Below are 288358 nucleotides of genomic sequence, written 5' to 3'. Positions count from 1 at the left end.
ACAATATAGCTGTTTTTTGCCTGTGATAGTAAAGAGCTATTTCTTTAATCTTTTAGATTTGCCTTATTTGGTTGGATTAAAAAAAGAAAGAAATATAAGTGCTTCTGTGTAAGATATCCTACACATAAATCTAAATCTTTGCAGGTTGGATGAGAGAAAGCCAGTAGTTAAAGTGATGAACAATGCCTTCGGGATTCATTGAGTGGCCAAAGCTGTGAGGATAAAATGAGGAGAACTTTATTAGTACTATGAATGGCAAGAGTACAAGTGAGACATGAATGTGATCGTCAAGTTTATTTGGGCAGGCAGAAATTTGGTGGGGAAATGGCATATAAATTTTAATTACGATAGACGAGGAAAACCATTATGCCAATAGAGGAAAGGATATGGATAATGCCATCTAGTATAAAAAACTGCAGCTAAATCTACAATAAAGGTAAGCAATCAAACATAAGGAAGTCATATTAACTGGTTGGTTTCAGAATAGGAACACTTTGAATTCCTATATGACTTTCTTTTTATGATGTTCCCTGAATATCTTTAAATCTTAACTCGTCTTGTAGTAAAATGTTTGATTTGAGAATTCTGGGATGAAATTATTTCTTTGCCTATTTGTTGTATTAACATTTTTCATTTCTTAGAGATTCTTGCATTCATGCACAAACTTTTCAGGCTATGAGAATTAAAATGGGTCACACAAGCACTGATCAATATGAGGTTTTACTAAAAAATAAACCTGTTTGAAATGTTGAATATTAAGAGAATTTCTTCAGAAAAAATTACTGGAAGTTACAACTTCCAACGCACACACAAAATTGAACCTTGCTTCCAATTAGGTTATACATCTCAATGTAAAAGGCACAACAGTTTTTTAAAGAAACAAATTATATCCGTCAAGCTAGACAAGGCTACATTAGAAGTATAATTGTTCTGTTTACTATACAAAACAGCTGCTCTGCATCAAATGATGATATTTCTTTCCCAACTCTACTTCCAGGAGCTTTTACTGTCTGATTGAGACAGACCTCCTGGATGTTTGATTGTTAACCTGACCCTTCAGGTGTAATGGGCTGTAAAAGTAACGTTAAGAAACAGGAGGAAGAACTGAAACCAAAACAATAGTCAGAAAAAAGAAATTTGAATCCAAGGCAGAATTGTACTTTGAGAAAGCAACTCAGGTAAGGCTGTCCCTAGTTAAGAGAACTCTCTTAAAGGGAGAGAGGGAGGAAGCACATTCAGACTTAGAAGATTTTGTTATTGTAACCTTATAATAAAAGTAATATTAGCATTCATAACTTTGGTTTCCTAGTCTGGTCTAGCTTAAAGGGATGACAACCCATCACTGTTGTAGAGACCATCCATCTTGCTCCTAGTCATCGTCTTCTCCATCTCTTCCATCATTATAGATTTATCGGGGGATCCTGGGGGCTTTATCATCATTAATAGTAGATCTCATACAAAAGGTTGAACAGGGAATTTCATTTAGTCATTCTGACATGGCGGTTTGTATGTCATAATTGTACTTCATAATTAAAGTCATTTCAGAAGCACCATACAATTTTTCAAAGCCTATTCACTTGATTTTCATAATGACAACTTGAACAACAGAATCCCATTCAAATCATAAGTCCAACTTGTTTATACAGTAGAGCCTCTGGTCACGAATGCTTCTGACTACCACCAAATCGGGTTCCAACCTAAAAATTCACAATTTTTTTTCACAGCTGATTTCCCCATCTGCGCCAATTTTTTTGTAAGTGCCAAATTTCCAAAATTAGATTCAGGTCACCCCCAAATGAGGTTGTGACCAAAGTTATGGAATGAATTATGGTTGTGACCAGAGGTTCTACTATACAAGTGCATCTACGAATCAGTAACAATCCTGTGTACATATGCGTATGGTGCACACCAGCTAACAAGAAAAGCATTAGTGGCAAAACATGAAGTGCTTTCCTGATACCCACTTTGTACAATAATCAGTTCTAAAAATAACAAACCCTAGCACTGGCAGCTTAACACAGAGAAATGACAGCTGAAATATCAAAGATCTCACTTTATTGTCACTTTCTAGGTACCATCAGCAATTTAAAACATTCTGCACAAATGGTAAGAAAACAGGTTACTGGGTAATTTGGAATGACAGGAAAGCCCTATAGGTTACATCCCATATATTTTCCTTTGATAACTAATCATATTGAAGCCTGAGATGTCAACTAAAGTCCCCAGTCCTCCTGGGTTTCTTTATATGACTATTGTACCCTGGTTGACTCCTCACCTTTCGGCTCTTTCCATGGCCACAGAATTAATGCTCCCAAGTAGAGCAAAGGGTTGCTAAAATGCTTTGTCCCTTCTTGTTAAAGGTATATTGTGGCTTGAAGGTGGAAGTACAAATGTATTATGTTGTACTGCGGGTATGTTTCATATTTCTCCTAGTATGTCTATTCATACCAGACATGCTTCTTCATTTTGCTGTTGTTTTCACTTTCGTTTGTTCACTTTTTTAGTGCATTCATCTGCTATATTTTTGTATATTTGTTTTATTGGGTTCTCAGGATGGTATACATCAGGGGTGTCAAACTCAAGGCCCGGGGGCTGGATCTGGCCTGTGGGGTGCTTAGATGTGACCCGCGGGACCACCCTGGAAACAGTGAAGGTGTGGCCTGCAGTCCGTTTTCATTGGCAGAGGGTTGCAGGAGGCCATTGCAGCTGAAAACGGAATTTGGGAGCCTGTTTTCACTGGCAGAATGCTTGGGCCACCATAGGCACCCCCAACACAAGTGACATTGAGCTAGCCATGCCTACCCCGGCCACACCTACCCTGGCTCTCTGAGGTCAAACACAACCCTCAAGTGGCCCTCAATTAAATCAAGTTTGACACCCCTGGTATATATGGTGTCAGGTTGCCCAAGGCATTCAGCTGATAGGAGAGAAAAGCACAATGAGAATGTGTAAAAGTGAAAGACCTTCACCGTACCCGAATTGTATGAATGTTGTGCTTTTAATGATGTATTGTCCTATATGTAACTCGGTTTGTCTCCCCCTCCCCTTGAATTGTGAGCTGCCCTGAGTCCCCTTGGGGAAAAGGGCGGCATACAAATATTAATAAATACAAATACAATGAGAATGTGTAAAAGAGAACTTGAAAGTCTTATGAAGCCTGGGAGTTGAACTTGAGATTCTGCCTGGCTAGATTCAACCTATGGCTAAAAGGATTGGTCAGAAGAATTGCTAGAGAAAGGGAGAGTACTAACTTAACAATTGCAGTGATTCACTTAACAACTGTGGCAAGAAAGGTTGTAAAATGGGTCAAAATATACTTAACAAACTGTCTTGCTTAGACTACATGTAATAACGTCAAGTGCTTTCTGGTTTTCCCAAATTTGTGATTCTTCAAGTGCATTCCACAAGTTTCTAGCCAGCATGGGCAACAGTTACATTACCTAACACATCAGGAAATGGCGGTGTGTTTATACACAAACTTTGACATAGGTTTGCGAAAGCATTAATAGTCTCTTCTTTTCAGGGAGAGAAGATAACTCAGAAGACTGAGTTGCTGCTTTTTTTCCCTTTTTAATCAAGATTATCTCCATCTTCCTTTTCAACACGTTTCTACAACCCTGTAGGATTTATATTACTCTTATAAATTAAGCAAATTAATTTTGACTCAGGCGTTATCCCTGAAATTACACTGCAAAAATCATTTTTGTGATCTCTTGGTTTTCCATTGGGAGAAATCCCAGTTGTCCCACCTCCCTCTCTTCAGAATTCACCTACCCTTGTGAAGTCAAGGTGTTGTGGTATCTTGGTGTCCTTTCCTAGGATCTTCCTAGATGCTCTGGCCAGCAGGAAGTTGTGCAATGATAAGAAAAAGAGGCAGGAGTGGTATTTATTTACATTCCCTACCAGTTCACAAATGTGAGCACAGGCCACCTCTACGCATGCACACAGTTTTCCACGCATGCACTTTTGGCAAAAAAAAGGGGCCTAAATGGGATGCCGTAGAGCCAGGGTGGGTGGGCGGGGCCACCTACGATTTCTGCTACCGGTTTGGGAGAACCTGTTCAAACCGATAGATTACCACCTCTAGACGGAGGGTAATAATCAGGATACAAAAGTGGCAGTTGAGGATATGAAGGGCAATGCTTGTGCCCACATGGAAATATCCCTAGACTTGGATAAGAATAAAGCTAAATTTCTACCAATGTGCTTTAATCTTTAGTCAGTTGTAGTTATAACTGCATAAGATAATCATGGAGAAGTTTCAATCTAAATATTTTAAATGCATCGCTTGAAATACAAAGAATTGTTTTGTTTGTGAAACTACCATTTTCTCTCTAACAAAATGCATTAAGCTGCTGAAAGCTTCATTGCAAGAGGTCAAATCCTTGTAGACAAGTATAAACATAATAGCAGAAGGCCAGTCCACATTATATGGATGATTCAAGCAGGGAACACAGGTGATGAAGGAGAGTTGGAACGAAGTAGCAAGTATGTCAGAAAATGGAACAAAACGTAGGAGAGAAAAAACAACATGGAAGGACAAATTGGCTGACTGACAAAAAAAGAGAAAATGGCTGAGAAACCTATCAGAAGAGAGAGATAATTCAGAGCCTTTTCTCCAGGGAGCCTTGGTAAAGGTTAAGGCAAGAGTCCCTATGAAACTTTTTTTACCTTGAAAGATATTTTTAATCCTTTAGTCAAGAGAAATGTCCAGGAATCTTGTTTGGGGCAAGAGTCACTTCACATTGTATTAATGTGAAGAAAGTTATCTCCCAAAAAAGAATCCTCTGAGGACTTTCTTATTTATAGAAGTTCAGTGGTGGCAAAAATCTTCTCAGGGACGCCCCCAACATTGCCTCTGATAGATTTTTCTAGGCAGATTTTCTAAAAACTGCATCCTTTAAATTCTTTGAAGTGCAATATTTAACCTCTGCTGGCATTTGCTCTGCTTGAATGCTTGGCTTTTGGCTGCACAATTGTGCAGCACACATTTTTCATGCAGAAATTTCCAGCTATCCTTGGGAGAGAGGGCAAGATTCCTTTCGAAAATTCCGTAGAGCTGCTGCTAACAACATTGGGTTAAATATAAACCAGTGATCGGATTCAGTGGAAAGCAACTGTAAATGTTCCCGACTATTTTAACCTCCTCCCTTTTTAAAAAATCATCTCTGAAAAATTATTTCTTAAGAGGCCCTTGGAAAATACAAGTGCCAAGAGTAAAATATAAAACATGTAATTAATTTGAAAGAGGATTAGGTGAAATATAATTCCAAACATTGCATTCACATCAAGCTATAAATATAATGACTTGCTTATATGAAGGGATAGGCAAAAAGTCTGTCAGAATCCACTCACAGAACCTAAGGTATAACAGAGCTTTGTCTTATGGACACATCTTAGTTTTCCCAATTTTGTGATTAAAGTAAACGTTGACCAAAAAAGTCAGAGTAGTAAAAACTCTGGTGGGTTCATGCTATATCTTTGGAAACTGAAAGCAGGGAATTCTGGGGTGGTCTGGCAAATTAAATACATCTTCACAAAAATTGACAACTACAGCAAAGACCTACGAACCAATGAGTAGACCAGTTCTTTGGAACTTCTCTGGATAACAAAGGGACAGAAGGTTGCCTACATATATTCCAGGTGGCTGCTTCTCATGTTGAGACAGCAGGATACATTGAAAAATATTGTTAAAACAACAGGCTCAGGAATTAATTTTAATAGTGTCTGCCACAACAAAAAACATTATGGAAGAGGAACAAGTTCTACCTGATGAGATTGAGACTGAATTGAAAGTAGATTTTAAAGTGACAGATTACAAGAATGATATGGAAAAAGATATTATACTAGATATACAGAAGAAACTGGCTGATGTCTTAATAATTAAAAAAACAAACCAAGAGTGTGACCTGAATAATTTTCTTATAATGGATTTATGAAAGAAGCTTGCTAAACCTTTTAACATTTTGTGAGAAGGGAAAAAGAAGAAAAATGAAGAAAAAAAGCCTCAGGTTCTATGACATCATTTGAAGGGTCTAAAGATCAAGTTTGTTAGAAATAAAAGGAAGGGATATAAAGTTTATTTATTTGATCAAGGTTAAAATAGATATATTGTTATCTCTGGCTACGCTTAAAGGATTTTTGCTGATATCAGGACTGAAATTATAAGGTCATGGATTTGTTTGTAGATAAGAGAGAAATCATTTTTGGCATTTTAAGAGGAATTGATGGGTTATTAAAATTGTTAAATTAAATATTAATAATAAATTAATTATGAAAATATTTGTGATGAGGGTGGGAAGTCACTTCTATTTTTTATTATTTTTTTCCTTTCTACATCTCTTTCTATTTTTCCCTTTTCTTTCATTTCGGCACTTTTTCTTTCTTTTTTTTTGTTTGTTAGCTTTTATTGTTGTAATTATAATTTTTAATGAAATTGCTATTTACAAATAGAGATCCTTCGAAAGACAAATTGGTAAAGTCATTGGAAATGTTTTATCTTCAATTCTTCACCAATGAAAAGTTAATTACAAGCTTAAGAACTTAAGGAATTTAAAATATACGGGGAGGAAAAGCGAATATTTGGATCTAAAAAACCTAGAAACAAATTAAGTATACAGATAAATTTGGAATTTATTATAAGATTTTGAAATTATTGCAACTATAAAAATAAATAGATTCTTATAGGAAACAAACTTTTTTGTCTGTTCTGTTTATTGTAAGTTACAATAAAAATAAGTGATGATCTTAGAAAGCCGACACCAGAGGGAACTAAAGGTTCTGAACAAAATTTTTAAAATGCAAACCTATTCTTGATATCAGTTAATACTGAGACATACACAATGACAGAAAACATTATAACATCAAATATATCAAAGGGTATCTTTAAAACATGGAGCCAAAAGTTAATCAATATTTTCAGAATATGTCTGCTTCTATGGGTAGACCATGTATAGATATTAATGATGTGGAATAAATTTTATCTGTGAATTCAGAGAAAGTACTGAAAATTAAAGTACAAATGATAAGCCAAGAAAATGATTTGGAGAAGGACATTTTACTGGACGTACAAAAGAAACTGGCATCTAAATTTTAAAAAGGAAAAGGGAAATACAAATGGTAAACCACAACAATGACCTAAAATGATTTCTTATTTCATCTGTAAAAGAGGCTTAAAGCCTTGAAAAAGAGAAATCTGTGCAATTGGATAAAAAAGAATTGAAGTGAAATCAAATTATATGAAAATATTTGATTGAATTAACGATGAAGACTGTTAGAAGTACAAGGAAGGAATATAAAGTTGGTTTATTTGATCGGTTAAAATAAGGATTCCCCCCCCCCAAAAAAAAACAAAGTTGGGGCAATCCTTTGTGGACTTTTTGTTGACATCAAGACTGAAAAGTTGATGTCTTATAGATAAGGGATAGGATATGGGATGATGATATGTTTGTTTATAACCTTATAAGATATGAAGAGTTTCTAAATTTGTTCATACTTTTTGTGATGAAGATTGTAAGTCACTTCTTTATATATTTTTATTTTTTTATTGTTTCTTGTCTTTTTCTTCTTTAAAAAAGGAACTGGGGACTAAAGAAACCAGCTTCTATATACTCCCCCCCTCCCTTTTCTGGGAAAAAATGCTATTTTTTTCTATTTTCTTTTTAGGTTTTGTTAGGTAGATTTCCATCAATGTCTGTCAGTTTTACAGTTGAGGGATTCCTGCTTTGCAGGGTTCAGACATAAACTGTTCCTGCCTGTATTTCTTCCACTGAAACAATATATACATCTACACTGATTAAATAATAAAATTGGTTAAATATTCACCTCAGAAGCCATATTCTCCCATTTCAAACCACAAACAAGTCCAAAAGAAGCTGCCTTCGGGCCAAATTGTTTCGGGAAAATAACTTCTTTCTGACTTTGCTAAATCCCTTCCAAAGTAGATCCTCCAAAACCTGCATGTTTCTGCATTGTTTGGACCCTCTATGTATTTTTAGAGTATTTGATTTAAGAAGAAAATGGCTTCAGTTGTGATTCTCAGTTCACATGTCATGTCCTTCAGAGAATATGCCAAGTAAAATAAGCGCTCAGCAAGTAAACAACAATTCTTTCCACCTAAATTGGCCCTGTCAAAATACATGATGCTATTATTTAGGACATCCTTCTATCTAGACTTTTTCAGCAACTGTGATCTCCAAAAGCTTTTTGAGATGATTACTGCCTGTAAGGAAACAGTGAACAGCAGCCTAGACACTTCGGGAAACAATAACTTAAATGAAAAGGAAATGTCAGGGCCGGCTAACCTAGAGAGAAATATTGTGTGCCACCAAGTGAGAAATACACTTCCATATTCCTTTTGTTTTGTGGGCTGCAATATATTTGAAATACCACTGAAAAATAGCTTACGTTATAGTTCTGGGAAAGTTGGACTCAGGAACAATACTCTTAAAACACATTTAAAGAAATCTGGATTACTGCTCCTGCCTGTAAAGGGGATATCCAACATCTGGGGACCAAATGAAGAAGAATCTACTAAGAGAGATCCTTATTATTCAGAAAGAATTCCAAGATATGGAGGGAAATCCTGGGGTTTATTTAAGGACAGAATAACCACCCTGTTTCTTCAAGGAAATATTGGCAGGAAGGGGTTGTACTTGTAGATGCAAATATTTCCATGCTGAACTTGAGAATCAGGCTGAAACAGTTTGCTGAAGAAGGAGTGAAGTACAAAATATTTGCTGGACTTGGAAGGATGGAAGGACAGGTACTTATGCTAGGAAATATGAATCCTCTAGTGCTGTGATGACAAACCTATGTCACATGTGCCTCAGGTGGCATGCGGACTTCCGGTTTGCCTGCAGAGCCATTTTCTGTGCTCCAGAGGCTTCAGGAGGCTTCCCTGAAGCCTCCAGAGGGCCTCTGGGGGGTGGGAGGCTGTCTTTGGCCTCCCCAGGCTCCTAGAAAGCCTCTGGAGCCTGGGTAGGGGGAAAATGGGTCCATCATGTGCCAAAAGCGGGGGGAAGGTGGGGGTCGCGCCCGCATGTGAGTGGGGGGTCGCACACATAGCATTATGGGTGTGGGCATGCCTGCGCACGACCCCCCCTGCGCTCCCCCCGCTTTTGGCACGCGATGGGAAAAGGGTTAGCCATTACTGTTCTAGTACATATTCTCCAAATTCAATCCTGCTCTAGAGGATATTTTAAATCAGGGGTATATAATATTTTATAGACTTAGAGCTGTATAGAGTCCCTGAGCAGAATGGCTGGAATGGGAACAAGCAGAAGAAAATGTAGACCCAATTTCATGTCAATGAAAGTTAAATCTAAGGGATGAAATCCAGCTCATTTCCCTTGAATCCAGCCATTCCCCTCTTCTAGGGTGCTAGAAATCTCAGTTCAACTATGAGGCTTTTGGCGGGTCCTGGCAACTATGGATTTTGGAGGGCTACTTATTTTCTAGGGCCACAGATCATAAGCCTCTGCTTTAAACTCCATGGTTGAAAGATTGTGGTGTATTATATTCTCTGTGGTAGAGAGAAATGATTGAGGCTATTCTGCATTCAACAATATTTAATCAGTCAGAAGAGTAACACAACAGAACAGAAACCCTTGGGTTGACAGCTATTTATATGGTAGCTGTCAACCCATTAACCAATTAGAACTTTGCCATTCTCCCGCAGGAACGCCTCCTTGTGGGAACCAATAAAAACCACCGGCTGGCTTGATCGACATTGGCTGGTCTTAACTCGAGTACACAACACGGTGGACTTTGTTTCTCCGGAAGTATTAAAGCAAAGGATGAGTAGCCATCCCCTCTCAGAGCCTGCTGTGGCTACATCCTGTATTGCAGAGCCAAATATGCAAATGGTTCAGCTGTACTATGGGATATTTGAAGCAGAGGTGGTATTCAGCCGGTTCTCTCCAGTTCGGGCAAACTGGGAGGCTCCGCCCACCCACCCCGACATAATGCTTGAGCACTGCACATGCGCAGAAGGCGGTACAAAGGTAAGTGAATGCCACTGCCGGTTTGAAGTCTCTTTTTTAAATACAGTATATAAAGTTTTTTATTTTTTCATTTTCATAACAAATAACCACATGTATACTATTACATAACCAACATCATATTATATTGTTAAATGTTTACATCAATTCGATGGTTTGAAGTCTCTTTTAATACTCTGAGTCAGATGAAGATACAGGCATAATACTGGATTCCCCTGCAGTAGAGGGAGATAACGCATTAGAAATTCCCAAACAATGGCTTAAGAATTGCCCTTAAATCAATTTAAATATTTAGGGAAATAGCAAATTCAGCTGACTGACTTAACATTTGCCTGACATAGTTAGGAAACATTTATTTTTATTTCTTGATAAAATGCAAATCCCGCCTGCATATTTTCTCTTAAGACTTTGAAATCCAGTCCGTGGCCTTATTCCAGCCATAGTGTTTTTCTGATCAAACAATAAGAAGGAAGAAGGAAGAGAACAGGAAAGATGGAAACCCAATCTGGATGGATGGATGGATGGATGGATGGATGGATGGATGGATGGATGGATAGGATAGATAGGATAGATAGATAGATAGATAGATAGATAGATAGATAGATAGATAGATAGATGATAGATGATAGATAGATAGATAGATAGATAGATAGATAGATAGATAGATAGATAGATAGGTATCCTCAAAGATAAAACTGATAGATTTGAATAGATTTTAAAATTAATGTTTTCCTTTTCTGTGCTGAATCTTCTATGTTTCAATAGTCAACAAAATGAGCCACTTTCTGAGCTTATCCAAGCAGAAGAAACCAAACATATTACTGACAATATGAGGAATGGTAAAATGCCAGTCCAGGTGGTTTTCCGTTAGAATGATACAAAGCTCACACAAATCTTTTGGCTTTTAATCATTTACATAGTTATCTGAATGTGATATTTTGTTACCTGCACATCTACTAGCTTCTCCTACCGGACCAGATAGAGAAGAAGCATGGCTTATCTCAGGATTGCGCAGAAAATACTACTGGTAGTAAACTTAAGAATATCCTGACCAAGCAGGATTTATATGTCACCGAAAAGGGGATAAAAATGTGAAATTCTTAACTCATATAACATTGTAGTGGATTTAGGTGTAATTATGCCCCTTTCAATGCAGAGAAGATCTTTGATGAAATCTACTGGCAACATCTGTCAATGTTTTCTTCTCCTTGGGAGTTATTTGAATGGATTTCAATTGTTATTCTTTTCTAAAAGTGCAAGGGAAGACCAAAAGTTTATTTAACCTGTATTTTTATTAGGCAGATATCTATGGCAGGGATGTGCTGCCTCTCTATTATTACCTGATGTATATTTGGCATTGTTTATTTAAGAATTAAGGAACATGAAGTATTCTCATTTGCACATGATATGCTGCCACCCATTAACAAATCTGAATCTTCCATATCCAAATTAATAAAATTAACAAATAATCTAGGGCCCTTTCAGTGTACAATAGTAACTGATGTAAATCCAAATGAATGACTTTAAGCAATAATGAGTGACAAAATCAGAATTTTATGGACAGTTTCAATGGATCCTTGAAGAAGTAATTACAGTAGAACCTCTTGTCACAACCATAATTCGTTCCATAATTTTGGTCACAACCTGATTTAGTCGTGACCCGAACCTAATTTTGGAAATAGCAATAGCAATAGCAGTTAGACTTATATACCGCTTCATAGGGCTTTCAGTCCTCTCTAAGCGGTTTACAGAGTCAGCATATTGCCCCCACAGTCTGGGTCCTCATTTCACCCACCTCGGAAGGATGGAAGGCTGAGTCAACCTTGAGCCGGTGAGATTAGAACCGCTGAACTGCAGATAACAGTCAGCTGAAGTGGCCTGCAGTACTGCACCCTAACCACTGTGCCACCTTGGCACTTACAAAAAAATGGCGCAGAAGGGGAAATTAGCTGCCAGGAAAGTGGGGGGAAATTTTTGGGTCGGAACCCGATTTGAACGTGGACAGAAGCGTTCATGACCAGAGGTTCTCCTTTATTTGGAGTGGAAATTATCATCTGAGATGTATATTTACACAAATTGATTTTAAACGTAGTACTATCAGAATTAGCAACAGATTTGGATAATGGACCTCATTTAAAATGAAAATTTGGGATAAAATTAATACTTTACAAATGAAAGCTTTCCCAAAGTAATTTATGCCATATGTTGTATTCCTTTATGTATTCCTAAATTGTATTTTCAAAAACTTGAATGTATTGTATTGTCTATATATATTGTTTAGGATGTTTATTTAAGGAAAAGCCCCCCTTGCTTTCCACTTAGAAAAGTTCAGCAATTTACTTGGACAACAAAATGGATCTTCTCTTATTAATAATGATATTTTTCCCTATTGAAAACTGCCCTTATAGGCTAACATAGGTATATTGTACCCAAGGAGAAAGTCACAGGAAGAAGATTCTAAACTACCTTGGGAAGTGTAGATTTTCTCTCCTTCTATATAAAGAAGTATGATATATAACAGCGATGCCAAAAAAGGAAGACTTCATGTACATTCATCTGGGCTGCAATCAGGAAGAAAAGTTGCCCAGAGGGCATGCATGCATGCCCCAAAAATTAACTTCCAGTTTCTGGAGCACATGCAAATCTTCCAGTTACTGGAAGATCAGCACACGCTGATCAGCTGCCCAGCGCATATGCGCATGCTGGAAAACGGAAGACCAGCTCTTCTGGTTTCCAGCACTGACACATGCATAAGGGCCAGCTGATCAGCACATGTACCTGCACACCAGAAACCCAGATGAGAAACGTCTGAAGCCGCGCGTGCCAGGCAAAATGGCTCCGCGTGCCACTTGGGCACATGTGCCATAGGTTTGCCATCATGGATACATAACATCACAGCTTCATCTTGATTCTCACAATCATGCTAACTGAATATTATGGAGATTCCAAATATATATATAAATATATTGAAAAACCTGAGAAGAGAATCAAACCTCTTTTGATGTTTACATGTGGACTGGGCTCCCTTAGCTGTTTTACAGCCTTTTCCAGAGTTGGAAGATTTAACTTGTCTACAAAGTGACACCCCCGCCCCCCAACACACACACATCAGTATGCAATAGGTATTCCATCTCAAATCACTTTTTCACCTGGGATCCTAAGAGCCGCAGGTCGGTAGTCCTCAGCCTTCAGTCAAGAGTTGCAAGGCAGTAAGCCTTAGCAGTGCTGAAATCAGATTGGTGTTCAAATTCCACCAAGCAATCCACATCCAGCATTGAGGTTCAAAGGATCAGTCCAGAAATCGTATAGCCAGGAACAAGATAGACAGCTGTAGGACTAAGCTATCACTGAAGTTGATCCAGTAACACATCTGCCTTTTGAAGCCATTTCAATTACCCTGGTATTCTGCAGAACTAGCTGAAGCTATGCAACTTTAGGATCTTCTTCTGTAAAGCTTTCTTGCCTGGTTGCCCGCTACTACTTTGGCTGGCTGATTCCATGGCACGACAAAACCGCGCTCGTCAAAATAGCGGTGATAAAATCGTGGCGCTAAAGGGTTAGGTTTAAGGTTATGTTTAGCGTTAGGTTTAGCGTTAAGTTTAGGGTTAGGTTTAGGTTTAGGGTTGGGTTTAGGGTTAGGTTTAGGGTTAGGTTTAGGATACTGAGTGCTTGGGAATGCGCGAATTTGCCCTCCGCGATTATGTCATTGCGGTAGGGTCGCATTTTTCCTTAGCGCTTAGAACGGCGCGAATTAGTCTTCACGCTTATGTCTCCGCGGATAAGGGCTTAGCGGATTTGTGGTGGAACTAGCTGACTCCACACTTCCTATCAGAGGTGCGTTGCTGCCGGTGTTACTGCCAGTTCCCAACCCATGCAATGTGCACATGGTGCGCTGTTCAATGTAAATTGTTCTGCGCACATGCTAAGAACAATTTACAGTGAACTGTATACGTGCAATCACTAAAATCCAAAATGGCAGCAGCTAACCGCTAGTGAGGGAACTGGTTCAGGGGCGTGGTAGGCTTGGGTCGCTGCCGGTTCTGCGACCCAGGTCTTAATTCCACTACTTGGCCACTGTTCCCTAAGCATCGGGGGGGACGGGGACGTCTTGTCCTTGGTCAAAAATGTAAAGTGGGAGTAGTAGAGCTTATATCTAGTCAGTGGGACTCAGTTTCTCAGAATTTAAAGAACCAGACTGATTGATGGATTTATATTCCTCAGTTTGGTCTGCTTCTGAGGAAGATAACATATTTAGATGGGCACTAACAATGTTCCTTTGTTCCTTTTCTTTTTATAAAACATTTCAAACAATTAGAAAGGGAGAAGGGAAAGAAAGCAAATATGAACAAAAAATGGCGCCAGAAGAAAAAATGAGAACTAAAGAACAGGGAGAGAAGGAAAACAAGCGGAGATATCTTTGAAACCATTGCGGAGTAAACAGAGGCTCTAGTATCAACATAAGATTACAGCAAGAAAACAGTTCCCTTTTAATTTTTATCCTTTTTATTCTTCACTCTTTCATGCTTAAAAAGAACCGAGTTCCTTTGTGAATTGTATCTGCCCAGCTGCACAGGACTGAACTTCCTTCTGCACATTTTCCCTCTCCAAAAAAAAAAAATGTGTCCAGCTGCACATTAGAATAAACTCCAATCTGCTTTCAGTGGAATGAATGCTCAGTAAATCCATCTCAAGGCCAGGGGAAATAAAGAGTCGGGCAGTCTCAGAGCCATGGCCGGTCTTCTCTGTGTCTTGCTCCCCAGAGCAGCCAATCAGATGTTAATGGAAAACCTAAAGCCGGACAGGAGAGTGAAATCATCCACAGCATGTTTTCTTTGGAAAGCAGCACAGTTCACATTGATCACATCAATGCTCAGATGCGCTCCTGGATGGAGTTCTCATTTAGCCTGGCAATCTCCGATTCACCTAAATTAGCCTGGGTTGGATATGTTTATAGCTCTTCATAATTGTGTTACAGCAATTTTCTTTCTAACTTCTCATTAGAAAGAAGAATGGAAGCTAACTGTATTCCTGTGATTGTTAATGTCATATTTCATAGCTTATTAAACTTATTTGTACCTGTTCTCATGTGCTTTTACTGTAAATGTAAGTTTTATCAAAATTACTCTGGTTTCAGCCTTTGTTCTAGATCTTCCAAACCAGGGGTGTCAAACTCAAGGCCCGGGGGCCGGATCCAACCCGTGGGGTGCTTAGATCTGGCCCGCGGGCCCGCTCTGAAAACAGCAAAGGATTGGTCCATGGTGCCTCTGCCAGCAAAAATGGAGCTTCCGAGTCCTGCCGAGCTTGGTTTTTGCTGGCAGAGGGTTTCAAGAGGCCACCACAGCCAAAAACAGGGGAGCCCATTTTCACTGGAAGAGCATTCAGGCCATCACAGGTGCCCCCAACATGAGTGACATCGAGTTGGCTATACACCCCTGGCTACACACACCCTGACCCACCCACCCCGCCAAGGTCAAACACAACCCTGATACGGCCCTCAATGAAATTGAGTTTGACACTCCTGTTCCAAACACTGTGCTTAACCCAAATATATTACTTGAGCTACATAATATGTGTGTGGGTGCAAACACAAATACAGGTTTGCCCGTAAAAAAAAAATGTTTTATTCTCATGCTTGTTGAGGTTGAGATTCTAATACAACAAATTTAGTGTATTTAGTATGTCATGCAGCTTTCTTTACTTATCTGTCATTATCCACTGATCATCTGCAAAGCATAGTCAATTTACTTCCTTCTCATTTTATTGATTTCATTCTCTATAAATATGTTAAATGATGCAGGGAACAGCAAGCACCCTTGACAGACCTCTCTCCTAATTTTGGCTCTTTGTTCAATATAATTTACTCTAATAATAGCTTCCTATTATTAGATTCTTCTGTCTCAGTAATCTGTTTCCATTTCTGCAACATACTGAATATTTTATTCCAGCTGAGTTTATCAATGCATAACATCTGGGCATAGAATGTCAAAAATTAGCAATAGGTCAGAGCAGACTAATTAAAATGCAATCTATCCTTACTTTTTGGGGAGTAAGTCCCACTGAACTCTGTAGGTCTTGATTCTAATTAAGCAAGTCTACAATCAAGCTGGTCATTTTAATCCAGTTTAGGTATTTTTTCTGAGTAAAAATAGCTTTGAAATAAAGTAAATGGCTAAGTTAAGTCCAAGTAAAACACACACACACCACCAAGATCTTTTAGGACTAGAAACTAAAATTAAACAGTTGTATTATTGTCTAAACATGTCAGCTAGGACTTACAACTCACTGTGGGAAGGGGAGTTGTATGGTTACTACAGTATTCTGTATCTCCATTAATGGACAGGCATTCACATACGTACCGGTACTATAAGGGGAATGTGTATGTTTTACTGGTAGCAGTTAGCGGAGTGATAGGGATGTTATGTTAATATGCATCAAATTATTATTCAGTCCTTAAGAGTTTTGCCATTTGAGGAACCAAAACATACATGCAGAACAATGATATATGAGCTACATAAAACCCAGTTTTTTGCTTTTGCTAAAATCACGGAAGGTATTCTGATTTCATATTTGTTTAAAAAATCATTTTAAGATGAGTTTAATACACTTGCACTTTTTTATTCACCCTTCAAAAAAATGAAAATTGCAATTTAGCGTAGCCATTGTAAACCATGTGCCTTGTTAACTGTAAATATGGTGACGGCCTTCCAGTATAACCGATGATGCTTTTACAGATTATTATAGAATTATAGAGTCGAAAGAGGCTATTTCAGCAAATGAATCCAACTTCTTGCTCAGTAAGGTAAAGGTAAAGGTTCCCCTAACACATATGTGCTAGTCGTTCCTGACTCTAGGGGGCAGTGCTCATCTCTGTTTTAAAGCCGAAGAGCCAGCGTTGTCCGAAGATGTTTCTGTGGTCATGGGCCAGCATAACTAAACATCAAAGGCACACAGAATGCTGTTACCTTCCCACCAAAGGTGGTTCCTATTTTTCTATTTGCATTTTTACATGCTTTCGAACTGCTAGGTTGGCAGAAGCTGGGACAAGTAACAGGAGCTCACTCCGTTACACAGCACTAGGGATTCGAACCACTGAACTGCCAAGCTTTCTGATCAACAAGCTCAGCACCTTAGCCACTGAGCCACGACATCCCTATGGTTTTGCTCATACAGGAATCCAAACTAAGACAGCAGATACTGTAGCTATCTAGTCTCTGAACAATAGAGATTCAATAAAAGGGAGTATACACCTCCCTGAATAATAAATCCAATGGTCAAACTGTTCTTCCTATTACAAAGTTTTTTTTTCTAATATTCAGCTGGAATCTACATTACTGTAACTTAAAAACATGATTTGGTGTCCTAGAATATGGGATGAAAGAATCAGATTTTGATCTTCTGTGTGACATCTTTTCACTTATTTGAACACTGTTATCATATTCCATCACAGTTGTATTTCCCACCCACCCCCCCGGACTTTTTTCAATCTTAAGGACTTTGTTTCTAATCTTCTGATCTTCCCGTTGCCTTTCTCTGAAGCCATTTTAATTTCTTAAGAATTCTTCTTGAAATGTAGTACGTTAAATTTAACACAGTGCTCAACATGAAGCCTGATCAAAACAGAATAAAATAGAGGGATTGCTTCCTGTGATTTGGGAAACATGCATCTGTTGATGCAGGCCCATTTGCCTAACTTGCAGCTACGTCACACTATAGGTTCGTATTCAATTTGCAGACAATTAAAATTTCCTGATTTTTTTTAATGTAATGCATAGGGGTTTGGCTAGACCCGTGGTGGTGAACCTATGGCATGCATGCCACAGGTGGCACACAGAGCCGTCTCTGTGGGCACACAAGCTGTCACCCTAGTTCAGCTCCACCGCGCATGCACGACCAGCGTATGCCTCCTGCTGGTCTGGTCATTGGGTTTCTGCCACGCATGCAGGGGGCGGGGTGCATGGGGGTGCATGTGTGAATGTTCAGGGGTTGGGACGTGCGAGGAGGCATGTGCATGTGTGGGAGGTATGGTGCATTGCATTTTGGGAAGTTGGGCACGCATGCGTATTCACACATATGCATACACACTTTGGGCACGGAAATGATTAGGCATCACTGGGCTAGGCCATCAGCTAACTCCTTGAATATCTTAGAATACAATGAATCCCATCTTGCAGATTTAAAGAGGCATACCATGGCTTCGTTTCTATTAGTTCCCCTTCCCTTGTTTATTGTGAGCCGCCCGGAGTTCTTCGGGAGTGGGCGGCATACAAGACAAATAAACAACAACAATAGTCTCAAGCTTCAATTCTATTTTCAACATGTCCCGTCTGTATCTAACGCTTCAAAGTAGGATTAATTTTAGATTAAATGCTGGTAGATCTATAGGCTTTTTATACTAAATAAAACAAACTCAGTCTCCATGTTTCATACCTGTGGATAATGTATTTTCTAGCCGTATTCTATCTTTGACAACTGCACAGACAACTTTCCTGACAATTCTATTTCTTAGCTGTAAACTAGGCCATACTCCAAGAATAGGGTTTTTAAAAAAGAAATTTGTGTCCCTCAATTTTCTTAGCAGGCAAACAGTTCAGAAATATCCAAACCTACTTTTTTTCCTGAAACATAAAAACAAACAAATAAACCTATAGCTAGCTGTATTGGTCCATGGAGAGCACATCAGAAGAGAAATTACAGTTGGGAAACTGTTATTAGGACCTATCAAAGTATCATTAAAGAATGTGTGAGTTTTCTGGTACTCTGTCACTCTTAATTGGGCTAGGTAATGCAAAAGCCAAGCAAAGACAGAAGAAATCAGAAAGACCAAACATTCAGATCAGTGGCTCAGCAGTGAAGACGTTGGACTTGTCAGCTGGAAAGCTGGCAGCCCAGGTTTGAGGCCTGAGCACCACACAAGTCCCTGTGGGTTTTACTCTGCTAGTTGCCAACTATAGGGAGGTGGTGCCCATCTCCATTTCAAGGCCATTGAGCCAGTGTTGTCCAAAGACATTTTCACAGTCATGTTGGCCATGATGATGTTCAGAGAGCTGTTACCTTTCCACTGAAATCTACTTGCACTGAAGTGGTACCTATTTATCTACTTGCATTTGTATACTAGATGGGCAGGAGCAGGGAAAAGGACAGAAGCTCACCAGTGGGTTCCTACCAGTGTTGGTACCAAACCAGTTCGGACCGGTTTGGCCAAGTAGATAGTAACTCAAGTTGCCACACCCTCAAACTGGATCTATGGGCGGCGCCTACATCGTCTTGTTTTTTGCTTCTGCTCATGCGCAGAAGCATTTTTTCCAGTACTGTGCATGCGCGCACGCAAAGCACACATCAAGTGTGCACATGCACACACAGCACAGACCTGAGCGAACTGGCAGTGGCAGCAGCCAGAACCCACCCTGTCATATGGAGCTCGGGTCTCAAACCTGGGCTGCCAGCTTTCCAGCTGACAAGCCCAATATCTTAACCTCTGAGCCACTGTCCTGCCCCAGAAGGTGATATCAGTCTTAAATACCAAAGCCACTTCTCTTCTCTCCCACATATCTCCCAATACTCATCAATATCACAGTGCCTTCTTGTGCCCTCACCGTACTTTCACCAATCAGCCTTACTTTCCTGCCTTCCTCCTCCCACAAGGCAACGGAATCCTTCTTGACCTTCATTCACAAACAGATAGAGCAGGGGTGTCAAACTTACGTCATCACACCGTTGTCACGTGATGTAACGCGACTTTCCCCCCTTAGCTAAAATGGGGGTGGGCATGGCCAGTGCATGATGCATCTGGCCTGCGGGCCACAAATTTAACACTCCTGAGATAGAGAAACATAGACCTGTCAGATGATCTCCCTCCCCATTCCCCAATCCACACTTACCTTCCTAACTCACTCTATTCAACGCCCATCTCCAAGCACCTTGTTCTCACCAGGTGATTAGGGAAGGCTCACCTCTTGTGAGCTTTGAAAAGTGGCAGGAAGGCCCATCCTGTTTAGCCCATTCCCACAAATATCAGTCCATAAATTAGCTCTAACCATTACAGGTATTTTCTCACTGGGAACCAGCAGCCACTAACACTGTCCAATCCAACAGCCTTGGGATCTCCTCTCTACCACAAACCCAGCAACCACAATCTAAGGCTCAAATTCTGCTGTACAGCAGAAACGGACAGAGCAAGCAACTCTTCCCTTTTCTTTAACATACTTTTGATTCCCAATGATTCTCAGAGGAATGGTATTATATACAGGTGAAACTTGAAAAATTAGAATATTGTGCAAAAGTTCATTTACTGTAGGATCTATAATGATGGCTTCACCCGTGCCTTCGTTGCTCTGCACAATACTTTGAATTCACATCCAAAAAGGTGTTTCACTCCTGCCCTCTGAAGCACATTTTTTTTCTGAATTGTATCTGAAGTACTACACAGTCTCAGTGTACAGTATAAAGCACTGTATCTTAAAAAGATCTACAAATGGAAATGTTCAACTTGTTGTGGAAGGCAAGGAAATGCTATTGGGGCTCAAGAGAATGACCGGAAGGCCAAGGTCAGTCTCCAGAGCAGCAAGAGAGACAAAGCTTACTCTGAACACATGCTGAGGTCACTGGTTTTTTTTTAGCAATTCCATCTCTATTAAAAATGATGCTTCAGGCAACAGAGTATTATTGTAACATCAAGAACAACAAAACCTTGCAAGTTATATCGCCAACACAATTTGTGCCTTCTTTTATACAGAAGTCACTGTTTCACAGAGTGAAATAAGTTTTCTGTGGAGTGTTGGGGGGGGGGGTTTGGGGTTTTTTTTTGTGGAAGATTTACAAGACTGTAGAAGAAGACCGGGTCCCCAGGGTGATCATTATTATAGCCAGCTGGGAGACATAAGGTAAGAAGGAAAGGTGACCTTTTATTAGATGGTAGCTGCATGATAATATAAACTAGAGCTAGAATTCTGTACACACATTTTTTTAGACTTTTCTCCCCTTTATTATTTTTATAAATAAGTCAGCAAACCAGAGGTGGTATTCAGCAGGTTCCGACCAGTTCTGGAGAACCGGTAGCAGACATTTTGAATAGTTCGGAGAACCAGTAAATACCACCTCTGACTGGCCCCACCCCCATCTCTTCTCTGCCTCCCAAGTCCCAGCTGATTGGGAAGAAATGGGGATTTTGCAGTAACCTTCCCCTAGAATGGGGAGGGAATGGAGATTTTACAGTATCCTTCCTCTGCCATGCCCACCAAGCCACGCCCACCAAGCCAGGCCATGCCCACCAAGCCACACCCACAGAACCAATAGTAAAAAAAATTGCACCACTGCAGCAAACATACAGTACCTAATACTCTTTCCATCCTCCTTCCATTTTTCCCACAACAACCACTCTATGAGGTGAGTTGGGCTGATAGAGTTACTGGCCCAAAATCACCCAGCAAGCCTTCATGCCTAAAGCAGGACTAGAACTTACAGTCTTCTGGCTTGTAGCTTGGAACCTTAACCACTAGACCAAACTGTCACTCTAGTACCATATCTCTATCTCATATCTATCTCATATCTCTCTACCTCCCAATTCATAGTCATTAAACACACCTAGAATCCAGGTATAAGGCCAATAGTTATACTAAACTAAAAAATAAATTTCACAGTGATGTATGCCGTGTGAGAACCCAGTGAGCAAAGGATGCCCCTTTAGGACCCAGCAATTAGATGGTTCTGAAATCCCCAACAAACAAAGCATAGACTTGGAGATCCAGGAGTGAGCATAGGATGAGATATAAGATAGGAATTGTTGTCTATCAACATCTGGAGAATCTCAAAGATCCCTATGTTCACTAAAGTGTGAAGGGACCAAGAGAAAAACAAGCTGAGAGTAGAGTAGCTAAATTCTGATTGAATACTAAGATGCTCCCATTCCAGTAATTTTCATTAACTGGTTGACTTCATCCATCGCATTGAGCCATAATGTGGGTTGCCTGCATTTTGATTAGCATAGTACGTGAGTTAACAAAATAATCAAGTAGAATGAACACCAGTTCTCAAAGATCAAGTTTATAGCTTAGCCTGTTGTGTGAATTTAGCCAGTGTAATATCTTCAATAAGCCGTTGTTTACCATCAGGTCTTATGGCCCAACTAATCTTTCTACTTTTAATATTTCAGCCATTTATTTCACTTTCTGAATACAATATTCTGAGTGCAATATTCTATCAAGCTTATTAACCAATAGACCAATGCATTGGTACCTTACTGTTAATATTTGTGTGTGTGTGTGTGTGTGTGTGTGTGTGTGTGTGTGTATGTATATATGTATGTATGTATGTATGTATGTTGTGGCCCAGCAGGTGCTGTTGGAGCTGCCACCAGACTCCGACAGCGAGGGGCCCTCAGTCAGCTCTGGAGGATGTGGAGGACCTTGGACAGGGTTCCGACTCCGAGCAGGGTGCAAAGAGGCTGGTTGGCCACCAGGAGGCATCTGAGCTTTGGACCAGGGGGAGGAGACAAGGGAGAGTGAGCCAGAGGCCAGTAGTGAGTTGTTCCTGGATGCACGCCATCGAAGAGCTACTAGGCGTCAGGAACAATTATGCAATTACACGAGGTGATTGCACTCAGCTGGTGGTCATTAGGCTCCTCTCCAGACTATAAAAAGCTATTTGTGCACACGCCCTTCTTTGCAGAAGTCAACGCAGGATTGAATGTTGGAGAACATTACTGTGAGCTTGGCAGGCTCTTATCTGTGTTTATTGCTGCCCGAGTTTGTCTGAGTTGCTGCCAAGGTCTTTATCTGTTTGTTCTGCTTGGCTTTCAGCCACTGAGGCTTTGGTGTCTTGCTATTAAAGTACATTCCAGTTAAACTTGTCTTGGGATTCATTACTGGATGGAGAAGTGGGTCAGAACACACACACACACACACACATATACATACATACATATATACACACATATACATATACAGTATATATATACATACGTACGTACGTACACACACACACACAAACACACACACACACACACACACACACATATATATATATATATATACACACACACACACACACACACACATACAGCTGTGTGTGTGTGAGTGTGTATGTGCGTGTATATGTTTCAGCATAACTCTGGAACGCCTCAAGGAATTGCAACCAAACTTGGTACACAGATGACTTACTCTCTGGAAACAAATACTGTGGGGGTAAGACTACAGTAAAACCCCTCAAGGTGTGTGTTCTGTTAAGATACAGCCTGTTGTGCATTAAAATGGCTTCTACTGTACTGCTGTAAAATGGCTTCTACTGTACAGCGCAGTGGAGTTGCCATGGTAACGGCTGCACAGTACTCCACAAGGGGCTCCCTCTGTTAAGGGGGAAAATCCAACATTAGAAATTACGTTTGAGCTGGACATTTCCCCCCTATAAATAAATACCTGGGCAATGCCGGGTTATCAACTAGTTATAAAATATTTCATTTCTTACAGTTACTTTGATTCTTGTTAGGACATGCTGTTTAACAAAGGAGGTAATAATTGATGTAGACATTTAATAGTACAAAATGATGCTGGCTATGTAATAGTATACATGTGATTATATGTTATGAAAATGAAAAAATAAAAAAAAATACTAAAAAAACAAACAGACAAAGGAGATAATAATATACTTGAAAAAAAGTGTAACATTTGACCCATCCAAAACTGTCTCCCATTCCAAATACCAAAAAACCTCCAAAGTCTCAGAGTAGGCCAATCCCATTTTTTTTATTTTCTAAAAGATGTTATGTCAGCTTTATTGGGTATCTCTTAGGACCCTTAGGCCAGTAGGAGCCCTCACTGCTGAGCCTGAAACTTCTCTGCCCTGGTTCTAGTAACTCCTTCGAAGTTAGGTCAGGCACGTTATTTTGCTACCAATTTCCAAAACTAGAAATTCTAAGCCCTAAAAATGTAATTATTATCAATGCATTAAGCCACTAACAATCTGCTGCCTATCCATCAGCACTAAAATTCAGATCTCAGATTGCAAAGAGTTATTAGATCAGATCAAGAACTACTGTATTACGGAAAGAGTCTATAAATCAATAAAAAAATATCATCCTGAATGGGGATTTTGCAGTATCCTTCCCCTGCCATGTCCACCAAGCCACACCCACCAAGCCACGCCCACAGAATCAGTAGTAAAAATGTTTGAATCCCACCACTGATCCTGTTGTGATACAGCAGATATGTTTGTGGGTCAGTAAACAAAGAAAATAATTGGTCTGAGAACTAATGAAAGGGTTAAGTAAAATAAACTGATGTACTTAAAATAAAAGATATTTCATTATTTCAGAAGTTCAGTGTAGCTTTCCTCAAAACATTGGACTGAAACTAAAAGATGCTTTAGTTGCTACTTAAAGGAAGTAATCAAAGCAATCTAGCACAAAATACCTAATACAATACAAATTATATCAAGTGTTGAAATAATTACGACAGCAACAAAAGCTTTTTAAAATGCTGAAGGAATGGGCAGGTAACTTTGATTTGTAATATGAAGCTATGAGTTCTCAGAGTTGAGGTGAACCTGAGAAAAGAAATGAATACCAAACCAGAGCTGGAAAAGGAGCATCCTTCAAAAAAAGGCCAATTTGAATTTGATAAGGTCTGAAATGGGCTGGAGCTTTCCATAGGTCTGCCAGAGCTCTTCGTAGATTGCAACAGCTGCGTTGCTTAAAATATAGCATTTTCCACAATAATGATGGAGACTAAAACTAGTTGGATGCTATCAGAGGTCAGCCTTGTGCACTTAAAGGAGCCAGCCACATGGTTTGGTAGCCTTACTCATTAGAGTGGCAAAAGAGTCTTACGAAAGGAGGAGGGCAATGGGCAGACAAGTCTACATCCGGATGGAGACATTCCAGGGAGAAACAGAAGAGGAAGGCTGTTCAAAGTATAGGGACTCTTGAGGCAGTTATCACCCCCAAGAAGCTTCCTCTCTCATAGGCGAGTATCTTGTTAGGAAATCTAGTGATTCAATCGGCTGTTTCATCTATAAAAAAACATAGAAAGAATTAATGCACTCAGGGTGCATTATCACGCACAAAGGTGAGTCAATAGTTTTTCTGTGCTAGCAATGGTGGAAAATATGGTCCCATTACTCACCATCTGTGACACTTCTTGGTGTTTCTCCTGGGTTCTCCTGGGTATGAAGATCAGGGGTCTTCATACACAGAGCATCGCCTCTCTATCCTTTTTCTAACACATACTGGCTGGGGAAATTGTGTAAACGTAATGGCACATAAGCACAAGAAAGCTCAGAAATCCAAGCCTGTTCACTTTAGCAATAGCAATAGCACTTAGACTTATATACCGCTTTGCAGTTCTTTACAGCTCTCTCTAAGCGGTTTACAGAGTCAGCCTATTGCCCCCAACAATCTGGGTCCTCATTTTACCCACCTCAGAAGGATAGAAGGCAGAGTCAACCTTGAGCTGGTGAGATCTGAACTGCCAAATTGCAGTCAATCTTGAGCCAGTGAGATTTAAACTGCCGAACTGCAGCTAGCAGTCAGCTGAAGTAGCCTGCAGTACTGTACTCTAACCACTGTGCCACCTCGGCTCTTTATAGCAGATAATCTTTTGGCTTGCCTGGGCCACACTGACTGAAAAAGAATTATCTTGGGCCACATGTAAAACATATATCGTTAATGTATATAAATCACATAATAATGTTAAAAAATTACAGTCTTGTGCATTACTAGCTGTCAAGGATGACATGTGGCCCATAGGTTGGATACATCTTTACAGTGTCAAAGTGGAAGAAGATAACCTAGATTGTCTCCTCTCACAGTATTATGGAAATGTGCCCTTAAAAATGAATATGGCAATGCTTTCAGGTCATGAATTTTCTATTCATACACACATAAACTACAACTAGATTAGAAATCCGTCTTTCATTTTGTGTGTGGGTGTTATTTTGTGGTAGTGCTTTTACTAGAAAAAGATGCATGTGTGCAACCAAAGCTGGTAATTTTGTCTACACCAGAGCTCAGCAATCTAGGGCTCTGGAGCTGCATGTGGCTCTTTCAAACCTTTGCTGCGGCTCCCTGTCACGGGTCGGCTCCACAATTGATAGGGCTTTCGGTTAGGACAGGTAGAGGAAAAAGGTTGCCACGCTAGGAGGAGACTCTATGGTGGGCGGACCGGACTTCCAGTCACCTCCAGAATTGAATGGGGGCCTTCCAGTTAGGATCTTTGTAGCTCTTTGAGTGTTTAAGGTTGCCGACTCCTGGTCTACACCTCCATCTTGCTTTAAGTGAATTAAACAAAACCTACAGTGGGTTGTGATGGTCAATATTTATGACCTTCGTCAATCTGGTGACAATCATTGCAAAATTGCAACAGGAAGTGCAAGAGGAGCCCATCATGAAAAGCATGCCATTAAATAAAATAAGGGGGGTTGGAGTCTTGTATACCTATGAAACTAATAGTAAAGGGAAGAGCACAATACATTTGACTTATGGAGTGAAGTTGATGGATACATGCAAAGAGTGAATGCCTCCTAGGTTTTTAGAGGTGCTGTTGAGAGTAGGTTTACATGGGATGGTGATATGATATATGCCAATAAATAGTACAATGAAGCAATCAGAGATAGTTGAGAGGTAGAGAATGTAATTGGGAGGGGGAAAATCATTAGATGTCATGAATTCATGGCTAGGAATGAGACAAGACAGTATAGGAAAAGTAATTGAATTATTCAGAGACCTAAGAATGAATAAGGATATTGGCTGTTTCAGAGTAACTGCTTAGAAAAAGATCTGTTATTTTCAAATATGTGGTTTAACCATCATATGTTCATTCATATCTACACATGGAAAAGGGATGAATGAAAAGCGTAATTAATGGGATAATTTATTATGAAATGCTGAGATAATTAGTGAGGAATATAACGGCGAAAAGTTCTGAGTATAGAGCAGACCTTAATTTTATAGTGTCAAGAATGGATCTTGGGCAAAAAAATGGACATGGAGAAATAGAAGTGAAAGAAAGTGCATGAATGTAGAACAAAGGCAGGAAGAAAAATTAAAGAGTCCTGTATGAAATAGTATTAGAAGATAGATTAATCTTCCCAAAGAATGAATACGAAATTATCTTAAAGAAAAAGGATACGGAAGCTGCTTGGAACTGAATGAAAAGAACTAAATTACAGTGTGTCACAGAAGTATGGGGAGTTCCATGAACAGGAAGTATGAGAAAGAATACTTGGTGGGTTGCTGAAGTAAAACATTGTAGATGAGGGAAAAACATAGATGAATAATGGCTGCTGCAAAATTTAATTTGTATAGAAATAAAAAGAGAGCTTCAAAGAGAGCAAGGAACAGGGCAGTAGACTGAAGATTGCTTAATTTAATATCACTTCCTTCTGCCTTTTTAAAAAAAACCAGTCATACATATACAGAACACATGTCCTTTGATTCTTCTTTTAGTAAGAAGTAGCAACCAAGGTTTGCTTTCCTTATCCCATTACTGTTCTGCTGTACAGAGGCAAAATGGACAAGAGTGAATGCAGAAACTACAGGAGGATTAATTTGTTCCGTGTTCCTGAAAGGATGCTTGGCAGAATCCTGACTGAAAGGATATGAGAGGCATAAATGAACAACATTTGAGAAGTGTGGTTCAGCTCTAGGCCAGGAAGAGGGTGTGCCGATCAGAATTTCGTTCTTTAGTAGCTCATCAAAAAAAAATGTCAGATCTTACATACTGTTATGTTGCTTTACTAAAACACATGATAAAGTGAATAGACTTGGATTATACAATGCGTTGAACAAATATGGAGTTGAAGGTTGATTGCTGAAAAAGATAAGCGTAGCGTGGATAATGGAAATGAATTACAGGTGAGAAGAAATGGAACATTCAGGAAATGGTTCAACAGTGAGAAAATGTTGTCCCTTGGATGCTTAATATATTTATGGATAAATGTATAAAGAATGCATGTTGAGGTATTAGAGATGTGGTTTGGAAATACGAATCAATATGTATTTTAAAATGCGGATAATGTCATGTTGTTGACTAAGAATCTGAACGATTTGCGATATATGTTAGATACATTTTATAATACACCAAGAAGTATAAATAAAAATGATGCTACATGCTGTGTTTTGCTTTGTAGGATGGTAGCTTCCTGTGTTAAAACATATCTCAAGTAAATTGTTTGCACAGGCTCATTATGAGCTGCTGGTACAGTTCTACAGAGGGATTATTGAGCCTGTCATTTGTACTTCTATAACTGTCTGATTTCGTATAGCAACTAAACAGGACAGGTACAGATTTCAATGGAAAGTTAGGACTGCAGAAAAACAATTGCAACCAGCTTGTCTTCCACTGAATACCTATACCATGAGCCAGAAAGAGGACTGAGAAAATATCTACAGACCCCTCACATCCTGGACATAAACTGATTCAACTTCTCTACCCAGGACACCGCTATAGGGCATTGCATGCCAAAACAACTGGACCCAATGACAGTTTTTTCCCCATGCTATAGCTCTGCTAAACACCTAATTCCCAAAGTACTGTCTTATACCTAAGGGCATTTAACCATGTAGTAGGGCTATATATTATTATTATCCTTCTCATCTTTCCCACTACCCACTCCTACTGGTATCTTATGATTATCACTTTGTTGATTGCACCTTATGATTTATGATTTATCTGTTTGTTGTTTGTGTGTACACTGAGAGCTTATGCACCAAAGACAAATTCCTTGTGTGTCCAATCACACTTGGCCAATAAAGAATTCTATTATTTTCTGCTCCGTTCTGTTCCATTCCATTATGTCTACGGTGTTGCCTACCCTAATCTTAAATAAAAGCAGGTTTCAGCACCTTGGACAGTGTTATAGGGGGGGGAGAAACCCATCTTGGACAGGTTCTCTCTCATGCACAGGGTTTTGTAGTTGACTTAAAATTGGGGTTTTGGCTCAAGTGTTTCATATTCAAGTTATCATGATAAAACATGATCTAGGTTTTAAATTTAGCAATCGAAGTAAACTCTCATTTATGTTGACATCAACATCTCTTATTGGATGTGGGACCTGAAGTGGCTTTGAAAGCAGGCTGCAGCCCAAAATCATATTGGAACCTTGAGAAAATAGTAGATGGAATCAAGACCATTTTTTTAAAAAAAAAATTATGACATTTTGAATTAATTTATATGAGCGTTTAAATTAAAGCAAATACTACATTTCCTTCATGTGCAGTTCTACAATTCCACAGCCACTTCATCCCTTTTAAAATTGATAATTTAGGGGAAATTTTAGTAGTGCTTTGAGAGCCTCACTCACTAAGGTTTAGAGAGAGGTAAAAATGGATGGATGGATGGATGGAGGTGAACCCGTGTTAAAACTATATAAGATCCCCTTAAAAGATGACTCCCAGAAAGGCAGAATACAGTTCACATTGGCATAAAATAATTCAGACTAATACATATGCAAATAAATAACTTCCTCTATCTGTTGCCTCTTCCCATCTTGTTTGCTGCAGTTGGTGTGGGATGAGGTTGGTCTGGAAACCGGTGATTTTTTTCCCTTCCATTTACCTCCAGGATTTGTGTTATAATTGTTTATAAGCTTCCTTGTAGCTGTGAAATGATGTTGGTGTGAGTATGTGTCTTCGTATGCGTACACATACACACACACACATGGACACACGGACACACGGACACACGGACACACGGACAAACGGACCATTTTTTTGATGGTCTTGTGATCCAATCTGCAGTCTATTTAAAAGAAAATGTCTCTTCTCTCCACATTTCTGCTAGTAGCCCTTTGGAGTTCTATTTCAGCTTCATTAATATTGATGGGTCTGGTCTCCTGACTTATTTGGCAGTAGATTTGTTGAAATTAATCTTCCGCAGTCGGTCGAGTGATTTGTTTCTGGAGCTTTGCTTCAGCTTCTCTCATTCAACTTCTCTCTGCTTAATTTGGTTTTTTTCTGTTTGTGTGGACCTACGATGACTGCTGTCTCTTGTTTGTATTCACAGGGAACGCTGCAGCCTTTAAGGAATCTCTGTTTTGTCTAGGCTTGTCACTGTCATTTTCCATCATTATACACCTCTTGAATAAAAAATGTAGCCCTTGTTTCTGACAAAATCCACGTTTCTTTTTCCTCTCTGTGATTTTCCATCATCTAAGTGCTTAAATTTCTTGGATAATGACATATGTTATGAACAAATGGAGGCAGCAGTAATAGCTTTATCAGTGTTTTCATAGATATAGAAAGAGGGGGGGGTACACATACACACCCCAATACTTCCGAATATATAGCACTACAACATTCTGTTCTGTGTATTCCAGAGCAATGCCAAGTAATGCCTTTAAAACAATATCACCATTCATAAATAAAATACTTGTAGAATCAATCTTTAGTTATTCAAGTCTCCTTTCTATTACTTTGGATCCCAGTTCCAAAACTGGGACTTGGTTTAGCACACAAAAAAAAAACAAACAGAAAAATAAAAAAGGAACCAGGAACCAGGAGCACTACTCAGGTGACCCTGAAGACACAGATAAAGCTCCAAGTGCTCCAAGGACCCTCTAAAAGGATGCAAATAACCAGCTGTCTGCAAGGAATATAAATCCTTCCATTCCCCACTATCCTATCAGAGCTGAAGAAGCTTCTTGGATGAGAAGCTAAATGCCTTCAAAGAAAAAAAACAAGAAAGTCCAGTTGCCTCCTGAAAAAGCACCTTTGGGATCTCCACTAAATCAGCAATTTAAGGAGGAGTCTTTAGGGTTACACAACCCTAAAGGGTTATAGGAAGGCTGTCCAGATTTTTAGACATTTTAGCCATGTCTAAAATATTTATCTTAAAATATGCTGCCCATTGATGCAGTTATTGTAGTAGAACAACCAGCTGAAGGGGAGGGCCTTCTGCCAAGGGAAATAAAGAGTCATTCCAGCTTAGACCCAAAGGTGCTTTTTCAAGAAGCAACTGGACTTATTGGTTTTTCTTTGACGATGTTTCACTTCTCATCCAAGAAGCTTCTCCAGCTCTGAGTTCATGCCGGAGAGGCACCATCTGAGATCAAAGGAAGGCAGACAGTCTGGCAAGATTCTTGTATTACAGCCAAACAACAATAAAATATCTGGTGGGCTTATGCATGAGTGGTTCCAGTTTCTTGTGCCTGACATCTATGTGTCAAGATTGTTCAATCTTTTGGGAATCAAGGGTTGTTTGACTTTCCATAGTTTTCTACCAGTAGAGCTACCAGTAAACAAAGTAGTGGTTGGTGCTAAGGCAACTATTTATGACTTAAATGTAAATGTAAAATTATGTCTGATTACATTCAGGTAATCTAATCATTCCCAATACACTCTGGTACCTCGGTACTCATTGTTAATTGGTCCTAGGAGGCACAATGAGTACTAAAATGACGGATATCAAACAAAACACAGGAGCCTTTGTTTCGGCTGGAAAGGGGTCATGAGGCACATGACACTGACAAGTTCTAGCTTGTGTGTCAATACCAAAGAAACGAGTACTAGGATACAATTTTCGTGTCAAAATGCATCAAGTACCAAATTTGATGAATTTCAAAGCAGTCGAGTACCAAGGATTGATTGTATTTGATTGTTTCCCTTTCCTTCCACAATTACAATTTTCTGGCTACTCTGGAAGGGACTCTGGGTATATTATATTTGGGGTTTCAAGTTTTGCTCTGGAGAGTACTGGATTGTATCAATCAAAATATTATTTCTACCTAATCCCACTGATTTATAGAACATTTCAAAAGTTTTAAATCTTCTGGTTTAATCAAAAGCACAGCAGCATTAAAGTCCTTCTGGAAAATTAAGTAGCGCCTGATTCCAACTCTAGAAAGAATCATGAACTTTTAAAATAGCAAAGGAATTCAGCTTCTAACCCGATACATTCTCTCAGAACACATTGTTTGCTTTTGAATCTCACCAAAATTGAATGGCAAGCCCAGTATTCTTCGGTTCATGAACTACTTAATCATAGATAAAGCATTTGTGTGTCTCTATATTCTTCATTCTGAAAAATTATTAAATCTTGGAACATTATCACAATGGAGAAGAGGGGTCCTATATCTTACTATATCTGCAAAAGGCTAATTTTACATACTGGCTTTGCTTGCTAATCCTACAGATAGTCCTACTTGAGTGATCCTGGTTGGATTGGCAAATTGGTCATTAAGTGGGCACTAAGTGAAACTGTCACTATGCTTATGAGCCTATTTCAGTTTTCCTTTGCTTTACCGACCTGCGATGGTCATAAATGAGAGGAGTGGCAACAAAAATACTGTTTCATCACCATCATAACTACAAATGGATGCTAAAGAAGGCAGCCACTAAAGAAGGATTCCACTGTACGATTATAAAGTTTAAATTATGCCCTGTTTATAATTAATGACCTTCCAGAAACAAGATCATTCATCCTAACTTTAATATATAAAGTGACTTCTCTTTGTTTTGGCATACAAACAAGATTCTCCTAGCGGTCATAGATTCAACGAGTGTTATTGTTATAATACTTTAAACATGAAAATGTACTAAGGTTTTCTTGCAGTCAGTATTACTTCCATTAAAAAAAAATCTTTCAATCTAACCCCCAAACCTCTGTCCCAGCCAGAGATAATGAACCTCCAGTCAATTTTCCATTTTAAAGCAAACTTTGGGCTCCACTCTTTTTTTTCTTTTTTGAGGCAACATAATGGTTCTTTGGCTAGGACTGTTGCAGATCAAAACTTTTAAAATAATGGACGATATACTGTGGATCTTGCAATATTTCATTCAATACAAGATTTCCATTCAGAGAAATTCTATGGAGCTGAACTACCTGACATCTGTTAACAATACTGATTACAGAACATCTGGCAAATCTTCCCACCTGGGGGATGATGAAGAAATGAAAGGGAGCTGAATGGGAACTGCCCTCCCCATTCATTGCAAGTAGTCACTACCCCTGGATCCTAGACAGTGTGGCAGGTATGAGGGGAGGGGGAGGACTGCTGGACCAAATTGTCTAATAACTAAGCCAATCCACTGTCCAAATAAGGATGAACTTTATAAGAACTGTTGGCAAAGGAGCATTGTCTTATTTTTATTAGTAATGGATGGCTACTTGGTCCAGTTAGCAATGCACTGCAGCATAGAACACCTGAACATGGCATGGTGTTCTGACCTAGGCTTCCCCAAAAAACACAAGGCAGAGTCCTGGTCCTAACAAAACCTCTTTTATTAAATGAATGTGAATTCCTCTCATTCACATTCAGCAAGGTCTAACAAACAGTTTTTCAAAGGAATATTTATGACTACAGACCTTATCTATCTTGGAAAGCTGCCATGTAAATATTTTCCAAATGAGGTGCTGTGCAAGGAAAGACTGGGCACAGAGTCTCTGAGATTCACAGACAGATCTTCACACTCCTGAAACGCATCTAACGAACGAATGAATGAATTGTTTCCTGCAAAAGCCCCCCCCCCTTTTGCTCCTCTTATTTCCTATGGGAGGGGCCAATCACCTTCCACCTGTGACTTTACTCCCAAGTCTAACCTGATTTCTGAGTTGTTCTTTTCTTCTGGCAGCTCTGTGCATGCGCACACTGGGAATAGGCTGTAGCTGTTCTTCTGCCTCACTGCTGTCCAGCTACATAGGTGTTCTGACCCCTCTCATCCCACACCAAAGCACGCCGAGCCAAAGATACTTTACGGAATTTATTAACAGACAGACAGGTCCTTGGCAGCAATCCAGCACAGACAAGCCTTGGCAGCAATCCAGCCTGCCAAGCTAACATCACAGTTCTCCAACTTTCGTAAATGTGTTGACTCCTGCAAAAGGGGCATGTGCACAAGCATTCCTTTTATAGTCTGGAGAGGAGCCTAATTATCACCGGCTGAGTGCAATTATCTCCTGTAACTGCACAACTGTTCCTTACGCCTATTAGCTCTCCGGTGTCATGCATCCAGGAACAACTCCCTTGGCTCCTCCCCACTGCTGAAGTCCGGATCACACTCTCTTGTCTCCTCCCCACTGGTCCAAGGCTCAGGCGCCTCCTGGTGGCCAACCAGCCTCTCTGTGCCCTGCTCAGAGTCGGAACCCTGTCCAGGGTCCTCCACATCCTCCAGAGCTGACTCATAAGGCCCCTCGCTGTCGGAGTCTGGTGGCAGCTCCAACCGCTCCTGCTGGGCCACAACATGTAGGCATCTGATCACTGCCAAACAGCCTTGGCCCTGTCTCTGCCTCTGATGCAGAGCCCTCATCCGAGCCTTCCCCAGCCTCCAGGACTGGCCCATGCTTCTCCCCAACCGCCTCACTGTCCGACTCTGCTGCCAGCTCCAGTGGCCACAACACATGGAATGAATACAGGTAGTCTTCGAGTTACAACCCCAATTGAGCCCAGAATTTATGTTACCAAGTGAAACATTGGTTAAGTAAGTTTTGCCCCATTGTATGACTTTTCTTGCCATAGTTGTTAATTGAATCATTGCAGTTATTATTAAGTTAGTAACATGGATTCCCCACTGACTTTGCTTGTCAGAAGCAGGTGCGGAAACAGTACCACTGAGCTCACAATAAATAGAGTCCACAGCAAAACCTGAGACAGATAGCAAAGAGGATAACTATGAGCAGCTTGAGGGACTGGGGAATGAAAACAGGTCACGTGGAAGCCCATAATTCCCTATTGCCAGACATCTTGTGGAAGTATTTTTTTAAAAAAACAACCTCCGCTTATGAATATTCTTTGCTCATGTACATCAGTGGTTCCCAAACTTGGCAACTTTAAGACTTGTGGACTTCAACTCCCAGAATTCTCCAGCCAGCTCAAGTTTGGGAACCACTGATGTACATGAATAATCCAGAGCAAAGATCCACATAGTTTGAACAAGCAGCATCTGGTGAAATGATCTCAGTGAAACCAAGACAATACAGCTTGTCCTCGAGTTACAAGCACAATTGAGACCAGAATTTCAGTTGCTAAGCAAGGCGGTTGTTAAGTGAGTCATATTTTACAACCTATTTTGCCACGCTTGTTAAGCGCACCACTGCAGTTAACTGAATTGTGGGGGGTCCTTAAGCAAATCTGTCTTCCCCCGTTGCATTTTCCTTGTTGGAAGCCAGCTGGGAAGGTTGCAAATGATCATGACATGATGCTGCAACCATCAAAAAATACATGCCGGTTGCCAAACACCCAAATTTTGTTCACGTGGTAATGGAGATGCCGTGACAGTCATAACTGTGAGGAATGGTTTGTAAGTCACTTTTTGGATTGCCATTGTAACTCCGAACGCTCACTAAACAAATGGTTGCAAGTCGAGAACTATCTGTAGTTGAAATTCAAACTGTGGCATTTGGTAGAGCAAGGTGGATGTGAGCCAATTAATGGGCACAGACTACAGGTGCAAGGCATGTTGGTGTGATCCCATAAGCTGTTTAGTGGAGACAGGGCAGTAGCCATTGTCAAGCACTGGGGAACTCAAGCGATTCAGGCAGTTCAAATGAGTATCAAGATTTATTGCAAGTTGAAGCTCTTTACAAGACTCTGACCAACCGTGGCACGACAAAACCGCGCTCGACTAAGCCGCGCCCGATTAAACCGCGTCGCTGACATCATCAACAGGGCGACAACAGCAACCGCGGAGAAAGAAGGGCGCTTTAAATAGCGCTTTGAAAGCAAGCAGATTCAACTTAAGGTAAGGGTTAGCTTTAGGGTTAGCTTTAGGGTTAGGTTAAGGGTTAGGGTTAGGGTTAGGTTAAGGGTTAGGGTTAGGTTTAGGGTTAGGTTAAGGGTTAGGGTTAGGGTTAGGGTTAGGGTTAGGGTTAGGGTTAGGGTTAGGGTTAGGGTTAGGTTAAGGGTTAGGGTTAGGGTTAGGGTTAGGGTTAGGGTTAGGGTTAGGGTTAGGGTTAGGGTTAGGGTTAGGGTTAGGTTAAGGGTTAGGATTAGGGTTAGGGTTAGGTTAAGGGTTAGGTTTAGGGTTAGGTTTAGGGTTAGGTTTAGGGTTAGGTTTAGGATTAGGTTTAGGGGGGTTAGGTTTAGGTTTAGGGGTTAATTTTAGGTTTAGCGTTTACAGCGTGCTTCTGTCTCCGTGCTGTTGTCGCGCTGTTGATGACGTCAGCTACGCGGTTTCGTCGAGCGCGGTTTAGTCGAACGCGGTTTTGTGGTGGAACCCTGACCAACTGGCCATTAAGGTGTAGGAAGTTAGCACCCACCCCACTCCTAGAAAAATGAAATATCCTGGAAAATATTGAAAAGGCAGAATATTATATTTCCCCGAATAAGAAATGGAGAAACATGTTTTTAGGCAGGAAACAGACTCACTCTAAATAGCCCCCACCTTTGTCAATGGACCATTAAAGGCCTGGCCCAGTCTATTCTACATAACAAAGACCTCCCCCTTCAGCTCCAGGGTCATGGGATCAAGGCATGATAGTATTAGCCCTTTACCCATCTCACCACAGGGCACCTGGGAAGAAGCAATGCTCCACCAAACTTGGACTCAAAACACAGCCTATAGAGTTGCTCCTGCATGGCCCCATGGGAGTCTGACAACCAGAATACAAGCTCAGGTTCAAAGCCCAAAGAGGGCATAAAACCAGGGACTTTCAGCATCTCTGCCTCTTTTTCTTCTTCCGGTATTTTTTTCCCTACTTGGAACTGAATCCAGAAAGACATTTCTTCCAACAAACGGAAATGAGTGGGAGATAAGAAAGGCATTCAAAGTGGCTGGACTTAGATCTCTTGCGGGTACGCAAGGACTCTTGACTTATGATGCGTTTGACTCCTCCCTCAGTACCAGTCTAGTAATCTCCTACAGCACTTCCTGTTAGGGAAAGAGCAGCTGACTTCCTTTTCTAAGATTCATTCTACGGATCTAGCTGCGTGTTGTTAATCTTAGAAATTCCGTTTCATGCCTAAACTGTTGCATCATCTTACAGAAACAGTTGCCAGCGCTCAGAGGAAGAAATATGTTTTAGCAAAAAGGCATAAAAAAGCTACCAGCCGAAAATAAAGCCTATTTCCATGCTGCATGCCTCTCTAAACCATACACATCTGTGTGACCTTATAATTATTTTCAGTCCGTATGCCAACTTCCCATTGATATCAATGACGATTGCCTGCCTGAATGGCTCAAACGCCACATTTCATCCTTTGTGTTGGAATCATTATGCGGTAGCTGGTCAATGGGAGTGCTGCATTTGCACATTTTCAATGACAACATATTGTGCCTTCACAAAGGCCATTTTTGTCAAATGTAATAGCTAGTCAGAATTTGTTTCCATAATAGAAAAAGCAGTTTGATTTGGGGGAGGGGGGGGAATAAACAGAAGAATCTTGTTTTTAAAAAAAGCACAGGTGCGATTTTGTCTTTTTAAAAAGTTTGAAGCTACCGTATTTGTTGAATATGGATATTAAATCACTATTAATTGATTTTTCAGCTAAAATACATACATAAACCGTACTACCAGGAGTACGGCATAAGAGGTTTAGGCCACTATTTAGACAGTTGAAATGCCAATCTCTAACAAACTACAATTTCAGTACAGCTGAACTAGGGCATTTTAGCAGGATATCATTGCTTAGGTCCCAAACATGAAGGGAAGGGATGGGGCTGCTCTTCCAGTACATGCTTTGGAAATATCAGATGGATTTTCATTACAAAGAAACAAAACTCCTAAGCAGTTAAATATAATGCTAAATGCCCCTTCATTATTTTAGGTTGTTTCACAAACTCATGTTTACTGCATCATTCTCTTCAATAAAGTAAAAAAAAAACATTGAAGAAGAAAAAGAATGCTATGAAAAGAAAGATGACCTTGCTTCCTTCTTCACATTTCTTAAACACCCCCCTCCCCAATCCCTTCAATCAGTGAAGAATGGGAATCTGAGTAATCCTCCAATATACCACAACACGGTATTTCACTCCTGGTCAAGAACTCTGAAGATAGCATGGGGCCATATCACCCTGGAATTTTCCTTTATGCCAAATCATGGCAGTAACATGCCATGAAAATATACAGGTAGACCTCGACTTACAATTGGTCCCTTAGCAACCATTCAAATTTGCAACAGTCTTCCCTGGATTACAATCAGGACGGGTGCCCCCCCCCCATGAGATGTTGCAACTGAGTAATTAAGGAATCGCCAAGAACACCCCCACCAACATTGACAGGGCAAGCCACTAAGATAAAATAAAATGACAGCAAACCCCACTCCCTTCTAGCACTGATGGTGTTACCTGGTTTGGTAATGAAATGTCTCTAAGAAAGTAACCAACTCAGAAATCACCAAAGACCTTACTGTAGTTGACTTCTGCTTGTGATCCCTGCAACTTAATTGTATCTGCAATGTATATTCTACTCTTTAAATAAATCAACGAGGTGGTTTGCTGTATAGTGACTTGTTCTATCCACAATGTATATTCTATTCTTTAGATCAGAGGTGGGTTGCCACCAGTTCACACTGGTTTGTGTGAACTGGTAGTGGAAATTGTGACTGGGTCACTGAACGGCAGGCTGGCCATGCCCCCAAACCAGTCCCTCAGTCGTCCATGCAGTTGCCAGCATGTTTTTTGTCGTTTTATAATGTTCTGCACATGCGCAGAACAATGTACAGGAAACTGCATATGCACAAGCAATGAGCGGCCAGCGGGCATGCAAAGCAAACCAGCAGCAACGCAGCAGCAACCCACCCCTGCTTTACATTAATTAACAAGGTAGGTTGCTGTGCAGTGAGTTGCTGTATCCACAATGTATATTCTACTCTTTAGATAAATTAACAAGGTGAGTTGCTGTACATAAATAACACAAAAAGAACGTATGATAAAACCGGCAGTCTATAACAGCAGCACAAAAATAGTACAAATAAAAGGGGAATACAAATGCTTAAAAGTCTGGGAAAAGTAGAATATTTAACAAGATGAAGCATTCTAATTGTGGATGAGATGAGATTCTTTTTATTTTAAAAACAATTAAAAGGACTTGATGCAAAAACAGATTTTAAAAAAAATCTCTTAAGAATTGGTCTTTTATTTTGTTGTTGGAAATAGTTCTGATTCCCTGATTCTCTAACAGAAGATTAACTAGATAAAGGAAGATCAAAGGTATTTACAATTTACTTGAAATAATTGTATCCAGTTTTTAGTTCTGAGACCTTCGGGTTGCATCAAATTATTGAATATCCAGAACAGCTCCTTTTGTTGGAGTAGTGTCTCAATGTTGTTCTAATTAAATCCATGTGTTTATATTTGCTTATGCTAATTTGTTTAAAAAAAAATCTTCATAGGATAGTCTTTTAAAAAACACAATTATGTAATAAAAGAGTTTCTCCCTAACTCTCTGCCTAATTACACTAAACCGTTCTCAACTGCAGTTGTGTGTGATTGTGCTGATGCATTGTCTTTACACAGCTTGGCACTTGCAAACATTCCTTTTACAGAAACTAGGAATCTTTCTGAAAAATGGTTCCAATTCTTCCAGTAGGTTTCTAGTACACCAATTTTATATAAAATCATAATAACAATAATCCCAATGGCCTCAAATAGGTAGCAGCAACTGACTATAGAGCAATCTATAGAGCAGTGGTGACTAACCTTTTTGGTGCCGAGTGCCCAAAGCGCGCTCGTGCAAAACCCTAAAATGCAATGTAAGCGCCCCCGCGCATGCACCCCGCCACCCCTCGCCCATTTTTGGCTTCCAGGTTGGTGCAGTAAGCCTTCCAGGCCCAAAACGGGGCGCGGGGGAGTGCGCACTCATGCAACCCCCCAAAATGCAATGCAAACGCGCGCCCCCGCACATGCAACTCACCCCCTGTGCATGCGCGCACGCATCCCCGTAGGCGCCCCGGCCCCTGTTTTGTATGGCAGAGACCTGAAAACCAGCTGGCCAGATGGAGGTACGTGTGCATGTGAGTTGGAGCTGGGCCAGGGTGACAGCTGGCGTGCCCACAGAGAGGGCTCTGTGTGCCACCTGTGGCACGCATGCAATTAGGTTTGCTATCACGGTTAAAGAGGATTGAATTTGATAAGCATTTGGATGATATTAAGATTAGGCAAGAAAGCAGCATAAATGTGTCCATATAAGATCACCAGTTATTGAACGTGACTTGAAGGACGCTTTATTTTTCTTCCCAGCATAGGAAAAAAAGGATCAAAACATTCTTCTCTGAGGTGTGATTTTGTCACTGCCACTGGGCCCAGGTGAAGTAACCAAATAAAAAATATCTATTCCTGGCTGTGAAATGATTTCCTACTCCTGTTTTAAATGGATTTATTCTCAAAGAATCTAGCCCATACTGCGAAAAAAAATATGTCACAATGACCTAATAAATTCTTGAGGTTCTTTGACTTTCATAAACAGAAAACAAGAGAAATGACGGCTGCCTTTGGAAATGCAGGGATTGACGGTACCAAAGCATGCTGGCAAAGGTGTATTTCAATTTATACTTTCAAATTATTTTGCTTTTGAGTGATCTTGAAAAGCTAAGTGGGAATATCAGGTACTTGAATGGAAAAATCGTATTGGAATCTTTTTAGGAAACTCCCAGCTTCACTTCTTACTATTTTGGTCAAAATATATTGGTTTTGGTCCGGCTTCAGTTTGGCATTCTTTCATATGCCTGCAGTGGGTTAAGATATAATGTGGTTTGCTTGGTTTGGGTTTAGCACTTTATAGGAATGCAATCAGGTATGGCTACCTTTCAACCATAGTTAACCAAATGAGTGCAATGCTTAGATTGGAGCTAAGCAATTTGGTACACTCTAGAAATTTGGACTGCATGTCACACATTCATATTACTACATAGCTGGACAGTTGGGGTATTTTTTTTTTAGAGAACCTCTCATCCAACCCCTTCCTCAGTGTAGCTCTATCATGATCATCCAGTCTGTTTTGAAGACCTCTAATGAAGGAGATAAGGATGCGGTGGTTCAGTGGCTGAGACGTTGAGCTTGTCCATTAGAAAGGTCGGCAGTTCGAATCCCTAGCGCTGCGTAACTGAGTGAGATCCCATTTCTTGTCCCAGCTTCTGCCAACCTAACAGTTCAAAAGCATGTAAAAATGTTTGGAATGTTTGTTTGGAATGTTTATTATAATTTATAGGCCGCCCTTTTCCCTGAGGGGACTCAGGGCGGCTTACAAAACACGGGGAAGGGGGTACAAAGACAAAAAACATAAGACAATACATAATATTAAAAATAGAGCACAACATTCATTCATCATTCGGGAGGGGACGAACTAAGATTTTTTTATCCCCAGGCCTGACGGGATAGCCAGATCTTAAGGGCCGTGCGGAAGGCCTGGGCGGTGGTGAGGGTGCGGATCTCCACAGGGAGATTGTTCCATAGCGTCGGAGCTGCAACTGAGAAGGCTCTCCTCCGCGTAGTCGCCAGTCGGCACTGACTGGCGGATGGAATTCGGAGGAGGCCTACCCTGTGCGATCTGATGGGACGCAGGGAGGTAATTGACAGAAGGCGGTCTCTCAAATAGCCAGATCCACTACCATGGAGCGCTTTGTGAGTGGTAAGTAGGACCTTGAAGTGCACCCGGAGATCAACAGGTAGCCAGCGCAGCTCACGGAGGATCGGTGTTATGTGAGCGAACCGTGGTGCGCCCACGATCACTCGCGTGGCCGCATTCTGGACTAGCTGAAGTCGCCGGATGCTCTTCAAGGGCAGCCCCATGTAGAGCACGTTGCAGTATTCCAGCCTGGAGATCACAAGGGCTCGAGTGACTGTTGTGAGGGCCTCCCAGTTCAGGTAGGGCCGCAATTGGCGCATCAGGCGAACCTGAGCAAATGCCCCCCTGGTCACAGCTGACAAATGATGGTCAAAACTCAGCTGTGGGTCCAGGAGGACTCCCAAGTTGCGGACCCTGTCTGAGGGGTATAAATTTTGTCCCCCCAGCCTGATTGATGGAACATTAGCCAAATTATTGGGAGGAAAACACAACAGCCACTCGGTCTTTTCCGGGTTGAGCACCAGTTTGTTAGCTCTCATCCAGTCTTTGACAGCCTCAAGGCCCCGGTTCATCACTTCCACCGCTTCATTGAGTTGGCACGGGGCGGACAGATACAACTGTGTATCGTCCGCATACTGATGGTATTTTATCCCGTGCCTCCGAATGATCTCGCCCAGCGGTTTCATGTATATGTTAAATAGTAGGGGGGATAAGACCGAGCCCTGTGGCACCCCACAAGTAAGGGGCCTCGGGGACGATCTCTGCCCCCCCACCAACACCGACTGCGACCTGTCCGAGAGGTAGGAGGAGAACCACTGCAAAACAGTGCCGCCCACCCCCACCTCCCGCAGTCGTCGCAGAAGGATACCACGGTCGATGGTATCGAAAGCCGCTGAGAGGTCAAGGAGAACCAGGATGGACGCATGGCCTCCATCTCTGGCTCTCCAGAGATCATCGGTCAATGCGACCAAAGCGGTTTCTGTGCTGTAACCGGGCCTGAAGCCAGACTGGAAGGGGTCAAGATAGTTAGCTTCCTCCAAGGTACGCTGAAGCTGGAAGGCCACCACCTTCTCAACAACCTTCCCCACAAAGGGGAGGTTGGAGACTGGACGGTAGTTGTTAAGAACTGCTGGATCCAAGGACGGTTTCTTCAGGAGGGGTCTCACCACCGCCGCCTTCAGCGCGGTGGGGAGATACCCCTCCCGAAGAGAGGTGGTAACAACCGCCTGGATCCAGCCTCGTGTCACTTCACTGCTGTTGGCAACCAGCCAGGAGGGACACGGGTCCAGTATACAGGTGGAGGCGCTCACAGCTCGCATAGCCTTGTCCACATCCCCGGAGGCAACATCCTGAAACTCAACCCAGAGATGGTCTGCCAGATCATTCCCTTGTGTCCCGGCTGGATCTGCAAGAGTGGAGTCCAGGTCCGATCGAAACCGAGCAACTTTGTCCGCCAAGAACTGTACATACTCCTCAGCCTTACCCTGTAAGGGGTTCTCTGTCTCCCTCCTATTTAGGAGGGAGCGGGTTATCCTAAACAGGGCGGCTGGGCGGGACTCGGTGGACGCTACCAAGGAGGCAATGTGTGATCTTTTGGCTGTTCTTAGAGCCCGAATATACTCCTTGGTGCAAGCTGTCAACAGTGCCCGGCTCGACTCGGACCTATCGGACCTCCACAGGTGCTCTAGGCGTCTCCTCCGGCGCTTTATCTCACGGAGCTCCTCGGTGAACCAAGGAGGCCTCCGTGGGCCGCTGACCCGGAGGGCCCGTAGTGGCGCAATCCAGTCCAGAGACTCTGATGCTGCCGAGTGCCAGGCAGCAGCAAGAGTCTCCGCCGAACTGTGGGCGAGAGCATCTGGAATAACCCCAAGCTCCGTCTGGAACCTTACTGGGTCCATAAGTCGCCTGTGGCGGAACCACCTGGTCGGTTCCTCCTCCCTACGGTGGGGGTCTGGCCTCCGGAAGTCTAGCCTCAGTAGGCAGTGGTCTGACCACGACAGGGGAATGAACTCATTTCCCCTCAGACCAAGATCATAACTCCAATGCAAGTAGAAAAATAGGGAGCACCTTTGGTGGGAAGGTAACAGCAATCCATGTGCCTTCGGTGTTTAGTCATGCTGGGCACATGACCATGGAGATGCCTTCAAACAGTGCTGGCTCTACAGATTAGAAATCAAGATGAGCACTGCCCCCTAGAGTCAGGAACGACTAGCACATATGCGCGAAGGAACCTTTATCTTTAATGAAGGAGAACTCAGCATGTCCTAAAGCAGCTCATTCTACTGACTTGGTAGAGTCAGGAAGTTCCCTTGATGAGGGAATCCTTGGTGCTCTCTGAGCTTGCTTGTTTTCTTCCAGAGATTTCATTACCCTAACTAGGTAACATCATCAGTGCTAGTAAGGAGTGCTATTTGCTGTCAATTTATATTCTGGTGACTTGCCTGTATGGGTGGAGGCCAGTCCTAGAGATTCTTTGGTTGGGCTGTTTACTGATGGCTCTTTGGCAGTTTTTTGATTTGGGGTATTGCTTACTTGATTGTTGGTCTGAAGCTAACCTTGGAGTTAATCTATGCTGATCTGAATACTGATTGCTGGGTGGAGAGGTGCTTAGGTCTTTTTCTCTTTTGGGCTGGTTGACAGACAATTAACCAGCCTAAAAGAGAAAAAGACTCCAGCAGTAATCAGCACCCAGATCAGCATAGATTAACTCCAAGGTTAACATCATACCAACAATCAAGTAAGCAATACCCCAATCAAGAAACTGCCAAAGAGCTACCAGTAAACAGCCCAACCAAAGACTCTCTAAGACTGATTCCTTCCACACAGACAGACAAACTGACAGCAAACAGCACTCCTTACTAGCACTGATGATGTTACCTAGTTTGGGTAATGAAACGTCTGCAAGAAAACAAGCTCAGAGAGCACCAAGGACTCCTCATTTCAACCCTGAGCGACAAATATTCTCTTTTATTGGTAGGTGTTAATGTTTAGCCTTACCCCTCCTTCTAACGTTTTGGTTGTGGCTTAGTAGAAAGTAAGTACAGTCCTCCTCTGTAAAACAACCCCTTCATATATTTTTAAGGCTACCAACACAAGACTTTTCTGTAGACTAAACGTTTTCATATGGTGTAGAGATCACTATGCAGAGACAATGGTGGTTAGATAAACAAAAACATAGTTAAACCTGTTGTTAGTCTGAACCATCACGACCCCATGAACAATGTTCCTCCAGGTCCTTCTGTCCTCCACCATCCTCTGGAATCCATTTAAGCTAACACCTACTGCTTTGGTAACTCCATCCAGCCACCTCATTCTCTGTTGTCCCATTCTTCTTTTGCCCTTAATCTTTCCTAGCATTAAGCACTTTTCCAGTGAGTCCTTCCTTCTCATTAGATGGCCAAAGTATTTGAGTTTCATCTTCAGGATCTGGCCTTCAAAAGAGCAGTCAGAGTTGATCTCCTCTAGGACTGACTGGTTTGATCGCCTTGCAGTCCAAGAGACTCTCAGGAATCTTTTCCAGAGCAATAGATCAAAGGTCTCAATTCTTTGGCGCTCAGCCTTTCTTATGGTCCAACTTTCACAACCATACATTGCAACTGGGAAAACCATAGCCTTGACTATACGCACTTTTGTTGGCAAGGTGATGTCTCTGCTTTTTAGTGTGCTGTCTAAATTTGCCATAGCTTTCCTCCGCAGGAGCAAGCATCTTTTAATTTCTTGGCTGCAGTCCTCATCGGCTGCGATCTTCATTAAGCCTGAGAAATGGTGAAAGGATGAAAAAGCAGCTCATATGTATTCCTTCTTAATTCACTGTAGTATGAGAGGGAGGAGCAAATCAGGATTTCAAGATTTTGCTACTAGAGCCTACACCAATAAAGGACAATTCCAGGCTAGTTTATGAAGTCTATTTTCTGACTTGGACTAGGGACTGATGGAAATTGAAGTCCCAAACATTGAAGAATATCGGAGTGTCAAACCTAGGTGTGAATCCAGTCATTCTGACACTTGTTACATTGCCTTCCTTCCAGCTTGTTTGATCTGTGAGCAATTGATTTGTCTTCCTTATCTGCAGTCAATAGCTTGATTGATCCAAGAAGAATTTCAAACACTATTTAAGCCAGATTTTCCCAGGGAAGAAAGTATGGGTGGAAAACTGAAGATAGCAGTCTGAGTGAGGTGAACCTCTTCATATCCTAATGATGACTATACAGGTTCATAATGACTACCGTAGTAATCCTACAAAGATAATCAATGTAGTTATAGAATTTCACCCTTTTCTCCCAGACTGCTATCTAAACCAGTAAATACATCACTCATCTAAGAGCACATACTTGACTGAGTCATTATGTAGCAGCCTCCTCCTGCAACATCACAGCTGCTTATCAAGAGAATATATTTACTTGTTTCTTAGATTTCTATCCCATCTTTCCTTCAGAAATTCAAGATGGCTTAGAAAAGGAACTCTGCTCATTTCATCCCCACATTCCTTCCCTGGGAGACGAGTAGGATGAAGGAGAGTGGCTGTCTCAAGGTCACCCAGAAAATTGCATGGACTTGAACTTGGGCCTTCTCAGCTCTATAATCTGACACCTTAACCACAAGAAGACACCTGGCAAATTGAAAAATGGAGTGTAATCTGAAAATTAAATCCCCTTTTCTTATGGATCAAAGTAAATGCGACCACGCTAATATCAGAATTCTGGTAATAGGATTCCACCAAGTCTGTCTTTCATCTTTAGGATTTGCTTTAAAGTACAAGAAGTGCTGGGAGGGAGGGAGGGAGGGAGGGAGGGAGAGGGAGGGAGGGAGGGAGGGAGGGAGGGAGGGAGAGAGAGAGAGAGAGAGAGAGAGAGAGAGAGAGAGAGAGAGAGAGAGAGAGAGAGAGAATATTTTATATTCCCTTTCCCATTTGCATTCTATGCATACAAACACGGGTAATTCCACAGTTGAAAAAAATGTCAAATATAGTTTACTCATTGATATGAAAATTTCATGAACTCTGCTTTCCCCAGTACTACATATTCAACGAACCTAATTACTGAAGCTATTGACATTCATGAGAGTTTCTCTGCATCCCAAAAGGACAGAAATGTTTTCCCCCCAAATGAAAATGTTGATTCTTTTTAAAAAGCCAGGGTGTGTTTGAGCTCCTAAAAATGGGCTTTTCTCCAATATTGTCCTCTCAAATACACAGGCTTTTTCCTTGCAAAACAATGCTGGTTTGTTCACTCAGTGTGGTGAGTGGAGCTGACTTTTCTGCTATGGAATAAATTCAAATAAACCTGATTTTTTTTTAATATGGTAACAAAGTTCTGTATCAGGATATCCTCCTTTCCCTGCTTTGGACGGGGAAAAGAGTTAAAAATAAAATGGTAAATAGCTGCAAATGAATTACTGTCAGCATCATGTAGGGTATTTAGTGCCATCTGGGCACCACCAAATAGATTAACTCTATTAGAAGTGAAAGCTCAAAGTTATTATCCACTTTGTGAGATTTATCTATTTATTTTTCCTGTAGGGGCCAACTAACAGAATTGCAGCTGCTGATTTATTTGGGCCAACGCTCAGGCTACTAGAGATTTCTAAGATTATATACTCTTCATTTTTTGCCTTAGAGTCTGGATTAATATCACCTGTTCCTATCCAGGGCCATTTTAACAGCATTATGGACCCCAGGCAAAGAAATGCACTGGGGCCCCTATGATAGCTACTGACAGGAGTAAAAAATGTAAATGGTTGATAAAATTAAACATACATTTTATTGGCACTTCCAACAAAAATGGTGTTGGTATGGCCCCCCTATGTTCATGGGGCCCACAGGTAAGTGCCCATCAGGCCCATGCGTTAAGACAATCCTGGTCCTATCTTCAATATTTAGGCATCTATCTTTTCTATGTGAAATACATTCTTTCCTGTTTAATGCAATAGTATGCAGAACTGATATTTCAGGCCTGGGTTTTGTAACACCAGGGAAAAACAGGGTGCAGTTAAAATGGGAAGGTGAAGAAATATCCTGGAAGAAGGCAAAATTAAGCCCCTCCCTCAATCGTTGCCAAGGGTCATGAACGTTGACCTTAACTCAGAGGACGCTTTAGCCTTACAATTCATACTTGCTCACTTTAGTTTTATTTGACCACCAAGATGTGCCAGGATGTATCCAGAACATTCTGCAGTATGTGCGTTAGGCAAGATGGTCCTGCAAATCTGATAAAGAATGACTGCTTGCACTGTGACATACCATAAATTCAGTCTTAGATCAGGCGGGGGATATAAGGGTCACCACCCCAACGTTGACAAAATATGAAATACTTGTGTATGAAGTTAAAACCCACTCCTCTCCTAGAAAAATGAAATATCCTGGGAAATATTAAAAAGGCAGAATATTATATTTCCCTAGTTAAGAAATGGAGAAATGTGTTTTTAGGCAGGAAACAGACTCACTCTTAATAGCCCCCACCTTTGTCAATGGGCCATTAAAGGCCTGACCCAGTCTATTCTACATAACAAAGATCTACCCCCTTCAGGCAGAGCCATCTAGCAAACAGAAACTCACCATAAGGCACCTGGGGAAATTACATCATCCAGCAAGGCAACCAAACTTGGACTCAAAGCACAGCCTACAGAGTTTCCCCTACATGGGCCCATGGGAGTCTGACAGCCAATCAGAGTGCATTTCTTGCACAGGAGCAGGAAGCCCTGGGACGGGCCCCAGAGAGGGCATAAAACCAGGGACTTTCAACACCTTTTCCCCATTTTTCTCCTTCACCCAACAACTTGAAGCATGTGATCACCTTTTCCCCAGGTACCTCAAACCATGTGATCCTGTCCACCATTAAACCATCTTTCCAAGCGGCCTCCATGTTTTCAGAGTCTTTTTCCCCACTTGGAGCTGAACCCAGATGGACATTTATTCCAACAGAGGGCTGGAGAACAACTATCTGGTTCTCCAGTTCAAATGTGGCTGCACAGCTCATTCTAACCTCTCTCTCTCTCTCTCTCTCTCTCCCTCCCTTCCTTTTTTAAGCATAATACCATCAGTTTTGCTGAATGTGGAAGATAACAGAAATATTGTGTGTTTCAGAAGATTGTCTCTTGCTTTGCCCGGTCAGGCAAAATGTTCCAGTTTTAATGTCCTGGGTATAGATGGCACATCAGAAAATTAAAAAGAAGGTGAATCTATTTCATAACCACCTTTGCTTGAATGCTAGAAGTGCTGATACGTTTTCACCAATTGTGCCACTGTATGAAAAGTATTATAGTGGAGAGGCTGTTTTAGAAAACAGAAGATGAATTCTGTCTATTCAGTCTTCCCAGCATGGAAACAACCTATCATATGCTTTAGGATATACTGTTGTGGCATTCAAAAGCTTGGGGTTTATCATATGTAGTTAATTTTTTTTTCTCCCTTGCTGTGACTGAAGGAAAACTTCATAATATTAATTTTTCCATCATTTCAAAAAATGACTAAAACAGACCCAGGACAATAGACTGGAAGCTTTTAGAAACATTGATCTGCAGATGAATAACAGCAGGCCAAGAATTACAGTCTACTGGAGTTTCCCCTTCCAGTTCAGCATTGCTGCTGTGAGAAGCTTGATCTAATATTTTCTTCACTTATTTAACTTAGAAATAAAAAAAGGAAGATGGTATTTGAGATGGCTGTGATTTGGAAAAATTGATAATATTAAGAACATTTATTTTCCCCTGCTATCCACTAGCTTTTATTTGCGGTTTCACTGTAACAAAGCTCAAGATCTTGCCTTAGTCAAAATCCATCTGCAGAAATGCCCAAGCAATCACTTAGTTTCACCATGGGCTTTAGGCAGGAAAACATACCAATGGTGGGCAGAAGGATGAATTGAAAGGCTGATGCATCTTTGCCCTCATTCTTCCCGCTTCCATCTTGCAATGAGAATTTTGAGTCAGAGGACAAAGGGGAATAGCGGCTCTTAGATTGGTAATACAAATATTTTGTGAGAGGCAATATTTTTAATTTTTCAAAAAAAAAGTTGTAGTGTTAATTGGTTGTAAACCTAAGATATCAACCATAATTTGGGTTAAATGGAAGAGGGGACTACCACTCAAGAACCAATCAAAAGTTAACAAGAACAGATCTCTAGACCAGGGGTCAGCAACCTGCGGCTCTGGAGCCACATGTGGCTGTTTCATCCCTCTGCTGTGGCTCCCTGTCACTGGTCAGCTCCACAATTGACAGAGCTTTTGGTTAGGATAGGTAGAGGAAAAAGGACACTGCGCTAGAAGGAGACTCTATGGTGGGGGAACCGGACTTCTGGTCAGCTTCAGAATTGAACGGGGAGCTTCCAGTTAGGATCTTTGTGGCTCTTTGAGTCTTTAAAGTTGCCGACCCCTGCTCTAGACAGAACAAATTCACAATGAAGCACTGGTGAATGCCCAGACTGCCTGAGTTCTTTAAAGCATTTAAAGGTGCAAGGTGAGAAAATAGTGGAAGATGGTGAACACACAATTCCTCTTTTCTTTGATAGTACCATTCAGGAGATATTTGTGATATAAAGAGGGCCACTTCATTTTTCAATTACCTTCCATATTGCATGGGAGAACAGAGGCAGTCATACCTGTTTAAATAATATCCCGCAAACTTTGGCACAAAGGTTGTTTGGGAGTCATTTTAAACAGATCCATTGTGCTATCATTGCAGAAAGGAAGATGGATATTTGTAACCGTAGTAAATATAAAGTAGAATACTTATAAAGATTCCTGGAAGAGAAAGGTTAAAAAAATACTTCCTTCTTTATCAGAAGCCTTGATTATTACTTTGTTGATTGTGCAGTCTATTCAATAATATGGCCTAAACTAGGATTGTGGATTTATTAAACAAACAAGCTATCAGTAAACAGCAGCCTAATCAAGGAACCACCAAGAACACACACCACCAATACATACAGGGCAAGCCACTAGTATATATATATATAATGAGAGCAAACCCTACACCCTTCTAGCAGTGATGATGTTACCTAGTTTGGTAATAAAATGTGTGCAAGAAAGCAATCGGGTTCAAAAAGCACCAAAGACCCCATAGTTCAACCATGAACTACAAATATTCATTAGGTTGTCAATCTGTTCCAATAATATTTTAAAAAGCAAAATTGAAATGCAAACAAAAATGTTGTGGCCCCTTTTATAAAAACAGCAAACAAGCCAGACACACTGAGAATAATCTGTGCCCATGGAGAGAGAAGCCTAGCATTCCCTAGGTTAAGTGTTGGCGAACCTTTTTGGCACCAAGTGCCAAAACAGGAGCATGCGTGTGTGCATGGGGGAGCACCAAAAACTGGAAGAACAGTTCCCCGATGTGCATGTGTGCGCCAGGAAGCTAACCTTCCAGTTTCTGACGCACATGCACACGCAAAGGCCAGCTGGCCGGCATGCATGTGCACACCAGAACCCAGAAGAGCTGGTGTGTTTGGAGAGATGGCTCTGCATGTCATTTCTGGCAGGTGTGCCATAGGTTCACCATCACAGCATCTTATTACTTGCTATCTCTTATAAAAAACAAAGGATATCTTTCAACACAAAGTATTTTCCTTATGTCTAGATACTGAAGCTAAGCAAATCCTGCCTGGGGCAAATATCTCTGGGTAACTGTCACCCTCTCGATCAGAAAGGGCCAAAATCATTTCCTGGTCTATTTTTCTCAAAAAGCCATTTGGCTTCAATCTGCCTTTTCCAAATGCTAAGTTTAATGAGAACTTCAGGCACCTCTCCAGCAAAAAGATGTTGTTGGCTCTCTTCCCTCCCTTCCCCCCCTTTTCTGTGTCTCCCCCCCCCTTCCCTCCCTGTAAGCCTCAGTATCATCTATGTATTCAATTCAAATGTATTTCAAATAAGCAGCAAGCTTGGACACTATTGAAACACTGCTGGAGAACTGCTGAAATAATAGGTGTATTCGCCAAGGAAACCTGCTTTTCTTTTCAAGTTGACTGTATGCATTATTGCAGCTTCTCCTGATAATGGCTCATTTAATGGTAGGGCCAAGATGCAATCAATCTTTTCGGTCTCTCTCTCTCTCTCTCTCTCACTCACTCACTTTTTATCACCACCCTTACTAGGGAGTACACTGCTTGGCTGCAAGTGCTCACCTAGCAAGATTGGAGCTGCTAAAGTTCACCTAGGGTGGAGTAGCTGCTACTTCTTAACCTCGGTGTCCTTGGGGAGGGGGCAAGAAGGCTGGGGGGAAATGGGAGCTTTCCCTAATGCAGTTGAGTGAGATCCTGGGTGAGTCTGAAGAGAGCAGCTTCGCCTTCCTCTGTAATTAGACCCTTGCTGAACTCTTTACAGTTGACTTAAGTTACTTGGAGGAGCCTCTCTGCTGGGGCTCCCTGATTGGCTCCCCACCCTCATTGATGAACCACAGCATCCATTTCCTCTCTTACAATAAAGGCGGAGGAGGGGAGGGGGGAGCAAGATTAGTAAAAGTTCACTTGATCACAATGAAAAGGCTGATCATTAAAGGGCAATGCAAGCCAGATGTAAAAGCAATGTCTGGAGAGACATAGGCAGGCAATCTGTAGCTCTGGCCCAGTGGGGGGAACGCCCCCTTCTTTCCAGCCAAGTGGGAAGGTGGCTCATAGTTTTCTGTGGGGGAAGATTGGAGAGAGGAAGAGGACAAGAGGAAGATGGCAAAGAGGAAGAGGCCTTACTGTTAGGAAAAGAGAAGTGGCCGTCTCTTGTGTTGGGTGCTAATGAATGGAGGGCATCAATGAGTTGCTGGAGGACAAAATGCTGCCCCCTTCCTAGCCTGCCCAATGGCCACCAAGGTTTTAACAAAGCCAACCTAACCATAGAGCTTCTCCATCAGCTTTGCGGTGAGCTTGTTCTCACTTGAGGTTTAGCCTTCTTTCAAAATTCTGCAGATTTCAAGCTTGCTATCCAAACCATTTCAGCAATAAGCTGGTGCACTGAGTGAGAAAGTTGCCCAAGAAAGCAGAAACATCCTGCTTTGCCAAGGCAGCTGACCCATTCGGTTGCCCAGTCTGTTAGCAAGCTTGTTTTAACAGTGAGTTTAACTACTGTGCTAAATTCCTGCTTATAGCAAGTCCCCTCAGACACCTGATTATGGGGGTCCAGGAGCTACTACGCTTGAAAGATTCTCGCTCTGCTGCTCCATTGGCCAACCTCTGTCCCCAGTCAACTATAGCTGAAGGTTAGACTTGCTTCAACCCTGTTTGTCTTCTGGAAGAGGTGAAAACAGCTTTTCTGGAGGATAGCAATAGCAATAGCAGTTAGACTTATATACCGCTTCATAGGGCTTTCAGCCCTCTCTAAGCGGTTTACAGAGTCAGCATATTGCCCCCAACAACAATCCGGGTCCTCATTTTACCCACCTCGGAAGGATGGAAGGCTGAGTCAACCTTGAGCCGGTGAGATTTGAACAGCTGAACTGCAGAACTGCAGTCAGCTGAAGTAGCCTGCAGTGCTACATTTAACCACTGTGCCACCTCGGATCTGTTTAATTGATTAGGATAGTGCCAAAGGAACTGTTTATACCAGAAGTCCTTAAATTCTCTGGCTCATTGATCCCTTGATGAAATTTCAATTTGTTCAATTAATCCCTAAACATTTATTTATTATGAAAATAATGTAATACTATTGTAATAGTACTATGAATAACAACCGTTTGGATAATCCCATTGACCTTTGGGAGTTTGATATTGACTACTTTGGAGAGCCCAGGTTGAACAAAAACATGAACATTTTTATTATAAGTATTATAATTATATTGTGGTATGGATGTTTATTCCTTATGAATAGCCAAGAGTCTCCTGGCTGCGACAATCTAAAAAGAAACAGACAGCACATCTCAGAAATTTGGGAGTTAAAGTCAAAATGCAACTGGAGGATGCAAAATTGGGAAAAGCTACCTTAAGACAAAGCCATGAGGCATGTAGAGGCAAACACATACTGTATCTGTCATGAAATCAGTGGTTGGTTGCTCACGGTTCTGCCCGGTTCTGCCAAACCAATAGTGGCAGTGGTGGGAGGCTCCGCCTACCTGCCCAGATGCTTCTGCACATGCGCAGAAGCTTCTGCACACTCACAGAAGCATTGTGCACCCGCAAGCAGTAGTAAATTGGCTAGCAACCCAACACTGCATGAAATGCCCACTTTCCCCAGTCAATAGGCAATACCCTAAACTCATTTGCAAACCAAGTTAGCATATATCACCATCTGGCATTTTTAGGTCAAAAGTACTTCAAAGCCATGGAGCAGAAACTCCTTTGAAAGTGTACCAGACCAATATTGTGATACTTGGAACACTCAGCAGCCCCACTCTTGGTTCTGCAGCCATAAGATCCAATATAATTGCCAGTTATATTGTATTTTATGCCTGGATATTCATCCATTAAAAAAGAAACCATAAACCAGCCAGCCCAACTTGGAGAATTGAAGTACAGGTAGCCTTCAACTTCAGATAGTGACCATTCAAAGTTACAACAGCGCCGAACAAAGTGACGTGCCCATTTGTCATACTTATGACGGTTGCAGCATCCCCGTGGTCATTACATTCGGATGCTTGACAACTGATTCATCTTTATGACAGTTGCAGTATCCTGATCACCTTTTGCAACCTTCTGGCAAGCAAAGTCAATGGGGAATCCAGATTTACTTAACAACCGTGGTACTAATTTAACAACTGTAGTGATTCACTTAGCAACTGTGGCAAGAAAAATAGGGCTCACGTAACAAATGTCTCATGTAGCAATATCAGTTTTGGGATCAATTATGGGATCAATAACTCAGGGACTACCTGTAGTTAGATGTGAAATGAAAGGCATTTCTTGTTTCTCTTCTTCAAAGCAACTTTGGAAATTTGGCAGCCAATTGATAAGAGTCTATTGAAATTTTCTCCACCTCCCTTCCTTTGAATAGACCAATCTATACCAATATACTCAAAAGTAAACTGCCACCTATCATGTGGTATGGCAGAGACTTAATGTTTTTTTCTATCAGAAGCCACAGAGTATTGGACTTAAGAGCAGGGAGAACTATTGAACTTTCTACCCTTGCTTACAAGTAAGCACTTAAGTGGATTGCACTATAAGGTTCAGTGTAAAATTGGCCATGCTGCCCAGGAATTATAGGAGCCAAAATCAACATGTCTGGAGAAAACAGGTTGGGTAAAACTGGTTTAAACTGCCCTAGCATGTTGACTTGAACCTTAGGTCCTAATGAGATCTCCTTTGAATGCAATCATGTATCAGTTCAATTTCCAATTTAATAAAATTTGTATGCAGCCCACTCCCTAGGGACTCTGGGCGGCTTACAGACAGATAAAAGCATTTAAAAATTTAAAAATAAAGGTACATTATTAAAATTGCACATCATCCATTCAATGTAGGTGGGGCTGGACACTGATCAACAGCCCCAAGCCTGCCAGAACAGCCAGGTCTTGGTGGCTTTAAGGAAGGCCGGGAGAATGCCGGTAAGGGTCCGGATGTCAACGGGTAGATCGTTCCACAGGGCTGGCGCAGCTACAGAGAAGGCTCTCCCCCAGGGAGTCGCCAGCCAGCATTGTCCGGTCGACGGTACCCAGAGGAGGCCCAACCTGTGAGATCTAGTTGGTCGTTGGGAGGTATGTGGCAGGAGGCGGTCTCTCAGGTAGCCAGGTCCATGTAGGGCTTTAGTTCAGAAATAATCCCCCCCCTACATTGTCCATCAATGTGACTTTCCTTGATCAGATGCCCTTCAAATGTTTTGAATTATAGATAGTCCTTGACTTATGAAGAGCCCTGGTGGCACAGTACAGTATGCAGGCAAACTCTGCCCACAGCAGGAGTTTGATCCTGTCAGGGCTCAAGGTTGACTCAACCTTCTATCCTTCTGAGGTTGGTAAAATGAGGACCCAGACTGTTTGGGGCAATATGCGAAAAAACGCTTACGCTGTAAACCATCCAGAGTGTGCTATAAAGTGCTAGGGAGCAGTATATAAGCCTAAACGCTATTGCTATTACCTTTGCCATGTCTGATCATTTAGTGACTGTTCAAAGGCATGACTGACCTTTCTGGGGGTAGGTTCATTCCTTTAATGGAGGATGGGACAACCTGAAGCCCTTCACAGATTTCATCACTTCTATCACCATGGCCAACAGCAAGGGACTTGGGGAGCTGCAGTTAGAAAGCTTAGTAAGAGTTGTCTGCATTTGCTCTATATCTTCTACCAATGCCCTTCCTATTCATATCTACTCCTGGATAATTGGGTTTAGGAATGGTGCTAGTAATATAAAAAAATGCTTAAATGACTTGTTATGTTTATTATTCAGATGTTCCATGCTACTTGAATAGAAATTGAATCTTATCAAAGCACCTGGAGGAAGATAAGGGCAGAGCTGCAAGCAGGCAGGAATCTCTCCATAAATCAAACATGCTGGAAGACCTGACTAAGAAGTTGATGCTCTAATAAAGTGCTTCCCAAAACTTGGGTAAATTATCCAAAATTGGATAAAAGTTTTTTTCTTTGGGTAATGGCACACGAACCTATTACCCATTACCCATCACAACAGGAACATTTAAATTGCCCTAAAGATTGTGATGTGTACATTTGAAAATCTCCCAATTATTAAGATGACAATCAATGAAATTATCAATGATAATTTGTAAAATTGACATAAAGATAATTCGGTGATATTGTTTTTACAGTACAGTTAGTCCTCAAGTTATGACAATTCTTTCAGCCAGTTACAATGATTCTGAAAGAAGAGACTTACCATGGATCCTCAAAATTTGGTAAGACTTTAAAAGCAGTTTAGAATAATGAAGAAAAAAGTTTAAGTAGCAGTACTCTAATAGCTTCCGTGATTTACAGCAGGCTATCTTTTCTTCTCAGTCTGATACATTTTTTTTTATTTGACCACCACTTCAAAGAAAGAAAGTTAGGCTCCTAATGTCATTCTTAAAAAAAAAGGCCTACTGAATAAAGGAAAAAGTTTGGAAAGTATTGCTGTAACTGCTTCAGGGACTAAGGGTATACAGGAGAGCACATTTTTGCCTCAGTCCAATGCATGTTCTTACTTGACAGCCACTTCCGATGAAGTTAGACTCATAATATCACCCTTAACAAACAAAAACTCCACTGAATTCAGTGGGATTTTCTCCCAAATGATGGCAAGGGGTAAGAAATCCTCTCTAGATCAGGAGGAACTGCTGGCCATCCTGACTTAAAGTACTGAAAACGGTGTGGATCAACCTATGAAGGGCCGGACCGGGTGGTTTATTTCTGGATGGTAGGGTGGCGATCCAACAGCCACCACGTATACACACACTCATTCAGGGGCTTCTTTGGAGAACCAGGTGCCCGGAGCCCCTCTCCTTGGCTTCCTCTCCTCGACTGTCGCTCCTTTTTAAGACCGAAAGCAATACCGAGACAAAAGGTGCAGACGCGATCCGACGACGGGAATGGGCGTGGGATCGAATTAAAGCTCTTCTGTGCAGAAGGGAGACACGCCGCCCTCCCGCCTGCCGGGGCCGGATCCTTCCCTGCAAGTTTCCCGAGCAGCTTTCTCCCGCAGCCGAAAGCTTGATGGATGGGCCCCTCCCGCGCTAGGTTGCTGAAACGTTACCAAGAGCGCGAGGTAAAGGTTGGCGGTGCGGGGCTTGGGGGCGAGACTCTCGGCGGTATAAATCATTCACGTTGTTTAAGGTACATTGATCCGTCTAATGGCTCGTAATAGACGCCTAATTACCACGAGGAGGAAGCTGCTGCAGAGGAGAAGGGCTGCGGAGCCGGCGGGGAGACTTCACCTGAAGCGTCCAAATGACATCCCCACAAAAGGGAAAGGAAAGGTCGCCCCGCAGGGCCTATACGGTATAACCCGGCCACAGCGTGTCGACTTGAGGGATGCCAAAGGGAAGACATAGCGCAACAGCTGAAGCCAAGCCCGCCGAAGCTCCCAGAATCTTTTTGAAGCAAGGCTTGACCTTCCCCGTTGAAATTTTGCCTACTTTCTCCCAAAGGGTTTCCCGAACCGCCTCCCCCCCCTCTCTGAGTACGTTTAGAAAGAGCAAAAGTCTGAGTAAGTTTAGAGGGAGCCAAAAAAGTGATTATTCAGTACCGATAAGAGGATATGTGTAGTTCACGAATGAAATGAAATGAGGGATCCCTATGCAGTGAGGTCAGATAGTGGGTAGAGCATCTGGCTTGGCAATGAATAATAATCCGGAGGGATCCTTGGTGCTCTCTGAGCTTGGTTGTTTTCGTTACCCAAACCGGGTAATAGCATCAGCACTGATGATGTTACCTAGTTTGGATAATAAAACCAAGCTCAGAGAGCACCAGGGATCCCTCGGGATTATTCATTGCCAATGCCAAGCCAGATGCTCTACTCATTATGTCATACTATTTGATCTCACTACATGGTGGTGCCCACACTCTTTTTCTCCACGGAGGAAAGGAACAGGCAGAGGCCTCGGTGGATCGGGCAGCAGCGTCCATGGAGCCAACCTTTTGGGTTCTCTGTTTGAAACCCAAAGGCCCTATTCAATCTAGTCCAACCCTCACGCCTGATTTGTTAAAATCAGGCTTTCTTAGGGAAGGCCATTTTGAGGTGGGTCCCCCCCTTCTTCTTCTTCCTCCTCCTCCTCTTTCTCATGGGAGGGTAATTTCAATTCTTTTCTCTGAAAGATGTGTTTTTCTTTTCCCTTCTTTCTTCTATGCCTCCCCCCACCCCCAAACCATTGTTGGAAATGCTTGTAATTATAAGTTCCTTTTGGGAAAAGCCCACCAGGAAATCCAGGTAGAGAAAGCCGAGTCTGCCCACTTCTCAGCAGCAGGTTCTTATTTGTAAAAAGATCTCACCACTGTTCTGCGAGGTAGGCCGAGTTGAGAACTAGTAAAGGTGAGCAACAGCTTTCAGCTGTTTTAGTAGGACTAAAAGTGGAAATGGAAGAGCCTCCTATTCCAACCTTGGACATAATCTTCCTCAGTTTGGTGCCCTCCAAATGTATTGAAAGTCCGCAGCCAGGGTGATCAATGGCCTGGCATCGGACTTCGGCTATGCTGGCCAGAGACCGAAAAGACTCATTAATACATGGGAAAGGGGCCATGTTGGGGAAGTCACAAACTAGGCCTTGTTAGCAAAGGGTGAGCGACTAGAAGGCCTCCAGATATTGCTGAAGTAGTTTCCCCGCCTTCCTCCTCAGAGCCCGGATGCAAGGCCTGCTGGGAGTTGTAGGGAAGGCCGCAAGTTGTTTGTGAGGAGGCAATCCCGATATCTAGCCTATGGCCGGCCTGGCTGGAGGCGTCCTTCCCAACGGCGGAGTAAATAGGCGCCAAAAGCGGCTGCCTGTGAGGGGAAACAATCGGGACTCTTCAGGCAAGCCGAAGGCGAGAGGGATTATGCCGTCGCGGGGAGCGCCGGCCTCGCTTGGCCTGGCTCCCCGCTTTCTAGGCCGGGCAAAGAAGAGCGTCTCCGACTTGTGGCCTGTTGGGAGTTTCCGGAAACTCTGTTAAACGACAGCGACGAAGTCTTTCTCCCCGCGCAGTAAACAAGCTTCTTAAAGACGTTTTGTTGAATAATCTCTCGTAATTGTAGTAATTAAAATCATCATCCAGTCACCTTCGTTTGACACAACAGAGCCTTCCCTTGTTAATTGTTCACGTGTCTTCAGCAGACGAGGGAGAGTGGCGCGGGAGGAGGCGCAGCCAGGCCCCCTTCCAATCCAGGCGAGTTGAGTGATCCATTAGTGAAAAAGGGGGCGCCGGGAAGCCCAGGCGTTTCGAAACTGGACCGCCATTTGGCCCAAGCGCCACCCCCACCCCACCCCCCCACAGCTCGGCCTCTCCAGGCAACTGTGGTGACCCGTCGCAGCCCGGCGGAGGTGGACGATCTTGCCCGCTGTTGCAGTGGAAGCGCTCCAGGATTCCCAAAAGCAGGAAAGGAAAGGAATGTGTGGGCGCAGGGGAAATATGGAGCGCCCCATCAACCCCTCCTTTAATTTCCAGAGTTTGACCCCCCGGGGGGAGGGGGAGACTCCTTGTCTTTTGTCTCTCCCCTGGTCCAGCATCTCCTCCTTTTTCTTAACCAGAAGGCGTTTGCTTTTAAACCCAAACCGCCTCTTCTTCCTCCTCCTCCAAGGGGATCCGTCTTTCCACCAGAAAGAAAGCAAATGTTTCCTCGGGGCTTCCCTAACCCCAGGGGCAGGGCACCTCTCTAGTTTCCCCCTTCGACCCCTTTTGACCATCTCGATCTTTTGAGAGAATCTAGAGGAAGCCCTCTTTCAACTACACTTCCTGAGACCGTCCTGTTCCGCTGGAGCGATGGTCTCCTCCTGGCATACCTGGCCAGTTTTATCTCGTGGAAACATGCGGAGTAGCCGAGCCTGGGGGATACGGTGGGGGGGGGGAGAGACTTTGCTGCATTAGGAGAAAAGGGGGCACAATTATTGGTGCAAATGATCGGGGGCTTTCCTCCCGCCCTCCCCCCCCCACCCCCCACCATCTGTTTGGTTGAAGGTGCGCTTGCTCCTTTCAGAAAGGTTGGCACGGGCGCGCCTTCGCCCACCCCCATCTCTGTAGGAAATCTTTCATCTTCGGATTCTCGGGCATGTTAACAACTGCTCTTCAATCGATTGATTTGCAATAGCTGCCCCCGCCCCGTTTGTGCGAAAAGAGCCGCTTCATCCGAAGGCTCTTGAATACGAACCCGCGTTGTTCCCCTCCTCCCCCAGCTCAATCATCTCTAATGAACCAATTGTTTCGTATTTCTACCTCCTGAAGATTGCAACTTTCAGAGTCGCGGCAGATCGGAAGGCGCAGGGAAAGGGGGAATCTGGAAAAACCAAATTTGCTGAAAGGGAGCAGGGCCGATGTCTTTAATTAGTCCATTCTTCTTTATTAGTATTCATATTGAGATTTGTGGGAAGGGAGGGGGGGAAAAAGAGAGTTGCATGTTGATTTAGCCACCGTGTTATTTACGATGTAAATATATTCCGAGACAAAAAAAAAATCCCGTCACAGATCAATTGTAAAGGACCCGGATACATAATTTTTAAAAAATCAGTTCAGTTTATATGAGGTTCTCACCCCACTTTCGCTTCTTAGTCAGATTTGTTTATGCAGAATCGACATTTAATAGTGCTAATTGCACTCCAGTTAAATTGCCCTGATTGCAGAAAGGGAAGCAATTTTCATGCTCTCTGTCTGGGTTTGGAAGAAATTGTTTTATATTCACCTCTTTATAAAGAAGTAGAGATAAGGCACCGAGCCTCTGCACAAATTGCACTTATGGGCTGACTGGCAGCATTCAGGCGCTATAATAGAGCATTATTTGGCCGTTTTGAATAATGTAAAGCGGCTGCTGAAAGCCATTCTCCTGAAAATTGCTTTAACTTTTAAAAGGGTGATGATTCACTCCAAACCAGGCCCTTTGTTACATTGTCAAACATTGTCCCCCCCTTCGCCAATGTTTTAACAGTCAGCTCAACACTTCAGCATAACACGCTGATCTTTGTTTAAAAACTAGATTTTTTTCGGTATGAAGAAATTTGACAGAAAACGCTTGGAAACCCCCCCCCCCCACTTAAAAAAGATTTAGGAAGAGGCTTTTTCTTGTTCCTCCAACGCTGGGTGGCTTCCCTTCTTTTCAGACAGGCGCCGCTGCTCCAGTTCTAGTTCATTTCACTCACTTTTACTTAAAGAGAAGAATTTCCCGGCCACTAATTTGCGGAGCCGGCCGGCGCCCTGCGTATTTGAAAATAAGGCGGACGAAAATGTGTAATGAACTTCACGGGACGCAGCGCTTGCTTTTGTTGAGGCAAACGGGTGGTGCCCCAAAAGCTTCGCCTCAAGTCAGTGACTAAAAGATGTGTAACTGCACCGAACAAATATCTCACCTTCTTTTCTCGCCTAGTTAGGCAGTAGAGGGTCTTCGTGTATCTCGTTATCAGCCCATCTCCTCCTCTCCAGCAGCCCTCAGTTGGAAAAGACGCCTTAGTGTCATTAGCGCTCCCTTCTTTTAGCAAATGCTGGGGCGAATTCTAACCCTAGACCGGAGAACTGGTCTTGCTCTTCACTAAAAGAGGGGGAGGGGGAGGTTATCACTTGTTGGGTGAAGGCTTCTGGACCGAGGTCCCATGGGACTCCCTTCCCCATCCTTCAACGCGTTGTTGAATATCAGTGGCTAACCTACAACACACACACACACACACACACACACACGTCAGCCTTGAGAGAGATTTCACTGCTCAATTTTCTTTAAATTATGTTTTGCTTTCCCCTGCTCAGCCCTCTTCCTCCTCCTCTTCCGCCTCCTCCTCCTTCCCCCCACGTGCCCCACTGTCACTGCTAAGTGTAAAAATGATGGCGCACAGGTCTGGGGACAGCCAGAGGGGCATGGATTCCCCTCCCCTCCATTCACATTTGAGCCTTTTGTTTGTCTACTTCTCCAGCCATCAACAAAAGGGAGCAAGCTAGGGCTAAAACGTTACAAAGGAGGTTGCAACAGCCACATTGCCGCTGAGCTATTGAGTTTACTTCGAGCGACAAAATTAGTTTCTTCTTTGAATATCTCCGCGCAGGTCGCCCCCCCCCCTTCACCCACCCCCGTCTTCTTTAAATACAGACGAAGGGTTTTCAAGTGGTAGGGTGGGGTGGAGACAAATTGTGATTCTTTGAATCACGTGTATTTTGCATCTGCGAGCTGATGAGGTTTGGACGTAACAGATGTGGCAGTAGAGAAGAATTAACAGGGGGAAAAATAAAGGCACTTTACCTCCGTACGTTCCCTATCTCCGTCCCTCCTAACAGCTGGGAAGATTGGGCAGTTCTATAAACAAAAGCGAACAGCCACAGCATTGCAGTTGAGAGCTCATTCGTTTGTTTTATAGTTAATCTTTCAGTCAGGCATCAAACTGATGAGTTGGTCGCAATTTCCTGGAATAGTCTGCCATTTGCCCTCGTCAAAATTCAGAGCTGGTATGGTTAATTCGACTTCTCACTTGTAAGAAAAAGATGAGACATGTTTTGTTCAACGCTTTGAGGACTGGTTAGCCTAGTGGAAGCTGGTTAGCCTGGATGGTTAGTGGTGGATAGTGGAAAATGTAATGCAGCCAGCAAATTTGACATCGGCTCTGTCTTTTCACAATTTACATACCTGCTCTTCGCAGGTAGAGGAATCTTACAGACACCGTTGGCTAAGATGCGGGAAGTTTCGTCCCATGTCCTTCTATGTAAAGACCATCATAATTTCTCTCTTGCTTCAATTTTCCAATCGAAGCAAGCAAATACGCTGCACAAGTATTGCCAACAAGCTGCCAATAGTTGAGATAAAGTTGTGTGTAACAGTTCTATCACTTTATGTTCCGCACCACATGCCTTATAGGCGTCTATACCCTTTACAGGCGGCAAGACCAAGGTGAAGGAAAAAGGCTTTATAGAGTGAATGGTTATTCTTTTATTTTGCTTTAATGAATGGAGAATTAATGAGCTGTGCATTATCCGGGATATAAGGGGGAGAAACGAAAGCGGGGAGCGGGGTGTAGGGAAGAGAGAAAAATAATCTGAACTACAACCATTCCGGCTGCGTTTTGCCATTATATCCTGCCCTTTGTGCTCCCATCGTAGAAATCAACACCGAAAGCAGAGGTAGCATCCCTATTGTTCGTTCCTGTTATGACCTTAGCGGTATTTCAACCTAGGCATATTTATTTTTTTTAAAAAGAGTTAATTGCAGTATAATGCTTTTAAAAGACTAAAGAACACTAGTAAAGTCCCCCCCCCCTTTCCCGGCACGGCTTTGACTGGCACGCGCTCAGAGCCCTGGTTCTTGCATCTCAAGTTTCTGATTGGCTGCGGAGCAACTCCTGCTTGTCCTTTCTCCTCCCTCATTGGGTAAGAGTCCCAGCCAGCGGTACTTCAAAGCAGGCGCTCTCTGCACTTAGGCTGAGTTTAGTGGTCCAGAGACAGGAGTGTACTTAGTGCACTGGAGTACAGCGGGAAGCTGGGAGGACGTCGCGCACACTCGCCAGCCTCCCTTCAAGGCAGAGCCCTCCTTCCGATCCGCTCATCCAGCCAAGCGACTTGGCTATGGCTACGTCTATCCTTGGGGTAAGTCAGGGGACGCTTCTTATACTCACGGAGGTCGATTTTCGTTGTCGTCTCCATTCCCCTCCCTCCTCCCCCATTTTTGACCCACAGTGTTGATCCAGCAGGAATCAGTTTGTGGTTGCAATCAGGAGACGAGGTTATATAAACTGTATGATAAAAGAAAGCCAATCATCTGCTTGAGGGCTTATTTGAATTCCCGTTTCAGCTTACGACCCACTATATTCGCTGCTTTGATTTGTCTTGGCACTCACTGCTCCCCCCCCCCCAATTTCCATTATCTTAAATTGACCCCGGAGCAATTTCTCACAGCCTCAGATTTTACTGGCGGCCTGGTAGGGAAGTCCTGTGGCCGCGTGTGCGGGTTCGTCGCGCTTCCTTTTTTTTTTAAAGCAAGATGGCCCTCTCTTAATGTCTTTAGAGAGAGCAGAGTGCCGCCGTCGCCCGCTCCAAGGTATCTTTGATTTTGATTTTAAGATCGGTTTGGCCAGCCATTATTATGAGAAAAATGGACAAACCTCAGCCTTCTCTTTAAGAAAAAAAAAATCCGTTATGCGGTTTCCTTGTGTCTGTCTTCATTTCACTTCCGTCTGCCCTAGGGTGTTCTGGAGTTTCCTTCTTAAATTCCTTCTCCTTCCGCTCAGCACCATCCCGGGGAGCAAGTGACTGTCTGGATCGAGCTAGGCGGGACAAGACCGGACTTGGAGTTTTCCCTTTGTTTGCTTTGTAAAGAGAATCCATTGCGCCCCAACTTTTGCAAAGGACGCCTCTGATTTGGGTGCCTCCGAGGCCTCCTCCTGCGAGCGTCGCGGCGGGTGAAGGAAGCCGGGCTGTGTCCGAGGCGCGCTTAGGGCTAGAGGGCGAGATTGACGGGCTCGTTTTGTGTCTCCCCCCCACAGGAAGAGCCGCGCTTTGGAACCACGCCCTTGGCCATGCTGGCCGCCACCTGCAACAAGATCGGGAACACCAGCCCGCTCACTACCTTGCCCGAGTCCAGCGCCTTCGCCAAGGGCAGCTTCCACCCTTGGAAACGCTCCACCTCCAGCTGCAACCTGGGCTCCAGCCTGTCCGGCTTCACTGTGGCTACCAGTCGGGGCTCCAGCGGGCTGGCCAGCGGCAGCGGCACAGCCAACAGCGCCTTCTGCCTGGCTTCCACCTCGCCCACCTCTTCGGCCTTCAGCAGCGATTACAGCGGCCTTTTTTCCAACTCGGCGGCGACGGGCGTGTCCCCGCAAGAGCCCGGCGGACAGTCGGCCTTCATCTCCAAAGTGCACAGCTCGGCGGCCGATAGCCTGTATCCGCGGGTGGGCATGGCGCACCCCTACGAATCGTGGTACAAGTCGGGCTTTCATTCCACGCTGGCGGCCGGCGAAGTGGCTAACGGGGCGGCCTCGTCGTGGTGGGACGTGCATACCAACCCGAGTTCGTGGCTGGAGGTGCAGAACCCGGCCGGGGGCTTGCAAAGCTCGCTGCACTCGGGCGCCCCCCAGGCCTCCCTCCACTCCCAGCTGGGCACCTACAACCCGGCCGATTTCAGCTCCCTCACCCACTCGGCCTTCAGCTCCACCGGCCTGGGCTCCACGGCTGCCTCGCACCTGCTCTCCACCAGCCAGCACCTGCTCACCCAGGAGGGGTTCAAGCCCGTGCTCCCTTCCTACACGGACTCCAGCGCCGCCGTGGCCGCGGCCAGCGCCATGATCTCGGGAGCAGCGGCCGCGGCTGCAGCCGGAGGAAGCTCGGCGCGCTCCGCCCGGCGTTATTCGGGCCGGGCCACTTGCGATTGCCCCAACTGTCAGGAAGCCGAGCGTTTGGGTCCGGCGGGCGCGAGTTTGAGGCGCAAAGGGCTGCACAGTTGCCACATCCCGGGCTGCGGGAAGGTCTACGGCAAGACGTCGCACCTCAAGGCGCACCTGCGCTGGCACACGGGCGAGCGGCCCTTCGTGTGCAACTGGCTCTTCTGCGGCAAGCGCTTCACGCGCTCCGACGAGCTCCAGCGGCACCTGCGGACTCACACCGGCGAGAAGCGCTTCGCCTGCCCGGTCTGCAACAAGCGCTTCATGCGCAGCGACCACCTGAGCAAACATATTAAAACGCACAACGGGGGAGGCGGAGGCAAAAAGGGCAGCGACAGCGACACGGACGCCAGCAACTTGGAGACGCCCAGATCCGAATCGCCGGACCTTATCCTGCACGAGGCGCGGGGCAAGGACTCCACAACGGGGCCCAATGACTCTTAAAAAGAGAGAGAGAGAGAGCGGGCGGTGGCGGCGGCGGCGGGAGAAGTTTTGGCGGGACGGGAGCCCGCCAATTAGAGTGCGAGAGAAAGGAGACGCCGCGGCGGCGTTGTTGCCACTCGGGTTCGGCTGTTCCGGGAGTATTTTTTGTTTTTAAAGCAAACGGGGTGGGGTGGGTGCAAAAGGTGACGCGGAGGGCAAGCTGTTAAAAGACTTACAGACTTTTGGAGAGACCTTGAACCCGGCCTTCCAGGCAGAGACGATACAACCATTTCCCCCAAACAATAAAACAACGAGCTTAATCTTCCTGGCGAAGAGCAATACAAGTGGCCGGAGATTTATTGTTATTTTTTTCCCTCTTTCTCTCCCAACCCCTCGTCACGCGCATTCAACACCACCCACCCCCCCAAAAAAAAGAAATAACAGACTCGCCACGAACAGCGCAAACACGGAACTCGCCACCCGGGACTACGGTGCTTTTCTTTTGGAGTGATTATAGCATAGTTATAAATCTAAATTTACTGCAGACAAACGGGCAAAGTCTTATTTGGTGAAATATTCTACAATGATGCTTTTATATTTCAATCTGAGAAAAATCCGTGGCGCGCCTGTGCGCCGTATATACACCCAGACACATATACAAAGGCTGAAGGTGAGAGACCAAACTGGAAAATACCCGGAGACGGTTTTATCTCTTGTGATTCATCAAAGCTATTGTATAAGTAGGATCTTAACCCCCCCCCCCCATTGTGTTTTCTCCCCCCCTTGTAAATGTCAGTTCTGATTTGGGGGGAGGGGTGAATTCCTGGAACTCAGAGGAATTCTTTTTTTCTAGTTATTATTTCTGATGCACTTTGTGGAGGTCAGTATATATGTAAAATATATTTAAAATGTTGAGTTTAACATTTCACTCGCACCAGTAATTTAAGGTTGTTTAAAGAGATTTAATGCGTTTATCTGTATTGGAAAAAAAAATCTTGACATATTTTCATTTTGGTATTATTAAAGGATTCCGAACAATGCGCTCTGGGGTTTCATTTTCCCCTAGTCAATCCCGCCGTTTATTCATTTTTATTGAAATCTGACACCCCCTCGTCATAGACATTGCACTGACGGGATTAAAGCAATAGTTGCAATGTTAAACAGATTAGGAAATAAATGCCACCTCAATCAGTACAATTTATTCTGAATAAACATGCTTGTGATTGTGATTAAATATATTAAAGGTGAATTAAAATACTATGCGCCGTTCATGCTAAAGATCATAGTTCAATTAAGAACTCTCCCAAATGATGGGTGCCAGAATTTTAATTAAGTCAATTTTCCACCGCTTTATAGGGGGAAAAATGGGATTGAACTCTTTTTAAATCAGTTCCCAAGTCCCCACTGATCTGAGCCATATATGGAGTGCAACTTGCTAAAGTGATTGGACTCCTTAGCAATAAAAAACCCCTCTAAAACTCACCCGGATATCAAAGCCAATTTCCATATGACTGAGAACGGATAGAAAAGATTTTGAAATGATAAACGTGGGCCAAGCAAACATTTTATGAAAACGAGCGTGTGAAATCTGTATAGCGAGGTGGCTCAGGTTACAGAAGGCAATCCCACGGGGAATAAATCGCAAGAGACATTTCATGCCTAAATGAAAATCTTGTTAAATGTTATTAATTTTGACTTGGAGCACACAGCAGCCCCCTGTGCCTTGTATTCCCTTATTAGAGATTCATGTCTTATCAAATATCTAATTAATCTCCTAGACATCATTTGTTCTGGCCAACTTTATCTCAGCTGGTCCACGGGGAAAACCCCTCAGAGTGTTCTCAGTGACAAAGCTTCCCTGGAAGATCCTTTTAATTGTTGAAATGAACTGCGCCAAATTTGCATGTCAAACGGTAAAGGGCAAGGCGAGATAAAACGTAATCGTTTTAAAAGCCTTCCAAATTCAGCACTTGATTTGATAACCGAGCCTCTCTTTTTTTTTTAATGTTATGGAGGACAACTGCTCTTTTTCTTTTCAAAAGATAGTTGATCTATGCAAATCGTGGTTTGGAAATGCTTATGTCCCCCTGCAGTCAAATGCCCCTTGCATGTTATTTGAATATCAGTGGCTCTGCGTTGAAAAGGTTCGAGGATGCTCTCTGACTTCTTTGTGATTACCCAGTGCAGCGTCTTATTCTGAAGGAAAGGGTGGGGGGGACCTCAGGAATAATTAAAGCCTGGGATAAGGCCTGGGAACACATTTGGGACAGGAATCTCATTTAGACAGCCTCTTTCAAAATAAGGCACAGTTAAATTGACCAGAAGGCAATTATTGAAATGAAAATTATTTTCACTCCCTTTGTCTTCTGGCCACCAACTTAAAAGCCACCGTGTATTTCTAAAAGAGGAAAATCGTTCCAATCGTCTCCTCCTTAATTGCGCTACTTTAAAGGGAGAGAAACGAACGGAAGGGGAAAAATTGAAAGAAAATTTAAATTGAACATTTCAGAATGAAAGGCTAAAGTATACTCTCGCCTTTTCTGTCCATTTGGTTATGGAAATTTACACACACACACACACACACACACACACACACACACACAGAAAGAAAGAAATGTGTCTGTGTAGGCAGACATATATTTCTTTCTTTCTTCTGGAAACGGATTGGCAATCAGGAAGAAGAACCAGGCTGCCAGGAGGCTCTGAATAAAAAACATCTGTTACATCTCCCGGGCAGAACTCGCACTGAGTTTTCCGTCATTATTGTGCTAAAAATACAAAAGGAAGGGGACTAAAATATTTCCCAAAGCTGGCTAAAAACAGTGTCACCCGAATTTGGGAAGGGTTATTTGGGGGGAATCGAAGGGCAGTTTTGATTTGTGCGTTGGTGGCTCTTCTCTCTCGCTCTCTCTTTCATTATTTCCTCTTTAATCTGAAGGCGAGAGTCGCGAGCAATCTTTCTCCCTTCCCCGGCTGATCCTGGTTCACGAATTCGGTCGTGCGCTTAAACTTGCCGAAACCGACCTAATAAGGGTGTGAAGTTTGCGAACGTCCATTTCTAGCCCGGCCTTTCCCCGCTTCCCTTCGCCAAAGCTTTTTTTTGCTTTGGATCCTTTTTGCTCTCGACCTGGACGGGGGAAGGAGACGGTGGCATCGGGCGTGGGGAGGTGGGGGGCAGAGGTCGAAAGGAGCAGAGCTGGGCCAGCGACAGGATGCGGCTCCTCTCTCTCTCCCCGCCCGCCCACCTCTCTCGGTCGGGGCGGTCATTGTTGGGCTTTCTGAGGAATGCGTTCCTTCTCACTGGGCCTTGGGCAGGAGTCAGCTTTGTTTCCCCCAGCCCCTAATAAACCAGATCAAAGGCCCCTTTCGTTGAGGTCCAGTTTCTGTCAGGGTTACGAGTTCTCAGCTCGGTGATCAAGGACTCCTCGCCGTTGCCCCCGGGGGTCAGAAAACGTCCATCATCGACAGACTCCCCGGAAAGGAAGAGAGAGGGCAGTCTGAACGCTGCGCGCCTCGGCTCCGGGGCCGGCCGAGCCACGGAGGGCAAAGGGAAAGCGCCAAACAATCCTCCAAGCGATCCCCGGGACAAGCTGAAGTGGCAGCTTTTGAATGCATAATGGAGAAGCGGGGCCCGCTTGGAAGGGATCTCGGAGAAGGGGTGCTTGTCCGAGAAGGGCTTCCCCCGCCCGCTTCCCCCCACTCCAACCTACTCGCGCTTAAACTCGGAAATCCAGAAAATGCGCGGGAAAGTGCAGGGCCAGCATTTAAGAGCGAAGGAGAGAGGCTTTGTCAACAACCCTTGGCCCGCCTCTCTTTTCCCAGCCGGACAATAATGCATTGCGTCCCCTACAGAGATGGCAAAGCAAACGATTTCTTGGCCACTTTATGTGGCTATCGGGTGTTCTTCCTTTCGGTGAGGGGAAGTTAAGAGACACATCAAGAGGCGGCGAAGGGAGGCTCCCACAGTATCTAAAGAGCGACAAAAGGAACCGAAGCGGGGGAATCTCTGCCCCCTTCTTTAAAACCGCCATTTCTCTTATTTTTAAGGAGGCCTGTTCCCGCCTTAGGAAGTTGTAAATAGTACAGCTTGGCTAAGCGAGACAACTGATCGAATTTCCCTCCTTTAAAAAAAAAAGAAATCCACACGTGGAGGCTTCTCTTTTATTTGCAGCCGCTCTCGTTATTTACCCCAAGCGACTTCGCTATGTTCCATAAATGCAGATGAAGAAAACGCAAACGGAAAATCCGGCCTATTTGAGTAATTGGTAGACTTAAGTGTTTATTTTTAAGTGAGAATAATTTAGCTACAAATTTTCTTAAGGAATAACATTCTTAACATATTAAATCTCTTCTCCCCCGCAAACTCTGATTTGCTTTTATGTTTGACAGTCACTTCTGAGTCATTGGGGAGGAAAGGAAAGGGGGGGGGGGAGTTGTCATTCCCGACTCTTTGGCGCCATCTAGAGCAAATTTCGTCCCGAAAGCAGCACTTCCCTATTCCGATAAGAATTAAGATATAAATCCTTTTTTTAAAAGACAAGTCAGATCAGCGCCTTGAAATCTGAAGTGAAGCAACCAAGATAGACACACTTTTCCCAGACAATCTGTTTATAGAATTCGTTAGGAACTACTAAACCTTGGAGGGATTTTTCATCCTTTATTCTCTCCACCCTCGCCCCGCCCGCTGATTTTTTAAAAATATATTTATGTTAAGATATTACAATTCCTTTACCTCCTTGAACTGGGGAGCTACATATTTGATCCCGAGAGGTGTTCCAGCGAAACCACCGTTTTCCAAAGCAAGTGGTCTTTTGACACATGCCACATGTACAATATTACCATAGGAGTTAAGCAGGTAGGTGCAGTGGGGTATTAACCATTAAGCAGCCTAAGCACGTGCTTAGGGAACCATGCCCAAAGGGAGAACCACAAAGTTGAGAAAGAAAAGAAACCAATGAAGATTTGTACAGTATGTGCAAAGGAGGGGGGGGGCACCAAGATTTGTCAATGCTTAGGGCACCAGCGAGCCTTAATCCGCCACTGGGTAGGTGCATCCCTCTCTTACCAAAAAAAGCAGGTCAAGTTGAGCCAGATCAAATTAAAGGGGAAGAGAGAAATTAAAATAATTAAGAGGTCGTTTTGTAATCCTAACCCACGTTTGTTTTCTTTGCTTAAAACGCACACGCATACAAAAAACCCTGCCCATTTCAGGATTTGGGAAGCCCGCCTCCAAGTTTCCACTGACGCCCTTGAACAGCCCAGAGTTTGGAATCGGAGCCTGAGAAAGTGCTTAGCTTTTCGATAAACGGGCGGCGTTTTTGATTCCTTCAAGAGCACGCGTGGTGCCCCAGCAGAAGTCGTGGGGAATCCGGAAGAGAAGGTGGGATGGAGATTGGGAGGAGGGGGAGAGAAACCCGGCCAATCGCTTGAGAGGAGATCGAGTCACCTATAAGAAAGACTACACTCGTGCCGGTTATTAAAAACCCGATTCCACCACCACCCCCCGCTCCCTGCGAATCCACTTCTCCGCCTACAAGCATCGCGGGTCGTTTTAAGAAGGAGAAAACGCCGCGCTTACTCTCCTTTTTTAAACTGGGGAGCGGCTCCCTCTCTCCCTCCACCTCCCCCGGCAGAAGCTCACTTTCTAAACCTCCCCCACTTAAGGGAGATCGGAGCGGACCTCTGCTGTGTGGGGCCCTTCTCCTAAACCCAGTCAGCGTTACTCTCAGAACTTAGTATACACACACATACCCAAACACCCACCCGGGTTCCCACAGCCAGGCCACGCGGGTCGGCGGGAGCTGAGCCTCGCGGGGCGGTCATCTGTGAAAACAACCCGGAGCGGTTCCCACCCAACAGAGAGACTCCGCCTCCTCCGGGCGCACCCCGAGCGAATTCGGGCGCCGCTCGCCGCGCTTTTAAAGCCCATCATCCCGGAGCTGCCGGTTTCCGAGATGTGTTAATTACATACTTGGAGAGCAGGGCGCAAAGTCCTTGTCCGTCCCCTACTACAAAATAGGGGTGGGTTTTTTTGCTGCGGGGAGAGGGGGGGGGGAACGGACGAGATATATAGTTTTTTTTTAAAAAAATGCCTTTCAGCCTAAAGCTGCCTTACCTGAATGTCATAATTACAGTAATTATGTACATCCAAATTACATGCTAATTAAATTAGAATCAAATCGTTCTAAATCGAAATCAAATGAGGTAGCGAGCATTAATCAATGACAACATAAATAGAGAGTTTCCTTCGGGGATATTTATTGCAACGATCCAAGAGGGAGCCTGAGCTGAAAAAGTCACCTGTTTATTCACCTTTCAATTAGTAATAATTTATTCTCCTTTACCATCTAAATTCTGGCGCTGTCGCCTGAATCCCTCCTCCATCGCCAGGCTCTACGGAGAATTAAACGGTAGGCACCCCTTTCTTGCTTCAGCACCGCTCTCAAACCGGTTAACATCTAGCCTGCAAAAGGCAGCCTCCTCTTGAAATACCTGCGGACAAAGGGGTGTTCTTGCGACTTCGGTTTGGCTGACTTTAGAAACTGATTTGGAAAGATGCAGAAGGTTGGGGTGGGGGAGAGAAACACCCTCGCTGCTTTCCAGCATCGCTCATCTTTCAGCAAACAACACACACAGCCGAAAAGAGCCAGGAATTATTTCCCTGCCTTTCTATTAAGCGTGAGAACAGGGATTGCTGGCTGAAGCACAGTGATCACAGTAGAGCTGTCACTCTCCGTGAGAGTGATAATTAATTTGAACGTTTTAAAGGTAAAAGAAAAATAGCAGGTGTCTAAATGTGAGCTCCCTGATTTGCACTGCAAATACTTCTTCAAGTGCCTGGCATAGCCAAGAAGAAATAGCAATAGCAGTTAGACTTATATACCGCTTCATAGGGCTTTCAGCCCTCTCTAAGCGGTTTACAGAATCAGCCTATTGCCCCCAACAACAATCCGGGTCCTCATTTTACCCACCTCGGAAGGATGGAAGGCTGAGTCAACCCTGAGCCGGTGAGATTTGAACAGGCGAACTGCAGTCAGCTGAAGTAGCCTGCAGTGCTGCATTTAACCACTGCGTCACCTCGGCTCTGACCCCCTAAAATGCAGTCACCAGGAACAGTGGCTTGTAAAAGTTACCCATGATAAGAGGGGCAGCATATAAATTTAATAAATAAATGGCATGAAGCTGGTTTAAGCAGTATGCCGGATTCCAAGAGTGAAGATGCTTTGATGTGGAGACTAAAACTTTACATGCCCTCTGCCCCTTCCTCCCACCAAACTGCATTCAAGTTATTGTCATTTCTGGCCTCTAATAAGGTACAGTGTCTCAAGATCCTTGTTCTAGAGTAACCAAACAGCATCAATCTATCATGATGCACAAGACTCTAGTTTAACTAGAAGACCAATATGCTTCCTAGAAGTACATGTATATTCAGTCAGGTGGTTTGATAAATATATCCCAGGGAAACTTTCCAACCTTGTGCCTTTTAGATGTGCAGTAGCATTTCTGGAGTACCTCCAGGTTAGGGAGATACTGGAGTTCCCAAACATTTCAACTAGGCCTCAAGTAGGGGACCAGGGTAAGTTGCTTTAGAAAACTTCAGTGTGAATCTAACCTGTATGTACAGAGTTGCAATGTTTTTCCTAATTCAGAAAATTGGGTCAATGAAGACAATCATGCTTAAAATAAAAGAAGACAAAACGTGTGGGAATTATATCTTTGGGGGTGGGTCGGTTGAACATATCTGGATCTCAACACATAATCCCAACAACACATAATCCCAAGATTTAGATTGAGGGAAAAATCATCTAGCAATTTTTTTCTGCAGAAAAAAAAAGGTAAGTTTGTGGAACATCCTTTTGTTTCGGAGTTGTATATTAGAAGATGCTATCATGGACTTTAAAAAAAAAGGTTAGGCACAAAAAGTTATTACTACAGCTTCTTCTGTTTTCCCATGAGCGAGCGTTCTGTGGTTAGAGATCTGCTAAAAAAAATGTACCATGCACGACTTTCATCTTGTGGCTAGGAGCATCTTCTAATCGGAGATGCTTGTGCACATTTGTAAACCAACAGCACCTCCTACAGGGTTTAATTTGATATTGTCAAGTTAATATAGCTAGAGGCAATTTACCATTTATGTGTCCGTTTTCTTTTTTTAACAATTGTGTACAGCTGATTTTTAACAAAATACTTGCAATTACAATATTAGATTTGCAAACAAACAACAGAAATTCAAATGCAGACTCTGGAACTTCAGTGACTTGTATCATCCATCTCTACCAGCTCACCTCTTTCACAAGTTCTGTTACAGTACTACTCTAAATCACCCTTTTCTAGTGCCACAATCTTTTATCTTTAAAATAAAGTATTTGCACACTTAAATCTCTTTTGATGTACTCTTCCAAACACTCTTCCAAAGTTTCTCAATATTAAGAGTGACCTTGCAAAGTGTGTTTAAAATATCTGACTATCTTTCAAGAGTGTCCATTTTGTCCCCCCCCCCCCCCAAATCTCCTTAGGGCAGTGTTTCTCAACCTTGGCAACTTTAAATCCTGTGGACTTCAACACCCAGAATCCCCCAGCCAAGGTTGAGAAACACTGCCTTAGGGCAGTGGTTCCCAAACTTGGCAACTTTAAGACTTGTGGACTTCAACTCCCAGAATTGAAGTCCTCCCAGAAGCAGAGCTGGCTGGAGAATTCTGGGAGTTGAAGTCCACAAGTCTTAAAAGTTGCCAAGTTTGGGAACCACTGCCTTAGGGGATGTGAATGTTTGCTGCTTAGCACTGGAGGGAATCTTGGAAAGTAATCCAGCAAGAATGGGACAACTTGCCACAGCCAACCCTCCATGTCCAACTCACCATGGGAAAACTCAGTGGGACAATTTTATTTATTTAAAATAAAAAATTTGCCATTCATATTCCATTCTCTCCTTTTGCATCCTTTAATTACTCTATTCCACTAATTCTTTGACCTTAGTGTAACTCTTGCCCCCGCAGTGAGCTGTCTTGTGGCGAGATGGCTATGGCAAGTTAGCCAGGGTGAGCTGGCTGTGGCATGTTGGTCCTGGCGAACTGTCCGTGGTGAATTGTCATAGACCCACCCTAGGAGGCAAAAGTTACCTGTACACTGGGCATTGTTTTTGGTCCAGTTTCTGTTTGAGAAAAGTACCTGGTTTAGTGAGGGAAGGAGAGAGCTGAATGGCAGAGTGAAGGCTTTCCAATCAACAGGAGCACAAAATTATAGGCACATGCTCACCCACGTCTCTCTAAACTGATCTAACAGTAACCAAGAACAGGACATAAGAGAAATGCTTGCTAAGAATAGAGGGACCGGTACACTTAATCCTCTTGTGTGAGAGAAATGTAACAGCAGCAGCTGGGTGGCTGTTGCCAGTGCAGACAAGGCTGAACCAAAGATCCCTTTTCTACTGGGAAAAAAAGAGGAGGTTGCTTTTTGCAAAGAAAAAGAAAATAAGATGTCTGGCACTACTTATCTATTATTCCAAAGGCCATTTCAAAACAGGGTCATACATTTTCCTGGGCTGAAACACAGTTTTTGCTGAACAATGATTCCTCCTCTCTCCTGTGTTCTCAAAGATACAAACCAGAAAAATAAGCCACGGATGTTTCCTGTTAAATTCTTACCCTTGTGTCAGCTTAGAAACAAACAGACAAAAATACTGCAGTATTGTGGAAAAGAAGTATTCAGGTACATAAGTGCTGACTGTCTGGAATCTTGCAGCATCTTTTTACATTGTCTATGTCAGTAAAGAGGGATGCAGTATGTAGCCACAATTGCTGGAGCTGATTCTCCCCCTATAAACTTAAAACCTACACACTGTATCTAAACAATATCACTGATGGTACAGTCCACGCAACAACAACAACAACAATGTTCTTGATATTTTAAACTGTGGGAAATGCTTTTCCTATTATGGTTGGATGCAGTCAACAGATGTTTAGACTGGATTTGGCATTTTTATCCACCTATTGAGTGTTTCCCAAGGATCTGAGATAGGCAGATGTTGTTTAAGAATATTAAAGGTATCATGATAGGTGTCAGCTCTTCCAAATACAGCTGCCTTTCACAATTGACTAGTGGTGGTTTTGTCAATGCCGATGGTGTTCAAGTGGTGCTCCAGATATTCTGGGATCGTACCCAAGGCACCTATTATTATTATTGGCGCTACCTTTGCTTTCTTTTGCCACAGTCGTTCTACTTCTATTTGAAGGTTTCTGCATTTGGTGATTTTTCTCCATTTTTCTCTTCTTTCCTTCTGTCTCCAGATACTACAATGTTCACTATCCAGACTTTTTAAAATCTTTCTTATTGCCGTACCCTAAATAATGTTTTTCTTATAGACAACCGTTAAGTATGGAGTGTTAAATGGTAGGTGTCAGTCTGCTTGAATTCTAAAGTCCAAGAGCACTTTAGCTTCTTTGTTCTCTATTATATTGTTTATTTTGTAGTCCATCAGGTCTTGCCTGTAGGCAAATGGCATTTCTTGCAGATATTCCAAATTGTTGATACTTTATCATCCTGTTTGTTGTCAGTCAGTGCAATCTTCTTGCACCAGCTAAGTAGTTCACTGTTTCTTCAGCTTCTCTGCAGAGGCAGCATTTGCTGTCTGTTAATTTCTCAATTCTTTCTTTCTTTCTTTTTCTTTCTTTCTTTCTTTTTCTTTCTTCTTTCTTTCTTTCTTTCTTTCTCTTTCTTTTCTTTCTTCCTTCCTTCCTTCCGGTACTAGCCATGTAAGACTGTGCTTTGCCATGTCTCTTCTACTTTTCATTTGGTGTTTCTTGTAGGGCAATTTGATCTCCTCTATAGTCAATAAGTCTTCACAGTATACTAACTTCAGTGCATTTTCTTGTGTCCTTCAGGTATTCTTCCAATACCCTTTTTTTGGTCTTCAACTATCTGGTGTATTTGTGCAACATTCAACTTCCATCTACTTTCCTTTTTAACTAGTCTGTCAACATTGCTGTGTGGATGAAGGGCATGATTCATTGTCATTATTTTTCCAGTCTTCCTATCCAGGGCTTTTAGTTCTGTTTGAGTCCAGTCCACCATTCCAGCTGTGTATCTAATGATTGGAGTTATTTTGATGTTAATTACCTTGATGGTATTTCCTCCACTGAATTTGGACTAAGATCAAGCTGCTTCTTGACTTCAGTGTGCTTGATGTTGTCAGCTTGAACAATGTCCAGGTATTTGTAGTGATCTTCTTTGTCCAGACTCTTGATGTTATTTCCATAGGGCATCTTGATTTCTTCAGTTTTCACTATTTCCCCACTGTAGCAGAGGTGGTATTCAGCAGGTTCTAACCAGTTCTGGAGACCCTATAGCGGAAATTTTTAGTAGTTCGGAGAACCGGTAAATACCACCTCTGACTGGCCCCGCCCTCATCTATTCTCTGCCTTCCGAGTCCCAGCTGATTGGGAGGGAATGGGGATTTTACAGTATCCTTCCTCTGCTACGCCCACACGCCATGCCACGCCCATCAAGCCACACCCACAGAAATTTTTTTGAATCTCACCACTGCCCTGTAGGTGGTGAGGGTGGAACATTTTCCAATCCAAATTCCTTTGCAATATCTTGGCTGTGTAGATGACGGAAGTTGAGAAGTGATTCTTTTTCAGATGGTGTTTGTCCAAAGAGCTTCAGATCGTTTATGTAAAGAAGGTGCAACAGTTTGGAAGATGTTTTCGATTTTTGATAGCCACAGCCTGACTTCTTCAGTATTGTTGACAAAGAAGTCAATGCAGTAACAAACAATAGTGATGATACAGTAATGAGTTTCATTGAAAGATCCTCTCTTGATATTAACTTCTATTATTATTATTTTAAACTAAAGTCACAGATCCTTACTGGGATAGACTAGATGTATATTTTATCATTCAGAAACATTATATACAAGAAATAAAAACTGTCCAATTTCACCAATAGCTCCAATGTTTACAGGGAAGTCAAGGATTTTAATTTTCAAGTAAGAGGGAAAAACAGCTCTATCTAGTTTATATTTTATTTTTATTGATAATAAGCCCATAGAATGTATTTTCATTCTGTGAACATACCACCACTTTATTACTTTGCATTCAAAGGCCACAGAGTTTAATTGTATAAGTTTTATTATAAAACTTATGATGACAGTTAAAGATGTAACATACATCAAAGCTCAGCTTTGCAAAGTGAGTCACATTTCATTTTTATGCAAAAATCTCAGCATGGTGATGCAAAACTCTACAGAAAAACAAGCATTAATGAAGAAGATTTAAACTATAGCAAGACTGAAAAATTGCTCGGCGTCCCACTAATGAGGTCTACCACATCCTTCAAATCTTAACCATAACAATCTGCTGTTTAATAAGATAGGGCTGGAATTGATGTTACATTTCTGTAGCGCATAACACTTAGAAATTTGTAACACAAACAATATTTTTCTCAAGTGCTGCAAAATAACTGACACTGTGATACCAATGGGAGTCCACACATTTAGATGGTTGTGATGAAGATCTACTTTCACAAGGACAAAGCACATTGGCCTATGTTGAACAAGGCTGCTCTGTTGCTTTAACTTAGGCAACCATCTTCAAAAAAAGAAACTAAAAGTTCAGATCAAAATAATCCTGTTTGTATGCCTCTTAACAGGAATTTTATTCCAAACCACATTAAATCCAAACAAAATAATTCCATGTCTCTGGAACGGCTCCTTTTGTTTCTTGAAAGGCTTGTCTAGATATATTATTTAAAGAAACAAACACACTATTGTTGAAACTCCAGTACTGCACACAAATATCAATGGCAAAAGAAAGCTAGATGTACCAAATAACTTTTCTTCCCGCTCCCCTTCACCTCCAAATTAAATGATTCCAATGGAAAAAACTGGTTTGTGTTTATTTGTTTGTTACATGATAGATACAAGGTAAGTATACAAGAATGTTTGAAGTGTGAGGCTGAGATTTTTCTGAGAGCTTATAGGACCTAGAAGAGCACAACTGGAGCCCTTCCTAAGAGGTGAAGAAAGAAAGAAAGAAAGAAAGAAAGAGGGAGGGAGAGAGAGAGAGAGAAGGAAGGAAGGAAGGAAGGAAGGAAGGAAGGAAGGAAGGAAGGAAAGAAAGAATGCATGCGCCACCCACTTTCTCTATTTTCTCCTCTCTTTGCTTCTTTCTCGGTGCTCCCTCTGGCTGTATTCCTCAGGGTGGCCCTCTTTACGCTTCCTTTGCTCTCTGCTTACCTCTGAACGGTGGCTTTTTGCTTCTTTACTCTTGTCTCCTTCCTCACTTCGACTGTAGTAAGCCCGCTGCCTTGAATCAGAGCTCTGCCTGCTCCTCTCCCCCTTGCTGTGGCTCCTGCTTGCGTGTCCGTGTTGCTCCGGTTCTTTTCTCCCCTCTGAGTTTTCCTTTTTGCCTGTGGGGTTCCTTCTGCTCTCACCGGAGCCCCATTTGTTGTTCTCCCAAGGAGGATCTTCCTTTAAAAGCCGAGACTTCTCTCTATCTTTGTCCTTGTTATCACAGCTGCTGGAGGAACCTTTGTAGAGTTTTGCCTTCTTCCCCTTATCATCATCAGAATCGCTGCTGTCCGTCTCTGAAAACCGGCTTCTCCTTTTTCCCCGAGAATCTATTTTTCTGCAAGGGGCTTTTGTGTCTTTGCTGCTGGAATCACTGTCGCTGCTGCTTGCTGAAGACTCGCTGGAGGACGCGGAAGAGGCCCGGCTCTTATGTTTTCTGTGTTTACTTTTGCTTTTTCCCTTCTGCTGCTTTTTCTTCTTTTTGTCTTTCTTCTTCTTCTTCTTCTTCCTCTTCTCTAGGCGATCTAGTTTTCTTTGATTTTTGAAGACAGAAAAATTGAGCAATGAAACAGAGTGGCATAACAGGGCAATCTTTTTTTTTTAAAGGTCAGCAAGCAAACTCTACACTCTAATTTTAGATTATAAGAAGCTTATTATTATTACTTTTTTAAAAGAATCATTCCCCAAACTTTCCTCTCGACTCTTTTAAAGCCATCCTTGATACTGTATATCCTGATCTAATAAATGTGTTTATCCGCTTTTTTTTTTAAGATTACAGCAAACTTGGCACTAAAATGTTCAGATACCAACAATTATGCCTCCACTCCTGTCACAGAATTCAAAAGAAGTGTGATTTCATAGCAGGATTGCTACAGGTAGTCCTCAACTTCAACAGTTCATTAGTGACTGTTGAAAGTTACAACGGTGCTGAAAGATGTGAACGATGACTGTTTTTCATAGTAACCTTTGCAGCATCCCCACGATCATCTGATCCAAATTCAGATGCTTGGCAACTGATTCAAATTTTTAACAGTTACGATGCCCCAGGTCATTTTTTGTGACCTCGTGGTAAGCAAAATCAATGGGGAAGCCACATTTGTTTAACAACCCTGTTAGTAACTTAGTGACCGCAGTGATTCACTTAACAATTGTGGCAAGAAAAGTCGTAAAATGAGGCAAAACTGACTTAACAAATGTCTCACTTAACAACAGAAATTGTAGGCTCAGTTGTGGTTGTAAGTCGAGGACTACCTGCATTATCCCAGTTTGACTAGGCAATGTGTGAACTGGAACATGTTTGTCAACGTGAGACACTCTCCCTGCAGAGTTCCCAGCCAGATCCAGCAGCTACTGCTGTACATGTAGGAAGCTACTGAGATAAACAACCACTAATACACTGGTGGAGGAAGCACTGCTTAGGGCAGCGGTCACCAAATGGTGATCTGCGGACGACTGATGGTCCCCAAGAAAATTTTATTTGCATTTTTTATATTGCACTAAATACTATTTGCCTTTTTTAAAAAAAAATCATAGTAGTGGTCCGCAGGATTTAAAATTATGAATTTACTGGTCCCTGAGGACCAAAAGGTTGGTGACCCCTGGCATAGGATGCCTCACTTCCCTCTCCCTGCAAAGGAGATGGAGATAATCCAAGGGATACATGTATTCTGTTCTAGACATCACACTTACATTGGAGTGCATATATTTATTTATCATTTAAATCCTTAATTTATCTGTCCCTATACACTAGGTACCTAGGTATTTAATTGGAGTAGTACAAACATAAAATATAAAACAAATGGATCAATTATGTACAAGCTCTACTTTCCTAAAAGCCAATTTTATCAACTATGGTAAAAAAAAAGAGTGGGTTAATGTTGGATCCAGTTAAGAGCAAATGACATATTTCCGAATGATATCTTTTTGTTAAAAAAATAATCCATTATCTTTCAGCTGTAGTGTAGAATTACCCAATGTAATTTATGTGTTTTCTCATCATAACAAATTAGCATATAAAATAGTATTATAAGGGGAACAGTTTAAGGATCATGCAATCGCATTCTGCAAATGCTAAGTACATAAAGATTCAAGAATGTGCTGCTCACGCAGCAAAGCAAGAGGAAGGGATTTCAGAACCCCAATAACCCCCAGATCACAGCAAATCCCACTCAAATAAGCAATGAATGACAACGCACTTAAAATCATGGGAAATGATAAGCCTTAATTAAGTATTCTGTACAATTATTCTAGAATAAATAAAAGCACAGCTTTCAACTTCTACCTCAGGGCTGTCAAAATCTCAGCCCGCAGGCCGGATGCATCAGGTGCTGCCCACGCCCACACCCGGTTTAACGAGGGGGGGAGGAAACTCCCGCTATGTCACATGACGTCGCCATAACGCCGTGAATTTGACACCCCCTGCTCTACCGCCTCATGATTACCTCAAAAGTTTTTGTTTTTGCTTCGTTGTCAAGGATTTCAGAAATTCTACTTCTGGGTCGTCTTCTGCCTCGCTTGCAACATATTCCTACAATAAAGAGATTGGGAGATACAGCTACAGAACATGGATGTGAAGGGACAGTCTGGAGATTACAGAATATAAATAATATATTTTGAAAGATAGTTGAATAAATATTGTTTTAAGAGGCAGAATGCTGAGGCAGATGTTGTGACAAAGAAAAGAGCACCAAAGGTAATGCATAGGAATAGGGTCAACTGTCTGGCTTACCATATTTTTCGAAGTATAATACGCACCTTTTTCCCTCAAAAGAGGCTGAAAATCTGGGTGCGTCTTATATACTGAATACAGCATTTTTTGCCTCATGAAACCCTGCTCCTTTCACCAAAATGGCCTTGCATAGATTTTAAGAGGCTTATAGAGTGTTCCTGGGGGTTGGGGAGGGCAAAAATGAGTGAAAAATGGGCCATTTGTTTGCTCAATTTCCCCCCCTCCTAGCCCCCAGGAGCACTCTATAAGCCTCCTAAAGGCTACGCATGCCCTTTTTTTTGACAAAAAATGGCCATCCTTTGCTCATTTTTGAGGGGCCACCCCCCCAGGAGCACTCTACAAGCCTACTAAATGCCATTCATGCCCTTTTTGGAAAAAAAAGGGCCTATTTTTGCAAAAAATTAGCCGTTTTTAGGAGGTCGGCAAAGTGCAAAAACTTTTTTTTAATTTGTCTCTTCAAAATCTTGGTGCGTCTTATACTCCAGTGCGTCTTATACTCGAAAAAAATATGCTAGTTAAGGGGTTGGTTGTTTTCAGCCACATCTCCCGCCCTCCTTTTTTATACCCTTTTATCCAACTGGAGCCCTTCAACGTTTAAGTGTATTAATCTGTAACCATCCTAACATTACAGGTAGTCCTCAACTTACAACCACAAATGAGCCCAAAATGGCTGTTACTAAGCAAGACAGTTGTTAAGTGACTTTTCCCCAATTTTATGACTTTTCTTGCCACAGTTATTAAGTGAATCACTGCAATTCTTAAGTTAGTAACACGATAGTTAAGGGAATCTGGCTTCCCCATTGGCTTCGCTTGTCAAAAGGTCGCAAAAGGTGAGCATGTAATTCCGAGACACTGTAACCATCATAAATATGAGTCAGTTGCCAAGTATCTGAATTTTGATCACAGGAAAAATGTTCACAAATCTCTATTTTCAGTGCCATTATAACTTCAAACAGTCACTATAGTTATAAGTCTAGGACCACCTGTACTTTGTCCCATGTGTAGTGCAATTTAAAGGGAGCCTAGGACCCATCAGATACTCCTCGCCCCCAATTCCCAGCCTGAATAGCCAATTTGGAGGACATTAGAAAACCATGTTCAAACAGTATCGCCTGACAGTCCTATTTATAAGGATCTTGTGCTATGGAGCTCATATGAGACACAACAAGAAGAAGCTGAACCTTAAGGACACACAGCATCTGGAAACCTGTATGAAGGGTTCCCTGGTACACTCTGAACTTGCTTGTTTTCTTGTTTTCGTTCATTACCCAACCTAGATAGCACTAGCACTTAGACTTATATACCACTTTACAGCCCCCTCTAAGCGGTTTACTGAGTCAGCCTATTGCCCCCAACAATGTTGTCCTCATTTTACTCACCTCGGAAGGATGGAAGGATGAGTCAACCTTGAGCCTGGTGAGATTTGAACTACCAAATTGCAAGCAGCCGGCAGTCAGCAGAAGTAGCCTGCAGTTCTGCACTCTAATCACTGTGCCACCGTGGCTCATCACTGGTGCTAGTAAGGGGCGCTGTTTGCTCTCTGTATTCTAGTCGCTTGCCCCATCAGTGTTGGTGGGACCAAGCTCAGAGAGCACTAGGGATCCCTCATTATAACCTTCAGCTACAAATATTCTCCTTTTTTTAGAAAATTGTATCTTGCTATTAAGGGTAAAGGTTCCCCTCACACATATGTGCTAGTTGTTCCCGACTCTAGGGGGCGGTGCTCATTTCTGTTTCTAAGCCGAAGAGCCAGTGCTATCCAAAAACATTTCCATGGTCATGTGGCCAGCATGACTAAATGCCAAAGGCACACGGAACGCTGTTACCTTTCCACCAAGGGTGGCTCCTATTTTTCTACTTGCATTTTTACATACTTTTGAACTGCTAGGTTGGCAGAAGCTGGGACTAGTAACGGGAGCTCACTCCGTTATGCAGTGCTAGGGATTCGAACCGCCAAACTTTCTGATCAACAAGCTCAGTGTCTTATCCACTGAGCCACTGCGTCCCAATTAATCTGCTATTAAGATGCTCCTTTTGCTGAGAAAGGTCTCTGGTCGGTAAGCATGGCATCATGTTCTTCTGTCCGACGTCTGAAGGTGGTTTAACTCTACTGTAATGAGGTAAAATCCAAGAAGCAGGACAGCAACAAAAGAAATAGCAGCACAACTCCGGCCCTGGTGACATATCCCCATCTCTGATAAGCAAGGGTTTACCCTACATTTGTCAAGCTTCCCTTCTGGTAGCCATGCAGAGAGAAATGATACAATCTCCAGCAACACACAGGGCAGTATTCAGAATTGCACCTCCAAACTATGGCATCCCCTGGTCGGCACTGTCATTATTTTTCCACCCAGGGATAGAATTAGATAAAACAGCTGCCATCATAAGCAAGTAAAGAAAAGTCAAAGCCATTTCCTCTAGTAGATAATCTCTACTAACCTGCAGGAGGCTTTTCATTTATTAAACTATGGATTGAACAAATTCTAGACTATTATTCCAGCTAACAAAAAAAAGAAGAAAAGAAGAGGAAAAGAAGACGGTATTTTAAGAGACACAGAGCTTTCTCTACCTATCTGGCGTTCCTACGGTTATGCATATTACAAAAACATTAAGCAACAATTCACAACCGATCACATTTAGATTTACACACATTTTCAGCTTACTGATAAAAAGATCATTACCTGGGATGGATCATTTGCGGTCAAGTTTCTCCCCAGTACATTTTGTTTCAGCGCAAACCCACTGTTTCTCATCTCCGCTATTAGCTCTGAGGGGTGCATCGATGGCCCTGTTCACCAAAATCACAGTCTGAATGTATCATTTATATCTCTCTACCTTTTTGGGACTACACAGTGGGAAATTCAGTGGAAGCTTTGTTAAGTAAAATCATAGCTAAATCAACGCAATAATCTTCTGCTGAGCAAATAATCAGATACGATTTTCTAAAACAGCAGTCTGGAGATTCAGAATAGAAAATAATTGCATTTTTCTTTTAAGTGCAAGGGGATTCTCTCTTCTTATGTAACTTTGTCACATTGAAAGCAATATATTTTAGGTAAGGTCTGGTGATAAGCATTTGATACAAGTACATAAATTGTAGTACAAGAAACCAGCTTCCAAACTAAAACACTTTCTGACATCAAGGTTATGCATTAGAGCAGGTATTCACACACTGCATGTGTGCGTGTCTGTGGTCCTGAGCAACCCAAAAGAGAGTCACATTAAAAAAAACAAACCACCACCCCCTATTACAATTCACACTGGGCTCTGCTGTTCCTTTTCCAGTTCAAGCAGGAACCCAAGCAGACAGTGTTTCTACAGTATAGCAGGCAGCTATAGGACTGTAAAGTCAAAGAACCTTGGCAATATATAGATTCATTATTAGAAGTATGCAGCATGTTTAATTTCTGCCCTAACCTTAGTCTAATGAAGTAGTTTTAAATCCCCATCCCCTCCCGATCAGCTGGGACTCGGGAAGCAGAGAATAGATTTTTCTCTCAAAGAATTTGTTATTTTTTAATTCTCTTTTAATGTATACTTTAAGTATACATTCACATGATTGTAATTCTTCTTTACATTTATCATTCTTATACATTTATTATTTCAGTTAATAGGATATAACATACAGTTTGGGTTGCTTTATTTACCATCCCTTCCTTCTTTTGTAACACCATCTTGTTTTCCCTTTCTTTTCTCCCTCCCTTCTCTACTTCCTTCTCTCCTTCCTCTTCCTTCTTCCCTTTCTCCTACTCCTACTTTTCCTCTTCCCCTTCCTACCCTCTCTCTTTCTCTTTCTCTCCCTTCCATCCTCCTCTCCTTAGCTCTTTCTTTTTTTACCCGCCTTCCTTTAATTCTCTCCTTCTCTCTCCCTTTCTTTTTCTATTATTGTTGGTGTATATTTCAAAACTCAACTTATGTTTCCTTGAGATGGTATTTCCGCCAACCCAAGTATAATTTAGTATCATTAAGCAGAGAATAGATTTTTGAGATTTCATGGACATCACCATGCTGAGTAGTTTTTGGCATCTTTTCTCAAGTTTCCATTCTAATTTACAGCCTAGTGTTTCTTAATGGTATTAATGTAGTTCAGCCTTGCTTAGTTTTTTCTAAAATGATTCAAGGTCAATCAGGTGTTGTTTACAACATGATGCCTGAAAATCAAAATGGTTTTAGAGCACTTTTAAAAACATAAACACTAGATATGTTGTTTAAATGTTAACATTTTTAAAATCCTTAATCTAGCAAAAATCCTTGTGAAAACAATTTTAAAAATTAAAATATATTTTATACAAGCAAATAGTAGGCATTTTAAGATTAAATTCTTTTGCTTTTAAAGCTTAGCTAGTGCTTCTAAGTTTATTTAGGGCATACTCTGCTTTTAAGTTTATTTAAGGATTTAAGGTCTATGTATTTATGAAAGTGTTCAGAATTCATTTTGTTTGCTCTTATTACTGCCTTTGCTCCAAAAGGATATACATTTTTCCTTTCCTTTAACTAAAGAGATTTCTACACACTGGCTTTATTTTCCTACATACTGTGCAGAGAAATTTTACCTTAATGAGATTAATGTTTCCTTAACCAACTTGCCTTATTTATCCTATGATTAGCACCCCAGACTCAATCTAAAGTGGTACCACTGCAAGTAAAAAAGCAAGTCCTACATAAGGAATTCTGAATTGGTTTGTTTTAATATATAATGTATTCAATGTGTTACATTAATATTATAGCATGAAAGTTTGCTGAGAGTTAAGCATCTTCTTATGGCTTTTGTTATTTCACAGCAAGAATTGGGCTCATCCCATTTTCTGACGGTGAGGTTTGTAATTCAATGCACTGTTACTGTACACAACTATAAGCTATGTAAAAGCTGACTGGGTTACAGTTAATCACCAGCTGAATCAACAGTGTGATGCCATTAAAAAACAAGATTAATTTTAAAAAATCATCTGAATTAACAAAATCACATTTTTCAAATGAGAAGGAGTAATATCAGTTTAGTATTCTTTCATTATGTGTTATGTTTATAATATACGGTAAGATCAAGATGACAAGCAAACTATTTTCCTGATTAATTTAACCCTCAAATAAAGAACATTCCAAAAAGAATATGGCTGGTCCAAGTTTTGATAGTTAGTTAACTTGAATCAGGCTCTTTCCATACCAGACTTACAGTATCTTCTGACTCCACACTGGTTCTTATCTGGATTTCTCTCTGGAGTCTTGAGTGTCCTTCAAGTAATCAGAGGTGGGTTTCTACCAGTTTGGGCGAACAGGTAGTGGTAATTTGGTCTTGGTCGCAGAACTGGCAGCGGCCGAGGCTGGCCACGCCCCCAAACCGGTTCTTCAATCGCTGCTGCCGACATGTTTTTTAGTAGTTTTTCATGTTCTTCATGCATACGCAGAACAATTTACAGCAAACTGCGCACACCAGTAGGAACCCACCCCTGAAGAAAATGAGGGACAAACTGAAGCAGGCTTAGAAGACAGCAATGTTGGATGAACAAAAATATGGGAAACACTTTCTTGGGGAAAAAGGAAAAATTGAGGAAGTATGTTTGTGTGGAGGAAAACACAGACATTGGCAAAAGTATTCAAGGACTATTAGCAGATTGTTAAGTAGGAGAGAAAGGAGAGAACATGAGAAAGAGAGTGAAAATAAACCTGCCTTGAGGGCATAAAAGGAGTCAGAGGAAAGCCTGACAGGTTTTCAAGTTTCTATTATTATCTCTCACAGCAAGAAACTAGGGTTTCACTAGTCCTTGTGGTGACCTCTTCTCAGAGCTGACCTCAATTTTGAGAGCCTCATTACTCTCTATTCCGAAAGGCACTTGAACTTTACTTTTGGTTGCAGAGTTAGCGTCAGATCCTCAGGACATTCCGCTGTCTACAGCACAACTTGCTGATGTACTGTTACAATAAACCGTGTGGCTGTAAAATTAACAGCCCTACACAGTGTCATGATTATGTCTTAACAGAACAGCTGAGACAAGGTTCGACAACTAACAGCCCAACTAGAACTTCTTCACTCCCGTGGGCCTTTGAAAGAAAAAATTGGAAGCCAATTTCTGGGTTTTTTTACAACTTTTTGTGAATTGTTTAGGTCAGCCAGTAGACTTTCCTACACATCACTCCAGGTTGGGTGACTTTTGTTCCGGGTCTGCCAAAGGAAGGGACAGCCTAATGGTCTGTGCTTCTCAATGAAAGCAATGATCCATGATGAATAATTAGCAGAACTTTATGCCAAGATTTAGAGTTGTATATATTTGATGATTCAGCTAGGAGACAAACCCCAACTGAGAGATCTATAAGCTGAACACAGAGTTTGTGAGAACATATTGCATTTTCACTTATCTACCAGAGAGGTGGTCTAGAATGATTGACCAGGTTTGAGAAGAACTGGATGAAATGAGAAAGTAGTTAGTAAGTGAAGTCAGACCAGGGAATTGGGAAGAACTGTTCCAACATTGCATGTTAATTGATGTATGATTAAAAAAACAGAGGCATGGAGAAAGGGTTTATAGTAAGGGGAGGTTTTGCAGCCTTTTTTCACTCATACTTTCTCTCTTATACCCTACTGTTGCCTCTTTGGAGGTCAGCACTGCAAAGCTCATGCAAATAAAAACTTTCCTATCCCCAGCAGAAAAACAGTGGAGAGAGTTGGTTCATGTTTCTCTTGTGCCGGTGCAAAACCAATGACCAAGACTTATTAATTCCAACATTTGAGTCACCTGTGAAATTGCAGGCATATAATAAGCAAGTGCCCAAATTGCTCCAAAACCTAGCATTTCAAAAACTTCATAGATTCCCCTCTCAAGAGCTGGGTGAACAAATAACTACATCTTTCACATCAGATTAGAATATAGCAACAACAGGCCTTGGATCAGGGGTGAAATTCAGCTGGTTCTGACAGGTTCTGGAGAACCGGTAGTGAAAATTTTGAATAGTTCGGAGAACCGGCAAATACCGGCTGGCCCCAGAGTGGGATGGGAATGGAGATTTTGCTATATCCTTTCCCCAGCAGTGGGGAGGGAATGGAGATTTTGCAGTATCCTTCCCCTGCCACGGCTACCAAGCTACCCCCCAGAACCGCTAGTAAAAAAAAAATGAATTTCACCACTGGCTTGGATGAATGACCTCCAGGGAGAGCCATAGAGTGAGGTTTCACCTCTTCTGTCAATGAAGAACAATGGCTTCAAAAGAGCCATTTAAAATACTCCCCCCCCCCCCTTATACAGAATACGACTCTGCCATAACAAACTGGAGGGCCAGAGGTAGTGTTCAGAACTTTGCACTGGGTGCTCAGAAAGTTCCGGCAGCCAAGGAAGAGAGCAAATGTCACACACTATTTCATCTCGTCATGTTTGTGGCTGGGGAAAGAGTGTCCCTGCCAAGCTGTTCTAGCCCCTCCTTTACAATGGGTCGTCCTTGCCGTATCTGTTTCCTGACTTGGCCTATCTTGATGAGCTGATAATTTGTTTGGTGAAAACGTAGTGCAGGAGAGCATAAGATTTATCAAACAAAGGACAGTTGTTTGGCCAGAAGATTTATGGTACATAAAGTGTAAGAGGGGGGAAATTCCAGTAGAAATTTAGGATAAAATTCTTAATTATATGAACAGTTTGACAGCAGAGCCAGGGAGCTTTCCTTTCTGGAGATCGGCAACTGTCAGTCATTTATTGTGGATGCTATAATTCTGAATATCTTCAGACATTATGATTCAAAGGTTTCCTTAAAACCTGTATTTCGAAGATTAATTGTGAATATTGCATTTAATGCACTGGATTAGGAACTGGTTGGCTGGAGCCTTAAAGGAAAGAAGCAGTCATCACCGTAAACTTCTGGATGAAGACTATTCACCCTTTTTTAAAAACCATGTTAAAAATAAAAAAATCTTCCTCCAGGCAATTCAAATATATGTGGCAAAAGTAGAATGTTTTGACTTGCTGTAGAATAACTTTGACCAATTTCTCTCATGTTGTATTACTTATTCTGGTTTTCCTAGCAAAAATTCAGAACCCTACTTTGGTTCTACTTATTACTTTGCTAAATACTTGTATGTTTTTCAGCATTTTCACATTATTTCAAATGCTGTAAAATAAACCTTTCGAGAATCATAGGTAACAGAGTGAATATGTAGCAGAGGGGAAAATATGAAGTTTGATACCATATGGGAAGGTAAAGAAAAGGTATCCCAAAGATGCACAATGTCTCAGTATCGTTTTGCGCTGAGAAAGCACTGCACATCCTATTTAAAGGTGAGGTCCTTAAAGTGATTGATACCCCTACTTTCCATTCCAGTTGTCCAACAAGGGTGGTTGCTCTAATCCTTTTATAAAAGTCGGTGTGAACCTCCTCCAACTCTTTCTGATCTCCAACTCCTATCAGCCCTACCCAGCGAAATGAAAAATATTATAATCCAATGCACTTATTTTTATTATTCCTGCTACTGAACATATTATAGCAAGAAGTGGAGTAAAAGCTTCCCTGGGGATAGGTGTGTACATCTGGTTAAAAAAAGGCTGCTAGAAATAGTAAATTCTACTTCATTGTGCCCATGTAATGTAAAACTAAGACTAAACTAAGACTTATGGCAAATTTTAAGACAACTGCAACACTAATGCCCCCTCTTCCGTGAGAAACCGTGACCCGACAAAAGCACGAACGTCAAAAGCGCGCCGACAAAACCGCGGCGCTAAAACCGCGATGTCAACAGCGCGCCGACAACAGCGCGCCAACAGAAGCGCGATTTAAGTTAAGGTAAGGTTTAGGGTTAGGTTTAGGGTTAGGTTACAGCGCACTTCTGTCGGCTCGCTGTTGTCGGCGCGCTTCAGCACTCATTCATCGCGCGGTTTTGTCACCGCGGTTTAGTCAGGTGCGCTTTTGTCATTCGCGCATTTGTGGTGGAACCGTGAGAAACAACATGGCATCACTTAAGTTCTATTATTTTCAGATATAGAGGAAGGGGTGACTGGCAGCTGCTTTGGATGATCAGCATCTGACCTGCAAAGTCTGTTTGGCTTCTGAAAGAATCAAAACTGTTTTTTTCCGGCATTTCCGTCATGGTTTGATAACAGTAATAACTGATACCAATAGTTTATTAGAAAGCAAATGGTTGCTTTCAATGAGGAAATGCTTGCCTAATTATTCACACATCATGCCAATGCTGTCCAACTCAGGTAGAAAAGTAGAGCATAAAGTTTTGCCTTTTTTATTACGATAGTAAAAGTTAATATCAGTATTATTTTAAAAAAAACAGCTTTGGGTAAAACAGCATTTTGATTGCCTAATTTAACTTTATAAAGGATGTAGTAAATCTTATAGCGGGTCTCGGTAAACCGCACAGCTGGAACATTCTCTCACTGCTATGTGGTTTCCAATGATCAAAGTGAAGTTACTTTATATGTCAGACTAAGATTTCATAATGGAAATAAATGCATCATCGGGGGGAGTACAGTTGTCATGAAATAATTACAGTCCTGGGAGATTACAGCCAAGGCTGTACCCCAGGGGTGTGATTATCCCATGATAACCACATCCAGTGAAATTGCCTTATTGCAAAAATAATCTCCATTCACCAGCAAGCTATATTATTCAATAGGAGACTTTGGAAAGTGGAAAGATTACATTTTTAAAAGTCTGAATCGACAAATGGATTAGCATTACAGTCGAGGAATAAGGAAGAAAAAAAATCCTATCGCAAATAAGGGTATTATTTCTTTTGGTTTCTTCGTATGGAGCGGTTTTGCTTTTAAAGTACTTTTAGAGAGTTCTCATTAGCTCCTTACAGGCATTTTTTTCAATAGTTTGGGGGCAATCATCCTGAAATCATTCTATCCGAAATATTACCATGGGATCAGTTATCTGTTTGTAGGTGGGATACAAACCTGAATATATAATTTTGTGGTTCTAATATTCATAGAGAACTCCATGCAAGACTGGAATACTGGAATACTGACTGAATCACAGTGGCTGGAAAATTCATTCATTCACACAAAAATACTTTCTCTTCACCTAAGATACCTGAAAGCATTTACCAGATCTTCAATTCGAATCCTGCAAAGTTAATCGTTGCTGAACTCAATAAAATACAGATTAAATACAACACAATATTATTTGACAAACTTGACTGAAATACATTTTAGACACCTACCTGAGCCATCATTGGAAACGGAGCTTGCATTAATTCCAGAAAGGCCAAATAAAGGACATTCCCGGTCTGTGTTAACGTGGCCCCACTTGTGACATTTAATGCATCTCACATTCCTCACCTGCAAATGATTCATATTGACTTAATTTCACATTTCAGTGCAGCATGTTTTACCCCATTATATCCAAATTAAAGCTTTCATACTATAAGCCTAATATCATTTATTGTACGCTACTAAATACATGAAATCCACCTAAAATAGAAGGAAGGCAATGCATAAAACTTGCCTGGATGCCAAACGGCTGGTCTCTAATGTTCATGTCATCTTTAGCATATCTGTTAAATACAAAAAAAAGACACATACATATATTATTTATGGATTACAAAAAATATATATAATTCCTAGTTAGTGGGGATACAAACAAGATAAAATGTATGGCTTCAATTGTTAAAGGTGCAGAAATCACAGCATCAAAATGTTTCTGAATTCTAATTTATTCACATTTATCCAAAAAACATATAGATATAGATTTGGTTCTTCCTGACATCAAGAAAGGCTAAATAAACAGGGAAATCTCCACTTATGGTTCATTTAACACGATTTCTAAATAAGACTCCAAGATTGCTGCTCCTTGGGGAAACTTTAATTAGATGGCAAGAACAACCATTATCTACCCTTTGGAAAATCTGTTCTCACTCTTTTTATTTAGGTTGCCACATTTAGCATGGCAAGGCTATAATGCTTGTGGATTTTTAGCCATCTAAAACCGTGCTCCTTTCATTGTGTTTATTTACTTTCCTACTCTATTCATTATTCTTACTGTTTTAATAGAACACCATTACTTCTTAGTTTTTATTGTTCTATCTTATGCACCTTGTGCCTCTGCTCTTTGCGGTTTATGCTGCTTCAGGTTTAATGCAAATTTAAGTTGCATAAGACTCTGAATACTCTTTGGTTTGGGATGCTGCATTTATCTTTTAAACAGAACACTAATAGGCTGACATTCTGAATAAATATATACACCAGAAAGATATTAGCAAGATGGTTTCCTTGAATTTCCTTGTTCTCTCCATCCTGGGCCGTTTCAGGAGGGAAAGTTTTATAAATATAGCAATAGCACTTAGACTTATATGCTGCTTCACAGTGCTTTACAGTGCTTTCTATAAGCAGTTTTCAGAGTCAGCCTACTGGCCGCAACAATCTGGGTCCTCATTTTACCAACCTCAGAAGGATGGAAGGCTGAGTCAACCTTGAGCTGGTGAGATCTGAACTGCCAAATTGCAGTCAACCGGCAGTCAGCAGAAGTAGCCTGTAGTATTGCACTCTAACCACTGCACCACCTCGGCTCTTATTATGGAACTTTGTTCATACTTTTTGAATGTACTTATTATGTATCTGCTGATGGAGTGAACTACTTGCAAACACCTCTGGCTCTCTCTTGCTATAGACTTCATCTCCATTGAATCTGCTTCAGAAGGCTGAGATGTGTTCTGAGAAAGATTTAGGAACTCCAGACAGGCAGCAAAGAGCAAGAAAAACTATGTAACGTGAAGTCCTTGAGTAAAATGCTAGATATTGTATGAAAGTAATATCTATAAACACAGAATATATACTTTACAACATCAATATTATTCTTGGATAATTTTTGCCTTCCTTCCATTTATATCCTTCCAAGATTTTATTCTAAGACCTGATATGGTAACTCATGAATTCAGCTGATCTATTTCTGTGGGGGAAAAATACAAAAGGTATTGTCTATTTAAAAGGCAGTGCCTCTGTTTATTTTGTGAAATATACAGCTTGAGACAACAAGCTTCTTGCTTAAAGAACAAATCCACGAAAACAGCTCTCACAATACATTAATCAAATTATAAAGCAATATGTCTTACTTTTCACGTGGAGCTACCTTCTGCCATTCAAATTTGTAATCAGTTTCTCCCTCCTGCTAAACAACAATACATAAACTCAAGCTGTTATTTATATACACATTGAGATTTTGAAATATGAGAAAACATGACTAAATTAAACATCAAAATTACCTCTTTGTTTTCTTGTTTGATGATCATGATGAAATGGCAGGGAATAGGACAAGGCAGACCATTAGATGAGACATATAGTAGGCAACCGGGATATCAAAAACATTCAGATCATGCAATTCACAGACCTCTGAAAAACACCTTATTTCATAAAGTTAATCTACTGAAATTTAGGTTTTATTTTTTAAATTATGCATAACCAAATGTGCGAGTTATAGATTTATAATAAAGACTGCAGTTTTATGTAATCATACTCAAGAAATTCACCACATGTAGACTTACTCTTCAGTAATCTGATACTTATTTCAGGAATTTTTTTCACAAAATCAAAAATACTATATAAGAAGAAGGCTATTTAACCCCCTATTACATGACCAATCTGCAAGGATTCAAGTTTGAACCAGAAGAAGCATTTCGGCTCTTTGCCTAAAATGATTCAAAGACTAGAATCTTCTAGAATATTTGACAAGAACACAGGATCCTCTACAACTTCCTACATAGCATTTATAGCAGGGGTGTCAAACTCAACCCCTAGGGGTTGGATGCATCACACACTGGCCACGTTCAGGCCCTTTTTAGCGAAGGGGGGGGGAAGAGTTGCCATACATCATGTGACGATGTGTCGTCGTGAGTTTAACTCCCCTGATCTATAGCCTTTGGGGGGGGGGGGCATATGGAAGATTAAAAATTTCCTATCTTGGTGTAAGGAGTCTTTCTTAGAGGCTCATACTCTGATTAAAGACTTTGACAACATCTGCATGATGTTTAACAATAAGATGGATAATAAGTCATATTTGGGTCCCATGTATGCCTGCTATCACTTGTCCAGCAGTGTTTGTCAGTCGGCTGTTAACCATTCCTAGCAAATGAATGCCTCATTTGAATACAAATTTGTACACTACTTCCAACTATGGCAAATTGCAGAATGTAGTATTACCGCATTTTGTGGCAGACTGTTCCTAATTTTAAATCCTGTGGCTAGAAGTCACTTTACCGCAGCTGCTTTTGAGAGTTACACATGGAGGATTAGCAAGGGTGCAAGAGTGAATATGAGCTGGTTGTTGTTTAGAGGATCAATTGTAAGTTCATAAATTTGCTTTCGGTTCTAGAAGTGATAAGATGCTCTGAACATAACAATATTTTGATTCAGTTTACAAGAAGTAAGCAAAATAGGATATGTAATCATGTCCACTATAACACAGGATCCCACTTCTGAAATCAACAATTGTGGGAATCACTGCAAATTTTTCCTTTTGCTAATACTGTTGGCTGTAGTTCCTAATGGTCTCTGAAAATCTGCAATATCATCTATTATAAAGAAACTTGTACCAAATCAAATCATTGATCTACTTAATGGAATATTGCTATTCCACACTCTTCAACTGACACCATCCGGATCAGTGGTGAGTGGGTTTCAATTTATTTTACTACTGGTACACTCATGCGTATGTGCAAAAGCATCTGGGCAGGTGGGCAGAGCCTCCCGCTGCCGCCACTACTGGTTTGCCCGATCCAGGATGAACCGGCAGAAACCCACCTCTGATCCAAATGTGTTAGATTTCAATTCCAAAAAGCCCTGTCCAGAATGGAAATTGAAGCTCAACATATCTGGATTACATAAGATGGCATCAAACCTTCACAGGTGAAAGACATTTGGTCTTTCCCAATTGCACCAGCTCTCTTGTGTTTGAGAGAGTGGTCTTTCTCACCCTTATCTGGGTACTCCCAGAACTGAAATTGCCTGCTAGGAAAATATTTACTCCTCCAGGTGTTAACCGTAACTCTCTAGTACTTTAAAAAAAAGGGGGGGGGAGATAATGATGAGCAGATATATGAGAAAGAATCTGCAGGAAACATTTGTAACAATTAAAACAAGATGATCAAGAACACTTTGATGAATGTTATAGTTAGGATACAATTGTTAGTAAACATTGTGTTAGTTACTAAACAACTAAAATTACCTTTCTTTGCTCCAGGTGGCGCTTCATACATAAAATTTAGACCATTCTTGACACGTTCATCTCCCATAAGCAATCTTTATAAACAAATAATAAAATTGTTATATCACAAGATATATACATTGATTCAAAATATATTTTAAAATAAGGGTAGCATGTATCCACAATAAGATGTAGCTCATTTTTATATATCACAAGATATATACATTGATTCAAAATATATTTTAAAATAAGGGTAGCATGTATCCACAATAAGATGTAGCTCATTTTTTACTAGTAGAAACTTTAAATATCTGCAGTACATAATAATTCTAGAGTAAGCAATAATTACTTTTCAAACCCTGGAAGTTCAGCTCCAGATGTAGTCCTAGGCTTGGCTTAACTTTTATCCCAAACATTTTAGTTTGTCAAGCACATTTCTACTACACCAATGGGGCTGAGAATATTTTTCAAAAAAGAATCCACACTGATATTCTCTGGTCTTTCAGTCTGAGCAGCACATGTGATCCAAGACTAAATCCTTAGGAAGTGAGGCAAAGAAAGATTTGCAGACTGTAGAAAGTAGAAATTGCTTCATAGCACTGCTTCAGACACACTTACTCTGTTGTGGTACCTATTCTATGGAAAAGCATCTTCCATGGGATATGGATGGCCCTCATCTTACTGGCCTTCCATAAAGCTTTAAAGACCTAGCTTTTACCTTTAGCTCTGGAGCTGGGATGTCATATGAATCCAGCTGTTTTTTTCGGCCGGCTATTGATTGCATGATGAAATGGATTGTTTTGAATCTTGGGTATATTATATGTGTTGGTTATTATTATTTTCAACCATATTGGTTGTTATTTTGGAGTTTTTATTGTTTGTCACCCAGAGTTCCATTTTTGAGCTGGAGGACTATATATACATTGATTAGATAAATAGCATCTTTCTCAGAGATATTTACAGCAAATAAAATATTTCAATCATGTACTGAACCGTTATAAAACAAACATGTGTAATAAAGACAACAACTAACAGAGTCACACATTTAAAGGGTTATACTTTGATTGCAGATTTTTATCACCCAAGTGTAAAAATAATGAGCCACATCTCACCTGTTATCATAAGATTCTTGCTCTTTAAGATATTGCTGCATTAATTCTTCTTGTTTCTTTCTGTCATAAGATATTTTCTGTTCTGCCATCCATACCTAGTTAGAACAAAGTGATTTTGCAAAAAAAGTTTTTGGCATTCCTGCAAAAATTCCTCCTTTTTCTTTTTTGAATTTCATATTGCATCCAGACTGCTTTAAAATTCTGTAATTTTAACCATTACTGAAAAAAATTATCCAGGTGTTCTTGAAAGACTCCAGTCAGAAATGATATATTTAATATAGAAGTTAGCTTTCTTACTAGAAACTGAAGATGAACTCCAGGTCACTATGCTCCATGGTACTACCATCACTATGATCCATGGAACATTTCAGAATAGTTTGCCTCTTATGGATACTAACACCTCTGTAAAGGTCAAGAGATAATTTGATAGAAGCAAAATGTATGTTCAATGACAATCTATACAATTGAGTCTCTATGACCCTCCTTTGCTTGAGGATTGGTAAAAAAACACCCCTAAAGGTAGCTGAACCAACGAATTTGCTCATCAACCTCTTGGAAGAAAAAGACACTTGAAATGAAACAAACTAATAACTGATTTAAATAGGCAATTAACATGCTTAAAAAAACCAGGAAGATACAATTCTACAGATTCTGATGAATAAATCAATGGAAACAGCCTTGATACTAACATTGTCTCTATAAATGACATTTATATTATTATTTACATACATAAGTAGATTACTAGTAATATAACTTATTATTATTAATAATAATTTATATTATTAGTAATCTATTTAAATATGTAAATAATTGAGAACAATTTGAGATTAAATGTGAAGTACTCTTTTTACAATCCAGGTTAAATTACAGGAGAAACTTCTGTTATCAGAAAAATCACTAGGAATGGTCTAATACATTTTGCTGTTTTGGATTTGGATTTATTGCATTTATATGCAGCCCTATTCCCGGAGGGACTCAGGGCGGCTCACAAATCAAAGGAAGGGAATACAGACAGGGGGGAAATAACAAGCAAGCAACTACAAAAGAATTTAAAAGCAATCAACAACCACACAGTTCAAGCGGGGACGGGAACTCGTCAACCCCAGGCCTGTCGGAACAGCCAGGTTTTAAGGGCTTTGCGGAAGGCCTGAAGGGTGGTGAGGGTCCGAATCTCCACGGGGAGCTCATTCCAGAGGGCCGGAGCAGCCACAGAGAAGGCCCTCCTCCGGGTGGTAGCCAATCGGCATTGGCCAGTAGATGGGATTCGGAGGAGGGCTACTCTGTGGGATCTAATAGGTCTGTTGGAGGTAATTGGCAGCAGGCGGTCTCTCAAGTACCCAGGTCCAATACCATGAAGGGCTTTATAAGTGACGACTAGCACCTTGAAGCATATCCGGAGACCAATGGGCAGCCAGTGCAGCTCGCGGAGGATAGGTGTAACGTGGGTGTACCGAGGTGCACCCACAATCGCTCGCGTGGCTGCATTCTGAACAAGCTGAAGTCTCCGAATGCTCTTCAGGGGCTGCCCCATGTAGAGTTTTGGTTGATAGACAAGGTCCCTCTCCTTTTTTCACTAGAAATTTGACTTCGGAAGTTTCATGCTATATCAACATCTGCTGATTGCTTATTTGAGAAAAAAAAAGCATAACTCCAATGAGTTCAGTGAGACCCATTTCTAGAAAAAGATTGTTGCCTAAAAAAACTGCATTAATATAAATACTAAATAATAAACCTGGCATATACTTAGTTTACAGTTTAGTATGTCTTTTTTTTTTTTTTTTTGTGCCTTTGAGTCAAGTTTTTTTTACTTCTGGCAACTGACTTGACTATAGCCCCTGTGGGTTTTTTGGCAGCATTTTCTGAAATGATTTGCATCTCCCTGCTTCTTAGGAATGAGAATGTGTGACCGGCCCAACGTTACCCAGCTGGCTTTGACCCTCAGGAAGAGCTAAAACTCATGGTCTCCCAGTTTCTAACCTGATGCCTTAACTCAGGAGTCAGCAACCCGTGGCTCTGGAGCCGCATGTGGCTCTTTCATCCCTCTGCTACTGCTCCCTGTCGCTGGTCAGATCCACAATTGATAGAGCTTTCAATTAAGACAGGTAGAGAAAAAAGGACACCGTGCTAGGAGGAAACTCTATGAGTCTCCAGACTTTCAGTTGGCTCTAGAATTGAACGGGGGGCTTCCAGTTAGGACCGGAAGTGTTTAAGGTTGCCAACCCCTGCCTTAACTACTACACCAAACTGGCACTATACTACCCACAAATTGTCATATACGTCCAGAAACATGGATTGATATATCATATATAATGAGAATACAGTCTAAGCACCAGTCCACATTACATTTTCTAGATATCTTTGTGGATGGCACACCTACATCTTCAAACCCTACTTCAGGAGAGTTATTCACAGCGTCAGTATAAATGTATATTTTCTACAATTTATTTATTTATAAATAACACAAAGCAACAAACTTATCTAATGCTGTTTTATCCTCTTATTGTCCCCAAAACGGCAATACTGTGAAGTGGCTAAGAGAGAGTAATTGGCCCAAAGTCACCTAGCTAGCTTTCATACCTAAGCGGTGAACTAGAACTCCCAGTCTCCCAGTTTCTATTTTGATGCCTTAACCATGAGACAAAACTGCCTCTATGCCAGGGATAGACAACCTGATCTACTTCAAGTGCTTTTTGACTTCAATTCTCCTCAGTTCATGCCAGCATGGCTGGCAAGGATCGATAGGAGTGGTATTTCAAAATATCTGGGAGATTTCCTGATTCTGCTTTAATGGATGACGCCTGGGGATCCATTTGACAGTTGCTCCTCCTAAACTCTTCCATTGCTAATTCCTCCATCCCACTTCATTTCTGCCCCATCTTTATTCTTAACATATATAAAACAAAATGAGTTATAGCTGCAAAACTAGAGTCTAGCAGTGGGCACCTGATTTAAATTCAATAGGATATGTTGTGGAAAAAGAAATGCCTAAAACTGGGAAACAAAACAAGACGTTATAATATAAAAGGGGCACCCTGTCCCACTCTTTGATGAGCAAAGAGGACGCATAATGGAAACAGTAATTTCTGGTCCCCACCAGGACAGTTATCTCTAAACAAAATAAAGCTAAGATAGGAAAAGAGTGGGGCTAAATTGGCAATATGCTAGATTTATTTATTTACTTTGGAGAGCAGAAGAGATTTCTTTTTTTGCACCCAGGATGCATATTTGAATGAAAAAAAGATTTTTTCCCCCAGGAAGGAAAGAAAAACCGACAGGGAGAACTTCCAAAAGTTCCTTTAAACTGATTAATCAATACAGGTACTCCTCGACTTACAACCACAATCCAGCCCAACAGTTATGTTGTTAAGTGAGATAACTGGTTTTGCCCCACTTTACTTTTCTTGCCACAGCTGTTGATAACCCCGTTGTTAAGTGAATCCAGCTTCCTCACTGACTTTGCTCATCGGAAGGTATTCCCCACGATCCCGGGGGGAAACATTGTAACCTTCATGAATATGAACCAGTGGCCCAGCATCCCAATTTTGGTCGCGTGATCGTGGAGCTGCTACAACGGTCGTTAAGTGTGAAAAACCTCCCCCCCCTTAGGAACGTTGTAAACTTCCAACCGCCGCCAAACGCTGTAAGTCGAGGACTACCTGTGTGTACATAAACATCTCCCATTCAGGAGAGAGGCGCTTCTACTCCGGCTCTCCTGCGGGAAATGGCCCCGACCGACGGGCCGCAGCTCACCTTTTTAATATTGGACTTGGAGGCGGGATGGAAGTCCTTCTTGCACATGAAGTTAGCGAAGGATTTCCCCATGGCGGCGAGGAGGAAGCAGCTGGTCGGAGAAAGCGGCGGCCCTTTTTACGTTGCGACGGTGCCTTTTTGGCTTCCTCCGCCCCGCTTCTGTTTACTTCACCCGGCCCAGCTCCGGCTTTGACCCGGGGCTTCCGGGGCGAGACCGGCAGCAACAGCGACGTTTTGTACAAGCGGGAGGCGGCCGGAAAGCAACCCTGGCGGCTCGCCTGGTAGGATTGGACGCCGACTGGGAAGGCGGAAAAAGCATCAGCGCGGCGCCTGCTCCGCGCAAGGCAAAGGCGGTGACGCCAGACCCGCTGGTGGATCTGACGTCAGGCTTTGCGGGGCGTTTTCCTATTAAGTAAGAAAATCCCAGGGGGGGGGGGGAATAAACGGCTATCCGACCCATCGGGCTTGGGTGAAATAGAAATAACAAAGGGGGGGGGGTGCAGATTGACAACAGAAAACCAATCGAGCCACCTGAAGCAATGTGGCTTCCAGCAGGGGAAAAACAACAGCTTTGCTCGTTTGTGGGTGTGATCCGTTCGCCTGTTGTTGCTTTGACAGTTTGCAAATCTTTGCAAAAGTTTTACAACTACAACTACTCGCGCGCCTTCGGGCTTGTTCTGGCTTTGGCCCCGGGGGAAGGTCTGGGTGGCTTTAGCTCCGGTTGCGCAAACTAGCAGGGTCTGGTTGACACACGTCAAGCTATAAAACCGGGCTCGGCAAGCCAGTATGGTCAAGCGAGAACCGATGCATGAACCTTAAGACGGAGGCAAAAGCTGTACTGTAGCTGCAGATCTAGAGCCTGAACCTTAACACCCGTGTCACGGCACCTTAACCCTGTTGGTCTATTTTTATTCGTGCAAACAGCCTAAGAACTAGTGAGTAAGCCCTGGAGTTGCTGCTGTTTGGAAAATAAATCTTCCTCCTATTGGTCTTCCAGCAGCTCTGTTCTGAGAAGCATCCAGGTTGGGAAAAGCTGCAATGCTTGGGACTAACTTGTGCTAGTGGAGAATTTCCCTGTTCGTCTTTCTGACAGCTGCTTTATTTAGTCTGACAGTGTTTCCCTTCTTCCTTCCCCCTTCTGGTTTCTTAGGTGCAGTGCAGTTCTTACTTGATATGCAATTCCTCGTCTTGCCTGTTCCATTAAAAAAAATCCTACTTTTTTTATATACAAAGTAGCAAACATAACAATATTCCCTCCTCCTATTTTCCCCACAACAACAAAGCTGCAAGGTGAGTTAGTTTGAGAGTGACCACTAGCCCAAAGTCACCCAGTTAGCTTTTCATGCCCAAGGAGGACTAGAATCACACTCTCCTGATTTCTAAGTCAGCATCTTAACCACTTAACCACTCGGCTTTCACATACAGTATTTACTTATTCATTTACCTGCCTGGCATCTGATCTAAAAAAAACCCAGCTGGATTCATGCAGCCTATTTTGTAATTCAAGTGGATAGAGATATCCACTCTTAAGATGAAATTGAGTCATGAATGATCTTTCTTCTAGAACAGTGATGGCCGAGTGCCGAAAAGATCACGCACATGCGTGCGCTTGTCGGGGCTGTGTTCCAGAAAAGCCAAACTTCTGGGTTCTAGCACGCATGCGCACCTGACAATTCAGCACTGCTGTGCATGCAAAGGACGCACATGTGCGCCAGAAACCCAGAAAACAACAGGCACGGCTGTGTGTACCTAGCAATATGGCTTCACATGCTACTTTGGGCACGCGTACCATAGGTTGGCCATCACGACTCTAGAACTTGTAGAGATTTCTATAAACTTGTCAGTAATAAAGAGTGGGGAAAACAATTAGATGGTGGATGTCTCTAAAAGATCTAAAATTCTCCTGTTCTCTACGCCAGTATTTGTAAACTATGCTTGCTTGGAATTCTGGGAGTTGAAGTCTACATATCTTAAAAGCTGCTAAAGTTGAGAAACACTGGTCTAGTCACACAGCTCTGTTCAACAGTTTATTTTAGTCCAGATATATGAGAGAGAATTTGTTACAGCAACATGTGTGACCTTGTGCAATGTATTTCACTATATTTTTTCGTAAAACATCTATCTTAAGGGAAATTACGATAGTGGTTCATCCATTATGGAGCAATCAGAGAGATACGATTGTTTATTACTTTATTTTTCAGGATGGCTAATAGTGTTGCTGAACCCTTTTCCTGTGATACTTTTGTGGCTCTGCCTCCAGCCACACTAGGTGGCCGAATCATCTTTGGAAAAAATTCTGATAGGCCTTCCGATGAAGTCCAGGAGATTGTATTTTTTCCTGCTGCTGTTCATGATCCAGGACAAAAAGTTGAGGTGAGAGCAATAATTCGAGAAATATCATAAAACGGGAAGTTTGATCTGAGAAACTTTAAAGATAAAATAAACATATTTATATCCAAAATCACGTTTGGATAAAGCTTGCCTGCATGGGTAGCTGCATGGAATTGAAATGATGAAATGTGCATTGCGGTTTTTTGATGCAAACTATGTTACCTGTAAACTTGCAGTCAAATCTGGACACGGGTTCAAAAAAGAGAAGGAGAGACAGAGCGAGAGATTTATTTTCTGATGTCACAATGTATCTTTTATCCTTCATGCATCATTGCGGTTTCTAGTAGACACCTATACTGGATTGAAATTGTAAACCAAGAATGGCTTATTCCAAATTGGAATTGGATAATACAAATTAGCTGTCAGGTTGGCTCAAGGTTGCAATTAACCATCCTGTGATTTGGGGTTTTGTGTATTCTGCACACTCAGCCATTACAATGTATAAACTGTGGTTTATGATTTAATTCATTATTTAATCCAAGCCAATCATAATCCAAACCATGATTAAGCAAATGATGGTTTAGCACAATATATATGATTCTAGCTATTATTATTTGCACCAAATGGAAATAATTCTCCATAATTCCAGGCATCAGTCTTTCCTAGTTCTGTGGTATTTTAAGAATTTTTGCAGGCAAATACATTATTTAATCCTTTTCATCAATATTTGGTTTGGTATAGAGGGTCAGAACAAGTAAAATTTGAATGATTTTTCTCTTTTTCTTGCACAATGAGAGATAGATAACTCAAGGTCATTCCAACAAAATATATTCTCTATCTTAGAATACTTTTAGGGTATAGGCCAGTAAAATGAGGACCCAGATTGTTGGGGAAAATATGCTACATTGTAAACTGCTTAGCACTAAGAAGTAGTATATACGTCTAAGTGCTGTTGCTATAGCCCCATATCCTGAATTTAAAGGTAAAATCTTGCATGAAGATAGTTCTGTTGAATTTAGATATAGTTTTCATAAGAAATATGGTCTTAAAGGCAGGATTTGAGCCCATAAATTGCTACATTTAGACATCCTTCAGTCTCAAAAGATTATGGAATCATGCTGATTTTTTTTGTTGATTTGTTGATTTGTTTATTTATTTATGCTCTGGAAAGAGGTCCTAAAGCAGCATCTGGTGTGGCTAAAAAGGCCAAATTCCCTTCCACACAGATACATTCTGGCCCCTGCCCAGTCCCAGATTTCGCTGGTTCCAGGACATTTAGACAATACGAACAAAATGTGCCCTTGTTGCCTTCCACTGGAACCTGTAAATTCCAGGACCTCATTTTGTTCAAAAGAATCTCATAATTCCAGTGAGAGGTTTGAGGGCCCCACAGCACTATGATAAAAACTTAGGGAAGTACCGAATCTGTTGTATGTAATTTAAAAAATAATCCATGAAATATCTTTGAAATTATCATTATTGCAGTGTACTTACATAGAAATCGAACAAGTCCCCAAGACCTATGCAGTTGTCCTGAGCCGTCCATCCTGGCTATGGGGGGCCGAAATGGGAGCCAATGAATGTGGAGTCTGCATTGGGAATGAAGCCGTATGGGGAAAAGAAGAAGTCTGTGATGACGAAGCTCTCCTTGGCATGGACCTTGTCAGGTTGTTATTAAGTCAAACTTTATTAAGTTGTTATTAAGTCAAACAGGAAAATATTGTATGAGATGGAAAATAAACAACTCTGATATTTGATCTGGAGCAGGAGTGTCAAACTTGATTTCATTGAAGGCTGCATCAGGATTGTATTTGACCTCGGGAGGGGGGGAGGTGATGGGTGGACATGGCCAGGGTGGGTGTGGCCAGCTCAAAGTTGCTCGTGTCGGGGGTGTGTGCCTGTAGTGGAAAAGGAGCTCCCTTTCACTGGCAGAGGCACTGCAGGCCAGTCTTTCGCTGTTTCTAGGGCAGCTCTTTGGGTCATATCTAAGTACCCACGGGCCGGATCCAGCCCGTGGGCCTTGAGTTTGACACCTGATCTGGAGGGTTTATGAGTAAATGGGGGCTTACTGTAGAATGGTGCTGCTAAAATGAAAAAACTGAAACATAAGTTTTTGAAGGAATTACTTTGGCCTGGTCCAGAAACTATGAAAGGTACAAGATACTGCAGGTGGTTACTGACCCACGACCCTTAGTTTAATGACCACTTGAAGTTATGACAGTGCTGAAAAAAGTGACTTGCAACAATTCCTCCCATTTGCAGCAAGTGGTGGGTTGCTCCCGGTTTGGCCCGGTTCGGCTGAACTGGTAGTAGCAGTGGCAGGAAGCCCCGCCCACACTGCTGCGCGGAAGCGCGCCTGAACCGGTAGTAAAAATATTTGCAACCCACCACTGATTTGCAGCCTTTGGAGGGTCCCACAGTTACATGATCAAAATTTGGGCACTTAGCAATCAGAATATATTTCTGCAGTTGCAGCATCCTGGGGGGGGGGGTGTCACATGATCAGCATTTGGGACTTTCCCAGGTACTTCTGACAAGCAAAGTCAACGTGGGAAGTTGGATTCACTTAATGGCCACAGTGATTTGCTTAACAACTACAAACAAAAGGTGGAAAAATCACCCATGATTCATTTAATGACTACATCACTTAGCAACAGAGGTTCCACTCTTAATTGTGGTCATAAATCAAGGATTACTTATAGTTCATAAAATCTGATTTTGCTATCAGTTCGAGGATGTCAAATTCTGTCTTTTAAAGTTGAAGATGAAGAATGTTATAGAAAGCTAAACACTTTGATTTGATTTTAGGCTTGGACTTGAAAGAGCAGATACTGCAGAAAAAGCTGTCAGCATTATCGTTGAATTGCTGGACAAGTATAATCAAGGTGGAAACTGTATGGAGAGTGAAATGACATTTACCTACCATAACAGCTTTTTGATAGCAGACAGGAAAGAAGCTTGGATTCTGGAAACATCTGGAAAGTACTGGGCTGCAGAGAAAGTAAAAGGTATGAATAATAACCTTTATTCAATTTTAAGGCATCTCAGTGGACAATGTCTGTCTATCATATCTATCAATCATCTATATGTCTGCCTATCATCTAATCTATCATCTCTCTTTCTATCTCTCTCTCTCTCCCCCTCCCTCCCTCTTCCCCCCTTCTCTCTGTCTTTCTGTCCCTCCCTCCCCCCCCCTCTCTCTCTTCAGCAGAGTTATACTGGTAAAAGGGATGTCACTGATGCTATTGCAGTTTTTACAGAAAGCAAGCCTGTGGATTCTCTGCCAGCCGAAACTTTAAAAATAAAAAGCAGCTATAATCCTCATTTAAGCCTGAAAGGCTTCTGGGACAATTTACATCCCTTTCTTCAGATTTCTTCAGCACTGAAGAAAAAAAAGAATGGGTGGGAAAAGGAAAGATTTTAGAAATTATTCTTCCTGCAGACGCACTCCAACATGCTTCACCCACATCTGTTAAAAAAAATTAAATTGGTGAACTTAATGAAAAATCTTAGCATTATATTAAAAACTGGCACACATTTCAATCACCAAGACCTGGCTGCTTTCTTCCAGTCATGTGCTCAATTTCTCTTTAATGCTTAAATTGATACTTGTTGGTTATTTACAGTTTTAGCTGGGAGAAAAAGTCTAGTTTAGAATTGACACAATGTGTTTATTATGGCCACATTGCAAATGAAGAAGGAGTGAGGCAATAGCAATAGCACTTAGACTTATATACCGCTTTACAGTGCTTTACAGCCCACTCTAAGCGGTTTACAGAGTCAGCCCATTGCACCCAATAATCTGGGTCCTCATTTTACCCACCTTGGAAGGATGGAAGGCTGAGTCAACCTTGAGCCTGGTGAGAATCGAACTGCCAAATTGCAGGCAGCCAGCAATCAGCAGAAGTAGCCTGCAGTACTGCTCTCTAACCACTGCGCCACCGTGGCTCATAAGAAGCGGTCAACTTTCATATTGTTGGATTTAGATTCTTTCCAAATTTCTAACAGTAAATAATTTAGACATCTCGATTTAATAATTTTTAAGTAGGTCAGTTTTGTGCAGAAAGATTTGGTGTAATCGCTTGTTTTCTTCTCTGTTTTAAACAGAAGGAACACGGAATATTTCCAACCAGCTATCAATCACAACAAAAATTGACCGTGAACATCCAGAGCTAAGGAATTATGCTCTAAGCAAAGGCTGGTGGGATGGTAAACAAGTATTTGATTTTGCTGCCATGTACTCGTATGTAAATACTGCCAGAATGACAACTGCAAGTGGCAGATATTGCGAAGGCTACAAACTACTGAAGAAATATGCAGGTACCTTTGTTTAGTAATAGAAAACCTTATATATGTATTTCCTAGTTGGATTTGGATGTAGTGTTTTATGAGATTCTAAATATTTTTGTTTATCTGAAGGAACAGGATTAATATCTATCTTAATTATATTAGTTTTCCTTAGTTTTGCTTTGACCAAGAGAACTGCATAGTGCTCTTTTATTTAAGATGCATATGTTAAACTCCATAACTTTTTGAATAATCCTTAAGGAATACTATAGCTGACTATTTATTTTAAACAGCTTAATTTCAGATTGAGGCTCAATAGCATTAAGGTTCATTCTGATGTATATATTAAGAATACTTTGACATCTTCTTCTGGTCTTGAGGAAAATGTCTCATGATTCTTGTTATGGTGATTTCTAATTTGAATGAACTACTGTTTGGAATGAAGGCAAATGTACATATCCGGGGATAATTTTACAGGTTCCAATTTGAGTTGGTCACTGGGACCAGAGGTTTAGTCTTCCGAGCTTTTGGACTTGTGCTGGATCTCATCTTCAGGGAACGTTAGAAGTAGAAGTTCCCTCAGAGGTGGTATTCAGCAGGTTCTGGCCAGTTCTGGAGAACCGGTGGTAGAAATTTTGAGTAGTCCATAGAACCGGTAAATACCACCTCTGATTTGCCCTGCCGCCATTTATTCTCTCCCTCCCAAGACCCAGTTGATCGAGAGGAAATGGGGATTTTGCAGTAATCTTCCCCTGGAGTGGGGAGGGAATGGAGATTTTACAGTATCCTTCCCCTGCCACACCCACCAAGCCATACTCAGAGAACCAGTAATAATTTTGAATCCCACCACTCAGTTCCCTGAAGATGGGCTCCAGCACGAGTCCAAAAACCTTTAGTTCCACTGACGACCTAGGCTAGATCCCAAAATACTGTTTTTAAGCTTCTTTTCTGAAGTTTTGCCGTGGTTTTATGTATTGGATAGCTTGGATCATCTACATAGATCCTGAGTCAAATACAGTAAGGGATCTTACACCGCTAAAATGTATTATCCATATTATTTGTCTATGCAAGGAGTTCCAATACTTTCTAGATATAGAATACACCCTGAATTGGCAACTGAAGCCCTTTAGCTATTTGTTTTCTATCTTTCTATTTTCTACCTGTTTCTCTTTCCCCATACGTATTTTCTTCCCACATCTCTTTCCCACTGTTTATATTATTTAGAACACGGTTTCTGTGTTTATCCAAAAATAGCCTGCCAGAAACACATTGCTCTTTCCAGTTTGAGCTCTTCATGGGCTAAGGTTGCCCATCACCAGATTCTCAGACAGTATAATCAATGGCCCTGCTGCCCAAGGATTCTGGAGCTGCAGTGTTAACCACACATTTGGAGGGAGACAGTGGTGCAGTGGTTAGAGTGCAGTACTGCAGGCTACTTCTGCTGATTGCTGGCTGCCTGCAATTTGGCAGTTCGATTCTCATCAGGCTCAAGGTTGACTCAGCCTTCTATCCTTCCAAGGTGGGTAAAATGAGGACCCAGATTGTTGGGGGCAATAGGCTGACTCTGTTTAGAGATAGATGTAAAGCATTGCGAAGCAGTATATAAATCTAAGTGCTATTGCTATATACCACTTTGAAATATTTCTTCTTTGAAGCTTTGTTAAAAGTTTCCAAAATGACTGAGTCAAGCAGAAGGTCATGTTTTCTGCCTTACTACTATCAGTTCCAACAATACAAATCAGAATTACTTGTAAAGGTATGTGTGCTTTGGGGGGAAAAATAAGCCAAACACTGTTGCACCCTTCTGTTTCAATATTAATTTTACTGTGTCCTGCCATTTCCAATTGCAGTAGTTATTTTGGGCTTCCTAGTGTATTCCTTCCCTGTATGATTGTCCTGTAATCATGCAAATTTCATTCATTTCCAGAATTGCAGGTTCTTAATGTTGAACATCTTTTTAATACATGTTTAAGGTTATGGATGTTTTGTATTCTATTAGTGTATTTCTTCTAAATCCCTATTTTTCAAGTACTTACCGGAACCATTTTTAAGTCACACCGGGTGTTCAAGTGAACAGTCAATTCAGTTGGTGTTTTTTTTTTTTTTTAAACTTAGTTGAGAGAGAATCATTGTTGTAAAGCTTCCTGGTCTCTGAAGATTTTACTTTAATTTATTTAAAAGGAAATCTAAAATTGATGTAAAGGCATTGTTTTAAATACTGCAATTGCTATTTTAAAATGGTTACGGAATATTCTGAATTTACAGGAAGACATGCTGGAAATCTAAATTGGGAAAGGGACTGTCACCATGGAAGGAAAGTGTGTTTTTTTAAAAAAGATTTATAGGTGTCTGAGATCAGAGATTTAGCAGATTATTTCAAGACAGTGTCTAATCTCCAGCCTGCACCCAACTCTTGATCGTATGCACATATCTTGACTGCGTCTTCTTTCTCCCAACCTCTTCTACTCTTCTTTCTTGCCTTCTGCTTCATCTCTCATTTTCGTGGAACACTCTTTCTCCACCTTGTTCTCTTATATTTTCCTGTTTTGCTCTACTGCCTTTTTCCTGCGGGATTTTTTGTTGCCTTCTTTTCTGCATAACCCTAACCAGAATCCCATTTGACTCCTGTTCTCTATGACAGATTGCAGGTGTGGTCCAAGATTTTTTTTTCTGTTAGAAGTGGAGTCATATACCTCTCTTTTGAGAAAAAGATACCAAGCACATTATTTATTTATTTATCTATTATCTATTATCTATTATCTATTATCTATTATCGATTATCTATTATCTATTATCTATTATCTGTTATCTGTTATCTGTTATCTGTTATCTGTTATCTGTTATCTATTATCATCTATTATCTATTATCATCTATTATCTATTATCATCTATTATCTATTATCTAATCTATTTTTATTATTTATTATTTATTATCTATTTTTTATTTTATTTTATTTTTATTATTTATTTTTATTATTTTTGTTTATTATTTATTATTTTTGTTTATTATTTATTATTTTTGTTTATTATTTACTTATTACTCATTATTCATTATTCATTATTTATTATTTTTGTTTATTATTTTTGTTTACTTGTTTATTATTATTTATTTATTATGATTACTTGTTATTTATTGTTATTTATTTGTTGTTTTTTGTTTATTATTTATTTATTATTTATTTATTTGCTTATTTGTTTATTGTTTATTATTTATTTATTTATTGTTTATTATTTATGATCTATTCTATTATTTATTTGTTATTTATTTATTTATTTATTTATTTTGTTTGTTTGTTTATTATTTAGAAGTACTCCTTGCCCTATCACTTCACAGGACTCAGGTTGGCTTCCAACAATAAACCACAATTAAAATAACCTTAGAAACTTAAAACAATATTTCTTAAATTAAATAAGAGTAATAGCATAGCCCAGTTTTTGGGAAGAACTTGTTAGGCAGGCAAAAATATCACATCCAGTCTGAACATCTGTCTGACTGTGTGACAAACCATAACAAATATAGGAGGGCCACAACAATTCCAGGGATTGCTAGAGTAAACAGGTAAGTCTTTAGCAGTTGTTTTAAAATTTAAAGTTGAAAAGAAAAATGGAAGTTACAGTGTTGCCATTTCTTTTCAATATACCAGTTGCTTTATTTCTGCTTTTTAGCAGTTTTACATAGATATGTAAACAGTTACATAGATAACTGCTCAGAGCCAAGGTGGCGCAGTGGTTAAGTGCAGCACTGCAGGCTACTGCTAGATCAGCAGGTCAGCGGTTCAAATCTCACCGGCTCAGGGTTGACTCAGCCTTCCATCCTTCCGAGGTGGGTAAAATGAGGACCCAGATTGTTGTTGGGGGCAATATGCTGACTCTCTGTAAACCGCTTAGAGAGGCCTGAAAGGCCTATGAAGCGGTATATAAGTCTACTGCTATTGCTATTGCTATTGCTATATTAAATGGGTGGTATACAATATATACACTATTAAATAAATAACCCATCTTAACTAGGTAATATAACAGCTGAGACTATGATGACAATTCTTCGAGATAAAGAGAGTGGCCTTAACATGGAAGGTGCCTTCATGACCACAGGAAGCATGGTTTCTATACTTCCCCAAGATCCTAGTCTCCCTTGCATTCATTTCTTCACTGGAACGCCAGATCCTGAAAGGTAACACAAATAAAATGTGTGTCTTAAGAATAAACTCTTAACCATTTCCTTATTTTTGCCATTTTAAATAAAAGGCTTGAAATGTTTCCGGAATTATTAAATATAACCCAGTGTAAGTAAGTAAAGATCAATAGAAGTGTCAGGGTTCCGACGGAGGGCCTAATTAAATCATGAGCCTTGAGCCAAACTTCAAAAGAAATCCAGTTATTTATTAGGAGCAACATGTCGGCACGTACCCAAATGAAGGCAGCTCTGACTCCACGTAATTTACGGCCCAATTATGACTCTGTTCCCCCACTCCCCCCTGGGTGTGTCATAAATCACATTCTCCAACGGAGCACTGTCATGGGCTGTAGAGATCACACCCCTCTGGCTGTTACAGGTAACCTGGGATACAGCCTTGAGAAAGGTAGGCATGGAATGTGCTTCTGGTTGTGGCAGCCATGCTGTTCCGTCAGTTTCCTCTCCCTCTTGCCTATTGCAACTGGATAGCAGGCCAGGGATACTTTGCGAGGTGACAAGAAGCTTTATAAAAGTACAAGACTAAAGAATCTGATAAAATTTCTAATTCATCTTAACCCAATTCTGCAACAGGAAAGGTATTCAATGCTTCAGTGTCTATGGAGATGCTCAGTCATCCAGTTCATTGTTGTCCCAAAGGTGCTTTTTCTGGTTTTTCTTTGTAAACGTTTCGCTTCTCATCCAACAAGCTGCTTCTACTCTTGAGCTGAAGAAGCTTCTTGGGTGAGAAGCGAAACATCTTCAAATAATAACAAGAAAGTCCAGTTGAAAAAGCATCTTTGGGATAATGCTTCAGTGGTTTTTGGGTGGAAACATTAATTGTTCTTCTTTTAAAGTACACTAGGAATCTGATCTGCTGGGAAGCCAATCTTCTTGGTTCCAGAAACTTTTCTTTCTGATTAGATTGTGACTGATATGAGAACTAATATGAAAAAGCTAGGCTCGTCTGGAATTTATGCTGAGTGAACGTAACACTGGACTGTGAAAGTAGCAACTAGTTTTGCCTATTTGCTTACTTTCATTTTATTTTCTAGGTCTGTTTTTAAACCTTTCATTTTTGTGGAAAATATTAACCCGCTTCTAAAAACCAGTTCTCCGATATTTGGCCCTGAGGATCCAGTTAAAAAGCAGCCACGGTTTCATACGAAACCTGACAGAAGACATGAGCTCTATCGAATGCATGAACAGGCAGTTGCCATGATGGAATCATCAAAGGTGGGTTGATCTTGGAATTGCAAAATGTGATATATATTTTTAAATTCAAAGTAAGAACGTCTAGAATCTTTTGTGTTTGTACAAGCTGATATGCCTTGAAAAAAATTGTTCTGGCATATCAATTTTCAGTCAATTTTCAGAGTTAACGTGAAATAACGATACTTTTAACACCCATGCATTAAATACAATGTGAGGGTTCAAACCAGTGATGGGATTCAAATTTTTTTACTACTGGTTCTGTGGGCGTGGCTTTGTGGGTGTCGCAGGGGAAGGTTACTGCAAAATCCCCATTCCCTCTCCGCCACACTAACCTGCTTTCCAGCTCTGTTCTCCTGTTCAGGGCAGCAAAAGAAGATCAACTGGGAGGCAGTGGAGGCGGGGGTGGCCTATTTTCCAGTTCTCTGAACTACTCAAAATTTCCATTACTGGTTCTCCAGAACCTGTCAGAACTGTCTGAATACCACCTCTGGTTCAAACCATTGTATATTCAGAATTCTTGTTGAACTCTTTGTAACAAATCAGGAGGAGTCTGGTAGCATCTTTTCTGACTAATATTTTTGTATTCAAAAGCATCAACTTTCACTTTGTCACTTTGACCTCACAATCTTCTTCCTGTCACATTCAAACTCTCCTTCTTCCTTTTGTAACTTCTGGGCTGTGGTTTTAACTGTTTCCTCTTTGGAAATATGTTTTTCATTTTTTAGCTTAACATACTTAAACTCTGGTTCTGGATTAAATAGATTTTTGTTCTCTGAAATTCATTTGAAAGAAAGAGTTGTTATGTTCTCTTCCTTTTACAATTCTCCTTTGACGAAATCTTGCCAGACACAACTAGAAAGAAAACAGTCTTCCCTTTTGGCTCAATATATAAGGAATAAAGGGGAGGGGAGCCAGGAATAATTAATCCACCTTTAATATATGTTGGCTCTTCACATACCTGTTTTCTGTGAGAAGGAATGCCTTTGCTTTTGTCCTCCATATTTCAGAATCTTTCCTTAAATATTTATCCCTGCAGACCTCGTCTAGATGCTTCCAGCCACTCCTCCAAACTTAAGATGGAATGTTTCAAGCCCTTCATTTTGGAGGTGATTTAAGGCTATAGGAATAGTATTTAGACTTATATATCACTTCACAGTGCTTTACAACCCTCTCTAAGTGGTTTACAGAGTCAGCATATTGCCCCCAATAATCCGAGTCCTCATTTTACCCACTTCGGGAGGATGGAAGACACAGTCAACCTTTAGCTGGTGAAAACTGAACTGCTGGCAGTTGGCAGTTAGCAGAAGTAGCCCGCAATACTGCATTCTAACCACTGCACCACCACAGCTCTATATCCAGCCACTTATTCACATATTGCTTGGATTCTTACAGGACATCTGTTCTGAACATTTTGTATGGGTTCCTGGAGCCATTCCCCCAGATTGTATCTAGCTTCATTTAAGGATTCTTGTCTGGAGTCTTTTCAGAGATCTTTGTAACCATGTTTGCACCCCTGTTCTGAATGCAGTTAGAACCAAGCTCTCTGGAACTTGCTAAAGATGCTTAAAGCCATCTATCCTTGAGTTTGATCCTCCTAGCCTAGAGGAGCAGAATAGAGGGTGGGTGATGACATCACAGTGCTTTATCTAGAAGTGAGATTCCTGCTGCCCTCCCTCCTCCCTGCTAGGGCAAAGGACCAATAAGAGAAGACATTCCGAGCGTTGCATCACAATTGGATCTCTGCTGTTGTCTTAAGAACTGAAGAAGCTTCTTGGATGAGAAGCGAAACGTCTTCAAGGAAAAACAAAAGAAAGTCCAGTTGCCTTTTTAAAAAGTGCCTTGGGATCTCTGCTGTTGTTAAACTTAATTTTAAAGATCTAGGAGGCATGTGACCCATTGACTCATCCTTTCAGAACTGTTTCCTTACCTCAACACCTTCAACAAGGACCAAGCTCCTGATGTAATGCCTTGAAAAGCTGCGCCTACACTCGGAGATAAGCCGCTGTTGGGTGATATTATATAGCAGTGTCAAATGAAAGCACAGGAAATGATTCGTGACATAATCTACCTGTGGATTGATGCTAGGTATGCACCTTCATATACCCCAGAGCAGCTGTAAGCTACAAAAAAATAGACCCTGATTGTAAGCTACAAAAAAATAGACCCTGAGAGACTAAGATATCTCAAAGTCTGTTGAATAAAGAAGGGAAAAAATAAGTGGTGAAAGATTCAGGGAAGGCCTCAAATCTTCCAATGAGAACTGAGCATTCAGAATGTTCTTAACTTGCTAAATGACATGGGGAGGAAGAGAGAGCAGGAGAGGGAGTAGGCGAGAAAAGAAAAGAAAAACAAATGGAAGAGATGCTTAACTGGCTTCCTATCTCTTTAAGGAGTAAGGCGGATAGAGAACAGAGGGAGGGAAGATGGTGAATTGATAGGCAGTTCAGGGATTTACTTGATCCCTCTGAGTCTAAGCTTATCAGAGATGTCACCGGGTGATTCATGTCATAAACTGGATATGTTCACACATGTTGGGGAAAAGATCAAGATGCTCCCTTCACACCACATGCTAAGTTTGGTTTGGGACTTTTGAGCAGCAGGGGTGACTGTTGTTGCACAACTGATGCTGACATCTGATTTTGGCGCTCATTCAAGAATTGACTTTTTGCATTTGCGGTTTAGTAGCTCAGATCTGCCCTTCTACCTCCCTATCCATGCTCCTATAATTACAGTTGTGTCGTGTATGTACAGGTAGACCTCGACTTACAATTACAATTGAGACCAGGATTTTCATTGCTAAGCAAGGCAACTGTTAAGCAAGTTTTGCAACCGTACATAGCTCTATAAGTCCTTTACCCACAATTGCCAGATTGGAAGGTGTGCTGTAGTATATGAGTGTTGTAGCTGGTTGTGGCAGGTGCAAGAATGGAAATGTTCCTCCTTTCACGGAGAGATCTTTTGGGGCAGCCAATTTTCCCATTCTGCAACTGACTTAACTGCCTTGCTTAACAATGGAATTGTGGTCCCAATTATAGCTGTAAGTTGAGGACCTGTATCAGGGGTGAAATGCTACTGGTTTGGGCCAGTTCATCCGAACCTGTAGTAAAAATGCTACTGGTTTTTCCGAACTGGTAGTAAAAAAATGCTAAAAAGTTTTTAAAAAGTTCTGACCATTAGCTGTGACAATCAGCTGTGATGGCCAGAACTTTTTAAAAACCTTTTAAAGCATTTTCTAACCAGTACCGGTAGTTAAAAAATGCTTTAAAAAGTTAAAAAAAAAAAAAAGTTGGCCATGCCCACCCAAACCATGCCCATCAAGCCACGGCCACAGAACTGGTAGGGAAATTTTTTGAATTTCACCACTGATCTGTATATAGTACTTTTAAGGGCAATCTGGCCATTTAACACCTAAAAACACAAAATTTAAAAGTGTTAAGCAATAAGATACTTCTCAGATTGGTTGGAATCTTGGACAGGAGCTTAAGGGATTCATAATTTATTTGAAAACTCAACCTTTGTTGCAAACCTTTCCCTATATGAAATCTTTTTTCCCCCCCTTATTATGTTACTGGTTTAAAACATGATTGATTTATATCTCACTTTTCATTCAGGAGCTCTTAACAATGTGCCCCCCACCCCCCAAATAGTAATTTTCTATTGTTAATTGCTCAGAATCACTTAAATGAGATGTGCGGTGTAGAAATGTGAATACATCAATAAAATAAACAATAATTTGGGTCGCTACATTCTAACTGCCAGATCATGCCGGCTCTCATTTAAGATTAATTGTAGCAAGCATTTGCTGTGCACAAGGTTTATATTTGGTTCTATTTTCAAATTTGCTTTCTAGGAAAAGGCTGCCCTGATCATGGAACAGATCCAAAAACTGGAGAAGATGAAGATTGATGAGATGGAGTATATTCTCCAGAATAGGTTCCTGAATGCTGATCAAGCAGTTCATCTTTTTTCAGATTGTGTTGAAGAAGAAATACAAATATATGCATGACAAAATATCTGCAGTTGTTTCTTTTTATTAATCCAAGTGTTATTTTCCAAAACAGCTTTATTCACTGTACAATGCTACTGGCCAAATAGCATTTATTATGTAAACTAGCTGGAAGATAAAATATTGGCATTAGCTTTAATAGAATATAATTGCTAATTTTAAATGTGACATGCAGCCATCCAAAGTTTAAAACATCTGCAAAATTACTGGATTTTGTTTTTTGCATATATTTTCAGCCTGCATTTGTTTGTTATTTCATACACTTAATGGCCAAATGTCGTACACATTTAATAAACAGAGTTAATAACAATAATTTATATGTGCCAACTCCCAGCAATTTCAACATTTAAAAATCTAGTTGGACAAGAAGCAAAATAAATAAAGCAAATAAGTGAAATAACTAATTATGGAATTAATATGTAATTAACCAAATTAACCTCAAGACATTGTAAAGACCAAAGTGGCTTGGTCAAGAAAACCAAGGACTGTAAATTATAGCACATTTCCCATTTTCTTGTAAATGGCTTCTAAGATGAAAATTTAAATATTTTAGAAAACAACTTTAAGAATTCAAGAATGTACTTCTTTCTATACAGTTCTATTGCAGAAGTATGAAAAACATTATGGATATGGTTAACACTAATGGCTTTAATCTAAAAATGACTATATATATATAGTGAGGTCTGCATATGATTTGAACTGGTATACAGACTTGGTCTTTGACAAAGGACTAAAAGAATAAAAATTCTGTCCTGAAAAGATCGTATTAAAAACTTAATACATCAGGATAGTTTGAATAGGATGTTAATGTTATTTCCAATGTCATTATGCACTGGATTTCACAACCCAACAGAAATTAGATGCATTGGCCCCTATTAGAAAATAGGCTTCATTGAATAGCATTGTTCCACTCCTTTTATACATTATTTTTATTGCAACATCATCTAAAGTTGGTGGTAATCAAATATTAATTCAAAGCACTTCTGCAAAATGTACTAATAATCAGCAGAAAACAAAGAAATAGTTAGATAATGGGAAAGAGCTTAGATTGCCATATAAACTTTATGATAATGGATATTTGTAAGTTGCCTTCATTGGTAATAGGATCTTGTTGGGTTCAGATTTCATTCCTTTGGTTTCTCATCAGTAAATGGAAGGAAAGAAAACCTCAATAGTTAATCCATAAATAGGACATTTTGCTGCTGAATGCCAAAATTGGTTTTAAAAAACAACCAAAATTACTATTTTTCAGGCAATAAAGGAGGACTGTTGGGAGCCAGTATGAAGTAGGATGCAGTCAGGTCATAGGAACATTTAAATCCTGCTGATTTATCTAATGAATTAAATCGAGCTTTTAATTTTAAAAAAGTGTATTTTCTGAGTTGAAAGCAATCTTATGCCTATGGTAGTTAGGTACTGTAGCACTTTAATATGTAATAAAATTGCACTATTAATATCCAGAAGGCTGTTAATCCTTTAGCTGTAATTCTTGGCAATATAACTGAAAATCAGGTATAAATTAGCTGCATGTCTCAATCTGGCATGCATAAAAATGTGATGAATTCAAGAAGAAAGGAATTAACAAAAAATTATATCCATGTAAAAAATATTATGTAATATGAATTTATGAAAAATAATATAATTGGTATCACAACAGCAAATATATCAAGAACGAAATGCCTAAATTGGGAGATGCAACCTAGAGCTGAATGTCACAAAAGTTAAAATTGAATATTCTACCATGGCACTTTGAACTTTAAGCTTGAATCCTTCTATTATATTAAGCCATAATTTAAAGTATGGTTAATTTGGAGCTTAATATTTGTATGAATCAGCTGTGAATTATTTAATAAACGATGTTTAAATATTCTGTGTATAGATTGATCTTTGAACAGTCTATCTCGCCTAACTTTAAGGATACTTTAAGACTTGAATCACAAGAAGAAAAAAGTATATTGTGTAACTTTTTGCTTCAACTCTTAACAAGGAATATTACACAAGTCAGGACAACTGTATTTATTGAGTAACTGGAACAGCAAGAAAATCAATCTGCTACTTTCGGGAACATGTGTCTCCATAACTCTTCCCAATTTAAAAAAAGAATAATTGGGTTTTGTAATACAGCATGCTTTTCATTTCAGCTGTAGATCAACTTACAAAGTAGACTTTATATAAACCTTTTTTTTCCATTTTGGAAGATAGCCTTTTTATACAAAGCAGAAGAAATCTTGGCAGTATTTCAATTAATGTGCATTGATAATAAAAAATAAAATAAAACTAACCCCCCCCCTCCTTCTTTATGTCTGAATAAATAAGATTGTGAACATGAAAAGGTTCATTATTTTTCAGGTGTCACAGAGTTAACTCTTTAAAAGCTAATAGCCATAATTTTAATAAGCCCAGCTTCCAAATATAATTCATATTTGTATAAATATAAAACATATCCATACATAAGTGTGCCATGCATCTGGTAAAAAAAATAGTGGTTAGCTAAAGTTAACCAACAAGTCTTCTTAATAGTTGAAGAAATATGACCAATTGCTTCTTCCAACAATATTGTTGATAAACCACTTTCAGAAAAAATATTTAAGCATTCTTAACTTTAAAAAGGCCAATAAGATGTTCATGCCTTCCTATTATTCTACAATGCTGCTTAAAAATTAAAAAATTACCACAGTTTTTAATAAAACATATGCATTTAAAAATATATTACTTTTATGGTGAAACCTTACTAATATTACACACACACACACATTCCTATGAATTACTTAAAAATTGGTATTGCAAAATTAAAATTTAACAAGAAGTCAATTCAAGTTCTTTAATTTGCATATCAAGAGTACTCAAGTACAATTTGACATTTAAAAAAATAGTAATTTGGTATTAAGTACAAAATAAATATGGCATCTACAGACTCCAACTGATTGCAGTCTGTGAAATAAATTGGTCCATTTTTGGCAGTCATGCCAATTACTTATCAATGAACCAAGGGGAAAAATTATGAAACAAATAATGCCTGAACAAGAAGTCCTGCTCACAATTATGATGCTTTAAATCTCATTTAGATTTAAACAGACTGATAAACAGAGACTTGTATGCTTTAAAAATCAAAACTGGCTTATTCATATAGGAATCAGAATGGACAGCAAAATTCATTTGCTGATTTCTCCTTTTACACATCAATCTTCAGTTATTTTGTCAGTACAAATAAGAGAATTTCGCCGTTAAACAAGAATAAGAATTGCGTACACCAAAATGATCTACTGTTCCCTTAAAAAAAACACATCACGTGATAACAATGAGTTGTTTTGTCCACAGTATTGTCTGTACTGGCAAGGACGGAAAATTATTTCTTTAAAAAAGAAAAACACAATTGTTTCAAAAAATAAAACTGAGTACAAGGCCTGTTACGCGCCTTTCACAATTTGAAATAATTCCCTGAAGCTACTCATTTTAGTTAGCATTCAGATTGCAAGACATAATTCTCTTTGGGTTAGAGATCAACATGGCCACATTATAAGCAAAGGGATTTCAAACAGCGTGCATTAGATACAAATAGGAGGGCCTGGTCTTGGCTAGCTTCCATGGGCGCCTTCAGTCCCTCGGTTGTCCTGTATTACGGTTGTCGTAGCTGTAAAATGGTAATACAACCGCTCATCCCGAAATTCAAAGTCATTGGTAATATGTTGGATGATGCCGCCTTTCACCAGCCTCTCTCCATACACTACAGCTTCCCCACGGTCCGAGGCAAGGCCAACTTCCAAAAGCCAGTTCACCAGATCACAGCCGAAGAAGAGTCCAGTCACAGTCTTTCTGCCACACCTGTATGTCAAAGGAAGGATTCACCCACATGTTCTGTAAATCTCGTACCACCACTGCTTGTTGGATGAAGACGAGGGGAAAACAAGGAAAGACAGCATGATAGTTAGAAGGACGTTAAAAGAAGGCCTAGTAGCCAAGTATACAATTAAAGCTGTTTTTCCTTTTGGGCAGGCCTCAATCGCCTTTTTGAGTAGCCAAAATGCATGCAAGCATCTAATGAAAGCACTACATACTATATGATTAGTATAAAATTATTGTGTGTTACTTTACTATTGATACTCTTAGAATCTGAAATTAATCTTTAATCACAGAAATTACCATTGGAATGATATACAGGTAGTTCTTGACTTACAACCATTTGTTTAGCGACTGCTCGAAGTTAACAATGGCAAAAAAGTGACATACAATTGATCCTTGCATTTACAACCATCCCAGCATCCTGTCCTATGATCAAAATTTAGGTGCTGGGTGTATGATTTACAATGATTGTCACATGATCGCCATTTGAGGCTTTCCCAGCCATCTTCTGATAAGCAATTTCAACAAGGGAAGCCAGATTTGCTTAACGACTACATGATTCACTTAATTATAGTGATTCACTTCCCAACCGTGGCAAAAAAGATTCTAAAATTGGGCACGACTCCCTTAACAACCGCTTTGCTTAACAATGGAAATTATGTTCCCAGTTGTGGTCATAATTCAAGGTCCGCCTGTACAGTAGTAGAAGAGTTAATGGTAATATTTTAGATGATAACCATATCAAATTCTATTTCAGAAGGAAAAGTCCTAAGCGAGCATGTGATTCAAGGCCTCTTACATGCTTCAAAAATTATTTTGAAAACATATTTTCGGAAGGCCTGAGAGCCCAGGAGCCTTTAATAATAATAATTATTTTCAAATTTCAAGCACTTCTCCAGAGCAAATTTTGGCTGAATCATTTCTGAAGCACCTAGCAGATTTAGTAAATGCTGCTTAGCATAGCATTTGATTAAATGCTTTTTTTTCTTTTTTTTCTTTTACATGCTCAATATTTTTCTTTTACGCATAATGTGGACTCCCATTTGCAATCAAAAAAGGAACAAATTCATGGAGAGCTAAATAAATTTGTCTCCTCTGTCAATTAAATTTGGGTCTCTTAATCCTAAAATGCTTATTAATCAAACTAATACACAGAGGTCTTGAGAAACAATACAGTTGATTAAGATTCATTTCAAACTCCAAGAAGTGGTGTTTTTTTTTCTCAATTCAGAGCTGAAAAGTGCATGCAACCTGGTGGAACCACCTCTAAGCCAATACTCTAAGCCAGTGTTTCTCAACCTTGGCAACTTGAAGATGTCTGGACTTCAACTCCCAGAATTCCCCAGCCAGCATTCGCTGGCTGGGGAATTCTGGGACTTGAAGTCCAGACATCTTCAAGTTGCCAAGGTTGAGAAACACTGCTCTAAGCTAATGCTGAATATCTCAGGCAGCATTATGCTTTACTGTGCATGACTGGGGTTAAGAGAAGTGTCGTCTGTGAATCCACATACATACTTAATGTCAGGAAGCTCTTGGGGTGGTCACAACAAGCCTTGAAATGGATGCAGTACTTCAATGTTTCAGCCAATAGAAGAAAAATGCATGAAGCACTCCTCCAAGTGGTTTTCTAGAACTTCCAGGTTTAGGTCTAATTAAATATTATTTGTACAGAAAGGAACTATTCCGTGATCTAAAGTTAGGCCAAGCCAACATACAGACTATGTAAGATAAGCTTTTAATTAATAAGCTAATGTTAATTTTAATTAATAGAACATGGGAACATAGAACAAAATCAGTGCTGGGCCAACAACATACATTAGGTTTCTAATGCCAGGCATTCATCTGAGAAGAAAAGAGAGAGATATAGAGATGAAAAGGAGAACAAGAAGGGGTATATCACTTATTGCAGTCTGTGTAGATCAAACAGCGATAGTGATTTAAAAACAGCAGCAGCGCTGATCCGTTTTTCTTTGTGCAATATTAATGTTTTGATATTAAAAAAAGAATTGTGATATTTCTTATTTCTTGGCTTTTCAAGAAATATAAAGAAAGAAAATTTAAAAATTGTTGTAAAATGCAGAACAAATATTTAAGAATTATTTATTTCTCACTTCCACAGAATTTTATATCCAAAAATGGAAGTTTGAGGAGATGTGTAATCCTAAATTTGAGACATATTGAAACAGCAGTTGAATCACAATGTAGGACTTCAGTATGGAAGATTCTAAGATTAACAAGGCCACCAAATCTTCCAAAAGATCACTAAAAATGGGAAAGCACATCGTTAATAAGTTACACATACATTTTATCAATGGCTTCACACAATTCATGCAAGAAGCCATGTAATAATAGAGAAGCTAACTTCTTTTGTTCATTACAGGTAGTCCTCAGCATACAACCATAATGGAGCCTATTATGGTCGTAAATCGGTTTGGTCATGTGACTGCCACATTTTACCTTTTTTGTGGCTGTTTCATGCCGGTTGTAAAATGAATGTGTTAGTATTAAGCAAATCTACTGCTTGCTATGGTGCCGTTTTGCTGAAAAGTGAAAGTAATTTCTGTTTCTTTGCAAAAACTTTGTAAAACAGAGTTATGTGACCCGTGGGATGCTGTAAACAACACTGCTGTGTTACGGACCGGCCTGAAGTGTAGTCACATGACTGGGGCAACCACAGTAATTCGGTCATAACTCCCTTTTTCCAGGTAGGTCATAACCTTGAATGGCCATTAAATGACTAGCCATAAGTTGAGGACTACCTGTAACAGCTTCAATTGCTGCCATTTAAACTTCATGGTTCAAAATGCTTACGCTGCTTTTGATTTCTATTATTTAAAAAACTATGTGCTAGAATCTCTCTGTGATAACATATTGCTTGATATATAATTTTTTTAAAAAATAGTTAACCACCAAAGCACGAGTGTCAAATTCGATCATGTGATGTATTGTGACATATTGCAATGGTTTTTGCCTTTGCAGAACCGGGGTAGGCATGGTCTGCGCTTGACACATCTGGCCCATGGCCTGCCAGTTTGACGCCCCTGCACCAAAAGTTAATAGCAATAGCACTTAGACTTATATACCGCTTCACAGTGCTTTTAGGGCCCGCTTTAAGCGGTTTACAGAGTCAGCCTATTGCCCCCAACAATCTGGGTCCTCATTTTACCCACCTCGGAAAGATGGAAGGCTGAGTCAACCTTGAGCCAGTGAGATTCAAACTGAATATCAATTCAGAAATAATTATTTACAAATCAACAATTAACCAAGTATCTGCTTAGTGGTATTTGGAAACCTGTGTAGTGTATAAGTAAAAAGAAGGGTATCAACAGATGCAGAGGATGCTCCCATCTAGAATATTAGAACAATTTAAATCAATTTTAACACTTATGAACAACTCCACCTTCTATCCTGGACAATGCTTCTCACACACACGTCTCTGTGGTAACTAACAAACTGTTGGCATGTCATCCGAATCTCCTCCGGGACAGATGATTCCCTCGGTTCCACAGTTCTAGCACCCCAAAGGAATTCAAGCCTACATGAGGAAAAAAGCCCATTTGAAATACTGCCTGGAAAAAGCATAATACAACGATTTGATTTGAAATATTTTGCCTGCGAGATTTTATTGTTACTGTGTACATTCAAACATGTGATGACCAGGTTTTTGAAACAACAAGTTAGAAGAATTAAAATAGTTGAAATTTTTTAAAGCTGGCAATTAAACTGAAAAGGAGATGGATGGGAGCGAACTCTTTTTCCTGCTTTCTTATGCACTTTAACCTAATTCACACACATATATGGATCCTAAGTTTATTCTCTATTTGAGAAAAGAATGTCTGTCAACTCAAACTTCCATTTCTTAAGGTAAAGGTAAAGCTTCCCCTTGCACATATGTGCTAGTCGTTCCTGACTCTAGGGGACAGTGCTCATCTCCCTTTCAAAGCCAAGGAGCCAGACGTCTCCGTGGTCATGTGGCTGGTATGACTAAACACTGAAGGCGCATGGAACTCTGTTACCTTCTCACCAAAGGTGGTTCCTATTTTTCTACTTGCATTTTTATGTGCTTTCGAACTGCTAGGTTGGCAAAAGCTGGGACAAGTAACAGCTCACTCCGCTATGTGGTGCTAGGGTTTCAAACCACTGAACTGCCGACCTTTCTGATCAACAAGTTCAGCGTCTTAGCCACTGAGCCACCGCATCCTGTACCATTTTTTACTTCTGTCCAATAGACAACATGTTGCCAAGGGTTCTCTAACCCTCAGAAGCAAGGGTGCAAAGGAGGCGAGGAGAAAAAAACTGTATGAGGAGAGAATAAAATCACATTCTATAAATGAAAGAACTATTTCATTCATGGGAAAAAAACAATTACATTACAAGGCTATATAATCATGTTAACATAAGACATTTTATACCACCTTAAAAAGTATTTTATGGATAATAACTCATACACAAGCTTATATGTCACATCGATACCGTGGAATTCAATTAAAGCAGCAATATTTAATGGTTTCCCCAATCCAGAATGTGTTAATATAAAGTGAAGCTCAGTAAAGTATTGCTTCATGCATGTATTAAAAGGAACAGAATTTTAAAATAAACCAGATTACTGTTTTGTAAAAAGGAACAGCATCACAGTTAAAAGTTCTCAAGAAAGCTGAAATTAAATGGATGTATAAAATGCTAAAATTACCTCCTTTTGAAAGGAAGAATAATTAGATGTTTGTCTAACCCAAACATTCCAAAAGAAATGAATCCCTGAAAAAGAAAAAAAAATACTATGATAAAAACATTCTGGATGAACAATTGTATACAAATTCCTGAAATTAAGTTTTTAATTCTAATGAAAAAACAGATTTTATAATGCTTACATTTATTTAAATAAAAGTACGGCATGGACAAAATATTTAGGCATCAATACCAATAATGTGATTTTTAAAGTCAGTCGGTCAGTCAGTCATATTCTTTCCTTTCAATATCTCTTCCCTCATATCACAATTTCCTAAACTGTATGTTTATCTTGGCTAGGATTATTAGTTTCTTAATTTTCCATGCTTCCTCTTATAATGAGACATACATGACTTTAAAAAAGTCTCTGCTTAAAAGACTGCAATTGGGACTGGCAACATCGTTAAGTGATACAGTCATTAAGAGAGACACCATGCAATCCTAATGGACTTACAACCCCACTTCATTAAGCAAATCACCCCATAGTCCTTAAGTGAGACATTATATGACCATGACTTGTGATTTGACTGCTGGCTTTTTCAACTGACTCTTGTTTTTGGAAGCTTGCTTGAAAGCGCAATATTGATGATCGTGTGACTGTGGGACACTGTAACAGTTTTAAGTGTGAGATCTGGTCATAAAGGGCTTTTTTCAGCAACTTTGGATGGATGCTAAACAGGGCAGTTGTTAAGGGAGGAATACCTGTATTACTGGAAGGAGAATTTAAGAATGTAAGAAAACTAAGGTCTATGAATAAACTGTAATGAACAGCGTATTTTGGAAAGCAAAACGATAAGCAATTTGGCAAGCATGTTAACATTAAAGAAATAAAAAATAACCTCTCAAGACAAGAAGGTAACACAATTAAAATAAAGTTGAAGCTCTCAGAAAGAATTTTACTTCCATAGGAAAGACTAAAGGTAAGATTATTTAAGGAAGAAGCCTGTGGGCTCTTCTCATGCTGCCGTATTGTCAGAAAGCAGATTTGCCTTTGTGGTTGGGTTTTTTTCTTATTGAATTACCTTTTCAGTGCAATTCTAACCGTATGTGAGAATGATCTTGCGGGATAAGGGAAAGAGAAGGGGCAGGGAAACAATAAAACGAAAGGGAGAAGTCTCCAGTGGCTTAACAGTCAGAAGATAAAGGCCTTCCCTACTTGATTGGGTGGTTAAAAGTAGTGGCAGAAGATCTGTTCCATTAGATTTGAAAGATTCTTGTTAATGTAGCTGTATAATAATGTAGAAGTAACTCATCTAGTTATGTTTCCTGTCTGGCTTACCTGGGAAGGCTGAAAGCAATTTAATTAGCACAAGACTATTATTTCAACGCCTGGTTAAACTTCACTCAGGCCTTTTAGTGAGATGTCACCAGTGGCGAAATTCTACCTGGTTCGCCCGAACCAGTAGCAGTGGTGATGGGACGCTCCGCCCACCCATCGGACATCATGATGTCCTGTTTTTGGTGTTCTACACATGTGTGGAAGGTCCTGCGCTCACATTTGCGATCCAGTAGCAAAGGTAAGTTGATTTCACCCCTGGGTGTCACTAAATATATTAGGGAGAACACCAGCTGAAGTCCTTCATTTTTACCATCTGGATCAGTTAAATCTGCATCCTCTTGGAAATCATTTTCTCTGTATGGCCTCTATTAATGAAACATCCCTAACTACTGACATGGATTATTTCCCTCTTTAAACAGGTGGAACAGCAAAAATTGTCAGTGTACAATGAGCAGTTTTAATTTTATCAAATTTAGGGTAAGAAAACAGGCCAAAAATAAGTCAGGCACTTTCTCTCTCTTCCTTACAAATATATGCCAATCTTCATGTGCACATTTACATATGGGTTCAATGAGACGTGCTATAAAATACATATGGACAATTTCACATGATTAGTTTGAGACAGAGGATAAATATTTACCTGACCAAAATTAAATACAGCACAGAAGAACTGCAGCTCCACATAGAGTCTCCCAGGCTCTTGGTTAAATAACCACCACAAGCAACTTGATAGGTTCTGTGAAGGAAAAATAAAATGAACAAATGTTAACGTGAGTATCTCATTGCTACAATTTTCACTGGCATTTCTCTTGGATTAGAGAGACAACCCCCCCCCCTACAACTGTTCAAGTTTAGTGAGTTGCCCCTCTAAGATTAAAGGTAAAGGTTTCTCTCGCACATATGTGCTAGTCATTCCCGACTCTAGGGGCAGTGCTCATCTCCGTTTCAAAGCCGAAGAGCCAGCCTGTCTGAAGACATCTCCATGGTCATGTGGCCGGCATGACTAAACGTCAAAGGCACACGGAACACTACCTTCCCACCAAAGGTGGTCCTTATTACTCTACTTGCATTTTTACATGCTTTCGTAGTGCTAGGTTGGCAGAAGCTGTGTCAAGTAACGGGAGCTCACTCCATTACAGCTCAAACCGCCAATCTATCTGATCGACAAGCTCAGTGTCTTAGCCACTGCATCCCTCTAAGACTACTATTACTAAAATCAAGAGTTTACTGCAGATCTGAACAATCTTACTGGAGAGGGGTATCAAGACCATGATAATAATTCAGTGATAACGCCATAAGGTGACAGTAGAACACTTGGTCTTTCTTCCTCTCTTCCATTTCTGGTATTTTCTGTGAATGTTTTAAAACATAGTTCTTATACATTTTCTCTCTTTCTAAGAAAAGGAAGCAGAAAGGCTGAGCGCCAAAGAATTGAGGCCTTTGAACTATGGTGCTGGAGAAAACTCCTGCGAGTCCCTTGGACTGCAAGGTGATCAAACCAATCAGTCCTAGAGGAGATCAGCACTGACTGTTCTTTAGAAGGCCAGATCCTGAAGATGAAAATCAAATACTTTGGCCACCTAATGAGAAGGAAGGACTAACTGGAGAAGAGCCTAATGCTGGGAAAGATTGAGGGCAAAAGAAGAAGGAAACAACAGATAATAGGGTGGCTAGATGGAGTCACTGAAGCAGTAGACATGAGCTTCAATGGACTTCAGAGGATGGTAGAGGACAGGAAGACCTGGAGGAATGTTGTCCATGGGGTTGCGATGAGTCGGACACGACTTCGCAACTAACAACAAACAACAAGAAGTTATGACCCATTTCTTGTCCACATAAAAACAGTTTTGAAATAGGCCCTTCTCACCTCTTCCTAGAAATGCAAGATATAAACCTGGGATATTCTGTGGGCATAGGTACATTAAATTACCTCCATTGCTTTGTGTAGCATCAGGCTGTTGTGACAAGATAGATGACAATAGGTTCTTTAAAAAAGAGCAGCTCTAACAGATGTTCCATTTCTGGATCGAGGGGCCCTATTGATGGTTACAGGAGTTTGCTTCATGCTCTTGGGAAGCCTTGGTCAGAACACTAGGCTATGGCACCTGCATTGTGGAATCTTCTCTCCTCCCCTACACTGCCTGTCCCGAGATAACGTCAGCCTCATCACTTCTGATCTTCGGGAGATCCCTCAAGACCTGGCTCTGTCAGCAGGCTTGGTGACTTCAGGGGATAGGTAAACTTGTGAGGGGGCTCCGTTATTATTATTATCCCGCCATCTATTATTTTCTTCTCCTGTTTTAGTACTATTTTTACAGTTTTAATGCTTTGTTGTTGTTGTTGTTGTTATTATTATTATTAAGCACTTTTTAGGTAATGATTTCTTTATACATTTACAATTTGATTGTATCAGAGACACTTTCTGTGAGAAGAGCAATCATATAATAAGCCTGGATTTAACTTCTTTAAAAATAACATTTATGCTAGTAGCTGATATGAGAAACACACTTTGTAACGGAGAGTAGGGTAAAATGGCTACATATAAAGAATCAGACGTTTCTGCCTTCCCACCCAAGAAATTCTTACAGCAAAAAGGCCCACAATGAGAAGCAGGCACAATAGGACATGTCTGGCCAACTGTTGGTCTCCTGTTTGCAGAAGCTGTTCTTCCTGAGCCAGGACACACCTCTGAGAACTGCATGGACTCAAACACTGGTTTGCTGAAAAACATTTAAGTATTAACACATAAGGCATAAACACAACACTGAATCCTGTTGTTCTCTTAACAACAGTCATAAGAAAAACAAGAAAATGAAAACATGATCAAATGCTGTAAGTCAGGGGGGGTCAAACGGAATTTCATTGGGGGCCGCATCAGGGTTGTTTTTGACCTTGGGGGTGGGCATGGCCAGCTTGATGTCACTTGTGTTGGGGTCACCTGTGGTAGCCCGAGTGTTCTGTCAGCGAAAATGGGCTCCCAAGCTCCATTTTTGGTTGCAATGGCCTCCTGCAACCCAGTCAGCAAAAACGGAGCTCAGGAGGGCCACCCGAGTTCCATTTTTACTGGCAGAAGCACTGTGGGCTGATCCTTCACTGTTTCCAGGGTCGCCCTGCTGGCCAGATCTAAGCACCCCGTGGGCTGAATCCAGTCCCTGGGCCTTGAGTTTGACACCCCTGCTCTAAGTAAACAGAAACGGCTCTTGTTGATATACAAATGAAAGTGAACATATGTGTCCCAGGATAATGTTGCAGGATCCAATCTGGGTTGGTCACTGGAACCAGAATTTTTTTTTTTGTCTTTTGAGCTTTCACACTTGTGCTGAAGCCCATTTCCAGGGAATTCCCCTGAAGATGGGGGGAGGTTCCCTGAAGATGGGCTCCAGCACAAGTCCAAAAACTCAGAAGACAAAAACTCTCATCCAGATTGGATCCTTGTTTATATAAGCCAAAATGCTTGGTTTAGAATTGGCATGCTTTATCTCTAAACCATAACTTATGATAGGGATAGGCAACTTGCTGTCCATTTGCAGTCTCCCAATATTCTAGGTCATGGCTGCCAAACTCCCAGCCCGCAGACCGGATGCATCATATACTGGCCACTCAGACATCCGATTAATGAAGAGGAGAAAAAGTCCTGATACATCATATGACACAGCCGTGATGACGTGAGTTTGACACCCCTCTCTAGGTCAATCCCAGAATTTATCAATCATATTCAATTGCTCACTTTAAGTTGATCATTTCAAAAAAGAGGAAATTGAATGTTAATATGGACAAGAGTTGGTTTGCTTTGTGGTGAGAGAAAAAATACTTTTTTAAAAAAACTGCAAATGTAATATTGCATGGACTTTTTGTTAAAACAAGATTGATTGATGATTTTGGGATTCAAAGATTAAAAATGGATGAAAAGGATTGGGAAAAGATTAAGATATTTACTTTATAAAAAGGGGGAAAGGCATAATTATATGTTTTCCTTTTTTCATTTCCTTTTTTCCTCTCTTTACCTTGGCTTTCTAACATTTTTTGTTGTTTTGTATACTTTTAGTAAATCAAAGACAGCCAGACAGAGATGGTTCTGTTTGCTTGCTACCCAATCCAAATCTTAGCAGAATCACCCCTAGAAAAGTATCAAACCGCAAAAAGATTATAGTAGTGACTATCCAGATTTTAATCTACACTTAAACATGTTATAACAGGATAGAGACATTTCTGCACACAAACAGCCTGCTTAGATTATTAGCAACACCACCATTTTCAACTTAGCTGGTCGACGTTAACAGCCTAGCATTTTTTTTTTTTACTTCTTGCTTCTACCAAATTGCAGTAGTAGTAGGAATGAGAATTCATGATGTTACAGACTATTTTAAGTTAGTGACATTTATCACTAGATGGCAGCAAAAAGCTAATAAATACTGTATCTTGTGCTGCCAAAGCAACTTTTGTTCTCCAGTTTTGGAAGCCCCAGGGCTTGCTGCTACAGTGCAGAATGCCTTCCTAATCTTATTTTCTTTTCCAAACTCGTTATCAATCCCATCTAGCTGTAGCCAATTATTATATTACAGAACTTGCTTCCCTAAGTGTCAAAACAGGTGACAGATTTCTTTTTTCATCCCTAACTGTATTGCCCATCTATAGAACCAATAAAGCTTTTAGGGAGCTGCAACTTGGAAGGATTTCTCTCTCTAGACCAGTGCAAGGGCCCACTTAAAGCTTCTTAAGCTTGAGCATCTCTATGAAGAAAAGAAGAAACAAGGCACAGTTCAGAGAGGACCAAGATTTTCCTGGATGATTCCCCATGGTTCTAATTACTTTCAAATTTAAATCTAATCCTGGATAAATAAAAGTTACATTAAGCTCTTGCTCTATGATTACAGCATAACATCTATTTTTAAAATAATCTATTAGTATTATTAATCAGCAAATCTATACATCGTTATTTTATATTTTTCTGTTTCAAAGTTCAATAGGGGCATCAAATTGGGGTTAAAGTAACTCAATGTCTTTTCTTTAGTCATTTTCACCATCTCAGCCAATAAGTACAAATGAATTTTTCCACTATTGAGCATATAGGAGTCTCATTGCTGTTATCATATACAAAAACAGATCACCATGTGCATTTTCCAAATTTTTATCCATCAACCCCAAGAGAGATACCTCTGGTCTGAACTGCAAATTGATCTTCAAGATTTTTTGAATTAATGTATCTAATTTTTATTTAATTTTGTTGCATTTCTTCCCTCTCTCTCTTTACGCCTTTTTCTCTTCTCTTCTGTTCTTCCCGATTAATAGTTTTTGTTAGTTTTTATCTTTTTACTTTTGAACTTTGTAAAGTAACAAAGAAAAAAACAAGCAAATCTAAGCCTCCAAAGCCAGGACGAAGTACAAGATCTTCTCTCTGCCTCTGCTATTCAAAGGGGAGGGATAAACAGCTCTTTTCTCACACCTTCTGGCACAAAGGTTTCACACTGTTGCAACAATGTGAAACCCTTCTCCCCATGTATCTATTAAACATTTATTTTATTGGCCCCAACGTATTTTCGCATGTGTTCTTTAAAGGAGGTAAATATGTTATAGGTGTATTTTTCCTGTTCATAATTTTTGTTGTTGGAAGCTTTATCTGATTGATACATCTGGTATTGTTTTAACTGTCAAGACATTTAAAAAAAAACAGTATGAAAATTCTAGGAGGGAACACATGTGCTGAAAAAACAGATAAGGTTACCAAACTGAAACAAAGCCCTTTTGAATATGAATATAAAGACAGGTATATATACAGGTAGCAGGTGTGCCTCTTGATTTCTCTCTAAATGTCAATTTATTATGCAATAACATTAGAAATGATGTCTACATGGGATCTAGAATCTTACTGATGCAATATTCCTGTTCCTTGGTGATGTAAGAAATTAAGGGAAATTATGAAAGTGGTGAAATTTACCAAAATGTCAAAATTGACCTGTTTGATAAGGGATAAAACAATGTGCTGTCATAAAAAACTGGAAACCACTTATGGACCTTTTTATTAAAAATGGAAGCAAATATACTGACAATTTATGCATTTGGTGGTCAAAAAAGGTTGACTATGGGAAGAAGGAATGATGTAAATCTTAAAGGGGGGGGAGAGATAATAAGTTTATATATAAGTGCTGTGAATAAGATTGGAACTCACTTATTTTATAGATTTTTCCTTTTTTTCTTTTTCTAACTGTATTGTTCCTTGAACTTCTACATTTTTCTTTGTGTATTTTAATGGTTACCTTTTACTTATATAAATACCATATATATAACAACACTGAACATCACATAACATAACATGGAATGTAGGAAAGAAATTACGTAAAGGGTTCATGACCCCATTGGTTTTGGAGGTGAATCCTCCAAAACCAAAATTCCTCCAAAATGGTGCATGAAAGGCAGCAAAATAAAGATTAGGATTAAAAATAGGCTGGGTCCAAAATGATAACTGTGGTGGGGAAAATCCTGAAAAATATTCCCCAGGCTATCCCTATAGGGAGTCTCAATGAGCCAAGGCTCTGAATTTTACCATTTTATGCATTCCAAGTTCTCTGGTCTCTGCCTTCTGAATCAGAAAGAATTCTGGAAGCCATAGATTTTCCCTTACTTTGTTTATATAGGTAGTCCTTGACTTATGACTGCCTGCTTAGTGACAATTCAAAGTTACAACAGGGCATCCAAAAGGTTCTTACAATCCGGTTCCAGAATTCTGATAGCCATCCACTCTGTTTGGTCATATAAATACATTCTGGGCACTTGGAAACATCCTTCATTTACGATCCTTTGCAGTGTCCAGTGATTACATGACTGTGATTTTCCATGTTTTTGCTGAAAACTGGCATTTACTTCCAGTTTTTGGCAAAACTGCCCCATAGCATTAGCTTAATGACTGTGGATGTGCTTAAGACCCCCCCCCCCCCAAAAGGTCATAAAATTGGTTCAGTCATGCAGGAGATGTGCTTTTAAACTATCATGACTTATGACCATAATGAGTAGGCTCTGTTTCAATGATAGTTGAGGATTATCTGTATAGCAATAGCATTTAGACTTATATACCGCTTCACAGTGCTTTTAGGGCCCGCTCTAAGCGCTTTACAGAGTCAGCCTACTGCCCCCAACAATCTGGGTCCTCATTTTACCCACATTGGAAGGATGGAAGGGTGAGTCAACCTTGAGCCGGAGAGATATGAACCTGCCGAACTGCAGCTAGCAGTCAGCTGAATTAGCCTGCAGTACTGCACCACCTCGGTATATTAATCATAATGATTCATTTATAAACAAAGCTCAGTTATACAAAGGATAAAAGGTGAAAAAATGCAACTTGCAGCAAAGTATGCAAGCTGCATAAAGAACTCTCTTGGTTAAGATACAGTGTTGCATAATTGGTAAACTTTTGAATTTTACTCCATACAAGATACTTTACCTGTCTCAACTGAGAAAGAACAGTTCTCACTGAGTCCAGCAGTAGATCCGGATTCTTCTTCTGAGCAGCATAATTCTCCGTTTTGTTTTTGACATGTGTAGAAATCTACTAGGTTCTCTACAAGGAAATACACACACAGAGAGAGATATATACGTATATATTTCTTTAGGCTTTTAAAAAAGAAAATAACGACAGTTGAATGTGCAATGGACTTGGGCAATGGTTAGGAGATATGCCTATACATTTTTTTTTAATAAGTTCGAAAAATATCCATAGGTAAACATACATCACATTCTTTTTGTCATCTCTGGCTGGCCTTTCTCCATACTGAGGATTGCTAGAAATGGTACTGAACTCCCAACTCTCACCCAGTAAAACTGCAAAACCCATTACGCAGCAGGTGTGGTTAAAATACAATGATTAATATCTCTTCACTGCCGGCTAGAGATGTAGATCACTATGGATTCAACGGGAAAAAAGTGTTCCAGAGCACATAAGAGTGCTCAGGCTGTTGCAATTTCTTCGAGCAGCTGTGTATTTTCCTGAGGTTGCACAGATGGCTATCACAGCTTGCTACATTTGGTTTAAACAGATGGAAACAGAAGCTACAAGTGCTTTGAAGCCCTTTCCTCTTTTGGGTCAGGCCTTAATCATAGCCCTAATCTGGAGGGCCATCTTAACCCTAATCCTACCATATGCTTCTTCGATCACATAATTTACTCAATCTCAATTTTGAGATGTCCATTCCTATTTGGATCTCTATTCCTCACTTTAATCTAAGGGACTCCACCACAGTGGTGAAATCCATTTTTTTTTTACTACCACTCTGTGAGTGTAGCTTGGTGGGCGTGGCAGGGAAGGAAAGTGCAAAATCCCCATTGCTACCCGACTCTGGGGCCAGCCAGAGGTGGTATTTGCCAGTTCTCTGAACTACTTAAAATTTCCACTACCGGTTCTCCAGAACCTGGCAGAACCTACTGAATTTCACCTCTGTTCTACCTCATCTCACAGGTAGCAAGGCAAGGTGCCTGCATCCCCATTACGAAACCAGGAGCAGCAAATTAGAGACCTAAGTTTTTCTTTTATTCTACAATGGTAAGAACCTTCATCAAGTCAGGTTTCCTAAAGTCTGTTCCTAAAACTAAGTTGCAGTTGTTCATTATACCTCTTTCGATGGGAGAATCTGTTTCAGAATGAGAGACACTGGGGGAAGATTTATAATGTTGATTCGCTTCCCTTTCGGTTTCTTCTACTTGATGTTGCTGGTTTAGAACCTCATAATTAGTCCCTGCTGTTCCAGATCGGTTCATACACATGAGTGACACACCTGAGAACAATATGCTGATTGTTACGATTACTGCAGTAGTGATCACCTGGCCAAAAGAGGAATCGAAAGGAGGAAGTTAGGCAGAAGTTAAATTATTATGATTATGATTCAATGCACAGTCCACCAGATGTTCAGACTGGATTTGGCATTTTTATCCACCTATCCTTTCCCAAGAACCTGGGATAGACAGGTGTTGATGTTTAAGGGTGTTAGAGGTACCATTGCAGGATGTAAGATGTTCCGGGTAAAGCTGCCTTTTGCAATTGACTGATGGGGAATTTGTCAATGTCGCTGGTGTTTCAAGTGGTGCTCCAGTTGTTTTGGGATTGAACCCAAAGCACCTATGACTATTGGTACTACCTTTGCTTTCTTTTGCCATAGTCTAGAGAAGCCGGACTCTTAGGATTCTTTAAATTTTGGGGGGCAGCCATATAGTCAATTAATTTAATGCCTCCCACTTTCAAAAATTTAATGAAAATTTAATAAATGAAAAGCTGCTTCTCTTTATCAAATAACGAGCTTTTGAAAGCTCATTAAGCACTGATCAACAAATGGTAATAAGAGATTCTCCCTACCTGATGTTTACCATAAAAAAATGCTGAGTCAATTTCACCAGTGTGTTTTCCAGCTACTAGAAGAATTCCAACAATGACTACTGGAATGCTGCAAAATGTAAAATACAGTATAAATCATACATACAATTAATTTGCGATATCCTATAAATTTTCTTAGAGATGAACTTTTGCAAACTTACCCCCAGCCAGCTATAGTAATAATTCCAACAGGGATCTTTAGGTTTTCCCTTCTTTTCAAAAGGAGGAGAGAAAGAGCTAAAAGGCCTATTGAAAACAAGGAGAACATTTCAGTCTTGTTCTTTGCAGGAAACGATATTCCCCCCACAAAAAGAGGATATCTCTCCCTCCCCTTCTGTCCTGCACTCAAAGGCAGCCACATAACAAGCCTGCTGTTCTTATAGCAACATAATTAGCTTGTGGGACATAAGAACCTGTCCATCCTGCAAATCAAAAGCAATATTTCATTATAGGGATGTCACAATTACTTGTTGGTATGTCAGTATATCATGACAAGAATCAGTCAATATGTTTAGCTGCAGATGCTATAGGAACTCTAATGATTCTTGTTCCATATATTGGAGTGGTTGGCTAGGGAGAAGAAAAATTGAGAGCATTCTATTTTAATTTTTTTAAATAAAAATTGAGAGCATTCTATTCTAATTCTATTTTCTAGGATTAATGTAATACACAATGTAATTTAATTTCTGTAATCATATATGTAGCTCTGGCAAGTTTTCTAATCAAATATGTATTTATCCAGTGTTGCAAAATATAAGCTATGGCGAATAAGTGAGAACTGTTTTCAGACATTGGGAAAGTACTGACCACAAATTTCCTTATTAGAGCTGACATGAGGTTTGGGATTGCAGTACTGAGTTCTAAGTAATATATAAGATAAAACTGCTTTTTAAATGCATATCCCATCACCAGCTAGCTGGTTGTGAACATTACAAAAGACAGGCTGTATTGAAGGAAATGGGCCCATGGAAAATGTGTAACTCTGGTCATATTCACTTCCAGTCCTTTTATCAACTGGAAGTCACTCCCAAGGTGATTCCTTCTATTATGATGCTTCATTTCTTCTCCATGACACCTGCCTTCCCCTGATCCTCACTTAAGTCCCATTCCCTCAATGTAAAGTGGGACCTCCCTGATCAAGTAGGATTGTGGATGACAGTTATCCAAGCATAATCCTTCAAGCAAATATCTATACTACATCCAATGGACTTCTCATCATACAGTGGCAACCTTCTTGGTTTTTTCCCCTCCTGCACCTCCATAAAGGAATGAACAGGAAGAGTTACCAAGACAGGAGTCAGATAAAAGAGAATCCAGGACAAAACTACAATTGGAGAAAGCCACACAAACAAGACTGTCACTAATATTTACAAAAATAAAGAGAGAGAGCAGAAAGGCATTCAGACTTCCAAGATTCTATTATTATAATTTTATCATTAAAGTAGTATTAGCCTGCATGATTGATTTCCTAACGTGATCTACCTTGAAAGGTTAACAAAAGTCTCATACAATCCAATAATCCAGTGATTCTCAACCTTGCCAAGTTTAAGATGAATGGACTTCAACTCCCAGACATGATGGCTGGGGAATGCTGGGAGTTGAAGTCTACTCCTCTTAAAGTTGCCAAGGTTGATGAATATGGCAATAATTCTATTTATGACTTTTATAGGCATTTTTAGGAATGGATAGGGAGGTTGAAGCTGATTCAGTGGCAACTGTTCAATAGGTAGAGAGAATTAAGTGGATGTAAACTGGTGTTAAAGTTTACGCTTCAGGAACATAGGGTAATCTCCAAGCATTGTCCCTTTAGCATTAAGCCATCAAAGAAAACATATATTGCTTTATAGGCCAGAAATGTCTACTTACCTGTCCACAGAAAAGCACTATAAAGGGAACAGTACAGGACAATGAAGACAAGAATCTGCACAAAGATGCTTTTCTTCTCAATGGTGAAATTCCACATTACCATGCCAACACAGGCCACGCACTAAAATAAGTCAAAGCAGTTGTGTTTATTGTATATTTTATGACTGAGATGTAACTGAAGAAATTTTAATTAAAATCTCTCAGACAGTAAAACGACTAACTCTACGAGATTTTAGAAAGGCATGTCTTCCTGCACGAAGGTAAGGGAAGATGCCTCCAAGGCACAGCATGACAAATTTTTCAAACAGTACGGCATCATCTATCGTAGGCAGACCATTGTCAAAACTTATCATTGTCAATCATTTGAAAGCCCTCTGCTTTTTAGGAAAAAAAAAATTGACCTTGTTCAAAATTGAAGTGGGATTGCCAAATAAAATGAAATAAAACCAACATTTTGACATATCAAAAATTTCATTCCTTTTTAAAAAATTTTTTGGGGGATTCCACAGATGCCCTCTCACAATGCTGCCTGTGTTTTGGAAGGAGTCTATAATTTCCATATCAGAATTGTATTGTAAATCTTGCTTCTATTTTTTTAATGGTCCATAGTATTAAAAACAAAACTTCTTTCTCAATTAGTGCTAAAATTCCAAAAAGAAAATGCCTAAATTTTTAGACATGAAAATGTTGCATTTTCAGTCAAGAATAATTGGCAGTAGCATGAAAAAAGCAAAGTGCAGTAAACACAATCTAACTGGAATGAAAATTCCACATTGGCTCTTTTGCACTGCGTCTGCTTAAGTTTTTCCTGATTTTATTCAACTGCAGTCTATAACTAATGCCTTGCAATGAACACTCTGTGAACGAGGGGGGGGGATTTCCATTGATCTAGACTCTGAATTTACATTACAGGAGAGTCAATATCAAGTATTATACTTACATATACCGTGTTTCCCCCAAAATAAGATAGGTCTTATTTTCTTTTGAACCCTGAAATAAGCAATTGGCCTTATTTTCAGGGATGTCTTATTATTTTTGAGGTGCAGGAAGAGGTGAGTGTGGCTACCTCATGGCAGCTGCTCTGTTGGAATATTTTTGGGGAGGATTTATTTTCAGGGGGTGGCTTATTTTAGTGCATACACTCAAAAATCTGATTGGGCTTATTATCCAGAGGTGTCTTATTTTTGGGAAAACAGGGTAGCTTAATGTTTAGTTTTATTCACAACTTTTCTATAGCAGATTTTTTTAAAAAAACACCAAAGTGGCATCACACATTCTTCCATCACGCACCCAATATAAAACAGATGTAATTCAAAGGCAATAACAAAGTCAAAATCTGCTAGAGCAGAGTGCTTGCATTGTGTACCTTCTGTAAAAAAAAGTAATGCTGTCTGCAAACTACAAAATAACCATTCTTGTGGAGGGGGGGGGACATATTTACGGATATAATTCTCCATTTCACTAACCTGAGCAATGAGTAAGTTAGTTGTAAGCATATGAGGAAGCTGCTTGTATTTTTTACTCAAGAGAATAACCCCGAGGGACCAGATCTGAAAAACAAAGTGAACACAATGTAAGGCTTTCACTTCTCCTAAATAATTATAAAATATTCCACTCAGGTTTTTATTTCAGTAACATTCAAATATTTTGTGCAATTTCTGGTAAGGGATTTTCCTTGGCATTAGTGATATTTCCATAATGGGCTCACCTACCCTTAGAATGGAGCTGAAAATCAGTCTCCTCTTTGTGTTGACATTCTCATTTTTGTCTAAGCTAGCTAATTATCAAACCCTTAAAAATAGAGACACTATACTATATCTCCAGTTTCACAGCCTTAGCCCTTCATCTCTGGGAGATGACTTTCACTAGCTTGATAAAGAGTTCAAGGTTGTAAATTTTAGCACCAGGCAACAATCTTCACCCCCAAAACTGAAAACTCTAAGGAGGGGGGAAAAAGCAGTAGGGGAACAGAATGCAATAAACATTGACTTCTTTTTTCCCCCTTGACCAAAGAAGCTCCTTATTTAATAATCTGAACATGTTTGTTTTTCACCCGTTAGTGAAATAGTGTACAACCTGTTCCTTAATAAGACAAGCGACTGCTTAACCGGGAAAGGGTCTGAGTGGAATTGACCTTATTCTATTGTAAAACACAAGATCCCCCCCCCCACCAAAAAAAAGTCATTCATCTGTTGTGCTGTCAGTCACATAAGACAGAAGACCATTTGTGGGTGCAAAAGAAGAGCTTCTTTCAAAAAACTGTTGAACAGAAAAGGAGGGGAAAAAACCCTCTTCAATTTCTCTTCTTTTTAAACTTCTGCCTTTTGTTGCCTCCTAACCAGGATGCCTTGTCACATTCAATATTGAGGGGTTTTTTTCTTCTCATAAAGACCAGGATGATGCATAACATAAGAGAAACGCAGCATGAATTGTGTGACAATTATAAAAAAACCAAACCAAAATCTATGGTAGCAATTTATCGTAGTGATTACGTTTGTTAATATTCTTCAAAGTCTTATATTTGACTTATTCATTGACTTATTATACTCCATTTCAGGAGGAGTTCAAGACAATGTATATTGCATCCCCTGCAGTTTTTCCCCCCAACAACAATAATCCGGTAAAGTAGTTCAGCCTGAATAAGAGAGAATGATTGGTTCAAAATCAACCAATGAGCTTCAAAGGCTGACAGAATCCGAACCTCCCCTCTCCTTTTCTAACACATTAATCCCCATATCTGGTTTTTTTCTTTAAAAAATATTTGTGGTCTTTGGAAAGAAGAAGGAAGGGAAATGTTTGCAAAGTAGAAAGCATGAGAGAGAGAGATTCAGGAACAGCTGCAGCCTCATTTTATTGCTCTGACAAAAAGGACAATGACGGTTTTGAACAGGCTTGCAAGATTCTGCGAATGTATCTTATTAGCTATAAGATGATTCTTGCCATGACTATTCTTCGACCTGGGCTAACTTAAAAGGCTGATAACATAATTGGGATAGCTAGTGTCTATTACTCGGCTTTTCTTCAGGCAACAGACTAAAATAGAAACCAGTGGCACAATTGCGTACTGTACATATTTACAAGTAATTTAATCCAAGCTGCATCTCTGACGCACAATAAGCAATTTGCTCCATCATGCCCAGGATATGCCCAAATTATTCCCATTTTAAGAACCACTGCTACAGAATCTGTTTTAAATAGAACTATTAGCATCGATTCTTTCATTTTCCTCCCCGTCTTTTAAACACCGAACAGCACAGTTCTGATTAACGTGATTACTCACCAGAGAGACCAGACTAACAATGCTAATATCAAAACTAACGTTCTGAATTGCTGCTGAGAGTCTGTCTGGATCCATAGAGGGAATGGTCAATAGCCACGCGGAAACATACATGATGGGGGCAGACACGAAAGTACTGATCACCATTCCAGAAGTTATCTGCAATCACAAATCAAAGTAACTGTATGATGGGACATGTGATAAAGTAAAGAAATATTGCAGTAGGGATTCATATTCTAATACAGAATATTCTTAAAGCGAATATAAAGAAAAAACCAGAAACTTTGCTTTTGGGTTTACTGGAAAAAGACTACTGGGAAAAATTTGGAACTTTGATGTTATATATATGTTGACGGCAGCAAGATTATTTTATGCACAAAAATGGAAGAACAATTCCCATAATGGACCAATGGCTGCAAAAGTTGATGGAATTAGCAAAGATGGCTAAATTGACTATTTTGATAAAAGAAAAAACACAATTACTTTTGTTTCTATCTGCAAATCACTTCTGGACTTTGTGCTTGGGGCGGGGGGAATGAAATGTTGATTTTTAGTTTTACCGATTTGATAGATTTGTTATAGAAATTGGTAGTTTTACTTAATAGTATAAACTACCCATTTCTATAACAAATCTATCAAATCGGTAAAAGTTGAGGTTTGATATTACTATCTTATTCTACTGCACCAAAAGGAGTCGGAAGTCAATGCCTTTTCCTTTCTTTTCTACACTTCTCCCTTCCCTTTTCCCTTCCCTATTTTTCCTATCATTTGCTTTTGTATTTTATATTATAAACTAATAAAAAAGATAACTGAGACAAATCAAAGTGATTGCACATTTCCATACTTTATTACATGCCCAACAAATGGGTATATTTTCTAAAACACTGTTTATTCTCTGTACCAGCTTCCTCTTTCTGAGTTACTACAGAGATAAGCATATTAGTCTATAGAACAAAACCATTATTGCACGGGCCGATTATAAAGAGATTTTTCTTTTCCCATTTATCTTACTGGGACAGTATTTTTACAAGTACTCCTTGATTTACGACCACCATTTCTGTTGCTTAGTTAGGCAATTGATATGTGTCCAATGTTATGACATTTTTACCATGGTTGTTAAGTGATTTCCTGTGGTTCTTAAGTGAATCACATAGTAATTAAAAGAATCCATCTTCCCTCACTGACTTTGCTTGTGAGAAGCCAGTTGCAATCATCATAAGTGCAAGGATCAGTAAGTCAATCACTTTTTTCAGTGCTTTTGCAACTTTGGTCACTAATCAAATGATTGTTAAATTGAGGATGACCTATAATGCACTTTTGCACGCATCCCATTTCCTCTTAAACTAGTACCAAACAGAGAAAGTACAGATGTTCTTGAAATCTTGAGGAAGGGTTACCATTATTTATTTCTTTTCCTGGCCTAAAAAGCTACCAAAATATTTAAGTGAAGATTGTGCCATCTTAAATAGAGATTTCTGGTGGCTTTTAACTTCTTTAAAAATTATCCTGAGATATTTTTTTCATTTGGATATCAAGATTAAGAATTACAGCTTTTAATAGCTATGCATTATTTCAGGACCTACAGAAATTCTGCAGGTAAGAAAAGCAGCAATGACATTAGCATTAGCACTATCACTGAACAATTCATGGCCAGAAAATATATATTTTTGTGTTTCATGACAAAATGCTAAGAATCTGTTTATCTCAAATGAAAACGTTCTACTCTGGGAGATTTATCAGAGGATTCATTTAAAAAAATACTTTCTTTGAAATCTTTGAGGTCAAAATCTGAAGGTTGTCTATAATAAAATGTTTTACGCTACATCTGCTTAAACGGGCATTGTCACAGTGTGATTAACAGTCAGAGAACACAGGGATGGGAATGCATAAAGTGATAGCAGCCTATTCCAATGGAACTTTTCTTCTTCACAAATAAACTCATTAAACAATAAGGAATGCTATATCATTATTTCTCTCTCTTTTTCTCCCTCCAAAGGGAAATCCAATAAAGCACAGACAAAGCCTCTGGTTTTTTTTAAAAAAAAGATTCCTATTTGAGAACTTTTTGCTTCCAGAGTTAAATATTTCAATATGAATCAACTCATGAATCTGATTCAATTGAAGCTAAACAGAAAAGTGCAAATTTGAAAGGTATTGAAAGGTATCAACTTTAATGCTAGTTAAGTGTCAGGCTATACAGCGGTCCCCGTCCCCCCCTAAATTTCTGAAAATAATCAGTTCTTTTACCCATCTTTTTACTCATTACCCAGTTAATTCCAAAAATAAACTTCAATGCATGAAACTTCTGAAACATCCATTAGCATATTTAATTTATTTTCTAAATAATTAAGAATGCTATAATTTTTCCTCAACTTGAAGAAGCCAGTAAAACTTGCACAAATAAATTACAGGTAGTCGACTTATACCTGCAATTGGGACCTGATTTCTGATTGCAAGGCATTCAGGTTGCGAGGCACCCATATGACCAGACCCAATTTTATGACAATTTTTTGTCATAAGACTGCAGTCATTAAGAAAATGCTCCAGTCATGTGAACCTATTCATCCAAATGGGTGGGTTTTTTTTGCTAGAAATCGGTTTTAAAAAGTTACGAATTGCAATCACATAACCATGGGGTGCTGCATCCAGTTATAAAGGTGAGCAAGCACCCCAAATGCAGACATGTCACCGCAGGGTATGACAGTGGTGTGGCATGGCCTTTTACAACAGCCAGAAGTTCTTTACGAGTTGGAAAGCACCTCTTCCAGGCTCGTTGTAATTTCAAATAGTTCTTAAAGCAACCGGTCATAAGTCAAGGACCACCTGTAATTATGTGGGAAAAGAAATATTTAAGAGACGTACAACTTCTACTTCCATGTTAAACTGTGTTGCAAATATAGCTACACCCGGAGCTGTTGGAAAGACTCCATAGAGAAATGCATAGTTGGATAAACTGGTATGGTTGATCAAACTCTGGCTCTTGTCTAACAATTCCACCATTTCCCTGCATAGAAGGGGCATCAACAGCCTAGAATAAAGACAGAAAAATAAGTTACTCAATTGGAAATTTAGGGCCCTAAATTAAACATTATTTTTCAGTGAATTTTCTCTATGCAGGTCAACATTTAGACCAGTGATTGTGAACCTTTTAGACACCGAGTGTCCAAACTGCGTATGCATGCTTGCCCAAACTGAAAGGTGAACGAAGGCATGTGCACGTGCATGCACACATGCACAGCAGAGACCCAAAGACAAGCTGGGAACATGGCAAGATCTTTTTCTTTCGTGAGCTTCTGTTTCATCGTTTATAGGGAAACCCCATGGAGATCTGACTTGGGGCAACGGTGCACATGCCAGCAGAGAGGGCTCTGCGAGCCACCTCTGGTAAGCATGCCATAGGTTCACCATCACTGATTTAGACTTAACGTATTTTTCGGAGTATAAAAAGCACTGGAGTACAGTATAAGACACAACAAGGTTTTGAAGAGGCAATTTTTTTAAAAAAGTAGGTAGGTAGATAGAGGGAGAGAAAGAGAGAGAAATACAGTAGGTAGGTAGAGAGAGAGAGAGTAGGTAGGTTGGTAGATAGAGGGATAGAGAGGGAGAGAAAGAGAGAGAAATACAGTAGGTAGGTAGGTAGGGGAGAGAGAGAGAGTAGGTAGGTTGGTAGATAGAGGGATAGAGAGAGAGAAATAGAGAGGGAGAGAAATACAGTAGATAGGTAGGGGAGAGAGAGATAATAGGTAGGTAGATAGAGGGAGCGAGAGAGAGAAATACAGTAGGTAGGTAGGGAGAGAGAGAGAGAGAGTAGGTAGGTAGGTAGATGTTTCCAGTTGTATTTATCCATTTGCAGGAGAAGGAAATCATTGACAATCTGCAGCACCTAAGACTTTGTTTCTGCTGGCACAGCACTTGATCAATGTAATTCTCATCAATCAGTTAGAGAGTTTTCCAAAAGGAAAAAAATGTTTTTGCACTCTGCAAACCTCCCCAAAACAGCCAGTTTTTTTGCAAAAATGGGCCCATTAAAAAAAAAGCATGAAGAGCCTGGGGGGGGGACACCTTCCAGAGTGCTGCGGGGGGGGGGGGTTGTATGGCAAAAATGAACAAAAAGCGGCCCATTTTTCACAAAAACAGGCCCCTTTTCTTGTAAAAAATATTTGCATGCATAGCCTTATGGAGGCTTATAGAGTGCTGCTGGGGGTTGGGGGGGGGCAAAAATCGGCTCATTTTTCACTCATTTCTGCCCTCCCCAGCCCCCAGGAGCTCTCTGAAAGCCTCCATAAGGGTATGCACGGCCATTTTGGTGAAGGGGGCTGGGCTTCAGGAGGCAAAGAATGCATAAGACGCACCCAGATTTTCAGCCTCTTTTTTGAGGAAAAAAGGTGCATCTTATACTCTGAAAAATACGGTAATTCTAAATATAATGCAGATAGTCCTTGACTTACAACCATTACAACAACCAAGTCACAACAGTGACTGTTCCAAGTTACAACAGTACTGGAAAAAAAAAAGACTTATGAGCATTTTTCGCACTTATGACTGACTGTTATAGAATTGCCATGGTCACGTGATCAAAATTAGAATGCTTTCAACTGACATGTATTTATGACGATTGCAATCCCAGGGTCATGTGATCACTTTTTGCGACGTTCTGACAGGAAAAGTCAATGGGGAAGCCAGATTTACTTAACAATCATGTTACTAACTTAACTACACCCTGTACAATGATTCATTTAACAACTGTGGCAAGAAATACTGTAAAATGGGGCAAAGCTCACTTAACAACTGTCTTGCTTAGCAACAGAAATGTGTGGCTCAATTGTGGTCATAAGTCAAGGACTACCTGCATTTTTAAGAGCACTATTTTGTAGCATTCAATTTTGCAATTGAAGCACAAAGTATTTAAAGACTCTTACCATCTAATAATTTTAAATTCCTATAATGCAATCATAATAAAAAGGGGCAACCAATTTTTCATCAAGTGAAAGAAAATGGTACAGCTCACTCGCTAGAAATTATTTTTTTTAGTTCATGACAGAGTATTTAAGATTTAATTTCCAAGCATAAAGTAACCCAAGGAAAAAAAACTTACAGTTTAGCTGTGATGAGAAGAATCAGTGCAACGAATGTACCCCTTGTCAGTTTCTTTATTTGCCCAACCATGGTGAGACCCAGGTAAAAAAGAGCCGAGCCAGAAAATGAATTGGCAAGACTGTCAAGGAAGTTTTCCAAATATTCAGGAACCTTTTGTTTAAGGATGTAATTAGAGATAATTCCTATGAAGACCATAAACACAATTGGATTCTGCAACACGTGAAGAAGCCCGAGTCCTATGATCTTCATTTTGCTATGAGAGAGATTCTGATTGTCTTTTGATTTCTGGATTTCACAGAAAATAAACCCCAAGGGATTAAGCATCATAAGTGATATTGGTGCAACCAGGTAAATGTACTGGAGATACTCAGGATATGTATTTTGATACAAAGCTTCAACTAGAGAGAGAGAGAAAAAAGAATTTGATTAGAGAGAAAATAATATATTTATGGCTGACTGGAAACCCCTAGTAGACTTTTTGCATGAAATGGGAAAAATGCAGTTATGATTTATAAATTTGATTGGGGGGGGGGGGGAAACTGGATAAAAGAGACGGGTTTTTTTTGTAATCATAGACTAAAAGATATTTTGTAATTGTACTTATATTTCCTGCAAATGAAATTGGAATTCTTTTTTCTATTTATTTTTCTTTTTGCACTTCTGCTTTTCTTTTTGTTCTTTATTGCTTTTCCTCTGCATTAGTTTGTGTTAGTTTTTATATTCTTTGTGTGAACAAATTCCCTGTGCTAGCTATGGCGGATAAAAATCGCAAGTAGCCCATGAGTTACAGCCAGTCACTTAGCGACAGTTTGAAGCAGTGGTGGGTTTCAAAAATTTTTAGAACCTCTTCGGTAGGTGTGGCCTGCTTTGTGGGAGTGGCTTGCCAGCCATGTGACTGAGTGGGAGTGGCTTGCCAGCCATGTAACTGGGTGGGCATTGCCAATTTGTAACATGTGATGAAACTCACTTAACAACGCTTTTGCTTAGCAACCAAAATGTTGGCTCAGAAACTCTGGCATTGAAGCACGCAAGTCTTAAAGCTGTCAAGTTACAAGACCGTTGCACCCCTAACCCTTTAGAAAAAAACACCCCAGGGGTGTTCAAAGTTGACAGCTTTAAGACTTGTGGACTTCAACTCCCAGAATTCCTCCTCTCACTCTTCATCTTGATGATGTGCGGACTGGCAGGGGGGGGGGGAGGGAGCTGGAATTGGTTCTAAACGGCACTGTAGATTTGTAGAACGTCTTCTATAGAAGAGGTTAGAACTGGCAGGAACCCAACCCTGGTTTGAAGTGATGACAAAGATACCTAGGGCTACTCATGACCAGATCTGAAGGCCCGACAGTTAGTTTCCTCTCCTCCCTTGGTCATGTGACTGAACTTCAGGAGGTTGGCAACCAGGTTGCACTTATAGATGTTTGTATTGTCCATCATTTAATTCCAGTTTTTGGAAAAACTGCATCCATAGTGAACCAATGGTCTCTTAATGATGGCAGATTTGCTTACTGACTGCAGCAGTCACTTATTAACGACATCACTTAATCACTGACAAAAAAGGTCATAAAATCAAATCAATGAGTTTCATAACTGTCACTGCTACAAATTGAGGACTGTATGAGCCCAACGTGCTTGGCAGGCAAAACTATTGCATGACAATACAAGAAAAATTAAGTTGGTTATTACCTAACTAAAATAATCACAGTTTCCAAAACAACAAATACATTGAGATCTGAATGTGCTTGAACAGATAAAGATACACGTGGAACATTTTGAATGCATAATATTTCATACTTTGAAGTTGAGTGTTTGTGGGGTTTGAAATTGATTATTCTGTATTTAATTGAAGTGTTCCAATGATACACTATTCTGCAAGAATTTCAATCTTAAAATAATTATTTCAAATTCAGAACAGCATTTTTTGGACCTGAAGCAAGCAGGTTTAATATGACATGGAGTTTTTGAACTCAATACTCTTCTGGGATATCAGAAAAATTGCAGAATATTTCTAATAAGGTCTGAGTACTACTCAAAACACAACATGGAATACTTTTCACACTGGATCAGTTGTGCCTTCTATTGCACAATCTCTTTTTCAGAAGCTAGGACGACATTTTGAACAATGGAAAGAAGCAACAGTATATACTTACAACAACATCATTATTCTGTCTTTGCTTATAGATAACTAGTTGATAATCTGGCATTGCCTGGGTATTTATTTATAGGGGGGGAAATGTCCAGACCAAACGTAATTTCTAATGTTGGATTTTCCCCCTTACCAGAGGGATCCCCCTTGTGGAGTACTGTGACGCCGTTACCATGGCAACTCCACTGAGTTGTACAGGAGAAGCCATTTTACGGCACAAAAGGCTGGATCTTAAAAGAACACATACCCCAAGGGATTTTAGAGGTGTCTTATCCCCACAATTTTTTTTTCCCCAGGGAGTAGGTCATCTGGGTACCAAGTTTGATTGAAATTGCTTGAGGCGTTACACACACACTCACCCAGATAGATGGGTGGGTGGGTGGGTGGGTGGGTAGGTAGGTAGGTAGGTAGGTAGGTAGGTAGGTAGGTAGGTAGATAGATAGATAGATAGATAGATAGATAGATAGATAGATAGATAGATAGATAGATAGATATAGATAGATAGATAGATACAGATAGATATATAGATAGACAGATATAGATATAACCTGTTTCCCTGAAAATAAGCCCTCCCAAGATAATAAGCCCAATCGGGCTTTTGAGCACATGGGCTAAAATAAGACCTTCTCCTAAAAAAACCCTTTCTGAAAATATTGCAACACAGCAGCAGCCATGAAGTGACCACTCTCACTGCCTCCTGAACCTCAAAAATAAGACCTCCCCCCAAAATAAGGCCAAGTGCTTATTTCGGGGATCAAAAGAAAATAAGACCATGTCTTATTTTTGGGGAAACAGGGTAGATATAGAGTAATAACAACAACAACAACAACAACAACAACAACAACTTAACAGTTCCTAGGTCCTTGGTTAGGACTCGAGCTGTTGAGCTACCAACCAGCCCCAAAGGCTGTGAATCTCACCAAAGATTAACATAATAATAATAATAATAATAATAATAATAATAATAATAATCATCATCATCATCATCATCATCATCATCATCATCTTAAAAAAAATGAAATTAGGCTACCAAACAGCCAAAAAAGCTGAAAAAATTTCGCATTTACTATATATATGGATGATTTGAAACTCTATGGAAAGTCAGAAATAGAAATCCAATCATTGACAAATACAGTCCGAGTATTCAGCACCGATATTTCAATGCAGTTTGGCATGGAAAAATGCGCCACTGTATCCATAAAAAGGGGCAAAATCACTGCATCTGAGGGAATTGAAATGCCCAATGGCCAACTAATTAAATGCAAAGAAAATGAAGCCTACAAATACTTAGGCATTCTGCAGTTGGATAACATCAAGCATGGAGAAGTAAAAACTATTGTCAGGCGAGAGTACACCAACAGAGTTAGGAAAATTTTGAAATCTAAATTGAATGGTGGAAATACAATCAGGGCCATAAATACCTGGGCAATACCAGTTATAAGATACACAGCTGGCATAGTTAACTGGACACAAGCTGATTTGGACCTTTTGGACCGAAAAACCAGGAAACTAATGACAATGCACTACAGTTTACATCCACGTGGTGATACTGATAGACTATATCTGCCCCGAAAATCAGGTGGCAGAGGATTATTACAAGTGAAGCAAATAGTTGAAGAGGAAAAACATGCACTGGCTGATTATTTAAAAGAAAGTCAAGAACATCTATTAATTGAAGTAAAGAACAAAAATCTACTGAAGGCCCAACAGACAAAACAAGAATACAGAAAAGATGTGATAAAATCAAGAATGGAGAGTTGGCAGAACAAAGCACTGCATGGTCAATTTCTGGAAAAAATAAAAGATAAAGTGGACAGTGAACAAACTTGGTTATGGTTAACAACAGGTACATTAAAGAAAGAAACAGAGTCACTAATCCTGGCTGCGCAAGAACAAGCTATCCGCACAAATGCCATTAAGGCCAAAATAGAAAAATCCTCTGATGATGCCAAATGCAGACTTTGCAAAGAAGCTGATGAAACTGTTGATCACATACTCAGCTGCTGTAAAAAAATCGCGCAGACTGATTATAAATTGCGGCACAATTCAGTAGCACAAATGATCCATTGGAATTTGTGCAAAAATTATAATATTAAAACAGCAACAAACTGGTGGGAACATCAGCCTGAAAAAGTCACCGAAAATCAGATGGTCAAGATCTTGTGGGATTTCCGTATACAAACCGACAAAATACTGGCGCATAATACACCAGACATCACACTGGTTGAGAAAAATAAGGTCACAATCATAGACATCGCAATACCAGGTGATAGCAGGGTCGCCGAGAAGGAACATGAAAAAAACGCAAGATACCAGGACTTAAAAATTGAAATTCAACGACTATGGCACAAACCAGCAGTGGTAATTCCAGTGGTAATTGGCACACTGGGTGCTATTCCAAAAGCACTGGAATTACATTTAAAACAGTTAAAAATTGACAAAATCACCATCAGTCAAATGCAAAAAGCCGCACTGCTTGGATCTGCACGCATATTACGAAAATACGTTACAACGTCCTAGGCCCCTGGGTGGGGCCCGACTAGTAACCAATGCCAAATCCGGCGAAACAACTGGCCGCTGTGATACAATTGTATAATAATAATAATAATAATAATAATAATAATAATAATAATAATAATAATAATAATAGAGTAACTCAGTTCAAGGAAAACTCACAGTTCAGAGCAAATCAGCACCAGTTTTATAAGAGCTTAGAAAGTGGAGATGGAGTAACAACAAATGAAAAGCCTGATAAAGAGAAAGCTCTAAAATTCTGGAAGAATTTGTGGGAAAATAACAAGCACAACCGAAATGCAAAATGGATCAAGCAGGTTGAGGATTCTATTAAAGTGGAAGATGTGAATGGAAGATGTGAAAATAACAAAAGAAATGGTGCAACGGCAGTCAAGAAAATGAAGAATTGGAGTTCACCTGGACCAGATGAGCTATATGGTTTCTGGCTAAAGGCACTTACAAGTATGCACGAAAGATTGGCAGCCCAAATGAACCAGATCTTAAAAACACCTGAAAATGATGAATGGATGACAACTGGAAGGACATTTTTTATCCAAAAAGATAAAGAAAAAGGAAATGACCCTGGAAACTATAGGCCAATCACCTGTTTGCCAACAACATACAAGCTCCTTACTGGTATCACAGCAAACCAAATTTACGGATACTTGGAAAGAAATGACTTGCTTCCTGTAGAACAGAAAGGATGCTGCAAAAATTCAAGAGGAACAAAGGACCAACTGCTGATTGACAAGCTAATCCTAAAGAATTCAAAGAAAAGGGGAACCAAGCTGTTCATGGCTTGGATAGACTATAAGAAAGCATTTGATTCAGTTCCCCACAGCTGGATCAAGAAATGCCTGAAAATCTTTGGCATCAGCAGCAACACACAAAAATTCATGGAAACTTCAATGAACTTCTGGAAAATGAAGCTTATGGCTAATGGAGAAGAACTGGGTGAAGTTGAAATTAAACGAGGCATTTTCCAGGGTGATTCCCTTTCACCCCTACTTTTTATACTCTCAATGCTACCACTGACAACCATTTTGAAGAAGGTGAACTGTGGAAACGAACTTGCAAAGAAAGCACTGAAAATTTCAAACTTGGTGTACATGGATGATTTGAAACTGTTTGTTAAAAAAGCTGATCTGAATTTATTAATTCACCACCCTACTTGGAACAACTTATATCTTCCGACGTTACCTTAACAGTTCCTAGGACCTTGGTTAGCACTTGAGCTGTTGAGTTACCAACCAGCCTCAAAGGCTGTGAAACTCACCAAAGATTAACCACATAATAATAATAATAATACCTTAACAGTCCCTAGGTCCTTGGTTAGCACTCAAGCTGTTGAGCTACCAACCAGCCCCAAAGGCTGTGAATCTCACCAAAGATTAACCACATAATAACAACAACAACAACAACAACAACAACAACAACCAGCAGTGGTAATTCCAGTGGTAATTGGCACACTGGGTGCTATTCCAAAAGCACTGGAATTACATTTAAAACAGTTAAAAATTGACAAAATCACCATCAGTCAAATGCAAAAAGCTGCACTGCTTGGATCTGCATGCATATTACGAAAATACGTTACGACGTCCTAGGCCCCTGGGTGAGGCCCGACTAGTAACCAATGCCAAATCCGGCGAAACAACTGGCCACTGTGATACAATTGTATAATAATAATAATGAGGAGGAGGAGGAGGAGGAGGGGGAGGAGGAGGAGGAGGAGGAGGAGGAGGAGGAGGAGGAGGAGGAGGAGGAGGAGGAGGAGGAGGAGAAGGAGAAGATTGGTGGCAAATATACCTAATACTCCTGTCTCCTATTTTTTCCACAACAATGCTGCGATGTAGATTGGGCTGAGAGAAAAGGGGCTGGCTCAGTCACCCAGCTACTTTTGTGCCTAACTGAAGCCTAGAAATCACAGACTCTTTATTTACTATACCAAACTGGCCCTCAATTGCATATTTTATTGGCAAGATAATTTGCTTTATTTAATTATTGCCCCACCAATAATTGAAAAATCCTATTTGCTGAGGAAGGATATGATCTTACCTAAGTGTTTTAAAAGCCTTTGTCAATATTGAATGACCTTTGAATTTTAAAATCAGACATGGGCTTCTTTTGAGAACACTTATATAACTCCATGTATTTAGAACCTTTGTAGGCAAGCTTGAAACATGATATAACATTCCATTCATGACAATCTTGTTTTATAACTCTGGTCTTTCTCTCAATGAAATGGCCTGTGTATAATCTTACAGCCAGTGATAAATCTTGTTTTATAATTCTGGTCTTTCTCTCAATGAAATGGCCTGTGTTTAATGTTACACCCAGTGATAAACAGAGATTGATTAAATCTTGCATATACACTGATAGAGCAGCTGACACAAAATCTCTTGTCATCAAAACATGCTTTCCAGCCAGGAAAATAATGAGTTAGATAAGTTCTGGGCTTTTAAATTTAGTAACATTGTCTTTCATCTTTAAGTCTAACAAGCAAATATTTAATGAATTATCAATTTGACCATCTTTCCTAATGACCTGACCATCGAATGCTTTCAACTCAAATGTTTATTAGCCCTGTTGGCCATGTCGATAGAGATAATAGGATCAATCCCAAATCTCTCAAGAATAACTCTCTAACCTTAATGCTGGCTCTCTGATATGCCCCAAGAAGTTATACCAGCTTCTATCTAATTCATCTGGTAGGAGTTTGCAAATTCCTATAAGAATTTAGTACTTCTTCCTTCTCCTATTTTCCCCACAACAATCCTATGAGGCGGGTTCGGCTAAGAGAAAATGATTTCACCCAGTCAATACAGGTAGTCCTTGACTTATAACAGTGATGGCAAACCTTTTCGACACCAAGTGCAGAAAAGGGAGCATGCGTGTGGGGCATCGAACACTGAAAAGGAAAAAAAAAACCCAGCTTAAGTGTTCAAAGACATAAGAGACAAAGGGTGAAAACATTTAAGTTTCACCTTGATCATCTGTTCATAAGGATGATGGCACAGTCCATGAGATCATAGAATCAAGAGACTTGAAACAGCCATTTAAGCCCCTGAATCTAAACCCTGCTTAGTGTATGAATCCAAATGAAAGCATCCTAAACAGCTGACTGTATAGCCTCCTTCTGAACATATCCAGTAAAGGAAAGCTTACTTCTAAGCAACTGGTTCTACTGCTAAGCTGCTTTCATTATTAGGATTTTTTTTGTAATAATCCTACAATTATCCTCTAACTATAATTCAATTATAATCAACCTTCCTAGATTTGAAATGAACATGTCCAATGCTCTGATTGACAGAAACCAGGTTTCAATCAATACAATCCAAAGATGGGCTGCTCCCGGTTTAGCCCGGATCAGGCGAACTAAGTGGCGGCAGTGGGAGGATCCACCCACCCACCCAGATGCTTCTGCACATGTGCAGAAGCGTCATGTATGAGTGCAAGCGAACTGGTGGCGCTGGGATTTGCAACCCATCTCTGATACAGTCCCTTAAGAGATGCTGATCATTTCTTGCCCCACTGCAAGCATCTGAAGTGCAAATAAAAGGGCACACATAAAAAAAAAACCCAGATCAAGGGACAGTATTAAGAGGTGAAAGTTAGAAATGTGACCAGTTCTCCTTCCTGTTTTTTTCAGGACTACAGTGCTAGCAACTGACTAGAAGCATAAAGACAAGGACTCTGTAGAACCTTCTAAAGAGGCCCTTCCTTATGTACTGTACATGGGTATCAGTGAAACTCTTCTTTTGAGTTGTTAGGGTCAACCATCACTTCTGAAAGGCTAGTTAGGTTGCTCGTGGCTCTGCATATCCAGGTGGAGGCAGATTGGAGTAACTTATAAAGTAGCCAGATAAATCTTGTACATAAAAGGTTGCCTTACTGATTCTAAAAGAGGCATTTCACAGATGTTCCTGTAGGCCTTGAAACAGCTCCTCTGAAGACTTTTTCATAGTCCTAATAAATATTTAAGGTTTTAGAGGAAAATTGACTGGGAGCTTACATTATTACCCCCTCACTAGTTCTTCACATCTATAGAGTCATAAAGTATTTCTATTTCTTTTTAAAAAAAAAATATGTTGCATTTTATTGCACTTAGTTACTAGATTGCCAGTTTTATTGCAATCTGGTTTTTTTTTAAAAAAGAACATTTAACTATATATGTATAAATTAAAATAAATTTGAGCAGATTTCCCAAACTTTCTCACAATAATGCATCCTAAAAAAATACAATTGTAGCAGCACACTAGAAGAAGATATGCCTTGTACACATTCCTCTAAAAATTGTATAGTGTAGGAGTGCCAAGCTGGTGGCCCGCCGGCCGAATGCATCACGTCCACCCCAACTCCGCTAATGGGAAAAATGACGCGAAACGTCACATGAGGTCAACATGATGTGGCAAGTTTGAAACCCATGGCATAGTGCATGGGCTCGTCCAATGATTTTAACTTGTCAGGTTTTATTTGAGAGGAAGAATTGTCCTGTCTACAGCTATAAAAATCAAAAATAGCATGTTAAACTGTTCCTGGAAACTGGTAAATAGTAACACTTTTTTGCTACCATATCACTGTATCACACCACTGATTTGGTGGCAATTTATAATCATAAAGAAAGGATATCACAGGATCTGCATACAGGAAAAAATGCATAGAATGAAAATTATGGGAACTTTATAAATAATTTTTGTATTGTATCTGGCACACATCCAATTGACTTCAACAGGTCTACTTTAAGTAGAGACACTACATTCACTTTATTGAAATCCAGAGTATGAGTTACTAGCAAGGTACTAGTTTTCAGTATTTATTACCCGCTAGTGACTACCAAGATTTTTGCTGCACAGATGGTAGTTCTATTTTAAGATGAACAAAATCACAATAGATGTCGTAACTTACAGTGAATATAAGTTAACTTACATGAAAATATAGTTGCTGCCTGCGTTTTCTGTACTCAGACAGAAGAGGATTATGGAAAAAAGAAGACAAATATTTCCATTCTCTAGAAATACCAATTATATCAAATTTCCTGTTTCATCACCCTATTAAATAATTGCACCTTACATGATAACCCCAAACTTCATTCTGCTTACAGTTTCTTTAGTCAGCATATTTATAATGACGTATACACCGGTACATTACTTAAGATTTAATGGTGCTTAAAGGACACAGCTATATTTAATTCTGTTAAGTACCTTTTAATGACAGCCACCTGAATTTGGTTTACCAATATTTGCTTGTGTATTACCCTGGCGTCTCTAAGCTTTATTTCTCCAGCTAAGGATTCAAACTGTTATTTTCTTATAAATGGCATCAGCATAAGGTAACATTAAATAACTGTATATAAATGCAAGCTCTGTGAATCAGTATAGCTTTCAAGAACAGGCAATATAAAAAAGGTGAATTACTTTTTTGTATCTGGAGATCCAAATGGGGTGCCTAATGTGCCACTCCTTACAAATGATGAGCGTAAGTTTATATATCGTTAATCTGTTGTTTATTCAGTAATGGTTCATTAAGTAAATCATAATGGTTAGTTTCATCAAATGAGTCACAGAGCATGGCTTACAATTCATAATGATTGACTCCACACAAAATACTACCGTGTTTTCCCGAAAATAAGACAGGGTCTTATTTTCTTTTGACCCCCGAAATAAGTGCTTGGCCTTATTTTCAGGGAGGTCTTATTATTTTTGAGGTGCAGGAGGTGGTGACCGTGGTCACCTTATGGCTGCTGCAGTGTTGCAATATTTTCAGGGGAGGGCTTATTTAACGCATGCACTCAAAAGCCCGATTGGGCTTATTATCTGGGGAGGTCTTATATTCAGGGAAACAGGGTAACTACAGTACAATATCTACTACTTCTTACAATGAGATATTGGGGTTTGGGTGCAGTTTATTAGATGAAATGTTTATCTTAAGGCTTTCACAGGCTAAAAACACTTACTGTACCTTTAAAAAATCACCTCATCTTTGCCATATCAGGCCAATATATTTTCTGGGAGCAAAATATATTTTCTTTTCAAAAATTAAAACACTGCACTACAGGTACAAAAAGGGACCAGATTCAAAAAAGATCTTCTCTATGCCTAAAGTTATACATTGCTAATTTATGTCTTGTATTAGAACTCCACGCACACATAATCCCCCCCCTGCCCCAAATACGTGTTTTGGAAATGGGTATTATGCATACGATTCTAAAGCACTATGGTTACAATAACATAAAATGATGCTTACCTATAGGATATCCCAGTGCAAAGTCGTTGCTCTGAGTAGCAAAGATAGGAAAGAGTCCAGCTTTGCTAAAGCGTTTTTCAGGAGTGACTATCAACAATGTTAATGCACAGACTAAGAAGAATACGGAGGCTTTGGCAATCAGGATGCTGTACAGAAAGGACCAATTCACATTGGAAAAATTCAGCAAGACCATATTTTTGAAGAGTAAAGCTGGGAGTGCAAAGCGGGAGACAAAATTTCCTAATCCTTTGGCCTGAGTTGATGTAATTATATTAACTCTTCCAGCTATGTATCCACAAAGGATAATGCCAAAGCATTGCAACAAAGCTGGAAAAAGCTTACTTATTGACATTGAAGGGGAATTACTGCTTAAGTTCAGTTGATCCTCAAACTTGCGACCAGACATATTAGTTGCAGAAAACATATTATTTGTGTTGAGGTGAGTAAAAAGATTCATGTTTATTCGTCCCTTCTCAAAATTTGAAAAGTCGAGTCTGATCTGTAAAAGAAGAAAGGTAATGTTGTTTTTTTAATCATTTTGAGCTGATATTGCATTCTGTATTTTTGTCTAGTACACTTCCAACATGTCAAACCAAAAGCCATTTTCATATTGTGTTGAATATTTATCAGTGGACACAGAACATTGACTCTTATTGAAAACAAAAAATAAAGCAGGGGGATGGTGGAAAGGAACTGAACTGCTTGCAGACAAACTAGTATGATTAATTTACTTCTGGGTAGACCTGCCAACCTAGTAATTCGAAAGCATTAGTAGTACCACTTTGATGGGAAGGTAAAAACACTCCATGTGCCTCTGGCCACAGGACCATGGAAACATCTTCCGACAACAGCTAGGAAATGACATTGAGCACTGCCTCCCTGGAGTCAGACACTACATTTACCTTTGCCAGACCTGAATTTCTCTTTATAAAAAAACCTAAAAATTCTTAGAGAAAATGTGTGGGCTGTATAACAAGTAGGAATTGGAATATAAATTTATAAAGAAATTATTGTATTATAAAATTATAAAGAAATTATTTTAAAAATAAAGAAATTACTGGAGTTTCTTTAAGATTGCGAATCCACATTGATTTAAAAAAAACACCAAAAGGCAGAATAAAAATCTAAGAAAAAGAAGTGGGACTCTTCATACAGCAGTGGGCCTGTTTTGTTTGGACTAGTGATATAGTAGTCCAGAATAATTGTGATCATGTCTGCTTTCCTTGTTTAGGATGCCTATTGCACTTAGGAATCCAATGACTTTAGGTTTAATTTAGGTAGCTACTGAAATCTTTGCAACAGGAAGTAACATTGCTAAAACATGTGTACTCTTACAATCATCTGGGGAGATGAGTTTTTTTTAAAAATAACACATAAGAGCCAGCTTATTTTTGAACTTCCTGTTTTTGAAAACCGACTAAACCATCTGCCATCTGATAATTCTACCTGGGGGGGAGGGAAAAATGCAAATATAATTTTGAAGATACATCAGTTTTACTTAAACGTGCATAGAGGTTCACCACTAGGCAATGGTGACCTAGTATTACAATTATATCATTGGGTAATTACAAGGGAAAGGAGTAAGTAATAGCAATAGGATGGTGTCATTTTGGCCAGTTGACCTTTATTGAGTTTAAGAGATTCTGGAAGGTAGAGGGAAGCCAAAGGGAGAGTCAACAATGGGTGATGAATGAATACATACAAACAAACACACAAACACACACACACTATCATCTATCTATCTATCTATCTATCTATCTATCTATCTATCTATCTATCTATCTATCTATCTATCTATCATCTCCACTTTAACTAAAATCCTGAATTTCTTCTGATATTTACACCCGGTATAAAACAAATTTCACAATGCCTTTGTATCATGAGAGCAGCTCTATGCAGTGAAGGCAGTGAACTAGGAGCTGGAAGACTGTGGGTACAAAGCCTACTTGGTGGACTTTGGGCCACTCACACTTTCTCAGCCCTAGGATTAAGAACCTGGCAAGTTGCCTATGAAGATTCTCTGGTCATGGTTGTCCCAAAGTTGATTTTTCAAGAGGCAACTGGACTTTCTAGACTTTAAGATGTCTATTTAAAAAAAGAAACATAAGAGCCAGCTTATTTTTGAACTTCCTGTTTTATAAAACCAACTAAACCATCTGCCATCTGATTGTCCACACTGAGACCTGAACAAAATCAGAAGTTTTCAGCTGCCTCTTGAAAAACCAACTTTGGGACACTCCTTGGCAAGCTATTTCCAAAAACCATTGCCAAGAAAACCATAGAGTCTTCTTCTAACCTGAAGGCTTATTTTCTAGGGTTCTAATGGCTATCAATGCTGGTTTAAGTAGCACCCACATTTCGACTTTCTGAATGCTTGCTTGGAAGCACTGAACATAATGCCCTGTTTTCCCGAAATTAAAACCTCTCCGGATAATAAGCCCAATTGGGCTTTTGAGCTCATGCACTAAAATAAGCCCTCCCCTGAAAATATTGCAACACAGCAGCAGCCATGAGGGTACCACACTCACCACCTCCTGCACCTCAAAAATAATAAGACCTCCCCGAAAATAAGGCCAAGCACTTATTTCGGGGGGCAAAAGAAAATTATTTTGGGGAAACAGGGTAGGAACAGCACTTAAGACTTTACATACCACTTCAGAGCATGACTACTGTCCCCATTTATTTGTACGGATTTCCTGTGTTCTTATTCATGTTTATTCTTATTCCTGTTATCTTGCACAGAGTGACAAACTAAATAAATAAATAAAATAAATAAAATAAATATTGCCCCCCAACAATCTATATCCTCATTTTACCGACCCCGGAAAGACAGAAGGCTAGTTATAATCATATAAATCGCTACAAAGTTTGACTGGTTTTAAAAGAAACGCATCCAGTCCAGGGTTAGGGCTTCAACAGAAGGGGACACCACCACCCCCCAACACACACACACACACACACACACACCTCCCGCGCCCGCGCCGAGTAGCAAGAGAAGCGCCCGTCTCATCCGAGGCGGCCCAGCCCGCAGCCAATAGGATGGCGTCTACGAAGAAAAGGAACGCGTTTGGTGGCGAGTTTGAGTCGATTTGCACCCAGAACGGCTCTGCCGACCGATGCTGAACGTGCAGCACAGGCGCGGGCGAGTGCAAGACTCCCACAGAGCGCCCAGCAAATTCACACCATCCCCCGCTTTCCCTGCTCTTAGCCACCACCGGGGGAAAACAGAGGCTTCCAAGGCAACAACCTCCGAAATACCCGCACACACCCCTCTCCCGCAACGCGTTAGCCCCACAAGCCCCCCCTTTTGGTTAAAGTCCAGCCCGTGAATAGAAGCCCAAGCGTGATCCAGCGGGAGAAGCCGCCCCTCCTCACCCCACTGCCTCGTCTTGGGAAGCCGGCTAATGCTTTTCCCTCCCGCGCCCCTTCAATTCCCGGTTCCCCACAGCAAGCACCCGGCGAGGGGAGCTGCAGCCTGCTGCGACCCGTCACCCTCACCTTCCCCGGCCTCTCGCCCCCCTGCAGCTGTCCTCGAGGCGAGGGCGCCTCTGCCTCGATTTACCTGCCCTCGCCCCTACGGGGGCTGCAGCAGCGAGAGCAAAAGCAAAGCGGGCATCTCCGGCCCTGCGGGGGAAACCTGTCGTCTTGACGGGAGGCACCCTCGCGTGGAGCTGAACCTGGCTGCGTGTGAGCTCATCGCAGAGGCGGGTCCAGGGCTGGGCGAGCCCGCCCCGCGTCTGGGTTTAACAGCCAAGATGGCGATGGGGGTCGCACGGTTTGCTGCACCAGAAGCGTGTGTGGGAGGGAGAAAGCGGGTTAACAATCCCACCTGCCGATTGCATTTGCTCCGTTTTTACCTGCAGGGGAAAAAAGCTTACCTCTTCGTCTCCGCCTGGCCTCGGGCGGCTGGTCCCTTTTTTGTACGCGGCCCTAGACTTGGGCTTTTACTCGGAAGTAATTCCTACTACATGCCCGAATGGGGCTCCCTGCCATATGACGCGGCGCAGGCTTGCAACCTTGCGAGATAGCGCTGCTGCGTTTGAGTATGTCTCTGCGTTGATCTGCTTGATGGTGGAGTCTTAGGCTCTATTAGCCTCGATTCCGATTATTATTTTTTATTTTTCAATACCCAGCCGTTCCTATTTTATTTTTATTTTCCTTTTTATTTTTTATTACAATTATTTTTATTTTCCAATCTCTCTCTCCCTCTCCCTCTCTCTATTTGTCTGTCTGTCTGTCTGTCTGTTTGTCTATCTATCTATCTATCTATCTATCTATCTATCTATCTATCTATCTATCTATCTATCTATCTATATAACTATATAACTATATATATAACTATATAACTATAAACTATATAACTATATATATATAACTATATAACTATATATAACTATATAACTATATATATATATAACTATATATAACTATATATATATATAACTATATAACTATATATATAACTATATAACTATATAAATATAACTATATATATATAACTATGTAACTATATATATATATATATATATATATATATATATATATATATATATATATATATATAACTATATATATAACTCTCTCTATATAACTATATATATAACTATATATTTGTGTTGCATTTGTGCTGATAAATAGATAACTATATAACTATAACTATATAACTATATAACTATATAACTATATAACTATATAACTATATAACTATATAACTATATAACTATATAACTATATAACTATAACTATGTATGTATGTATGTATGTATGTATTATCCTCCTCAGGCTGGTGTTTGGTGTCAGAAATGACACTGGACTACTGTGTAGTGAGTATACAGCTTGTCACTTAGCTGATCACTTAGGAGTGTACTCACTTTTGTTGCCAGCAGTTTAGACATTAATGGCTGTGTGTTGTGTTATTTTGAGAGGACAGCACATTTACATTGTTACACAAGCTGTATACTCACTACATTGTAGCCAAGTGTCATTTCTTCAGTGTTGTCACATGAAAAGATATACTTAAATATTAATAAAATAATGAGGGGGGTGTACTCACTTCTGTGATATAGTGTATATTAGGGGTAGTCAATCTTTGTATACCTACCGCCCACTTTTGTATCTCTGTTAGTAGTCAAATTTTCTAACCTCCCTCCAGTTCCACAGTAATGGTGATTTATAAAGTAGGGAAGTAACTTTACTTTATAAAATTCATAAAGCAGAGTTACAGCAAACCCCGACCGCCCACCATGAAAGCTGGAACGCCCACTAGTGGGCGGTAGGGACCAGGTTGACAACCACTGGTGTATATACTGCTTGTACTGGTAACCAAACAGGGCTTTCCCCTACTATTGAAGTGCCAGCCTTGAGTATGTACAAAGCTATAGAGGCGGCCAATTCCTGTCCTTTGCCTCTCCAAAGCCGATTAACCACCTGACTTCCCTGAAGGCAGAGGTGATAACACCCCCCCCCCCCCATGTTGTCACACCTGAAAGTTGCTCTTGGATGGTGCAGAAATAAGTGTGTGGGGGGGAATGTTAACACAGCCAAGCCTCTCTTAGCAAGCAATCAGATGGATTGGCAAGGTAGGTTTGTGCTAGTGGTGAAATCAATATGAAAATGCTGTTGCCAATTCAGAGCCCTTCTTTTTAAAAACCTTTTAAAGTAAGGGGGGGGAGGGAACACAAAAAGAATACAACCAAGGAATGTCTTTTAAGTGTGAAACGCTTTCTCACGGAAGAATCCCCCCCCCTACACTCCATGCTCAATAAATCGATTACTTTTTGTGTTTTGATGAAACACAAATGTTTGCCACATAATTCAGAATTACATTCACTTCTTTAAAACATATCGTATTTTTCAGAGTATAAGGCACACCTTTCTCCCCAAAAAAGGGGGGTGAAAATCTGGCTGCATCTTATACACTGAATACAGCATTTTTTACTTCCTGAAACACTGCCATCTTCGCAAAAATGGATGTGCAGAGGGTTTGGGAGGCCTGCAAAGTGCTCCTGGGGTCTGGGGAGGGCACAAATAAACAATAAATGGGCTGTTTTTGGCTCCTTTTTGCCCCCCCCAGTCCCCAGGAGCACTTTACAAGCTTTCCAAAACCTATGCATGTCCTGTTTTTTTGCAAAACAGGCTGTTTTTTGCTTGTTCTTGCCCCCACCCCCAATCCCTACGAGCACTTTGCAGGCCTCTCAAACACACTGTATGCCTCATTTTTCACACAAAAAATGAGGCATGCAGAGGGTATGGGAAGCCCGCAGAGTGCAAAAACTTTTTATTTACCTCTTCAAAATCTTGGTGCGCCTTATACTCTGAAGAATACTGTATCTTCCTAAAACAAAATAGTAAATGCAAACCAAGATTTTGTGGGGTTGTAAAAGTTCCACCCAACATTTTATATATGAAGTTGAAAACCAATCCTTTTAAAACATTCTCTGTCATGTCCAATAAACATGAAAAGTGGTTTGTGGAATTAATTGCATGTTAGGATTGTAATAGTGAATGTACTCAAGATCCACTGATGAATCACTGATTTGTTAATATGAGGTATCTCAACACTTCATTCCAAAGTTGTTGGCAATAACTAACATCCACTTTAACATTCTGCTTTAGTTGCTAATATTTAGTTGTGTAAAGTAGACACCAAATCTCATATCGACTTTAGCAGCATAATGTGTGCTTATCTTTCTGAGTCAGCCAACATTGCCCTCCAGCTGTATTTTAAAAGGTCACTTTCAGTAAAGTTAGAAATTAACACATCTCATATTTCAATGTTTGAAACAAGCAAACCGGCAAAAAATTGAACAATTATTCCCTCCTGGCTTAATCTGAGTCCCCCACCCCCAGTTTACCAATGTAGTAGTAATGTAGTAATGCCTTGTATCATCCCAAAATTGCCAAGTTCCTTGTTAAATATTAATATTTAAAGATTAATTTTCCATTCTTTCCATTTTATCCAGACAAGGATATATATACTGGTAATTCAATATTGCTATAGAGACCTGAAGGAGTAAACAAAAGCTTAATTCATACCAAATATAGAAGTACCCTTGACTTATGACCACAATTAGAGTAACAATCCCAGCAATCTTTGTTATTGTTGTAACTCTAAACACATTGGTCATTAAGCAGGAAGTGAAGGAGTCCAAGTAAGGAGTATGGGGCAGGGGTGAAATGCTACCCGTTCGGACCAGTACTGGTATTAAAAATGCTACCTGTTTGCCCAAACCAGTAGTAAAAAAAATTCTATCTGTACAGGCGAACCGGTTTTTCCGACGATCAGCTGTGACGCGTGATTTATATTAGATAGAAAGCAGGATTTCCTGCTTTCTAGCTAATCTAAATCATGTGGCACAGTAGATTCCCCCCTCCTCACTGTTTGCTTACCTTTGCAGGTGCGCTCTGTGCATGCGCGGAAGATTCTGTGCATGCGTGGCGGTGGCACACGCATGCTCACATTGCTACCATACCAGTAGCAAAGGTAAGTGGATTTCACCCCTGGTATGGGGGTGCCACACTGGGGTTGGGGAGGCTGATTGAGGGGCGCTACAGTGTGGAGGTGAGTATAGGGAAGCCAGGTGGAAAAATAAGCTTGAGAGGAAATTCAGCATCCCAGCGCTACAGAGTCTCCAGAGCTTTGACTATGACCACAGGGTACTTGCTTTGTATTTTAATACCTGCTTATTTTGCTACAACAGACAAGCTGCACAGCAGCCTATTCTCTAAACCTTTTAAAAGAACACCTTGTGCATTTTAGTCTCCATATCTGCAAAAAGCTATTATTTTGATTCAGTTATCTCTCAATGAAGCATTTACAATTATTGGCAGACAATTCCACCTTCCTTAAGAGAGGCAGTGATCAGGCCCTTTTTAAAAACAATTGTATTGTAAATCAACTACTGTACATTGTATTATTTTATAGTCCTGCTTACACAGTATTCACTGTAGGTTATTAAGACTCTTAATGTTTAGATTACAAACCTTTGAAGACTAAAAAAATGTATTAACTATTTAGATGTAAAGCTAAATGTGGCAATAAGTAGGCCGTTCCTGAAAAGGCCAGTGGCTAATATTCTCCTCCTGGACAAGGTGTTTGAATGGATGGTGACCCATTAGTTCCAAGCTCTCTTGTGTGCAATTGACTTTTTACATCCATTTCAACCTTGTTTCAAGACTGACTATTAAATAGAAACCGTCTTTGGTTGCCAGAGCTGAGGTGGTGCAGTGGTTAGGGTGCAGTACTGCAGGCCACTTCAGCTGACTGTTATCTGCAGTTCAGTGGTTCTAATCTCACCGGCTCAAGGTTGACTCAGCCTTCCATCCTTCCGAGGTGGGTGAAATGAAGACCCAGACTGTGGGGGCAATATGCTGACTCTGTAAACCGCTTAGAGAGGGCTGAAAGCCCTATGAAGCAGTATATAAGTCTAACTGCTATTGCTATTGCCTTTTGGGAATGACTGTGTTGGAGAAAAATGGGGAGTGCAGGGTGTGTTAATATATGGTGCATTTTAAACAAATTGCCATTTAATTGAGGAGGCCCAAGTGTCATTCAGTTGTCATGGGTCTGCGTTACGGATTTTTATTGCAAGCAGTGCTCACTTAATGATAACTTGTTCAGTGACTGTTCTGACTACACTGGCGCTTGCAAAAATGAGGACCAGCCTTCATAATCCTGTGGTCCAGTGGTGGGTTTCAAATTTTTTTAGAACCTCTTCTGTAGGTATGGCCTGCTTTGTGGGAGTGGCTTGCCAGTCATGTGACTGAGTGGGAGTGGCTTGGCAGTCATGTGACTGGGTGGGCATGGCCAACTTGTAAAATGTGGTGAAACTCACTTAACAATGCTCTTGTTTAGCAACTAAAATGTTGGCCCAGAAACTCTGGCATTTGAAGCACACAAGTCTTAAAACTGTCAAGTTACAACACCCTTGCACCCCTAACCCTTTAGAATCTCCCCCCAGGTGTTCAAACTTGACAGCTTTAAGACTTGTGGACTTCAACTCCCAGAATTCCTTCTCTCGCTCTTCATTTTGATGATGTGCGGGCAGGCAGGGGGAGGGAGCTGGAACCGGTTCTAAATGGCACTATAGATTTGTGGAACCTCTTCTATAGAAGAGGTTAGAACTGGCAGGAACCCACCCCTGCCGTGGTCGCCATTTTCAATCTTCCCAGCTGATTTCCAACAAGCAAAGTCATTGGATAAGCCAACAGGGGGATTCACAAATCATGGTCATGTGATGTCTTGCTTTATGGGTGATTCATTTACAGACAACCAGGTCTGTCCTTGCTAATGGGATGATCACATAATATTTTGCTTAATAGCTGCTTAATAACAAGTGTGGCCCCAGTTAAGATTGTTAAATAAGGACTACTCTTGGTGTAGAGATCTAACTAAAACAAACAAAAGAGCACCATCTAGTGGTCAGTTTTAAAAATGAAGTAGGAAACTCAAAAGAATTTTATTAAAATCCAGACCATGTTTTAAATTGAAAAGCAGAATCTTAAGCTCATATAGATTTCAATTAATTTTTTTAATGAAACAAAAAAATTAGATGGAGATCATACAATTCTGGGAGATGGGAAGGATATCCAAGTATGATAATTACAAGTGAACTGGCACTATCAAAGAGGACTGCACTGAATTACCCATTGTGTAAACAGTCCCACTAAAATATATGCGTTTTGGTGGCCACTTAATAATGAGATTCTAAACCTGAAAGGTTATCAACTCACATTTTGCATGTAACAAACACAAATACAGCTCCATTTGACATAACTTTGCATCGTTTTAATTTTTATTCCTTTGTACGTGCAAGAAATTCACTTGCCATTTAGATACTCATGTACATGTACTTTAAGATATGCATGTTAATAACCTAAAGTCAAATAGAAACAACCTTATTTACAATATGGACATGTTTTATTCCATGATATATGTGCAATTCTATAAAAAGGAGGGTATGGATCATATATTTTAAATGCATGTCCTGTTATTTCACAAATGATTTGATTCTTTCATATGAAAAGGATATAAACTTTGCTTTTTTCAAATTTTAAATGCATCCATCTAAAATTTCCATGAATTTATCCATCCAAGATACTGCTAGAATAAAGATCTTAAAATTGCAGTCTGGTAAGTGTTTGTAATTCATTATATTGTATTTCTGTATAGTAAGATAAGATGCTACTTAGTGAATATTGTGCGTTGTATGTTACTTGAATATCACACAAAATATAAATGTTGTATTTGAAATTCACAGTGGAGACAATAAGTTTTAGATCTTGTTTCTTTTCAAAGCTGCCATTTAGACTCAAGGCACCGAGGTGTTTCATGGCACCAGGGATGAAAATGTGATTTTATTTTCCACCGCTTACTTATTGTGCATAAATAAATATGTACTTTAAAGCATCTATACTAAAATGTGTTAAGCGTGTTGTTTTTAAAATATATCTGGTGAAAGAAAAAGAGAGGTGGTTTACACAACCAAAACAAATCTCTTCTCCTTTGAAATATTTTCTTACAGTATTTAGCATAAATTCTTTGAGGAAGTTTCCTTTAGAAGAGAAAGTGCTAACAAATTATCCTCTAAGAAAGAGAGAAAGTCATGTTTCACTCTGAAGGCCACATCACATTCTGCATGTTAAGGCTTTGGTTGGAATTTCAGATTATATTGCACTAGAAGTAAATTTCCCAAGTTAATTCTTTGATTGATTAATGGTAAAAAAAAGATCTAATTTTCTAAATGCTACAAAAATGGCAGCTATTTAGTACTAATAATTGTAGATATAGTAAGCAATATTATCTGGTATGAAAGAGCACTCTGCTTCCTCTACCTTGCAAAGTATTCGGCAGATAAAACTAAGCACAGTAAGGAAAAATAATTAAGTGGAGCCCAGGTATTTTTATTATTTGCCTGTTCTTTCTATACCTGGCTGACTATACTTTTTCACGTATCTTGAGTAGTTTTTTTCCTAAACTGGTTCTTGCTGGATGTGTTGGGACTATAAATCCCATTATTCCTAATCAGCAATGGTCAAGGTGGTTGAATGATAGGAGATTTGAAATTGACATCCCACTGAAGCCAGAAAGCACCAAGTTAAAGAAAATTGATCCTGATTTACTGGCAGAAGAACAGTGCTCTATTACCTTATTTATAATGGCTAATGGCCCTTTCATTGATAAATCAGTTTGTCCAACTTTTCCAGCTCAAAGAGTTCTATTACATTAACTACTGAAATTGCAGTGAATTTGGAATTTCTTTCTGCCACATTCCCTTTATATGCTAAAAATAACAATTGGCTATCAAACTACACATACAAGATGCAGAGACCTTGCAGCATATAAAAAAATCTGGGTAATACAAAGAAACATAAATATTCCAGTTTCTGCAACAAAATGTAAATAATAATTCAATTATTTTTTGTTCATCATGTTGAAGTTGTTTATAATCCACACATGTACTGTACTATGGCAATCAGACTGAAACTGGAATGATTCATCTGTATGAATGTCAGAATTAAATATATACAAATAGGGCAACAGTCCATTGAAAAATATAATTCTAGACCATATGTGACCCTTAAAAGTGCTGAAACCTATTTCTGATTATAGTTTATGTAAATCTCTGATTTGATAGCAAAATTTGGGTGGATAAAGGTTTTGGATCCTGAAAGGTATTCATTACATACCAATTCCATCATGGAAGTGGGTTCAAAGAATGAACCTCAACACTAAAACAAAGTCTATTTTAATCCAAAAAAGTAAATTTAAAAATGACATACACTCATTCACAGACAATGTAAAGTTATATTCTCTGCTCTCTTTAGTTCTGTCCTTACCATCAACACAAGGTGTATCTTTGCTGATAAGGCCACTAATACAAATACCCATTGTGAACACTTTCAAGTGTATCCTCAGACTTTTTCCTCAAATATGTGTTTACTTTTCATGTAACTAAAGAGATCTTACTTTACCTTTCCACAATTCTGTTGTGCGTTGTATTATATTAAACACATTGATTCATCAATATTTCTGCTTCTTCCCATCTCATGACATCATCGCTGAGCATCTGCCATCTTGATTTTTTTAAACCTCCTTTACAGATGCTGCTAACATCATTTGAAAGATCACTCTGCTGCCTCTACCTTGCAAAGTATTAGGCAGATAAAACTGAGAAGATCCTTGAAATTAAATCTTCATAACTTATCTCCCCCTAAGTAGAAACTGTATTTGTTTTATTTGTTTCATTATTTATTAAATTTATATGCTGTCCATCTTACCGTGAAGCCACTCTGGGCGGCTTATCCCATGAATTTCAGTACAGAATCATAATTCTCCAAGGATTCTTGCCGTAAGTTGATATCAGTTAGATAAAATGAACATTGTAAATTGCCAAATCCATTTATTGACAGGTAGGATTCCAAAAGCACATAGCCCCAACCCACAATAACCAAGTCTGCTCTTGGACCTTTTTCAGGTAAGGAAAATCCTGTGAAAGGAATGATCATTGCAGCAAAATCAGAACGTAAATACTAACCGCTTCTGAACCCAGGTTAAAAACTTAATTGAGAGCTTGTAAAAAACTCAATTGAATTCCTTCTACAGTTAAACATTTCCTACATATAGCTGGATATTTGATTAGTAGCTGCCAACGCAAAAGAAAAGAAAAGCTGTTTGAAGCACATATGAGCCAAATAAAAAATTCCCATACTCAAAAGTTTCAACTTGTACCATAATAAAAATGGAGGTCCAGCACATAGATATTAGCCAAAAAAAAAATCACAGAAAGTCTTAGTGGCATTCTTTGATACTTGGATACACTAAATAATTGTTGAGTATCTGTCTTTTGCAGATCAAAATATAGGCTTTTATAGTAAACATTACATATTATTGGAAAGCTTTGGGAATGATACATGTTAGAAGGGAGGTCTAATAGTATAACCATTAGTGAAGTGATGGTGTAATCCTCAAAATGACAATGACACTCAATCATCCCAACCTAATGACCGAGTGCCCAGTATTTTCCTTTTTTTTTAAATTCTCCACTTCAATCCAATTGAGCCCAACAGCTAGCCTGAGATGCGTTTGTGAAAGCTGTAACGGAAGTTATAAGCAATCTTGATGGCAACATTCTTTTGGTCTCTGAAAGGCTCCAATTCATTACAGATCAAACAGATTGCCTGAGAAAATGTCACGTAATTATCCCCAATCTCTTTCTAGAAGTGGAATGTAGCAATTACTGTGCCACACTTTTTTTTTAAATGGCCCAGATCAAATTGATCAGTAATCTCACAGAGATTACAGTTTAAAAAAGTGAATTTCCACCCATAGAAATAGGGAAGACTTTCACCTCCAGGAATTACATCTAAGAGTATTATGCTGTAAGCCAAAGCAGCTTTTCTCTCCTTGTTGATGACAAGGCTGAGCAGAACTGCAACGAATGATAAGTTTCCAAGAAGTTTCGAAGATAGTTTTCACGGTAAAGATGCTTTGGCATTTTATTGGAAGCAAGTTCCACTAGTGTCACTAGAACTAAATGCCAAGAAAAGGGGAATAAGATCTCAGTCACCCTGCATCTAAACCAATGTAGGCAGGGGCATTCAAAGCAAATCCTTGAGCTTTACCAAGTTAAATGGAAAAGTTAAAAAAAAAAATAACCGAAAGGTGGGGAGTTGTGCTCAAAAGTGCTGTTGGAGAAGGAGCATTGTGATGACATGTGGAGAGGTTCAAAGAACGTGTCAGGATAACAGTCATCCTGAAAGGGATTAGAAGCCCACTTCACCGTGGGATGGGCGGAAGTGGCGGAGCACCTCTTTCTCTGCGACTGGATCCACCTAAAGAAAGAGAAAGCAAACCTCACAGTCATCCTTTACTGACAAGATTTATCAAAACCTGGAAACAGATTTCAAAAATTAAACATACAGTTCCATAGTATTCCCACCTCAGCATTCAAAATCTGCCCCTTCTCTAAGCGCAGTGACATTACACACATATATGAAAGGGCAGAGTTTATGCTGTAATGCCATAACACTTTCACCATTATGATCAAAATGGAATGCTTCTGCAGATAGCAGTCTTTTCAGGGAATAGGCGCCTTCATGCAACTCCATAAAATATTCTAAGCCAGAAGTTCCCTGATTACTGGGCCTCGGTGTGTTCAGAACAAGGCCCAGAAGTGGTATTCAGCAGGTTCTGACCAGTTCTGGAGAACAGGTAGTGGAAATTTTGAGTAGTTAGGAGAAACGGTAAATACCACATCTGATTGGCTCTGCCCCCACCTATTCTCTGCCTCCCGAGTCCCAGCTGACCGGGGGGGAATGAGGATTTGCAGTAACCTTCTCCTGGAGTGGGAGGGAATGGAGATTTTACAGTATCCTTCCCCTGCCACGCCCACCAAACCACGCCCACCAAGCCAAGACTGCCAAGCCACGCCCACAGAAACAGTAATAAAAAATTGGAATTCCACCACTGACCAGGCTGTGTGAGTGGCGGTTCAACATGCATGCATGCAGCTCATTTGAGCAAGCGGTAGGCACTCACACCTCACATGTGAAGCTCCATATGTGCGAAGGGGGGACGTGCATGCCCACCATTTGCACAAATGGAGCTGTGCGTGCTTGCGTGTGGGCCTGCCACTAACAGAGAACCATCCTTTCTCCCCCTCCACCGGGCCACCAAATCAGAAAGATTGGTGGACCGTCGTTCTAAGCTATACAAATATAAAAGCAATCTCATTAAAAAATAAATTATTTAAAAGTTCAAATTAGTCAACCTTTCAAGATTTGGCTATCATGATTTTTTAAATCGTGAAGAGACATCTATTGGGCATGGCAGAATTTATGGTGCCCTTTAATGCAGCATTATAGCTAACCCCTCCCCACCACCTCGAAAAGGAAAACAAATTGAGCTTTTCAGAAGAGAAGAAATGGGAAAGGGGAAAAAATAGTTTGTATAAGCTCTATGGCCCAAAACCTACTTTGCAGATATAACCTTTTAATATTAAACTTTGATTAAGTGACTGTTTAAAGTTATAAATAACATATCTTGGGAATTAGAATATTTATTTGTATCCTACCTTTATTATTTTTATAAATAATTCAATGTGATGAACACACAATATACTCCTTCCTCCTCCATTTCCCCACATGCCAATTACCTCCACTAGACCGATCAGATCCCACAGATTAGGCCTCCTCCGAATTCCATCCGCCGGCCAGTGTCGACTGGCGACTACTCGGAGGAGAGCCTTCTCTGTGGCTGCTCCAACCCTCTGGAACGAACTCCCCGTGGAGATTCGAACCCTCACCACCCTCCAGGCCTTCCGCAAGGCCCTTAAAACCTGGCTGTTCCGACAGGCCTGGGGCTAAAGAGCTGTTGCCCCCGTCTCGAATGGTATGACTGTTGTGTGTTCTTAAATTATGCATTGTTATGCTTTGTTTTTTTAAATTTCTTTTTGTCTGTATTCCCCTTCCCTGGTTGAGTTGTGAGCCGCCCTGAGTCCCCTTCGGGGGGAAAAGGGCGGCATATAAATGAAATAAACTGAACTGAACTGAACATAACAATATCCTGGTGAGGTGTGTTGGGCTGAAAAAGGGGATTGACCAGAAATCACCCAGCTAGCTTCCATGTGTTAGGCAGCACTAGGATTCACAATCTCCTGGCTTCCAGCCTGGTGCTTTGACTACTTAAATACTACGTTGAGCAACAATTTTTATGATGCATGAGAGTAATATGACCTGAGTCAATATCATTTCTCAGCAGCGAAAATGTTGAGATTTTTCTAAAATCTAGTCCCTCAAGATTTTATTATTGAATATTATATGACATGGGAGATATTTTATGGACGGTTTGGAGAATTAAAATAGAAGTGAGAAATAAATAGGGATTAGTGAAATAGAGAACATATGATAAGAGATGTAAACAATACGATGATGATTATATACGATTGTTAAGATGACCATACTCAATATAATATTTTCATTAGAAGATATGTTAAGAGGGAGAAATGAATAGAGCTAAAATGCTGATTGTTAATATTGTAAGATTAGAGAATTATCATCAAGGTAATGAATATTGCAAACTTTGATTGTAATTGCAGAGAGACATTTATACCCAGACGACACACTGTTAATGGAAGATGATATGTTCCAGTTTATTTTTTTTTAAAAATTATTATGCCTTCTGGTGCACCTCCGATGTAAAATGATGATGAAGTAGAGTGAATCACCACATGAAGAATAGTCATCTGCTGACAATTCTGAAGGATGAGCAAAGATAGAGGAACTTCACTGAATAAGAATTTGCTGGCTATTTGTGTTTATTTTCTGCTTACTTATCTTTTCTTCACAGCTAGTTGTTTGGGCTTATCCCTTACCCAATATCTACAGTAGGAGACGACCAGCAGAGAATCAGTGCAGTCTTATTTCTCCATCTTTCACTGCTTATCTTGGCCCAGAAGGTATCTATCTGCCTTTTCAGCAAACAGAAGTGGGTTGAGGTAGGTCTCAGTGGCGCTTATAAGTAACCTATGGCCTATCTATCTGACTTACCTTGACTATCCAATTGGATCACTGAAATAACTCATTGGGGAAGAGAGCAGAGCAAGAGCCACTCCTGTTGAGATAACTGGTACTCTTTCCATGATAGCAATAGCACTTAGACTTACATACCGCTTCACAGTGCTTTTACAGCCCTCTCCAAGCGGTTTACAGAGTCAGCATATTGCGCCCAATAATCTGGGTCCTCATTTTACCCACCTCGGAAGCATGGAAGGCTGAGTCAACCTTGAGCCTGGTGAGATTTGAAACTGCAGCTAGCAGTCAGCTGAAGTAGCCTGCAGTACTGCATTTTAACCACTGGGCCACCTCGGCTCTATGATACTACCAAAAATAATTATATTCACTATTTATGGAGTATCTGATGAGCATTCAAAATGTTTTCAACTCAGAAATAATTTACCAAGTACACTATTATTAAATCTACTTTCTAAAGGGAAACAAAATACTTACTTCTATTGTCATTTTTTACCAATTTACTAGGATAGCTCTTGTTCATGGGTACATATGGTTCTGGAGGTGGCAAGTCAGACAGAGGATGGAAGGAAAATCTGCTTTCCCACTCATCTAGATAAATGTAAAGGAATTGTGTAACATTAGTGCATACATAAGACAAATCATGTCAATACAAATCTCAACTAATAGGCTCATTCAAGAGTATTCCATAAAAACTGACTACTATTATTTTAGAAAATATTGGATTGATGACATATTATTCAATAGAGTGTATATTTTGTAAACCAGTCTTAAAAACTGGGAGTACATCCAAATGCGAATAGATCTTGTTTAGCATAGTTGGGGTTATTTTTTCAAGAGACCAAGGATGGCATTATATTTCCAACTATTGGAACATCTTTAGCTTCCAATCACTTTATTTTTCCAACAGAAATACTGTACATCCCTTTGATTCAGGGTAGGCTGACATCCAATGTCTTGAATTCATCATTTTTTTCCTTAAATTGTTTCATGACTTTACATACTTTTAATTTGTTTTAAACAGGACTTTCATATTATAACAAATATGTTTAACTGAAAAGAACAGTAAATTCCTTTCACTTCCTCTTTCTATTCTCATTAACATCACACAGTCCATATATCTAAAATCAATCTGGCACTGGTCATGAAACCATATAAAGATATTACTAACAGCATACCCTGTTTCTCCAACAATAAGACCTCCTGGGATAATAAGCCCAATCGGACTTTTGAGTGCATGCGCTAAAATAAATCCTCCCCCCCCAAAAAAAAATATTGCAACACAGCAGGAGCCATGAGGTGACCATGCTCGCTGCCTCCTGCACCTCAAAAATAATAAGACCTAAGACCCTGTCTTATTTTTGGGGAAACACAGTACTTATAACATTTACTATTTACTTATCAAAACATTTCTAATATCCTTATAGCAATAATGTTCTGTAACATAGCTAATCCAGATAGGCAGGCTCAGCTTCTCTTAAAGTTTTTAACTCTAGCAAGATTGATGCATTTAATGAATAAAATACAAGGGCTAATATAAATTCTAAGGTGGTCAAAGGTTTGTTTCTTCCGTCATCTGCGTTTATATTGAAATGAAACATTCTTTACTTATAAAAAAAAGTCAGTATTTTTTTAACTAGCCTACTTTGATTATTATACGAATTGAGTGGTGGAAAAATGTGATGTGTGAGCCTCAATGGCAGATATGGAGACCTCTCATCCTAGAGTTGGAAGGGCTTTCTTGCATTCTGGAAGGAATGGAGAGTTCCTCCATTCCTCCATGTAAGAGCCAAGGTGGCGCAGTGGTTAGGGTGCAGTACTGCAGACCACTTCAGCTGACTGTTATCTGCAGTTCAGCGGTTCTAATCTCACCGGATCAAGGTTGACTCAGCCTTCCATTCTTCCGAGGTGGGTGAAATGAGGACCCAGACTGCGGGGGCGATATGCTGACTCTGTAAACTGCTTAGAGAGGGCTGAAAGCCCTATGAAGCGGTATATAAGTCTAACTGCTATTGCTATTGCTATTCCTTCCAGAACTCTGCAAGAGAAGAATTTTCCATGAACAGCAGGACTCTTGCTAATGTGGTGTTGAAAGCAAGAGGAGGAATAAATGACCCCAAATACCATCAGAGAGGCCTCTAGGGAACATTGTGGGAGAAGAAGCATAGTTAGATCGGTGATTAGCCACCATCCAGCTCATTAGGGTTGCTCCTTCTGCTTCTGTCCTCTGGAGATGGCAGAAAAAGCAAGAAAAGTTCAAGCAAAGGGAAGGTGGCCAGAAGAACAGACGCTGTGCAAATCTGAAGCCTCGTCCAATCTGCTCCTGCTCTCTTGTTTACTCTCTACTTTCACTCCCTTTTTTGTGGGTGTAAATCTGAAGGCAAATAACTGTGGACTGATTGGTTTATGTAGAAAACTGAGATAGATAGATATAAATTGGAGATGAACAACCATAATGAGCAGGATGGTGGCTAATCTCTAATTTGTTTATGCTTCTTCTCCCATCAGCTCAAGGCAAGTTGATTCCCCAGAAGCCTCAATGATGATATTGGGACCCTTTATTTCCCTTTTCCATGTATGCAAGAGTCCAGCGTATACGGAAAATTATTTTCTTGCTGTAAGGAATGCAGAGTTCCTTCCAGAAGGCAAGAAAGTTCTTCCAACTGTATTGGTGAGAGCTATCCATACCCGTATGTGTGAGGCTCACAAATCATATTTTCCCACCACTCCACCGACAGATTACGCATTCGGACAATGTCAAAAACAGGAACACCGTCACTCACCATCACAGGATGAATCCTGGAAGCCATTTCGGAGGGCAGACGAGGGAAGTGATGGAGGAGGGGGTGGGGGCGCTCCAGAACCTGGCCTGTCAGGAGGAGGTGGGGGCACAGGCCCACTTCTGGTTTTTTCAAATCCTCCTCTTGAAGGAAGCTGGGGAGTAGCTGGCAGTGCCCTGGAAGTACTTCCGTTTCTGATTAGTGGTGGCGGAGGCGGAGGGAGAGGTCCTGAATATAATGGGGAAAAAAAGTAGTTATTGTACATTTTTGGCAGACCCAATCACTCTTCGCAAACCTCCAAACATGCTCTCCCCCCCCCCCAAGTGCAAATACTATTATCCCTCCCTGGTAAACTAGACAGAAAACAGAACTAGATGAAATCATTCTACTTTATTGTAAGGCTACATCAACAGAATCTTGCAAGCCTTAAGGTACAAGGTTGCCATTTTAAATTGCTTAATCTATCAAGGTGGGTTCTTTCTAAGTTCCTTTCACCAATCGTTAACCCACCGGGGGCTCCTGCTACCCTTGTCTGATCATTTCCTAGGCAGCTTCACACACACACACACACACACACACACACACACACACACACACGTATCTAATTTTGCTTGGGGCAAAGAGGCAGAGACTGAATTTTAAGTTTTAAGAGAAAGCTTCCATGAACGTCAACCAGCAATCGTAAGACATAACAATCATGTATCTTAAGTTTACAACATGCTGAAAAGTTCAGCCAGAGTTTCAGTTAGAAAACAGTATGTCTCCTACACTAAGCCAAACTGAAAAACGCAAGGGAATTCCTAAAGGAGGAATTTTTCCTATAGGAGGCTGAACTTTCCTACAAGCAGCCATAAATAAAAACACTGAGGTAAGCTCTGTCTACAATCCATTTCAGAAAGAAAGCAGTCAAATGATGAAGAAAAGAAGCAAATAGACTTAAACCCTCTTATCCCTCTTCTCACATCTTTTAACCAACAGTCAGATAAGAAAGTACTGGAGCCAGATAAAAAAGAACAATCAAAGTCGGTAAGACAAGCTACTACAAATAAACAGCTAGCGAATTCCACCCCCTATGTTGTTACCTGGTTCAATAATGAAACAGCAAAGAAGCAAGCTCAGATAACATTAAGAATAGTATCCATCCAACCATCCCTCCCTCCCTCCCTCAGTCAACTATTCAGGTACATCAGACTAGGATTCCAATGTCATATAGGTTAGTAGTATTTTTATTGCAAAGCCATAACAACAAATCTTGCAAGTATAAATTTGCTTCTCTCTTCCCCCCTTTATCTTTGTGATAACTAGGGAGGGTTTTACTACGTTACATGGTTAGGCTTCTGTGGACTCATTTATTTTTTAAAAAAAATCTTGGCAGCCCCTTTTTCTGTCCCTCACCCTATTAATGTATAGATATATATTGCATAACCCTGCATTCGAAATATGGATTTACATTTTAATGTAATTTTTGCTCAGACAATCTTACCTGATCTGCTAGGCGGGTCCCTTATAGGAGGTGGTGGTCTCTCAACTGGGGGCGGAAGTGGAGGTCCAGAACGATTGGGGCAAGGCAGACAAGGGACTAGCGATGTGTTCCTTTGAGGAAGCCGTGGCATTTCATCACTTCCGCCAGATGCCGGTGGAACTGGAGGTGGGCCTGGCCGACTTGGGGGAAGAGGAGGAGGTACGGAAGATATTGCAGGTGGTCGTGGTGTGGAAGGAATTGGCGGCTTGTGGTTTTGGGGCGGGGGAGGTGGCAGGGAAGCCTCCCTGCTGACAGATGGCCTGTTTCCACTTGGAGGTAATGGCGGAGGTGTCTTATCTTCTGTTGGCCTACCTGGTACTGGAGGGAGAGGAGGCCTATTTGAGAAGGGAGAAGGAGGACTAACTGGTGATGATTGTCGAATGGATCCTCCAGGCCCTGAATTTCTATTACCAGGGAAAGGTGGAGGGGTAAGCCCTATGCTCGCTTGTCTGCTGGCTCCGGGCACAGGGGGTGGACCTCTGTTGTACAGACTGGATGGAATAGGTCTTGGAGTATTTGGCACAGGAGGAGCACCCGTGTCAGGCCTGGAGCCAAAGTCAGGTCTTGAGGGAGGCATTCGGTTTCTCTGTGGCTCTGTTGCTGGCGCTCTTAGTCCAGAAGGGCCTGGAAATCTGCCTGCTCCACTTGGAGGTGAAAAAGGCTTAGCAGATGTTGCTCGTCCTCCTGGTGGAAACACTGGAGCTTTGTTTCCTGCAGAGTCTAAAAATAAAAAGCAATTAGTGAATGCATGTACAAAGGTGTGTAGAAGGGGAAATAAATTGTAATCTGGAGGATTTTGTATAATCAATTTCGACCTATAGTAGATGCTTGTCGAAAAGATGGAAACATAAATCAACAGCTCCTTCCTCTTAATATATATCCCAACAGGAAATTTTCCTCATTCAGGTCCTTCAGTGGTGGGTTCCTACCGGTTCGGACCGGTTTGCCCAAACTGGTAGTGGTTTGGCGGCCTGCGTCACCGGAATCGGCAGCAACCCAGGGCCGCCACCCCCTGAACCGGGTCCCTGGTTGGCGCTGTTGGCACCACCATCTTGTTTTTCACTTCTGCGCACGCGCAGAATGGTTTTAATTATATGTGCATGTGCAGAATGATTTTAATTATATGTGCATGTGCACATAGCACGAATAAGTAGGCTCGTGCAAAATGTGCATATGAGCAAACCAGCAGTAGTGCCTGCTGGAACCCACCGCTGAGGCACTTCCAATGATACTGAACTGCATTTCCAATAATCCTGATCCATTATGGATGATAGGGCTTGTAATAGGCCAAAACGTCTGGAAGTTATCAGATCGGAAAAGCTGATTTTCTGCCAAAAACAGTTAATACAAGCCAGATTAGATAGAAAAGAAATCTACAATTGTTTTTAAGAAGCTTGTAATGTATAGGAGTTCTCACTTCGTATTTGAACTAGGCTCCATTTATTTCGTGTTATTACCCTCTCTACGTTAATTTCAGTTAGTATAATTAGATCTGCTTGGTAGCTCTTGAAGAAAAGTTCTACACATTCAATATATTATAAAACAAGAGGGAAATTCCTGAATTTCCTGAAGGAGAAAAGGCAAACCTCTCAAAGCAACCCTGGCATGTTAAGTGCTATGAGATTAAAAGGAAGATCTATAAAAAGCTGCTTTGACATAAGAGGTAATGCTGGCTTTGAACAATTGTTATATCACCACTTGTTGAAAGTGCACTTTGGATATTTTAACAGTGCTACTTCATTCATATGCTTGCGAACAAAGAAGGTACAATTCTGTCTTCCTGTAAACTCCCTGGCTTGTATTTTCTAGCCAAGAAATGTATGAAGTGTCAGGAAAACAATAAATCATGTGGTACAATGCATATTGCTTTTCGGAAATCTGTGCACTGTTTATATATTTTTTGCCCTCTTGTAATTTTATATTGCTATTATAGAATGCTGTTGAGACTTTTTTAAAATGAAAGTTGGCAAATAAGCATCTTAAATAACTAAAATAAACATATCCCTTTTCTTCAGGCATACTGTTCCAAAATTTGATACCAGCATAATGAAAACAATTAAATAAATGACAGTCTAATGGAAAGTTATTACTGTACTAACTTTCACAATTTCCTGACTGGGTCTACATATCACACTAAACCATAATGTAACCAATCGGTTCATTGCATGTACTTCATTGAGTTATAATGAAGTATGTAAAATTAAGCTTTTACACACAATATGCTAAATCCAAATCAAACCAGCATTATGGTTTGGTCTGATATGCAAATCCAACTAATATACTATATAAATTCAACCTATTAAATAAATCAGTGCAGCCTGGAAAATGCACTAATATGGAGATGAATTGATGGACTTTGGGTTGATTGATAAATTGGACAAATCGCTTAACCAAGCTCACAGAATTATTGTCTAGATAAAACAGAAACATTTCACGGCTAGCATCTTGAACTTTGCAAAGCAGGATATAAATTATTGATGAATAAAATAAATAGGCAAGAACCTGAATGCACCGGAACAACAAGATACAATTCTCTAGATAAGGGAGGGGCAGAAGAAAAGAAAAGTAATAGTGAACCTTAAAGGTCCTGGCTTAATAACCTTTCCACACAAATGAGTTAAAAAGTATTTTCTATCTACCCTTGAGTCAGCAAAAAAACTACAGTGGCATAAAACAGGCTGTTCCCATTGCCAATCCCTGTTCCAACTCTGCCACCTCTATTTCTCGTTTCCTCCACAGTAATGGGCAATAAAACCTAACAAATGTCACACAATCTAAAGTTGACTTTGAATAATGATGATGCAAATACCCAGCCTTAAACTACCCTACTTTGGGCATATTATGTGAGGACTTAGCTCTCTAGAGTAGGGTGCGTCATTTGAAGACCTGAAGGACTAGGTTAGGGACCGATCGTCATAGAGGAAGTCTATCTTGCTAAGAGTCAGTGATGACTTAATGCCCCATAAACATTCAAGGTTGTGTGGGTGGGTGGAGGGAATACTACATAACAGCTATAGATGCCTTAACCTTGCTATTAATGGTTTGGAGATAAAAGTGAAGGTAGCCCCATGGGAACCCTGCAGAGCAAAAAAATGTCAGGGCATATTTGGACTGTGGTTAGGTGCAAGTGGGGACATGCTTAAGTGGTGAATACTGAGTCAACAATTTTTTTTTAAAAAAGGATGTACTGTATGTGTTGTTTCCATACTTCTACACTTGATAACAAAAAGAAAAAAAACGGCAATTGTGCCAAGAACATCTAGAGTAAAGGAACAAGGTTCAACTTCAGGTGCACATGATCTATTAACAACTGTATAACTCAATATAGACTTTGCAATAGACCAAATGTGATAACTCTTATTTGAGACAAATTTGTGTTTTTTTTCGGCTCGGAAAAGGTGTTGGGGCCCCTTCCTTGTCATGCCTGCAATACACAGGAAGTTAACTAAATATCTTGCTTGTGAGAAACCACTGTTCATTTATGATGGGAGAAGAATATTTTCCTTGAGTTTTTGTCTTCACTGATTTAATAGTTGTAAGTATTGTCAGTCCAAGGTACTAGGTTTCTAGAAATGCAGCTGTCTTACTAGCACACCTCCTCCTTACCATTATCTCTGTTTGTAGGTCTAAGTTTTGGCATCCCTGCTTGGAACAATCCTCCTAAGCCGGGAGGTCCACCGCCACCATAACTATTACCGCTGCTACCGCTGCCACTGCTACCACTGGAGAAACCAGAGCTGCCGCCTCCGCCACCAGCTGGCCCTTTTGGTTCTGTAAAGAGAGGAAAATTGAAGGGTTCTTAAATCATGATTCTGAATCCACAAATACTTTGTTGGCTGTTTATATCTAGCTTAAATTAAATCACAACCACCCTGTCCCTAAACAGAAATTTGCTTTAGGCTCTATCACTGGAGCCTTTATATCATAACTATATTAATTAAGAATTTTTAATTAATATAAGTTTAGTTTATTTATTTAAGTCTCTGTGATGTTAACTCACCACATTAACCTCTCCCCATCTGGTCCCTTGCAACTGTATTGGTCTTCAAGTCTCAAAATGTTCAGCTACCCTGTTTCCTTGAAAATAAGCCCTCCCCAGATAATAAGCCCAATCAGGCTTTTGAGTGCATGCGCTAAAATAATCCCTCCCCCGAAGATAAGCCTTCCCCGAAAATATTGCAATACAGCAGACATGAGGTGACCATGCTCGCTGCCTCCTGCACCTCAAAAACAATGACCTCCCCGAAAATAAGGCCAAGTGCTTATTTCAGGAGTCAAAAGAAAATAAGACCCTGTCTTATTTTCAGGGAAACACAGTACTAATCCGGTCTTTCATCATAAGGGCTGGAAATCATGTAAATTGAAGTCCTTGGAATGGCTACATATAGATTGTTATGAATAAAATCTCCCCACAACCTCAGATTAATGTCTGGCATTTATTTCTAGGTTAAAGGAAATCTAAGAAGGGAAAAAGGATTTCTTTGATTCTTTCTTAGAATAAATTACCTTGATAAAATTAGGAAATACTGTTTTATATCAGCTTTAGAATTATATTTGAGACATAATTCAGACAAATTAATATGTTTTAAAGATGATGATAATGATAGCAATAATAATAATAGAAAATTTACCATCTTTTTATTGGGGATTTGGGACTGAGAAATCCTATTTACTGTAGGCCAGCAACGTCCTGTGGTCTGCTGGGAGCATTTTCTTCTTTTTATTTATGTGGCTGTTTTTCTATGATATGAACCAGGACATGCAGTCAGAGGAGGGAGAGGAGGCAGAGCCTCACCACTCTCATCATGAAAAGAAAAAAAAATGTAAAAGGAAAAAGGCAAGAGTTGAGGTCAGGCTGAGCTAGTTGCTGCCAGTCACCGTGGATGACTCTACTTAGTGCTTAACTGTTTAAAAAAGCCTCTTAAAAAGTGCCCTCTACAGGAGGAGGCAGGAGAACGACCTGCCTCATCTAGTCTGACTTTAGGTGTTTTATGATCACTCGAGCAGAGTTAAGCAAGGGTTAAAAGCCTAAAGATTCCCGATGTAGGTGAGGTACGTCGTTCTCCTGCCTCCTCCTGTAGAGGGCACTTTTTTAGAGGCTTTTTTAAACAGTTAAGCAGAATCATCCACAGTGACTCTGGCAGCAACTAGCTCAGCCTGACCTCACCTCTTGCCTTTTTCCTTTTACATTTTTTTTCTTTTCATGATGACAGGCAAGAGCAGAGTTGAAATCCTCTCTGAAACAGCTGGAAAAGGTACGTGTGGGTCGGAGGGAGGGGGAGGAATTCAAACTTTATCCTCAAGTGTAGATCCCTCCCCAAGTGTAGTTTGATTGCAGGCAGAGCCACATTGATGAAACTATATAAGCCCAGCTTCACCGATTACAAGTTTGAAAAGGCATCGTGGCTCCACCTGCAATCAAAGGCTTAGATCGGCTCTGGCTTCTCTGCCTCTTCTCTCACTCCAGCCTGCAAGCGCATGTGTCTGTTTGAGAGAGGGGGGAGGGAGGGAGGAAGGAGGGGGAGGGAGGGAGAAGAAAAAGAATGAAGGAAACTTTTTCGCAAAGGAGAAAAACAAATGCTGGCGCTTTAAATCGGAACTGAGCATGCCTGGCTTTGGAATTCTGAGAGTTGAAGTCCACAAGTCTAAAAAAATTTGAAACTCACCACTATGTCAGTGCCTCACCAGCCATAAACCTCACCGCACGTCACTGATATGAACAACTGGGTAATTTACCTGTTTCACTACTAAATGGTTGCATTACAGATATTTAACATTTAAAGGCTATATTTTTCTTCTTCTTTTAATGAAATTTTTGTTCTGTTTATCTCAGGGCACATTGGTCTGCCCTCTAAGTCAGAGGAATGGTTAGAATCTCCAGTTACACAAGTAGAAACTGAGGGAGTTACTATATAAATTATTTCAAGTTTAACATATTTGACATTTTAATTGCTAGAAAGGCAAAACAGACTGGTTTTGAGAAAACTGAAAACCTTATTTATCTCATATATTGGAATGTTTGTTGTGAATGCACAACTGCAGGCTCAGATTCCCACAGACCACGGATGTTAACTTGATTGCGTTACATGATGTATCACAATGTTTTTTGCCTTTGTGGAGCTGGGGTGTGGGCTACATGTGATGTATCCGGCCTGTGGGCCGCCAGTTTGACACCCCTGCCATAGACGGCTATTGTGCCAATTTAGATATCTCCATCCATATCTTGTTGAAGGAGAAATGCTTTAATTGTCATTCAGGTTATAATATTTTTGTTTGTTTTCAAAATTGAAACAGAATCTGCTGAATATTGAGGCTGAGGAATGAAGGCTTCTACATTGTTCTTCAGAACTCAGACTAAAGTTTGTAATTTTCAAGAAAAAAAGAAGTATAAGACACTGAATCAGATAAAATATCATTTTTGGAAGAGGATTATATTTCTGAAGGAACAGATCACAAGGCTAAGGTGGAATTTACATTAGAACTTCGTTATTTGTTTCCCTCTTGATGTTTATATTTCCTTTCTTTTTTTGTGTAAACTATACTGAGTGTATTCTTGTTTAAAATATACTGAGTATATTTATCTACATGTATCTTCATTGGTGCAGGACTAATATTCCTTTTTTAAAATCTTAATGACTTGGAGTAGGAAGTTCCTCTCCCAACACTTTTTAAAAAATTATCAATTATAAAAAAAAATTGATGAAGGAATTACAAGGAAAGGAGGAGTCAGAATATTATTTAGTTTGGGAAAAATGGTACAAATGGTTAGACAATAGAAAAGAAATTGGGAAATGTAAAATTAAGGTATAGTAGAAGAATTAGGATATAGCGATAAGATAGGGGGTAGGAAAGGTAAGTTAAGATATACTAACGTAAGAAAAGTATATACAATACAAGGTAGGCAATATGATAGTCTGATAAAAAAAGGCTAAATATAAATAATTAAGGAAAAGTACATGAAAAGGAGTAAGAAACAAGGTGACCACAAATGGAAAATTGGAATGTATAGGAGGGGAAACAATAACTGTAAAGGTTTACTGATATGTAACTGCTGTATGATGGAACATTTAGTTCCTGTGTTGTTTTAAGTTACGTGTTTGTTTTTGTTGATGTCTTTAAGTGTTTAAAATAATTTTTTTTTAAAAAAAATTATCAATTTTTAGGGGAAAGTACACCACATCCCTGCCAGACAGATGGTAGCAGACACAACTATCAAGGGAGTTTTCCAAAGCAGGAGGCAGGGCTAGGACAAGAAAACCCAGGGGACTTCTGAGAAGGAAGGTTCGAGGCCTCCAGAGTTCAGGCTCACAGGCTCAGCCATTCCTTTGACGAGAAGGAAATACTTACTATCAAAAACTGGGGCGCTCCTATCATTGGTAACAGCCTTCTTCAGCTTTTTTCCTTTGGTAATATCCGACAATAAAGCATTTCGTCCTGACTGCTCTGATCTATTCAAACTGGGCTTCTCTATGTTTGCCTGCCAAGTAAAAATACGAAATATTAGAACGAGGACAGAAGCAATGAAATCAGAATATTTCTTCCTAAACCATCACAGCTTCATGAGTTCCTATGGAGCTTTATTTTTAGCACATGCATGAAACATTTAGCTGGATCAGATTTTATACCCTTCAAATTACAAGGGCCAGGTTAAATGGAGTAACTTCCAAATTCTGATTGGTATCAACAGTGGTACCTAGTTTGCATACTCTCCATCAGCACAGCCTGAGGATGGAGAACATATGTCACATCTTGTTCAACAATTGCTAGCATTTGGGCCTTTTATGTACCTTATTTTTCGGAGTGTAAAACACGCCAAAATTTTGAAGAGATAATTTTTTTTTAAAAGGTTGTGCACTCTGCAGGCCTCCCAAACCCTCTGCACGTTTCATATTTTTTGTGAAAAATGGGGCATGCAGAGGGTTTGGGAGACCTGCAAAGTGCTCCTGGGGGCTGGGCCACCCCAAAACGAGCAAAGAATGGCCCGTTTTTCACAAAAATTGGCCCATATTTGCTCATTTTTGCCCTCTCCAGCCCCCAGGAATACTTTGCAGATCTCCCAAACCCTCTGCATGCCCCATTTTTATGAAGGGGGCATAGTTTCGGGAGGCCAAAAATGCTGTATTCAGTGTATAAGACACTCCCAGATTTTCACCCCCCTTTTTGGGGGGGAAAGGTGCGTCTTATAATTCGAAAAATACTATATATTAGTAAGACATCTTTAAAACTACCATCTCATTCCACAAACCCATACAGCCTTGAATCATAGTTACTAATTTCAAGTAGTATCAATTTAAAACTAAAGACATATTTGAGTCAAGTTAACTCGAAAAAGACTTCGAACCATTTTTCTCGGTAGCAAGTAATACAGAAGAAATTTGGCAAGCTTCACCCCTGCCCCCTCAAAAAAACCAGTATTGAAATATGTTTATTTTTCTCTGCTTAAATATCTTACCATCACACAGCCAAATGTGTCATTTCAGAATGCATGTTTGGAGTGAGGTTTGCATGTATGTGTGTATGAAAAATGATACAAAGAGAGGTTACACCGGTAATTTATTTCCAAAAAAGCATTTCAAGAAAAATTGGTAAAGTAAATGGTTTGATTAAAAAAAAAGATGGATGAATACACAGTAAAAGATAAAGAAAAATGATATTTAAGGATTCCTTCCAGCGGATACTTTTTAGCATCATGGTTGCTAGGGCAGCATCTGATCAGAATGGGACAACATGCTGCAGCCAACTCACCACGACCAATTGACCACGGCTAACTCACCATGGCCAACTTGCCATGGTCAACTCTCCGCCAGGCAACTCACCGCAGAAAAATTCAACAATCCAATTTAATTATTTAAAATAATTTAAAAATTATTTTAATTTTTGTCATTCACATTTCATTTTGTCCTTCCTTTGACATCCTTTCTTTAATTATTATATTATAATAATTATTAGAATATACATGTATGTGTATTAGAATATACAATTTCTTTGATATTAATGTAACTCTTGTTCCATGGCAAATTGTCCTGCAGAGAATTGGCGAGTTGTCCCATGATGAGTTGACTGTGAAGAGTTGTTCTAGACCTGCATCTGATGGTAGGATCACTGGCATAAGCTAAGCTTGGCATCATCCATCAACATATTCAGCCTGGGACAACGATTTACACACACCAGATTTTTTGTCTTTCGGAAGGTTATAGAGATGTATGCAACTATGAGAAAGTTGCATTGTACACTACATTACAAAAATGAGTCAGCTTAAAGAATGAAATATTTTGCACAAATATGTAGATGAATGTGGGCTGATGTATGTGGTACAGGGGAATACAGGGGAATAAACTGAATATTTAACCAATGGCTCAACCCTGAGCAGTGTGAAAGACAAGGCTGAGCCATTTCCCCTGGTACATTAATTAATATAATGGCTAAATGTACATGCGTGTTCATGGTGATATTAGACCTGTGTGAGTTGGGGACATGGATGTATATCCATTTTGTATGGAGATGATGCTGTGTAGCTGATTAAGAACTCAAATGATTAGCAGCAAACATTAATAGATCCTATGAAGCAAAAAAAGAAATGGTGTGTGGTGTGTCTAAAAACGAATGTATTAAAGGTTAAACCAGTTGTCTTTAACCATAAACATGGTAAAGGAAAGTCATGTTGGGAATGAACTAATGACATCCTCTAAAAGGGGAAGGTAAGAAAAATAACAAAAGGCAATACATGAATGGGTACAGGGACATGGTGAAAAGAAGGACAGAAATATGTGGAGGGATATAATGAAATATACTGATGTAAACTAGATTTAATTAGATTTCCTTTTCTTTCCTTTTATATCATGCCTTCAAGTTGCTTGGCTTATGATTTCTTACTCTTTTTCTGTGCTTTGGTATATAGCAGGGATGTGAAACTCAAGGTCTGTGGGCCAGATTTGGCCTGTGGGGCACTTAAATCTGGCCTGAAGGGCCGCCCTGAAAACAGCAAAGGACTAGGTCACTGTGCCTTTGCCAGCAAAAATGGAGCCCAGGGAGACTGCACGCAGCTCTGTTTTAGCTAGCATAGGATTGCAGGAGGCTATCACGGCCAAAAACAGAGCCTCGAGGAGCGAAGTTGAGCTGGCCATGCCCCCCACTCCCGAGGTCAAACACAATCCTGATGTGGCCCTCAATGAAATTTGAATTTGACACCCCTGGTGTATAAGTATAACATTGCTTTCCAGAATGAGAATATCTCTAGACTGATTAGTATTTATGAATGAGAAGTTCAGCTAATTAACTAATTAAATATCTATGTGGCCTCTAAAGATACAATTGTATATAAGAAGGGCAGCTATATCAATGTTATAAACTTACTAACAAACAAACAAGAATGTAGCAAAAATAAGCCCAGCCCAGTTATACATCCATCTATGAATGTCTAGGGACTTAAATGAAAGCAGACATTCAAATTTGAATACAAATAAGCCTGTGAGGAAAATAGACTTTTAGAAAATTGCTAATTTGGAAAGACAAGTTTGCACAGACTTGTTTTCTATAAGCTAACACTTTTAGATTAGTGGATAATCTCATAGGATTTCCTGGCTTTATTTGTAGAGGAGCAAAATTGTTGATTACAATACTTTTTATTAAAACCACTTGAAGTTTCTTCATCTGCCAGTTCAAACAGCTGTGTGGCTATTTCCAATTTTTCAAACTTGCAACCTATGTTTAAAATCTGCTGTGTACTGCTAGAAAATGTAAACTATATTTTCTTAACAGAAATATCAGCCCATAATAAAATTTAACATAAACATACGAAAACATTTGCAAGGGTAAGATGAAACAGCTTAAATTTTCTCAAATGTTGTAAAAGCTGACTCATGTTTGTTCAAAATTTAACTTAAAAAGTGTATTTTACCCCTACCACCAACTCCCATCCCCGGTGTAAATCTTGCGAATGTTCTTGCATTTTGTTGTTATGTTAAATTTCTATTATATTTACACAATAGCAGTGTGTCAATATCTCAGGGGTTGCCACAAAGAAGAGAGAGTCAGCGTATTCTCCAAAACTCCTGAAGGCAGGACAAGGAGCAATGGATGGAAGCTAATCAAGGAAAGAAGCAACCTAGAACTAAGGAGAAATTTCCTGACATTAAAACCATTATCAGAGGAACAACTTGCCTCCAGAAGTTTTGGATGCTTAAACACTGGAGGTTTTTAAGAAGAGATTGGACAGCCACTTGTCTGAAATGGTAAAGGCCAGGGGTGTCAAACTCAAGGCCCGCGGTCCGCATCCGGCCCGTTTTTGGCCTGTAGAGTGCTGCGGGAGGCCATGGAGGGCAAAAACAAGGTGCAGGGGACTGTGCGCAGCCCCCCCCATTTTGGCTGGTAAAGTGCTTCCCTCCCCCGTGCCCCATTTTGGCTAGCAGGGTGCCGCAGGAGGCGTTCATCCCATCCCCCCCTCTCCACAGCCATCACCTTCCCGCCAGCTCGTGGAGGAGAACTACAATGCTAATTTGGCCCTAGAAGAATCCAGTTCGACACCCTTAGTATAGAGCTTCCTGTCTGAGCAGGAGGTTGGACTACAGTGCAATTGATTACATGCCCCGTTGTGGATTATTTTGTAAATCAGTAATCGTTCACTCTAACAACCCTTTACATGCTCTGAGTATTGTAAATATACCCCCCAGACAAAAGAGGTTGTGGATGCCTGACTGAGTACATTTTACAAACCTAGCCAATTGTTGAACAAGTTCAGCAAAACATGCTTATGCAAATCAGGGTATCCAGTTTCATGGGTAAACAGTTAAATGAGAATGGAGAAGTAGTGGGTGAATTTATCGAATGTGTTCACTCCTCCAAAACATACTCAAGATGTTTAGTGACTATCTTAAACGCTGCTCCAGAGAGACATGGAACTTATTACAGAGGTGCTGAATCTATCTCTATGGGAAACACTGAGTCGGTCTCAATTCCATACCTCCTCTTTGTTAACTTCCATAAATGTAGAATTTTAGTTAACTCGGGAGTAGTAGGAGATATTTTTGATTCTTTTCCAAAGCAAACGCCAGTTGAGTGCCATTGTAATTCATCCTGTATATATGATTTATTTTAATCATTACATGGCTGAGCACTTCTGCTAAGCCAGGCTTTTCCCCCAACAAAGCTTTGTTGAGGAATCTTAGTAGCCTGATTTGCCTATCGTATTTGTTTAACAAACAAAGCATTCCATTGCAATAGTGGCAAATATCCATTCCATGTCATGATGTATGAACCCGGTTAGGAATAATCTAAGGTATACATCATAGTAGTACATCACATCTTTTTAATTCTATTTTTTATCAGTATGTCCTTTGATATAAATCCACAATAGAAGATCTAGTTAAGTTCCCTGAGAATATAGATAGAGATAGATAGCGAGAAAATTTATACTACCGGTTCTGTGGACATGGCTTGGCAGGCATGGCATGGCTTGGTGGGCATGGCAGGAGAAGGATACTGTAAAATCTCCATTTCCTCCACACTCCAGGGGAAGGTTACCGCAAAATCCCCATTTCCTCCTGATCAGCAGGGACTCAGGAGGCAGAAAATAGATGGGCAGGGCCAGCCAGAGGTGGTATTTACTGGTTCTCCGAACTACTCAAAATTTCCGCTACTGATTCTCCAGAACTGATCAGAACCTGTTGAATACCACCTCTGTAATATTGCCTCCAAAGTTGTAGTTGCTCCAACAATGGCGTTTTTAAAGAAATTGGACAACCATTTGTCTGAAATGGTAGGGTTTCCCGCTTGAGCAGAGGATTGGATTAGAAGACTTCCAAGGTCCCTTCCAACTCTGTTATTCTGTTACTTCGATATGCACAATAGTTTAAACCTTAATAGTGTTATTTATCTTAGCACGTTTTTCAGAAAGCACAGAAAAAACCCCAAAATCTAAAAGAGAATTATATGAAAAATAACAAAAAAAACTGCCAACTGAACAAACAACAAAGCCAACAAAAAGGGAACATTTGTCTGTCTGTTTATCTATCATCTAGTCTAAAACATGCTTTATTTTCACAAGACAAGCTAGGATGATCAGGTTTCCTCTCTCTTCCATTAAAATTTAATTTTTTTAAAAAAAATTGCAACTTACCTGCGAAAATGTTGGTGGAGGAGGCGGAGCGGGAGGAGGTGGGACAGGCATTTTCTAGATGTCAATCTCACCTTTGTTGCAATTAAACCTGTTAGGGGAATACAAATAACATATGGTTACAAACTAAGCCATATTTTGTCTAGTGGTTAAAGCACCAGGTTAGAAAGCAGGAAAGTGTGAGTTCTAGTCCCACCTTAAACATGAAAGCAGGCAGGGTGAATTTACACCAGTCACTCTCTCTCAACCCAGCCCATTTCACAGGGTTGTTGTGGGGAAAATAGGAGGAGGAAGAAGTATCAAGTATGTTTGCCGCCTTGCATTATTTATAAAAATAACGGTGGGATAAAAATCGATCAAAAATGTTATTCATGGGCAACTATTATAGCCCCCCTTTCTCCATTATAAACCATTATTTCTGGTTTTAGAGAGAAAAAGATCTTGCTTGACTGAAAATCCAGTCAATCTATTTTTGTTTTCAATTCAAAGAAATAGGATGTTATGGAACAGAGAAAGCTAAGATGAGATAAAGGCACAGACATCTTTCCATGTCAGCGTTTCAAGGAGCAAGTTTCTAGGTCATCTATCCTATTTGGACCAAGATATCTACTATGGCATTGCCAGGGGAGAGATCCACATTCAAAAATCTCCACTTAGCTATGGTGCTCATGAAGATCAGTCTCAAATTCTCAGTCTAATCTACTTCACAAGTTTATCATAAAAGATAAAATTCAGAAAAAAGGGGGAACAAAAAGATAAGAACCGTCCAAAACTCCTATGTGCTATGGAATCAAGGAAGTAAACCAAAAACAAGTTTAAAGGCAATTTCATTATTTCTATTATTCCTTCACCAGCATGTTTAACAACTGGATGACCTAACTTTCAGCACTAACAGCTAGGTAGTTACCCCCCCCCCCAAAAAAAAAAAAGATCAGGGCACCTCAGACATAACAACGTTTTAGAAAGATGAGATTTTGGAATGAAGACACATGAGAGTTCATATTTAGTCTTTTATTATAATAATGGCTTAATGGTAGCATGTTTTTTGTAATCACTGTTTTCATGGTTTTAACTGCACAGGATTTGTGAGATAGGCAGCATATACATATGATAAATGATATTCCAAAACAATCAGATGTATCTTCTTGGGAAATGGATGGAAGATATACATGCATTAAATATTTCCAACACTGAATATTGAGGAACAGGCTGTAGCTTATTCCCATCGCTTCAAAAAAAAATTGTAAGTTGCAGAGATTAAGTAAATTTGATCTATAACTTGAAAAGTAGAAAGTTTGGTGCGAGGGTTGTAAAGAAAACATGGCCCAGATCAGTAATGGGTTCCAGATCCTGTCACAACTGGTACGCTGCGACAGGGCTGGGAGTCTTCGTCAGGCACGTGCACTGCACACCCATGCGCACACCACCACCCAGCGACACTCAGCTGCACTCAAGACACTCAGACACTCAAAGGTCGCGCAGGCACCATATGCTCTGCGCACATGCGCAATTGGCCCATTTGCATCAAAAAGCAGTAAGGAACATGGGCGGGTGGGTGGACCAAACGAGCCACCATTCCAATATGGTGGCCGCTACTCCAAGCTACCACCGGTATGCCTGTACCCGACTGTACCGCCCGGAACCCACCACTGGCTCAAATCAGTGTTTCTGAACCTCAACAACTTTAAGATTTGTGGACTTCAATTCCAAGAATTCTCCATGCTAGCTGAGGAATTCTGGGAGTTGAAGTCCTCACATTTTAAAGATGCTGAGGTTCAGAAACACTTAGGTAATATTAAGCAGATCATCATCTTTTTGAGGGACTAGCCAAAAGGAACAAGTAAACAAGACTTTCAGTCTAACACCAGGATATTTTGAACTGTTATTGGAAATGAATCATTTCTCTTGCCTGCATCTTGTAGCTGTTCTATACATTATTCTTATGTCTAAAAGCGGCATGGAGTTTTCAGGTTCTAAAAAATTATCTGAATAGAAATGAATGATGGGTGTGGTGTGGAATGCCATATATCAACCCTGTCATCCTACTACTAAGATTTCATCAGCAATTTAATTAATACAAAATGTAATGTTATCTAACTCAGATATGTTCTACATTCTCTCTTTCCTAAAGTCAAATCAACCCAAAAGCTTGATTTACAATATTACTATGGTTTGCTCTGCAGTCACATTTTCCTATGCTAAAACACTTCCATCAATTAGTATCCCGCTGAAGTTGTCAGTATTTTAGCATTATACGCAATCAATCTTCCCTGTAGGAAAAGAAGCTGTTTTTTTCAGCAACCATTTTATGTCTAAATGTGAAAACTGCAAAGTCTAAAGTTAAATCTCTTTCACTTCCTGTTAATAGAAAAAATAGTTCTTGCATCAAACCACAATTTTCTTATTTAACTACAAGTTTCAGGGTGTTTTTCTTTCTTTCCATAGCTGCAATGTTTTGTTGAATTCATATCCTACAGCCAACAAATCTTGAGAAAATGTTTATAGCCATTCAAATATAAGTATTTTTTGTTATTCTGAGGTGGTAGCGGATTATATAATGCAGTAAGCAGAAGCGTATCAGACTGATTGTGCTTAGAATTCCTATGAGGATTAGACAAACCATATTTAATTTTCTTAAGACTCATTTTAAATACATAAGGCATTTTAATGAATCTTAAAAATTCATCACGTACCAGTAGTTTCGAGTACAAGCTTCTGTAGACCACCCAAATGTTCATTTAGTATTTTGTTTAATGTAGAAGGTATTTTGAAAACATAAATAGTATTAAGCATAATGTAATTTATATTGACCAGGTATCCAGATCTCCCTAGCTTTGACAAGTTCTATTTCTCAAATCAGACAATTTATATAAATTATGTCACTAGGTTTAGTTTATTGCATGTCACTTGTGTGATTACATAATGATGCAAATGATGTCAATTGATCCAAATAATATACATTCACATTTAACAAACACCTCCTTCCCTCAAATAGCCTGTTACTGAATATGAAATTTCACAGTACTGTTTTTAAATTGCAACACACTGAAAACGTGGAGGAAAAATTACAGTCTTTGTCGCCAAAGCTTCCCTTTCCTTGGATGTTTGGTTGTTATAAGTAAACTGGCAGCAATCTTTAGATATGTAGCATAACTAAAACACACACAAAATTTTAAAATAATATAAAGCAACATAATCAGAAGAACATGCCTTATTTTTTTTAAAAAGCATTCATGGTAGGCCCAAGGCCTGTCACAACAGAATTGCAACCTCAGATTTCTATGTAAAATTAGTAAAAGAAAAGCTAAAGGTAGCCCTTGTTTAGTAACAATAATTGGAACTGGAAATTTGGTCATAAATCAAAGCAATTATTAAGTGAAACCATAACTCTGCGCTTATGTTGTTATCCAGCTTTCCCTTTGCTTTACAAATCAGAGCTGAAAAAGTCACAATTGCACGGATTAGTTGTAAAATTACTTTTTCGTCACCACTTAATTGCAAATAATCACTAAATGAGGCACTTGTTAAACAAGAACTACTTGTATAGGCAGTTTCACAGGTGCCTATAAGATCAACAATTATGTTGTATTGAAAATCTCAACTTAATTATTTAAGACCAAACTTTTCAAATATTCTGACCTAGGTCAGTTGGATGACCAAACATTCAGATGTCCATTAGATGACAGCAAAGATTACCCAAACAATTCTTAACTCTTTGTCACCATCACGGATTGTATGCATTTTGCAGTAAGGTAAGGTAGCCCACAAACCTCTTTTTAGCATACTTACAAATCCCTTTGCAATTCCTTTGCAATGAGGACTATGATCCCTGACCCAGAATTACAGGGTATGTAGATGACATGTACCCAATAGGCTATTTTAAACCGGTCACTTAAAAAAAAAAGCTTAAATTTAGACAAAAGACAGAAGTGGAGACCTCACTGCAGTTATTCATTTCCTGAACGATTAGCCTCTAAATGGAAAAAGAGAAATATTGACAAGGGTAATAGAAAATTTGGAAGGGAGAAGAGGAGAAATGGGGATTAAATCAGTAGTTTAAGACAGGTAGTCTTCATCTTATGATCACAACTGAGCCCAAAATGTATGTTGTTAAGTGAGAAATTTGTTAAGTGAGTTTGCTCCATTTTATGACTTTTCTCTCCTCATTTGTTAAATGAATCACTGCAGTTGTTAAATAAGTCACACAGTTGTTAAGTGAATCTGGCTTCCTCATTGGCATTGCTTGTCAGAAGGTCGCAAAAGGAGATCACATGACTCCAGGACACTGCAACCCTCATAAATATGAACCAGTTGCCAAGCCTCTGCATGTAAATCACGTGACCATGGGGATTCTGAAAAGGTCATAAGTGTGAAAAATGGTCATACGTCACCTTTTTCAGTGCTGTTGTAACTTTGAACTGTCACTAAATGAACTGTTGTAAGTCAAGAACTACCTGTATTCTCCTAAAGGCTCACATTTTTGGTCCCAGGCATAACAAATTGAAAAGCAAGCTTGTAGGACCAACTGAAGCTGAGCAGTATGCAAATACTCACACTCGGAAAGAAAGAAAACAATAACATTGAACATTGAAGTGCCAGATTTATTTAAAGGACATAAGCAAGTGTGTTGTCTCTTTAAAAAGGGGAAATTGGTAAAATAAGCAATTAAAAAACAACAGGAAAAAACAGGTTGGGGATGCATTTTTGAAAATTAGGATAATCTGGAGATATGATGATTCAGAACAAGATGAAAAAAGGCAACATGGGGTAATTCATACAGAAAACCATCACAGCTTCCATCACATGGTCCTGCCTGGCAGAGATGGTTGACCACGTAGTTAATATGGCCAGCCTTGACTTTTACTGTATAATCCACTTAAATGTCACTACTTCAGTCTGTTAGGCATAACATTATTTGTTTCATAAACCTTGGTCAAGACAAACAACAGCTTTGTGTAATGTGTGAAGTCACCCATGTACCTACAATCTGCCTCTCTTTCTCCCTCTCTATTCCTAATCTTGGTTTGTATAAGAATAATGCATAGGACAAAGGGAGAATAAAAAGGCAAAAATTTAAAGATATGTGTTATATACCCACGCCAACAATTAGGAACAAGAGATGTAGAAGAAGTAAAACAAGCATGCTATATATCAAGAAACATTATCCTTTCCTTAACCTCTTGAAATCTTTCCTAAAGAAATCTGTTTAAAGTTGTCATTAGCATTAATATTATTGTCAGAAAACAGAGTATTATTAAACAACAAAGTTACCTGTTTTCATGGAAAATCAAAACAACCAGCAATAATGAGGGTGATGGGGCATGCAATTTACATTTAGGATACCAATACAACTATTATTGTTATCATCAAGAGCAGAGGTTTCCAAACTTGATAACCATAAGACTTGTAGACTTCAACTCCCAGAATTTCTCAAGCTGGCTGGGGAATTGTGGATGTAGAAGTTAAAAAGTCATAAAACTGCCAAGTTTGGAGAATCCTAATCAAGAGCATACTTAGTCCCATTGCAAAAAAAGAAAAAAAGGTTCTGCTACCATAGCAGTGAACCAAAACAGACTAAAACTTTTCCAACTGTGAACATATCTGTACTGGGGACATCAAATTAAAATACACATTTCTATTCTATATGGTACAGGACTTCATATTTCTAAAGAGAGCATTCATGTCACCCCATCAGATGACTTTCAGATAATCCAGCAATATGCTTAAAGAACCCCACTGGTTCCAAATAATTTCTATTGTAGTTCATCAACTGCCTCATCCAACATTTTTTAAAATATATTTTGGGGGCACAGGGATGGTACTGAGTATTTGATCTCAATGGGATGGTACTGAATATTTGTGACCATGGGTTTGTTTTCTAGTAAACAGCTGTTTGTAAATGCCCATACCGACTGTGGTAGTTGTATGAGTAAAATGTGATGTTCTCGACATTTCAAATGTGACGACCTCTTCCCTCCCAAATTTGCTTACCTCTCTCGCTTAATACAAATATATTAGAAAGTAGGAAAAGGACATTCAACTCCTCACACACACACACAGACACACACACACACACACACAAAATATTGTTCTGCCAAATACAGTAAAGTGAAATTTGTTGCAGATTAAATAAATCACTTGTGCTTATCTTTCCAAAAGCAAAGTATCTTACCTCTACTTTGGGTACGCAAGTCTTAACTACAAAAATGTGTCAACAGTCTAATAGTCATTTATTTACAGAGGTCCTTTGAAGTCTTTGTCTCAGAAACTCCCTAATCCATTTGGTTGCTAAACTCAATCACTGGGTTTTATTTTCTTTTCAGTTTCTGGATCCCAGTCTTTTATAAGTTAAAGAGAATGAAGAGAGTGAGAAAAATAATATATATATTTTTGAACCGTCTTGTAAAGCCAGGTGATTGCTCATCTCTGCCCCATTTCTCCTGGGATATCCTTCCATTTCTCCATCTTTCACAACTAACTTGCTTTGCAGATCTTTTTTTCCCCTGATTTTGTTTACTCCTGCTAGGATTATCTGTTGCACATTTCTCCTTCTTCTGGTGATCTCCTTTCCAATTCCACTGCCTTCTTTCCTTGAGACTCTTCAGTGCCCTTCTCTCCTTTGATGCATGAACAAGCACCTCCAATCCTTACCAGCCCACATACACCAAATGAAACTACTGTGTCTGACAAATCTCTTTATCAGTCTTAGATAAGATAGATATGCTTGCTGACAGATATCCTAACTAAACCAAGAACTTTCTAGCTGCCTACCTGACACCTCTTTTATATAGATTAAAATCGAACCTTGAGGGGGGAAAATGCAAAACTTAATCATGGGTAGGGGTGATGTGATTTTGTTGATGTTGTTAGTTGCAAAGTGGTGTCTGACTCATCATGACCTCATCGACAACGTTCCTCCAGGCCTTCCTGTCCTCTACCATCCTCTTGAGTCCATTTAAACTCACGCCTACTGCTTCGGTGACTCCATCCAGCCACTTCATTCTCTGTCTTCTTCTTTTGCCCTCGATCGTTCCCAGCATGAGGCTCTTCTCCAGTGAGTCCTTCCTTTTCATTAGGTGGCCAAAGTATTTGAGTTTCATCTTCAGGATCTGGCCTTCTAAAGGGCAGTCAGAGACAGTACCCCATGGACAGTACCAAAAGGTGACGTGATAGCCATCTTCAAATATTTGAAGGGCGGTCATAGGAAAGAAGGAATCTATTTCCCAAAGTTCCCAAGGACAGGACAAGAAGCAATGGGCGGAAGCTAGTCAGTGAGAGATCCAACCTAAAATTAAGGAGAAAATTCCTGAAAATGAGAACAATTAATCAATGGAACAGCTTGCTTCCTGAAGTAGTGGGTGCTCCATCACTGGTGGTTTTCAAGAAAAGATTGGATAATCATTTGTTTCGGATGGAATTAGGATTCCTGTCTTAGGGAAGGGATTGGACTAGAAGACTCCAAGGTCCCTTCCAGCCCTATGATTCTATGGCAGGTCATCTTGTCACAGAATTGAATAAACATTGAAGCAGAAGCATTAAAATATACTTATTCATGGTCAAAAAACAAAACCACGTTCCAATTCCCCATCCAGATCCTCAGGAAAATGAGAACAAAATCTTAGACTCATTCATATGTTATATAGCCCACCTTACTTTCACTGCTCTTCTATGTCCCTCAACCTTAAATCCCTTTCTAATTCCCTGGAATATAAGGAGGAAGAGAAGGTACAGCATAACTTGCAAGATTCTGTTCTTATAGCCAACCTCAATAAAAGCCTCTTAGCCTTTCTGTTGAGTTGGTTTCCTGTTCTGGTCTATCTAGAAAGTCTGACACCCACCTCTCTGTATCAATAATACACTCAGTTTAATCTCTGAGGATTCCATCTGGTGATCTCTGATATTATTTTGGCTGTTTGGAGACGGTATTAATAAAACAAAATAATTGGATTGTTGGGAATTGATGAACTACTATATTTCTGTTTTCCTAACGGTATGATCCAACTCCTTGTGATTTCTAACATTGGTATTCCAGTTTCTAACCACAAGTAGTGCATGTTATTTCACGCTGTGTTAATTTCAGACTGAACTTGACTGTAAAACTCACCAACCTTCTACACCAGTGTTTGGATCATAAACTTGGATAAACTGGTATATTTGTAATTTAATTAATATTAATCAATTGTTGATTGCATTGAACTCAAAGACTGCCTTTGCTATTTTGTATATTACATCTAAGAAACCAATAATGTCTTTGTTTTTCATATCCTGTGTACAGTAATAAACAGCATAAACCTCTGTCGGGAAGTGACCAAATTTCAGAACATTTTAATTCTGTGATTCCTACAATATATCAATGGGTAGACAATTCATTTCCTCTTTCATTGTGTTGAAATTTCTCAAGTTCATGCTTCTTACATTCCTTTAGACATAATGTACCTAGCCTTAGTAGAGATTTTAGTGGAACGTTTCATAATATTCTTGATAAATACTTAAAATGCAGGCGTGTTCAACATTTTTGTCAACTAGATAAAGGTGTTGAGAGGTTTATTTATATTCAGTACAAATCTATATGCATGGAGAGTTTGGGGTTTTCCTTCCTCAATGTAGATTTCCAGTAGCTATAGGCTGGAAGACAGCGATGCTATATTGCTACTGAAAGGGGCGGGTCTAACTTTCAATTCCTTCTCACATTATTTTTTGTGGTTTGGGTTTTTCTAAAATCAATTTCCTATTTTAGCACTTGGAAGGATGGTTCCCCCCCCCTTTCTTATTTGCCTATAAATTTCATGATCTTGGGGTTCCACATTTGGAAATATCCTGCAATTTTAGGCTACAGAGGACCTACTCCTAGCAAACGGCCAAAACATAAGAATATTAATGCTAGGAAAGATCACCAGCCACAGAGATTGTATTTCCTTTGCAACTAGGTTTTCTTGAATCTGAAAGGTTCACAGCTAACCTATTTGCCAAACGTGCGATATTAATGTCCCGTCCAAATGGACAACAATTTTGGATGCATAATAGAAACATATACTATATTTGTTCATATATTTATTTATTAAATGCATATGCCATCCATCTCACTGTTGAAGTGACATGGTGTGGCTTACAGTATAATAAAGGTATAAATATGCAATGATTAAATATTTCATTATATAAATATTAAAACGATTAAACAAAAACTAAAGCTTCTAAATGTACATATATACGGTAGATATAAAGATGTAGACATATAGGTGAGCTGAAATACATATTTTGAATCCTTCTCCTGGTGGTACTCTGTGGACAAGGCTTTATGATGTTTGTACAACCAGAGAGCAGATCTGAAGAATAACAACTGTGGCAGATGTCTATGGAGCTTCTCAATCATCCAGGTCATGGTTGCCACAAAGGTACTTTAAAAATCAAAGATGCGTTGATTTTTTAAGAAAGTCCAGTTGCCTTTTTTAAAGGCAGTTGTGGCAAGAAACCGTGTAGTACCATGGACTCTCTTTGAATTTTTTTAAGTCCCAGAGCAAGCAGGGCTGCCAATTCAGCCAAGTAGCACAATCTCAGAGCCTGCTCCAACCCCTGCATATATGCAGTCATAGGGAACAGCTTAAGGCTGCCAACTGATCTCAGGTTCCACTGATACAACCTCAATTCCTAAGTGTGATGTCTTGGGATGAAGATTACACACTAATGTTGTAGTTACCGAAATCTGAATTCATATTAACTGGCATAAATCTACTCATCCACCCACAACTCTGGAAATATGTAGGTAGAATTCCATGTACATGAAAAAAATGCATATTTCACTCATCAGAGGAAGAGTAGAGGCATCCATCCACATAATTTCTTACTTCTTGGCATGACCTTGCAAAGGGGAAGTGGTACTTGAACCACCTCTGGAAAACAATTCTGAAAAGTGTTTTCAGCTGCAAGATCACTGAATGGGGGATAGAAGAGAAGCAATAGAATGGAAGCCTCTATATCAGTGATGGCTAACCTTTTGGTCCTCGCGTGCCGAAAGCGCATGCATGTGTGCCCACACTCATAATGCAATGCACATGCAACCCCCTGTGTATGCATATGTGACACCCCCCCCCCGTGCTTCCTCCACTCCTCTGCTCATGCACGTGCCCCCCGCGTCCCGTTTTGGGCCTAGCAGACCTCCCTGAAGCCTCCTGGGACCAAAAAACGGCATGGGGGGCATGCTACACCTCCCCGCAGCCCGATTTGGGCCTAGCAGGCCTCCCTGAAGCACGCCACCCCCTGCACATGACCTCCGCCCTCCGTGCATGTGCACTTGTCTCTCGCATGTGCAGCAGAGACCCGAAAATCAGCTGGCCAGCGGGTGGCACACACATATGTGTGGTGGGGCTGAGCTGAGTGACGGCTCGTGTGCCCGCAGAGAGGGCTCAGCATGCTAGCTGTGGCACACGTGCCATAGGTTCCCCATCACGGCTCTATGTGAAAAACTGTGCCTCACTTATTTTGGTCATGTCATGAAGGGGGAATTCCTCGGACAAAACAATTATGCTGGAAAGAGTTACAGATAAAAGGAAACCAGGCCATCAAAGAACATAGGGACTGGACAACACCAGACAAAGCATACCAGAACTCAAAGAAGTGGTGCCAGATCAGAAGTTGTGGAGAGATCTGTCACCTGGTCCACAGAATCGCCAAGAGCCAGATACGACTGAATGGATAAAATCATCGTCATCATCAAAAATCATCATATCTAACCCTGTTGTGACTCAGCAGAAGCTTGCTGTGAGTTACGTCGGGATGCAGGACTAATGAGCAGCTGTTGCTTGTTAGGGTCATCTTCTGCAGATAAAAGACGGATGGTGCCACGCCTTCGGGGCAGAAGTCAACGTTCATGGTTCATTGTTCATTGTGTGTGGTTCATCGTTTCAAGATTCAAAGAGGCACTTGGATAAGTGATTTGCTTTCTGTAAACCTGGTTTGCTGTAGGAGCTTTTTGTTTTTGCTTTTGCTGTGTAACTTTTTGCCAGAGACTTTATCTACGTTTCTTTTTGGGCTCACAGCCAGCTTGAGCCAGGACTGATAAAGATATTTCCTTTGAAGTTTTGTCTGACTGTCATTTGTGAACGAGCGAAGGGAGGGGTGTCAGAACAGACCCCTATCCTACATTCAGGGCTAGAAGATTTAGATATAATTAAATATTTTCTAAATTAATTAGCACATTGTTTCACTACAGGTAGGCCATGATTTTCTAACACAATTGAGCCCAAAGTTTCTGTTGTTACGTGAGACATTTGTTAAGTGAGTTTTGCCCCATTTTACAACATTTCTAGCTATAGTTCTAAAGTGAATCACTGCAGTTGATAAGTTAGTACCATGGTTAAGTGAATCTGGTTTCCCCACTGACTTTGCTTGTCAGAAGGTTGCAAAAGGGGATCACATAACCTTGGGACACAGCGACCGTCTTAAGTATGAACTAGTTGCCAAGCACCTGAATTTTGATCACTTGATCATGGGGCTGCTGCAAAGGTCGTAATTTTGAAAAATTGTCATAAGTCACTTTTTTCAGTGCTGCTGTAACTTCAAACAGTCACTAAATGAACTGTTGTAAATCGAGGACTGCATTTTAATTTCATTATTAAATTCCTTCCCCACTTTTCTGTTCATTCTAATGTTCAAGGTAGTTTACAGCATTAGGCAATTCCAATTATAAAATGGAGTGAACTTAATGCAATTAAAAGCAATATGAAAAATATTAAATAATTGAGAATGAACAGTTTGGTGAAAGCAGAATTCTTTTTCTATCTTTCTAAACACCAACAGTATTTCTTTAGGGATGGGAGCACTTTCCATAATCTGGGACAAGATCATTTCTTCACAGACCCGATATCTGATTTTCTATCTAGCCAAAGGGACACCTTCAGAAAGATAAAATCATTTTAAGTTAAATTTATTAGATACTTCTTAGCAAATGTTTACAAAAAATGAGCAACTCAGTGCAAAATATAAATCCAGTTTTAGGAAGGAAGGAAGATTTTAACATGACATTATGTCCTCAGCTGACACTGCAGTGGTTACAGACTATTTGTTAGAGAAAAATCATGAAAACTTTGGAAACCTTTTTAGTATTTTTTCCCAGAATTGTTTCAAAAATCTTGCCAGTTCTTTGAAATAACTATCGGTGAAACAGGATTTTATTTCGTATTTTCAAAAGCATACTTTTTTTAAATTGTCAAACATATTTGATTCTTGTTGCAATCATATTCTGATCCCTTAGGCAGCCTTATAAAAGGGAGCATCACATATAGGAAACAAGGGGGTTACCAGCACAAAATTGTTAGGAATAAAACGACCCAAAACTAAGAAACAATCTGAAAATTAGGTGGTCAGCCCTAACACATGACTGTGGGTTTTTTTTTTTTTTACTGAGTTTTGATTCTTTTAGCAATGTAATTTACAAAGTGGGAAGAGTTGCTTCTGCTAAAATAGGGGGAGTCAGAAATCCTTAATTAGCACAATTCCATTCTATTTTCAGTTTACCAACCTTGCCTAGGGCTTTTGGCATACCACTGGGTGAGGACTGTTAGTGATCAGTGGGCATGGAAGGCTAAAAGCAATAGCACTTAGACTTATATACCGCTTTACAATGCTTTACAGCCCCCTCTAAGCGGTTTACAGAGTCAACCTATTGCCCCCAACAATCTGGGTCCTCATTTTACCCAGCTCAGAAGGATGGAAGGCTGAGTCAACCTTGAGCCTGGTGAGATTCAAACTGCAGTCAGCTGGCAGTCACCAGAAGTAGCTTGCAGTACTGCATTGTAACCACTGCACCGCCGTGGCTAATAGATAACTGATGAAAGGAACCCTTTATGGAGGTAATTTAATGGAGTATCTTGAAAGGTTTCTAAGCTAGAATACTTCTCCATTCTGCAACATGTATTTATTTGCTTTGCTTTTTATTTGCATCTATTCACCAATTTCCTCAGTAAATAAAAGGAAATATTCCCTTTAAAGGAAGATTTGGAAAATAATCTGGTTGGAAGAAACTGAAGTGCAAATTACTGATCTTTTAAAAATCACTTTGGTCCAGCTGTTTTTACTTTTTTTCTGCCTGAAGTGGAGCTGTGAATGATGTTGGCTACCACAACTGGGCTGAACATTTTTGGACAACCACAAAATGGCAGCAATACATTGCAAATATGTTTGCTGCCATCTAATAGTCATGTGGATTTTTGTAGCACAAATACATACAGGTAGTCTTCGACTTACAACAGTTTACTTGGTGATCATTCAAAGTCACACTGAAAAAAATGACTTATGACCATTTTTTACACTTAAGACCACTGCGGTATTTCCTATGGATGCTGGACTAAAAGTGGGTAGATCCAGATTCTAGTCTTCCCTTAGGCATGGAAGCTAGCTGGGTGACCTTGAGCCAGTCACTCTCTTCCAGATAAGACTGGGAAGTTAAAAACAACAACAACATACCAAATCATGTCAATGTTAATCCTTCTGCAAAGTTGACCAAAGAAACTGAATGGACCTGTCCAGGAAGTGATCAGGAATAAAGACTGATTCAAAGGCACTAAAAATTGTTTGATTTCTTGTCTAATCATGCGTGACAGTCAAATGTTAAGATTATTTAACCAGACAGTAAGAATTATTTTAAGAGATGGAAATTCATCTACTAAAAATAAGAAACCTTCTCAAGAAGGATACTTTGGATGCTATTCCAAAAACATTTTTTCAGAGTGCTAGGGAGGTGAATTTAGAAGCTGCCTGCAACTCTTTAAATCCACTGTGATTTCTCTTGGGACAATATAGCTACCATGGAATCACAGAAAAAGGTGCAGGTGCCTTAAAGTATTCAGAGAGGTCCGTGATGGCAATCCTATGGCACACATGCCGGAAGTGGCAGGCAGAGCCATCTCTCAGGACACGCGAGATGTCATCTGTTGCTCTTCCGGGTTCTGTTGCACTGGCCAGCTGGTCTTCACACTCATGGGAGCGCCGGAAACTGGAAGAGCAGCCGCCCGGTACACATCAGGAAGATGATTTTCCGGTTTCTGCCACGTGCATGTGCAGTGGTCAGCTGGTCTTTGCGTGCACATGTGCGCTGAATACTAGAAGCCCAGGTGGCCAGTGCGCATGCATGCCAGAAACCAGAAGATCATCTTCCTAGTGCGCGCATGCACATCGAGTGGCTGCTCTTCCGGTTTCCAGCGCATGCACACTTCCGTTTCGGCACTTGGTGCCAAAAAGGTTCACCAACACTGAGATAGGTGATACTTTTGCACTTCTGCCCACTCTGAAGCATCTTTGGGGAAGAGAATTTGAAACCCTACACGTACCAATTATGTCTAGGCTACTGTTTGTTGTAATTCTATATATTTATTTACTGGAAGTCAATATTAATACAGTATATTCAGTGAAGTTTTCTTCTTAACAGGCATTGATATTATTGCCGTTAATCTCAAACATGAGAGTGAAAGCAGTTTTTGCAATTTGCATTTCTTCCATCCAACCATCCCCCCCTCCTCTTTCCTGGTAGAGGAAATTTTTCAAGATGCACGTTTCCTGAGTTTGCATGACACACTAAACCGCAACGTAGCCAAACACATTGAAGCCCTAACGTATTGTTTAAACTTAACTGACATGATTTAGGAATCAGTATGTTGCGTATATCCAGAAAATAGAGTAATGGAGTAAATCCCAGTTAACTGTAGGTAAAAGAAGTATGACAACACAGTCATGCATAGCTATTCATTTGATTACAAAATATAATTTATGATTATGTGACGTATTTGTTCAAGAGCTCTTTTGCAAAACTAAATGGATCCTAGGAATATCAGGCTAGGGAAATATTATCTATGTCCTCATACAATATTTAATCTCTCAAGTCTGAGAGAGATAATAGATAATGGTATTTGTAATGGACAGTGAGAAAACCTTGGGAGACAGAGCTGTAGCCTAAATAATGGATAGACTAGGGCAGGGGTGTCAAACTCAATTTCATTGAGGGCCGCATCAAGGTTGTGTTTGACCTCCGGGGACCCGGAGGGGATGTTTAAGTGGTGTGTCCAGTTCAATATCAATCATGTCTGGGGCATCTGTGGTGACCTGGGCAGCCCACCCCCTCAGACTGTGTTTTCTCTGGCAGAGGGCTGTAGGAGGGTGTCACATTGGAAAACGGAGCCCGGGGGGGCACAATATCACCTGCGGGCTTATCTGTTTCTTCAGGGTCACAATTGGTGTGGAGCCTTCTTGGAACTGTTGAAAGGCCATCTATGTCAAAATTCAACAGCCTCCTCTCAACAGAGGGGGAGGGATACGACATCATCTATCTCCAATCTACACACAGTCCTTTCAACAGTTCCAAGAAGGCTTCACACCAACTTGCACCACTCAGGTGACCCCTGATGACACAGATGTGATCTTAACGAACTGCTAAAAGAATGCAAATGACCAGCTGTCTGCAAGGAATATAAATCCTTCCATTTCCCACCATCCACTCAGAGCTGAAGAAGCTTCTTGGATGAGAAGTGAAATGTCTCAAAGAAAAACCAGAAAGTCCAGTTGCCTCTTGAAAAAAGCACCTTTGGGACAATCATGACTAAGAATCTCCATAGATATTTAACAGAGAAAGAAACTTGGGAAGGATCTGCCCTAGTAGATCAAACAATTGAATGTTATAACCGGTCAAACTAATAAAAAAGATTTAAGGATTTGATTTTTCTGAATTCTGCAGCTGGCAAGCTATTCCCAAAAGCAAGGGACAGAGAAGAAGCTTGTACATACAGCTTTCTTCTCAGGACAAAGCAGTGTAGCGTAGTTCTCCATTAGCCAAAGTTTCCCAATTCATCTGAATTAAGGGAGAATGATCAGTAAATGGGCTTAAAAAGCACAGGACATTAAGCCACTTTAAACTGAGGTTAAATTTCCTAGATCATTCCACAGGTGGCACAGGCTACCTGTATAATTAATTTAAAAATTCCTATATTGATTGCTGAGCATTATAAACGGGATAGGGAAGTAGCTATGGATGGATACAGATTTTTTTTTAAAGCTTATCAGCAGGTCTGTTATATTTAAGAGACAATCAAGTTGTTATTATATCTTACCTTGGAAGGTTGGTTTCATATCACAGTAATCCATAGTGCAGTTTGTTTACTTAATAAGTTGTGCAAACCAAAATACAACAATGATTTTTTTTTCTTGTTATATTATCTCAACTCAACCAATTCTTCTTTATTCAGGAAATCATTGGTAAACAAATCAAACCTAAACCTGAGCTATGAACTAAGAAATTATGCATAGATATGTGTGCACACGTGCGTGTACATACACATACACATATTCCACTTGGATTTAAATTGTGAAAAGTTTCAGATTGTTTTACTATTCATAGACTGCATACCTTCAGTTCAATTCAGAAAAAATATAGTAAAAAAAACGTAAGTTTGGAGCCATATTGACAGTACCTTCCAAAGGAGGTAGAAATACTTTAGCAAGCATACTTGTTTCCTGTATAGATTAAGCACTTGCTACAATAAATTAGACATTACATTTTATTTATGTTCTCTGCTAATCTGCCTAGTCTCATTACATAGCAATGCTGATGGTGAAGGTAAAACATTTTGCTAGAAAAAAGAAAAAAACGCTAGAAAAAAGAAGTATGTTCATTTTCTGATTTCATTTCAGCTTTAATAAATGGAAAATTTGGTTTCCAAAGATTTTGGAAAACCTTCTTTCTTGCCAGAATGAAATTGAAATCCTAACGGCTGTAAAATGCTATGCCTATGTAACTGTGCAAGGTTTATACATTTCATATCAGCTTCTACTTCACCAAAGAAGTAATTCTAAACTAGGCCGTAATGTCCTTTCACTATATCCATCCTATACATGTTGATGTACAGTAGTCAGCCAAAATTGCTTGTTATTTCTGAATCACTTTGTAAATGTGAAAACGTCTAACTTTTAACCAGAGAACAAGCCAAAAGAACTGCAATTCATTCCCCTAGTTACCCTAGTCTGGATGAAGGGAAGCATAAGCCACATGTGAACTGTTGCCAAGAAAACTTCACAGACAGGTCCATGCAGTCGGCAAGAGTCAAGCTCCATCTGAGAAATTTTTTAGATACCCTAGCATTCAAAGGAGAAAGCAAAAAAAATATGCAGGCATGAAAACAAGTGAGCCGAAGATATATTTTTATCGCCGTCCATGCAGAATCTGCTTTTGAAAAGACCAAGGAAGACAACTGTAAATGTGTAGAATATATCAGTGAAGGCAAATCTTCTACAGATCCATAGGTGGGAAAAACCTCTATACAAACTTATGCTCAGGTAGAAAACCAGAACGAATTAATGCAACAGCGATTCCTAAAGTAGACTGTGTTAAGGAATTGCAACAGCGATTCCTTTAACAACTGTGACAAGGAAGGTCGTAAAATGGGGCAAAAGTCACTTAACAAATGTTTCACTTAGCAACAGAAATTTTGGGCTCCACTGTGGTCCTACGCCGAGGACTACCAGTAAATCAGAAACTAGGGAGTTTGTGTTGTAGACTCTTCTTTGCTATAAATGTTCAGCTCATTAGTGAAAATGCTTCTGTCCTTGATCCCCTAAGTCAGTAATGGCTATGTGCTACCCATAATGCAATGTGTGCATGACATCTCCCCAAATGCCCCGCCCCCCCTGCACATCTGTGTGCGACCCTCCATGCTCCCCCGCTTCCCTGTACATGCACATGCGAACCCCCCACCCCATTTTGGGCCTAGCAGGTCTCCCTGAAGCCTCCTGGGACCAAAAACGGGGCACGTGGGAGGCACACCACCCCCTGCGCTCCCACTACCACCTACGCATGTGCATGCATCTCCCGCATGCACAGCAGAGACCCAAAAATCAGCTGGCCAATGGGAGAGGCTCACATATGCACAGTGGAGCTGAGCTGGGGTGATGGCTCGCATGCCCGCAGAGGGCTCCATGTGCCATCTGTGGCACGTATGCCATAGGTTCGCCATCACGGCCCTAAGTTAAACCGAACAGTGGTCTTTTGGCATTCATGCAATTTTCTTAGAAACAATCAGGACAATATCCGGGGGGGGGGATTCTTAATTTTTAAAAACTTCATGTTTTGGTTTATAACTCCTATATACCAAGCAGAGACAACTCGGCCAAGATCAATTGACAAAGATCAATTAAGTCTGTCATCTGCACCTCTATAACTGTCTGGTTTGGTTCTGCAACCCAACAAGACAGATGTAGACTTCAGGGGATAATCAGAACTGCAGAAAAAACTATTACTGCCAACCTGCCTTCCATTGGAGATCTGTACACTGTATATTGCACGAGTCAAAAAGAGGGCCATGGAAATATTTACAGACCCCTCACATCCTGGATATAAATTGTTTCAACTCCTACCCTCAAAACGATGCTCTAGAACACTGCACACCAAGAGAACTAAACACAAGAACAGTTTTCCCCCAAATGCCATCACTCTGCTAAACAAATAATTCCCTCACCACTGTCAAACCATTCACTAAGGCTGCATTACTATTACTTGCTATTACTTACTATTAGTCTTCTCATTGTTCCCATCACCCATCTCCTCCCTTATGACTGCAGGACTGTAACTTTGCTGCTTGCATCCTTACGATTTATATTGATATTGTTTTCTGATTGCTTATTTGTACTCTATGACGATCACTTAAGTGTTGTACCTTATGATTCTTGACAAATGTATCTTGTTTTTTTATGTACACTGAGAGCATATGCACCCAAGACAAATTCCTTGTGTGTCCAATCACACTTGGGCAATAAATAATTCTATTCTATTCAGGTATGGAGAGAGCTATTTGTCTGTTCTCTGTATCATTTCCATACACACTTTCTCATTTTTCCAAAATGTTTTTCACTTGATTTACCATAAGTATATATTTAAATAGAGCCTCGAAATGTATTCTGATGCTTTGAGCCAAGAACTGTTCTGAAATATTCAAAAAATATGCAAAACAATTGTTAATTAAATTCAGATAGACATGTAAGTCCATGAAGGTCAAATATTCACTCATTATTCAGGCATGTTTTGGTAGCTATGAATTTTTTTTTACTCATCAGATTTTCCAGCAACACAAGGAGACAAATTATCAGTTCCTTCTAAATGAATTTCAACTTTCATTCTCACTCAATCTGAAACAAAATAAAAATCATTTTCATAATTAAGCTCTAATAATGTTTCTGTATTGAACAGAAATGAGGCAAAGGACATGGTTTTTTAAAAAATCCCTCTTTCAAATGCAGAAACACCTGCAAGTTTTTAGATGAAAAATCTCTACCTGCTGAATTCTGGTGAACAGAGAAAAAAATGATGGGGGTGTCAAGATAATCCTGTACAACAAGATTCCTTAACAAGAAAAATGAGCTAGTGACGTACTAACTTGTAATTAGTTTCGAAAACTTGTGATGCTTTCCAGCAAACGTAAGGTTTTTTTTAAAAAATGGTTGCCAATGACAGAGACAGAAGGCGCCCTACAATACTGTAATCACTTTCATTTCAACAGAGTTTGCATTGGGTTCTCTACAAAATAAAAAAGAGACAATGTTCACCTACTATACTAAATTATGATGTGCCTCGTTCAGTTTTAGTGTGTTACATGAACCCAGCCACTGCACCTTATACATACTAGCTAAACTGGTTGCATGAAACCAATTGTAGTTTATTTCATAAACCACTATAATGCAAATTGTAGATTATCGTATGTATTCTGACTGAGGCTTCCCAAGAGTATGAAACAAACTCCTTGTCCCGGCAAAAACCATTTTTACTGTGAATTCTGCTCATTCACAGCCAGCAAAGTCTTTTAAAGGAGGATTTACGGTCACAGACCTTATCTGGCTTGGAGAGTTGCCAGACTTGATATCTTCAAAACTTGGTAAGGAGTCTCAAGGAAGCTCGGAGAGTCACTAACCAATTAAGCAAACTAATTGTCTCATGCAAGCTGCACTCCCCTTTCGCTCCTCTTTTATTTCCTCTGGGAGGGGCCATTCATCATCTGGCCTTAATCCAAAATCGACCCTTTTTCTTTAGATGTTCCCTTCATCTGGTAACTCTGTGCATGCACACACTGGGAACAGGCTCCAGCTGTTCAGCTGCCTCATTGATGTCTGACTCTGAAAGGCAGCTGATAGCTAGCAGATGGCTCTGGCCCCCTCTCTGCCTCCGACACAGAACCCTCATCAGAGCATTTCCCAAACTCCAGGACTGGCCCATGTTCCTCCCCAACCTCCTCAATGTCCGAATCTGCTGCCAGAACAGTATGAAACTAGCCTTAAGAGTATGTTACCTGAAATAATAATATCAGTGATTCTACAATTAGTTCGATACCCCAGGAATCTTAAGATAAGAGAATGCACTACATGCTTAAGTCAACTTTTGCCTCTAGACTGCTTTCATCCTCATCTTAACATAACGAACTTGACTGATTAGGTCAAACATCAGTTAAGTCCAGCTTATTTCCCACTGACACGGAAGGAACAGATGCTCTCAGAAGCCCTTAGGGCGAAGGTCCTATCTATCTGTATCTATTACAGAAGTTGTGACTCGATTGATGGTAAAGTAGCAAAGCAGAAAACATGGATAGTGCAGAAGAGAAGACAGAATGTTCTAAGATCTGTTTGGGATAGAGGCTGGTTGCTAGCCTTAATTATCTTGCATAAATTCCACAAACAGCATTGCTAAATTAATCCAACCCCAGCATACCAGTAGACTAGCTGCTAAATAAATCTATTCCCAGCACATCGCTTGCCATCTAAATAATGTTATCTTTTAGTTTAGCTGAACCTTTTCATCGTCGTTTCTTGCATATTTGCAGAATGGTGCATTAGGCTTTAGACATGTTGCCCCCTCCTCTCCCCACTTAATTTAACATAATTTAATGGAGGATCATTTTTGCACTCCTCTTTGCCGTTTGTTTGTATCTTCGACACAATTCTCTACCTACCCACTTCCTCTTATTTCATGTCCATTTTTTTCTGCTCAAGTGAAAAATCCATAAACTACAAGATCTCTCTTGCTATATTCCAGTTTGAATGATTTAAAAAAAAGCCTTTACAAAAACCTTTCCATGCATGCTGCAGTTTATGCAAGGCCCCCGAAATGCCCGTCTGTAATAAAATGTCTGTATTTCAAATGAGAAAACGATTCCTGCTATCTATCCATTTACTGACAGTGAAAGCAAAGCCACGTTTGGTAAGGTTTTTCCTCTCTGGACAATTCAGAATGAGGGTAACTTGCTGCCTCCTTTCTTCTCTGAACCACAGTCTCCATAAACTATTTTCTCTAAAACCCTTTTTATCTAACCATTTCCTTATAATCCAACATTGTACAACCTTATCTGTATCTGGAACCTCGGAACAGCTTTGCCACAAGTCAGCTTCTGCCCAACTGCTTGTCCTTCTACAATCCACTCAATCCACAGCTTTAAATACACAAATAACCTTGTCTCACTTCCTTGTGATCCTGTCCCTTGGTCAGTCTCCTCAGTTTCCCTCTTTCCACATATCCCCTCACACTGGAAAGTATCTCTAGAGCTTTTTATCTCACAAGTTCCTTTCTTGTCTCTTCCTCCATTTCCCCTTTCTCCAGGTTCCCTTTTCTTGCAAGTCAGCCAAGTTTTCTCTGAGACAACAGCTCCTTGGGTTTTCCATATTTCGTATGATTTCCTTGAGAAAATTATCCTGAGCCTCAGGATCAGCCGCAGTGCTGCTCTCAGCCAGATTTACCGTTTCCCCTTCCCTTATAAAAGGGGGACTACACTGTTCTAAGTTCAGATCCTTGCTCTCTTGACTTTTGACGGATTTGTGAACGACTCCCTGCCACGGCCGCCACTGAGTCAACCAATGTCACATGCATTCTAGCTCAACTGCACCAGCCTCAAAACCTTATCCCTCTTATTTAGTGAACAGATCAAAACGATAGCTCAAAATAAGGAAACAGACCTGGGATGGCTTCAATAGAAGATGTCAGTTCTCTCCGAAGTTCACTTCAGCTTTTCTACTCATTTCCTGTCAGCGCAATATATGACACCAGAGTTCCGTATTGCACCTCGTTCAACCAAATAATAATATTGCCCCATCCTCCATCTACTTTGCTTCTTTAGAAGATTTTTACTTCACTTTTTTTAAAAAAAATTGTTTCTATATAATGCCACAGCGTGTAGGTTTTTGGTTTCCTTTAGCCTAGTCAGCTCCTTGGGGTTCACTAAAATTAAATAACAAACACACTGAAAGAATTAGGACTGTACAGGCATGTCTTTGGGTCAGTCTCATGCAAAAGACCACAATATGCATGTCTGCGATGAAACCCTTTTCAGGGCTGACTCATATACAGTACTGTATACAAAACTGTGCTCCCTGGACCACACAAATGGGAACGCGCGCATGGACACACACAAACCCTACCTTACTTCCAGCAAATCCCATTCTGATTTCCATAATTCTCTGTAGTCTGGTTGGCTTTGTTGCTCAATAGAGTTGTCCTCATTTTCCAAATCTGTCTCAGAATGAAAATAGCTAATGGGACTTTTGAAAAAGACCTATGCAACAGGAAGAATAAGCAACATTTTCAAAGCAAGTTATCTGTCATCTAACAAGATCTTTTAGGTTTGGGTCACTTAAAAGAATATTGGGCAAGGGTAAACCCAGTTTAACTATAAAAAAAAAAAGCACACCCTGGGATATATTTTTTCTTCTGTTTCTGTTCCTAAAATCATGCAAATATGACACAATGTCATTGAAGCCACTCAATTTTTCAACCCAAAGTACACCTCTACAGAATCATGTTATAAAATGCCTGGTGACAAAATGGAGGAAAAATACAGAATAGCAGAGTTGGAAGGGACTTTACAAATCCCCTGCTCAAGCAGGAGTACCATTCCAGACAAGGGGCTGTCTAATTTCTTCTTAAAAGCTTCCAGTGATGAAGCACCCACAACCTCTGAAGACAAGCTGTTCCACTGGTTAACTGTTTTCACTGTTAGGAAAGTTCTCCTTAGTTCTAAGTTGCTTCTCTTTTATTAGTTTCCATCCACAGTCATAAAATGAAACCTCAAGAAATATTGGGGGGGGGGGCAGAGCTGAAAATAGCAAGCAAAACTGCAAACTCTGCAGAACCCAGAATTGTTAACCAACACACTACCTAGTCAATCTAACAATAGGCTAAGAAATACTTCAATGCATTTGTTAATTCATATGTAAACTGCATTTGTAACAAATAAGACATATGTGTTTCTTAGTTTCCCCTTTGAGACTTTGCTAAAACAAAGTTTAGGCTGCCTTCTCCATACAACTTTAACATGCATGCCTCATGTGAAGCTCCCAGGAGTATCTATTTGTAGTGTGTCTACGGAGATTCTCAGTCATCCATGTCATGGATGTCCCAAAGGTGCTTTTTTAAAGAGGCAACTGGGCTTTCTGTTTTCTTTTTTTCTTTCTTTGAAGACGTTTCACTTCTCATCCAAGAAGCTTCTTCAGTTCTGATTTTATATTGAATTAGATATGAATTTAAATCTGATTTAGAGTTGAAGAAGCTTCTTGGATGAGAAGCGAAACTTCTTCGAACAAAAACAAGAAAGTCCAGTTGCTTTTTGAAAAAGCACTTTTGGGACAACCATAACATGGATGACTGGGACTATTTGTAGTATACGCTCTTGTAAACCCACACTCTTTTGGTATTAGGGGGGTTGGAAATGTGCAACCCTTATTTTTCTGTGTTATTTCCCCTGCATTCAATCAGATCCTATTCTGTAAGGCTACAGGAAATTATTACCAAATGAATTGTCTTAATTGATAGGAGTGGCCACTTATTTGTATTGCTGATAGTCATTATATTTATGACTTTATTAATAATTTAATTTGGGGGCTCTTATTACATATTGTTGGTATCTGTAACTGTATCATTGATGTTTTATTGTTATGAATGTAATCCACCAAGGGCAATTGCAGCAGGCCCTGCTCCCAAATCAAAGAAAACATTTCAATTGTACACATAAGTAATATTCATATCCTACTAGGCTGGGTATAAAAAAGTGGGGTTTTTAAAAAAAATTATGGGTTCAAAAGAATGTGTGCAATGCTAGTATATAAAGGCTCAAACTTCATCTCCAAGTAAGTTAAGTGGAATTTATGTAAAACATAATGCCCATAGAAATGTGCTTTATGACAGGAATAATCCATGCCTGTTTTGTGGTGGGCTATGAACATTTTGGAAGGGTTTGAGACCTTTTTAGCCTAATTACTCCTGAACAATGTCTTATTTTAACATTATTGCAAAAGATGGGGAACGCAGACCCATTGGAAGGTTGCAATGTTGCATCTGCTACCAAAAATGGCTGCCTAGATCAGTGTTTCTCAACGTTGGCAACTTGAAGATGTCCGGACTTCAACTCCCAGAATTCCCCAGCCAGCATTCGCTGGCTGGGGAATTCTGGGAGTTGAAGTCCGGACATCTTCAAGTTGCCAATGTTGAGAAACACTGGCCTAGATAGCCATGTTCAGTCATATCATTTGACTTAGGCATCATGAACTATGCTTTCTCTCCGATAATATTTTATGAGCTGGACCAGGCTACACGTGGACAGAAGTCTCACTTGGAAATTGGGCTTGAAAGCGAAGAACACCAAAAGTTAGTCATTTCTGCTGCAACAACTATTTTTTTTCTGTAAAAATTCAAAATGATCTTTTTTGATCACCAGGAGAAAGCTGCTTACAGTAGAACTTTGCAGCATAAAAGAAGCTGAAGGGAAGTTGAAGAGTTCAGGAAGTTTCTTGATGTTTGTTCAGAGACACTGCCTCCTTGTCTTGTGTTCAGCTTAACATTGATCTAATTTTTACAAACTTGAATTAAAAATGAGAGGGGTCTTTGTTGACAATAACGGGGCTTTTTTTCAGGGGAAATCTGCCAGCTGAAGCTGTTCAAGGTTTGGGCAGTGGATGGAAGGAAGAAGCATTAGCACTAATCTGCAAACTCAATACCACACCCAAAAATACAGTTTTCATAACTCCCACCTGGCAGGGGTAGGCTGCTGGGGTTTCAGAGAACCTCTAGCTAAGATTCTGTGAAGTTCAGCAAACCCCCAAATCCCACTCCTGGCTGGCCCCACCCATTCCGCCTCTCTCCTCCCAGGAGTCCCCACGTGGCCCGTTTTGGGTGCAGGTAAGTGCAGGCCATGCACAGAGGCTCTGAGAGGGCGAAAAACAGGCCTACCGGAAGTTCAGGAAGGTTGGAAGCGGGCCTGTTTCCGACTCCAGAGGGTCTCCAGAGCCCTTTTCACACTCCCGGAGGCTCGAGAAAAGTCTCCGGAGTCCGGGGAGGGCAAAAACGCCCCCCCTCGTGGTGAAGGAGGCTGACTAGGCCACGCTCACCATGGCCACATCCACCCAGCAACCAGGCAAAGAACCCCTTCCTAAATTTTTGAAGCCCACCACTGCCTCATGGCTAAATCTCAGAGGTGACATTTTAAACATAATAGGGAAATGTAGGGAATAGGAGATTCAAAGCTGTTTCTCACAGCAAACGAAGTTGAACGTACAGTTTTAAGCCAAATTCATAGCAAATAAGATGATCAGATTGCACTGAAGGATTTTTCTACATCTACCTAGACATGTCAACGATAAATTCCAGATCAGGGGTGTGCAGCTATGGTCTCTTTACAACCTGGGGGCATGGGAGTTGAAGTTCACAGATCATAAAAAGTTGCCCATCCCTAATTTAGAACCTCCTGCATGCATTACCACTGAGTTACAACTCCTGGTAATTAATTACTGGATATGAAATTTTAGAGCTGACTGATAAGCTAATCGTTGGACCAAAAAAGCTAATGCTAACTTAGATGATGCCCAATATTAAATCACCTTGTTAGACTTTCTAACTCAGTATTACATGTTTGAGCTAACATGCTGTGTTAAACTATGACATGTCGCGCTATAGTTCATGAGAAGCTCAACTAACTAGGTTCACATAGCATATTACCGCTATCAAAGTAGATGATGGCTTAGTGTGGTATAATATATGAACTCATTCAGTGACTGGTAAGAGAACTCTTTGTGGCTGCTGTTTTTTTTAATTGTCTTTCACCTCCTTTCATGAAACACCAATGACTGAAACTTGCTAGGTGGAAAAGTAGAAAGGTTGGAAAATATTTATATCCCTTCCACATAAACCATTGTTTTCATGTTCTGTGGTATGAACAGAGAATACAACAATCTGCCATTTAGCAAAAGGGTCCCCAGACATTTAAAAATTAGCTTCCATTACATAATGGGGAAAACATCTATTGTGTGCAATAATGAATTGGGAGATATTCCCTTATCAAATGGTATGGTTATTTTGACATAGCCCCGTAGGTTTCATGATGACTATGATGGAACAAAAATAAATCTGCTTCAATTTCTAATCAAGTCAACAACTCTTATTATAGGCTCTTCATGGAATTATTAGAGCTTCCTCTTCAGCAGGTCATCCAAATGAGTTATTCCGGATGTGGAGGGGTGGATGGTTGTTTAAAGAGGCTCACAATAAACAGAACGAGGGACACATGGCCAAGCAATGCACACGCATTCACACACTTTCTAGGCTACAGTCTATGCGTTTAGAGCTAAAAGTAAGCTTCCTATGACACATTGTCCATCTTTCCCTGACTGGCACACCAAGGATAGTGGGTCTATTCAAATCCGAACAAGCCATAATTGTTAAAGCTTATGAACACAATAAGGGTGAAAAGGGAAGAGTGGGTGGACCTACTTGAGCAGAAGGATAGATATGTGTTGCTGCTCTTTGAGAAAAAGATGAGTCAGCGAAGACCATTGGACTCTGCCAAGTACTGCCCTAGCCTTTATGTCTCCAGTCAAAGGATGTCAATTCTGGAGACTTTAGGAGATGATAAGGAACTACTAAAAGACTTGTTTTCCCCAACCAGATTGGTTATCCAGGGTAATACGTTACCTGATGAAACTATTTTATACATGAGGTCCACATATTACATTAAGTCATGAATTGGTTTAACCAGAGTTTATTGAACAAGCCAAAATAGCTGGGTTCACATATTATAAGCCAGCCATGTCCCACCTAAGCAATTTCCAGACTGCCTAAACTTCAGTTCCCAAAGTTGCCAGTAATGGCCAGTCTGCCTAAGGAATTGAGGTTCACAGCTGTAGAGGGAATCCAACTTGAGAAAAGCTGTCCTAGACCATAACAGTCACTTAGTGACCAAGTCGTAAGTCGAGGAGTACCTGTAGCTGACTATCATTTAAAAAAATAGCTTTGAGGACATGCATTCAGCAAACTTTTAAAAGTTCCTCATAAACATCAGGTAAATCCATAGAAGAGACGACTTTTCGGTCACAGAAAGTTTGAGGTGCAATGAGATGATCATTAGGTAACATCAGACTTGTTGGTTATAGCCACCTCTGTAACTTCTGCTGATTTGTTAATTATCACCGATTTGAACCATTTCAAATAAGGGAAGAGTGGATGTTAGTACTGGAGTACTAACATACGGAGTAAAGCGTATGAAATAAAGAACAATTTCCAGGTAATAAGGTTATTTAGTCATCTTGTATCTTTAGGCAATGCCTCGCAAAGCTTTAAATAGCCTCCTATTATTGGTATCTAGAAAAGGCAGATTTCAAAGCAAAAGGACTTCTTCCAAACCTCAGTCAGCCTTCATCTGATTTCCCTTCAAAGTGATGAGTAACAAAGGCTAACAACTTTTACATGCCTTTGGATGCTGTTGAAAGAAAGAGAAAAATACTACATTAACCCCACTATTGCTAAAGAGTCACTTAAGGCTATTAGTCTCATGAGCTTCCCCTTCCTCATGAGGAATGGGGCAACTCGCTGTGACCAATTCATCCCAGGACAACTCAACAATTCAATTTAATTATTTAAAATAAATTGAAAAATATTTTAATTTCTGCCCATTCTTTTGCATCTTTTATTTAATGATTCTATTCCACTATTTCTTTGATATTAGTGTAATTCTTGTCTGCAGTGAGTTGTCCTATGGCGAGTTGGCCATGGTGAGTTGGCTGTGGCAAATTGGCAATGGTGGGTTGGCCACTGGGAATTGTCATAGACCCCCCTCATGTGCCACCTGAAGCAGTTTGCTTCTCTATAGCGCAATGCAAAACCAAAAACAAGAAAAAGTAATAAAATATCATATTTTTAAGGCCTGGACCCTTAGGTTTCTAAATGTTTTCATATCCAGAGAGGGCTGAGATTTGAGTCAGTATGCCCAAAGAAGTCTTTTAAAATGATTACTGTATTTTTCGGAGTATAAGATATTCCAAAATATAAGACGCACCTAGCTTTTGGGAAGGAAAACAAGGGGGGGAAAGTCTGCCTCTGCCTCCTAGCAATTTGCCTCCTTGCAGCAAACAGCAAACAATACAGACAATATACACTGTTTGTGGTTGTTACATTTCATACTATACTTTTACAGATGCTGTTAAATTGATGTGGCTTTCTGGAAGTATACCTTATTCTCTGCTATTTAAAAGAAGATACAAAAAGGGCCTCTTCAGATCAAGTATTTATTTTAAAAAGCTTCTTCATTTTGTTAAGTTGTCTAGAACAATAATAAAGCAGTCTTTAAAAAATAAGTAATAATTTGAACATTCTATAGGCATGTATAGTTATTGATTTACCTCCTTGCAGCAAGCAGCAAAACAGCCCGTTCCAGTTTAGCTTGATTAGCACAAGGAAAAAAAAATCTGCCTCTGCCTCCCCGCAATTTGCCTCCTTGCAGCTAACAGGCTGTTTCACTTTCAATTTCAGTTTCAGCAGGGGCCTCCTGATGATTAGCTCTTTCAGGCTGCAGGGATTCCATAGCCTATTGCCGCCTCAAGTCCCATTTTCCCATTCCCGTTTGCTGCAAGGACGTAAATTGCTGGGAGGCAGAGGCCAAAGGAACAGGGGCCGTGGGTGGGCGGGACTACATTCAGTGTATAAGATGCACCCAAATTTTCACTCTCTTTTGAGGGAGGGAAAAAGTGCATCTTATACTCCGAAAAATACAGTAAATAAAATAATGTCAGAGAGCTCGTCCTATTTTAATAAATTGAAGCATTGGAACATTTGGACATAGAGTGGGATATTGTAGCCATACTAGCCATCTGAAAGAGCTAAATATTTGGAGAAGAGAAGCAAGATTGCTCACTGAGGAAAAAAAATTAAGATGGTGTTTACTTGAGACACCTGGTTCTGGCTGGATAGTAGATATATTATTCGGGCATTATTTTGGGAAGATAAACTCAAGACCATCTTAGGCACCACCTATTTATCTACCCCTTTTAGGGCTAATTAGAACACTCCTACTGAGAAAAAAAATCACACTTTCTGTGCAAAGAATTATTCAGGTATTCGAATTAATCAAAATATAAGAGCCATGCAGTTTTATAGGTTTTTATATTTGGGGGTCTGGGCAAAACAGAAGTGCCCTACTTGGGACTAGAAGTCACTGAAATAACTGAAATCTCCTTCAGCAAAACACATGCGTGAGCTGCAAGAAAATCAAAACACTGCTATTAACAGGTAAACCCAGTTTATGACCACAATTGAAACCAAAATTTCTGTTGCTAAATGAGACAGTTGTTAAGTGAGTTTTGGCCCATGTTGTAGCATTTCTTGCCACAGTTGTTAAGGGAATCACTGATGCTGTTTTAGTTAGGAACACGGCTGTTAAGTGAATCTTGCTCCCCTCCTTAACTTCGCTGGTCAGAAGCTGCAAAAGGGGATCACATGACCTGGGACACTGCAACCGTCATAAATACTAGTCAGTTGCCTAGCGTCTGAATTTTGATCACGTGACCATGGGGATGCTGCAACAGTAAAGTGTGAAAAACAGTCACAAGTCACTTTTTTCAGTGCCGTAGTAACTTTGAACAGTCACTAAATGAACTATTGTAAATCCAAAACCACCTATACGTTATAGTGAAACCATCTCCTAATTTGGGGTTCTCTAGATGTGTTCAGACTAGAATTCTGGAACCTGTAGGCCCTACACATTAGAGGGGTGCCAATCTGGAATAAAACTGTAAAATATCTAAAAACTAGGTGATAATCCGGCGTTGCCCGGTTATTTATTTATAGGGGAGAAATTTCTGGACCAAATGTAATTTCTCATGTTGGATTTTCCCCCTTACCAGAAGGAGCCCCTTGTGGAGTACTGTGAAGCCGTTACCATGGCAACTCCACTGCCTGCATAGTAGAAGCCATTTTACAGCAATACAGTAGAAGCCATTTTAAGGCACAACAGACTGTATCTTAACAAAACACACACACCAAGGGGTTTTAGGCGTCTTACCCCATAGTACTTGTTTCTAGAGAGTATGTCATCTGTGTACCAAGTTTGGTTGAAATTGCTCAGAGTTATGCTGGAACACACACACACACACACACACACATGATAGATAGATAAAATAGAATAACACTGTCAATCTATCACTGCTCAGATAAGACTCCTTACATACCTTTGTTCAGGCAGGAGGAGGATAGTGTGACACCTCCTGGGGAAAATACATTTCATTTGGACTGTTTTCAGCTTCACTGGAGCCTTTTTGACAATCTGCCTTTTACTGCTGGAATTCTACACTGAAAGCCTTCTAATGTAAGAGGCTAAGAGATCTCTCAGGGGAAAAATGCAAAATCACTGAAAATAGCAAAGTATTTTATCCCTTTAATAAGAATACAAGAGTATTTCAGTTAGTTTAAAATCCCATCAATGGGGTCTAATTAAGGGGTTTAGTCATGAGCCTTCAAGAATGAGGAAAAACAACACACACTTCTAGGAAAAAAGTAATCTTTTTCCCTCCCTTATTTTCAATCGTAGAGATTCCTTTGAGAATGACAGAAAAGTTCTGATTCTATTTAAAGGACTACTGTTGCACAAGAGTTCTCACGTGACAGAGCAAATGATAAAAAGACAACAAATGGGCTGAAATGCTGCTATGATTTATTCATACAAAAAGCCAAATGAACAGCGTTTGGCTAAAAATTTGGATTGGTGAACCATTCCCTACCTCTTGATGGGAATTGAGGGGATTGAAATTTTAGCACACTTGGAGGCCCTCACGAAGGGGAAGTCTGCACAATAGGAAGACAACACTCAGAATCAAGGCACAAAAGAAAGGCATCTGTCCAAGCATCACAAGTTCCAGCTGTGCATCATAACATTAAAAAAAAAACCTGCTGAAATTCAACTGAAAAATAGCATGGCATTTGCTTATGGTGACAACAATGAATATTTAAATATGTAAGTATGAATGTTCCTAATATTGTAGCATAAGTATGGAGCAAGTAGAGGCAGTAGGCCAAAATGCTTGCTCTACATTTGTAGTATCTGCAACAATCAATAGATTCTTGTCTTTGTTTCCTTGGTTTCTGAGCTGCTGTCGATTGAAGTATCTCCAATAATACTTCATGTACATTTTTCCAAAATAGACCATCCTCCTGGTAGGATCTTGCCAATCCAGAAACACAAGAAGACTAGAACATATGCCCCAAAATAAGTTTAGAATGATTTAGAAGAAATAAATAACAAATTCCACTCCCATTCCCACCTCAACCCTTGCCTAAGGAAGAACAACAGAAAATCTAGTTTGTCTATTAGCACAATATACCTCTACTGATTTGGTTTAAGTAATTCGCCCATTGCAACTCATTTCTCCAAAGAAAAATTTAAGTTTGGCCTCCAGTCAATCAACCATGACCTGCCCCTCTTTTTAAATTCAATCATCTGAATCTTTGCATCATATTAGAAAATGACTTTACTCACCTATAGATTAAAAACTGTTAATAAGTGCAAATATACAAGTGTGAAAGTAATGGTATTTGAGATGTGCGCGGAAGGAAGGCACCGGAATGGAAAGGTTAGATAGACAGCTCTCTGTCAATCCAATATGTATGGTATCATGATCAAAGGACACACTTAATAAAATTAAATATTTGGATTTGCAAGAGAGAAAAAAAGTTATCTCTGCGAGTTTGCGCCCACGTCCACTGACAAGGAACTCATTGGTGAAAGCTTCCTACTTTAGAAGCCTTGCAATTACAATTACAGAAGCCATGTAGGGAAAAGCCAGCTGAATGTAGAGATGACCAAGCTAAGGAGATATGATCAGAGTCTGAAAACTTCTTTACAATTACAAGGCCAGGAAGAAATAAGAAAATCGGTCAGATTATTTCACAAAGCTCATGGCAAGCACAATTCTAATTTTGAATGCTTATTCGGGCATCTTTACAAAATGGCTTTCAAGAGTTGGTACGGCCTGTCACAAAAGTATCATCTTCCAAAGGGAAAAAGAGTGAGACTGCTTTGGGTCAAATTCTCTAGCCTTCCAGGAAGTTCTTCATCTTCTTCACTCACCCTTCTTTCCCTTTCTGAGCAGCTATGCACATTTTTTGGAAAGAGCTCTGATTGCAGCCATCCATTATTTTTATTTTCTCAGAATACCCCTAGGACCAACTTGGGACCCAGGATCATTTATAAATAAAGATTAAGCCAGACGTTGATGCTTTGCAGGACACCAACTTTCCATTTAGTTTTGACAATTGATTGTTTATGTTTGAAGAATTTTAAAGTCAAGTGGGAAGGAAGGTCTGGGAGGCATTAGAACTGTCTGCAAAAGATTGATGCTTATGGGCACCATCTTGCCACCCCAGCTCTTGGGAATCATTTCAAGAGATGGGCACAATTACATCCCCCCCCCCCCGACTAAGAATTCAGTACCCGAGGGGTTTTCCAGATGAGTCATTTTTGCATAAAACTCCATCTGTAGTTCTTGTTTTGCCACCAACTATTTTTATTCTTCTTTGTGTTTAACTGACATTACTGTTTTCTTATTGATGACAGAAAGGCCATTCATTAAATATTCAGCAAACATATATCACAATCCATCACACTTTTTTCCTTTCAGGATAAGATCATTATCCAGAGCACATTAGAAGTAAGAGTCAATGCTCTTCTGCTGGCAAAATTAGCTTTAAGAATAGTATTTTATTTTTAGAAAGTGGATATTGTTGAAGCAGCTATGAATTGGATTCCTTGAGAAAAAGATCAAAAGTTTTTAAAATAAGTGAATGTTCCTCTAGAAATGTAAGTTCTTTTTTTTTTAATAAACACATATCATCCTAAAGAGAAACTATTTTGCGGAAGTGCCAAACTATAGTTTAATGTTCCAAAACTCTAAGGCTCACCTTCTCTTAGAGCAAGCCATGATATAATCCACAAACCAGCCCACAGAACAGATAATGTAGAAATCTTATATTGAATAAATCACAGTTTATTAAGTTCATACATTAACCAACCTATTCTGGTTTAGCACAACTCCCAACTAAATGCACCCTCAGCAAGTAAAAACCAGTTCAGATGTAAGGGCTGGACCCAAAATCTGAACAAATCAAACTAAATCATAGATGGAGAAGACCAGAATTTTTCCATACTACACACAACATTAAAGCCAAGCCAGGATCTCAAAATACCAAAAGCACTATAAGGAACTTAAATATTTGAATTCTTGGTAAATTTTATAAGTGGCTGTCTGGATTTCTATTGTAAATGTATGGGTATCTAGGTTGGGTAACAATACATTTAAGTAGTGTAGACATGAATGTCTAATGGTTAAGACACCAAGCTAAAAACCAGGAGACTGTGAATTCTAGTTCCACCTTAGGCATGAAAGCCAGTTGGGTGACTTTGAGCCTGTCCCTTGTTCTCACCCCAACCTACCTCATAAGGCTGTTGCTGTGTAGAAGATAAGAGCAGAGAGTGATATATTCAACTTACATATTATTGTTGATATATATACGTATATATCAACGTATATATTCAGCGTATATTCAATACCTTGAGTTATTTATAAAAATAGAGATAAAAAAATATAATCTGAAAAATAATAATAGTAATTAGAATCACTTATCAACCTGGAACAAGGGTAGATAAAATACAGAGACTTTGACAAATATAACTGACAGTCTTCAGAGAGTATTTTGGAAATGTTATTTCCAAGACGTAGCCTGGACGAGTACCAGATGGTTGCCTGCCACTGGTTTCTGACCCATCTTCCATGCTAAGTGAATGAGACAAGTGGGCTTTGTGCAATTCACACAGCTGTTAGAGTTATTCAGATGTACAAACCTCCCTACAGAAAGTCACCAGAGAACCTCTTTTTAATGTTTGCAGCAGTGGCACTATTTCCTTGTTATATCTGATTTTTTGAGATTCATAGGAATGAATTGCTTCCTGTTCTCAACAACTTGTTTATGCTGCCTTTCAAGATTTCTTATAATGTTAGTTGAATTTTTTAATTGCCCTTGAATTTGGTTACTGGGAAATAAGCCCTAATTCTTTCAATGCAAGTAGACAGATTTAGGATTATAGGTTATTCCCAACTGTAGGCTTCCTTAAAAAGCTGGTTGGATATCAAGACCAAAAATGTACAGAAATGAACAAGTTCACAGTTTCTCACAAGCAACCAAGTCCAAAGAACAGTGACAAATAAACTTCCAGGAAGCTTGATTTCCCAACCCGCTTCAAAAATAATCATATTATTTAGCAAGTATGCTTGGGACTTATTACATTGTTCCAGTGGTGGATTCCGGATTCCGTTCCAACCGGTACGGTTGCAACGGCCCCGGCAACACCCACTTGGACGTGTGCAGTGCACGCGCATGCATTGTACATGCCTGCAATGCTTCCGCAAGCCTCCGTGGTACTCCAACTGCTCAGCGGAGCATCACACAGGTACCATATGCGCCATGCGCATGTGCAGAAGCGCCAAAAGCTTAAAGCACAGGTAAGGAGCGCAGGCGGGTAGGTAGGCCCTCCGGAGCACTGTACCAGAACGGTACCCAGTGCTCCGGGAAGGATCCGGTATGCCCATACCAGGGTGTATCGCCTGCAACCCACCACTGCATTGTTCCATCAGCAATGCTAGCACCGTTCCTTCCACAGACAAACACTGAAGGAGAGAGCATCTCTTCCCATGGAGACTCTCTACTTATTTAAGGCCTAGATTTTCCCAAATCTTTGATTTCAAAGTGGGCATACTTTTAAAGGCAGAAGGGGCTCTTTCTTGCAGACTGTACAGGCAGAAGTAGGACAGATGTGCTTATTCCGGTATCCCTGAAGGAATACCAGTAGTTCTCATGTTCCTGTTCATTCAGTTTCAAGATAGTTTCCCTCTATTATTGTATTCTCAATGAATGTAAAGAACATCCCCACAGATACACTATTATTATTAGCATATGGCATTATTAAATTAGCCAAGAGACTCTCAATGCCAATGCAGAGTCATTGTTTGGCTGCCAATTTACTAGCTGTACTGTGGGACAAGCTCACACAGTTTCCAAGGTGCGCCGCAGGAGCGCAAGCTAGGTTCGCACTAGAAAGACCAGCAGCAGCAACCAAAGCGAGCCAATCCTCCACCAGAGCCTCGCAAATGAAAGTCACAGCCAGGAAGGTTCAGAACTGGCAGGAATCTAGCCGCCTGCACAAAGCAGCAGCTCAGCTCCACACTGAAATAGTATCTATTTATCTACTTGCCTACAACATGCTTTCAAACTGCTCAGCAGAAGCTGAGGCAAGTGATCGGAGCTCACCCTACATGCAGTGTTGGGGCTCGAACCTGCTGGAGCAGAGACCATCTCCAGTGTCATTAAGCCACTGAGCCATTGCATCTCTTTAGACACACTACTGACTGGTAATTTATTGGGGGTGGAGGCAGCTTCCTCTTGAATAACCCAAGAGTTGATCACTTACTTCCCATTTACTGTGGGAACACAGAGATACTAAGATTTTTACATGTGTCAAACTCAAGCACCTTTATTGGCAACAGTACTGTGTTTTCCCAAAAATAAGACAGGGTCTTATTTTCTTTTGACCCCCCCCAAAAATAAATGCTTGGCCTTATTTTTGGGGAGGTCTTATTATTTTTGAGGTGCAGGAGGCGGCGAGCCTGGTCACCTCATGGCTGCTGCTGTGTTGCAATATTTTGGGGGAGGGCATATTTTGGGGGGAGGGCTTATATTAGCATATGAGTTCAAAAGCCTGATTGGGCTTATTATCCAGGGAGGTCTTATTTTCAAGGAAACAGGATAGGAAAGTGTTTGCCATTGCTTTTTTCTGGGATTTTATTTTATTTCCAAGTTTAGCCAGGTGGCCTCCCATTTAAATAAGAACAAGCCCAGAGCCTACACAATTCTGAAGCCAAGAGCTGCACACTTCTGGTAGTTCAGATAAGGTTTAAAACAAAAGACATAACACTCATAATACTCCTTTTTCCCCCTTTCAAGTTAGTCTTGTCTCTTGGCCATTTTCTGGACCCTACAGTTTTCTTGGCAAGATTTTTTGGAAGTGTTTTGCCACTCCTGCTTCCTACGGCTGAGAGAAAGTGATTAGCCCAAGGGCACCCAGCTGCCTTCGTGCTGATGGCAAGACTAGAATTCACCGTTTCTAGCCTGATGCCTTAACCACTGCACCAAACTGGCTCTGCCATGAAAAAGCTGATGAATAAATGAACATTATATTCCATCCAACATGTTTAATTACATGAAATTCTCTTCTCCCCTGAAAACAAATCCAGAAGCAAATTCATTTTATTTAACTGAGTCACATCTAAAAAAAAGGATTCAAGTGAAATTGTCTATCCACCCCTGTCTGAAGTGGGATTTTTCTGTCTATTCTATGAAAGAGGCAGTCACTGATGAAAAACATATAGCCGAAGCAGATCACAAACATCATCCTTTCTCCTGTCAAGAGTTTCTTTTTTTCCTTTTAAATATCCAGTCTTCCTAACCAGGGCAACTTCCAGTTTCCATCCATACTAATTTTTCAGCAGTGCTCAAGTTTAAATCCTCCCAAATGTACAGAGGTTCCCATTAATTCATCACTAAACAAGCAACAAGATCCAGACACTCTTTTCAAAATTAAGCTTTTTTTTGGAAGAGACATCCTTCCCCCATCTCCACTCAGGAATCATACAACAACTTGTTGGAGAGTTTTCTTGTGCCGTGACCAACACAAAGTAGGCCAAGAAAGTACTGTACCCAAGGATAATCAAGAGGCTGACTTCATGAACACAACAGCGTATTAAGCTTTGTCCAACTCAAAACCCTCAACAGATGTACAGAGACTAAAACTTCCAAAAAAGTTTTTAGTTTGGTTTTTAGTGACTGTGCATGAGCAGTTCACTGTAAATTGTTCTGCGCATGCACGGAGAACAATTTACATTGAACAGCGCACATGTGTGCAGGGGGTGCGAACTGGTAGTAAAACCGGCAGCAACTCATCCCTGCAATAGGCGTGAGCTTAAATGGACTCCGGGGGATGGTAGAGGACAGAAAGGCCTGGAGGAACGTCCATGGAGTCGCGATGGGTCAGACACGACTTCGCGATTACCAACAACAACAACAACAACAGGAATCATATATGTATAAGTCAAATATCTTTTTGTCATTTGAACTCTTCCAAATAGATAAATGCTCTAATTTGTGCAGCAAGGAAATGCTTTAAGGGATGAAATGGATAGCTTAAACCTCTGCAAGGGTTATATACTTTCCCCTTTTTATCCCTCCCAAACAAAACCCACAAATTTGGTGCCAGAGTGTTTTAGTGACTGGGGCAGGAAGGGGAGTGGGGGAGCAAAAAAGGATACTGGCAGCCACTTGAGTTTATATCTTTGTGCTGCAGTCCAATACATTTTAGGGAAACCTGGCAGGGCAGACAATTGTTCTCCATCTTTACTCTATCTTACAAATATTAAACCACAGGGAAGAAAAAAAGACAAAATGCAAGGAGAACATTAAGGCTTGTTCAATTCCAATGAAAGAAGTTAGCTGCATTTGAACCACAGGTTACATTCTCTTTAATAGGGCAGTGGGCATGATCTACCATTAGCCACAACAGAACTTAAGAACATAGGCTGGGTCGAACCCCTGGCCCATTTACTCCAAGCAGGCTTTTCTCACAGTATAACTAACTGCACAAGGAAGCCAGCTCATTAGACTCCAAGCAGACGGCCTTCAGAGACAGCTACACTGCCATCAAGGCCAATTTGGGGTAATTTGCATGTTATCACAAGCACGTAAACAGGATCATAGATTGTTTCACAGCTGTTTCACTACTAGTTTAATCAACGGTAATACTGAATGTATCATCCACAGTTCCATAACAATACCTAATAACACTCTGAAACTGAGAAACCTGTAGCAAAACTATTTCTGTTCATTGCAAAAATGTTTTTTTTTAAAAGTGCCCATTTCACAATTCTTGCAAGCAAAGAAAATAAGTTAAAGACCATCTCACAGGGGGAAAACAACACACGGCGTCTTAGAATAAGTGAATACATCTGTGCAGCACATCTGCCCCAAATAACTTGTTTTTGCCTCCAGTATACTTAACTTTCTTTCATTCAATATCAAGGATTTTGTCAGCTTAACTTTCGGAGACATTCCATCTTTGTTTACAGTGTACTTACCAATCTGGCAAATTCAACCTGCCGCTTAAGATTTTTTTTTTTTGCTTTGAACTCAAGTTAAAAGCTTAAAGCTGAAGTTTTAAATCTGCTAAAGTTACCAACTGCTGAGCCTAAATCTCATGACTTTTCTTTTGACAGGATGGAATATTTTAGCCAACAGATACAGTACTTAATATACTTGGGAGTCTCCTTTGGCCCTAAACTCCTCCTCTAAAGTCTGTTGCTCCAAGGGCAGAAGCAGCACTAGGATTTTTATATTATAGCGAGGGCTAACCTTTTTGTTGTGTGCCGAAAGTGCACGCATGTGTGCCCACACCCATAATGCAATGTGCGCACACACACCCGCGATGCCCATGCATGTGCATGACCCCCCCTCCCCGTGGCCCATTTTAAGCCTAGCAGGCCTCCCTGCAGCCTCCTGGGACCAAAAATGGGGCACAGGGAATGTGCCCCCCCGCAGCCCGTTTTGGGCATAGCAGGCCGCCCTGAAGCCTCTGGGACCAAAACACTCCCCCCCACCCCCAGCGTATGCGGGCACAACCCCCTGAGCATGCATGTGCGTCTCCCACATGTGCAGCAGAGACCAAAAACCAGCTGCCCAGCAGGAGGCGTGCGCGCATGTATGGTGGAGCTGAGCTCGGGCGATGGCTTGCGTGCCTGCAGAGAAGGCTCCGTGTGCCACCTGTGCCATAGGTTCGCCATCACAGCTCTATAGGAACTGACTGGATTTTCAGGCTACATTAAGCTATGATCATTATGTCAGATTCTTTTGGCTCTTGGTCAAAATATAAAGGCTAACTTGATCTAGGAGTTAAGGTACCAGGCTAGAAACCAGGAGGCAGTGAATTCTAGCCCCCTTTAGGCATGAAGGCCAGCTGTGGTGACTTTGAACCAGTCTACCTCTCAGCCCAACTCACCTCACAGGGTTGTTGTTGTGGTAAAAATAGGGGGAGGCAATAGCATTGTGTAGGTTTGCCTAATTCATAAACGCGTTTACATTATGTAATGTATTTACTTACACATGTATTTATAAATTGGTTATTTATAAAAATAATAAGAGTGGGATTAAAAAAAATACTAAAGGTTTTTGTATTGACTAGATAAAAAAAGATAGATTCAGTAGAGGCAAAAAAAATATATCAGAAATATGACATAGGGACTTGATGTACTGTGGGAACAGCCCTGGGAAAACTCATTTTAATGGGTTGCACACAAATTTGAAAAATAAATCTTTAAAAATGACATGTGACTATGGCTGGGTTTATGCATTAAATCATGACAGATTTTACTTGGTGAAAAACAAGTCCTGTGGTTTGAAAATCATGGATTATGCTCAGAGTAGCAAACAACTATGGCTTATTCAACAAACCATAGTTAAGTTGACATATGTAAACTCAGCCATTTTTATGGGAGAAAATGCTTGCGCACCAGGATTCAGAGTTTTGAGTGATCTACAAATAATAGTCAGAATATTGCTCTTGCTTAAAAGTTACTTTTGGAGATATTTAAAATTATTTTAAAATAACTTTAGTACAACTTTCCCCAGCCTGCAAATTCAATCATCTCCAGCAAGCACAATTTGAAAAATGGTGAATGGGCCCTATGGAATTTGAAGAAAAGCTCACCTAGGGAGATCAACTTGGTGAGAATTGTTTTGGTCAATGGGAATTTTCAAAGGGCAGCACATCCACTGGGCTAAGTAGAGTTATTCCCAAGAATGGGATCTAAAATGAGAACCTCAAGTGCAAAGCAAAGAGTTGTACGCTTTGAGATGCAAGGCATAATTTCATCAGCACCCAAAAATGATCATTTCAGCTCATACTAAGATAACAATGTAGTCACCACTGAGATGACAAATTCTTAGCCTGGGATTGATCCATCATTTTTCAAGACACAGTTGCTAAATCTAGCACTACTGAATAAATCACAAGGTGGGAAACAAAAACCAAGCCAAACAATATTATGGCTGATATATTGTGTGAATCTTGTTCTCCAGGAGAAGAGTTAGGAATCTTTTTCTAGTTCAAAACTGTGGATTCTAGAATGCAGCCACATCAAAAATGGCTTTGCTGAAGCAGTGAAGACACAGAGGTGAGTTTGACCTCTTCAAAAACATTTGCATTTAGCATTCTCTTCCCCCAGCTCAAGGAGTTCCCCAGGGAAACTAAGCTGATTGGAGAAAATAATGTCAAGTAGCCAAGATCAAGGTAAGGGGCAAGGCCTGAATGGAGATTTAAACCAAGAGACTTGAAAATTGGGGTATGGTCACCAGCCAGATGCTTCCTTTATTCAATGAAAAGAATTGCAGAAAATCTAAAGTATCATCAAATAATGGCTGAAAAATCCATTATTTGAGTATAAAAAGAAGTAGAATAGGGTAGGGTAGGGTAGGGTAGGGTAGGGTAGAGTAGAGTGGAGTAGAGTAGAGTAGAATATAATAGAACAGAATAGAACAGAATTCTTTATTGGCCAAGTGTGACTGGACACACAAGGAATTTGTCTTTGATGCATATGCTCTCAGTGCACATAAAAAGACAAGATACATTCGTCAAGAATTATAAGGTACAGCACTTAATGATAGTCATAAGGTACAAGTACGCAATCAGGAAACAATCAATATCAATATAAATTGTAAGGATACAAGCAACAAAGTTACAGTTCTGCAGTCATAAGTCATAAATAGCAAATAGCTAATAGACTCCAATAGATGACGAGGATGTCTGAATCATACAAAATTTCCAGCATGAATATAATCTACACTATTCATACTTTCTTTGGAGCACAATCCACTGGTGTCTCAATCTTGTCAACTTTTAAATCATTATTAATTCCCTTGCCTATGCCTTGCAGCCCCTTAAGGTCTTATACTTTTTCATATGTTCTCATAATAGCTCAATATAAGAAAAATTCAGTATAAGAAAAGAAACAAGAAAATCATGCGTTGCCAGTAAATACTCACAAGAACCAGAAGTAACAACACTGAAGAAAGAGAGTAAAAATAAAAAGACAACCAAGAACAGCCAGAGGAAATTAGAATATGACTTGTTGAAACCAAGCAGGTTATTGGTGCTAAATAAGCCATTCTGCTTCCATTTTTGCCACAACCCCTCTGGTTTTTCTTTTCATTACCTTATACTAAACAAACATGTGACCCATTGGGTCTTGTTTTGAGAGCAAGTTTGATATGACCAAAATGAATAATAAATTTTAGGCTGACCATATTTATTTTACCTCAATGCTGGACAGTCCTATGGTCATCTAAAGAAAGTGTATGTATGACAAATAGAAAAAAAATTGTAGTGGTAAACAAACTTCAATAGGCAAGTCAATATTTACCTAAACAGATAGACAGAATGGCAACAGGCAGGCAAAAAAGCAATGGAAGCAGATTTCCGACTTCCTGCTGGCTTCCCAATTGACTTGGTTTCTGGGAAACCAGCAGGAAGTGTCGGAAATCATGATCATTGATTGACTGCAGAAATGCTGCAACATGCACAACTTTGCAAATAAAACTAGACTTTCTACATTGTAGAAATTTTGATTCTATAGGAGTAACAGGTCCTGGATTTTTGTATGCATTAGGTTATTGAATAAATTAATATGTTCTTAAGGTACCTTGATTCAAAGATTGTTGTTGTATAATGCACTAGTTGGGCTAAAGTGAGGGTACAAACAGACAAACACAATGGAAGTTTTAGTAGTATACAGATAGTCTTTGACCTATGGCCACAACTGAGCCCAAAATTTCCATTGCTAAGAAAGGCACTAAGGCATTAAGTTTTTCCTCATTTTATGACCTTTATGCCACAGTTGTTAAGCAAATTACTGCAGTTGTTAAGCAAATTGTATGGCCATTAAATAAATCTGGCTTCCCCACTGACTTTGTTTGCTGGAAGCCAGCTGGGAAGGTTACAAATGGTTGATCACACAATCCTGAGGTAGAACAACGGTCACAAATACACGCCAGTTGTCAAGTGCCCAAATTTTGATCATGTGACCATGAGGATGCTGCAAGGGACATAAGTGTGAAAAACAGCCATAATTCACTTTTTCAGTGCTATGGTAACTTTGAACGGCCACTAAATGAAGGCTTGTAAGCTTGTTCAGATTCCCCTTTGCTGAACCAGACTTAACTCTCTGAGGCTCACTGTTTTCTTCCCCTTCTACATTCCTCTAGTTTCAACACAGGCTCTACTTCAAGAACAAGCCGTGCAACTTTACAGACCACTAGAAAAAACAACTGGACTGATTGCCCAAATAGCAAAAAGGAACAAACATTGCAACAGTTTCAATAACTTTCCTAATGCCTGCATTTCAGAGCACTTCCCAAGCACTGTCAAGTTAGAAAAACTGCAGAATAGCAATATAGCAATAGCAGTAGACTTATATACCGCTTCATAGGCCTTTCAGGCCTCTCTAAGCGGTTTACAGAGAGTCAGCATATTGCCCCCAACAATCTGGGTCCTCATTTTACCCACCTCGGAAGGATAGAAGGCTGAGTCAACCCTGAGCCGGTGAGATTTGAACCGCTGACCTGCTGATCTAGCAGTAGCCTGCAGTGCTGCTTTTAACCACTGCGCCACCTTGGCAGAAGTGGTTGTGAACATAGTGGCCACATGAAATGGCTTCAACAGGAAACTGTCTTGTACCATGCCAGATCCATGGTCTACCTGCATCCTTTGGGTAAGTGTATACATTACTCTAAACCCCAATAAGAGTTGGAACCTTAACTTAGAAGACGTTGTGGGCCCAGCAGGGATAGGGGCAAATTAGCTATATAGGCAGGGCAAAATTCTAGAGTTGGCAGAGGTGTCTTTGTTTCCAAAATAGATTTATGGCACAATTTATGATGAGCACTAAGCTTCTCAATTTTTCTTCCCTCACAGTTGTACCAACAATAGCCAGGGGCAGGGAGCTTTTGGGCCACAAGTGACTTAGTACTTGTGTGAATTAAGCTAATTGTGGCTTATTTAGAAAATGTGTTTAAAACAGATCTAACGTAACATGCCATGTAATTGATACCCAACCACCCTGTAAGGTTTCAGAGAGTAGCTTCTTTTGGTCCTACAGGATCTAGGGATGCCAAGGATTAAACCTGAAATAGGTAAACATCTAAACCACAATCCTTTGGTTGCAGTTAGGATCATAGATTGGTCGTTGCATCCCGTTAGAAATCAGGAGACTGAGTTCTAGTCCCAGATTAGGCATGAAAGCAGACTGGGTGACTTTGGATCAGTCATTCTCTCTAAGTCTAACCCACCTCACATGGTTGTTGTTATGGGGAAAATAGGAGGAAGGAATATAAGCTTCATTTGCTGCCTTGAGTTATTTATAAAAATAAACAAATAACATCTGCTTAGAATAGTCATAAGAAGTTGGTTTTTAGAATTGTTTTGGGGGGGAAAACCCAAGATGACATCAGATGGCAGCAAGGAGATTTAAAAAAAAAACTTTGCTCCTATTAGTGATTGCATGATTACTGAAAATCAGCTACTACAGTATTATACAAAAGATAGTAGTGTGGAGCAACCACAGGTATTTCTCATTAAATGAAATGCTTACATGCTGCAGACTTAAAGATCAAGAGCACCTTTTTAAAAGCAGCAACAAACCCCAGAAACTTCCAAATGACTAGAAGATAAATAAACCAAACATCAAGAAATAGTGCAGGAACAACTTGATCCTTTGGCCACCTTGCAGAACTCTTGTCTTTCATTTCAAAGCATTTCCTGTGTTGCATTTGAGGTTTGTGGTGTTAAAACTTGCAATGGCTCATTCACGCATGAGCTCCCACAGAAATATATTTATGAAACAAAAGGTCCAGCAGAAAACAATTAAAAGTGGTATCAAAGTTGCATTATGAGCTATTTGCCATTTCCCATCTAGCATTTCTTCCTACCTCTTTTCCCGTTTCTAGTCAACCTAACACATCTCCCCGATTTCTTTAAGAGTGGAGAGGACATCAGAAATGAAATCTTACAAACTCTGATTGCAACGGCCATGGCTTAGATCGGGACTTGATCCCGTAACGTTTAAAACAGTGACAAGGTTATAAAATAATAAATTAGCAAAAATGAAGGTGTCAACCTGGATGTACGCCTCCGATCCTCCAATACTTTGCTACTTCATCCCCCCCTCCCAAAGAAACTGTGGATTAAGAGCAGCAACAAAATCCGGTCCCCCCTCTCCCCATAACTTAAAGCCAAGCAGTGAACTTCAGAGCGAAAGCACTGACAAATACCGAAAGAGCAAAACGACTCGCTTTGCAAAAAATAAATAAATGAATGCATAAATATATCTATACTTTCTCCACCAGCAGGGGTTGCTTCCAAGCGCTTCCGGAAAGACTCCAGAGGGGAAATCAAGGCTCGCTGGGAGTGCAAGGGGCCGGTGCGCCTAGGAGGGGACCGGCTAGAGTTCGAGGCTGAAAGCGGGGAGAGAGGAGAAGGAGAGAGAATCGGCACGGGGGGCGCGCAAGACTGGGTTGCTCTCGGCGAAAGATCTCTCTACAAGCCAGAAGGGGAGAGAAGTAAGAGAGAGAGCCAGCAGTCCACATAATACAACAGATCACTAAGTTTCGAGAAGACAACTCACCACCGCGGAGTTAGTGCTTATTTGCTGCTAGTGTTTGTTGCAGAACACACCCACACACCCCAGTGTGAAAAAAAAATACCAACCTAAACTTCTCCGCGCTCTTTCCTTCCGTCTGGAGCCATGCAGAGTCTGCCCACGGCCAGGGCTCTTCCCCCCACCCTTACCCAGATGTTTATGGCAAGCCGAGGTTGTCAGCTGCCTTGTTAACTCTTTCGGCCCCCGCGGGGCAGGGCGAGGGAAAGGCGAGAGACCCCACCCTTCGGGAGCCCCTTCCAAGCCTACCTTCCTCCCTCGCCGGCCCTGCGCTTGGGGTCAACCCAGGGAAAAAAGGGAAGGGGCGGGGAGAGGCCGGGGAAGGGAGCCATCCACTTCTCTTTCCTCTGGCGGCGGTTTTGGCGGGGCTGCCTGCCTGCTTGCCTCCCAGGCTCCCGGCTTCCAAAAAGGGGGGAACGGGAGGAAGCAACGCCCGGGCTGCAGCCGGGACCTTTCGGCCGGAGGGGCGGAGAGTTGTGCGCGGACTTTGCCAAGCATCTCCACAGGAAAAGGAAGGATGGGCTCCTTCTGAGCTTGCTCTGGCTTGGGACACAAATACTCTCGCTCTCTTTCTTCCCTCGCTTTCCCAGTTCATTTCCAGCCACGTCGTCTTCCCCCCCTTCCCGCCTAAAGGAGCAGGAGGGCCGGTATGGGCGAGAAACGCTCTCCTTACCCGAAGTAATTGCCATCACTCCGCCCTTTGGCCCGTGGCTGCTGCAAGTAGAAATGCGGCCTGTCGTTTTTTTATGGCGGCGGCGCAGCCTCTCTGGAGCAAAGCTGAATCGGCCGGGTGGAAAAGCCGTCGGTTTGGGGAGCACACATCAGTATCAAGAAGGGGAACGATGGCTTTGGATATGAGGAGTTAAGTGACGTTTCCAAACAGGCCTCAGAAAGAAAAAGGAAGGTTTACTAATATAGGTAGTCCTCGACTTACAACAGTTCATTTAGTGACCAAAGTTGCAACAGCCCTGAAAAAAGTAACATGATTGGTTTTCACAGTTGCAACTTTTCCAGCCTCCCCATCAGGGGTGGGTTTCTCGCACGTGGCGCACGCATGCGTACTAGCGTCTGCGCGATGCTCCAGCTGCTCCTGGAGGATCGCGCAGGCGCTGTATGCGTTCTGCGCATGTGTGGAAGCGCAGAATTTGTAAAAACCGGGTAAGGAGCGGGCGCGGGTATGCGGGGGCGCGCGGGGGGGGGCTTCGCCGTTCCCGGAAGTTACTTACTTCCGGGTTCGGTGACCAACCGGATCGCAGGGACCGGTGCGAACCGGTCGAAACCCACCCCTGCTCCCCATGGTCATGTGAACAAAATTTAGATGCTTGGCAACTGGTTCAGCTTTATGATGGGTGTCCCCTGTTCATGTGTTCACCTTTTCCCACAGTCGGTGGGGAAGCCAGAAATGGGGCAAACTTCACTTAACAAATTCCTCAGTTAGCAACCTAAATTCTGGGCTCCACTGTAGTTGTAAGTCAAGGCATACCTGTACAACATAACAAAAAGAAAGGAATGTGTGATGGATTTGTGGATTTTGTTTGATCTTTGCTGCAGTTTGGGATATACAGGATTTTTGATGGAGAACCCAAACCAGAATTGGTGCCATCTTTGAAATGCAAAAAAATTAATAAAATTTTTTGCCCAGTTGTTTTCTTTTAAGCAGCTTCCCTCAAATAAAACCATTATAAACCAAGAAATGACTTGAGACAGAGTAGACAGTATTGGTGAGGTCCGTGCTTGTTTTAAATCCTTTCCTGAATGTTTAATCATGGTTTCAGGGCCAGTTTGATGTAGTGATTAAAGGCTAAAAAGTGGAAGACCATGAATTCTAATGCTACCTTTGGTCTAAAGGCAGCTGGGTGATCTTAGGCCTGACACACACAAGCACACAGCCCTAGGAAGGAGGCAAGGGTAACCATTTCTGAATTCTTTCCAAGAAAATACTTCAGGAATTTGTCCATTACTGGGAGTAAAGACTGATCAGAGGCAGAAAAAACATGCACAATTGGTTTGATTCACACATAATATAAGGCACAGTCTTGAGGAAGCAAGGGCTGTACTTCAATTTGAAATGGCACACAAAAGACCACATCTCAGTTTGTGTGAAGCCAGCTACTATAGACAGTATAATTTACAATTACATTTAGATTTAAACTTCAATTAATATACAGTTGATAGCAGTGGTGGGTTCTGGACCCCGTTCCAACCAGTCCACATGGACGTGTGCAGTGTGCGTGCGCACGCACACAGTGTGTACATGCATCTTACCACTTCTGCAAGTCTCTGCAACGCTTCAGCTGCTCAGCGGAGCGTCCCGCAGGCACTGTATGTGCTATGCATGTGCGCGGAAGCGCCGAAGACTTAAAAGACCTGTAAGGAGCTCAGGCGGGGGGGTGAGCCCTCCAGAGCACCGTACTGGAATGGTATCCCTGTACCGGGGCGTACATCTTACAACCCACCACTGGTTGATTGTTCAATAGGCATTCAGTAGCCTTTTGTAATTTGGCAGGATCCTTAAAGGGGGACACATCCAAAATTGATAAGGGAGATGGTACTCCTGCCATAAATTGTGGCTCACAAACTAGAATGTTTCTGTACTTGGCTACTCCTTTCTAATCCTCAAAATAGTACAAAGGATTGCTGATTGGTGTTTCCATTAGGGAATCTGCTGTAAAAAAAAAAAGCATCACGCGAAATAGGAAGGGAGTTTGGGAATGCAGCTGTTTCAAAAACCATGTTTGTGTGGCACACTGAATCACATCCTAGTCAACCACACATTTTATTGGTTGGACGTGCTTTAACCCAGATGGTGGTGTTAGTTTAGGTCAGGTTTTTACAAATCAAGAACACTGGGCTAATTGAATCATGGCTCTCTGGCATGAAAATAAGAGCTGCTTGCTTTCTAACTCATTCTTTGTAAAAGGAATTTAAAAATGAAAATATGAAACAATAGTTCACTGATGTATTGCAGAAAAGATTATACTGTCCTGAGGAAGAAACTCAATAGTATCACCTTGATTTTTTTTTAGTATGAGATGAGAGACAGGAAACTTGGAAAGGTTTTCAAGATTCAGTTACTGTATCCTGCAACACTAATATAGCATTTCAACAATGGTGGGATGCAACCGGTTTAACAACCGGTTTGGTGAGTGTGTGTTTTGTGCGCATGCGCCTAACACACTTGGGCGCAGCATTCAAAATACACCAATTTGAAGCTCAGCTGCTTATCTTCTAAGGCACCCCCGGTAAGTAGAACAGCAGAGACGTGGAAATCGGTTCCACCACAAAACCGCGTTCGACTAAAGGGCGCTCGATGAAACCGCGTAGCTGACATCATCACAGCGCGACAACAGCGCGGAGACAGAAGCACGCTGTAAATGCTAAACCTAAAATTAACCCCTAAACCTAAACCTAACCCCCCCTTCAGCTGTGCCACACAAGTCAGCTAAGCCAGAAAGAAGAAAATATAGGACAGCAGGCGGTGGTGGGTAGGCGGGGCCAACTGATCATATCAAAAGGCTGGTATCAATTTTGAAAACCTGTTGAAGTTTTTCTGTTCCGTATTACAATAAACATTGTCAAGGTGAGGTTATTTTGAGTTTCTTCGGCCTATCACTTTTTTTCCCCAATAGATACTTCCTCTTTGTGCTGGAAACACCCCTAACTGCTGAATTTGGCTAATGCAGATGGTGAAAATTTCATTTGGTTGGTTTGCTTTTTAAATAAAACTACACTTTGAATTTTATGCCACCATAATAAACACTTCAAGCACAGATCTTGTCTTTGAGACTCATTCACTTAATATTCATAAAATGACTAAACAAATGCCTTTATGCATAAACATATACAGCAGATCTAAATATACAATTCAGCCTCTTAAAGTTGATGGTCACAGCCCAATCTTCCTTGTAGCCTCTGCATGTCTTGCCACTTCCTGGTTATAGGATCTTAACAACATTTACACATTTCCCTATAAAAACAACAGAAAGCACATGAGGATTTTTGTTTCTTATTTTCTTTTTGTTTTATTGGCTTGTTTCTGTGTTTAATATGGTATGCTGGGAGGAAAACATGGGTTAACATTTCAAGACTCGCCCTTTGAACTACTATCAGGCTGATATTCATATTGGTATTTCAAAGATGCTCAGGTCCTTAAATTGACCATATATCACTCTGCCTCCATCCCGCCCTCCTTTTTGGGGAAGGAGGATTAAGTGGGACACAATTAATAGTAGCAAATCCTTAATCCAGGGCTCCTTTATAAGCAAACAAAAGAATCTTGGTTAAAAAATGATGGCTTTTAAACTAGACAATGAACCTTCACTGGCATTCTTCTTCTTCTTTTTTTTTTTTTTTTTTTTGCTATGCAAGGGGAAAGATAAAGGGATGAAACCATTCTTGTTCCTTTAACAGCTGCAAGGGAGGTAGATATTTAGCAGCTGTAACTTTCCTGGTATGGAAATGATGCAGCCCTGGGAAGTTTCAGCTGTGGAGTTTGGATACACCTGCTACCCCACCCTTCTCAGCTGCTAAAGGCCCAAGATCTTTGCCAGGAGGGGGGAAATATAATAAATGGTGGCAATGTGCTTTGTCCAGCTGCTCTCTGAAATTGCTAAGAGCTAGCCTTTACGGAGGAAGCTGATCCTCATTATTTCCTGCCAAGTCCAACAGTTGCAGATTTATATAACACATCCCTCCTTTGTGCTTTGCATCACTTAATCTGGGAAAGAAAGAAAAAAGAATGATCATCTTTGTTTTATTTTATTTTGATTGCGTTTGATATTCTTAAATTATTTATAGCCTGCTTTTCTAAGCAAAAAAGCGCCTTCAAACACCAACCAGTGTTTGTGTCATCAAACAAAAATAGGTTTATATAAAGACAGTAGCTGGGGAAAAACCCCACTTGTGTCCAATTGCTGACCAAATGAGCTCCTGAGAAAATCCTCTGAGGCCCAACTCCAAGTCCAGTTTGAACCCTGGTGTGTGTGTTTTGTGTGTGTGTGTGTGTGTGTGTGTATGTGTGTGTGTGTGTGTGTGTGTTTTATAGCAGATCTTTAAAGGAGGAACACTGGACACACCCTAAACAGTTTGTGTATGATCTGTCCCACGCAGCTACAAGCAGAGGGGTCAGGCTTAGTTCAGAGTTCTTTATGGCAACTATAGTTAGAGTTCCATATTGTCAGTTGTGCCAGCTGAGTTGCCAATTGTTTAGTTTTAACTATCCACTGAGGGCAGTTAAGGGAGGGGCTCCTTTTATGGGAGTCGTCCTGTATCAGCAATTACAAATGCAGGAAATCACACTTAGAATTCTTTATAGCAGCTATGAATTTCTCCATTGTGCAAAAATTCAGGCAAAACAAGTCTAATTCAGAAGCCCAAATTCCAGTGACACATTTCCAGGAAGCCCAATGCAAGGTTGAAGCTGTTTGCCAACAAAAGCCACACTCGAATCCTCCTCCTACAGAATCCGCTATATCACATTGCATCATTCTCACGACTCAAGCGCCGCATGGTGCATCTTTGAGTCATTTGCATTATGTTATCGTGACAGTATTAATTCAATTTCAATTTCTGCACCGCCCCTCTCACCTAGGTGGCTGGGCAGCTTACAACATCAACTCTGCATTCTTTACAACCTCTTGGTGGTGTCATTTGCTCCCTTTGTGGATACCCGTAATGTCAGACCATCCACGCCGATGGAGTAAACAAAACATAGATTGTCAGAGGATGGGAAGAAACAGTGGCTGGACTGTAGATTTGTATTCTCTTATGCTAATTGGGAAAAGCCTTGTGATGTCTCAAGTATAGGTCTTTTTTGTTCATGTTCCATAGTTTCATTTTGGCTGGTATTTGAATAGGAGGCCTCTTATATACAAAAACATTCTTTATTCTGTTATCATTTAAAAATTATTATTTTACAGAGGTTACGGTTACAAACTATATCTATCTCTCTCTCTCTCTCTCTCTCTCTCTCTCTCTCTCTCTCTCTCTATCTATCTATCTATCTATCTATCTCTATCTCTATATCTAATCTATCTCTATCTCTATATCTCTCTATATCTCTATCTCTATCTCTATCTATCTCTATCTATATCATCTATCATCTATCATCTATCATCTATCATCTATCATCTATCATCTATCATCTATCATCTATCATCTATCATCTATCATCTATCATCTATCATCTATCATCTATCATCTATCATCTATCATCTATCATCTATCATCTATCATCTATCATCTATCATCTATCATCTATATTTCTATCTATGAACTAAAAATAGGCAGTTGTGATAAGTGCACAGTTCACTCAAGAACAATTTGAGACCAGCTTTAAGTTAAAATTATTTGCTCATAATAGCCCTTCTCTGTTTTTTTTCCTTCCTCACCAGCAGTATTCAGTGGCAGAACAGGATTTACTGTGTTAGGTTAATTGGAGGGAGGACAGGGACCTTTTCACTGACATTTTTTTTCCTGCAGCCTAATACAGCAAAGCAAAAATCAAAGGAACAGATTAGCTTTGAGGATGGTAGATGAAAAGGCAGAAACTGGCCAGGAAGTAAAAATAACACAACATTCAATTATGTCGATATTGTTGATTTATTTGTAGAGTAAGGACAGTTTTTTCCAACGTATTTGTAGCATCAAGTAAACTTGGAGTAGTTTTGTAAAAAAATAAATAATCTAATACAGTATTTGAAGATTATTTGAATAGTCTGCCCAGGATTTATTTATTTAATCAATTTATTAGCTTTCTCTAAATCACAAAAGCTTCTGTAGATGGTTTATAGGAAACCAATTATTCCAGAAATACCATAACCCGACTTCAAGGAGCAATAATACCATAAAATAACACAATGTTCTAAAAGAGGGTTTACAAATTGCTTTGCCCCAGGACATTTTAGAAAAACATGTTATAGCAACTTTAAGGCTAGCAGGTCAGGGCTGTTCCAGCTTCTGGAGTTGGTCATTCCACAGTGAAGGAACGGACACAGGGAAAGTTAGCATAGCGGAGAAAATTTAACAAATTGGACACTGCAACACCACCTACACCACCCCCATGTCTTCTAAATGTGACCACGTGGAAATATTTGAATATCTACAATAGTCTGCTGGAGAGAGAAATGACAAGCTTTGTATAAATGGGATTTTGGGAAAATCAAAATAATAAACATTGTAATTCAGCTCCTTGTAGCCTAAAAGACATGATGGTGTGGCTCTGTGGTATTCCACCAATTATAGTTAATTACCATCTACTTAGATTATTTCTTTGGGTCTCTCTGTTTTTGCCTATATCATGTTCCTTGGAGAACTCAGCTGATTTTCTTCTGGCTCAATTGTGGCCCCATAGAGCTCAGGTTTCAAAGTTGTGCCAGTTCTCACTTCCCGGCCTTTAGGCTCAAGTGAATCTCTGTGGTGGAGAAAATACTGCAAATCTTATAAACAAAGTGGAGATTCCACCCTTCTCCCCTTCCATATTTTAGACATGACCAGAGTCACATTGAATCAAGCCCAATTTCTCTCTTTGCCTGTAAGTCCATCTAAACCAAAGCACATCACAGGGACAACCCTTCAAGGGAATTGCAATATAGAGAGAAAGATGCTCTCAGTTGCTTCCATCCTCCGTCAGTGGATGGCCATGAGATTCTTTGTCCTTCACAATGGACTTTGATCTGCCCCTCCTGAAAAGGCTGTTCAGACAGTCTAACATCAGAACTCAACCCAGCTCCTTATGATTTCCTATCTGGTAGGCCTCAGCTTCTAAACACTTTTGCTTTTCCATTGGGGCCCCTTCCTGGCACCCAATAATCATTGTAATATAGTTCTTCTCAGGGGTGAACTGCTTAAAATACAGAGCTGAGGTGTGCAGTGAAAAAAACGTGGTGGGGAAACAGCATTTTCAATACTGTTGAACTTTTCTATATAATTTTATTGAAGGTTCTGAATTTAGAGACCAGCTTGAATTGTGTGGTTTTTCCTTTTCCTCACTGTTTGATGCAGGTTCCATTTCTGCTGCCCTGCTTATTAAGCCCATACATAATTAAACTTGGGGTGGCCTATATTTTGTTCCCTCTAGCCCAGGAACCCTGGTCTACAAACCCTGGGCTGTGGCCTGTTTGAAACCGGGCCACGGGAAAAATAGGCAAGCATGTATGTGTGAAACTCACTCGCATGAGCATTTGTACACGCGCATGATGCTCCATTTGTACAAATTGAGCTTTGTGTGGGAGCATCCTCCATTCTCACGAGTAAAATTTGTGCATGCGTGAATGGAACTTCGTGCGTGAGGGCAAAAACTCTCCACGTGCCTGTGATGCTCTATTTGCATGAGGGGAGGGTACGCATGCATGCAGTTCGCACAAATGGAGCTGTGCGTGTGTGTGTGTCACACACACACACACACACACACACACACAAACACACACACAAGCCGGGGCGCACCACCAAATTGGAAAGGTTGGGGACTACTGCTCTAGCCCATCTTCTTACCCCTTCCTTAAAAGACAAATATTTAGGTCAGTGGGTCTCAACTTTCCTAATGCCGCGACCCTTTAATACCGTTCCTCATGTTGTGGTGACCCCCAACCATAAAATTATTTTATGTTTTCAAAAATATGTGTTTTCCGATGGTCTTAGGCGACCCCTGCCAAAGGGGTCGTGACCCACAGGTTGAGAACCGCTGATTTAGGTTCTTAGAAATATATTTTTATTTCAGTAAGGATGGAATCCCTAAAAGCCCTATATCCCTAGAATCACCCCCCCCCCCAAAAAAAGGATATGTGGGGATATTGCTTGGAAGAATTCCCACCAGCATCCAGCAGTGTCCCAAGAGTTTATGATAATTTCCCTCTTCCAGTGACTTCAATTACAATCACCAGGGAGCCAGCAGTGATGCTCAGGGGCTGCTGGTGCCAGAGCCGAGGGCACAGTAGCAGGAACTAGAATCATTAAACAGGAGGAGAATCATTAAACAGCAGGATGTGTTTCACTCTGATATATCTGTCTCCTGCCAAGACTCTCCCTGGAAGGCCAGCTGGTTTATGATTGACTAAACCCCTCCCTTCCCTGCTGAGACTTTCAGGTTCTGTTTCAGTGAATTTTATTACTGTTGTTTTTTTCCTTCTAGTGAAGTGTTATGTGAATGTATTTGTGATAAGCACATGCCAAGGTGGTTCCTTAAATTCCCTGTAAGGCTTTCCATCAGTTCAGGAGTGATCTTTTTTTAAGATCACTTTTTAGGCATATGGGCTTAAGTCAATCAGGTCATCGCAGATCATACAGTAGGTCTCATTTTATACCCAGATTTTGAAATGGTCTCTACTACCTGTTAAATTGTTCAGTTTCATTTGCCATCTTTCGTGACCTGACAATTACGCGATAGACATATGCGCACCGACAAAATAGCGCCGATTAAAACGCGACGTCAAAATCGCGCCGACAATTTCACGATGATAAAATCGCGACCACAAAAGCACGATGACAAGCACAATAACATCGAAAATTTTTTAAGGTTAGGGTTAGGGTTAGGGTGAGGGTGAGGGTTAGGGTTATAACGTACGTATACGCGTCCCACTATGTTAAAGGCCCAGCACACTCACTGGACTGTCTATAGTTTGTTGATGATGCAATTTTGTCGTCGTGCATTTGTTGGCGCGCTATTGTCGAAAATCAATTAGCGATTTTGATGGCGCTCATTTGTCCGTCGCGGTTTTGTTGGCGCGCATATGTCTATCGTGCATTTGTCGGTGAACCGTCATCTTTGGGCTCTAGAGCAACAAATGGAGATGGGTGATCGAATGACTAGAACACTATTTCAGATGCTCTGTCACTTACCAGCAGAACGCTTGGACTGAATGTTGCCTCATGCAGAATTTGCCTGTACATAACAACTCAATACAGTTCTCCATAGGCATGATCAATTTTCAGATAGACTGCAACCACCAAACATGTTTTGCCCTCCAGACCACCAACATCCTTTGCACCTAGGACTTCTGCAGGGGAAGCGTAGACTGCTCAGCTCCTCTTAAATAAACACATTTTGCGAATATTTCCTCTATGCACAAGGGTGGTGTAGATTTGCAAAGTATGAAGGCATCAAGATTCAGATAGGGATTGGGTGTGACTTTTCACCAAGTTTCTATTTTCCTCTCCCCCATGTAAAATATATCTGAAATCAAAGTTTGTTGACCCTTCCCCAATACCAATTAGTGCTGTGATCTTTCATTGGAATTCCCTGTTTCTGTGAAGATTAATCTGGTCCACCATCCCTCTTTGCCTGTTAGAGTGTTCAAAATGCAGTCATGTGATTGCATGCATGGGCGAGTGGAGGGCTGTTTGTCCATCCGAATTTCAGAACTGGGTTGTAAATACTTCTGGGGAAAACCATTGTTTCTTAAAATGTTGTTGGAAGAAATGTCCTTCTGGGTTCAGTTCCAAGTGGGGAGAAAGACACTGGAAACATGGTGGCTGATTGGAAAGATGGTTTTAATGGTGGACAGGATCACATGCTTGAAGATGTTGGGTGAAGAAAAAAAGGGAAGAGATGCTGAGAGTGCCTGTGTTTTATACTCTCCCTGGGCTTTTGAATTTGAGCTTATATTCTGATTGGTTGTCAGACTCCCATGAGGCTATGCAGGGGCAACTCTGTAGGCTGTCTTGAGTCCCAGGCTTGGTTGAGCCTTGCTGGGTGATGTAATCTTTCCAGGTGCCATGGGGTGAGAGGGGTAGAGGGCTAATCCTACCTTTGTTGGCTCTTGGGTGAGGGCATTTTCCTATTAATAGACCCAGCTATCTCTTTATCTCTTGTGTGGACATCTGCTGTGGGTGAGAGCTATTAAGGGTGAGCCTGTTTCTTGCCTAAAATAAGTTTCTCCATTTCTCATTCAGGGAAATATAATATTCTGCCTTTTTAATATTTCCTAAAATATTTCAATTTTTAGGAGAGGGGTGGGTTCTAACTTCCTGCAATGAGGGTTACCTCTACTGGCATTTTAATTAGTCTCTTTTTCTAAGAGAGAGCTGAGGAAAAGCAATTTTGAGCAATTTTTATGTTCATTGTTGGTTCAGACCTTATGACTTAAAATTTATAAAACATTGGAAAGATAAGTTTGCTTTTTATTTATTTTTTATTTCCACCATTATTATGCTAACACTATTTTTTTGTTTCTTTGATTAATGTTTAACTGTTTAATGAAGCATAGTATGCGTGGAGATACATACACAAACATGGATCCCAGAACTTGGTGTTGTGTTAGAAAAGATGTGTAAAAGCTGACAAATTCAATACAGTATTTGCGATTATCCAACAAGCTAAGCAGATCATATTAGTGATCCTTACACAGCAAGGCTCAATGGAAACATGGCATTATTAAAATGGTTCTTATACAGTGCAGGGGTGGGTTCCGGCAGGCACTACCTCCAGTTCGCTCGTGTGCGTGCTGCCCGCGCACTTGATGCGCACTGTGCATGCATGCACAGTGCAATACAGAACTGAAAAACAAGATGGCGGCACCCAGGCTGCCAAACCACTACCGGTTTACCCAAACCAGTCTGAACTGGTAGGAACCCACCACTGATACAGTGATACTGGTTCAGAATGAATAAGCTCTTCTAGTATCCAAGACAGATTTTGGTTATGCTAGATCAGTGTTTTTCAAAGTTTTTAATATGAGATGTGTGGATTCCCAGAATTCTGGCCAAGTTTGAGAAACACTGTTCCGGAGGGAGCTGGCTGGGTAGCTGAATTTTTCTGGAGGAAACTTGGAGTGGCCTTAAGTTAAGTATGGTCTATTGCTGTCAGCATCTTCATCTTTTGCTTATAAATGTGAAAACAGGAACTGCTTAGTCAGCTTCCACATAAGGCCAATGTTGCCTCTGCGAGAGAGGAAACCACAGCAAAGAGGACAAATATAAACTTCAAGAGAGCAGAAGAGTTGAGAAATTTGAAGATTCTATGCTAACAACAGAAGGAGCACAACCAGAGAATATTTTAAAATGTACACCCTGTCATTTGCAACAAAATCTGGTCAGTCGAGCACAATTCATTGACAAATTTAGAAAATCAACCCAGGATTCGATGTAGATTAAAATTAAAACATAACCTTTACTGAGATGATATATATTTAATGCAGTGTTTCTCAACCTTGGCGACTTTAAGTCTTGTGGACTTCAACTCCCAGAATTCCCCAGCCAGCATAGTTGGCTGGGGAATTCTGGGAGTTGAAGTCCACAGGACTTAAAGTTGCCAAGGTTGAGAAACACTGATTTAATGTGTGACACGCAAAAAAATTGCATTTCTGCAATGGAGATTGCAAAAATAAAGGTTGCGCCACCGACAATAGAACCGGTTCAGGTATGTGGGCAGCTGAGTTACTACCTACGCGGAGGAACCGGTCCGAACTGGTAGGAACCCATCTCTGATATTAGAATATAACCATAGCATTTAGGCTTGTATACTGTTCCATAGTGCTGGTGTGTGTGTGTGGGGGAGGCATTACAGTGAAGAAACATTATTTGCATTTTGCCACCCACAATCTGGGTCGTCATTTCACTGACATTGAAAGGATGGAAGGCTGAACCTTGAACCCCATCAGGATCTAACTCCAGGCTGTGGACAGTTTGCCTGCAATATTGTACTTTAACCTCTGTGCCACCAGCTTTATATAACTTAAAATATAAATTATTTGCTATCAAAATATCAATCTCCCCTAAAATTAAGTTGAAATTCATAGAACAGGAATGAACAGAGCTTGAATAGATACCGGTAGTAGATAAAATAGGTCATCTTCAGAGGGTATGGGGTCTCCCCAGATGTATGTACACTATCAATAAAAATTGCCTCCCTGTGGTCATCCCACTTTTCTGGGCTACAGCTGCAGAGATTACAAAACCCTCAGATCTTATAATGATTTGCAAGAATGAGGAATCAAGAACTGTGCAGATTTGAGTAAGGGTACTTTTCACTCTGATCTTGGGTAAAAACAGAATTTATGTATTTATCCCATTTGGAGGTTGCCCATTCAGCAAAACTCTGGGTGATGTAAAGACTTAAAAAAAATCTAATGTAAGAATCAGGGAAACCAACAGGAATTTCCCAACCTCCTTTATACTGAGTTCATTAAAGTGGAGTGACTTTCAAATGCTTTTTCCCAGACATCTCGTCACCACCATTGATGAGATAATCTATCTACTGACTCACTAGCAGCTTTCCCACAAACCCTCAGAGGAGTGAATGCTGGCCGAAGAAAGTAAAGAAAGGACACTGTGTGGATGGAACTTTAAGGACTCTACTAGGGTTATTCTAATTCCACATTCATACTTTATTCCTAATTTCATACTTCAGTTGAGCCCTTAGTCCTCCTTCATACTTCTACAGTCTTCAGGTTGGATATCAGGAAGAACTTCATAACTCTGCAAGCTGCCACATGGAACAGACTGCCATATGATGTGCTGAATTCTCCTTTGCTAGAAGTCTGAATATATTGTACCTGTTTCCCTGAAAATAAGACCTTCCCGGATAATAAGCCCATTTGGGCTTTGAGCGCACGTGCTAAAATAATCCCTCCCTGAAAATATTGCAACACAGCAGCAGCCTTGAGGTGACCACGCTCGCTGCCTCTTGCACCTCAAAAATAATAAGCCCTCCACGAAAATAAGGTCAAGCGCTTAATTCGGGGATCAAAAGAAAATAAGACCCTGTCTTATTTTCAGGGAAACATGGTACTAGATCCTGTACTGAGCAGTGGGCTTGGATTCGATACCCTCTGTGGCACCTTCCAATTCTGCGTTTCTATAATTCTGTGCTGCAACCACAAGCATAACCCCCAAAGTAAAGGAATGAAGACTTGTCAGTGTTTTCCTACTGCTAGAGGTCATGGATACCACCTAGAAGAACTGTAAGAAGTGGGCAGGCAGAGATTCAGTTCCCCCAAAACTGCTTTTCATCCACATAATGTGGGCAGGTGCTGCGAGAGTCAAAAATGAGGAACTATAATTCCATTATTGCCCAACTAGTTATGTGAACCAGCCCTCCAAAGATCAATGCCAAGGAAGATAATCTGTACCTTACTTTTTGATTTACTTTGAGAGATATAATGTCTGTTTTACCACTGGTGACTTACTGCAACTTCACAGCATTCTTAAAGTGATAGAAAGCCTGTCCTTGCTGTTGCTATTTTGGCACAGTGATGGATGGATGTGTTTAAAAGATGCTAGTGGGGACATGGCCAATCTCTCTGTGACACACACTTAAAGTGTTAGTTCTCAATCACACATCACAATGTAATTGATTCATCATTTCTATTAGTGTCAATCTTGCTCTCCTGGATAGAAAGAACTGAAGAAAGAAAGTCAAGGCAGAGCCAAGATTAAGGTGGTGAATATGATGTTGATAATAAACAGCTTATGTCCTGTGATGATACCTTTAATATTACTAAACAACACCTCCCTATCCCAGGTCTTTGAATTCTGTGACTTTCTCCAGTTCTTTCTCTTCTATTCTGCTGTCTCCAGCTACTGCAACATCCACTATCCAGATTTTTTTTGGTCTTTCTTATCAATATTATTAGTATTAACTTAAGTATTTGTTGGGGATTCCATAATTTTCTGTCATAAAAGGGCTTTTCCCTCTTACCATAGGATTCACTGTCATGTCCATTAATGCCCTGCTGCTGCTTTGGCCATGCCTTTTTGGTTCTTTGTAAGCAAACATGGCTTCTGTGTAGGGGCCATGGTGTTAGAATGCAGTATTGCAAGCTAACTCACTGTTTACTGCCAGGAGTTTGATTCTTACTGGCTCAAGTTGACTCAGTCTTCCCTCCTTTTGAATTGGGTAAAATGAGGACCCAGATTGTTGGGGGTAATAGGCTGACCCTGTAAACCCCTTAGCAAGGGCTGTGAACACTGTGGAGCAGTATATGAGTCTAAATGTTATTGCTATTGCTATTCTTTCTTATTATATCCAGCCTAGGATATTCACATGTTAATGGAGAAAATGGCATTAAGATTGTCAATTATGGAAAGCAGCCTATTTCTCAGGGAGATAATCTTCTGAATCATAAGAATGATTCCTTTGGTTTATGATTTGTTCCTTCTTTCTCACAGAATATTCTGATTCAGGGGTGAAATTCAGCAGGTTCTGAGAGGTTCTGGAGAACTATAGTGGAAATTTTGAGTAGTTCAGAGAACCGGCAAATACCACCTCTGGCTGGCCCCAGAGTGGGGTGGGAATGGAGATCTTGCAGTATCCTTCCCATGCTACTCCCACCAAGCCATGCCCACAGAACCGGTAGTAAAAAAATTGGAATTTCACCAATGTTCTGACCTCATCTACCTACGTTGGCAGTACCCATAGCTTTGAATTCTTCCCTGGTGTAAGCAACTTTATGAGAAAGCTCAAAAATTCCGCTAGGGTTACAGCTTTAGTATTTACCACCTTTGAAATCTGATGCCCATGTCAGTGTTTTAATTAGCACCACTTCGGTTATGCCAGCCCTCCTGGCCAGTAAAGTTCATCTCTGTCTGCTCATATGACTGACAGAGAGCATTTTATAGTTATATAATCTGAAGCCACTTGCAGCTTCTTCCCTCATTGGGTCAGGAAGAGGTGAGAAAAGATAACTGCTAACAAAAGTAGCTTCATAAAGTCCTGTGCAGGTCCATGAGGAAAGACAAAGTATCCTATCAAGGCTGCAGAGGACCCCAAACAGAGAAGCTCAACTAATACTGAGGAGGAACCCAAAGTCACTATGGATGGTCAACCAGAACGTTCCAGATAGAACTCCAGAGAGAGAGAATTGAAGACTGATGATGATCTGTGTGAACATTGGTTGGTTATTTATTTAAGGAATTTTGGCATAGAGGTTAAAGGCTAAAGTCATGGGGCTAAAAATCCAGAGAATGTGAGCCCTAGTCCCATACTAGGCATGAAGCTAGCTGGGTGTCCTTGGGCCAGTCCCTCTGAGAAGAAGTCATGACAAACTACTTCTGAAAAGAAACCAGCCAGTCACCAATCAAAGGTATGTAGGTATGCAAGTATGAATACTGTATGTACATGTAAATATAGAGAGATAGAAATAGATGCTTAAATTGGCAACAACAAAAAAAGAGCTATTAGCCCCAGTCTCAGGGGTGAAATCCCTGAGTTCTAGAGAACCGGTAGTAGAAATTTTGAGTAGTTTGGAGAACCAGCAAATGCCACCGCTGGCTGGCCCCAGAGTGGGGAAGGAATAGGGATTTTGCAGTATCCTTCCCCCTGCCACGACAACCAAGCCACACTCACAGAACTGGTAGTAAAAAAAATTGAATTTCACCACTGCCCAGTCTGTCTTTTTTTCATCAATGTAAAGAACAGCAACCAGTGTCACAATTTATAGATTTTTGCACAAAGGGAAGAAGAAAACGTGAATTATTTAATACCTATCTTTAAAATCATTGAAGTAAAACCTTTCCTCTTAGGTTTCTGTACCCATGATAGTACCGAAGGTGCTTTTCCAAAAGGCAACTGGACACGCTTGTTCCTTTTTTTTCCTTTTTGCTTCTCATCCAAGAAGCTTCTTTAGAGCTAACTTAGAACTGAAGAAGCTTCGTGGATGAGAAGGGAAATGTTTTCAAGGTAAAAGAAAACAAGAAAGTCCAACTGCCTTTGGGAAAAGCACTTATGGGACAACTGAGATGATTGATGAATTTCCATAGACGTTTATAGATCATATATTATGTATCTAACCCTGCTGTACAAACTTAATGACTTTCAACAGGACAACACATACTTGAGAAGAAACAAGAGGCCTTCCCTCATTTGCAACTAACCATGGCAAATTCATGCCCTGGCAACCTCTTGCTTTCTACTGTCTCCCTAGCAACATCCTTATCTCCAGTTCCACTTCATTAGTGAGGTAGAGTTATGTTGTTGTGAGCAATACCAGCATTAAATATGTTTAAATACTCCCCCGACCCTACCCTTATTTCAATGCTATGCAAGGCCATTCTGAGTTTGTATCAAATTTGGCGGGATTTATATCACCCATTCCTGTGAAGGGAAGTGAAAGGAATACACTGATTTTAAACGGAGGTAGTAGAAAGGGGATCAGAACTGGCAACAAGAAATTCTATGCTGGAATAATTGGCTGCTTTCTCAAGGCTACATGTGTAGCATTTGATTGAGCAGTGGGGAATGACCCTGAGTTGATATTCTCCATTGAAAAGTAGCTACTTAGACTTATATACCGCTCAGGGGTGGGTTTCTCGCCCTGTTCCAACCGGTTTGGTTGGAACGGGGGCGGCGGCATCCTCGTACACACGTGCAGTGCACGCATGCATACTACTGCCTGTGCGATGCTCTAGCTGCTCCTGGAGGATCGCGCAGGCGCTGTATGCATTCTGCGCATGCGTGGAAGTGCAGAACTCATCAAAACCGGGTAAGAAACGCGGGCGGGCGGGTGGATCCTTCGGCGTTCCCGGAAGTTACTTACTTCCGGGTTCGCCGACCAACCGGTTCGCGGGGACCGACGCAAACCGCCTGAAACCCACCCCTGACGTGGCACGACAAAACTGCGCTACGCAAAATAGCGGAGATTAAATCGCGTCACTAAAGTCGCGACGTCATCATCGCGCGTCATCACCGCGGGGACAACAGCGCGGCGACAGGAGGGCGTTCTACATGCTTCGTTCTTTGCCTCCAAAGGTAGCCCTCCTCCTCCAGCTGACAGCGGCAGCAGGCACGGGGCAAAGCGGGCTGCCCAGCAGCAGCAGCCCGCGGGAAGGGTCCAGCTCAGCCGCGGAGGGCAGCAGGAAGCCCGCGGGGGTCCCGAGCAGGGCCGCCGACGCTGGCGGCGGCGGAGGACGCGGCAGCGGCAGCGGCTGAGGCTCTCCCGGGGCCGGCGAAGCGGGCTTGCCCGGCAGAGGCAGGCCGCCCTCTTCTTCCTCAACAACATCTCCTTGGATGGGCGGCCGCCGCCACCGGGCAAGCCCGCTTCGCCGGCCCCGGGAGAGCCTCAGCCGCCGCCGCCGCCCGCCCTGCCTCTTCCTCCGGGGGAGGCGCCGGCGGCGGAGGCCGCCCGTCCAAGGAGATGTTGTTGAGGAAGAAGAGGGCAGCCTGCCTCCGCCGGGCAAGCCCGCTTCGCCGGCCCGGGAGAGCCTCAGCCGCCGCCGCTGCCGCGTCCTCCTCCGCTTCCTGCTGCCCCCCGCGGCTGTGCTGGACCCTTCCCGCGGGCTGCTGCTGCTGGGCAGCCCGCTTTGCCCCGTGCCCGCTGCCGCTGTCAGCTGGAGGAGGGCTACCTTTGGAGGCAAAGAACGAAGCATGTAGAACGCCCTTCTGTCACCGCGCTGTTGTCGCGGCGGTAGGGTCGTTTTTTTATTAGCGCTTCGGACGCCGCGGATTTGCCTCCGCACTTATGTCGGCGCGGATAAGGGCATCGCGGTTTTGTGGTGGAACCCACCCCTGATACCGCTTCACAGTGCTTTACAGCCCTCTCTAAGCGGTTTACAGAGTCAGCCTACCGCCCCCAACAATCTGGGTCCTCAGTTTACCGACCTCAGAAGGAGGGAAGGTTGAGGGAACTTTCAGCCTGTGGGACTCGAACTGCTGGCAGACCGCAGTCAGCAGAAGTAGCCTGCACTGCAGTACTACATTCTAACCACTGCGCCACCGCGGCTGCCATTTTGGAGACAACAACGCATTTTTAGCATTTTAATGTAATCTGTATAATTTGGTGTGTTTTAATTGGGCAAATGATGGGATCCTATACATCTTCCTATTTCAAATTAGAAGGTTTGGGATCAATATGGATACATGAAATGATTCTTTCCTACTACATCTCCTTTTCTTATCAGGCTTTTCCAGACTGATAGAAAGTGGCATTCAGCAGCTGGGTTGTATCATACCCACAAAATGTTTTAGTGTGGACTATCACAAGTGAAAAACCATGATTGTTGGTTGTGGTAACCTGCATCTAAGCAGAGAACTGCAATTAAGATAGTTACATGGTGTATATGAATAAATGTATGGATTTTCTTGGTTAGACACTCGTATCTAAAGAAGACACATATGGGAGATTGCAGAACTATTTACACTCATATAGTGAAACATTTTCCACCTTTAAATCATGACTTTGACCTTTATTACTGAAGTTTCATTGGAACAATACAAGACCAATGTAACCTACAAATCACAATGTCAATCTATGCAGAAACTTTAAACACGAAGAGAGAGATTGTAGATAAATAGATAATCCGAAGACCCCATTACTTGATTGGAGAGGGTGATTGGGTGTTTTTTTTTTCAAATGAGTTTAACGTTTTATTTTTATTCCGTAAAATATTTTTATGTAGAATTAGAAAATGTTAACTAGATATTTAAATCCAGATGCACAAATGTTTTGGTAACAACAGTTTGTGTCATGCTGGCATGAATGAAATCGGTTCTGCAAGATTTCTAACCTATATTTATATGAGGAAGTAACTCCTATTGGATTCAGTTGAACTGGCGTTGCTAGTCACACAGGTTTGCGCCTTAAGCTTTGAAAGGGCAGACCTTCAATCTGGTTAAATCTCTCAGAGATAAAGCATTGTATGCAGCATGTTTAATTTGGCCTACTGAAGTCCCAGGATGCCTTTTGGATTTGCATCTTCAGGCAGTTCTTGGTTAGGAGAGAGGTGGAACTGGGATATTCCATTTGTATTCAAGAGTGGCTAACAGACCTTGTCATGGGTTTTGCCCTCTTCTGTGTCCATCAACACACAAATTGGAGATATGAGGGGACCTGCAAAATGAAGATGCTTCAAGCTGCTCCGTATGTTTTCCTTTTCACCAGCTTGGGAAGTGCACGGGATGAGAAATGGCATTGAAAGTAGTAGGGGAAAGCCACACTTTCCTCCATGCCCTGATAGTTCTTCTAACCTCCCTAAAATTGGTGGCATTTTAGAAAGATTGGGAAATAACAACTGAGGATATTGTGAATTATACCCTCCTTATCAGAGGGATCTCCCTTGTGGAATTCTATGGAGCCATTATCTTGGCAACTCCACAGCAGAAGTGGAGCTGCCAAGGTAATGTGTTCAGTAGAAGCTATTTTAAGGCAGTATGGTAGAAGCCATTTTAAGGCACAACAGACTGTATCATAACAGAACACCCCCCCCAAAAAAAGGGTGTTAGGGATGTCTTACCCCCACAGTATTTGTTTCCAGAGGATAAGTCATTTGTGTACTAAGTTTGGTTGAAATTGCTCGAGGCGTTCCAGAGTTATGCTGGAACATTCACAAACACACACGGTCATTTATGTGGATATTCCTTAAAATGCATGAAATAAGACATGGTTTTGGATCTTACCATTTGTTGATATTAGGATATTCATTGAAGGACGTTTGCACCCTATTTTGCGGCTATAGCCCCTGAACTATCTATGAAAACATTTGGAACAATTGAGAGATCCTCCTGAACAGGGATATTGGGGGCTACAAGACAGAGGGGGCTAAGAAAGTTTCCTTCTATAAATTTCCTGAAGTTCACTTAGTCAATGGCAAGCCATGTTCTCCACCAAATGTCCTTATTTTCAACCTTGCTGGCTTAATTCAATGAGACGGCCAGCAAAAACTGCAAGGGTTCCAATGATGCAAACTAACATGAAGATGCCAAGGAGAAGATGGTCAACCACCATTGCAACAAACTTCCATTCTTCTGCAGCCTGATGGTTAAAAAAAAGAAATGTAAGAAAAAGTAATCAGAATGTTCATAAAGCCAGGAGCTATATGTAAGCAGATTTTCTCTTCAAAATTTTTTGATTGACCAAAGATATGATGGGCAACGGAAGTCAGTATCTATAATGACCATGACATATGGAAGCCTGTGACTCAGAATGTAAGAAAAACAACAGGGTTTGAATTAATAAGTGAAATAATAATAACAAAAAATAAATATGAGAAATTGAAAGTAATGATAGAATAAAATGAACATGAGCTAAATACAAAAGTAAGTGATCCATACAAAAGAAATACATTTATTCCTTATTATCGTTAAATGAATTTAAAATATTTTGGGTTTTATGGTTAATTTCTTAACAAAGATATAATGAGTACCAACTGTACAGATTCCATAATTCTTTTGACCATATGGAACTGATATATTTATGTATCAGCTATTTTTTCCCTTTTTTATTTGCTTGTTCACTCTTAAAAATGTTTAATAAAAGGAAAATGTGTTGAGGTGATTTGGTAAATAGAGACAATGAGCACAAAAATAAAATAAAGCAAGATTTGGTTGATATTGGAAAGTGAATTGCAAACACACAATTCATCCTACAGATAGAAACATAAATGATTTGGGAAGGGCCAGATAAGAGCTCTATTTATCCCAGAACATATTACTTGCTTTTACAACAAGCTGTGCGATTTGCTTCCAAATCTATTTATTGTATTGAACAATTATTACATTTTTGGCCAGAGGAGGGAGCCAAATACTATGCAGTAACATTTGACTAGGTGGCTACTGAGACACTGAGCTGGAAAGAAAAGACAAAAGTTTCTTGTAGCAACAAAGTTTGTAACCTTTTGGTTATTTGGGGAATAATAAACCTTGTCACCTGTCTGGCACCTTGCCCCGCTGAATTATGAAGTTTTATTTAGAGTCTTTTAAACCTAAATGGAAATATAGGATGGTGCATAGAAAACATCACAATCAAGTCCCCTTTTTATTTCTAAGGTATCTCTAGATTCTAGATTAGATCTCATAAGACTTTTCTGAAAGAATAAAAAGAATGGGTGGGTGAAATGGGTGGGTGGGCTTCAAAAATTTCAGCAACGGGGTTTTTGCCCGGTTGCTGGGTGGGCATGGCCTAGTCGGTCTCCTGCACCACAGTTGAATGGGGGCGTGTTTTCACCTTCCCCAGGCTCTGGAGGCTTTCAAGCCTCTGAGAGGGTGAAAACGGCCTCCCCGGGGGTTCGGAGGCTCTCCGGAGACCAGATATGGGCCTGTTTCCGGGAACTTCCGGGAGGCCCATTTTTCTCCTCCCTGAGCCTCCATGTGGGCCCTGCACTTACCTCCCATCCAAAATGGGCCACATGGCGACTCCTGGGAGGGACGGAGTGGAAGAGGAGGGGCCAGCCAAGGGTGGGATTTGGAGGTTCTTCGAATTGGCCATAACATTAGCTATGGGTTCTCCTGAACCAGGGCAAACCCTGGATAGCAGCCCAGCCCTGGGTGGAATCCAGCACTTTGTTTGGAAATATGCTCATCTCTCCATAGGCCTGGGAAATCAAATAGCTTCTTGGAGGGAAGAACTGGCCATCCCTTTTGCTGCAGCCATTTTAAGAGCGGGCCTGTGACAGATTCTCAGAGTTCCAAATAATCCCTTGCTGGAGCCTCAGCCACACCCGCACCCACGGGAGATGCTCATGAGTTAATGGGAAGCCCCATGCCCACCCATGAGATAATGCCAGGAGACCCTCTAAAAGCCACCCAGGCAAGTTGTCCAGGAAAGGGCTGGATTCTGTGCCCAAACTTTGTGGATATGCATAGACATAACTTATCTACATCCCCTCCCCAAAATTCCCCTTCAGGATCAGCCATATTATGCTAAGTGTTAGAAGAAAGAAACAAATAACATGCACAGGAAATTAAAGAGAAAGATAGAAGGAAAGACATATAATTAATTCTGGTGTACGTCAACACTATTCACTATACTGTAACTTCCATTCTTTTCTTGCAAATGATTCACCATGTCCGTACCAGGAGTGGGATTCTACCGGTTCGGGCCGGTTCAGGCAAACCAGTAGCTCCAAAGATCAGCTTTGAGCAAATTGGCCCACCCACCCCTGGGCTATACTCATCTATATTTCCTTGTTTTTTAGCCCAGCTGATAGGCGTGGCAGAGCTGATTACCGCACCTTAACTGTTTTGCCGCGCCCCAGCTGGGTGGAAGGTAAGGGTTTTAGCTTTGTTTTAATCCAGTGTGCGCGTGCAAAGTGCACCCTCAGCAAACCGGTTGTTAGACCAGTTGAATCACACTACTGGTCCGTATGCTGGTTCTAGGAATGTGCAAAACTCACTAGTTCAGGAATCCAAGTTTGTGCTCCCAGAATTTTCTGTTTTCCTTTTGAATTATGCTAACCCATGCAATTTGGCACTATCCAAAAATAAATTCCCCTAAGTAAAAGCAGATTTTTCTGGACCAGTGAGTATTACATGTTCCTAACTGAATTTAAATATTACATTCACATTTAATATATGCATAGTTCTGTATTCCTGTTCTCTATACGCATTGCTTTGCTTTTTGAGGATTGCAACTTTCTTGGTCTTCCTTGTCCTCTTGATATATTCATTTTTTCTTTCTTTCGTTTTTTTTAGGCACTAACATTTATAGAAGTCAATTCCACCCTTCAACGTATGCTCCTTCCATCATCCTCTCAATTCCTTTTCATCCCGAATGATTTTATCTCTTTCATTTTTAAGTTCATTCACTCTGCTGGAGGCTCCTAATTTAGCCTTTTCCCCCTGCACTTCAAAAAAACAATTTAGAATGAAACTGAAGTGATGGAATGCTGAAAGGAATATTTTAATTATGTGTGTAAGATGGATAATAATATGTTGAATTTGTTAAAAGCTTCCCCCCCCCCCCCTGCTATTTCCAAAACCAATTTTAATTCCGATCAAAATTGTTCTATGTTTCTTAATCTTAACCCTTTCTTGCTCTATTGGACTGTATATTTGCAACTATTTTTTCTCTATAAATTATACATAATCTTCCTCTTGATGTAGAATAGTTCCTCTTGATATAGATCTAGTGTAACTCCACACATTTCTGTGGCATGTTGTAGCATAAGTCTTTACTGTCTGACCAAAGTAATTTCTACAACCTTGATGAATATATGAATACACTTATGCTTATATTACATATTTAAAACAGATATTTTAAAAGCACCAAAATTCTCGGATCTGTAAATAATCCAAACTTTTTTTGTTATGCTTTTACCTTGTTCCGATTCATTTATTCATCTTACGTGATGTCATATTTTTCTTCTCATTTTCGTTCACTGGGAAAGTTGCACAATGTTTTTCAAATATTGAAAAATACCTCTTTTTCCATTGTATAACATGCAACTGTCACCAGCTTATTAATTTATTCTTTGATATACACCCATAATTTTCTAGATGACCTTCATTCATACTTTCTGATGTGTGTTTTAATCTATTTGCTTGTATTATGTGTACTTATCAACGTCACTGCACAAGATTTGAACTCTGTCATTCAGGTGTTTTATATTCATAAATATAAAAGATCTTTTTAATTTTTTTTCTTTATTTTCTTCATATTCTTTACTATGTAGTTCTTATCAAGCTGCAATTTTCCATATGCCACAGTTACGGACTCATCAATACAGGCAGTCCTTGACTTACAACACTTCATTTAGTGACTTTTCAAAGTGAAAACAGCACTGAAAAAAGTGACTTGTGACCTGTTTTGACACATACAACCATTGTGGCATCCTAATGGTCACCTGATCAAAATTCAAATGCTTGGCAAGTGACTCATATTTATGACAATTACAGTGTCCCAGGATCATGTCATCGCCTTTTGCAATATTTTGACAACCAGAGTCAATGGGGAAACCCGATTCACTTAACAACCGTGTTACTAACTTAACAACTGCAGAGATTCACTTAACAACTGTGGCAAGAACAGTTGTAAAATGAGGCAAAACTCACTTAACAAATATTTCACTTAGTAACAGAAATTTTTAGGCTCAATTGTGGTCGTAAGATGAGGACTACCTGTATTTACCTACATCAGCCATCAGGAATGAAATTCACATGAGAAGGCTCAAAACCAGTATTGTCTACTTTGTGGTTTAGAATATTTCCAGAGAGGTCTGTCTGTCTGTGTCTCTTTCTCTCTGATACACACACCAGAGGTGGGTTGCTACCAGTTTGCACCGGTTTGGGCAAACTGGTAGTGGAAATTGTGACTGAGTTGCCAAACCAGTAGGGACGGCAGGCTCGCCACGCCCCCGAAACAGGTCCCCTGTCACCACGGTATGGGGTTTTTTTTGTTGACATTTTTAATGTTCTGTGCATGCACAAAACTATTTACAGGTAACTGTGCATGTGTGCAGAGTGCACAAATCGCACGCACATTGAACTGGCAGTAATGCCCCCACACACACACATGTAATGATTTCAAAGGATTCACATTGGATTATTAATTCTTACATTATTGGATTCTTGATCTGATTTCATTGACTCGGCAATATATTTGATGCCTTCAATTGCACTTTTAACATCTGGATTTTTAGTAAGCGATGTCTGGAAATTCACAGCCGTGGGTCCCTGTTTCCCTGAGATTTCAGAGATATCAATGTCCTCCGTGAAAATCCTGTTCTCCTGCTTATTTTTGGATGGACGCTTCATTGTTGAGAAAAACATCACGTTTGGAATTGTTTCAATAAATATCTGGAAGAAATAGATACTGATTAGAGAATTAAAATAAAACTGTCATATGCAACTTCTCTTAATCTCAAAAGAAAATAGATTACAGTGCTATCTGACACTGGGATGCTAAATGGAATTCAAGGAAGCAACTAGAAGTATATCAGAATAATTGCTTACTTGTTTAATGATTATTAAATGTTCATCTATGGCTTAGGATGGGAAGTTAGAATTACATGGACTTTTATCAATTACAGAGCAAATACTGGTTTTAGTATAGTTATTGGCATATTGAATGGGGCTGGCTATGAATTCTCAGTTGCTAAAAATGAAATCAGCTGTCTTCCCTGTAAACTTCTTTCTAAAAAAAATATACTGTGTGTATGTGTGTGTGTGTGTGTGCATGTGTGTGCGCACACACACACAGAGTATATATATGTTTAAAATTAATTAAAATGGAAAAAGAGAAATGCAAGTAGTATTAATAAAATAATACAACACTAAAGCCAGCCACTCAACATAAGATGAAATAGACAAGAAGAAAAAAAGAAGGGGTTATTTGACTTATATACAAAATAACTTGAAGTTAAAATATAAAATAAATTTAATTTTAATTTAATTGCTTGAAAATTTTCTTCATTGACCTTTCAGTTCAAACACTGACTTAACAACAAGCCATTGCTACAAGACCATTATAGAGTTAGATGCTTCTAAGAAGTAGCATCCTTCTGCTTCTGCTTCTCTGGGGCAAGTGGAGCTAGGATGTATATATTGCCTATGATAAAAAGAGATGATATAGAGCTATCTTGTCTAGGATCCATTGAGAGCTTATTTTGTTGATCTCTTCTTAAAGATGTCCATCACCTCATTTGTCTCACTAAGGTTGATTATTTGGGTTATGTACTGAATGGAGATATACTTCCTTTTATTTATCCCAATCTCTTGTCCTAAGTTTGAAAAATGTAGGTCATCTTACCTTCCTCACCCATTGTGGCATAGTGTGGGTACTGGGCGAGCGATGGTGGGTATTGATCACTATGACAGTGATGATGATAGAAGTTATGACAAACACCATGGTGAACAACATGTATTTGCCAATCAAGGGAACAGCACTGGAAGTTGAAGGAATCAGCTCCACAATGACGAGAAGAAACACAGTCAAAGAAAGCAGGACAGAGATGCTCAGAGTCATCTTCTCCCCTGTGATAAATTAGGGAGAAATAGTAAATTGAAGGGACTAACAAACGAAATAGAAGGAGGGAGTGTAATGGGTGCTTCGTGAGAAGTCAGGTAAGAATTATTGCATTAAATTTGGGTAGCCACTACAATGTGAGTTATTCAACCCTACTATAATGTATTCTAAAGTCATCCAACCATTTTTGCAAATGTAAAAGTAATGAAAATAAGTATTATGTTGCCTCCACAATGGTTGGATAATGCTCTAAGAAGTCATAGGTCATTAGTGGGGAAGCTGTCCAGGATCTGGGAAACATAGGTTCAAGTTCCCACTCAATCAGAAAGCTTTCTGGGTGGCTTTGCACTGGTGTCCTTTTGTTATCTGAAAATGGGGTGGAACACACACACACACACACACAAACACACACACACACACACACACACACACACACACACACACGTTCCATACATTTGTTTGTGTGTGTGTACATATACATATACTTATTTATGTATGTGTACACCAGAGGTGGGTTTCAATTTTTTTTAGAACCTATTCTGTAGGTGTGGCTTATTTTGTGGGTGTGGCTTGGCAGTCATGTGACCGGTGGGAGTGGCCAACTTGTAAAATGTGGTGAAACTCATTTAACAACGCTCTTGCTTAGAGCTCAATTTTGGGCTCAATTGTGATCATAAGTTCTTTCTGTTCCTTCCTTCCTTCCTTCCTTCCTTCCTTCCTTCCTTTCTTCCTTCCTTCCTTCCTTCCTTCTTTCTTTTCTTCTTTCCTTCTTTCCTTCTTTCTTTCTTGTGTCTTTCTCTCCCGTTCTTTCTTTTTTCTTTCTTTCCTTCTTTTTCCTTCCTTCCTTCTTTCCTTCCATCCATCCATTCTTTCTCTCTTACTTTTTCTCTTTCTTTCTCTCTCTCTCTTGTCCCCCCTCCCTCTCACACACACAGTTGCGAAAATTTCTGTTTTGCAGCTCTCGGAGGAAGGAGGCAGGGAAGCGAGCCCCAGGCCTCATCTCTGGCTCCTTCCTCGAGAGCTGGCTTCAGGGATGGCCACTGCACCCTTCACTCACCTTCTACCCGGAGGCTCTGCTGGCGGTCGCCTCCTGAGAGAAGCGCAAATGGCCGTGATCCTCCTGAGGATGAGGGGGCAGTGGCGCCTGCTATTGTTGCTGCTCCCGATAGTGCAGGCTTCTCGCATTAAGTTGTCGATTCCAGCAGCTGCATTTTGCCTTGAAACTTACTGTCCCGGCAACCCGAAGGGGACATTCTCCCAGCGGCAACTCTCTCAGGCAACTTTCTTTCTTGCCACACAAGAACCTCCTGCTCTAGCCTCCCCTGCCCTTACTACATTAAGATCCCTGCACTTCCCATTTCCGCTAGAAGCACGCAGGCCATGCGAGCGAGCAGGTGCGCGAGGCCCCCGATGGTCCGATGGGAGCCAGGAGGAGCCAAACTGCACCCAGCTGTCCTTGCTCCCTCCCAGCTAAGGGTGGGAGTGCTTGAGATGCCACTGAGAAAATGTCCCCTTCGAGTTGCTGGGACAGCAAATTTCAAGGCAAAACGCAGCTGCTGGAATCCTCGTTTCCAATTGGGGGGGGGGAATCCATCTTTTTCCTCCCTCCATGGACCTCCCCCCCGTGGAACTCGTTTCCTGTTCCATCTTCTGCTGTTTGAACACACCACGCGGGGCGCACTGCGTTGTCTTTCACAGCTGCCTAGTTTCCAATGAAGGGGGTGGGGAATCCATGCAATTTCCTCCCTCTGCATGGATTCCCCACCCTCACTCTGTGTGTCTGCCAGCCAAAACCTCCCAGAAGGCTTCTGCTGGCTGGCGAGTGGGGAGGGGCAGGCCAGGGGAGGGACTGTTCTGGTACCGGGCCCCTGGAAGCCCCGGTACGGGAAGGCATGCTAAATTCTTTCAACCAGTACATGCCTACCAGATAGGACCGGCTAAAACCCACATCTGATGTACAAACACACACACACACACACACACACACACACACACACACACTACATAATTAGGTGATTTTGATATAATGGGGGATTAAGTCCTAGATACAGAGATCAGTTCTTGCTGCCTGCTTTAATCAACATGACCAATACCATTTGGGGACCCATAATTCAGGACATCCACCAATTCCTGAGATCTATGCAGAGGATTGACTGAGAAGCCCACATCCTTAAGAGAAGCAAGCCACTCCAAAATCCGGCCACCAGATCTGCACAAATAAGGCATGAAAATTATGTTCTGCCATTTTCCCTCTTTCCCCTGTTGCCCCTTCCTGATTTTGCAGCATGTTTCCTAGGATGCCAAATCCTATATGCCTTTTAGCTGCAAAGGCGAAGCAATTAAGCTTAGCAAATTCCCAAAACGCTTCCCAACATTATTCTGAGTGGATTTTTGTTTTCAAAAGGCAATGAAGATGCATGCACAGACATATATGCCAAAATGGCTTTGCTGATGTACCCAGGCAAACTCTTTAGCTTTAAAACTTTTAAAGCCCACCTTGAAAGCAGAATAACTCAGGGTTGCTTCTAGTGGAGAGATGCAATCTGATACACAACTGCACATACCTGAGTCTGTAGGGAGGTAAAATACTAATCCAGTCAAGAATGAGAAGAGAAGGCAAGGAATGATGACGTTGACAATGAAGTAGAGAGGCAAACGCAACAATATAAAGTGATATGTGATATCAAGATACAGCGTATCGGGGCAACAAGTATAGTTCACCCAGTGCTTCCAACCTCCGTTAGATTTTATTGTCCATTCTCCACTCTGCATGTAGTTACTCAAGTCCGGAAAGGCACTTTCCTGAAAAGGGAAATGCTTCCTTCTAATGAATGAAATAACTACCATATTTTTCAGAGTATAAGACACACCGGAGTATAAGACGCACCAAGATTTTGAAGAGGTAAATTGAAAAAAAAAAGTTTGTGCACTCTGCAGACCTCCCAAAAACGGCCCATTTTTGTCAAAAAAAAGGGCATACATAGCCTTTCGGAGGCCTCCAGAGTACTCCTGGGAGCTGGGGGGGGGCAAAAAACAGCTCATTTTTCGCTCATTTCTGCCCTCCCCAGCCCCCAGGAGCACTCTGCAAGCTCCTAAAGGCTATGCACGGCCATTTTTGTAAAGGGGGTGGGGTTTCAGGAGGCCAAAAATGCTGTATTCAGTGTATAAGACGCACCTAGATATTCAGCCTCTTTTTTGAGGGAAAAAGGTGCGTCTTATACTCCGAAAAATACAGTAAGTCTTGTGATTCCATATTATTCCATACTAAATATTCCATACTAAATATTGCAAATTGATATTTAATGCTTAGCCTGGGTTTAATCTCACTTGGAAGAATTTCATGGCAGGATTAGGACATTTTGTCATACAGGGAGTCCTCAAGTTACGACTAGTCACTTAGCAGCTGTAAGAAGTTATGATAAACCTTTTATGATGGTTTTTTTTTTGAAAATTGGCCCATAGCAAACCACTGATTTACTTAACAACCACAGTGTTCGCTTAATGACCAATGCAAAAATGGTTGAAAAATTAAGTCAGTCATATGGGTGACCTGGTTTACCACTGATTTATGATCATGGTGGGAAACTGCATTATGGTCATAAGTTGGGAACTATTTATATTTATGTCTGTGTACAAATCAATCATGCTGGGAATGATCTGCAGAAAAAGGAGAAGGGGCCACTCTACTAGATGCTGGCTGGATACTGGGATGACCATGGCGGATCTGAAGGACACAGTGCGAGACAGAAGGGCATGGAGATGCATGGAGATGCTGATCCATAAAGTGGCTGAGGGTCGGACATAATTGAATGGCTGATGAAAATAACAATATACAAATGGATAGGTTAACCATATACAGAGGCCCCTAACTTTAAAAACTGGAGCAAATAGAAATGGAATTTATCATTCCTTACTTAACTCTCAAAACAGCCAGCCAGGTGTAAACAGATTTTAAAATGAGTTCCTCTGGGAGAGAATTTGGTGTTGGTGGTTTCAGCAAGTCATGATGGAATTAAATCAAGAATATGCAAAGCTTAACTTGTTCTTCCCCAAACCCAAATGGAACTCAATCCAAATTTTATTTTAAAAGTCTTCTGAAGGGTTGGGTTTGCATATGCTTTTTTTTTTTTTTAAGTGTAAGTTAGTTAAGTGAGGTTTTTATGCCAGGCAATCCTAGAAAAGGGAAGTTAGCTTTCTTCAAAGAAATCAGGTGCCACGCTTTTGAAGACTAAATAGTCCTTGTCAAACTTTTACATTTCTTTAAAAAATAGCACGGCATGGGTCTCTGTAGGGTTCTTTTTGAAATCTGAAAAAAAATCTGCCAGATCACAAAACTACAGGAGAATGAAGTTTAGGGACCTTGTCCATGTGTAAGGTTAGAGAATTAGTATTTCTCAGCATTTTTCCACAATTGCCCTTTCATTGCACATATAGATTTATCTGGGAGAGGTGGCTTCCTTTTGCTTTAAGCATTTTCTAGCCATTAATAAAACATTAGAAAAGTGATCTGACAATTAAGTCCCATGATATTGTTCAAAATTTCAAACCGATAAGCTACATTTCCATTACACTTCTGTATAGTGCTAAAGAAAGGAAAGGGAGGAGAGAAGAGGGGAGGGGAAAGGAAAGGAAAAGAAAAGAAAGGAAAGGAAAGGAAAGGAAATGAAAGGAAGGGAATGGAAGGAAGGAGAGGGGAGGGGAGGGAAAGGAAAGGAATTTTTACTCGTATTTAATAATATGAACACGACTAAAGGTACTAGCTATTTGAGAGAGCCAGTTTGGTATAGTGGTGTTAAGCATCAGATTAGAAACGGGGAGATTGTGAGTTCTAGCGTGACCCGACAAATACACGCCCGACAAATGCGCACCGACAAAACCGTGGCGACAAAACCACAACATCAAAAGCGCGCCCACAAAAGCGCGATTAGGGTCAGGGTTAGGGTTATAACATTGTTTTCGCGTCCCACTATGTTGTTTGTTGATGGCACGCTTTTGTCGGCGTGCATTTGTCGGCGCGCTTTTGTGGACGCGCTTTTGACGTCGCGGTTTTGTCGCTGCGGTTTTGTCGGGCGCACATTTGTCAGTGAACCAGTTCTAGTCCCACTTTAGCTATAAAGACAGCTGGGTGACCATGGGCCAGACACTCTCTTTCAGCCCTAGAAAGAAAGCTAGAGAGCAAATGAATTCTGAAAAATCTTGCCAAGAAAACTGCAGGGCCAGGAGTCAAGACTGACTTGAAAACAGAACGAGCCAAAATCAGCTACCTAACTAAAGCCTACCGGGTAGATGGCAACCACATTGCCATCGTAAGTCCAAGTTCCCAGCTTCATGCTGCAGTTTTGCTCGTCAAAGGGGAAGTGGGTGACTATAATTTCACAGTAGCTCTTGAAGATGGCCGGTGGATTCCACGTGATGTGTCCTGTATAGTTCAGAAGAACTTTGGTGAACTGGTCGATAGCAAAAATTCCATCTGCACTAAAAAAAAGGGGGGGGAAAGAGTCATAAGAATAGCATGCAATTTTAATACACTTTAACCCCACTGGCTCTTGCTGGGGCTCCAGGTATGAGTTATTACATCAGAGCTGCCAAGATGGGACACTAGCTAGACTTGTCAGCAAGGAGATACTGATCTCCAACACTTTCTTCCCATCTAGTGGCCATTCGGGTTTTTGCAGCCTGGTTCCAATAGCTCTACTATGCCGAAAACATTGGACAAGGAGTAGGTCGTGAGAGCTCCCTGTGCCCAAAGATGCCAAGCTAGCTGTTTCTTCACCATATTCTTGCCACTGGGGGGAGTTGAAGCTAATTGTAACATCTGCAGGGAAGATGAGTGGGTTCCTACCTATTCGGTTCAGCCGAATAGGTAGCAACTCCGGTGGACACGTGACCATTCCGGTTCTATTCTCAGCAGCGTCATCTTTATTTTCTTTTCTGCACGTGCGCAGAACAATCTTCATTGAAAAAAAATGTAATTTTTATTCCTTTTTTAATGTTGTGTGCATGCACAGACTGCTTTAAGTGCAAATGCACACGTGCACGGACCCATCATGTGCGCAAAGTTTTTCGGGTGCCGAACCAGTAGTAATGGCAGCAGGAACCCACCCCTGCTGCAGGGTATTTCCAGATGCATCAAATCAGGGAGAATGGTTCCCCCAAAGAAGCTTTTATTTTAGAGGTCTCATTCACGCAGAACCTGGGTTTACAGCTGTTTGTGTAGTCTGAATGTTTCCCTCTGTGTTCTCATTAAGGGACTATGCCTCGGAATTAAGGTGTGGGTCAACAGCCTACTTACTTGTTATACAAAACTAAATCTGGACGCCAGATTTTCTCCGAGGGGATGCGGATTTGCTTCACACCACCATACTCTGATGGATTCCATTTCAAATTTGCATCTTTCCATTGCTACGGGGAGTGGGGAGAGAATTTCAGAGAATTTATGAAGTCTTATTATAAGTTTAACAAAGAACAATTGTTTTATTCATTAAACATAGGTTATAGAATGAACAAAAGCAATATGGCTATGTCTGGTTCAACAATGTGTATCTCCTTATGTCGTAAAATAATTATCAGTGTATTCATACACATGTACACATATGCATAAAGGTAAAGATTCCCCTCACACATATGCGCTAGTTGTTCCCGACTCTAGGGGGCGGTGCTCATCTCCATTTCAAAGCCGAAGAGCCAGCGCTATCCGAAGACATCTCCGTGATCATGTGGCTGGCATGACTAAACGCTGAAGGTGCACGGAGCGCTGTTAGCTTTCTACCAAAGGTGGTTCCTATTTTTCTATTTGCATTTTTTACATGCTTTCGAACTGCCAGTTGGCAGAAGCTGGGACAAATAATGGGAGCTCACTCTGTTATGCGGCACTAGGGATTTGAACCCCCGAACTGCCTTTTCCAGTAGATCCATTTTATGTTTGATTATATCCATTTTTATTTTAACATATTTTTTTGTGGCGATCTCTGTAACTTTTTTTCAAGTATTTTATAGTCGTTATCTAGAGCTTTATGCGTTTGTCTTTTCTTTGAATTTCTCTTCCTTGTATAGTCTATTATCAGACCTCTAGTAACAGCCTTCATTGTATCCCAAAGATTCTGCCAACCTTTCTGATCAACAAGCTCAACATCTTAGCTTCTGAGTCACCGCGTCCCATGCATGTGCATACACATATACATAAATATTCATATACACCTGTGTTCTTATCATTACTTATTATAAACTGATTATGTTTTAAGTTACATACTTTAACATACTTAGCTACTTAATCATATTTATGTAGGGTAAGGAACTCAATGATGATGTGGTCTGTATAAAAGACCTACACTTTGTTTTCAGAAATATGACACTTAATTTGGAAAATAGGAAACTATACTTTGAAACCCTTGGCTGCATTCCAACTCTCCAAGGGCATTGTGGGAATTTTTCTTGGAGGTTTCCCACCCCCACCCCCCCACCCCAGCTAGATGCAGCTCATTTGCATCCTTTGGAAAGGAGTTTGTCAAATGTATTATGGGGACAGAAGGAGGGAGTAGAGCTACTTCTGGAAAGCCAACTCAGTTCTGCCTGGTGCTTAGAATAAGCTGTCTGATGGGTTTATCTCAACCAGATGCTAGAACAGTGTTTCTCAACCTTGGCAATTTGAAGACGTCCGGACTTCAATTCCCAGAATTCCCCAGCCAGCATTCGCTGGCTGGGGTATTCTGGGAGTTGAAGTCCGGACATCTTCAAGTTGCCAAGGTTGAGAAACACTGTGCTAGAATATGCCCCACAACAAATAGGCATTCAGAAAAAGAAAATGCTGCGATCAGGTTTGGTTTTCTAAAATCCAATTATCAAAATGTGCAGCGCCGCTGCTGTGGCAAACTTTAATCCTTTAATTGTGCCTCTCCTTAGTTGTAACCCACAAGAATATCGCAAAGGAATTCAACCCCTTGGAAAAGGGAGCTCTAATCCAAAATCATTCCTTGAACGGGGAACAAGGCCAATCAAAACGCACCTTTGGGCATCAAACACAACATGCTGGTTTATAAATCAAGGAGTTATTACCTGTTTCAGACGCACATTGGTGCTCACTATTTGATTTACTTCATCCTTAGGAGAGGGGGGGGGAAAAGAGAAGGTTAGCAGAGGACAACTTGTTTGCAATAATCGCTGTTGAGATTATTGGTTAAAAATCTTTGCTGTTTTTCCTTTCTTTTCTTTCTCTCCAAGCAATTGAATTCCCACTGCCAAAATGCAGGCTGTAAACTGTTTGAGTTGGGAACCTGCTTCTCTTTGCTCTGAAAAGCAAGATAGTTGACAAATGGCGCTTTAGAAATTGGTTAGATTTCCTCCCCCCAATTAAAGAAAGCTAAATCGATTACTGCTATGAGACTGTTCCTTCTTAGCCAAATAACCTACTGATAGTCATTACATACAACTATAATAAAGCCTGCCATTACAATTGTGTGTCGTAGTGATTATAAAACAGGTCAGTCATTTGATTTTGCAATCTTCTTCAGGTCAGTCTTATCTTTGAACAGTCCCTAAGGCAGTGATGGCTAACCTTTTCTGGAGTGGCCAAAGGGCATGTGCACGTGAGGCAAATGTGCTCACGCATGCCCGAAGCCCCAAAATGCAATGCGCATGTGGCCTTCCGCATGTGCCTCCCGCAATGCCTCCATGCATGTTTGAGCAGCCCTTGCACGCCCCCACCCCAGCACATGTGCACACGCCCACCACACATGCCCTGCCCCCCCACATGCACATGTGGCCCCCCGCACATGTGGCCCACCCCGCACATGTGCGCACTTCCCATATCCCCCCCCACATCCACAGCAGGGACCCGACGACCAGCCTGTGGGAGGCACACGTGCATGAAGTAGGATGATGAAGTAGGATGATGGCCCGCATGCCCATAGAACAGGCACAGCATGCCACCTGTGGCACACGGGTCATAGGTTTGCCATCACGGCCCTAAGTTATCAACTGTAAGTTGAGGATTACCTGTCCTGATGAACTTTGCACATTTTTCTGAAGAAAGAAGCAAGAGTTCTCTGAATTGGGAGGGTGCATGTAGCCTCTTGCGGCAGGCAGCAATGGAGAGGTGGGAGAGAAAAAAGGCTTAAAAGGAATTTGTCATCTTCCTGGGCAGAGCCAGCTAGAAAACACTGTACTCCAATTGGAAAGCATAACTTGGACTAAGGTAACATTTTATACATGGGTTTGCAGCTAAAGATAAATTCGGAAATTCTGATTAGGGCATCGTTTAGGTACCAGAATGTCATTTACATTGCTAGTTTGCTTCAGTGGTGGGTTTCAAAAATTGTTCGAACCTACTCTGTGGGTGTGGCCTCCTTTGTGGGAGTGGCTTGCCGCCCATGTGACCGGATATGAAGATGCCGACGACACTTGTCAGAACCACCTTAAATTACCTCACACACAGCACTGGCATGCATAAGAATATGATGTAAACTTGTTTTTTAAAAGGCATCTTTGGTTTGCATTAAACAACTTTAACACACGCAATGTTCTGATTGCAGTAAAAACGCAGTAGTCATCTTTATCTTTCACAGAGGCACTGAGTTTTATAAATATGAGCATGATAGTGTAGAATAATCATATCCAAGGACAAGTGGTGGGTTTCAAAAATTTTTGGAATCTCTTCTGTAGGTGTGGCCTGCTTTCCAGGTCCACTGGTGGAACCTCTTCTAACCGGTTCGGTAGATTTGACAAACCGGTTCTACCAAATAGGTGCAAACTGGTAGTTCTCTGCTTTGCTTGCTTCAAATCATTTCCACCAACAACAAAACCCCTAGATTTGTTGCATTCTATTGTCTGGATCTTATTCCAGATGCTAGAATTTATAAAAGTGAACCATACAGTCCAGATAGCTATTTGCAACAAAGACTTCAATCTGAATTCCTGCATTGAAGCAGGAAGGCCTAAACCAGCGGTCCCCAACCCCCAGTCTGTGAACCAGCACCAGTCCGTGGCATGCCAGAAACCAAGTCCCATCTGCAGGATGCAAGTAGCACATGAAATCACACCTCCTCCAGTCCGTGAAAAAGCCTCTCTCCACAGAACCAGTCCAGGGGTCCAAAAAGGTTGGGGTCTCCTGGGCTAAACAACCCCTGCCAATTCTGTAATTCAAGTTATTATTGAAAGCTTCAAGGTCCTGTATTTAAAGGTGTATCTCTGCTGCCCATGCCAGTCTGCCCAAATCTCCTGCTGAGGCCTTCTTTCATGTATGTTCCTGACTCCTGGGGATGACTTTTCTGGCAAGGGCCACATTTTCTTAGGTGGAAACTGTAAGTTCCAGTGGTGGGATTCAAAGTTTTTTTACTACCAGTTCTGTGGGCGTGGCTTTGTGGACATGGTGTGGCCTTGTGAGTGTTGCTATGTGGGCGTGGCAGAGGAAGGATACTGCAACATCGTGACCCGTCAAAAGCGCGGACGACAAAAGCGCGATCGACAAAATCGATCGCTTCCGGGGAGTGGCCTGTCGCCGGTCGGCAGCTTAACAGAGCTGCCCCCAGAATTCAGGATCGTTATCTACTCAATATCAAGAAGATAACTCTTTTTTCAGACAAGAAAAAAGCAGTGAGGAATCTCAGCTGGTAAGAATCTTCTTTGAAGTTCACAGTTTGTTTCTTTGTGAGCTGTGGACGGAGGGGGAGAATCAACCCAAAGCTGAGTCATTCAACTCCGACCTGAACTTCGCAGCTGTTATCCACAGCACGAGACAGGATCCCCTCCCCCTCAGGACAATCTTTAGAAAAGAGACTATTAAAAGTCAATACGAGCAAAGATCAACTTGTGAACTTTAAAACCTTTTCTCTATCTGAAATACCAGCTTCAATGTTATAAAAACCTCTTTTGCTTAATTGTCTTCAAAATGGCGTTTACAGCTTCTGCATCTGTTATCTCCGGCTTCCTGCTACAGAAGTAAAGAAATAATCTCTTATAATTTAATTAGAGCTACTCCCTTAAAGCTTTCAAGACTCTTTGTTGACTCAGACACATTCCAAACATTCTAAACGGACTTTCTCTTTTGAAATCCTCCGTAAAACCCCTTGGGGAAAAAAAAAAAAGAAAAAAAAAAGAAGGGAAAAAAGGGGGGGAGGAATTTCTTTTTCTCCACATAGCACAGTGGATTAGTAATTTAGAATAAATAATTAAAACCAAAATATAATGGCATCCAAATCAACCTCTGTTAAATTACCTCCGAAAACGTCTCCTATACCTGGCACAAAGTTGCAGCCCCCACCATCTATGCCCCCTAGTGGAGATGTACTAACAAAAGAATTTTTTCTGGAAATGTTCAAAGAATCCAGAGAACAGAACTTAGAAATGTTTAAAGAATTCAGAGAACAGAATCTAGAAATGATTAAAGATTTCAAAGATGAAATAAGGAATGAGATGGAAGTTCTATATGACAAATTCGATACCAGGGTCACTAAAATGAATGATAATATGATGGGAATTGTAAATGTGATAACAGAATATATTTCTGGAATGGAAGATAATTTAGAAACTCTCAATGAAGCTAAAACTAACCTGATATCCAAAACTGAAGTGGTGGAACAAAAAATTGATAATGCTGAAAAACAAATTATTATGATACAGTATAAGCAGATGGAGCTTGCATTAAGAGTGAGGGGGCTGCGTGAAGAAAAGCAGGAGAACTTAAAGCAAATGTTTTCTGAAGCTTTTGACCGTCTGGTGGGAAAACCGGGATCCAATTTTGATTGGCAGATTGACAGGATTTTTCGTGTTAACTCATGGGCGGCAAAACAAAGGCAACTTCCCCGAGACGTGGTAATATACTTTGTTACAAGAGAATCTAGAAATATGATACTACAAGAGTCCTACAATACTAAGCTTCAAATTGGTGGACAGGACCTGATTGTTCTGAAAGAAATACCGCCTCAGATGCTAAGAGCCAGAAGAGATTATGCTTTTCTGGTGGAAGAGCTCAGAAGGCGCCAGATACAGTACAGATGGGATGCCCCATTCGGTATTATAGTTACAATGGACAAACAAAGATATCGTCTCAGCTCTGTATGGAAAGCTCGTGATTTCTATCATAAGATTCTGAAGATGGGATATCCTGAACCTTCGGGATATGGTGAAAAACCACGAGACGAACAAGATAAACAGCAAACCACACAACCATCAGATAAAATGTATCATCTCCCTCTTCCGGAAGGGCAAGGAGTCAAGGAAAAAAGATCCAACCGCAAGACCACCAGACAAACGGATAAACAAGCTACTATGCAACAATCTCAACAATCATTGGCCACTGACCAAGGAGCTACTGCAACAAGCTCAGAAGCTGTGGGAGGAGCCAAACCAAAGGTGAGACAGGCCTTGCGGGAGGCTCTAAAAAAGCTTCAGGCAACCAAAAATGACAACTAAGATTTTGACATAGAATGTTAACGGATTGAACTCTCCACAGAAAAGAAAGAAAATATTTCATCATCTTAAACAGTTTAAGAATGACATAATTTGCTTGCAAGAAACTCATATCAAATCAACCGATCAAAAATATTTGTTTAACCCCAAACTGGGCCAACATTTTGCGACCTCAGCCATGGAAAAGAAAAATGGCATAGTAGTATATTTAAGAAAAGACATTAAAGCTGAGCTAATTGAAGCAGATCCCTTTGGAAGATATATTGCATTAGATTTAATCTTAGAAGGGAAAAAGACGTTACTTTTGGGAATTTATGCTCCTAATCAACAACAAGATGGATTTTATAGAAATCTCCATGCTAAATTAGTACAGTGGGATTTTGAGTCTTGTATATTAATGGGTGACTGGAATGGTGTGATCGACACCAAAAGAGATAAGAAGACAGCTCGCCCGAACACCAAATTTCGAGCTAAGTTACCCAAACCCTTTTTTGACATGCTGGACGACTTTGAATTGCGAGACGCTTGGCGCGAGAGGCACGCAGAAGAATATGACTTTACCTTTTTTTCCAATAGACATCAATCTTTTTCAAGGATTGATTTTATACTAATTACAAATGATTTACTTTGTAGGGTGAAGAAGACAAAGATTATGGCGAGAGTTCTTTCAGACCATAATCCAGTCTGGATGGAATTGGGAAGGGTAGCCCAGGCAAGAAGGTCCTGGAGGTTGAATGAAAACTTATTTAGATATGAAAAGTATGTTAATGATTGTAAAAAATTGCTATCGGAATATTTTGTCTTCAATATGAACAAGGGTACATCTTTGGAATATGTATGGGATGCAAGCAAAGCGTATATGAGAGGAGTATTAATGAATATAAATAAAATACATAGATACAAACAAGGGCAAAAACGAAAAGAATTGGAAGAGGAAATTAAAGGGAAAGAGTCAGAATTAACATTGAATCCAGGAGATACAAAGATTAGGGAAACAATTGCTATATTAAAATCTCAGTTTGATATGCTGATCTCTGACCAGGTAGCTACTAGTTTATTATATGCTAAACATAATACTTTCTGCAATGCAAATAAACCCGGTAGGTGGTTGGCTTATCAGATTAGAAAAAAAAGGAAAGCTCGAAATGTAACCAAATTGTGTCACAGAGGGAAGGAAGTGTTTCAACAGGAAGAAACTCAAAAGGTATTTCGGGAATTTTTTACAGAGTTGTATAAAGGGGATAAAATTAAGGACGGAGATATAGACAAATACCTAGATAAAGAGAAAATCCCCCTAGTCAGAGAAGAACATAGGCATAAGCTGAACCAACCTATAACCTCTGGGGAAATTTTGCAGGCAATTAAACAATTAAAGTTAGGGAAAGCACCAGGCACAGATGGTTTAACAGCTGTTTATTATAAATATCTACAGTTAGAAATGGTAGAACCCCTCAGAGAACTATTCAATAAAATTCAATCGGGAGGGAAAGTGCCTCCCTCGTGGAAGACTGCGTTCATATCGTTGATCCCCAAAGAAGATCAAGACCTCACCCAACCAAAAAATTACAGACCTATTTCATTACTCAATGTAGATTATAAAATTTTTACTAAAATATTAGCAAATAGGCTAATGGGGGTAACTCAGCAACTGATACATACCGATCAAACTGGTTTTATACAGGGCAGACAGATGAAGGATAACGTTAGATTAATTATCAACGCTTTAGAATACCTGGGAAAGAACAATCAAATCCCGGCCGCATTCATATTTTTGGATGCGGAGAAAGCCTTTGATTGAGTTAATTGGCAATTCCTGCTGAAGACATTGCAAAAAATGCAGATAGGAGATGGCTTTTTACGGTCAATTGGTGCAATATATCAGCAGCAAACAGCCCAGATCATTGTCAATGGAAGTCTGACAGACTCCTTTCAAATTGAAAAAGGTACAAGACAGGGCTGTCCTCTGTCCCCATTATTGTTTATTATAACTTTGGAAATACTGTTGAATAAGATACGGGGCCTGGGCGGTCTAAAAGGGATCAAAATTAGACAGCAAGAATATAGAATTCGTGCATTTGCGGATGATCTGGTTATAATATTGGAACAACCGCAGGAATCTAGTAGGGTATTATTGAATACGATCAATCAATATGGTCAAGTCTCAGGATTTAAAATAAATCTAGGAAAAACCAAAATAATAGCTATAAATATGACTATCAAACAGAAGGAAGAACTGGGGGCGACGCTAAGATGTGAGGTAGTTAAAAAAGTTAAATATCTTGGAGTTAATATCTCAATCTCAAATGGGAAATTATACAAGTATAATTATGAATCACTTTGGCATAGTACACAGTTGGAGTTGAAAAGGTGGGAAAAACTGCATTTGTCCTTGCTGGGTAGAATAGCGGCAGTAAAAATGAACATTTTACCAAAATTTTTATTTCTTTTTCAAATGTTACCAATACTTAAAAGAGATGCGAATCTTTTAGAATGGCAGAAGGGTATCAACAAATTTGTGTGGGCAGGAAAGAAGCCGAGGGTAAAGATGAAAATAATGCAAGATGCACGTGAAAGAGGAGGATTGAAATTACCTAACTTAAAATTATACTATGACGCAGTGGCATTATCTGCAATTAGTGATTGGATTCATCTAACTAATGACAGAATTTTCAATATCGAGGGATATGATTTGTTATATGGTTGGCATGCTTACCTGTTATTTAACAAAAAAACGGATAAGAAATTTAAAAATCACATCTTAAGAAATGCTTTATTGCGGGTTTGGAAAAAATATCAACATAAACTAAATGATAAAGTGCCCATGTGGGCAATTCCTAGACATGCAATTGAAAATATGAATGTAGAACAAAAACACGATAGAACCACCTATAGACAACTTCTTATCTCAGAAAGAGGGGTGATGGAACTAAAATCTTTAGAGGTACTTAAAGAAGAGAAGGTAGTTCAAACGTGGTTTCAGTATGGTCAACTACAAGCTAGGTGGAAAACAGATCAAAAAACTGGCTTTGTAAAAGTTGAGGATAATTTGTTTAAACAAATAAGAGATCAAAGCTCAATGCATATAAAGAGGATATATAATGTATTAGTACAGATGGATTCTGAAACGGAACTGATTAAGGATTGTATGATAAAATGGGCTCAGAATGTCGAGGAACCAATAATGCTTGAAACATGGGAAAGAATCTGGGTAAGAAATGTGAAATTTACACAAGCACAAAACTTGAGAGAAAATTTTTATAAGATGTTTTATAGATGGCACCTAGATCCTAAAAAGCTTGCCTCTATGTATCCAAATGTTCAACCTAAATGTTGGAGATGTGGTTCTTGTGATGCTACATATTTTCATATATGGTGGACATGTCGTAATGTTAAGGCATTTTGGATAAAAATATGGTGGATCCTGCAAAACATCTTTAAAAGAAGGATAAAATTTACCCCCCAGCTGTTTTTACTGGGTATATGCATTGATTTTACAGTAGCAGAGACTAATTTGATCCTGTATTTAATAACGGCAGCAAGACTCTTGGTGGCGCAGTATTGGAAGAAGAAAGATTTACCCACAATTCAAGAATGGACTTTGAAAGTTATGAACTTAGCCGAAATGGCCAAAATCTCAGCATATCTCAAAGAACATTCAAACGAGAGATACAAAAGAGACTGGAAAAAGTGGATTGATTACATAAAAAGTAAATATGGGACTAAAAAACTCCAGATAGCTTATGCTTAGTATCAGTAATAATTTAAATTGTTTAAAATTTGGGTAACAGTAAGAAGCTGAGTTCAATGTAGAGATATTTCAGACTGTGATTGTTCAAAAATTATACCACGTATGGTCTTTGGGAAGTCGGGGGGAGGGAAGGGAGGTGGGGATTTAGGGGGAGGGGGGAGGGGGGAAATACAATATGTGTTAAATTCCATGATTGTATTTGTATACTGTGGCTTTTCAATGTTAGTGCGAAAATAGTACAAACCGAATATACTGGAAGGTAATAGATACCGAAGGAAAGAGTCGAGTGAAAGAAGAAGGAGGGTGGAGAGGGTGAGAGAGAGGAGGAGGAGAAGGGAGGGAGGGAATGGAGAGGGAGTGATAGGGTTAGAAAGAAGGGAAGGGGAAGTAGGCGTAGAGGGGTGTGTGAGAAGGAAGAATGAAAGTTGGAGGGGGTTGAAAGAGGGTGTATGGCAGGCCAAGGTGGTATACTGGGTTTGTATTGTAGAGGACATTTTCTATATAAGTGAGGGCCGTGTTTATTATTCAATGTTATATGCCCTGATCAAGCACAGTGAATATGTGATTGTATAGAATGAAAACATAATAAAATATACATTAAAAAAAAAAAAAAAAAAAGACAAAATCGCGCCTTTGACGTCATCACAGCGCGACGAAAAAGATCGAAAAATTCAAATAAAAATTAATAAAAATTAAATTAAAGCAAGCCGATTCACATAAAGGTAAGGGTTAGGTTTAGGGTTAGGGTTAGGTTAAGGGTTAGGGTTAGCTTTACAGCGTTAGCGTTAGTGTTAGGGTTAGGTTAAGGGTTAGCGTTAGGTTTTTCGTTACTTTAATGGTTAGGTTTAGGGTTAGGTTTAGGGTTAGGTTAAGGGTTAAGTTTAGGGTTAGGTTTAGGGTTAGGTTTGGGGGGCTTAGGGTAAGGTTTTCGCTTTATTTTTACATTTTTTGAACTTTTTCGTTGCGCTGTGATGACGTCACAGCGCGCTTTTGTCGAGTGCGCTTTTGTCCTACGCGCTTTTGTGGTGGAACCCTGCAACATCCCCATTTCCTTCCCACCCCATTAACCTGCTTTCCAGCTCCATTCTCCTGTTCAGGGCAACACAAGAAGATCAGCTGGGAGGCTGGGAGGCAACAGGGGCGGGGCCAGCCTATTTACCAGTTCTCCGAACTACTCAAAATTTCCGCTAGCGGTTCTCCAGAATCTGTCAGAACTGGCTGAATACCACCTCTGCTCTATATCACCTAGAAGTCAGGGCTGACACAAGCCATCTGTGGTGATTAAAGACGAAGACCTTGAAGGATAAAGGGAAAATCCACCACAAAGACAATGATCAGAGAGACAAAACTTAGGACAACAAAGTAGTCTGTGAAAACAGCACGGAAAGCACATCCAAATGTTTCAGGATTCTGTAACTACAGCTGTTCTAGTAAAAATAGCTTTAGGTCTACATGGTGTCTTTTAGTCTCTCCCTAGTACCACCTGCAGCACCTGTAGTGCTTCCCTGCAGCACCCACCTGCCCAAAACTATGGCCTGCCACCAGGGGTGGGTTTCTCGCCCCGTTCCAATCGGTTTGGTTGGAACGGGGCTGGCGGCGTCCTCGTGCATGCGCGCAGTGCATGCATGCATACTAGCGTCTGTGCGATGCTCCAGCTGCTCCTGGAGGATCGCGCAGGCGCTGTATGCGTCCTGCACATGCGTGGAAGCGCAGAACTCGTCAAAACCGGGTAAGAAACGCGGGCGGGCGGGTGGACCCTTTGGCGTTCCCGGAAGTTACTTACTTCCGGGTTCGCCGACCAACCGGTTCGCGGGGACCGCCGCGAACCGCCTGAAACCCACCCCTGCCTGCCACCTTGCTTGCCTGGATGCTTTCCTTTCCCCACTGGTTATTGCTTAACGATGGTAACAGGGATTGTTTTAGCTATTGTTAAGCAATGTGATCACACAATATTGCAATTTATTACTGCATCGCTTAGCAACAGAAATCTTCATTTTAAGTGCCATTGTAAACTAAGAAATAACATGGAAGCTAGGATGTCGGCTTAATTATTATGAAAGGAGTTACGATGTATATGAAAAGATAAGATTTTATGGCATCGATGTTGGTCAATGGAAGAATGAATTAATTCGTTCAGTTATTTATTTATTTGCTTGCTGCCCATCTAATTATTTGATTAATTCATTAAGCAAATCCCCCCAAAGAATGGGAATACTGATAATAACGATAACGGCCTATTAAGAGCTGTGATGGCGCAGTGGTTAGACTGCAGTATTGCAGGCTAAATCTGCCCACAGAATGGAGTCCGATCCTGACAGGATCAAGATTAACTCAACCTTCCATTCTTCTGAGGTTGGTAAAACGATGACCCAGAGAGTGCTGTCAAGCATCACGCAACGATATATATAACTCTAAGTGCTATTGCTATATAAGTCTAAGTACTTTTACCATACCACATTGATCAGCTGGATAAGTTGCAGTCCCACAATGACTTCCACGGCATGCGTATGATTGCTTACTGGACGCACAACTTTGTTGTAGTTATCAAATAAATCGTCAACCAGGCGGCTTTCGTGACTGAAACCATGGACTAGAATAGCTGCAAGACAATATAATAATTAAAAAAGCAACATTTGAAAACCAGTGACAAAACATTGTGAGCGTCTGAGCGGATGCCAAGTGTTTGGAGCTGCGCTGGGTACAGGGAGGCTCTGGGAGGGCAAAAAATGGGCCTCTTGGAAGTCCAGAAACGGGCTCATTTCTGGCCTCTGGAGCCCGGAGGAAGCCGTTTTCGTCCTCCCAGAGCTCGAGGAAAGTCTCCGGAGAGTGAAAATTCCCCCCCCACCATTGTGCAGGAAGCAGAGTAGGCCACGCCCATCATGGGCATGCCCACCCAGCAACTGGGCAGAGAACCGGCTGCTAACATTTTTCAATCCCACCCCTGGTTGATGGGTTGTCATTCTCCTCCAACATCTGAGGAATCTAGGTTCTACCCTCCATCATAGGAGATCACCCTAAGAATTCTAGAGGAACTTCCCTGGGATCAACCATTGGAACCTCAAGGAGTTGCTTCTTTCTGTGTAAATAAATGCCTTGTTCCTGTGGTTGGATCTGGGGTGGGTAAATTATGGTTAATTGCACTCCAAATGCTAATCATCATTTGGCCACCAGACATCCCTTCAATTGGATCCTCTCTCAAGCAATTTGACATGGTTAAAATTGTGTCTAGAATGACTTCTACAATGAATAAAAATAGTTTTCTTACGGTATTTTTCAGAGTATAAGACAAACCTTTTTTCCCCTCAAAAAAGAGGGTGAAAATCTGGTTGTGTCTTAAACACTGAATACCGCATTTTTGGCCTCTCGAAACCCTGTCCCCTTTGCAAAAATGGCCATGTATAGCCTTTAGGAGGCTCCAGAGTGGTCCTGGGGGCTGGAGAGGGCAGAAATGAGCAAAAAATGGGCCTTTTTTTGATCATTTTTGCCCTCCCAGCCCCCAGGAGCACTCTATCAACCTCCTAAAGACTATGCATGCCCCTTTTTTTGACAAAAAATGGGTCCATTTTGGGGAGGTCTGCAGAATGCAAAACCTTTTTTTTAAAAAAAATTGCCTCTTCAAAATCTTGGTGCATCTTATACTCCAGTGCATCTTTTACTTTGAAAAATATGGTAGTTTGGTTGACATCTTTAAAGAAGCAAATGGTTATTATTAAAGTTCTATCGCAGTGAAGGTAACAGAAATCTATTGACAAAAGCCAGGCCCCTTTTCTTCGGTTGCTTAAGCTTCTGGTTCATGCAAATCTATCATTTGATATTTGGACATTCTCAGCATAAGGGAAGCCAAAATGACAGCAGCCATTAGAAGAAGAAACCCAGACTGTGCCATGAATAAAACTGAGGGGGAATAGAAAAACCACAGTTTATCAGATTATTAACCCTAAGGCTGTCCACTTACATGAAGAATTTAAGATGAAGTCAAGAGAACAACTGACTGCAGAGGGATTTAGTTTTTAATGGATTATTATTTTTGAGGTGCAGGAGTGAGCGAGCGGGGTCACCTCATGGCTGCTGATGTGTTGCAATATTTTCGGGGAGGGCTTATTTTAGTCATGTGATTGGGCTTATTATCTGGGGAGGTCTTATTTTTGGGGAACAGGGTATAAGATGGAATTTGAGGCTGAACTTCTGTATGTAGATGTAAATTCTGTGCAATGTTTTTGCAGCTATGATAAAGTGATTGCTAATATGTATAAATTTTTGTTGAAATTTGAAATTGAAGAAGTTAAAAATGCATGATAAAATGGGCTAGGAACTTTGGTTATACTATACAGATGGATCAATGGAAAATAATGTTATAATTTAAGAGAGAATTATTATAAAATGATGTAAAGTTGGTGTATGACACCGGAGAAATGATGTAAGATGTAAAAAGGTACTTCAAGTCAATGTGTCAACTTGTAAAGCGTTTCCATGACTACTATCAAGTCGACATAAAAAAAGGGAGTAGAATTCCATGTATACCTTTGGCCAGAGTCAGGTCTCATATTCCTACAGCTGGTGTTTGAAATGTGCATGCTCATAGCCTCCAACTTGTTGGTGAATGTGATTCATGACACAGACAGAAGGGAGGGGATACAGGAGGATAAAGTTCAAATGCAATTAAGCGGAAATCCATTTCGACTCCACAGAAGAACTTGCCAAAATGTTGATCCTAATAAATGAATGGATTTCTTTCGAACTTTGTATCGAGGCTTGTAAATTAATTAGGTCATCCTTTGTAATCTTCACACAATGCTGAAATTTTGAAAAACACAAAGAGACATTTTTTATCTGCATGGTAGACTTGTGAAAAAGCAAAAATATATTGGATATAAGTATATATAATGATGCAAAGAATTTTAAAGATAAATATTCAGATGAAACCAGAACTTATTAGCACTTATGGATAATCAATCCAGTGGTGGGATTCAAAATTGTTACTATTGGTTCTGTGAGCATGGCTTGGTGGGCATGGCATGACTTGGTGGGCGTGGCAGGGGAAGGTTACTGCAAAATCCCCATTCCCTCCCAATCAGCTGGGACTCGTGAGGCAGAGAATAGATGGGGGTGGGGACAGTCAGAAGAGGTATTTATCAATTCTCCGAACTACTCAAAATTTCCGCTATCTGTTCTCCAGAACAGATCAAAACCTGCTGAATACCATCTCTGAATCAATTCTTTAAAAAGGCTCACAGAATACTGGTTTTGTATATAGTAACTGTAACAAGTCTATTAGATACACAAAAGTGGACAAACATTGTAACACCCACAATGGAGCATTGGATTGTGAAGATTACAGAATGTGGAGAAAGGGGAAAATTGACCTGTATAGGATAACACAATAAGAACTTCTATTCTTTTATAGACTCAAAATCTTTTAAGACTTTTTGCTAGAAACAGGGAAAAATGACATGATGATTCCTGAATTTGCTTATTAAAAAGGGTTCAGTAGGGGATAGAAGGGATCTTTGCACTGTAATCTTAGAGATTACGGAGAAGAGATACCAAGTTTGTTTGTAACTGCTGTAAAAAAGATCAAGTCACTTTTTAATTTTCTTGTTTTAATCTCTATTGTTTTTCCACACTTTTCTTTTTTCTATTTTTTAACTTTATTACATAAAAAACATTTTTGGAGTAATCTTTATATTAAAAATACAAACAAGCATTGGTGTATTATTGTTTTATCTGATGTATTGACATTTAATTATTGAAAGAAATATATTTAACTATAACTCCAGTGAAAAACTACTTTTCTTCAGAAAAATGATGGGTGTCACGCTACTTCATTGATAGCTTTAAATGGTCATGGCACTTGGAGGGTTAGAGAATCAAAACGTCTTTATTATTCCAAAGGACAAGATGAAAACAACAATATAATATATGTCAGACTCCACTGAAAGGACTCACCTTGAGTGGATTACATTAGCAAGTACTAGTGCCCTCTACTGGCCTGAATGTATTACAACCATATTTCATCATAATATAGAATTGAAATTGAATACTTGGTTTCAAAGATTCAAATGGGTTTAAAATTTCAAATGAATCTAAACAATGCTGATTCTTACATCAACTGAGCAAAATTTGTATCTATGGGACTTAGTTTCAATACTATGAGAGCATCTAGAACCTGGAACAGAACAGAACAGAATAAAGTAAAGTAGTTATTTCAATTTCCAGGTTGTCAACCAATCCCAGATTTTATATTTATTACTAACTCAATAGATTGGGTTGCTCCATGTATTTACCTAATAGGTATGAAATAAGGCCTTTGAAAACTATTCAAGTTCTCACAGTGATTCATTCAATTAAAGATTTTTTTAAAGTTTTTTTTTAAAAAAATAAGATTTTGACATGTGATGAAGCACAAAATTATGCCTTTAACAATTTAGAAGTTGAAATAGCCCAACAATTTAACATTACAGTTTAAGTGCAAAAGTCAGCATCAGATTAAATAATTAAAAAACTTCATGGATCACTATGTAAAAAACAGTACATTTCCTGTTGGAAACTGGCCTAAAGGATTTCTGCTGATCCCAGGTTTACTGAGCCCTGTCTGAATGCTTCAATCTGGCAGATATTTTCTCAATGCATTTTTATTAAAGTTTTTATGAACCTGGCAATGACATCAACACACATTCTATGTTTTAATTATTAAAAGATCTCTTGAATCAAAATAATTGTATAGGTGTTATTCAAACATACTAAGCAAATCTATTTTTCAATGAAGCAGAAAATAGGATCCTTATCAAGGTCTTACCATGGAGAAAACTACACTTCCACCAATGCTGGTCTATGACTATAATAAAATTGATTGATCAATTGATTGAAACCCCTCCAACCTATGTTGCATGGCAAGCTATTGTATATAAACAGAGACCAAACCCCATTCCCTTCTAGCACTGATGGTGTCACCTAATTTGGTAATGAAACAGCTTCAAGCAAACAACCAAGTTAAGAGAGAGAGAGAGAGAGAGAGAGACCACCAAGGTCTCCCCATCCATTTTTTTAAAACAAAAAGAACTATTTCACATTGTAGCTAAGGAATAATGGATGAGAGCAACATCATAAATATATGCCCCAAATCTATACAGTTCTTATTTAGACAGCCCAATTTTTCAGTGGGGATTATTATATGTTAATTATGTATAAGTTGCAGTGAAATTTATATCTTCCTTAATGAATGGTTAATGTCTCTCTGTGTGCATTCTTTTGCATAAACTAAATTCATGAAGAGAGTCATCATTTATAGGTTCTTGTGTGATTTTAAATAAAGCTACTTTTCTGGGTTCATATACATTATGTTCAGTAATGGTTTTTTTAAGCCTTCTCTATTGAATACATCACAATCACAATCACAGCTTACCCAAATCAGTGAATCAAATCTAAAAAGGAAATCATGCTACCAATGGGTATGTCTGCTACTTTAAAGGATATAGAGATAGCAATGACTTTTAGCAAAAGGCCAGCAAGATTTTTAAATAAGCTCACTGTGTCCAGGAGATAGAATGACTTAATTAGAAAATATTAATATTCCCTATAGGAAATGACCATAGAATTAATTAAGAATATGTATCTTCTTTTTTGAAAAATCACGCTTGTAATTGTACATTTTACTTCAGCTACCTTTTATCTGATCAACATGATGAACTCACTTTGAAACTTACCAATTTATGACTACAAATTAAATTCAAAAGATGTTGGCCAAAAGAATAACTAAATATAAGCATCTGAAGACTCATAACATGTTACATAATTATTGATGTTTATTGGGCACATAGCTTTACTTTAATTTTTATGCAGTATAGAGTTAGTGACTGAAACAAAATTTGCATTTGAATAATAGGAGAATAAGCTGCCGTCCTAAAAACTCAGAAGCACAAAAAGGAGAGATCTGGTTTTCCAAATCTACTGCTATTCATTTCCATCTTCACTGTCATCAAGGAAGGACAGTAGATACAACAAATAATCTGCAAAAGAGAGATGGGAACACTGTTCTTTCCTTTTTTTTTCTTTTTCCCCCTCTGAAGATACGATTGGAATGTTTTGCCTACAAGAGGTCCTGGAATCAAAGTTGAATAACATTTTGAGGGTGGGGGAAACCTGCCCTATGATGAATAAAGGGTTCTGAAGAATATATAAGATAAAAACAACCAACTAGAAATAAAGCTATTAGATTGATTCAGTGTAAATTGCTTACAAATACCAAGCTATAGAGAAATTAAAGATACAGCTGAAAGAAAGGCAGCACCAACGTTTGGGGGAAAATCTGATCTTTAAGTAAGACTGGTCCTCTGTTTAAGATACATTGGATTCAATTCCAGCCTCCAGCTCTTTGAAAAATCTCTTTAATACATTGTGGATCTCTTGAATAGCATACAGTCTGGTGACAAAGGAAGGATTCCCTGCAAATTAGCTGTGGAAAGGTAGCTTTGGTGTGAGGAACTTTCAGTGAAGTACAAATAAAACTTCGACTGTCTGACAATTTAAAAAAAAGAATACATCTAAAATTCCTATGGAAGAAATACTTCTAATAAAGTAAATGGGATGGAAGGTATAAAACTATGTCCAAAGATGTCTTTAAAAGGGAAGCAAGTTTAAAATCCCAAGTTCTATTGTTGGAATTATCATATCTGGTTGTTTCCAGGCATAATTAAGGCCTATATAAAGCGGACAAAGACAAGATTCTCCTCTTTCCTTTTATCTATTATTTATCTATTGGGTATGAATCACTAAGACAATCATAAATAGTAAGACACAGTAAAGGGAAAATAAATGCTGACCATCTCTCTCTCTCTCTCTCTCTCTCTCTCTCTCTCCCTCTCTCCCTCTCTCTCTCTCCCTCCCTCTCTCCCTCTCTCTCTCTCTCTCTCTCTCATGCTTATGCATTCAAATACACACAGACATGCACACTTCCCTAGGACTGTTTTTTCTCTCTGTCTGCTCTTTCCATAGGAACTGCTGTACCAATGAAGTTAGACTAAAATTATGCAACCGATTCACACGATTTACCTGCTCCAAGGAGTAGAAAGGTGAATAAGCAGTAGGTGTTCATCACTTTTCCTCTTTGATATAAACACTTGGGCATCCAACCTGCTCAAGATCCTGGTTGAAATAAAACTTTGCCTTTGAAAAAAAAAGGGTGCTTGGAAATAGGACCACGGAGCTATTGTTTCACAACACCTGCTTATGCGGATGGGCAGCTGAAAGCCAGCATGCCAACTGGAAGGAGGTACAGTCTATTTTTGACAAGCCAACAGGAACTGTCTATTTATGACAAGCTTAGACTCAGAACAGTTTTTGTCTGAGTTGGATGTCCCATGGGGATGTGTATCTTTTGATTGTTCCAATACTCCTAGTCTTGCATTAAATGACATTAATTTCACCAAACATTCCATTTATAATAGCTTAAAATGTTAGCCAGGTTAGCTGT

General features: G+C 40.4%; 6 protein-coding genes across 10 annotated transcripts; 2 read left to right on the top strand and 4 right to left on the bottom strand.

Moving 5' to 3' along the window:
- Window positions 1–63482: 63482 nt before the first annotated feature.
- Window positions 63483–66102, top strand: SP9 (Sp9 transcription factor). The gene is made up of 2 exons (XM_014056471.2): window positions 63483–63503; window positions 64400–66102. The coding sequence occupies exons 1-2, from the start codon at window positions 63483–63485 to the stop codon at window positions 65735–65737; spliced, it is 1359 nt and encodes a 452-aa protein (XP_013911946.1). The 3' UTR covers window positions 65738–66102.
- A 12486-nt stretch (window positions 66103–78588) lies between these two features.
- On the bottom strand, window positions 78589–100925 carry CIRSR (corepressor of RBPJ and splicing regulator). The gene is made up of 10 exons (XM_087708928.1): window positions 100716–100925; window positions 96966–97060; window positions 95875–95948; window positions 93917–93927; window positions 93767–93822; window positions 92164–92212; window positions 91880–91997; window positions 84411–84517; window positions 81443–81528; window positions 78589–79533 (listed from the first exon to the last, which is right to left on the bottom strand). Exons 1-10 carry the CDS (start codon window positions 100785–100787, stop codon window positions 78855–78857), a joined length of 1347 nt encoding a protein of 448 aa, XP_087565054.1. The 5' UTR covers window positions 100788–100925; the 3' UTR covers window positions 78589–78854.
- A 68-nt stretch (window positions 100926–100993) lies between these two features.
- SCRN3 (secernin 3) lies at window positions 100994–117143 on the top strand. 2 transcript variants are annotated; one of them, XM_087708911.1, is made up of 8 exons: window positions 100994–101127; window positions 102917–103088; window positions 104532–104713; window positions 105855–106054; window positions 107154–107366; window positions 111342–111504; window positions 112560–112740; window positions 116570–117143. In XM_087708911.1, the coding sequence occupies exons 2-8, from the start codon at window positions 102918–102920 to the stop codon at window positions 116723–116725; spliced, it is 1266 nt and encodes a 421-aa protein (XP_087565037.1). In that variant the 5' UTR covers window positions 100994–101127; window position 102917; the 3' UTR covers window positions 116726–117143. The 2 variants fall into 2 exon arrangements, with proteins under 2 accessions (XP_087565037.1, XP_087565045.1); XM_087708919.1 differs by lacking the exon at window positions 100994–101127 and adding an exon at window positions 101420–101650.
- A 1583-nt stretch (window positions 117144–118726) lies between these two features.
- Window positions 118727–161063, bottom strand: GPR155 (G protein-coupled receptor 155). Of its 4 annotated transcripts, none has more exons than XM_087708891.1 (16): window positions 160943–161063; window positions 157065–157563; window positions 146163–146562; window positions 143930–144095; window positions 141071–141226; window positions 139257–139340; window positions 137791–137911; window positions 136086–136170; window positions 135907–135994; window positions 135170–135377; window positions 134005–134121; window positions 129156–129289; window positions 127210–127305; window positions 125256–125320; window positions 123966–124100; window positions 118727–120547 (listed from the first exon to the last, which is right to left on the bottom strand). In XM_087708891.1, the coding sequence occupies exons 2-16, from the start codon at window positions 157519–157521 to the stop codon at window positions 120301–120303; spliced, it is 2559 nt and encodes an 852-aa protein (XP_087565017.1). In that variant the 5' UTR covers window positions 157522–157563; window positions 160943–161063; the 3' UTR covers window positions 118727–120300. The 4 variants fall into 4 exon arrangements, with proteins under 4 accessions (XP_087565017.1, XP_087565011.1, XP_087565026.1 ...); XM_087708885.1 differs by lacking the exon at window positions 160943–161063 and adding an exon at window positions 160627–160767; XM_087708900.1 differs by lacking the exon at window positions 160943–161063 and adding an exon at window positions 160032–160052.
- A 5512-nt stretch (window positions 161064–166575) lies between these two features.
- WIPF1 (WAS/WASL interacting protein family member 1) lies at window positions 166576–236279 on the bottom strand. Its single transcript, XM_087708865.1, has 8 exons — window positions 236184–236279; window positions 191011–191098; window positions 185244–185373; window positions 181503–181667; window positions 177858–178616; window positions 176378–176602; window positions 174072–174185; window positions 166576–170897 (listed from the first exon to the last, which is right to left on the bottom strand). Exons 2-8 carry the CDS (start codon window positions 191059–191061, stop codon window positions 170842–170844), a joined length of 1500 nt encoding a protein of 499 aa, XP_087564991.1. The 5' UTR covers window positions 191062–191098; window positions 236184–236279; the 3' UTR covers window positions 166576–170841.
- Window positions 236280–255230: 18951 nt separating this feature from the next.
- Window positions 255231–288123, bottom strand: CHRNA1 (cholinergic receptor nicotinic alpha 1 subunit). Its single transcript, XM_087708879.1, has 9 exons — window positions 287938–288123; window positions 281343–281488; window positions 270792–270836; window positions 269032–269141; window positions 268019–268214; window positions 265304–265541; window positions 262524–262747; window positions 261332–261571; window positions 255231–256811 (listed from the first exon to the last, which is right to left on the bottom strand). Exons 1-9 carry the CDS (start codon window positions 288011–288013, stop codon window positions 256680–256682), a joined length of 1407 nt encoding a protein of 468 aa, XP_087565005.1. The 5' UTR covers window positions 288014–288123; the 3' UTR covers window positions 255231–256679.
- Between the last annotated feature and the right edge of the window lie 235 nt (window positions 288124–288358).

Source organism: Thamnophis sirtalis, unplaced genomic scaffold, assembly GCF_051295495.1.
Source record: "Thamnophis sirtalis isolate CommonGarterSnake01/CBP01778 unplaced genomic scaffold, rThaSir2_p1.2 scaffold_1, whole genome shotgun sequence".
In the NCBI taxonomy this organism is placed as follows: Eukaryota; Metazoa; Chordata; class Lepidosauria; order Squamata; family Natricidae; genus Thamnophis; species Thamnophis sirtalis.
The sequence above is the reverse complement of the archived record's forward strand: the minus strand, read 5'-3'. Positions and strand labels throughout refer to the sequence as shown.

What these genes read in the sequence shown, in the direction of transcription:
- SP9 (XM_014056471.2), top strand. Translation starts at nt 63,483, where the DNA reads ATGGCTACGTCTATCCTTGGG. An exon ending in TGGCTACGTCTATCCTTGGG is followed by an intron (nt 63,504 to 64,399) that starts GTAAGTCAGGGG and finishes TCCCCCCCACAG; the next exon opens with GAAGAGCCGCGCTTTGGAAC.
- GPR155 (XM_087708891.1), bottom strand. Translation starts at nt 157,521, where the DNA reads ATGAATCTTTTTACTCACCTCAACACAAATAATATGTTTTCTGCAACT. An exon ending in TAGTGCTTTTCTGTGGACAG is followed by an intron (nt 136,171 to 137,790) that starts GTAAGTAGACAT and finishes TGTTTTCAATAG; the next exon opens with GCCTTTTAGCTCTTTCTCTC. An exon ending in TTTTTTATGGTAAACATCAG is followed by an intron (nt 135,378 to 135,906) that starts GTAGGGAGAATC and finishes TCTTTTGGCCAG; the next exon opens with GTGATCACTACTGCAGTAAT.
- SCRN3 (XM_087708911.1), top strand. Translation starts at nt 102,918, where the DNA reads ATGGCTAATAGTGTTGCTGAACCCTTTTCCTGTGATACTTTTGTGGCT. An exon ending in ATCCAGGACAAAAAGTTGAG is followed by an intron (nt 103,089 to 104,531) that starts GTGAGAGCAATA and finishes TCATTATTGCAG; the next exon opens with TGTACTTACATAGAAATCGA. An exon ending in GGCTGCAGAGAAAGTAAAAG is followed by an intron (nt 106,055 to 107,153) that starts GTATGAATAATA and finishes TGTTTTAAACAG; the next exon opens with AAGGAACACGGAATATTTCC.
- CHRNA1 (XM_087708879.1), bottom strand. Translation starts at nt 288,013, where the DNA reads ATGCCCAAGTGTTTATATCAAAGAGGAAAAGTGATGAACACCTACTGC. An exon ending in GATTTAGTTTTGTATAACAA is followed by an intron (nt 268,215 to 269,031) that starts GTAAGTAGGCTG and finishes CCTTTTTTTTAG; the next exon opens with TGCAGATGGAATTTTTGCTA. An exon ending in TGCCACAATGGGTGAGGAAG is followed by an intron (nt 261,572 to 262,523) that starts GTAAGATGACCT and finishes TATTTCTTCCAG; the next exon opens with ATATTTATTGAAACAATTCC.
- WIPF1 (XM_087708865.1), bottom strand. Translation starts at nt 191,061, where the DNA reads ATGCCTGTCCCACCTCCTCCCGCTCCGCCTCCTCCACCAACATTTTCG. An exon ending in CCAGGATTCATCCTGTGATG is followed by an intron (nt 174,186 to 176,377) that starts GTGAGTGACGGT and finishes ACATTTATCTAG; the next exon opens with ATGAGTGGGAAAGCAGATTT. An exon ending in GGTAAAAAATGACAATAGAA is followed by an intron (nt 170,898 to 174,071) that starts GTAAGTATTTTG and finishes CTCTTTCTTTAG; the next exon opens with GTGGATCCAGTCGCAGAGAA.
- CIRSR (XM_087708928.1), bottom strand. Translation starts at nt 100,787, where the DNA reads ATGGGGAAATCCTTCGCTAACTTCATGTGCAAGAAGGACTTCCATCCC. An exon ending in CCAAGTCCAATATTAAAAAG is followed by an intron (nt 97,061 to 100,715) that starts GTGAGCTGCGGC and finishes TGTTCTAACTAG; the next exon opens with GTATGGATGGCAGAACAGAA. An exon ending in ACCAGCCGTTTGGCATCCAG is followed by an intron (nt 91,998 to 92,163) that starts GCAAGTTTTATG and finishes AATCATTTGCAG; the next exon opens with GTGAGGAATGTGAGATGCAT.